The sequence below is a fragment of the Lampetra fluviatilis genome, chromosome 50, assembly GCF_964198595.1.
Source record: "Lampetra fluviatilis chromosome 50, kcLamFluv1.1, whole genome shotgun sequence".
Taxonomy (NCBI): domain Eukaryota; kingdom Metazoa; phylum Chordata; class Hyperoartia; order Petromyzontiformes; family Petromyzontidae; genus Lampetra; species Lampetra fluviatilis.
In genome coordinates this window covers 4,917,383-5,182,544 of record NC_136324.1, presented here as the reverse complement: position 1 = coordinate 5,182,544, position 265,162 = coordinate 4,917,383, and the positions used below count along the sequence as shown (strand labels likewise).

Here is a 265,162-nt window from a genome sequence, read left to right as displayed (position 1 = left end):
CAGTCGAGCATATTTGCGGAATACACCACGCCGCCGTTCACCCTGGCCATTGACCGAGCAACCCAACGTTCCTACCAGCTCCCTCCGCAGGAATGTGTTTCCCTTTATGGGAATAAAGCAGTGTTCATATGCAAAGAGGTCCCGCAGATAAGAGTGTTTGAGTGTTCGTGAAGAGTGTTAGAGTGTCAGCGTGTTATTACAGGGCAGTGGTTTTTTTTAACTTGGGGTGTACGAGTCGTGGCCAGATTTGTTTCGACGGTAAATAATCGAAAACACAAATTGAGCATTGGCACATGAAGTAACAACTAACTTTGTTTCATCAAACCCGCCCTGTGTGTGTGTGATCAACTCTGTACTTTGTTGTAGCGACTGTGAACCAACGGGGTGCAAGGCTGCAGTAAAGGTGAAGTATCACTGGCGTAGAGTGTCTGTGTGTCAGTGTGTCAGTGTCAGTGTGTCAGTGTGTCAGTGTGTCAGTGTCTGTGTGTCAATGTGTCAGTGTTAGTGTGTCAGTGTGTCAGTGTGTGTGTGTCAGTGTCACTGTGTCAGTGTCACTGTGTCAGTGTGTCAGTGTCAGTGTGTCAGTGTGTCAGTGTCTGTGTGTCAGTGTGTCAGTGTCTGTGTGTCAATGTGTCAGTGTGTCAGTGTCAATGTGTCAGTGTGTCAGTGTCAATGTGTCAGTGTGTCAGTGTCACTGTGTCAGTGTCACTGTGTCAGTGTTAGAGTGTCAGTGTGTCAGTGTGTCAGTATCAGTGTCTGTGTCTCAGTGTCTGTGTGTGTGTATCAGTGTGTCAGTGTCAGTGTTTCAGTGTGTCAGTGTCTGTGTGTCTGTGTGTCAGTGTTAGTGTGTCAATGTGTCAGTGTGTCAGTGTCAATGTGTCAGTGTGTCAGTGTCACTGTGTCAGTGTCACTGTGTCAGTGTTAGAGTGTCAGTGTGTCAGTGTGTCAGTGTGTCAGTATCAGTGTCTGTGTGTCAGTGTCTGTGTGTGTGTATCAGTGTGTCAGTGTCAGTGTTTCAGTGTGTCAGTGTGTCAGTGTCTGTGTGTCTGTGTGTCAGTGTCTGTGTGTCAGTGTGGGGAGCGCTGCGCTATGAACCTGGCGACCCGGGTTCGATTCCCGCTCACGGCTAACACCAGTGACGATTATCTGAACCGGTCCTGGGCCTCCCCTAGGTCGACTCAGCCTCAAATGAGTACATGGTGCGGTGTGTAAACATCGCCACTGGGGAGACAAAGGCGGCCGGGCGTGGTGCTGGCCACCACCCCCCTCGTGTACCGTTCCGGCCTTCATAGGTGCTCGCTAACAGCACTTGCCCCTACAGTCTGTTAAGGCTATACGGGGGATCTTTGTCTTTGTCTTTTTGTGTGTCTGTGTTAAGAGTGTCAGTGTCGCAGCCTCTCACCTCCACTTAGCGCGGGGTCGCTCCCCCAAGTCCCGGGGTCCCGGGGTCCCGGGGTCTGCTCCACGGGGGTCCGATGGGGGTCGTTCCCGAGCCCCCCTCGTGCGCGGGGGGGTGGCGCCCTCGTGCGGCGGCCGATGACGAGAACGGAATTCGATCCCTGGCCGGGGGAGATCCAACAGGGGGTCTCCTAGCGGGGTCCTGGCGGAGCTGGGGTAATTAAAGGGTGGTGGTGAAGAAGGAGGGGTGGGAGGGGTTGAGGGGGGGGTGAGAGGGGGGGTGAGAGGGGGGGGGGGTAAGAGGGGGGGGGGGGTTGAGGGAGGGGGGGTGAGAGGGGGGGTGAGAGGGGGGGGGGGTCTCCGCGCACCTGCGCCGCTCACCTGGAGGGGACCCACGTCTGTTCCACGACTTCCCGTCACCCTCAGGGTTCCTCTGGATCCCCTATGCCCCCCCGCCCCAGGGTCCCCTGGTCTCACCCCGATCTCCCCGAGACTCCCCAATGACCCCACCCCCCCTCACACCCGCACGGGTCCCCTGAGACTTTCTCCAAGGTCCTTCACACCCCTCCAATACCTCCACGAAACTCCCCCCGTCTCTATGTCCCACACAGTTCCATTCGCAAGCATTGTCTCCCCCTGGCTCCCCCTGTCTCCCCCTGGCTCCCCCTGTCTCCCCCTGGCTCCCCTGGCTCCCCCTGTCTCCCCCTGTCTCCCCCTGGCTCCCCCTGTCTCCCCCTGGCTCCCCCTGTCTCCCCCCTGTCTCCCCCTGTCTCCCCCTGGCTCCCCTGTCTCCCCTGTCTCCCCTGGCTCCCCCTGGCTCCCCTGTCTCCCCCTGGCTCCCCCTGTCTCCCTGCCCCTGTCTCCCCCTGGCTCCCCCTGGCTCCCCCTGGCTCCCCTGGCTCCCCTGGCTCCCCCCTGGCTCCCCTGGCTCCCCTGGCTCCCCCTGTCTCCCCCTGTCTCCCCCGTCTCCCCCTGTCTCCCCTGTCTCCCCCTGGCTCCCCCTGGCTCCCCTGCTCCCCTGGCTCCCCCTGTCTCCCCTGTCTCCCCTGTCTCTCCCTGCTCCCCCTGTCTCCCCTGGCTCCCCCTGTCTCCCCCTGTCTCCCCCTGTCTCCCTCTGGCTCCCCTGTCTCTCCTGGCTCCCCCTGTCTCTCCTGGCTCCCCCTGTCTCTCCCTGGCTCCCCTGGCTCCCCCTGTCTCCCCCTGGCTCCCCCTGTCTCCCCCTGGCTCCCCTGGCTCCCCAGGCTCCCCCTGGCTCCCCTGTCTCCCCCTGTCTCCCCTGGCTCCCCCTGTCTCTCCTGGCTCCCCTGTCTCTCCCTGGCTCCCCTGTCTCTCCCTGGCTCCCCCTGGCTCCCCGCTCCCCCTGTCTCCCCCTGGCTCCCCCTGTCTCCCCCTGGCTCCCCCTGGCTCCCCCTGTCTCCCCCTGGCTCCCCCTGGCTCCCCCTGGCTCCCCTGGCTCCCCTGGCTCCCCCTGGCTCCCCCTGTCTCCCCCTGGCTCCCCTGTCTCTCCCTGGCTCCCCCTGTCTCTCTCCCTGGCTCCCCCTGGCTCCCCCTGGCTCCCCTGGCTCCCCTGGCTCCCCCCCTGGCCTCCCCCTGCGTCCCCTGGCTCCCCTGGCTCCCCTGGGCTCCTGCCCCTGGCTCCCCTGGCTCCCCCTGGCTCCCCCTGTGCTCCCTGGCTCCCCCTGCTCCCAGCCTGGCTCCCCTGGCTCCCCTGGCTCCCCTGGCTCCCCCTGCTCCCCTGGCTCCCCTGGCTCCCTCTGTCTCCCCCTGGCTCCCCTGTCTCCCCTGGCTCCCCCTGTCTCCCCTGGCTCCCCCTGGCTCCCCTATGGCTCTGCTAGGCTCCCCCTAGCTCCCCGAAGGCTCCCGCCGCCTCTACTCCAGGGTCCCCCACCCTGACTCGGCTTTCTCCGCATCTCCGAAAGCTTCGCGTGTACCCACTCGTGTCTCCTGGTCTCCCCCTGTCTCACAGACACACTTCCGTGGGCCTCCAGCATGCCCCCTCCCCCTGTCTCTCCTCCTTGTTTACCCCCTAGTCTCCACGTGGGGTCCCCTGTCACCCCCCCTCGTCTCCCCGAGGCTCCCACCCCGCTCCTCCGTCTCCGCGTGGCCATGCGCGGCGACAGGAGCCGTGTGGCTTCCCCAGCACTCCCCCACCTCACTCCCCACACTCTCTCCCACCACTCCCCACGCTCTCCCCCACCACTCCCCCACGCTCTCTCCCAGCACTCCCCACGCTCTCTCCCACCACTCCCCCACGCTCTCCCCCACGCTCTCCCCCACGCTCTCTCCCACCACTCCCCACACTCTCTCCCACCACTCCCCCACGCTCTCACCCCACCACTCCCCCACGCTCTCTCCCAGCACTCCCCACGCTCTCTCCACCACTCCCCCACGCTCTCCCCCAGCACTCCCCCACGTTCTCCCACCACTCCCCCACGCTCTCCCCACCACTCCCCACCTCTCCCCCACTCCCCCACGCTCTCTCCCATCCACTCCCCCACGCTCTCTCCCCACCACTCCCCCACGCTCTCCCCCACCACTCCCCCACGCTTCCCCCACCACTCCCCCACGCTCTCCCCCACCACTCCCCCACGCTCTCTCCCAGCACTCCCCCACACTCTCCCCACCACTCCCCCACGCTCTCCCCCACACTCCCCACGCTCTCTCCCAGCACTCCCCCACGCTCTCTCCCACCACTCCCCCACGCTCTCCCCCACACCCCCACGCTCTCCCCCAGCACTCCCCCACACTCTCCCCCAGCACTCCCCCCACACTCTCCCAGCACTCCCCCACGCTCTCCCCCAGCACTCCCCCACACTCTCCCAGCACCTCCCCCACACTCTCCCAGCACTCCCCCACGCTCTCCACCACTCCCCCACACTCTCCCCAGCACTCCCCCACACTCTCCCAGCACTCCCCCCACGCTCTCCCAGCACTCCCCCACGCTCTCCTACCCACTCCCCCACACTCTCCCCCAGCACTCCCCCCACACTCTCCCAGCACTCCCCCCACGCTCTCTCCCAGCACTCCCCCACACTCTCCCCCAGCACTCCCCCACGCTCTCCCAGCACTCCCCACACTCTCCCCCAGCACTCCCCCACACTCTCCCAGCACTCCCCCACACTCTCTCCCAGCACTCCCCCCACACTCTCCAGCACTCCCCCACGCTCTCTCCCAGCACTCCCCCACACTCTCCCCCAGCACTCCCCCCACGCTCTCTCCACCACTCCCCCACACTCTCCCAGCACTCCCCACGCTCTCCCCCAGCACTCCCCCACGCTCTCCCCCAGCACTCCCCCACACTCTCCCCAGCACTCCCCCCACACTCTCCCACCACTCCCCCACACTCTCCCCCACCACTCCCCCACGCTCTCCCCCAGCACTCCCCCACACTCTCCCACCACTCCCCCACACTCTCCCCACCACTCCCCACACTCTCCCCACCACTCCCCCACACTCTCCCACCACTCCCCCACACTCTCCCCCACCACTCCCCACACTCTCTCCCACCACTCCCCCACACTCTCCCACCACTCCCCCACGCTCTCCCCCAGCACTCCCCCACACTCTCCCCCACACTCCCCCACACTCTCCCCCACCACTCCCCCACGCTCTCCCCCAGCACTCCCCCACACTCTCCCACCACTCCCCCACACTCTCCCCCACCACTCCCCACGCTCTCCCCCAGCACTCCCCCACACTCTCCCACCACTCCCCCACACTCTCCCCCACCACTCCCCCACACTCTCCCCCACCACTCCCCCACACTCTCCCAGCACTCCCCCACACTCTCCCCCACCACTCCCCCACACTCTCTCCCACCACTCCCCCACACTCTCCCCCAGCACTCCCCCACACTCTCCCCCAGCACTCCCCCACACTCTCTCCCAGCACTCCCCCACACTCTCTCCCAGCACTCCCCCACACTCTCTCCCAGCACTCCCCCACACTCTCTCCACCACTCCCCCACACTCTCCCCCAGCACTCCCCCACGCTCTCCCCCAGCACTCCCCCACACTCTCCCCCAGCACTCCCCCACGCTCTCTCCCACCACTCCCCCACACTCTCCCCCAGCACTCCCCACGCTCTCTCCCACCACTCCCCCACACTCTCCCCCAGCACTCCCCCCACGCTCTCCCCCAGCACTCCCCCACACTCTCCCCCACCACTCCCCCACGCTCTCCCCCAGCACTCCCCCACACTCTCCCCCACCACTCCCCCACGCTCTCCCCCAGCACTCCCCCACACTCTCCCCCACCACTCCCCCACGCTCTCCCCCAGCACTCCCCCACACTCTCCCCCACCACTCCCCCACGCTCTCCCCCACCACTCCCCCCACGCTCTCCCCCAGCACTCCCCCACGCTCTCCCCCCAGCACTCCCCACACTCTCCCCCCAGCACTCCCCCACACTCTCCCCCACCACTCCCCCACACTCTCCCCCACCACTCCCCCCACGCTCTCTCCCAGCACTCCCCCACACTCTCCCCCACCACTCCCCCACACTCTCCCCCACCACTCCCCCCACGCTCTCTCCCACCACTCCCCCCACGCTCTCCCCCAGCACTCCCCCACGCTCTCCCCCAGCACTCCCCCACACTCTCCCCCACCACTCCCCCACGCTCTCCCCCAGCACTCCCCCACACTCTCCCCCACCACTCCCCCCACGCTCTCTCCCAGCACTCCCCCACGCTCTCTCCCAGCACTCCCCCCACGCTCTCTCCCAGCACTTCCCCACGCTCTCTCCCAGCACTCCCCCACGCTCTCTCCCACCACTCCCCCACACTCTCCCCCAGCACTCCCCCACACTCTCCCAGCACTCCCCCACGCTCTCTCCCACCACTCCCCCACGCTCTCCCCCAGCACTCCCCCACACTCTCCCAGCACTCCCCCACCACTCTCCCAGCACTCCCCCACGCTCTCTCCCACCACTCCCCCCCACGCTCTCTCCCACCACTCCCCCACACTCCCCCAGCACTCCCCCACACTCCCCAGCACTCCCCCACACTCTCCCCCACCACTCCCCCACACTCTCCCCCACCACTCCCCCCACGCTCTCTCCCAGCACTCCCCCACACTCTCCCCCACCACTCCCCCACACTCTCCCCCACCACTCCCCCCACGCTCTCTCCCCACCACTCCCCCCCACGCTCTCCCCCAGCACTCCCCCACGCTCTCCCCCAGCACTCCCCCACACTCTCCCCCACCACTCCCCCACGCTCTCCCCCAGCACTCCCCCACACTCTCCCCCACCACTCCCCCCACGCTCTCTCCCAGCACTCCCCCACGCTCTCTCCCAGCACTCCCCCACGCTCTCTCCCAGCACTTCCCCACGCTCTCTCCCAGCACTCCCCCACGCTCTCTCCCACCACTCCCCCCACACTCTCCCCCAGCACTCCCCCCACACTCTCCCAGCACTCCCCCACGCTCTCTCCCACCACTCCCCCACGCTCTCCCCCAGCACTCCCCCACACTCTCCCAGCACTCCCCCACACTCTCCCAGCACTCCCCCACGCTCTCTCCCACCACTCCCCCCACGCTCTCTCCCACCACTCCCCCAACACTCCCCCAGCACTCCCCCACACTCCCCCAGCACTCCCCCACACTCTCTCCCACCACTCCCCCCACGCTCTCCCCCAGCACTCCCCCACGCTCTCTCCCACCACTCCCCCCACGCTCTCCCCCAGCACTCCCCCACGCTCTCTCCCAGCACTCCCCCACACTCTCCCCCAGCACTCCCCCACACGCTCTCCCACCACTCCCCCACGCTCTCTCCCACCACTCCCCCCCAGCACTCCCCCACACTCTCCCAGCACTCCCCACGCTCTCTCCCACCACTCCCCCACACTCTCCCAGCACTCCCCCCACGCTCTCTCCCACCACTCCCCCACGCTCTCTCCCACCACTCCCCCACACTCTCCCAGCACTCCCCCACGATCTCTCCCACCACTCCCCCACACTCTCCCCCAGCACTCCCCCCACGCTCTCTCCCACCACTCCCCCACGCTCTCTCCCACCACTCCCCCCCCACGCTCCCCCCCCAGCACTCCCCCACGATCTCTCCCACCACTCCCCCACGCTCTCTCCCAGCACTCCCCCACGCTCTCTCCCACCACTCCCCCACGCTCTCTCCCACCACTCCCCCACGCTCCCCCCAGCACTCCCCCCACACTCTCCCAGCACTCCCCCACGCTCTCTCCCAGCACTCCCCCACGATCTCTCCCACCACTCCCCCACACTCTCCCCCAGCACTCCCCCACGCTCTCTCCCACCACTCCCCCACACTCTCTCCCACCACTCCCCCACGCTCTCTCCCAGCACTCCCCCCACGCTCCCCCCCAGCACTCCCCCACGCTCTCCCACCACTCCCCCACGCTCTCTCCCACCACTCCCCCACGCTCTCTCCCACCACTCCCCCACGCTCTCTCCCACCACTCCCCCACGCTCTCTCCCACCACTCCCCCACGCTCTCTCCCACCACTCCCCCACGCTCTCCCCCAGCACTCCCCCCCCACACTCTCCCAGCACTCCCCCACGCTCTCCCCCAACACTCCCCCACACTCTCCCCCAGCACTCCCCCACGCTCTCCCCCAACACTCCCCCACGCTCTCTCCCACCACTCCCCCACGCTCTCTCCCACCACTCCCCCACGCTCTCTCCCACCACTCCCCCCACACTCTCCCCCAGCACTCCCCCACGCTCTCTCCCACCACTCCCCCACGCTCTCTCCCACCACTCCCCCACGCTCTCCCAGCACTCCCCCACGCTCTCCCACCACTCCCCCCACGCTCTCCCCCAACACTCCCCCAGCACTCTCCCAGCACTCCCCCACACTCTCCCCCAACACTCCCCCAGCACTCCCCCACGCTCTCCCCCAACACTCCCCCAGCACTCTCCCAGCACTCCCCCCACTCTCCCCCAACACTCCCCCAGCACTCCCCCACGCTCTCCCCCAACACTCCCCCAGCACTCCCCCACGCTCTCCCCCCAACACTCCCCCAGCACTCCCCCACGCTCTCTCCCAGCACTCCCCCAAGCACTCCCCCACGCTCTCCTCTCCCGGCACTCACCCCGGCACTCACCCCGGCGTTGGCCCCGAGTAAGGGACGCGGAGTAGGGAAGGGGGGTGGTGGTGGGCACGGCCGCTGTGGTCGCTGGGTCAAGAGGCCCGGGTGGACGCGGGCAGGCGGGGAGCCGGAGCGAGAGACGCGGCCACGCGGAGACAGGCCCACGGCGGCGGGCAGAGTCGAGGTCTCCTCCTCCTCCTCGACGCACGCCGGGCGCTCACCGCTCGCCCGGGCACACGAACACTCCCGCGCCGCTCATGTCTCCCGCGTCTCCCTCCTCTCTCGCAGTGTGTCTTCTTCCTCTTCTTCCTGTGCTCGCTCTCTGTCTCTCTCCCTCCCCGGTGCTCTCTCGCTCTCTCTCTCCGCTCTCGACGTCGGCACCGCACGCGACGCGGCACCAATGCGAAATGAGCGGCGCTCCCGCGCAGAGCTCCTCTCTCTCCCACGTCTCCCCTCCCGCGTCTCCCCCTTCCCTGCGCTCCGCGCGACTCCGCGCGCTTCCAGCGCAGCAGCAGCAGCAGCACCTCCTACCCCCCCCCCTCCCTCCCGTGCGATGCGGGCGGCCAGGGGGGGGAGGTGGGGGGGGATGGAGGGACACAGAGCGAGAGGGAGGCAGGGGGAGGGGATAGAAAATGACCCCCCCCCACCCCCGTCTCTCTAATCTCGCATCCCGCGCGCGTCCGCAGCGCGCGCCTCTCCCCCCATCCCCCACGAACCCCCCCCCCCACACGGTACCCTTCCTCCCCCCTCCACAACCCCCACGAGCCCCGCCCCTCGGCTCGACCACGCGTGCCACGCGCTCGGGAACGACCGCGCGCTCCTCCCCCCCAACGCGGGGAGGGGGGGGGTAGTGGGGGGGGTGGGGGTCAGCACGCAACAGGTGTACGGGGGGGTGGGGTGGGGGGTTGGTGGATCACGGGAGGACGCGTTCGTGAGTGGTGCTGGAATTATGATTTTGGCAATGACGGGAGCGTGAACGTGAAATTGAGACGATGGGTGGTCGTGCTGAGCGCGCGACACGCTGAGCGGGGAGATGGCGCGAGACAAAGACCCCCCCGCAAAGCCTCAGCAGATGTTCGGGGCAAGTGCAGTTAGCGAGCACCTATGAAGAGGCCAACAGGGCGCGCACGGATGTGGTGCGGCTATAGCACCAGGCCCGACCGCCTTTGTCTCCCCACAGCGCAGCGGGTACGAATTTAAGGTTGAGTCGACGTAGAGGAAGCCCATGGCCGGTCCAGGTATTCGATGTTGGCAGCGGGCGGGAAACGAACTCGGGTCGTCGGGTTCGCAGGGCAGTGCGCTAACCACTGCGCCACCACTCCCCGCAGCGCGTAAACACAAACAACCACAGGCTCGCTCAGACCGCACTAGGGGGGGGGGGGCTCTATTGCTGAACAAGACCCAATTCCTTCTCGTGCGCTCAGTGACCCCTGAACCCGCGCGCACGGTTCGATCCCGACCCCGGCGTGAGACGCGAGGTGAGTCACTATTCGCCCTCTCCCACCGAGTAGCGAGAGTCAGCAGCCACTCACTCGACTCGCCCTCCAGAAGGTTCGACGGTTCAATCCCACGTCCCGGTGCGGCCGTTGAAACGACGGCGAAAGTTTTTGTTTGAACTCTCACACCGCACACTCGCCCCCCCCCCCACCCTGCCCCCGCCCGCCTCTGTCGAACCAGCAGCGTGACGTTGGGGTGACCCCCACCTCTAGAGCGGCCTTCAGTCGGGACCCTTTCGGTCAGCGGTGGCCGTGAGCGAGCAATTGCAGGGGCCGCGCCTTTACCACCCCCCCCCCCCCCCCACCAACTCCCTAGATCCGTGGACGAGAGGGTTGCTGACCGTGGGAGCGGTAAGGGGGTGGATGGGAGAGGAGGTGGAGGAGAGGGCAGGGAGGGGTGGGAGGGGTGGGAGGGGTGCCCCCCCCCCCCTCCGCGCCCCCCCCCCCAATCCGGTCGTTCCTCCGCGTTATTAAAGCGGCGTCTGGGCTCGGCTCCGATATTGGAGCGCATCTCATCAGAGCGCAATAAGCAAGGGCCAAAGACATGAATTAAACAGGGGGTGCCTACCCCACCCCCCCCCCCAATGTTCTTACCTAGCGGGGAAGCCCCCTAGCCCCCCCCCCCCCCGCCCCTCCCCACCACCACCACCGGGCGGGAGCGGGATCGGTTCATTTCGAATAGAAATTCGACGTCGTTCGTAACGTGCGCACCTACGGGGAGCGGTGGCGGTAGTGGTTAGCGCGGCCACGCCACGGAACCCGGCGTCCCGAGTTTGGCTCGCATCAGTGGCGAGTGTCAACTCACCGCCCCCCTCGGCCCCCACTTCTCCAATCCGGCACTCACTGACCAGCGTGGTGAAGTATGGTCAAACATTCCTCTGTGACCGACAGTGCTTGGAGCGGCTCTAATCCAGCAGTGGGCATATCAATGGAGACTGTGAATGATTCCATTATTAGAGTTAAAATATACAGCTCCTTGGTCAATCCACTGCTGGGCAAGATTCTAATCCAGCAATGGAATGGTGGGGGGGGGAGGCATTTGTCCATACTTCCCCACGCTGGTTCGGCGTGGGTTGGTGAAGGCGGAGGAGAGTTGCGCGTGTGGATGTCGCGCTGGGAGAGAGCGAGAGTCGAGAGGAGGGATGACTCACTCGGGATCTGAGAGGGGAGGGAGGGAGGGAGTCGCGTGCATTCACAGAGAGACACGGAGAGAGCGAGACGGGAGAGTGACAGGGAGAGGGAGAAAGGAGAGGGGGGCACTGAGACGTGGGGGGGGGGGGGTGAGAAAGAATGAAGAGAAGAGAGAGGGAGAGCGACAGGGAACGAGAGCAGGAAGTGAGAGACGCGGGGAGATGGACGCACAGGGAACGGGGGGGGGGGCGCTCGCCTCGAGGGGATCGAGAGAGACGCGCGGGGGAGAGCGTGGGAGGGAGCGAGTGCCTCCTGAGAGAGAGAGCGAGAGAGCGTGGGGAGCAGAAGAGAGAGCGAGTGTGTGTGGGATGGGGGTCTAGACCCACCCCCTCCTCCACCACCCATTCCTCCCCGCCCCTCGGGGCACGGAGATGTGAAGATTACGCAGAGTCTGTCGTGGTCGGGTCACAACTGTCGCCCTCACTGTAATCGCCGCGTGATGGGGTTTGATTCAGGGTGGGAGTGGGGGGCGAGGAGTGTGGGGGGAAGGGGGGCCGCCCGTGCCGCTCCCCCCGTCTGGGTTAAGTTCAATCCCTTGCCCCTCCTCCCGTGACCCCATCCCAGTTTCCCGCGACCTCGCTGCTGGGGTCGCGCTGATCCGCGGCTCCATTACGCGAGATTCTCTGCGGATTTTAAGGCGAAAAGAGGATTTGTGTGTGTGCGCGTGTGTGTCTGTGAGTGGGCGCGTGTGTGTCTGTGAGTGTGCGCGTGTGTGTCTGTGAGTGTGTGCGTGTGTGTCTGTGAGTGTGCGCGTGTGTGCGCGTGTTCGTGTGTGTCTGTGAGTGTGTGCGGGTGTCTGCGCGTGTGTGCGAGTTCGTGTGTCTGTGTGTGTGCGTGCTCGTCTGCGTGTGTGTGTGTGCGTGTTCGTGGGTGTCTGTGTGTTTGTGCGTGTGCCTGCGTGTGTGTGTTCGTGTGTCTGCGTGTGTGTCTGAGTGTGTGTGTATTTGCACGTGTGTGTGTGTTCGTGTGTCTGCGTGTGTGTGAGTGTTCGTGTGTGTCTGTGTGTCTGCGTGTGTTCGTGTGTGTGTGCGAGATCGACTCGGCCTCAAATGAGTCCCTGGTGCGGTGTGTAAACATCGCCACTGGGGAGACAAAGGCGGCCGGGCGTGGTGCTGGCCACCCATTCCATCGTGTGTCGTGCCGCCCTTCATAGGCGCTTGCTAAGAGCACTTGCCCAGAGCGTCTACTAAGGCTATACGGGGGGCCTGTGTCTTTGTGTGCGTGTGTGTGGCTATTTGAATGTGTGGGCTTGTGTTGGTCTTTGTGCGTGTGTGTATTCGTGCGCGCGTGTGTGTGTGTGAACCTCTGCATGTTTGTGCATGTCTTTATTCATGTGTGTTTGTGTGTCTGTGTGTATGTCTGTAGACGTGGTTGTGTGTGCAGTGTGTGCCTGTACGCGTGTGTGTATTTGCGGTGATATTTACTGCAGTGTAAAGGCAAAGGAATGGCTCTGACTCCCAGCCACACAGCTTTAAGCGGACCTAAGTACAATCATGAAGGTTCTTAACGATTCAGGTTCTTATTGATAAAGGTTATTAATGATAAAGGTTTTTAATGATGAAGGCTCTTAATGATTAAGGTTCTTAATGATTAAGGTTCTTAATGATTGTGAGCACACGGTCAGAAACCCTCGACATCATGAAGAAGAACCCAGAGCCTTGGCCTATTGATGGTATCGTAGGCCTTGACAAGGTCAATAAATCAGAGACGTAGGTCCTGTTGAAATGTGCCGATACCATCTCCTGTAGCAGACGGACAGAGAATATGGGGCACATGCAGGACCGCCCTGGTCTGAAACCACATTTGGGGCTCCGCAAACCTCTCGTCAGCACGCTGCCTGGCCAGGAGAAGTTGAACCCTTGGCAGGACATTTCCCGGCCTCACACGGAGTTAGTTGTTCAAATCAATGCAGCCCTCCTTCTTAAAACGGGGGGGATCACCGGGGCATCCTTCCAAACCAGCGGAACCTCACTCGCTGTTCACGGAAAATGAGTTGCAGACTGATGATAATCGGGGAGGGGGGGTTCTACAAATAGGTGCACCAGGTACTCATTTGAGGCTGAGTCGACCTAGGGGTGGCCCGGGACCGGTTCAGATAATCGTCACAGATGTTTGTTAGCCGTGCGCGGGAATCGAACTCGGGTCGCCGGGCTCGTAGCGCAGTGCGCTGATCACTGCGCCACCGCTCCTCTCGCATTCAGGCAAAAAAAGACAAAGATCCCCCGCATAGCCTTAACAGACTGTTGGGGCAAGTGCTGTAAGCGAGCAGCACCTACAAAGCAAAAACCCCAATCATGCATTACTCTACCCACACCAACTCCCCATGAGTGACGGGGCAGTTGTGGAGAGAGTGGAGGAGTTTCCCATATCTGGGCAGTGTGCTTATGACCAGCTCCATTTTGGCGGCAAAGATCTCATCGCCGAATCAAGTCAAGCCGGATTATATTTTCATCGGCTGCGTAACACGAAGCTCCGGGTTTTCTCGGCCACAGTTGTGACCTCCCTTCTCTATTGCTTGCGAAACGTGGACCATTTTAGAGGAGACATCTGAGCCGGTTTGAAACATTCAGGCTTGCCTGCCAACGATCTATCCTGGGTGATACCAGACTGGATTGTTTGAGCTCACAGAGTCCTTGAGAGATCTGGACACAGTCCTATCAGTAAGCTCCTCTAGCAGGCGAGGCTGCTGCATGGGCCATGTAACCCACATGCAGAGCCACGGCATGCCCAAGCAGCTTCTGTTTTTTGCCGAATAGAGGGGGCTAAACGGGCGCAGCACGGACACGAGCAGAAATGCGGCACACAAGACGACTGGTAACCAGCGGCGCCAAGATCGGCCTCTGTGGAGGACGAGGAGGAGGCTCGCGGAGGACGCCACTGGGCCGTGCCAGGCTAGGAACACGTTGCCGAACGCTGCTGGGCGGTTGGGAGGCAGTCGCCCTCCAGCAATAGCGGAGGGCTTGCGGAGTGATACCCGCAGCGACGAGTGGAGCGCCGGGCAGATACGACGCGGCAAGTTGGCACGGTGGGGCAGGGACGACGCCGCCGCCGCCGCCGCCGCCCCACCTGCTCGCGTCTCTTCTCCCCCCTCTCCCTCCTGCGAGCAGTTTTGGCACCGTGCGCTTGGAGCCATTAGCCCAACAGCCTGAGCAGTGGGTAGAATAAGGGGTATGGAGAGGACAGGGCTTGGACAGGGGTGTGATAGGGGTGAGGGGAGACTAGGGGTGGGATAGGGGTGAGGGGAGACTAGGGGTGGGATAGGGGTGAGGGGAGACTAGGGGTGGGATAGGGGGAGACTAGGGGTGGGATAGGGGTGAGGGGAGACTAGGGGTGGGATAGGGGTGTGGGGAGACTAGGGGTGGGATAGGGGGAGACTAGGGGTGGGATAGGGGTGAGGGGAGACTAGGGGTGGGATAGGGGTGAGGGGAGACTAGGGGTGGGATAGGGATGTGGGGAGACTAGGGGTGGGATAGGGGGAGACTAGGGGTGGGATAGGGGTGAGGGGAGACTAGGGGTGGGATAGGGGGAGACTAGGGGTGGGATAGGGGTGTGGGGAGACTAGGGGTGGGATAGGGGGAGACTAGGGGTGGGATAGGGGTGAGGGGAGACTAGGGGTGGGATAGGGGGAGACTAGGGGTGGGATAGGGGTGAGGGGAGACTAGGGGTGGGATAGGGGTGAGGGGAGACTAGGGGTGGGATAGGGGGAGACTAGGGGTGGGATAGGGGTGAGGGGAGACTAGGGGTGGGATAGGGGTGTGGGGAGACTAGGGGTGGGATAGGGGGAGACTAGGGGTGGGATAGGGGTGAGGGGAGACTAGGGGTGGGATAGGGGTGAGGGGAGACTAGGGGTGGGATAGGGATGTGGGGAGACTAGGGGTGGGATAGGGGGAGACTAGGGGTGGGATAGGGGTGAGGGGAGACTAGGGGTGGGATAGGGGGAGACTAGGGGTGGGATAGGGGTGTGGGGAGACTAGGGGTGGGATAGGGGTGAGGGGAGACTAGGGGTGGGATAGGGGTGTGGGGAGACTAGGGGTGGGATAGGGGTGTGGGGAGACTAGGGGTGGGATAGGGGTGAGGGGAGACTAGGGGTGGGATAGGGGTGTGGGGAGACTAGGGGTGGGATAGGGGTGTGGGGAGACTAGGGGTGGGATAGGGGTGAGGGGAGACTAGGGGTGGGATAGGGGTGAGGGGAGACTAGGGGTGGGATAGGGGGAGACTAGGGGTGGGATAGGGGTATGGGGAGACTAGGGGTGGGATAGGGGTGTGGGGAGACTAGGGGTGGGATAGGGGTGTGGGGAGACTAGGGGTGGGATAGGGGTGAGGGGAGACTAGGGGTGGGATAGGGGTGTGGGGAGACTAGGGGTGGGATAGGGGTGTGGGGAGACTAGGGGTGGGATAGGGGTGTGGGGAGACTAGGGGTGGGATAGGGGTGAGGGGAGACTAGGGGTGGGATAGGGGTGAGGGGAGACTAGGGGTGGGATAGGGGTGTGGGGAGACTAGGGGTGGGGGTGAGGGGAGACTAGGGGTGGGATAGGGGTGTGGGGAGACTAGGGGTGGGATAGGGGTGTGGGGAGACTAGGGGTGGGATAGGGGTGAGGGGAGACTAGGGGTGGGATAGGGGTGAGGGGAGACTAGGGGTGGGATAGGGGTGAGGGGAGACTAGGGGTGGGATAGGGGTGAGGGGAGACTAGGGGTGGGATAGGGGTGAGGGGAGACTAGGGGTGGGATAGGGGGAGACTAGGGGTGGGATAGGGTGTGGGGAGACTAGGGGTGGGATAGGGGGAGACTAGGGGTGGGTTAGGGGTGAGGGGAGACTAGGGGTGGGATAGGGGGAGACTAGGGGTGGGATAGGGGTGAGGGGAGACTAGGGGTGGGATAGGGGTGTGGGGAGACTAGGGGTGGGATAGGGGGAGACGAGGGGTGGGTTAGGGGTGAGGGGAGACGAGGGGTGGGATAGGGGTATCGGGAGACGAGGGGTGGGATAGGGGTGAGGGGAGACTAGGGGTGGGATAGGGGTGAGGGGAGACGAGGGGTGGGATAGGGTATGGGGTGACTAGGGGTGGGATAGGGGTGAGGGGAGACTAGGGGTGGGATAGGGGTGAGGGGAGACTAGGGGTGGGATAGGGGTGAGGGGAGACTAGGGGTGGGATAGGGGTGTGGGGAGACTAGGGGTGGGATAGGGGTGAGGGGAGACTAGGGGTGGGATAGGGGGAGACTAGGGGTGGGATAGGGGTGTGGGGAGACTAGGGGTGGGATAGGGGTGAGGGGAGACTAGGGGTGGGAAAGGGGGAGACTAGGGGTGGGAAAGGGGTAGAGGGAGACTAGGGGTGGGATAGGGGTGAGGGGAGACGAGGGGTGGGATAGGGGTGAGGGGAGACTAGGGGTGGGAAAGGGGTAGAGGGAGACTAGGGGTGGGATAGGGGTGTGGGGAGACTAGGGGTGGGATAGGGGTGAGGGGAGACTAGGGGTGGGATAGGGGTGAGGGGAGACTAGGGGTGGGAAAGGGGGAGACTAGGGGTGGGAAAGGGGTAGAGGGAGACTAGGGGTGGGATAGGGGTGAGGGGAGACTAGGGGTGGGATAGGGGTGAGGGGAGACTAGGGGTGGGATGAGGGGTAGTGTTAGGAGGGGGGTGAGGGGAGGGGTTGCTGGACATTTAATTATAAAGGTGCTGACTCGGTTCTGCATTGGGCGGATGCAGGGTAGTGAGGGCTTGGGGGAGGGGCGGGGGAGGGGCGGGGGGAGGCTGTGTAATTATATTTGTCTCTATATATAATTGTGTGTGTGTCCAGACGCGTACGTATTCGGGGAGCAGTAGTGTAGCGGTTAGCGCGCTGCGCTACGAACCTGGCGACCCAGGTTCGCTTCCCGCTCACGGCCACCAACGCCGGTGACGAGTATCTGAGCCAGTTTTGGGCCTCACCTAGGTCGACTCGGCCTCAAATGAGTACCTGGTGCGATGTGTCGTAAACATCACCACTCGGGAGACAAAGGCGGCCGAGCGTGGTGCTGGCCACCCACCCCATGTGTCGTGCCGGCATTCATAGGTGCTGCTCGCTTACAGCACTTGCCCCAACAGTCTGTTAAGGCTACGCGGGGGATCTTTGTCTTTTTATGCCTGAATGCGAGAGGAGCGGTGGCGCAGTGATCAGCGCACTGCGCTACGGACCCGGCGGCCCGAGTTCGATTCCCGCGCACGGCTAACAAACATCTGTGACGATTATCTGAACCGGTCCCGGGCCACCCCTAGGTCGACTCAGCCTCAAATGAGTACCTGGTGCAGATGAACAAACATCAGCGCTGACGAGACAAAGGGGAGCCGCGCCCGGGCGTGATGCTGGCCACCAACCCACCCCCTCGTGTGCCGTGCCGGCCTTCACAGGTGCTCGCCAACACAGCACTTGCCCCAATAGTCTGGTAAAGGCTACACGGGACATCTTTGTGTTTGTGAGGGGGGGGGGGGTAAGGGGGCGGTAGCTCATTAAAATGTCTCCGACGCAGCGAATTTGTGACCGCGTGACCGATCACGTGGTCCCGCGGAGACCCCCCCCCTCCTCCTCTCCACGTGCAAAAGGCACGCGGGGGGGGGGGTAAGGGGGGGTTGGTGGATCGCGTCGAGACTCGTGAAACAACTCCCGCACGTGACCAGGAGATGGCGCTGCAGCAGAGCGGGCTAGTCAACTCAGCGGGGCAGCAGCAGCGAGCCATGGTCATCGCTGCTGGCAAGCCTCCGAGATTCCCTCCCCCCGGGGTAGATCAAGATGATTTATTCAAATGAAATAAGCGCGCACACACGCGCAAAAATCAAGTGTGTGTTTGTATAATTCTGCCCTGAACCAGGACTAACATCTAAGAGTTGAGATAAATACTCTTAGGGTTTCTCGGTAAAGTCACGTAGGTAAAACAATAAAATAATTACTAAAAGTAATAATAGAAATAAAAGAATATTATACAATATTATTTTATAAATAAAATTATAAATAAAATAATATTATACAATAATATTATTTTATTTCTATTATTACTTTTAGTAATTTTTAAATGTTTTACCTACGTGACTTTACCGAAACAAACCTAAGAGTATGAATCCTTGCAGTCACGAAAGCTTCAAATCTAGAGTTGAGATAAGCCATGAAGTGAGCGATGGGGGCGAGCGATGGGGGCGAGCGATGGGGGCGAGCGATGGGGGCGAGCGATGGGTGCGAGCGATGGGGGCGAGCGATGGGGGCGAGCGATGGGGGCGAGCGATGGGGGCGAGCGATGGGGGCGAGCGATGGGGGCGAGCGATGGGTGCGAGCGATGGGGGCGAGCGATGGGGGCGAGCGATGGGGGCGAGCGATGGGGGCGAGCGATGGGGGCGAGCGATGGGGGCGAGCGATGGGGGCGAGCGATGGGGGCGAGCGATGGGGGCGAGCGATGGGGGCGAGCGATGGGTGCGAGCGATGGGTGCGAGCGATGGGGGCGAGCGATGGGGGCGAGCGATGGGGGCGAGCGATGGGGGCGAGCGATGGGGGCGAGCGATGGGGGCGAGCGATGGGGGCGAGCGATGGGGGCGAGCGATGGGGGCGAGCGATGGGGGCGAGCGATGGGGGCGAGCGATGGGTGCGAGCGATGGGGGCGAGCGATGGGGGCGAGCGATGGGTGCGAGCGATGGGGGCGAGCGATGGGTGCGAGCGATGGGGGCGAGCGACGGCGTGGTGAGTGAAACGCCGAGTGGTGGGTGAGGCGAGCTTGCAGCGAGCGCACTTCGTTTGCACGCATCTCTGCATGGGGCGTGCATCGTTTTCATCCAGTCCTCATCTCCCGTTTCTTCCTCGTTACACACGGCCACGTCTGCTCTGGACACGGGGGGGGGGGGGGGGGCGGAATCATTAATTACCCAGCAGCGGGGGGGGGACGAGGGAGGGGGGGTTCATTAATTAAAGTGGGGGGGCTGCCATGCAGGGGAGTGGCACCTCCTTCTGGTGAATAATTAAGTCCCGCAGTGATGGTAATAGGCGCGCATTCATCAGGGGGCTGTGATGAGAGGGGGTGATGGGGGGGGCTGTGGTGATTGGGAGGGGGGTGGTGGTGAGCGAGAGGTGAGCGCGAAGTCCACATAGCACTTCGCAACGAACTCGACGTTCACCCACCCGGCTACGTCTCACTTTCCGGAGCGTCCTGTCGTCGGCAGAATACGGTCCCGTGCACTCCCATTGCAAACCCCTTCTCGCCCCCCCCCCTTCTCTCTCGTCGGTCCCCTTTAGCTGCCCCCCCTCTCACCATCGCCAAAGCCCCCAATCAGGGGACGGCCATTGGTGATCTCGCATTGAAAGCCGCTTGAGAGAGGTGGGGCGTGAGAACAAGAAGCATGAGGTGGAGAGGGTGGTGGTGCAGCAGGTGGATGGGGTAGATTTGGTGGAGCAGGTGGAGCAGGCGGTGGTGTAGGTGGATGGGGTAGAGGTGGTGGAGCAGGTGGAGCAGGGGGTGGTGCAGGTGGATGGGGTAGAGGTGGAGCAGTAGGGTGGTGCTGAGGACCAGGAGGACAGCCCAGAGGACGGAGTCCGTCACCCGCAGCGGCTTCCTCTGCGTCAAGGATGACGCCCTCCGTCACGATCCCTGGGGTCATCCGCGCAGGCTGATACTCTGGCCGGGGCATTCATCGACCCACTCATTCATTCATTGACCCACTCATTCACTAAACCACTCCTTCATTCACACACTCCTTCACTGGCGGCGAGACGGCTCCGCGATGGAATCTCTTGGCTCCAGCTCTCCAGCCGCGCGCGACCTCACCTCGTCACAGCGACCTCACCTCGTCACAGCGGCATCACCTCGTCACAGCGGCATCACCTCGTCACCCGCCAGCAGCCGCTCGTGACCACCGACGTGTCCCGAGCCGCCCCCCACACAGAACGTCCGTCAACATCACTGTGCGGCCGAAATGGGGAAAATAAATAATCGGCCGACGGCCCTTCTTCGGTGCACAGAAATCATAAAGCGATCGACAAGAGGTAAAAGTGCAACCCTGCAGTTGCACGCTCACGCCACTGCTGGCAGAAGGGGGCCCCCTCCACTGGAAGGCTGGAGCCCCCCTTTGGGGGGGGGCACGATCCACGTGTAAATGCCCCAACTCGTTTCATCAAACGCATTCGTGATTTTCTTTAAGCTCGCATTTGGTTTATCGTTCGTTTATTCAGAATAATTTACAACCCTTCATCAATCCACGGCTGGATCAACGTCTCCCCCGAGCCGCGTCAAGTCACGGGTGTTGTTTCAACCATACTTCACCGCGCTGGTCAGCGGGGGGGGGGGGGTGGCGGCAGTCAGCCGGAGTGGGGGACATCCGGCACCGCTTCGCAGCAGCAAGGCTCGCCGCTGATGTTGTCCGTGGCCAGGAGTCGAACGCGGGTCGCCGGGTTCGGGGCGTGGTGCACCAATCGCTAATTAACCCGACAAGAGCATCAATACGTTCGTTGCCGCACGCGTGGAAGGGCACCGAAGCAAAGTGGGCTTTTCAATTACCGCGATTCTACTCCTATTAAGCAAACAGCACCATGCGGCAATGAGGTGATGGACCCCCACTCATCACTCCGCTTGGTTACCCAGGAGAGCCTCATGGAGAGCCAGCTCCATGTCTCACCCGGCCACTCACCCCGGCAACCTCCAACGCAGAACCCAGGCTGTCCACTCCATGGACAAGGCCCCACCCTCCCCGTCTATACAACCCACATTCAGTAGACACCTGCATCTTGGCGGAGAGCCCCACAGCTCTACCTGGGAACCCCCCCCCCCCCCCAAGTTTACGTGGCTCCAGCCACCCCCCCCCCCCACCCGTACCTCGATCCCCGCCCCACAGATCCACCCGGATCCTCCCCGGTTCAACCTGGAGCCCCTCCTCTGGGACGTCTAGCACACACGGCCGCACGGAATGACGTCGTTCATGAAAACACGCGGCGGCGGTGGTGGCGAAGCTCTGGGGCGGCGCTGCCGCACGCTGTCCCAAGTTCCGCTCTGCGTGCCGGGAGTTCCTCGTGTAGGAAATGACGCGCCCATTATGAACTCTCTCTCCGAGAGAGACGGTCATGACCCAGGGCTCGGACCCTGGGATCTCATCGGTGCTGGCTCGGTGTCTCCGACACGGCCATTATGAATCTCATGACAGAAACTCAAGCCCTGGGTTCGAACATTAAGTGCTGCTGGGTGAGCGTCTCACGCACGGCCACTGTGAACCGTCTTGCGAGAGACACTCGGACCCACCGAGGGCTCGAACCCAGGTCCCCCTCAGCAGCGCCGGCACTGCTGACGTCTTCAGAAAAAGAGAGGAAGAAGATTCCGGCACGTGGTGATAAAGGTCAGACATCGTGCTGAACAACGCACGGAGAGAGACGCACGCGCGGGACGCACGCGCAGGCACGGCACGGTGTCAAGTCTGGAGCCAGCGGCGCTCGTCACAAACTCCGGACCCCCCCCGCCCCCACATCTCCCCGCCCCCGCTCCCCCCAACCGGGGAGGAGCAGATGCCGGATGCGCCGAGCGAGCCGGTGCAAGCGACACCGTTCTCACACGCGTGGCGGACGACGACAGCGGTCGTAAGCGCAGCGTGTGCGCGACGCGGGGGGGAGGGGGGGGTGGAGGCAGGTGCGGTTGTGGAGACGGAAAGCCGGCGGTGTCCACTTCCGCACGTTCGTCCCCCGCCTGAGGGAAATTCCTCAACCCCACGCGGCACGCGACAGTTCATCTGTGAGCTGGGAATTCACATAAAAACATGAACTTCATCGTCGTCGTCCATGTCACCGTAGAGCTGCCCCACGGCTCTTCCCAGCATCGTCTGACAGAAGCACGATCACGAATAAGCGCGAGGAGCAGGAGGAGCAGCAGTCACATTCTCGGTGCGGCACACGGGGCTCTCCGTAGGAGGCAACCTCCAAGCTCCTGCTGCTGCTGCAACACCGCCACCTCCGCCGGGTCTCAAGCTCTGCCGAGAAGCGGTCTTCCCGCCTCTTGCCGCCATTCGCTCATCAGCTTGCGCCCTTGACGTCCGCCGACGTCTCGCCGGAGAGAAGGGCCGCCCCCGCGACTCCTCCGCCAGCTCCGGTTCGCGTTCCCGGCCCGACCGGAAAGCGAAAGGCGAAGGACCCCCGCGTCCGGGGGCGGTGGTTAGAGAAAGGCCGCCGTCGGCCCTCAGAGCAGCAGGTTGGGGTGCGACAGCAGCTCGTGGGCGGTGAGCGGCTGGGCGTCCTGACCCACGCGCCGCACCACGGGCAGCCCCGAGGGGGGCCGCCGGGGCCCCCCTCCCAGCGCGCGGGGGGGCTTCCCCGCCAGGCCCTCCTCGGCACGCAGCAGCTGCTGCCGCATGACCGACTCGAACTCGTACTGGCACAGCTCCTCCTCCGGGCGCACCTGGATCGGGGGGCGGGGGGGGGAGACAAAGAGGGTGCGGGTGGGGATGAGGCCAAGTCAAGTCTAGGCCCGGTTCTGTTTGGCAGCGCTCAGGGTGGTTTGGTTGATTTTAGCATGGATGCAAAACACCCCTTAGCTCTCCATAATCTGTCGTCTTCTTCCATAAGTAGAACCTAGACGGTGCGACCTGCTATAAGACCATGGCGCTACAGCAAGACTAACGTCCTTGACGCACACAAACATGCGCGTGCCGACGCACGCACACACACACGCGCGCGCACGCACGCACGTTCACACGCGGGTGGCCCTCACCTCCACGGCAGTGTCTGCCAAGCGGGCCTCCTGCTCATCGATGTCCGGCACGAGCTGCAGGGGCCCCGCCAGCGACGACATGGACTGCCTGGCACGGGGGCGGCACGCGCAGAGACAGAGACACGCACGGATGAGCGCCAAGGCCAACGGAACCGCCACCACCATCACTCCTGATACGTTACCATCACCACCGACGATGGCGATGACAACGGAGTTGTTGGTGATGGCGTCGTGTTGTTGGTTTCCATGGCGATGGCGACGGTGTTGGTGGTAACGCCGGTGGTGTTAGTGTTGTTGATGTCAGTGGCGATGGTGTTGGTGGCGGTGTTGGTGGCGATGGTGTTGGTGGTAATGCTAGTGGTGGTGTTGGTGGTGCTGGTGGTGGTGTTGGTGGTGCTGGTGGTGCTGGTGGTGTTGGTGGTGTTGGTGGTGACGGTGGTGGTCTGCGTGGTGCAAGTGGGGGGCGGCACCAGGCGAAGATGATGGAGTGGAGCGAGTCCAGGACGTCTCGTGCGCTCAACCTCCGCTGGGGGTCAAGCACCAGCAGCTTCTTGATGAGCGACACCGTGTTTTCCGAAACACCGTTGCAGCTGTACACCGCCGCACAGCACCGCACACAGTACGGCGTCACTATCGCACACCCCGCATGTGTGACAGCACTCCAGGTAACACTCGGTCCACAAAGCAGAGGGGCAGCACTTTCCCACCCATCTTGCTGTTCATTTCATGACGATCAAACCCATGTTGTTCATTCTCAGAGATGGAATTACTGTCTCTGCGTGAATCTATGGGTGGTAATGCGTGAATCTATGGGTCTCTCTATGCGAGTCGTGGGTGGGTGTGGAGACACTCGCTTGGGAATGATGTACTTGGGGTGGTGTTCCAGGCTAGGATGCCATTCACTCAGGGATGGTGTACTTGTGTCAGTTTGCCAGGATAGGATGGCACTCACTCGGGGATGGTGTACTCGGCAGCCTTGATCTTGCGGAAGAGCTCCTGCGGAACGGAGTCGTAGAAGGGGAACTGGCCGTAGAGCATCGTGAAGAGTACCACGCCGAGTGCCCACATGTCGCTCGGCTTGCCCAGGTACGGCCGACCTGCACGCGAGGGGCACAGATCCGGCCCACGCTGCAACGGCGGAGTCTCGCGTGCGGTGTGCACCACCCGTTTCCCACCCTCGCTGCTGCGACGCAGAGGAATTCTGTGTGACGCGGCACTCACGGATTTACTCCGTTGGCTCGCTCGCTCACCGGTGGTTAGTCGCCTCCTGGTCTATCGCTGCTACTACCATGGTTACTGTTCCCATGAACTTCTGTGTTCAAGCACCACCACAACACACTTAACCACTCACCACACTGTGTTAGAACACCACAACCAGAGGTCGCAAACGGGTTTTGATTCCTTACCCGTACCCGGCCGCACCAGGGTCGCAAACGGGTACCCGTACCCGTATCCTACCCGATACCTGGCTACCCGTACCCGGCCGGGTATCGGGTAGGGTACGGGTATCGGGTACCCGATTGCGACCTCTGACCACAACACATCCACCCACTCCTCTTGCTGTTTCTTCCCTCGCACCGCTTCACTCTGGAATTTATTCCTCCCATCGTCGCCTCGTTCCCTCCCGCCTTAAAACAACCTTGCTCAATTCAAGAACACGCGTTAACACTGTTATCGATTGCAACTTTGATACGAGTGCTGTTTGTTGCGGGTCCCCTGATATTTTGGGCCTTTGGGGCCATGCTCAGCAACTGTGTAAAATAGAACGGAGCAACAAACACGGGCCGGGCTTGCAACCACACGCAAAAAAAAAAAAACTCATTATCTGGCGATGCTGCTGCTGCGTTGGCAGTGGTGAACAAGCAGAGTCAATGACAACAGTTCAACGCGCTCGTCACGAGCACCGTGTGTGGCCTTCAAAGGACATTTCAAGCAATGGCCCCCGAGGGACCATTATGTATTCTTCACTTCAAGGCCACACAATGTTACCGTTGAGTTGTTTTTGCTACAAAAGGCGAAGATCGCCCCCCCCCCCCACTGCTCCCCCCGCCGTGGGGACTAAACAGAGCTCGGGTCGCGGGGCTAACAACTACACCGGTGCTTTCCACACCCACACATTCACCGACGCACACAATGCTGATTCACGCACTCACCATCAAAACACACACACATTCCACACACTGCAGATGCATACGCTTGCGTACACCACAGACACACAAATGCACACACAAAACTGATTTCTGTGTTTAGTTTGTTGTCCTTCCCCCGCACCTCCGATTCGCACGGTTGCCATTGTACGGTACGACAAAAAGACAACCATCGTGTAAACTTGGGGCAAGTGCTGTTAGCGAGCACCTAGGAAGGCCGGCACGGCACACGAGCGGGTGGGTAGCCATCACCGAGCCCGACCACCTTTGTCTCAGCAGTGTTACTCATTTGCAATTGAATGGAACTAAAGGTGGCGAAAAGTGCAGTCAGAACCACTGGGAAAAATTTCCAAAGCTCTTCCGGCCCTATATTTGTATGTTTGGCAAATTCCATCAACAAGTGTTTTATATTCTTTGGTTCTTTCGGTAAAGTCACGCAGATAGAAAATAATAAAATACAAATAATAAAATAAAATGGTTAAATAAAAAACAAAAGTGGATGCCTGGATGGCGTCCGTCTCAAATTTTTATTTATTTCATTTGTTATTTTCTATCTACGTGACTTTACCAAAAGAACTAAAGAATATGAATTCCTGCAGTCACGAAAGTTTTAAATCAAAATTGTAAGTGTTTGATACTAAAACCCGAGTACCCGGAGAATAGCCACATGGGCGAGAAGGGTGGTGGTGGTGGGGGGGGTATCGCTTAATCCCTGCACAGATGGAGACAGTGCCGGACTAAGCTAGTGCGGGGCCTGTAGCATATGTCATTAAGGGGCCTTAAATAAAAAAAACACGTAAATATTCAGACCCAAATTTTTACCTTGCATCGTAAAGTAATTGTATTGTTTCATTTGCTATACAGCCAGATAATACGACAACCTTAAACGCCCAGTCGTTCATAAAAGTTGAAGGCGGTATAGTACTATAGTAATTGAGCAAGTGCAGAATCACTGAACCGGAAATGATAGCTTTAAAGCATTTAGCGCGGGATCCTTGAAAGTGCGGGGTCAGTAGCGTATGCTACTTTTGCTACTAGGATAATCCGGCACTGGATGGAGATCAATCCACTTGCTGTACTGCCACACCCGGCCACCGGTGTGACCAAACAACGAGACGGCCGTGGAAGGGGCGGGGGGAGGGGAGCTCAGCACGCACCGCTCAGCACGTCGGGGCTGATGTAGGCCGGGCTGCCCCTCTGGTCCTTCAGCAGGTCGCCCTCGCTCACCAGGTGCTTGCCCAGGCAGAAGTTGGTGATGGTGATGCGGTGAGTGCTGGACACATGAACAAAGGCAAAGATCCCCCCCCCGTGTAGCCTTAACAAGCTGTTGGGACAAGTGCTGTTAGCGAGTAGCACCTATGAAGGCCGGCACGCCACACGGGGGTGTGGGTGGCAGCACCACGCCCGCCGCCTTTGTCTCCCGAGTGGAGATGTATACACATCGAACGAGGTACTCATTTGAGGCCGAGTCGACCTAGGCGACGCCCAAGAGTGGTGACAATATTGGTCACTGGTGTTGGTGGCCGCGAGCAAGAATCGAACTAGGGTAGCCAGGTTCGAAGTGCAGCGCGATAGCCGGTACACTACTTCTCCCCACAGGCACAGGCACGACAGCGTCATCATTCCGGGGAAGGCGCGTCAACCTTCGGAACCAAACCAGAACGTCGGCCGCACGGCATGCGAGGCACGTTGGGAGGACCGATCTGACGGTGGTCGCGCGATCGCTGCCTGCGCTGCCGAGTACGGACTTCACTTTGGCGAATCGGCGCGGGGTGGCAGGACGAGTGCGTGACTGCGGGACCCACCGCTTGTTCAGCACCATGTTGCCGAGCTTCAGGTCCCTGTGCACGATGTTTTTCTGCGGAGTGGAGAAGACGCTGCAATGAGCGATCGCGACGTCGCAGCGGCGGCCAGCACGCAGCGCTCTCTTAATGCTGTAGTGGCGTCAAAGAGGGGGGCTAAATGATTCTCCGGGGGGGCGCTTTAAGAGCTGCTTCTAGCGGAGGTCCTTCTGCCAGCAGTATGGTGAGCGTGTAATTGCAGGGCTGCGCCTTTAATCGCACGTGGACATGTATACTGTGGAAGTACAGTTGATCGTCGATTATCTGGCGCGCGATTATCCGGCTTCCAACATTATCTGGCGGTCTGTGGCCGATCCGGTGGAACCGGCAAAACCGCTTCAAAGGCTGTACCAGTCCGGCGATCGGCACCATGTGCGTGATAAAGAAAGTAGTTAGGCTTAATTTCAGTGTGAAATATTATATACAGTATATTATGCACTATATACAACTTAAACATTGAAAAAACTGCACGTGTATATGAGTGGTCGAGCCAGTGAGTGAGCGAACTAAGTAGCAAGTGAGAAATTGAGCGAGTGAATGGGTAACCGATTGAGCGAGCGACTGAGCGAGCGGGCTATTGATTGAGCGAGCTAGCGATTGTGCGAGCAGGGCAACGAATTGAGTGCTCGGGCGAGTTGTCGATCGAGCGGGCGAGCATACGAGCAGGCACGCCGGCAACTCAACCGCGTGGAGGCTCTCGACGACGCGGACGACGTCGGCAAAGATGACGATGGTCTCCTTCTCGGAGAGGCGCTTCTCGCGGATCACGTAGTGCTGCAGGTTCATGAGGTCGGCCGTGCGCTCGCTGAAGTCGTGCGTGCACAGGCAGTCCAGCACCAGCACGATGCGACGCCGCGCCGCGTTGCCACTGCTGCCACCGGCACGCCGGACCTCTTCAACCGCCTCCACCGCCCGGTCCTGTAACACAAGACAAAGGTCCCCTGTATAGACTAAACAGAATTTTGGGACAAGTACTGTCAGCAAGTATCTATGAAGGCCGGCAAGGCACACGAGGGGGCGGGTGGCCAGCACCGGGGCAGATGGTCAGCACCACGCACAGCTTCCTTTGTGGAAATGTTTTTACACACTGCACCAGGTGCTCATTTGAGGCTGAGTTAACCTAGGGGAAACCCAGGACTGGTTCAGATAATTGTCACTGGTGTTTGCCATGAGCGTGAATTGAAATTGGGTCGCCGAGTTCATAGCGCAGCGCGCTATCCTGTGACCCACACGCGTGGTCCTAGTTTACCGATTTGTACAATTGTTTGATTTGCACAATTGTTTGAAAATGGCCACTTTGGTGGCGGTGGTAGTGGAATGGTAGCAGTGGCGTGGTGGTGGAAATGTTGGTGGTAATGGTCATGATAGTGTGGTGGTGGTCATGATGGTGTTGCCAATGCCACTGTGGTGGCGGTGGCATGGTGGCAGTGGCGTGGCAGTAGAGGTGGTGGTGGTGGCTCTGCAATGGTGGCGGTAGTGTGTCGGTTGCTACCTGGAAGAGGCCGTGGTGGTGCACGACCCCATCCTGCGCATGCAGCAGAGATAGCAGGGAGTATTCGGTGTGTAGCAGCATCTTCCCCTGCCGCTCCTCTTGGCTCTCCTGCACGCACTCCCCATCCTCCCTGAGCGTCAGGATCTGGGGCCCGACCGCACACACACACAACCACACAGCACAGTGTAACGGGGACAGGTGCAGCATGGGGCATGTGCAGCCGGGCATGTATAGCAGGGACATTTGTAGCATTGTTGTTTTTACGAGGGTGCAGAAGCAGTAGTGACAGGGTGTAGTAGCATTGGTGGTCATACGGTGTGTTAAATGACAGTGTAATTAAGTTGTTAGGATGTGGTCATGTTGTCAGGTTGTAGTAGTAATAAGGTGCAGCAGTGTTTAGAGGGTTGTTGTTGGTGGTGGTGCTGGCTTTATGTCCACGTAGACTCGCATCCACAGCGAGTGACCACGAAGACACACGAGCCCGGTGCATCCGGTGTTCACCTTGAGCTGGTAGAAGTCATCCGTTCCCTCCTTCCTCGCCAGACACTGCACGATGCTGGGGACGGGGGAACTACCCAGACGGGGACCTAGCCCGGGAGACAGAATATCAGTTTCACGCTAAAATGCAGAAACAGCCGACAGCTCTGATACTGGAACCTCTGAGATGCTGGGCTCATTTTCGGGTGATTAAGATGTGGTTCTCAAGTGTGGTGAGAGAGTTGATGGCCTCAGCCCCGACACCAATGACCGCACAAAAATGTATGGACACGGCTAACACGAGTGGCGAGTTTCACCTGAGCCAATTCTGGGCCCCCTGCCTTCACAAACGTGCACTGGCCAGAGGTATAAGTATGGCCAACAACTTCCATGACTGCCAAGGCGTGGTTGAAGCCTTCATTCACCAGCAGATTGGCAAACCTTTTGGAATTTAACTAGAATTGAAAAAGTGAAGACAAAAACATAAGAAGTAAGACATCAAAGTGGCAGTAGAATAGCGAGGGCGGCAGAGAGGGAAGGAGGGTTTATTTCTAGATTTGAAGCTTTCGTGACTGCAAGGATTCATATTCTTAGGTTTGTTCGGTAAAGTCATGTAGGTAAAAAATAAAATTAAAATTTATAAAAGTTAAATAAAAATAAAATTAAAATCACGACGTTTCGGAGGCAACACAAGCTTCCGTCTTCAGGTGGAACAGTCACAGCACGATAGCTGTATCAAGTGATCAAGTGATACAGCTATCGTGCTGTGACTGTTCCACCTGAAGACGGAAGCTTGTGTTGCCTCCGAAACGTCGTGATTTTTATTTTATTTTACTTTTATTAATTTTTATTTTTTACCTACGTGACTTTACCGAAAAAACCTAAGAATAAGGAGGGTTTAGTTTTATGTTTGGATGATTTGCTTACCTTCCTTGTATTTTGCACTGCTATCGTGTTTTTGCATTGTTTGTTGTTGTAACATTCTTACCTGCCCTGACTGGACATCTGTGAAAAAGAGCTTTATAGCTCATGGGATTCCTCCTGTATAAATATTCTGATTCTGAGGGAAGGGAGGCAAGGAGTGAACGTACCCAGGAGGTAGGGCCCAGCGCGTTTGGCGTTGTACAGCTCTGAGCCTCCGCGCAGCTGCTTGGCACGTGACGGCCCACACAGCGAGTTGAAGCCTCCATCCGAGGACGCGTCGCTCGGAGCCGGGCGCTTGGTCCTGTGTGTGGGAAGCGTAATGGGAAAAACTGGGACTGTGAAACACCGTATGGTAGTGGGGCTTAACCTTTACTGCAGGAGCCTTGCACCCCCCTTTGGTTCTCAATCGTAAAAAAAAACGTTAATAGGGGGCCGTCCATAAATGACGTCACGCACCTAGGCGGGGGGGGGGGTCAGACATTTGTGACGATGTGTGACGATGGGGGGGGGGGGGGTTGAGAAATGTGACGTCACATCAAAATGCCCAACTTTATATAAATATAGACAACACGTTCTACTTGATTAAATAGACTTTTAATAAATGTTTGCTCCTACAACATCAGAGTGCAGCGCCACATTAAATACGCACTACAATGACAATAGTTTAAAGCGATTTGAAGCATGTTTAATTTTTTTGGGGGGGAGGGGGGCAGAGATTTGTGACGTCATATTTGAGGGGGGGTTCTGACTTTTAGTGACGCCGTGTGACGAAGGGGGGGGGTCAAAAATCGTCCAAAATCGCGTGACGTCATTTATGGACGGCCCCTAGGGTTTGATGAAACAAAGTCTTTGTACTTACATGCCCGTGCTTAATTTGTGTTTCGATGATTTACATTCTCAAAAAATTTGGCCACATCTCGCACCCCAAGGGGGTGTGGTGTGATGCACCCCAGGTTAAGAACCACTGCTGTAAGGGATCAAGCGCGCATTGTGAAATGCCTCACGTTTACGAGCCATACCATCAGCATCACACAACAAAGTCCGCAAACACGGAGGTGCACCCTCAAAGACGAAACCAACCACCGAAACAGCCAACCAGCCATGAGGAACAAGGTATTCCGCTAACCCCAATCAACTAGCCAACCACACTCATACTAACCATATCCCTAACTCTAAACCATACCTGTCAACCCATACGGTTTACTCCGTATACTTGTACAGGGAAATGTAATCTTCAGGTCCATACGGCGCACATCCGTTTCAATACCGGGGAAAAAGTGTTTTAGTCTTATTGTTTATGTTTCTCCCTTGTGATGGGACTTTGTAGGATGAACGTTGAGATTTATAAGGGCACGAGGTGACCAATAAAGTCTGAATTGGTCTGTAATAAGGTAGGCACTGATAAGGGGTTGACAGGTATGTAGTGGTGAGTGTACTAGTGGTGAGTGAACCAGTGGTGAGTATGCAAGTGGTGAGTGTACTAGTGGTGAGTGTACTGGTGGTGAGTGTCTATTCGTTTGTGTTTCTCCCTTGTGATGGGACCTTTGTAGGATGAACATTGATGTGTATAAGGGGCACGGGGTGACCAGTAAGATCTGCATTGGTCTGTAACAAGCTAGGGAACTGATAAGCGGTTGACAGTTGTGCTAAACAACTATTTCCAACCACCCACGAATATTAGCACCCACGAGTATTCGTGCTCGCACTTGCCTCAACCCTACCTCCAATCCTGACCACCTTTTTTTGGTTTGTGTGTTAAACTCTCGTCGGCGTTTTCAGTTGCGGCGCTGTTCGTGTGCGCCGGTTCATCTCGCAGCAAGCCACAGGGGAGGCTCTATCGCCGGCGGTCACAGCAGGAGCAGTGCCGCAAACTTGGAAACCACACAAGACGGCCCTTTTTTGTCAGTTTGACGATCACCACCATGGTGGTGACGATGAGAGTGGTGAGGTAACGACGTTGAAACTGACGTTGGAACGGTGATAAAACTGTCGTGATGGTGACACAGATGGTGGTGGCGATTTGTCTGTGTGAACGCACGTGTAACCGCACACAAACACCAACAACAATAAACAATTCTAGATTTGAAGCTTTCGTGACTGCAAGGATTCATATTCTTAGGTTTTTTCGGTAAAGTCACGTAGTTAAAAATAAATAAATTAATATATTTTACTTTATTAATTTTTATTTTTTTTACCTACGTGACTTTACCGAAAAAAACCTAAGAATAACAATGAACAATAGTTATTAATCATTTAACAAAAAGAAAAGCGCTACATTCTTACACTGGCCTCGGAACGGGCGGCGGAGAAGGGGCCCTGCTCGCCATACGCGCCCGCGGGGAGACAGCGCTCGGACCCCGGCAGGGCGGCCTAGGCCAGGGGCGCGTCGGGAGCGCGGCCTACCCCCGGCAAGCGCCAAACCCCCGCGTTGCTGCGTGGAGGTGGCGGCCTCCCGCCGGGCGCCGGGCGCCGGGGGGCTACCGCCGGGCCTGTGCCTGCGGCGAGACGGGGTTGGGGCAGGGGGGGCGTAGTGCCGTCTAGGGAGAGCGACCGCAGACGCCACGGACGAGAGACACCGGGTTCCCAGGTCGCCCTCTCTCTCTTCCTCTTCCGGAAGAGGGGGGTGGGTGGGGGGACAAGGGGGGTGGGTGGATGGGTGGGGGGACAAGGGGGGTGGGTGGGTGGATGGGAGGACAAGGTGGTGGGTGGGTTGGGGGACAAGGCGGTGAGTGGGTGTTGGGACGAGGGGCTTGGGTGGGTGGGGGGACACGGAGCGTGGGTGGGTGGGGGGACACGGAGCGTGGGTGGGTGGGGGGACACGGAGCGTGGGTGGGTGGGTGGGGGGACAAGGGGGGTGGGTGGGACAAGGGGCGTGCGTGGGTGGGGGGACAAGGGGCTTGGGGGGGGGGGTTCGTGCTGCTGGCTCCCTGCCCCACGTCAACTTCACCCAGTGGCGTAACCAGCGTGGGGAGTGCCTTGGCGAGGAACCGCGATGTATAAACAGCCCAGGGGTGCGACCGTGCTAGACAAATCAAAAATTGGGGCTCCCACCGGACCGATCGCCGTACCCCGCCAGAGCTGGTAACGTAGTTCCCTTAATGTGTTCCACTCTGTACCTTTTTCTGCTCGGCTTATGACCAACTGCCCCTGCATAAAATATAAATGCCCACTATTCCCGTATAGCGTTTTAGAGCCGTGGTCAAATTTGGATGCTATATACAGCCACACTGCATTTAAAAAAAGACCGCACAAAAAACCCATGAACACCGACCTATAGAATCCCATGAAGACCCACACTGGCAGAGACCCACAAAGATCCCCCGCATAGCCTTTACAGACTGTTGGGGCAAGTACTGTTAGCGAGCACCTACAATGGCCAGAATGGCTCACGAGGGTGTCGGTGGCCAGCACCACGCCCGGTCGCCTTTGTCTCCCCAGTGGAGATGTTTTTACGCACTGCACCAGGTACTAATTTTAGGCTGAGTCGACCTAGGGGAAGCCCAGGACCAGTTTAGATAATCGTCACCGATGTTGGCCGTGAGCGGGAGAATCGAACTCGGGTCGCCAGGTTTGTAACACCGCTCCACTACCACTCCCACAACACACAGCCTCACAGCAGAACACCACAGGCTCAGCGACATTTGCCTCTAGAAATATGCCCACTCTTTCTATTCAGATGCAATCGCATGTTAACCCAATATACGTCCACATCGTATTGTATTGTGTGCAGCAGTCTTATCTCCAACAGACACACGAGAGTCTGAACAAAGCAGTCCTCTTAAAGCATAAACTTTATTCTTAAGTTTTTTTACCATTTGCAAAACAAAAAAGCTTTCGATTGTATCACTCCGCTCTGCAAACAAGTACGAGACACGGGTGCGAGGATGTAGTAGGCCGTGCGGTGTTAACGCGGCAACGCCGGGAATACTGCCGTTGTAGCGGTGGTGCAGATTCTCATGAGGGTGGTGGTGATTCTAGTGACGGTGTTTGGTGTGGGGAGATGTTCATGACGGCGGTGGCGGTTGTGGTTCTTGTCAGCGGCCTGGTTTAGCCGGGGCATGGGTGGTGGAAATGTGCCGCCGCCATCGGTTCCCTGCCGACCTCCAATCATCCCCCTGGCCGGGCGACTTTCCCGGCAGGATCTCAGTCGTCATCGATGGACGGCCTGATGGTTACTCCTCGTCGGATCTGGCCCCAGCCAATGAGCCTGCAACACACGGGACAACGCTCTTGTTACCGTGCAAACATTGCTCGCGTTACCGTGAGATTGACACTTGTGACATCGTGGGAACATTGCTCGTGTTACTGTCGAAACGATGCTCCAGTTACTGTGATAACCGACATGAGTGATACCGTGGGAATGATGCTCGGGTTACCAAAGGGTGCCCCGGTTCTAATCACGGAGCAGGCACCGGGCGTGAACCTATGCTACCTGGACGCAGAGGTCAGCACGAGGTCACGTCGATAAGAACAACACAACTCCCACAGCCTCGTCTGCCACTGCAACCCCCTGCCTGCATAACTCACGACGCGACACCGACATCCTGCGCGGCCCTCGTGCAAGCCACACCCGCCCGGATCGCCTTCGCTCGCGACGCTACTCACCGCCAATGCTTCTCCACGCGGCGGCTGAGCGCGATCTTCTCCCCAATCTCGGTGCACACGGGGTTCGTGAGCACGATCTTCGCCAGATCGGCCTTGACGGCCAGGACGCGTCCGCCGGTCGACAGCGAGCCGATGTTCACCATCAGCACCTCGTTCTTAGACAGCTTCTGGACCTGTGGAAGCAGAGCGCAGTGGGGGCGGGGGAGGTGTCATAACCGACTTTATCATGGGTGTGGCCCATTACCTCCAGTCCAGCGGCACACAAGGGAACATACCTGGGACTTCAAACCCCCCCCCCCCACAACAACATGCAACATGTTTGTTCAACTGGTTCAGAAATTGAACTGATATTGAGCGAATTGATTATTTATCGAATCAAACAGCCCAGCTGTTATCTTTATTCATGCAAATCATACATTCTATACAGTAAAAATGCAAATTATCAGCTATGCGAAACTTGCTCTGTGAGAAGCATATCGTGAAATTTATATTGCTTCGGATCAGTAGTGGACTACTTTGTCAGCAGGGGACAAAGTCATCGTTGTACTGCACTGTGCCCTATGACAGCAGCGGCCAAACCACAGCTCGTGAGCAGTTTGGCCGCTCCTGGTCAATTTTAAGTACAGCTTAACAAAGGACGCAGTGAAAACAAATCTGCGGAAGCGAGAACCACGAAGGGCACTCGCTCCTGGCAGCGATGCCAGACGCGAGTAATTCCCCGAGGCGCTCCCGCAGATATTTAAATTCAAAACTTCTCAGGCAACCAGTGCGAGTGAACTGGCCGCGTGACCGCCGCGCGTGTCGTGGCCGCGATCCACGCGACGACGTCGGCGTGCGGCGCGTGTGCGGCCACGGAGTTTGGCCACGCCCGCTGAACGACGCGGAGACGGTTCCGAGTGACTCACCTTGGCTCCCTTCTTGTCCCCCTCCGTGCGCACGCCCAGAAGTCGCCGCAGCAGGAAGTAGGAGATCTCGAGCTCCGTGTAGATGTCGGGCAGCGCCCCGACGGCACCCAGCACCTGGCCGACCATGCGGTCAGCACGGCACAGCGTCGGGTCGATCTTGGTGCCCACGCCTGCGTAAAGACAAAGATCCCCCATGGAGCCGCGCAGACTGCGTTGTGTGCGAGCGTACGAGTGCATGCGTGCATACGGACGTGTGCATCTGTCAGTCATGTCAGTCAACCCATAACACCAGGCTATAAATGCATCTATAGCTTGGCTTGAACGGCGCGGTGAATTAACCGGCATTTGGTGACGATTGGTGACTGTTGTTATTGCACGAGTGCGCGTGTACAGACAGCGTGCGTGCGTGCGCGACACGGACCGATGAGTCCCCCTGGGACTGCGAACTGCAGGTCGTTGTTTTCGGCGAACAGGGACACGATGCGGGAGAAGATGGGCTTGCACATGAGCTTCCCTTCGCTGTCCTTGGACACGATGCCCGGCCTCACCTCGATCTCCTGCCCAACCTGCAAGCGCACGTACGCACCTCTCAGCACGGCTGTACCGCCGAATCGCGATCGGCAATCCACTGCCAGATGAAGGCCTGCTCCCCCCCCCTCGCCCCAAACCGTTGCTGCCTCTCATGGTCCTGCGGTGTATGGATCCATCTCAAGATGCACAAATCTGCCTCAAGATGCAGCGCTCTCTCACCTTAAGCACCCCTCGCAGGATGCTGCCTCCTGCCACTCCACCCTTGAGGTCGTCCACCTCACAGCCCGGCTTGTTGACATCGAAGGATCGGATGACTGCGGGGGACATGGCACACATCTCGTCGTTATCATCGTCATCGTAATCATCACCGTCGTCGTCGTCATCATCATCATCATCACCCAACACGTATAACGTGCGGCAGTCTAGACAAGTGGAGGGAAGGGGTAGGGCATTGGCAGCTATCCCTATGCAAGACAAGGTGGTCGCAGCATAGGCCTGTGACCATTAGACTGCCCACACGCCTTCTGCTATCACTCACGATCAAGCCAAGTGAAACGGAGGTAGTCAGGTCACTCGAAGGTCGCGGCGACTCAGCTGCTACCGCAGCCACATGTGTCTCAGACTGGTCACCAACGACTCCACGATAAAACCAAACAAGCAATCTGGCAAGAGATTTGGCTGTAATCCAGTTGCACTCAAGATGCTATGTAAACCCGCGCCATAGAGCTGTGAACTGTAGTGAAGACGTTAGCAAGGAAACTCGTGGGGGAGGGCACGGAGGAACATGTACACCCCCACCGGCCACCCCACACCCCCACCCATGGGAGTGACACCGCCGTAACGCGGCAGAGGGCACCGCCGCCACCGCCGTGCCACCGTTCCTCACCAATGAGCCGCGGCTCGGAGATGAAGTCGCGCACGGGCACGGGGATCTTCTTGACGATGTACTCGCAGATCACCTCGATGTTGTACTTGAGCTGCGCCGAGATGGGGATGATGGGGGCGCCCTCCGCCACCGTCCCTGCACGCCGCCACGGGGGGGGGGGTATGTGGAGACACGCGGGGGACACGCGGGGAGATGAGTGTGTGATCACTTGTCATGCACGCAGGGTTTATAGACATCAGGCAAAACGGTATCTTCATCACCAACCACAATTTTTCATAATCCATGCCTACTAGCCCTGCCCGTACTGACCCCACCCACCTACGATGCCCACCAACCCACAGTGCCAGCCCTGCCCATTCTGGCCCTGCCTGCACAACTGACCCCACCCACACCATGGTGCAAGGCACTGGCGCTGCGTCTCCTCCCCACCCTTCTCGTCCTCCTCACCCTGCACGAACTTGAGGATCTGCTCGTACTGCTCGCGGGCCTGGCTCTCCTTCACCAAGTCGATCTTGTTCTGCAGGATCAGGATGTGCTTCAGCTTCATGATCTCGATGGCTGCCAGGTGCTCCGAGGTCTGGGGCTGTGGACACGATTCGTTGCCAGCTGTGTACACAAGCACACCATCATCGCCATCAGTTATCATTTTGTATCCGAGACACACGCACACACCATCATCAATCATTCTCTATCCAACACACACACAACATCATCAGCTATCATTCTCTATCACACGCCATCATCATCAGCTATTATTCTCTATCCAACACACGCACACACACCATCATCATCATCAATCATTCTCTTTCCAACATACAAACCATCATCACCGGGCATTAGCCATTGTCTATCCGCTGCTGCGCGTCAATCACAGGGGTTGTTTGAGCATAGTTCACCACGCTGGTCAGTGAAGATTGAAGGCAGCCCATTTGGTCTGGCCATCAGACACACACACATACAAATAACCCCTTTGTAGCCTGACAAGACTGTCGGGACAAGTGCTCTTAGACCTAGTTGGAGGGCTCTCGACCGATTAAGATATCACTCGCGACTGTGGTGCGTGAACTGCTGCACCACTGCCCCACCACCAAAGTCAGGACAGAATAATTTAAACACACACACACGGTATCGACACCCTAACCGTCCCACACACAGACGTGCGGACGAGACAGAGGGTGCTCGCCCCCCGAACCCAGCGCACCGATGAGCAGAAGGGCAGCGTCCATGACGGCTGCTCCGTTCAGCATGGTGGCCATCAAGATGTCGTGGCCTGGGCAATCTACAAACGAGACGTGCCTGAGGAGAGAGAAAGAGAGCACGTGCGGTCAGTGAGGGGGAGGGACACTGCGATTGCCGGCTATGATTACAAGCCATTTGCACACCCACTGGGACAATGCTACTGCTGCTACTGCTGCTACTGCTGCTACTGCTGCTACTGCAGCTACTGCTGCCACTACTGCTGCGGCGCACGAGTCCGTAGCAGCACACCGGACTTACAATCCCCAGCCGACGCGATGGGGCGAATTTATAAAATCCGCCTCCGCCTAACCCAGCGGTATAAACGGGTTCACTGCAGTTTGTTCATCGGCAGGTTGCGTACAGTGGGGACAGGCGTTCAGCCGTCACGGAAGAGTAGGCCAAGTACCCTCGAGAAGAACTGTCTTGAGCTGGGAGGGCGGTATGTATGTTTAACTTCTTTCGCGCCGTACGTAGCCAACCGTGCTAATCGGAGGTGTGCGAAGGCGGTGCGGGTAGCGTGTGTGAGAGGTAGTGGGTCAGCAGTATGGCTGTGTGAGCGGTGCGGCTGTGTGAGCGGTGTGGCTGGGTGAGCGGTGTGGCTGTGTGAGCGGTGTGGTGTGGCTATGTGAGCAGTGTGGCTATGTGAGCGGTGCGGCTGTGTGAGCGGTGTGGCTGGGTGAGCGGTGAGGCTGTGTGAGCTGTGTGGCTGGGTGAGCGGTGTGGCTGTGTGAGCGGTGTGGCTATGTGAGCAGTGTGGCTATGTGAGCGGTGCGGCTGTGTGAGCGGTGTGGCTGGGTGAGCGGTGCGGCTGTGTGAGCTGTGTGGTGTGGCTATGTGAGCGGTGTGGTGTGGCTGTGTGAGCAATATAGCCGGCTGGCCGGGCGATGCAGCGCTTACCGGATGAGGCGGAAGGTGCCGCGGGTGCCGGGGATGTCGGTGGGGAACTCGTCTGGTGTGCTGCTCCCGCACGAGCGGTAGCAGTCGGGCCGCGGGCAGCTGGGGTCCTCCAGCTTGTACACCTGGGAAGGGGATACACACGCAGCGATACACGTAGGGGTCACACACTTATGGTACACCTGGGAACAGGTATGCCATCAAAATGCTAGCATTGGCAAGATGACCACCAGTACCAGCAATAGCTGTGGGTGGTGACCCAGGATCGATTCAGATGTCACTCGCCATCGCTGCTAGCCAGGGATGTGAATCGAATTAGGGTAGTCGGGTGCATAGCACAGCGTGCTAACCACTGTGCCACCATGGTCTGATATACGAGATCTGTCTAAACTTTTCAAAGAGGGGCAACAGCCCGTGATGCACACCCCCCCACCACCATCGCTTCTGTGCAGCAGTGCGTCACGCTCCCCCTAGCGCACCTTGGCGTTGGCGTAGCCCAGCTTGATGGTGATGTTTCTCTCCAGCTCATTCTTGAAGCGCACAGTCTGCACGCCCGAGATGGCCTTCACCACCGTCGACTTCCCGTGGGCCACGTGCCCGATGGTACCTGCATGCGGCATCAACCATCATCAGCGACATCATAATCGCCACAATCGCAACCACCACCACATTGACCGACAGCCAACAACCATCATCGACGACATCATCACCATCATTAGCGATATCACCATGACCACAACTTAAATACCTTCACAAATGGCACCACCATCACTGACATCATTATGAAAGAAGTTTTTATTTTGGCATATTTGCATGTTGCTTTTCACGATTAAGTTTTCCAAAAGCAGAGCAACTTGTTTTCATCCCCCTCACTTTTTATCTCGGTCCACCTTTAATAACCATCCTAGGAACACACACTCTGATGTGTTTTGCAGTTGTGTCCGATTAATACACTTCCAATTGACTAGCAAATTGTTTTGCTCATTTATCAATTTATCTTTGTCCCAAATTTGAAGCCATTAAAATGTTTTAACATCATGTCCAACAGTAATGCATTATCTATAAAAATTCAGGATCTTACGTGGAATGTTGTTTTCCTCAAATCTCTAATGTTGGCATTCATTTACGGTAACTTCCTTATTTTCTCACCAAGGTGCTCCGTGCCTTATTCTTGTGAAATAGCTTACGGCTAAATGTTTTTTACCCTTGTCAACAAATACAATCAGTCCAAGTTGTGCTGGACACCCCTTAGTCAATCAAATCGCAAGTGGTGGGGAATTTGTCAAGATCTCCCGAACGCCCAGTCAGCCAACCACACACAACACGCACACTCTAGGCATCCTCTCATAATCTCCGGCTTCCACCACAGCCTACAATTGTGGCTGCATCAGCAAACCACACGGTTGCATCGATGTTCCAAAGCATGTGGAACAACCGTCAACAACATCACCATGTTTACAGCGCACAAGTCAAAAGCTGGCTCCACTTTGGAAGAAAAAAATTGGGGAAAAAGTGCGGGAAGGCTGCCCCCACATGACAGCGAATAATTGCAGGAAGAAAAACAATGACAATTTACAATGCACTGTCAATCCACTGCTGGATGAACGCCTCCACACACATTCCAGTCATGGGGGTTGTTTGATTATACTTCACCACACCGGTCAGTGCAAGTTAGTAGCAGCAGGCTGTTCAGGATGGGTCCAGAGGTCTATAACGTTACACAGTGGCCAGGAACGATGCGCCAGTGTTTAGATCATGGCTGGTGATGATAATAATGATGTTAGAGGCTAGGGCTACCACCACTTGGATGCACGAGTGTTTCACGGCATGATGCTTTGAGTCCAGAGGGATTGCATCACAAGGCGGGCGCGCAAGTTTGCGCCACATCCTCCGCCACCCCGCGTGCCCCCATCGCCGCCCTTACCGATGTTGATGGTGGCTTGTCTGCTGATCACCTCGGGTGACAGCGGCGTGAGTTTCCCCACGTCCTGCAAGCGAGTGCGGAGAGACAAATACGGAAAGCGGTGAGTGACGAACCACGAACGTGAGATGGGGGAGGGGCTTGGTGTAAAGACTGAGCCTCAAGTCCACAATGGTAATCAAAGTTTCATTGTTCCACGCGATTCTGATGTATACCCAGTTAATTATTTAACTATGTTCTCTTTTGTCAATTTGGTTACTCTAGTCACTCTTGAGATAAGAGTATCATCCTTCTTACCTGATTACACGAATACAATTTTAAACCGACCAAAACCGTGCATTTCTGAGACCAACGAGACCCAATTGCATATCCAATTTCCACGAGACCTCGGGTCAATCATAATTAAAAATGACAGCATTGTTTGCCGAAATTACAATCGACAGTTACAGTACGACTGCAATTCACTTCGTCAGATCGGCCGTGAAATCGGCCTCATCACGCAGGCGGCCTCCGACAGCGTGAAGCGTGGATACTCAGGTGAGACTCCTACAGAACTCGGTACGCGCCTACCCTACCTGGATGGGTCAGCCGACACACTCGGTCTCACACGACCCAATGAGACCCGACCACAGCCGACCTCGGCCCTACGCGACACGACCACGCCGGCATTCCAGCCATAAAATCTCATACCCTACCCAGTCGAACCATACTCGAAACCAAACTGATCCCCTCTCGATCCAGCCCTTCGCTTGCCCGACCATTCCCAACCAAACCCAGTCTGACCATAACTCGACTCAGCCATATCTCACGAGTCCCATCAGAACCATACCCACATAGCTGACCTAACCACACGTTAACCCATTCTAACCGACCGTTTTAAACCCGACCCAACCCAGCTCTACCCTACCATACCCACAACGGGACCCAGCCTCAAGCGGACCCGCTGCCCAGACCTCACCCATTCTTGACCCATCCTATTCACACTACCCTACTGCTAACCACATCACCCAACTTCCAACCACACCACCCAAACGCTAACCACACCACCCCGAACCAGCCAACACCACCCCAACCCCGAACCCACACCACCTCAACCCCTACCCACACCACCCCAACCCCTACTCGCCTCAACCCCTACCCGCCCCAACCCCTACCCACACCGCCCCAACCCCTACCCACACCACCCCAATCCCTACCCACACCACCCCAACCCCTACCCACACCGCCCCAAACCAGGCCCCGCACAATCAATGGCGAGGCCTACACGCGGCCCGGCCTCCTCCACCTCAATCCACAACCGCGCGTGGCCGGACCGATGGAGCCGCCACCGCCGCCGCTGTTGCCGCCGCTGCCGGCCTTGTGATCGTGAGTGTCTATGACGCGAGTGGTGTGGATGAGGGAGCCGCACCAGGGAGGACAGGTCCTGCCGAGAGAGACGCGCCGCGACCACGACGCCTGCAGCGCCTCCACCCTCCTCCCCCGCCATCTTAGCAGTGGCGGCAGCAAGCGAGAGCCGGCGGAATCGCGTCGATTCGTTTAGTTCGATTACACTCGAATCGATCCGGCCCCCCCCTCCACGCCTGTTACGACAGCGGTACGCAACGCCGCCGCCGCCGCCGCCGGAATCGATTCCCTTGCATCGCGGTGCGCGGTGGAGCTAATCGTTACTGTGAACGGGGGTTGGCTTCGGAGGGAATCGATTGCGGTAATCGTTTGTTTGAGATTCGGGTTGATCGGCTGCAGTGAGGGCGAGAGTACCTCGCCTACTCCCGATAAAAGTTAAATAAATGAGGTCTTTATTATTTATAAATGTCACTGTTTCGTGCAAAAAGATAACATTCAAAGTGCTGTACAGATAAAAAAAAACATGTTGAAGGACTAAATCGCAAGAAGAATAAAAGCAATGTTTAAACACGAACAAAATTACATTATAATAAATTGCTATCGAGGGCATATTACAAAAATGAACACTGAAATAATCTTAAGAAAGTTTAAAAAGTTGAGTTTTTAGATGTAACTTTAAATTGCTTAATGATTGCGAAGCCCTTAAGAGCCACTCAACAACAACACCGGCTGTGGCTTAAATATAACGTGTATATTAAATAGGCGACGTTTCGGGCACTGGCCCCTTCAAAGGAAACCAACCAGTGACCGTGTCTCATGTTAATGCCACACAGAGTGTTGCTATTATTGACCGGTGTGTCGAATTGGGGGGCTTTTTTATCCACAAGCTGCCAATTTGCAAGCAGGACTCTGAATCGTGAATCCCATTATCTTCTTGGTTCTTTCGGTAAAGTCACGTAGAAGGGAAATACTAAAATAATAAAAATAAAACATAATAAAATAGAATTGTATTTTATTAGAACCAAGAAGATGAATCCCTGCAAGTCACGAAAAGTTTAAATTGAAAAATCCCATTATCGTTTGAAGTCACAAATATAATCGATAACTTTTGATTCCTAAGCCCAAAGTTGCCTCATTATTTGGGGGCGGCCGCGGCGCGCCTGATTTTTTTTTCACCGGCACCGAAATAATTAATTATAGATTTGAAGCTTTCGTGACAGCAAGGATTCATACTCTTTGTTTTTTTCGGTAAAGTCACGTAGGTAAAAAAATGAAATAAATTAAGTGACACACAGTGACACACTTAAGCGGTTGTACTTTCGCTAAGTTGTCCCCGCCTGAAGAAGGACGCTTGTGTTGCGCCCGAAACGTCGTGATTCAATTTATTTTTATTTACCTACGTGACTTTACCTCACAACCGCGTGCCCCCCACTAATTATTTTACCTCACAACCTCGTGCCCCCACTAATTATTTTACCTCACAACCTCGTGCCCCCACTAATTATTTTACCTCAAAACCGCGTGCCCCCCACTAATTATTTTACCTCAAAACCGCGTGCCCCTCACTAATTATTTTACCTCAAAACCGTGTACCCCCCGCTAATTATTTTACCTCACAACCGCGTGCCCCCCACTTATATTTTACCTCACAACCGCGTGCCCCCCATTAATTAGTTTACCTCACAACCGCGTGCCCCCCCCCCCCACTAATTATTTTACCTCAACCGCGTGCCCCCCACTAATTATTTTACCTCACAACCGCGTGCCCCCCATTAATTATTTTACCTCACAACCGCGTGCCCCCCCCCCCCCACTAATTATTTTACCTCAACCGCGTACCCCCCACTAATTATTTTACCTCACAACCGCGTGCCCCCCCTAATTATTTTACCTGAACCGCGTGCCTCCCCGCTAATTATTTTACCTCACAACCGCGTGCCCCCCACCCCCTAATTATTTTACCATGTAACACCTCAGTGCGATTTACATTTTAAATTTTTATTTTTACTTTTTATTAACTTTATTTCTTTTTTATTATTGTTTATATCTCCGTGACTTTACCGAAAGAACCATAGAATGCGATTATAATTTTAGTTTTTCAAGTTCAGCATTTTAATTGGTTTCGACATTTGCGGGTGAATTTTGGAAGGACCCCGACTTGGCAGTGGGGTCAGGCAGCTGCGCGGGCAGCCCCGTGCCGGCATGGGGAGCACGTGGGTGGGACATGCCGACTCGCATTCTCCGCTGTCCACTGCTGGATGAAGGCCTCTTTCTCTCTCACCGGCCGTGTCGCTCTCGGGGGATTGTTTGACCATACTTCACCGCCCCGGTTATCCTTAGCGTCAACGCCTTTATCATCCGACAGATCGTACTTCCAAGGCGTTGCGCAGCGTGGGAGAGCAGGCCGAATATAGCGTCTGGACGGAGCGCGCTCTTTTAGACTTCTTACAATCAAACCCAACGCGTTTTGTCAATAACTTTGCACGTGGCCTTAACAGGAGACGTAATATGCGACGTTTCGGGCAGTGCCCCTTGATTTATGTGCCCTGAAGGTGCCATTACCCGGAATGTTGGCTGTTGTATATGTTTCAAGGCCACACACTGGTGCCATTCACGGATGTGCGGGAGTTGTGAACTGCGCTTTTTGCACCAATGCCAACGCAGCATCGCCAGATACTGTGGTACAAGGCCCTAGCCATGGAGTCAACATTGGGGGGGACCAAATCTTCCAAGGGGTCTAGGGCCCCCCCCCCCCCCAGAAAAAAAATATAAATTTGAAAACTAATTTCCTGCCTAAAATATTTAAAAAAATACACATGGGATGGACTTTTTTTTTTACAATAATGTCTAATAGTGTATTGTATTACATTGCTGTTTTTTCTTTGTTACCGCTTCTTGTTTCATTGTATGTAATGGCAGAGATTAGGGATTAATAAACTACAACCATAACCACAATCATATAAACAGAAATCTATGCATTGTTATATGAAGACAAGTCTAGATATTGTGGCCAAGGTTTAGCAAATTGTTTTTATTTACATAGCATAGCAATTATAATTTTTTGCAAATATGATTTATAGCAATATATTGGGGGGGACATTTTGAGCATATTTGCATATTCAATAGATGTGTCCCTCCAAATATATATTATAATTACGGCTCTGCTGTGGTATAACCGGTAAGGAAATATCTCACCAATGAGATGCTTCCCCAGTCGCAGTCATGTAATCTCCCGCACGTTTTTAAACTACAATCTTTTTTTCATAATATATATTTTTGGGTTAGATCGTGTAAATGTAAATGTGGTGTCGTTAAACCCGCCGCCACCCGACACAGCCAATTAGGGGTTGTCACGTAAACGGAACATGCCAATTCGTTACTCGTATAGCACGCTGGTGTGTCGGAGAGTAAATCCACAACATTTGCAATTCGAGTACGACGTTTCGCCAGTAATTTCAACTCGCATCAGGTGACAGCCATATTTGTGGAGAAATCCTGTTTAAATTTCGATTTTAAGCTTTCGTGACTGCAGGGATTCATTTTCTTGGTTCTTTCGGTAAAATCACGTAGAAGGGAAATAATAGGAAAATTATTTTATGTTTTATTTTTATTATTTTATTATTTCCCTTCTATGTGACTTTACCGAAAGAACCAAGATGATAAATCCTGTTTAGTTCTTAAATGTACTTTTTTTTTGAGCTATGCAGATTTTTTTTTCAAAAACGACCTGGCCACAAATGATCGCTCAACAAAGTGGCTTAACATGTGGGCATTCATAGCAACCAAGTACTCAACATCCAGCCCCGAGACCTCTTAATTCATGGCAGTCAAAACGTGGTGCCGATGATGGAGAGTGGCTCTGAAGATCGCTGTGGTCGGTAGAACCCAATGACAACGGTAAGAGGACCACGGCCTCCGTATATGTGACCCGTGCTCGCAGTGCCTCGATCTTTCCTGGCCGTGACCTTTATTATCGAGGACACCGAGGGGTGGTGCTCATCAAAAAATGGTAAAACAAAAGTTTTGGTTGCGCTCCTGAGTTGTTTTGCTTCGTTCCGCTGCGTGATCCTCTTTTTTTTTTCAACTGCAACTCGACTCGCGCTCCCAACACCAGCCACGAGGGGGTGACGATGTTCCAAAAATCGGCATCTGTTTTCATTTGTACGGCTCCCAGCACAACAGGCACGCCAACGGACCTGTAATGTCGACGTGCTGACGTCAGGATTGGTCCTCAATATGGGCCTCCCCTCTTCAAGATCCCTTGGGGAATGTCTTACACAGGTGGTCACGTGGCTCTCGCAAACATAACCACACTGGTTACACATACAAAAAGGCGTTTATTACAAAAACAGCAGCAGCCTTGACGGTGTTGACGCAGCTGTAATCTCGAGCCGCTCAGCGCATAGAAAACTAGAGACGACTTTCAAAACAATAAATAACCGGAGCGAAGTTTGGCCCACACTCTTGGCAAACCCAGCCCGGGGCTCGACGCAGTCCGGTACATTTTTGGTGACACTAGGCTTAAACAAAGTAGGAGAGCTGGCTCAAGAATTTAAATAACGATAAACCAATACGAGCTGAAGTTGAATAAAAACTGCTACCGAAAAATTGTAAGTCCTCTTCCCGAAAGGGAATGTCAGCCGGTTTAGTGCGCCCTGATCTAACTAAACCGTCCTGGCCAAACCAAATCGACACGTAGGTTTATGAAATCACAGGTGCTGTGGTGGCGGCTCACTTGAAGCGTTCTACTCAAAACGGGGCGAAAACTTTTAATCGTTTCCATAAGTTTTGGTCACATCGGTGTGGCTCAACCGATTTATCTTCTCAGGCTAAAGGGGCTACAATCTCGTATAAACGCTGCACGTGGAAAAAATAAGTCATAAAAAAAACACGCACAGGCATTAAATGCGAGTCTTGCCACTGTAGTGCTTTACCCTGAACCAGGGCCGCACGGAGGTGCCTGTTGTGTGCCCCGTGGGGCCCAATTATCCATTAGCTCGGGGGCAAATTTTCACTTTTTAGGCGCCCCACCTCCGATCGGCCCTGCCATAAACCCTGAAACGGACGAGGCTGGCACCGCCGCCCTCCGAGCGGCCGGCTCGATCACGAACCCGGCCGGCGGCACCACCGCCCATCGTGAACCGCCGCGCACCGTGCCAGGAGCGGTGAGGCTGCTTCGGGGAGACCCCAGTGAGGGGGATGAAACACCTCCACACCGCCCCCCCCCCCCCCCGAACAAGGGCCCCAACAAAAGGGGAGGGGGACCCCATCAGAGACCCTGCATACAAAAATATACACCGCGTAAATAATCTCGGTTTCACTGCCACGCGGCAAACTTTTCTCGAGTTGTGGGGGGGGCGGGGGGGGGGGGCGTGCAGCGCCCCGAACGTGTGGATGAAAAAGGTCACTTGGAGGGAGCTCGGAAGTTGTTCTGCGATGTCCTCTTCTGCAGGACACGAGGCGATGGGACTGCTTCCTGTGCGAGTTCCTCAAGGATGCTACGTCTCGTGGCGCCACGAGCCCGACAGCTCACGGAGGACGCGGACGTTCGCCGAATACAAACAACGCTGTCATGATCGCGACTCGGTACTTCTCGAGATCCACTCGTCTCGGCCGGACGCGGCGACCCCGAGTCTCCTGGTTTTGTCCCAAGTTTCCATTGTTGAAAACAAAATGGAAATAAATGAACACGACGGGCGTACGCACACGCACGCGCGCGCACGTACATACAGTCCACGTACGCACACGCGTGTGCATGCGTCCTTATCAAGAAAATGGGGACCCGCGGGACACGGAGAGCGCCGGCGTCGTCGTTACAGACTCACGTCCAGCACCCCGAAGAACCGCTCCTCACTCGTCACCGAACTCAGGCTCTGGTCGCTGAAGTCCCGGGCCAGCTCGGAGGTGAAGTCTCCCGTGAGGGCCCGAGCTAGCGGCCTGTGGCCCCCCGCTCCCCCCACGTGACCCCCCGTGGCACACCGCGCCCCGGTATCAGATGGCGGCGGCGGAGCGCCGTCGCACAGGAAGGTGCTCTGCAGGCGCCGCTCCAGCTCACGCATGAAGCTGGAAGAGTCCAGCGCCGGGCTGGCGGGGGCGGCACCGTCATGGCCGCCCCGACACCGCGTCGGCGACTGTCGCTCGTCGCCGGGTGACAGTCGCCTGTCGCCTACTCCACCTCCTCCTCCCTCTCGTACTCCTCCTCCCTCTCGTACTCCACCTCCTCCTCCCTCTCGTACTCCTCCTCTGTCTCCTCCGTCTCTGGACGTATTTTCTCTGGGGTTGTCTGTGGGGTAATCCCGTTGCCACGTCCGCTTGGGACGGTGCTCCCAGCCGCGCCCGTCCGTGTCCCCGGATCTGCGTGGATTGTCCCCGCTGTCCCGTGTCCCCGGGGCCGAGCACGAAGCGCCGGCCGGCTGAGACGGGCGAGCGGCCCGGGGTGACTCGGGGTGGCCGGCGTCCGGGTCCGACGCGCAGCTCCGCGATGACTCTGCGGAAATGACCGACGTCAGGGGTTGCCGTGCGTCCCTGTAGAGCTCGGTGATAGGGGTTCAGAGGTATGGGTTTGGGGTTTGGGTTGTAAGATCGGGGCGGCCCCCGTGCAAGCCCTACCCTGCTTGTGCAGCGCCGCCCGGCCCCCCCTCAGCGCTGCGAGGCGTTGACCCCCATAGGGGACGTACTCCCCGTGACACCCGTGGGGGGTCCCGTGACCCCCCCAGCGCGACCCGTGGGCCCCCCGGGCCCCGGCCTTGAGAAGCTGCTCAACCATCCGCACGACGCGCAGCTTCCGCTCCAGAGAGCTGCGCGCACACGCGTACAGGCGCACGCACACACGTACAGGCACACGCATACAGGCGCACGCACACACGTATGTGTGCACGTAGCGACGCACACGTATACACATCGCAAACACACGTAGAGATACACAATATGCACGTCACGACGAATCACACGTGCATGGACACGTATTGTGTACGCGCATGCACGGACGCACACATTCTGATGATGCACATGTCAGTGCGTTGATGCAGATACGTACGCGCTCATACACACGCGCTTACGATGTGGGGTGGTGTTACATCATGGTGTGGGGTGGCGCAGTGTGGCGTGGGGTTGCGTGGTGTGGTGGGGGGTGGCGCGGGGTGATGGGGGGTGGCGCGGGGTGATGGGGGGTAGCGTGGTGTGGTGGGGGGTGGCGTGGTGTGGTGGGGGGTGATGGGGGGTGGCGCGGGGTGATGGGGGGTGGCGCGGTGTGGTGGGGGGTGGCGCGGGGTGACGGGGGGTGGCGCGGTGTGGCTTGGGGTGGCGCGGGGTGATGGGGGGTGGCGCGGGGTGATGGGGGGTGGCGCGGGGTGACGGGGGGTGGCGGGGGGTGGCGGGGGGTGGCGTGGTGTTGGCGTGCGATGCGCGCACTCACGGACTGCACACATGGAACGCTGCCTCGGGGCGGCCCTCCGTCTCGGAGCGCACGTGGATCACCTCCCAGATGCAGCTGATTCCATCGTCTGGGAGGGAGCAGGGGGGTGGGGGGGGGGGCGTTACAGGTAGGGAGCAGGGAGAATGAGGTAGCCACGGAGTCCAACGTTACATTCGCGGTAGGTCAACGACCTGAAAAAATATTCCCACGCCCGGCACACCACACCCAGCACACCGCTTGCCGTTGACGCTGTGGCTACGACCCGTCACCAATGGCCCCGGACAATATCCGGCCGGTGGATCGTTCCGCCGCGTCTCGCCGGGCGGTCGGTGCGTGCCGTCCGCGCAACGTGCGTACCCTGCGTGGTGCTCCCCGCCCGCAGCTGCAGCGCCGTCGCGGGGACCATGTGGGCGAAGCGGAGCGCGTCCTCGGGGCCCGTGCAGCGTGGGCTCCGGGGGGGGCCGCCCTGCGCCGCACGGCACGCACGGTCGGGCACGCACGCGGTCAGCCGCAGGCCTCACTCGCTTGCTATTCCCCCTCGGGCAGGCCGGGCCCGGGGGTGCATCAAGACATACGCCGGACGCACCAACTGCCGAGTGGGGTGAGTCTCTGTGTGAGCATGTGGGTCTCTGTGTGAGGCTGTGGATTTCTGTGTGACTCTATGGATCTCTGTGTGAGTCTATGGGTCTCTGTGTGAGTCTATGGGTCTCTGCGTGAGTCTATGGGTCTCTGTGTGAGTCTATGGGTCTCTGTGTGAGTCTATGGGTCTCTGTGTGAGTCTTTGGGTCTCTGTGTGAGTCTTTGGGTCTCTGTGTGAGTCTTTGGGTCTCTGTGTGAGGCTGTGGGTCTCTGTGTGAGTCTATGGATCTTTGTATGAGTCTGTGGCTCTCTGTGTGAGTCTATGGGTCTCTGTGTGAGGCTGTGGGTCTCTGTGTGAGTCTATGGATCTTTGTGTGAGTCTGTGGGTCTCTGTGAGAGCCTTTGGGTCTCTGTGTCAGTCTATGGGTCTCTGTGTTAGTCTATGGGTCTCTGTGTGAGTCTATGGGTCTCTGTGTGAGTCTATGGGTCTCTGTGTGAGTCTATGGATCTTTGTGTGAGTCTGTGGGTCTCTGTGAGAGCCTTTGGGTCTCTGTGTCAGTCTATGGGTCTCTGTGTTAGTCTATGGGTCTCTGTGTGAGTATATGGGTCTCTGTGTGAGTCTGCGGGTCTTTGTGAGAGCCTATGGGTCTCTGTGTGAGGCTGTGGGTCTCTGTGTGAGTCTATGGATCTTTGTGTGAGTCTGTGGGTCTCTGTGAGAGCCTTTGGGTCTCTGTGTCAGTCTGTGGGTCTCTGTGTGAGTCTGTGGGTCTCTGTGCGAGTGAGGGTGAGGATGCGTCACCTTCTTGCGAGGCTTCGTCTGATCCTTGCAGAGGAGGACGAGTGCCGGCCGGAACACTAAGAGATGGAGTGGGGACAGCGGACAAACAAAGATAAAGATCCCCTGTATAGCCTTTAACAGACTGTTGGGGCAAGTGCTGTTAGGCCGGCACGGCACTCGAGGGGGTGTGTCACCAGCACCACACCCGGTCGCCTTTGTCTTCCGAGTGGCGATGCTTACACACCCCACCAGGTACTCATTTTAGGCTGAGTCGACCTAGGCGAGGCACTGCCACACATATACAAAGACAAAGATCTCCCATGTCAGCTCTATATTCTTTTTGGGGCAAGCGCTGTTCGCGAGCACCGGTGAAGGCCGGCACGGCGCACGAGGATCAGGGGTGAGGGTTAATCGGGGTCACCACGTCCCCCACTGAGCGGCCCGGAGAGATTCCCGTGGCCACGCGAGGCCTCTGGGAGCGCCGTGGCTGTGAGGGAGCTCATCACTGCCAGGCCGGCACCGACCCTCTGCACTTATCAACTCCCGCCAGCCGGCACAGCGACGCCAATTCCTGGACAGGTGAGCGAGCGGGTGGGTGGGCGAGCGGGTGGGTGGGTGAGCGAGCGGGTGGGTGGGCGAGCGAGTGGTTGGGTGAGCGAGCGGGTGGGTGAGTGAGCGAGCGGGTGGGTGGGTGAGCGAGTGGGTGGGTGGGTGGGCGGGCGGGCGAGCGAGCGGGTGGGTGAGTGGGTGGGTGGGCGTGCGAGCGAGCGGGTGGGTGGGTGAGCGAGTGGGTGGGTGGGCGGGCGGGCGAGCGATAGGGTGGGTGGGTGAGCGAGCAAGCGGGTGGCCGAGCGAGCGGGTGGGCGAGCGAGCGGGAGGGCGAGCGAGCGGGTGGGCGAGCGAGCAGGTGGTGGAGCGAGCGAGCAGGTGGGCGAGCGAGCAGGTGGGGGGAGCGAGAGAGCGAGTGGGTGGGTGGTCGCTGCGGATCTCACCGAGCAGGGTGAGTTGAGGCTCCCTCCAGTGCCGCCCGAGGTGAGCAGGGGGGTTGAGCCAGGTGACCGAGTCGTGGCCGATGAGTTCTGCCATGGACAGCTCGCTCACCTGCATGAGACGGTGTGATGCGTGTGGTTGGACGCGTGCGGTGCCATGCGTGCGGTGTGACGCGTGCGGTGTGACGCGTGCGGTGTGACGCGTGCGGTGTGACGCGTGCGGTGTGACGCTCGCCTCTCGGCAGGGGCCGGGCTGCTGGGCGAGGAGGCCGTCGAACGCGGCTCCGAACTCGTCGTACAGCTTCTGCATCTCGTTGATGTGGCGCGCGACGCCGTTCATGGCGCGCATCGCCTCTGAGCGGCGCACGCAGGCACACACACACGCGCACACACACACACATACAGGCACACGCACACATACAGGTACACGTACAGGCACACACGCGCGCACACGTAGGCACACGCACACATACAGGCACATACACACATACAGGCACACGCACACACATACAGGCACACACACATATACAGGCACACACGCGTGCACACACGCGCGCACACGTAGGCACACGCACACATACAGGCACATACACACATACAGGCACACGCACACACATACAGGCACACACACATATACAGGCACACACGCGTGCACACACGCACGTGCACGTAGGCACACGCACAACAACAACAACAACCGCCATTCGCCACTAAGTGGCGGTGACGTCACCACGACGCTTGTGCCAGGCCATGTGCACCTTGAGGCCACGTGAAGTGTCGAACGCCCGCTGGCAGGAGGTCACGGGGCAGACCCAGGTGCCACGGGTCGACTGACCGAGATGACCGAGATGACTGGCTGATGCACCACCTGTGCCCCCTACTGTGCCAACTTGCTGTGCTTTAGCCACCCGGCGCTCCGCTCGTTGTTGTGAGCGTCGCTCCTCCGCCCTCCGTTGTTGTTGGAGGGCGACTGCCTCCAACTGCCCAGTAGCGTCCTTCACGAGCCTCCTCCACTGAGGCCGATCTTGACACCGCTGGTACCAGTCATCGGCAAGTCCACTCAGCTCCACGTCCTCCTGTACCACATCACTCCATCTCTTCTCTAGCCCGTGCCGCGCCCGTTTAGCCCCCTCGATCCGGCCGAACAAAAGCTGTTTAGGCATGCGGTGGCTGGGCATGCGGGCTACATGACCCAGCCAACGCAGCCTTGCCTGCCGGAGGAGCTCACTGATGGGACTTTGCCCAGATCTTTCAAGGACTTGTGAGCTCCTCACACAATCCAGCCTGGTCAAACCCAGGATGGATCGTAGGCAGGCCAGCCTAAATGTTTCCAACCGGCGAAGATGCTCCACTAGGGGGGTCCACGTTTCGCAAGCGTAGAGAAGGGAGGGAATGACCGTGGCCGAGAAGACCTGAAGCTTCGTGCGGAGCGACAGACCAGGTAGCTTCCACACAGCGTTACGCAACCGATGAAAAGATATTGCCGCTCGACTGATTCGGAGTGAGACCTCTGCTGATAAACTGGAGCTGGTCATGAGCACACTGCCCAGGTATGGGAAACTCTCTACTCTCTCCACAACTGCCCCATCACCGATTGGGAGTTGTGGGGGCGGAGTGCCCGATGGTACAAAATACCCAGGCAGGTGCTTAGTTTTGGTGGGGCTGATGGTAAGGCCCCACCTCTTAGTGGCACACTCCAGCCTCAGCAGCAGCGTCTCCAACTCCTCTTCTGAATGAGCAGCTATTACCAAATCATCGGCATACATAACGTGGTTGACCAATAGGGAGCCATCCCTTGATCGCACCCGGGCGTCGATCAGCCTCCCATTATATCTGTACCAAATGGTAATTCCCCCGGTACAGCTATTGAAGGCTTCACGAACTACGCAGTCGAAATAGATGTTAAATAATGTGGGAGCCAGAGGACATCCCTGTCGCACCCCAAGGTGTACAGGGAAAGGCTCCGACTCCCGGCCACGTAGTTTTACCCGGGCCCGCTCACCATCATGAAGGTCCTTAATGATCGTGAGCAGAGGGTCAGGGACTCCGAAAGCACGAAGAACAACCCAGAGCCCAGTCCTACTGATGGTATCATAGGCCTTGACCAGGTCAATAAAGCAGAGATGTAGGTCTTTTTGGAATTCCCTACACCTCTGCTGTAGCAGACGGACAGAAAATATGGCATCTGTGCAGGACCGCCCTTTCCTGAAACCACATTGGGGCTCCGCAAGCCTCTCCTCAGCATGCCTAGCAAGGCGATGTTGAATAATCCTTGCCAGGACCTTACCCGGCACACTGAGGAGTTAGATGCCCCTGTAGTTGTTACAGTCTGTGCGGTCCCCCTTCTTAAAGAGGGGGACCACCAGGGCATCCTTCCAGTCCTGCGGAACCCGTCCAGTGGTCCAGACTGTTGTTATGATGTCATATAGGGCAGTCTGTGCACAAACGCCACCCTCCCTCAGCATTTCGCCTGGGAGATCATCTCTGCCCGGTGCCTTCCCTGGTCTCAGACTCCGGATCGCCCTCAGTACTTCCTCAACAGCCGGTACCTCAGCCAGCCACTCACAGGGGGTGACCTCTTCCAATATTTGAGGCACCGCAGCCTCAGCAGGGTTATCCCCACTTTGTGCCATGATGTTTTCCTGGCTGAGAGATTTTCCCTCCCCCAGGACCTCACAGAAATGCTCAGCAAATCTGCAAACCTGTTCCTGGGGGTCGGAGATTGGATCACCGTTTTTTCCTCTAATGATGGTAATAGGTGTGGCGCTGCAGGTTACTTTTTTGATGGAGTTAAATAGTGATTTGTGATCGCGGGCCACTGAGGCAGACTCCATCTCCTCAGCAACCCGCGACCACCACCCATCCTTACAGCGCCTTACGGCTCTCCGAACCTCCGAGCGAAGGCTGCGGTAAACCTCCTCATTCTCTGACGTGGGATGCTGTAGGCGATGAGAGTGGGCCTGTCGCTTTTTCTCAATTAACCTGAACACCTCCTCCGTCAGCCAGGGTTCCCGGGGAGGTCTGGACCGCGTACCCAAAGCAGCCATTGCAGCTGCATGAGTCACAGTCTTAAACCTCGCCCATTTACCCTCGACATCAGGTGGAGTGGGGGACGATGCCAACCCCAGCTGCAAGCGATGATGAAATTCTCGCTTGCAACTTTCATCAGCTAACTTAGACCAGGCCACTTTTGGTTGGAATGGGATCCTGGGTGTACACCCACCACCGGAGTGGAAGAATGGCAGGCGCATCTTACAGATGACTAGTCGATGGTCAGAGGGCAGATCAGCTCCACGGTAGGTCCTGGTGTCAAGGACATGGGCTCGCATCCGCTGGTCCGTCACTACGTAGTCCAGCAGATGTTCTTGCTTGGACCCGGCATGCATCCATGATGTTGTGTGGATGCGCCGATGCCGGAAGAGCGTGTTGGTAATTACAAGCCCATGGGCTGCACAGAAATCTAGCAGCCTCCTACCGTTGTTATTGAGCTGATCTGGCCCATGCCTTCCAATCACTCCAGACCAGGTGCCAGCATCATGACCAACTCGGGCATTGAAGTCACCCAACAAGATGACTCTGTCCCGAGTGGCCACTTTAGCCAGCACCTGTGACAGTAGGTCATAGAAAGCGTCTGACTCATCGGCTTTGCCTGCATCCCTCCACGGATGTTCGTCTTCGGTGGGGGCGTAAGTAACCACGACCACCACTCCTCGCCTCTGGTTGATGGGAAGGCGAGCCCAAAGTATCCTGGGGCTTACAGCTTCCCACACCTCACCGCCACGCTCCCACGCCCCCTTCATTCTTTTGTTCAGAAGAAGAGCCACACCCTGTTGTTTGGCAGTCTCCTGCCCCGAGTAGAGGACTGTCCACCCCTCATGGTGGCAGGAGCCAGAACCGGTCCACCGGACCTCCTGAATGCCACAGAGATCCAGGCGGTACCGGTCCAGCTCCCGACAGAGGAGTGGCAGCCTCTCCTCCGCAGTGAGCGTTCGAACATTCCACGTGGCCATCCGCAATGGTTTTTCGTTGTTACTGGAGGAGCCCCGAGGGTTAAAATTCAATCTCCTGGCTCCGCCAAATGGGGTTTGGCCAGGAGACGTCATAAAAGCCTGACCCCCCGGGGCCTCCGGCACAAGCTTATTAATTACAGGTTTATGTTTAAATCGTAGTTTAGTGGTGGTTAATTGAAGGTGGAGGGGTTACCAGCCCCTCGCACCCGTCCAGAGCCCCCGTTTAGCCACTGTGGTGGTCACAGACGCCATGAGGGGAGAGGCCAATGGGCATTGGCCCTCCCCCCACAGCACTGCCCACGACACACATGCGCACACACACACATGCAGGCACACACACATACAGACACACACACAAGCACACACGCGCGCACACACACACACGCACACAGAGCTTCTGTTAGGACAGTAATCGCATCGTCTGGAATCGTATCGGTGGCGCGCCACGCTGCAGCCAATCGGTGGTGGGGGGGGGGTTCTGACCACGTGGCCCCTGCGGGCCCTCCTCACCGGTGAGGTGGTGGCGCTCGTGCGAGTGGGGGGCGGCGAGGGCGGCGAGCTGGCGCAGCAGCAGCGGGTACTTGAGCACGCGCTGCACCGGCTTGATGAGCAGCGACTCGAGCGAGGAGGCGTGCTGGCGCCCCGGGTTGCGCTCCTCCAGGAACGCGCAGAACGCCGCCTCCGTGCGCGCTGCCACCGCCGCCGCCGCCGCCACCGTCACACCCGGGAAGACGACATCAAGTAATGCGCCTCTCGGTGTCGCAGCTGTGCGGCTGTGCCAACCCACTCGAGGCAACGTGGCGGCACGCAAAGGTTTAGTCCCCGTGTGAATCTGTAGGTGTGGACGTGTGTTGAACTTCCTTGGCACCGTACGTAGCCGACCGCGCTAATCGGAAGTGCGGGGAAAGGACAACTACCTAAATACAAAAAACGCTGTTCTAAAGAAATTCGTTTTCTATTCTAGATTTAAAAGTGCATAGCTCCCAGTGGCTTCCTAACATCATTCCAGACGGCCGCAGAAGTGGATCTGAAAGTGTGCGCGAAGCGGTGACCGTCTCTGGGTCTCTGTGCGAGCCTACGGCATTCTACGTGCGGCCAGCTTTTCATCAACAGCGCCCGTTCTGGGTCGGCAATCCGGAAACCCAAATCTACGCCCGGCACACCGCGTCCAGTATACACCTGCGGCTACTGCTCGCCGCACGTGCCGCTCGCCACGGCCAAGCCACGTTTCGTTTCGCCCCGCGACCGCGGCCGGCGACATCGGGTCACGAATCGAGTGGCGACATCGCGAGTCCGCGACCGACGGGGCCCCGGCTGCGACAGCCGACCGGGCGGCCAGGTCCGTCGATCGGCCGCTAAGCGACGGCTCCACCGCAGCGGACGCAGCAGGTGCAGCAGGCGCAGCAGGCGCAGTGGGAGCTCACCCTTGGCGAGGATGCGCTGCGCCCGCGAGTGGCTGGCGCAGAAGGCGCTGTAGAGCTTGAAGTGCTCCGCGTAGTAGAGGAACGTCCCCCCCAGGGAGAAGAGCGCTCGCTGCTCACGTGGGGGGGGAGGGCGGGAGGGGGGCCGGGGGTGGGGGCGGCACAGCGGCGGGGGGATACGGGGATGCGATGAGACACGCGGGGACGCGTGGGGATAAACGGGTGGCGAGGGGATATGTGGGATACGTGCACGGAGAGGCGTGGGAATGCACGGGGGATGTCCCAGGGTGACAGAGAAAGGCACGGGGGACAATCGGTGGGTACGAGGAGACGCACAGAGGCACACAGACGCAGGGCCATGCAGGGTCACGCAGGGAGACACGCGCAGAGGTCCAGCGAGCGGAAGAGGGTCACACGACGAACCGTTTGGCCAGATCATTGCGTGGCCCCCGAACCAACAAAATCGACTCGGGACCCCGTCGTTGGCTGCGACACGGAGCCACCGCGCGACGCGAGACGCTCGGGAGTCACTCACCCGGAGTCGAACCGGGCAGTGAGGCTCGTGAGGAGCGGGGTGGTCAGCAGCAGCAGGGTCGCTCGCCAGCCCGCCCAGCGCCGCCCCCTCCTCCAGCGCACGCACGAACACTCGCTGGAACGACTCCATCTCGCGCAGACGGCCAAAGAGGGAGCTCAGCTGCCCGAGGGTGCGGGAGAGACACAGGGGCATGGCAAGACAGAGTTAGGATGCAGAGACTTGCGAGACCCAGGGACAAGAGAAGACACAGAGACAAGGGGAGACCGAGGTACAAGGGGAGACACTGGGCAAGGGAGACACAGGGACAAGGGGAGACACAGGGACAAGGGTAGATACAGAGAAGGGGAGACACAGGGACATGGGAAGACAGAATTAGGGAGATGCAGGGACAAGAGAAGACACAGACAAGGGGAGACCGAGGGACAAGGGGAGACACGTAGAAGGGGAGACACAGGGCAAGGGAGACACAGGGACAAGGGGAGACACAGAGAAAGTGAGACACAGGGCAAGGGAGACAGAGTTAGGGTGACCCAGGGACAAGAGAAGACACAGAGACAAGGTGAAACACAGGGACAAGGGGAGACACAGGGACAATGGGAGACACGGAGAAGGGGAGCCACAGGGCAAGGGAGACAGAGTTAGGGAGGCGCGGGTACACGGGAGGCAGCGTGAATGTCGGCGTTGTGGCACCACGGTGCTCTCGGTAGCCAGGAGTCCACTGCGGGCTCTGCTAGGGGTGCCGATCCGCGTCGCTCACCTCCTCGGGAGTGAGGAAAGGCTGCGTCTGGAGCGGCTCCAGGTACTGATCCATCAGCAGCTTCAGGTCCTGCAACAGGCACAGAGCCGGCGTCTCCCTCAGGCACAGCCACAGAGACGGCATCTCCCCCGCGTGCCCCCCCCCCCCACCAGCCGGTCCACGCTCGACACGTTTGTCAGCAACACCGCGGTCTGCAACCGGCGACGTTTTGGGCAATGGGCCTTCTGCACCGCACCGCCCCGCCGGCCAATAAGTGATCCGGTTAATAACCTGGTTATCTTACGGATAATCTGGATGTCTAATTGGTAATCTCGTGCGTATTCTGTTAATCATCGTAGTCTGGTGATAATCGGGAAAGTTGGTTGTAATCTGGTTGCAATCTGGTGAGTAATCTGGTTGTAATCCTCACCCGTCCGTACGTGCGCTCCGTCTCCAGCAGCTCCACGATGACCTTGCGTAATTTCTCGGTCTCCGAAAGCTGTCGGGGCAGGGGCAGGTCATGACCCCGGTTGGGGTCAGGGTCAGAGTCGCCGTCGGGCGATCCGAGGTCACAAGCGTCCAGCGCCTGCAACGAGAGCCGCACATCGGTGTCCAAACCACTCGGCCCCTCGATCGGCGAGTCGTAGGAGGTCACCCGGCCTCTTTATTGCCCCGTCTAACCACCACCACCGCCACCACCATCGCCACTGCCACCACCACCACCGCCACTGCCACCACCACCGCCGCCACCACCACCTCTGCCCCCAATACCACCACCACCGCCACCACCACCACCACCACCACCGCCACCACCACCACCACCACCGCCACCATCGCCACTGCCACCACCACCACCGCCACTGCCACCACCACCACCGCCGCCGCCACCACCACCACCGCCGCCACCACCACCACCGCCACCACCACCATCGCCGCCACCACTGCCACCACCACCAGCACCACCTCCCGCACCAGGGGCCCGAGTAATCGACTAAAAGGGACGTGCCGAGTCACGCCGTTGTTTGGCCAACCAATCGTCCCGGCTCTCCTCAGTAGAGAAGAACCAGAGTCGTGCGGGCGGGGGTGGAGGGGGAGGGGCGCGCAAACCAAAACGGTGCCAAGTCTGCGTGCCAAGTCTGCGTGCCAAGCCCGAGTGCCAAGTCGACCACAGCCACGCACGGGGGCTACTCCGCCTGCCTGATCCAAGGCGATCTGGCTCGCCGTCAAGATGAGAGCTGCATTTGTTAAGAAGAGAAGAAGGGGAGGTGAAGGGATGTTGGCGATGAATGGGGGGCGGGGGGGGGGGGTCCGATCTTGTGGCAGCCCCCCCCCCCTGCCATCCCCCCCTCCCCACCCCCCAGTTCCCACTCCGGCTACCGCCAACGTCGTAGCGCCGGTTCCAGCCCCTCGATCCGACCTGCGCCGACCCCAGCACCTGCTCAAGCGCCGGCGGCTCGCCCTAATGAGACGAGCGCCAACGCCACCTCGGAGCCGCTAGCACGCTGCCAGTCTTGCCCCCCCCTCCCCCCGTGGGGGCAGACAAGGAGGGCGGTGGGGTGGGGGGGGGATGAAAGGCGGTGAGGGGGGTGCAGGGGACCTCTGCGCCAGCAGCAGCCACCGCTGGCGCTCGTTAACGGAGGAGAGAACACGGCGCCGGCGCCATCTGGCGTGGCGTGGCACTCGGGGGAGGGGGGTGGTGGCGTCGCTCCCGTGCCATCTACCGCTCGGCAGTAGGGCCTCCTGCTCGCCACCGGGCAGAGCCGGCGGTGGCATGTCCTCATTCCTATGGCGGGGGCGAGTCTCTCCGTAGGACAACCGCTGTTGACTTATTGTATCCACCCCGGAGGGAGAAGTTGTGGGCCAAGTCAATCCCCCGACAGCCGGGATGTGAACTCGCGACCTTCCTATTGCCGCGAGCCGCCCGCTCCACCGCTAAATTGCCACCCGGGCATCTCGTTAACCTCGTTCACGGGCGGAGGAAGAGGCGCCAGAGTCTGGGTATTTCCACCTCGACCGAGACACCCGGCCAGCGCGGAAGAGTCGACCGAACGCACCCTTCTAGGGGACCGTCCCGCCAACGGTGGCAGTAGCGGCGCGGTCGCAGGGCTGCCCCTCTGCCGTTTGACCCCGCGGCGCCCCTCGCGACTCACCGGCACGGCCCGCCACGCGTCCCCGTCGGCGCGAGCGGCCGCCGGCGCGCGGCCGGGGCCCCCCTGGCGCGAGCGGCGCCGCGCCCTGGCCAGCAGCCAGAGCAGGAGGCCCGGGCGGCCGTCGCAGAGCCACGCGAGGTTGGCCCAGAGGGCGAGCAGGACTCCCGCGAGGCAGGGCCTGCGGGACCCCCCTCGGTGTCCGCCCCGGGGGGAGCCCCGGCCTGACCCTCCCTGCCGGCGCGTCATCGCGGCCGCCCCGTGCCGCGTCTCCCGATCGCCGGAGTCGCCCGTCGCTTCCGTGCGGCGCCGCGGTGGATGCTGTCTAGAGCCCGGGCCGAGTCTTAACGAGCGCGGCGGCTCTCTAATTGCGCCAGTGGCCACCGGCGATGTGCTAATCCCGGATCACAGGACCGGGGGGGGGGGGGGGGGGGATCGGGGGGATTGGGGAGGACCCACGAGCACATCGCCCCCCCCCCCCCCTCGTTAATCGCCGTGGCGATAATCTCAACAGTGCAGGCGTTGCCCTCGGATACGGGACGAAGTGACGGACTGAACTTGGCACGAGGACTTGGGGTACAGGGGGCGTCGGGACGCGGAGGCATCGCGACATGGAGAAATGGGGACGAAGGGAAATGGAGACGTAGGGACGGAGAGGATATGGAGGCAGAGGGACACATGGGCAAGGGGGTGAGGGGGAAAGGGGGAACATCCACACACCGGAGGTGGGGGCGCCACGTCGTCCTGCGGCTTCGTCATTGCCTGGGCCTCTGGAACAAGCTCCACCTCCTCCACCCCCTCCACCTCCTCCATGCCCTCGTGTCCTCCATCAGGAAACTCTGCACCAGTCGGCACACCCATCACCACCATCATAATTACCAACATCATCATCAACGACACCATCATCACCCATCGTCTGTAATGCCTCCATCATCATCATCATCACCACTGATAACCTCATCACCATCTACACCTTTCATCACCCATCGTCATGCAACTCTGTAAACGACGGCAAAACAAAAACACACTGGAAATTAGTAGATCAAACGAACAGATAATTACATCTGTTCGTATATAATGTACATATTTGATTAATAGACACAACGAATATCATCAATGAATATATTCAATAAGATTGAATGAATAGATTCAACGTATGGGTGTAACAAATTATTAAATGAATAGACCTGATGATTAAATGTAACGGCTGTGTTCGCCGGGTAGATGTAACAAATTGAGGACGAAACGGCCATATGTTCAGTTCCATTGAGGATGGTGGTTTGGACAAGGCTGGGAGCATTTGCAGCGTGCGATGCTGCGCAACCATCCCCCCCTCCGCGTGCTGTGTTCAGGCACCTCGCCATCGTCACCCACGTGGCCATCGTCACCCACGTGACCATCGTCAGTCACGTGGCCATCGTCACGCACGTGGCATCGTCACCCAGTCACGTGGCCATCGTCAGTCATTGTGAACGCCCGGGGTGGATGACTCGTTACTGCCCCCTGGTGAGTGATCAAGGCACGCGTGTGTGTACAAATACACACGTGTGAGCTTGCACACGTGTGTGTGTACAAGCACACACGTGTGTGTGCATGTGTTCATGTACACACACGTGTGTGTGTCGGGGGGGGGGGGGGATCTTTGTGTGGGAGTGGTAGTGTAGCAGTTAGCGCTACGCTGCGCTACGCTGCGCTACGAACCTGGCGACCCGAGTTTATATTCCCGCTCACGGCCAACACCCGGTGACGATTATCTGAACCTGTTCTGGGCCTCCCCTAGGTCGACTCAACCTCAAATGAGTACCTGGCGCGGTGTGTAAACATCGCCACTGGGGAGACAAAGGCGGCCGGAAGTGGTGCTAGCCACCTACCCCCTCGTGTGCCATGCCGGCCTTCATAGGTGCTCACTAACAGCAATTGCCCCAAACGGTCTGTTAATGTTATGCAGGGCATCTTTGTCTTTGTGTGTGTTAAGATGTAGTTCATGTTTACTGGCTGTCATCAGCTGAGTGAGTGTTCATGTGTAAGTGTTCTACTGTACATCTGTGGGTAAAAATGCTTCATAGCTTCATGAGACAATCCGATTCTCGGCAGCTCGTAGTCTCTTGCGGCTCACCGGCTCGCTGAGGATCTCCAAGAAGGGCGAAGCCGCTGTCGGGGACAGGGGCAGCAGCTCCCACGTCCGCGGACGCACTCCCTCCCGCGGCCTGGCGCACCGGGCACAAGAGAACCGCGTCACCCAACACGACCGTTGTGCACGTGCGGAGCGGGCCGCCGGGAGCGCCCTGTATGTGCGCGCGCGCGGGGGAAGCCTCGCCGACCCTCAAGACTCATCGTGAGGAGGGTGTTGCCACCGCACCCTGGGGGATGTCTAGGCCGTGAAGGCCGCGAGCGACGAGCGCTTTGGCTTCGCGTTGCAGGAGGCGGACCGGGGAAAACCCAGCAGTGTACGCGAGGGGGTGGACGCTCATAGCGGCGCACAGATGGGTTTAAGAATGCGCAACGGCACCGCTGTATCTTGTACCGCCTACCACCGCGCAACTCAAGTGCTCTGGCCATCATCATCGTCAGCCACGGACAATCCACTGCTGGATGAAGGCCTCCTCCCCGAAGCCACCGACGCTTCTCACGATCCCGCTACGTTAACGGTCCGCCCCGGACCACCTGCACCACACGGGGCCGCTTTCACCACCGCTCCGTCCGCTGAGCGGCGGGCGTGCTCCCGTGCAAGTGCCGAACCCCGGTGGAGCTCGCGCGCTCGGTCCCTGACCTCGGCAGGGGAGAGTCGGGCACGCTCGGGGCCCAGCAGGGCCGAGATGAGGCCGCGGCGCCGCGAGTCGCCACGGGGGAGCGACAGCGAGCGGTCACGCACCGAGAAGTCGTCCCGAGCACACACCTGGCGGACACACGGAGATTTGGAGACACGGACACACGGAGACACGGCGGCGCAGTGAGACACGGTGGCTCAGTGACACACGGAGACACAGAGGCATAACGGGCGCAGTGAGACACGGAGACACGGACACACGGAGACAAGGAGATATGGAGACACGGCGGCGCAGTGACACGCAGTGAGACACGGAGACACGGGTGGCTGGCAGTTCGGACAGCTGGGCTCACGGTGGCGTGCAGGGAGGAGGCGGTGAAGGCTCCGAGGCGCGCCAGGCCGGCCTTGGTGAGCCGGCTGGTCACCGAGAGGAGCCCCTTGGGGTTGGGGGGCTCCCCGCCGCGCAGGCTCGCCGCGTAGCAACGGTAGCGGAAGAGACGCACGTGGACGCTCTCCACGTTCAGCTCCCACTGGCGGATCTGGGGGGCACGGGGGTAGGGGGGCAGGAGGGTGGTGGGGGGCACGGGGGTAGGGGGGCAGGAGGGTGGTGGGGGGCACGGGGGTAGGGGGGCAGGAGGGTGGGGGGTTGAATGCCGAGTCAGGCGTGCCGAGCGACGCCGGCTTCTCGAGTGCAAGGGAGGCGGTGTGATGATGTGATGATAGAAAGCAGCATCGCCGTTCCTAGCACCAGCCCCCCTCCCAACGCACGGGCGGCTGCGTTGCCGCAATGGGCCCTAGCGCCCTGTCTGACTTGCGCTCACTCATCTTAGTAGCCCCCCACCTGGCACCAGCCCCCCCCCACCCCCACCTGGCACCCCCCCCCCTCCCCACCAGGCACCCGCCCCACTCCCTTACCTGGCACTCGCCCTCCCCCCCACCTGGCACCAGCCCCCCCCACCCCCACCAGGCACCCGCCCCCCCCCCCACCTGGCCCCCCCCCCACCTGCTCAGCGATGGCGCGCCGGCTGCGTGCGTCGGTGGTGGCGGCCGCCTGCAGCTCGGCCATCTTGTGCATCTTGGCGTCCAGGTCGGCGCGCTCGGCCAGCCGCCGCACCGCCGCCTCGAGCTGCGGCACGACGGCGCCCCCCCCCGGGCCCCCGGGCCCCCGGCGGGGCCGGCCGCACCGGCTCGCCTCCCCGACGGCCGCCGTGCCGCCCCCCCACCACCCGCGCACCTCGCGGGCAGCGCAGGCCGAGTGCACGGCCGTCGCCCAGTTCTCCAGCTCCGATTGACTGCCGGCCTGCGCCCCCCCGCCCGCCGCGACAAAGACAAAAGTGCCCCGTGTAGGCTTGACAGAGCGTCGGGGCGAGAGCTGTTAGCGTGCAGCACCTGCGAAGGACGGCGCGGCGCACGGCGGGGTGGGTGGCCGTCACCACCGCTGCCCGGACGCCTTTGTCTCCCCAGTGGCGATGTTTACACACAGCACCGGGTACTCGTTTGAGGCTGAGTCGACCTAGCGGAGGCCCAGGGCCGGTTCAGATAATATAATCGTCACTGGCGTAGGGCGTGAGCGGGAATCGGACTCGGGCCACCGGTTTCGTAGAGTGGAGTGCTAATCGCTACCACACTACCGTTCCCCACAGACACCCGCGCACACACACAGACACACACACCCGCGCACACACACAGACACACACACACGTGCACACACACAGACACACACACAGACACACGCACAGACACACACGCACACATACAGACACATGCACACACACAGACACACGTGCACACAAACAGACACACGCACACATACAGACACACGCACACAGAAACACACAAACAGACGCACACAAACAGACGCACGCACACACACAGACATGCACACAAACAGACACACACGCACACATGCAGACACACGCACACAGAAACACACAAACACGCACACACAAACAGACGCACACAAACACACAAACACACACACAGACACACGCAACACAGAAACAAACAAACACGCACACACAAACAGACGCACACAAACACACAAACACACACACAGACACGTGTCAGTGTCAGATCCAAGTGGAGGGTGCCGCGCCCCCCAGGCGCCCCCCCCCGGCCCCCCCCCCCCCACCTGGAGCAGGAAGGCCTCCCCCCGGCTGTTGCTGAGGCAGAAGACGTGCTCGCGCCGCGGGTGCTCGGGCACGGCCTGCACCAGGGCCCCCAGGGCCGACACGGCCTCCTGCACCTCGTCCCCTCCCGGGGGGCCCCCCTCGCACGCCCCCCCCACCTCGCAGGGACCCCCCTCGCCGGGGGAGGTGGCGGCACCCCCCCCGACTGAATCGTAGAGCAGCAGCGTGCAGCCTGCGGGGAGAGAGAGAGACGCACGCACAGAGACGCACGCACACGCACGGGTGACACACGGGGGCGAGAGCTCGAGAGAAGAAATTCTTAAAACACGGCCGAACCCAGACCACCGCACCTCTGCGTAATGGTGGGGTGAGGGTATAGGATGCAGGGTGAGGGTATTGGGTGAGTGGCAGGGTGAGAGTGCAGGGTGAGTGGTAGGGTGAGTGGCAGGTTGAGTGGTAGGGTGAGTGGCAGGGTGAGTGGTAGGGTGAGTGGTAGGGTGAGTGGCAGGGTGAGTGGCAGGGTGAGTGGCAGGGTGAGTGGCAGGGTGAGTGGTAGGGTGAGTGGCAGGGTGAGTGGCAGGGTGAGTGGCTGGGTGAGTGGCAGGGTGAGTGGTAGGGTGAGTGTGCAGGGTGAGTGGCAGGGTGCAGGGTGAGTGGCAGGGTGAGTGGCTGGGTGAGTGGCAGGGTGAGTGGCAGGGTGAGTGGCAGGGTGAGTGGCTTGGTGAGTGGCTGGGTGAGTGGCTGGGTGAGTGGCCAGGTGAGTGGCCGGGTGAGTGGCTGGGTGAGTGGCTGGGTGAGTGGCTGGGTGAGTGGCTGGGTGAGTGGCCAGGTGAGTGGCAGGGTGAGTGGCTTGGTGAGTGGCAGGGTGAGTGGCTGGGTGAGTGGCTGGGTGAGTGGCAGGGTGAGTGGCTGGGTGAGTGGCCAGGTGAGTGGCAGGGTGAGTGGCCGGGTGATTGGCAGGGTGCAGGGTGTGTGCCGGCGCTCACCCCTGAGCGCCGCCCAGCACCGGCGCCACTTCCTGCGGGGACTGAGCTGCACGCGCTGCGCCTTGCCGCGCACCAGCCAGCGCTTGGCCCACAGCCAGCCGGTGCGGCGCACCGCGGCGGCCTCGCGCGCCGCGCCGGCCGCCCCGTCGCTGCAACAAAGACATCGATCAGCCGCCCCTTCCCCACCGTGGGGCCGGGAAACAAAAAAACGCACCCCCCCACCCCGGCCGCCTGTGTCTCCCCATCGCCGTCGGTTAATACGCGCCGCACCGGCTACTCGCTCACGGCCGAGTCGACCGGGAGAACGCGGGATGACCCGCGCACATCCTGAAAGCTAAGCAGCGTCGGAGCCTTGCGTGGGAGGCTCGGCGGAGTAAACGAGAAACCGTGGCGGTGGCTCAACTTACACAAATACATTCATTGTTATCATAACACAACCCTCCTGAGTCGAAGATTATTTCTCAGGAGGGTCCTGCCGAGTATTCGCGGCTGAGCGGGTGGGGGGGGGGGGCACGATTGTTGCAATTTGGAGGAGGAGGAGAGGAGCGTCGCTCACCTGGCGAGGGAGAGCGAGGAGGAGTCGTCGCCCCCGTCCAGCTCCGCGCAGTCCCCCATTGAGCCCCCGTGGGGTTCTGGGCCGATCCACGAGGGGTCCAGGCGGGGACCCCCATCCCGCGGGGCCCCGGGAGAGGACCCCTCGTCTCGCTCGCTCCGGCCGCACCTGCGGGCAGCGAGGATGGACGGACGGAGAGACGGAAGGACGATGTGGATGCCCGTGTCTGGATTTGTACGTGGAGTGGACGACATCTGGAAACAATCGGTGACCTATGACCTTCGTCGGGGTCGCAGAGAGAGGAGCGACCGAGGGCGGTATTTCTGCACGAACGCAACCGGCACAGGAACATCGCCGTTGCTTTGATTGCTACCCCCCCCCCCACTCCGTGTCTCTCCGCGACTCCGGGCCTGACCCCCCCCGCCGTGGCTCACCTCGAACCGCAGCGGTAGCTGCCGCCGCCGCCGCCGCTGCTGCTGCTCCCGCCGCTGCTGCTGCTCCCGCCGCTGCTGTCGCTGTCCACGGGGGGCCCCGCTTGGCCCAGCCCCTCCGCACGGGCCCCCCCCGCCGCCCCCGCCTCTCCCGCGCCGCCCGGCGCCGCCCGCCCCCCCCAGGGGGCCTCCAGGCTGGAGCGGTGCGAGGGCAGGTCGATGCCGCTGTCGCTGCCCTCCTGCCTGGCCCTGCCCTGCGCCACGCCCTGTCGGGGTGGAAACGAACGTCGGTCTCCACTGGGCGAGCGAACAGTTGTTCCGGGTTGGGTTTGGGGTCAGGGGTCAAGAGTTTGGGGGGTCGGGGTCAGGCTGGTACCTGGCAGGGCCCGAGCCTCCTCCTCGGCAGGCTGCCCGACAGGAACGCCGGGCGCTGCGACTCCCTCGCCGCCCACGGCTGCGTCAGCTCCTCCTCCTCGTCTCCCGCCGGCGCCACCGCCGGCGTGGGGCGCGTCGCCGACTTCCTGAGCTTGCGGCATGGCAGCGTCTGCGACCAGCCGGCGCGGGGACCTCCCGGGATCCCGGGGGGCTCGCCCCCCGGCAAACCCGGCTCCGGCGCCGGCGGCGAGCGCCCGTCGGCTTCCCGCCCGTCCTCCGCCGCGGCCGCGACCTCGCGACCCCACGCCGGCTCGAAGGTCATGTCCTCCGGCGAGGGCGGACGGCCCTCCTCGCCGCGGTCGACCCGCAGCGACTTGGCGGCGTGGCTCGGCGGCGCCGCGCCGGCGGCGCCGCGCGAGGGCTGCGACGCCGTCGTGTCCACCGACTCCTGGCGGCAGCGCTTGCGGAACTCGACCGAGACGCCGCGCGCCAGCGACGCGGCCTTGATGACGACGTGCGAGCCGTCGGGCTCCTCCTCCATCTCCACGTCGGGCGTCCCTCCCGCCGGCGCCGGGCAGCCCCCCGCCGCGGCCCCCCCCGCGCCCCACGGCGCCGGCTTCTGCCTGCCGCTCCGGCGCCAGCGCCCCAGCGTCCAGTATCCGCCACCGCTCGAGATCGCGGCCGGGTGACCGGCGCTCTGCGGGCTCCACGTGGCCCAGGGTGGCGCGTGAGCGGGGCCGGTGGCGGCGGCGGCCGCCGTTGTGCGCTGGTGCTGCGGGTGATGCCGCGAGTGGCCCCGCGCATCGCCCGCCCGGCCCGAGGCCCGGAGCCGGTGCCCGGCAGCGCGGCCTTTGCTGGCGCCACTGGCGCCGCCGCCGCCGCCGCTGCTTCCGCTGGCGCTGCCATTGTCGTGGTTGTTGTTGTTGTGGTTGTTGTTGTTGTGGTAGTGCTGGTCGTAGCGGCTTCCTGTGTTCCCCATGGCGACCTGAGGGCCAGAGTAAGCAGTGCACCACAGTGAGCACTGGTACTGTGCCCACTAGCCCAGGCAGGCAAATTTACACACAAGTACATGGATACTCACTCGCTCGCTCACTCGGTCACTCGCTCGCTCACTCACTCGCTCGCTCGGTCACTCGCTCGCTCGCTCAGTCGCTCACTCGGTCACTCGCTCAGTCGCTCAGTCGCTCACTCGCTCACTCGCTCAGTCGCTCACTCGGTCACTCGCTCGCTCACATATTGAGCCACTCACCCACCCACCCACTGACCCACCCACTCACTTTCTCACCCACCCTCTCACCCGCTCACTCACCCACCCACTCACCTCGAGGAAGCCCAGCAGTCTGTCTGCGTCGGTCTCGGTGAGGAATCGGAGTCTCCACCCTTCCCCCCGCTCCCCCACCCACTCCACGCAGCTCCCACCCCTCCTCTCCACTCGTCCACACTCTACGGGGGGGGGCGGGTGGGGGCATACGAGGTGGGGGTCACAGAGTCACGGAGTCACCGGTGGAGTGGGTGGCGCTTGAGTTTGCCGAGTGATGGCGAGAAGCCCCTCGTGGGGACGGGGGCAAGCGGTTCGTGGGTGGCGCAAACCATTAACCAGCCACTAGTTCTAGCCCTGCCACTAACCACACACTTCTAACCCACCGCGCGACCTTCCACCCAGAGCCCTCACCTGCCGCGTCCAGGCACGAGTCCAGCACGTGGCGGCCCGAGTGGGCGCGGGCGGTGACGCGAATCCCTCGGGCGTGCAGGGTCACCCGGAGGGGGACCACGGGGCGCGAGACGGGGTCCGCCGCGGAGCTCGCCCCCGGGTTCCACCGCGCCTCCCCCCCCCGCACGACGCTCACCTCCGCCAGGAGCCTGCGACACGGAGGATGGCGCGGGCAGGTGAGGGAGACGCGGGGACACGGAGGGGACACGGAGGAGACGTGGAGACACGGGGAAGACGTGGGGTCACGAATGAGACGCGGGCAGGTGAGGGAGACGCGGGGACACGGAGGGGACGTGGGGGACATGGAGGGGATGCGGGCAGGTGAGGGAGACGCGGGGACACTTAGGAGACGCAGGGATGAGACGTGGGGACACGGAGGAGGAGACGTGGGGACACGGGGAGGTGAGGGAGACGTGGGGACACGGAGGAGGAGACGTGGGGACACGGGGCGGTGAAAGCCACCACTTGTTGAGGGTGCCCCCCCACACACGTGATCAAAGAGGAAGAGGAGATGGGAGACGGGGAGGCACCTTAACTCGTCCAGCTCCGCGGTCGTGGTGGTCTTCGCTGTTGATGATGAGGATGAAAAGAACGATGAGGATGATGACGATGTGTGATTCATCGCCAAAATTTGTGATTACACCCCTCCCGACACGCGCACCAAAACGCACGTACACAACAACCCACCACTCACACACACCGAAGACAAAGATCCCCCGTATAACCTTAACAGACTGTTGGGGCAAGTGCTGTTAACGAGCACCTACGAAGGCCGGCACGGCACACGAGGGGGTGGGTGGCCATCACCACGCTCGACCGCCTTTGTCTCCCAGAGGCGATGTTTAAACACCGCACCAAGTACTCATTTGGGGCTAAGTCGACCTAGGGGAGGCCCAGGACCGGTTCAGATAATGGCCACTGATGTTGGCCGTGAGCGGGAATCGAACTCGGGTCGCCGGGTTCATGGCGCAGCGCGCTAACCGCTACACCACCGCTCCCCACACCACCAACGCACCCCCCACCACTCACACACTACTCACACCCACCACCGCACACACCACACACACACACACCACTCACACACTACTCACACCCACCACCGCACACACCACACACACATTACACACACGGCGATGCCTTGTGTGAATGGCGCTAGATAAAACCGAGTTATTTACTTACACGCAGACATAGACACACCCTAAGGCTCGCACCAAAACACACAAACACACAATACGCGCAGTGGCCAAGATACACACACCAACACAAACATTCACGCCCAATACGCACACGTGAAATCACTCTTCACTATGGCCACGATCAATACAAAGACAACGATCAGTCGTGTAGCCTGCATCGACTGTCGAAGGCAAGTGCTGTTAGCGAGCGCCTACATAAAGCCAGTTCGACGCACGAGAGGGTGGGTGGCCAGCGCCACGCCCGACCGCCTTTGTCTCCCCAGTGGCGATGTTTACACAGACCGCACAATCTGCTCGTATAAGGCCGAGTCACTCGCCACTGATGTTGTCCGTAGCCGAGAATGGAACTCAATTGGCCGAGCTTCGTAGAGCAGTGCGCTAACCACTGTGCCACCGCTCCCTGTCAACAAACACACGCACATAAACCTACCTTTACTCGAGCACAGATCAAACGTACCCTAAACACACACACACACTCCCACACACAGCAACTCACCCCGAACAACAGGCACACACAGAAAGACAAAGATACCCCGCAAGAGACTTAACACACTGTTCCGTTAGGGCAAGTGCTGTTAGCGAGCACCTATGCAGGCCGCAACCGTACACACGGGAGCGATGTGGCCAGCACCACGCCCGACACACGCACCCCGCCTGTAACGGACTGAACGCGCACTGAAGACTGGGGAGATTCGGGGAAGAAGTTATGGTCGGGGTGTGTGTGGAGGGGATGGACGTGGAGAGGGAGGGAGGAGGAGGCACAGGGGAGGTCTTGAGTTACGCACTTAAGAAGAGGCGAGTACACACTCAGGGGGCAGTGGCGGGCGTGTTGAAGCAAGTCTCTCCGGCACCACTTCCTCCTGCGCACAGAGACAGGGCCGGCCACAACATTCACAGAGAGACAGGGAATTAGCCACAACGTACACACAGACAGATCGAGCCTCGCCGCTCTCAGATGCGCACAGAAAGACGGCTACACCACTGGCTCATGCAAAACTAAGATTCCCCATCATCGCCTTCACAGACTGTTGGGGCGAGTGCTGTTAGCGAGCACCTGTGAAGGCTGGGACGGTACACCAGGGGGTGGGTGGCCAGCACCACGCCCGGCCGCCTTTGTCTCCCCAGTGGCGATGTTTTTACACACCGCACCAGGTACTCATTTGAGGCTGAGTCGACCTGGACGAGTTCATCAATTCAACACTGTTGTTGGTCGTGAAAGGGAATTGAACTCGTGCTAACCACTACGCCACCGCTCCACACACGCACCCCAACAGATACTAATTTGAGGCTGAGTAGACCTAGGGGAGGCCCAAAACCGATTCCCAACATTCCCGTCACCGATGTTGGGCCGTGAGCGGGAATCGAACTCGGGTGGCCGAGTTCGTAGCTCACCGCGGAAGACACCGCAGACACATCGTGGCCTCCAGCACGACACTCCAAACCTCGCCGCTCACCGCCACTCGGACACGGCCACGCCACTCACCACCCGCCCCCCCTCTTCGCACTCGCACAGAGACAGAGGTCACCCCCCGACAGCGTTAATGGGCTGTTGGAGCAAGCGCTGCCAGCGAGGGCATGTTAGGACTGAAGCGTCGCGCCAGGAGGAGGTGGGTGTGCGCTGAAAAACCACTACCCAGCCGCCTTTGTCTCCCCACTGCTGTCGGTGAATACACGCTGAAGCAGGTACCCATTTAAGGCTGAGTCGACCTAGGGGAGGCACGGGACCGGTTCGCATACTCGTCACTGATGTTGGCTTTGAGCGGGAATCAAACTCAGGTCGCCTGTGCGCACTCGCATCGCTCTGTCGATGATGAGGATGATGAGGATGATGAGGTTGATGATGCTGATGAGGTTGATGATGAGGATGATGAGGATGATGAGGATGATGATGATGATGATGAGGTTGATGATGATGATGATGAGGATGATAAGGATGATGAGGTTGATGAGGTTGATGAGGATGATGAGGATGATGAGGATGATGATGATGATGAGGTTGATGAGGATGATGAGGTTGATGATGATGATGAGGTTGATGAGGATGATGAGGTTGATGAGGATGATGAGGTTGATGAGGATGATGAGGATGATGATGATGAGGATGATGATGAGGTTGATGAGGTTGATGAGGATGATGAGGTTGATGAGGATGATGAGGTTGATGATGATGATGATGAGGATGATGAGGTTGATGAGAATGATGAGGTTGATGAGGATGATGAGGATGATGAGGTTGATGAGGATGATGAGGTTGATGATGATGAGGTTGATGAGGATGATGAGGTTGATGATGATGAGGTTGATGAGGATGATGAGGTTGATGAGGATGATGAGGATGATGATGATGAGGATGATGATGAGGTTGATGAGGTTGATGAGGATGATGAGGTTGATGAGGATGATGAGGTTGATGATGATGATGATGAGGATGATGAGGTTGATGAGAATGATGAGGTTGATGAGGATGATGAGGATGATGAGGTTGATGATGATGAGGATGATGAGGTTGATGAGAATGATGATGATGAGGATGATGAGGTTGATGAGAATGATGAGGTTGATGAGGATGATGAGGTTGATGAGGTTGATGAGGATGATGAGGTTGATGAGGATGATGAGGTTGATGAGGATGATGAGGTTGATGAGGATGATGATGAGGTTGATGAGGTTGATGAGGATGATGAGGTTGATGAGGATGATGAGGTTGATGATGATGATGATGAGGTTGATGAGAATGATGAGGTTGATGAGGATGATGAGGATGATGAGGTTGATGATGATGATGAGGATGATGAGGTTGATGAGAATGATGATGATGATGAGGATGATGAGGTTGATGAGAATGATGAGGTTGATGAGGATGATGAGGTTGATGATGATGATGAGGATGATGAGGTTGATGAGAATGATGAGGTTGATGAGGATGATGAGGTTGATGATGATGATGAGGATGATGAGGATGAGGTTGATGAGGATGATGAGGATGATTAGGATGATGAGAATGATGAGGTTGATGAGGATGATGAGGATGATGAGGATACTTTTGGGGCAAGTGCTGTTAGCGAGCACCTATGACGGCCGGAAACGTCACACGCCGGGTTCGTATCACAGCGCGCTAACCGCTATCCCACCGCTCCCCCACACACAACCCCCCCCCCCCCCCCTCTTTACAATGAGCCCCCCCCCCCTCTTTACGATGAGCCCCCCCCCCCCTCGCCGCGCTGCAAAGGCACCGCGCCTACGCAATCGGACACGCGTCCTTCGCTTCGTCCGAGGTGGTGGCCGATAAACCTCGCTACTCGCCGGCACCCAACGGAGCCCAGAGGCACCCGGGCTGAGACGCCGCGTGTGTTCGCATGGCTCGCGACATCAGCAACAGCAGCAGCGACATCAGCAGCAGCAGCAGCGGCATCAACAGCGGCATCGTCATCATCAGCAGCAGCAGCAGTATCATCAGCATCATCAGCAGCATGATTCTCAATGAGTTCGTGTGTGCAGGTGCTGGGCGGATTATTTCACCGCGTCATCTCGAGAGGTGACGGCGGCAGCGTGGGGAGGCATTCATCCAGCAGTGGATTTATCATGGCTGCTGCTGATGATGATGATGATGATCACTCCGGGTGTGATTGCAGGCGCAGTGCTGCTGATGATGATCACTTCGGGTGTGATTGCAGAGCCAGTGCTGCTGATGATGATCACTCCGGGTGTGATTGCAGGCGCAGTGCTGATGATGATGATGATCACTTCGGGTGTGATTGCAGGCGCAGTGCTGCTGATGATGATCACTTCGGGTGTGATTGCAGGCGCAGTGCTGCTGATGATGATCACTTCGGGTGTGATTGCAGGCGCAGTGCTGCTGATGATGATCACTCTGGGTGTGATTGCAGGCGCAGTGACTGAGATGATGATGATCACTCCGGGTGTGATTGCAGGCGCAGTGCTGATGATGATGATGGTGGCGATGGTGGCAAGACGCTTGCACCACGCCGGTTTGGAGCTACCGAAGAGGCAATCCTCCTCCACTCACGCGGGGGGGGGGGTCCCCTCTCCCCCAGGCTGCTGATGGCAGCGGCCTCTCCCCTCCCCATCCCCCGTGGGAGCGGCAGATTGACAACTCCGCTGGGAGAACGCGGCGAGCGGCGGAATGAAACTGAAATGCCCATCGCTACACTAGCCATCCACTCACGATGCCGATAGTCGTGGGGATAGGGGTGGTGATGGGGTGGTGATGGGGGTGGTGATGGGGATGGTGATGAGGTGGTGATGGGGTGGTGATGGCGTGGTGATGGGGATAGTGATGGGGGTGGTGATGGGTTTAGTGATGGGGATAGCGATGGATTTAGTGGTGGGATCGTGATGGGGAAAGTGATTTGGATAGCGATGGGGTTAGTGATGCAGATGGTGACGGGGTTAGTGACGGGGTTAGTGACGGGGTTAGTGATGGGGATGGTGAGGGCGATGGAGATGGGGATAGTGATGGGGTTAGTGACGGGGTTAGTGATGGGGTTAGTGACGGGGTTAGTGACGGGGTTAGTGATGGGTATGGTGAGGGCGATGGAGATGGGACAGCGATGGAGATGGTGATGGGGTTAGTGATGGGGATGGTGAGGGTGATGGTGATGGGGTTAGTGATGGGGATATTGATGGTGATGTCTCCAAGACACCCCAGACCGCTCCCTGACTCACAACACGCAGCACTCGCCCCGCCCCCTGGGTTTCCTGCGGGGGGAAGGGGGGGGCAGAGGGCGACCTCCACCCCCATCACCGACTCTCGCAAACTCTCAGAATCCCCCCCCCCTCTCGCTTCTCATCTTCACGAGCGGCTCTCAAAGCGTTACCATGACGACAGCCGGGCACGCACACACACACGCGCACACGCACACACACACACGCGCACACACACGCACACACACACACGCGCACACACACGCGCACACACACGCACACTTTATTTACACACACACGTGCACACGCACACACACACACGCGCACACACGCGCACACACACACACGCGCACACACACGCGCACACACACGCGCACACACACGCGCACACACACGCGCACACACACGCACACTTTATTTACACACACACACACACGCGCACACACACGCGCACACACACACACACTTTATTTACACACACACACAAACGCGCGCACACACACGCGCGCACACACACACGCACACACACACACATACGCACCCTTTACTTACACACACACGCGTACACACACACGCGCGCGCACACACTCGCACACTTTACTTACACACACGCACTTTACTTACACACACACGCACACTTTACTTACACACACGCACGCACACTTTACTTATTTACACACACGCACACACACACGCACACTTTACTTACACACACGCACGCACACTTTACTTACACACACGTACACACACTTTACTTACACACACACGCACACTTTACTTACACACACACGCACACTTTACTTACACACACGTACACACACTTTACTTCCACACACGCGCGTACACACACAGCGACAAAGATCCCCCACCACGTAGCCTTGGCAGACTTTTGGGGCAAGTTGCTGCTAGCGAGCGGCACCTGTGAAGGCGGCTCGCCCCCCACGCCCGGCCGCCTTTGTCAGTGTGCACTCCGCACCGGGGAGCCCATTTAAGGCCGAGTCGACCTAGGGGAGGCCCACCCAAACATCGATTTGCGCCACGTGATGTGCACGCGCGAGGCGCCTTGACTTCGTGGAAGTGGCGGTGGGGGGCAAGGGAGGGGCATGGGAGTGGTGGGCAGGGGTGGGCAGGGGTGGGCAGGGGTGGGCAGGGGAGTGGTGGGGAGGGGAGTGGTGGGCAGGGGTGGGCAGGGGTGGGCAGGGGAGTGGTGGGGAGGGGAGTGGTGGGGAGTGGTGGGGAGTGGTGGGGAGGGGAGTGGTGGGGAGTGGGAGTGGTGGGGAGGGGAGTGGTGAGCAGGGGAGTGGTGGGGAGGGGAGTGGTGGGGAGGGGAGTGGTGTGGAGTGCGAGGGGAGTGGTGGGAAGTCGAGTGGTGGGGAGGGGAGTGGTGGGGAAGGGAGTAGGAGTGGTGGGGAGGGTTGTGGCGGGGAGCGGTGGTGCAGCGGTTAGCGCTACGCTGCGCTACGAACCCGGCGACACGAGTTCGATTCCCGCTCACGGCCAATATCGGTGACGAATATCTGAACCGGTCCTGGGCCTACCCTAGATCGACTCAGCCTCAAATGAGTACCTGGTGCGGTGTGTAAACATCGCCACTGGGGAGACAAAGGCGGTCGGGCGTGGTGCTGACCACCTACGCCCTCGTGCGCCGTGGCGGCCTTCATAGGTGCTCGCTAACAGCACTTGCCCCAAAAGTCGTTCGAGGCTATACGGGGGATCTTTTTGTTTTGGCTTTGTAGGGTTGGAGTGGGGGCTAGGGACAAGGGGTGAGGGGAGGGTATGGGGGAGGGGCATGGGTGATGGGGGCGGGGCGTGGGAGATGCGGGGGGTGGGTGGGGGGGCGTGGGGGGACGTGGGAGATGCGGGGGGTGGGGGGGCGTGGGGGGTGGGGGGGGGGGCGTAGGGGGGAGGGTGTGAGACACCTGGCCCTGCAGACCCCCCCGGGTGCGTGCGTGGGGAGAGACGCCCCCCACGCCCCCTCCCCCACGCCCCCACTCCCCCCCCCCACACCTCGGATTATAAAACCCAGCGTAAAAACACGGCCAGATGACAGACACACACACGACGACAACAACCGTCGTTCGCCAATAAATGGGGGGACGTCACCACGGCGCTTGTGCCAGGCTAGGTGCACTGTGAGGCCAATTGGACTGTCAAAAGCTCGCTGCTGGCAGGAGTTCGGGGACCAGACCCAGGTGCCATGGGTTGATTGACTGAGATGACTGACATGTGTCAACTTGCTGTGTTTAATCCGCTCGTTGTTGTGAGCGTCGCTTCTCTGCCCAGCAGCAGCGGCGTCCTTCACGAGCCTCCTCTAGAGGCCGATCTCGACACCGCTGGTACCGGTCATCGACAAGTCCACTCAGCTCCACATCCTTCTGTACCACATCTCTTCTCTAGCCCGTGCCGCGCCAGTTTCGACCCCTCTATGCGGCCAAACAAAAGCTGCTTGGGTACGCGGTGGCTGGGCACACGGGCTACATTGACCGATGCAGCCAACGCAGCCTCGCCTGCCAGGAGGAGCTCACCGATGGGACTGTGTCCAGATCTTTCAAGGATCTGCGAGCTCCTCACACAAATCCAACCTTGGGGGAACCCAGGATGGATCTTTGCAGGCCAGCCTCAATGTTTTAAACCAGCGCAGATGCTCTTCCAGAGGGGGTCTCCAACTCCTTCTCAGAGTGAGAATCAATGCCGTATACCAAATTATCACGGACAATACAGGGTTTTTTGTTGGGGTTAGATCGTGTAAATATCTAACCCAAATAAACGATCTAACCCCCAAAAAAATTAACCCGTAAAAACAAAGTTTTTCACTATAAACCCTTTATATGCGTGGCATCGGTTTTATTTTATTATTCATTTCTGTTTTTCTTGAGTAAGAGTTTCATTTTTATCACATTGGTATTTTAAATAAAATATGAAAAAAAAAATCCTAAAAAGTTGGAACATTTTGGAAAAAAATTTTCACGAAAATAAATTGTCACGCGCAACGAGTCTGTGTGCAAAATGTCAGCTCGATAGGATCACGGGAAGTGGGTTAAAAAACGACCGAAAGATTTGCACGGTCGTAAGCGCGCAAGCAAGCAAGCAAGTGAACTTAATATAAAGGATTTAAAAACCCTGTATTATGCATGATATTAGTCGCGAAAGCCAACGTGTTGATCATCATGGTTGACCAATACCTGAACCTAACTTTATCCATCTTGCAAGCGTGTTATATTTTCACCGTTTTAGTTTACGACCGTTACATTACATTCGTTTGTTAGTTGTACAATATTCCTTGAGGTTCCTTGTGTACTCGTCCCCCGCATCTCCGATTCACGCGGTTGGCTACGTACGGTGCGAAAGAAGTCCAACATAAACATGCATACACTCACCCACTCACTCACTCACCCACTCACTCACCCACTCACCTACTCACCCACCCACTCACTCACCCACTCACTCACTCACCCACTCACTCACCCACTCACTCACTCACGCACCCACTCACTCACCCACTCACTCACTCACCCACTCACTCACCCACTCACTCACACACCCACCCACTCACTCACTCACTCACCCACCCACTCACCCACTCACTCACCCACCCACCCACTCACCCACCCACTCACACACTCACCCACCCACTCACTCACTCACCCACCCACCCACCCACCCACCCACCCACCTCACCCACCCACCCACCCACTCACCCACCCACTCACCCACCCACCCACCCACCCACCCACTCACTCACCCACCCACCCACCCACCCACTCACCCACCCACCCACTCACCCACCCACCCACTCACTCACTCACGCACCCACTCACCCACTCACTCACCCACTCACTCACCCACTCACTCACACACTCACCCACTCACCCACTCACTCACTCACTCACCCACTCACTCACCCACTCACCCACTCACCCACCCACCCACCCACTCACCCACTCACCCACTCACTGGTGACTACGCACGGTGCGAAAGAAGTTCAACAGACACACAATCTCGTTTCTTTGGTTATCGGTGGTGCTCAAGCACCACGGGCTCTTCCGTGTTATAAGATAGCCGGGAAACTGGCTAAACGGGATCATCCGTGCAACAAATGAAATAGACACACCATAGGGAGACATCCCTTGACCGCACCCGGACATCGATCCGTCTTCTATTGTATCTGCACAAGATGGAAATTCCTCCGGTGGAACCATGGAAAGATCACGTCTGAAAACGACGTGATCAAAGGATATATTAAATAGTGTGGGGGGGCAGAGGACCATGCCCTGTCACACCCCACAACCCTCATCTCGCTCAGACTGAACACACAATACTCGGGGGCCTGCCCACCATCATGAAGATCCTCAATGATTGCGAGTTAGAGGGACCGTGACCCCAAAATCACGAAGGAAAACTCAGAGCCCTGACCTAGTTATGGTATCGTAGGCCTTGAGCAGGTCAGTGAAGGAGAGACATTCCCGATGCACATATCAAAGACAAAGATACCCCGTATAGCCTTAACAGAATGTTGTGGCAAGTGCTGTTAGCGAGCACCTTTGAAGGCCGGAACTGTACACGAGGGGGTGGGTAGCCAACACCCACGCCCCGGCCCGCCGCCTTTGTCCCCCCTCGTGGCGATGTTTACACACCGCACCAGATACTCATATGAGGCTGAGACGACCTAGGGGAGGCCCAGGACCGGTTTAGATAATCGTCACCGGTGTTGGCCGTGAGCGGGAATCGAACTCGGGTTGCCAGGTTCGTAGCGCAGCGCGCTAACCTCTACACCACACCCACACTCAGTCCCCACACACACACCCACACACACACTCCCACACACACACACTCCCACACACACACTCCCACACACACACTCCCACACACACACACTCCCACACACACACTCCCACACACACACACACTCCCACACACACACACACTCCCACACACACTCCCACACACACACTCCCACACACACACCCACACACACTCCCACACACACACCCACACACACACACACTCCCACACACACACACACTCCCACACACACACACACACACTCCCACACACACACTCACACACACACACACACACTCCCACACACACACTCCCACACACACACCCACTCCCACACACACACCCACACACACACACACTCCCACACACACACACCCACACACACACACTCCCCACACACACACACACTCCCACACACACCCACACACACTCCCACACACACTCCCACACACACACCCACACACACACACACCCACACACACACACACTCCCACACACACACCCACACACACTCCCACACACACTCCCACACACACACCCACACACACACACACTCCACACACACACACCCACACACACACGTGCTTGCACAGATCCACAGACCGACAAACCATTCTCTCGAATTCCCTCTCCCCCACGCCTTTTGTCCCCGATGCACGCTCCCCCTCGCGGCCGCCTTTGTCTCACTTCCCCCCCCACCCCACAACACTCCACAGAGCAGCTGCGCTCCGAGACATAATCACCCAAACCCCCTCCCCATCCTCCGCACGAAACGTCACAGGACCCCCCCCCACCCCTAACGTCTCCAAAGCCCCCGCCACCATCACAGAAGACAAAGATCTCCCTGGCCGTTGAAGCAAGAGCGATGCCGACAATGTCAGGGTGGGGAGAGTGGGGGGGGTCGGAACCACGGTCGGCCGCCTTTGTCTCCCCGACGCTGATGGGTCACACGGCTGCGCTACTCATTTGAGGCCGCGTCGACCTAGGGGATCCACAGAGCAGGTTCGACTATCACGAATTGTGGCCGTGAAGCGGGAATCGAACCCTCGTGGCCGGATTCTTGGCGCAGTGCGCCGACCGCTGCGCCACCACTCCCTCACCATCACCGCCTCCACCCCCATCACCACCTCCACACCCACCTCCAACCCCATCACCCGCCTCCACCCCCATCACCCGCCTCCACCCCCATCACCGCCTCCACCCCCATCACCACCACCATCACCGCCTCCACCCCCCCATCACCACCTCCAACCCCATCTCCACCTCCACCCCCCATCACCGCCTCCACCCCCATCACCGCCTCCACCCCCATCACCGCCTCCAACCCCATCACCGCTTCCACCCCCATCCCACCGCCTCCACCCCCATCAGCACCTCCACCCCCATCACCATCTCCACCACCATCACCACCCCCATCACCGCCTCCACCCCCATCACCGCCTCCACCCCCCATCACCACCTCCAACCCCATCACCCATCTCCACCTCCACCCCCCATCACCGCCTCCACCCCCATCACCGCCTCCACCTCCACCCCCATCACCGCCTCCAACCCCATCACCGCCTCCAACCCCATCACCGCCTCCACCCCCATCACCGCCTCCACCCCCATCAGCACCTCCACCCCCATCACCACCTCCACCACCATCACCACCCCCATCACCGCCTTCAATCCCCTTCACCGCCTCCACTCCCATCACCGCCTCCACTCCCATCACCAGCCCTCATCCCCACATTTGTCCTCACAAAAGCAAGGCGGTGGAGGAGGAGGGTCTACAATAGACCCCAACAACAATGGCACATCTGCCCCTCGGCTCACAATGTCCTCGGGCCGCCTCGTGGAGCCGCGCGTAAGGACGAAGGCGATGAATGAGGGAGATCATGTGGACGGTCACACCATGGGCCACACCACCACGCCGCGATGGGGCTCGGCACACAGCTGGTCTCACCACACCACGGGTCTCACCACACCATGAAGGGTCTCACCACACCATGAAGGGTCTCACCACACCACGGGTCACACCACACCACGGGCATCGGCACATCATGATGATGCTCGCCAAACCGTGATGGGTCTGGATACATCATGATGGGTGTCACCAATTCGAGATGGGTCCCATCACACCACGGGTATTGCCACACCATGATGGATCAACTCTCACCACATCATGAAGGGTCTCACCACACCACAGGAATCGCCACACCATGATGGGGCTCACCACACCACGGGTCTCACCACACCACGATGAGGCTCACCACACCACAGGTCTGACCACACCACGATGAGGCTCACCACACCACAGGTCTGACCACACCACGATGAGGCTCACCACACCACGGGTCTCACCACACCACAGGTCTCACCACACCACGATGAGGCTCACCACACCACAGGTCTGACCACACCACGGGTCTCACCACACCACGATGAGGCCCACCACACCACGGGTCTCACCACACCACCACAACACATACCCCCCCCCACCACAGCCCGCTCACTCGCACACGCAGCCTCCCACCCCCACGTGAGACTGGGCTCGCGCCGTGCGGTGTTGTGGGGGGGGTGAGGGGGGGATGGGGGTGGGGGCTGGGGGGTATTTAACAGAATAATTAAATTATTAAAATAACGCGAGACGCCAAATTTAGCAGCTAAAGGGGAGTGGGCGTGTTGTAGGTGGTGGGGTCGGGGCGTTGGACGAGGGGAGGGGCTGGAGGGGGGTGAAGTCATCACGAGGGGTTGGGGGCTAGGGGGGGTTGGGGGCTAGCGGGAGTTGGGGTGGGGGCTAGGGGGGTTGGGGTGGGGGCTAGGGTGGGGGTGGGGGCTAGGGGGGTTGGGGGCTAGCTGGAGTTGGGGTGGGGGCTAGAGGGTGGGGACTAGGGGGGGTTGGGGTGGGGGCTAGGGGGGTTGGGGTGGGGGCTAGGGGGGTGGGGGTGGGGGCTAGGGGGGGGTGGGGGCTAGGGGGGGTTGGGGTGGGGGCTAGGGGGGGTTGGGGTGGGGCCTAGGGGGGTTGGGGTTGGGGCCTAGGGGAGTGGGGGTGGGGGCTAGGGGGGTGGGGGCTAGGGGGGGTGGGGGCTAGGGGGGTTGGGGTGGGGGCTAGGGGGGGGTTTGGGGTGGGGCCTAGGGGGGTTGGGGTGGGGGCTCGGGGTCTTTGTTGTGGCTGCTGCTGTTCGGCGTAGTCGCAGCTCACACGCTACCACCCCCCCCCGACTCATCTCACCACTCACGCGTTGCGCCTTCCGCGATCCACTGCTGGATGAGGGCCTCTCCACGCCGTTGATGGTCGTGTTGGGGTGGGGGGGGTTATGTGGACCATACTCCACAGGCAATTGCAGGCCGGTTCGATTCGATTTCTCGTCGCGGCAGCTGAAATAACGCTGCAAGTTTCTTAAATCTCATATTCTTAGGTTTTTTTCGGTAAAGTCACGTAGGTAAAAAATTAAAATTAAATCACTTGATACAGCTATCGTGCTGTGACGGTTCCACCTGAAGACGGAAGCTTGTGTTGCCTCCGAAACGTCGTGATTTTTATTTTATTTTCATTTAACTTTTATTAATTTTCTTTTTTTACCTACGTGACTTTACGGAAAAAACCCTAAGAATATGAATCCTTGCAGTCACGAAAGCTTCAAATCTAGAATTCTTAAATCTCCTTCATCCCCTCTCCTCAGATGGGCGAGTCGCTTGTGGTGGTGGTGGTGGGGTGGTGAAGTGTGGGCGCTCACACCTCGGCCAAGGCGTTCGTCCAAGGAAGAGTCCACCCACAGGCCCCTTCAGCCAGCAGTGGCATGGGCAGTCACTTGCAGGGCCGCACCTTTGCTTGTATGTTGAGCTTCTTTCGCACCGTACGTACCCAAAACTTTATATATATTTTTAAACAAACGGTGATGCTGCTGCAGCTGCGTTGGCAGTGCTTCGCAAACAACAGCAACTCGTCAATAACAACAACACTGAGTGTGCGGCCGTACAAAACGAAACTAACATTTAATAGGCGACGTTTCAGGCAATGGCCCTACTCCGTAGCACGTACAGAGAGAGGCCATGAGAGGGGCATAGTGGATGATGCGAGTTGGAGACTGCCCGTTACACCACGGGGCCCTGATGACAATTACTGGCAGTCCTCTATTTACGATGGAGATGCGTTACGACGACCCCATCGTAAGTCGAAAATATCGTAAGTCGAAGATGGCCTATAGCCTACCCAGGAGTCTTAAAGAATGGTGATAATTTAGCAAAACAGAGCAATTTACAGTACCGTACTGTATACACTATATACTGTATGTATGTATTAATTACAATACTGTATTGCACAGTAAAATGTAAAGTAAAAAAACAAGGTAACTTCTTAGCCTACCTATATGAACTGTAATTTAATAGAAAGTTTTTTCAGGAAACAATCCAATCTGCTATAAAAAAAAAACTTTTAACATGCATTGAACGTATCGTATCGTGGTAACCCTAAAATGAAATCGCTAAAGCTACGTATCATAGCGTAGTGTATAGTGTAATGTATAGTGTAGTGTATAGTAATCATGTAGTGTATAGTGTAGTGTATAGTGTAGTGAAGTGTATAGTGTAGTGTAATAATGTAATGTATAGTGTAGTGTAATAATGTAGTGTATAGTGTAGTGTAATAATTTAGTGTAATAATGTAGTGTATAGTGTAATGTATAGTGTAGTGTATAGTAATCATGTAGTGTGTAGTGTAGTGTATAGTGTAGTGTATAGTGAAGTGTAATAATGTAGTGTATAGTGTAGTGTATAGCGAAGTGTATAGTGTAGTGTATACATGCATTGCACGTATCGTAACGTATCATATTGTACTGTACCCACCAAGATTATGTCCGTCGTCTGCACACTTGAACGATGTTAAGGTTCTTGATGGCAATTGTGTCGTATCGCCATCGTAAGATCGAAATATCGTAAGTCGGAGCATCGTAACTCGGGGACTACCTGTACATTGCACACATTGATTCCTGACTAGGCAGATGAACAATTGAAGAGGGGGTTGTGAGGACGCGCCAGGACGGATATCCCCTCGGCCCCCCTCGGCCCCCCTCGGTGAGTTCAGGGGACCCCTCCCCCCCCCCGCCCCCCCACGGCAGAGCTAATTGGGCCCACGTGATCAATTAGGTGTCCCGGTATGTGGTTCTGTTTTCACCATCATCACCGTCGACTGATTACAGGCGTCTGTTTTTTTTTATATTTGTACGACGGTATTTAATTGCGTGTGTTATTTAATAGAGAACGGAAATCTATTAAACATGCAGAGGTCACATCAACGTAACCATCATCAACACAAATCAAGTAGATACAAAGATCCCTCGTGTAGCCTTTCAGAGACTGTTGGGGCAAGTGCTGTTAGCGAGCACCTATAAAGGCCGATACACCACCACCTCCATCATCATCATCATCATCCATCTTCTCGATACATGCAAAGCAAAGATCCCCCGTGTAGCCTTTCAGAGACTGTTGGGGCAAGTGCTGTTAGCGAGCACCTATAAAGGCCGATACACCACCACCTCCATCATCATCATCATCCATCTTCTCGATACATGCAAAGCAAAGATCCCTCGTGTAGCCTTTCAGAGACTGTTGGGGCAAGTGCTGTTAGCGAGCACCTATAAAGGCCGATACACCACCACCTCCATCATCATCATCATCCATCTTCTCGATACATGCAAAGCAAAGATCCCCCGTGTAGCCTTTCAGAGACTGTTGGGGCAAGTGCTGTTAGCGAGCACCTATAAAGGCCGATACACCACCACCTCCATCATCATCATCCATCTTCTCGATACATGCAAAGCAAAGATCCCCCGTGTAGCCTTTCACAGACTGTTGGGTCACCACGCACATATTTCATCATCACCACCACGACCCCATCCTTCAATGTCATCATCATCATCAGCAGCGCCACAAGCGCCGCTGTACAGAGACGACCACGTGATGTATTCCTCCGCAACTTTCATCTCGCTCAGACTGAGGGCGTGCGTGTGTAAGGGAGTGTGTGTGTGTCTCTGTGTGTGTGTCTCTGTGTCTGTGTGTCTCTGTGTCTGTGTGTTCTGTGTGTGTCTGTGTGTGTCTGTGTTTCTGTGTGTGTCTGTCTCTGTGTGTGTCTGTCTCTGTGTGTGTGTGTCTCTGTGTGTGTGTGTCTGTTTGTGTGCGTGTCTGTTTGTGTGTGTGTGTCTGTTTGTGTGTGTCTGTGTGTCTGTTTGTGTGTGTCTGTGTGTATGTGTGTTTCTGTGTGTGTCTCTGTGTGTGTTTTTGTGTGTATGTGTGTATGTGTGCGTGTCTATGTGGGTGTTTCTGTGTGTCTGTGTGTGTCTGTGTGCATGTCTGTGTGTGTGCCAGTGTGTGTTTGTGTGTGTGTTTCTGTGTGTGCGTCTGTGTGTATGTCTGTGTGTGTGTCAGTGTGTGTTTCTGTGTGTGCGTCTTTGTGTCTGTGTGTGTGTGTCAGTGTGTGTGTGGGGAGTGGTAGTGTAGCGGTTCGCGCGCTGCGCTACGAACCTGGCAACACAAGTTCGATTCCCGCTCACGACCAAAAACAGTGGCGAATACCTGTGTCGGCTCAGCCATAAATTAGTACTCGGTGCGGCGTATAAAACATTGGCACTGGGGAGACAAAGGCGGCCGGGCATGAAGAGCCCCTAGTGAGCTACATGGGGGATCTTAGCCTTTGTGTATGAGTGTATGTATGTCTGTCGACTCAACCTCAAATGAATACCTGGTGCGATGTGTAAACATCGCCTCTAGGGAGACAAAGGCGGCCGGGCGTGGTGCTGGCCACCCACCCCCTCGTGTGCCGTGCCGGCCTTTATAGGTGCTCGCTAACAGCACTTGCCCCTACAGTCTATTAAGGCTACACGGAGGAATCTTTGTTTTTTTGTGTCTGTCTGTGTTGTTTTGGTGGCATAATGGGTTTCCCGTTAAGAGCTCACAACACATCAATAAGCGTCCACAAACACACACTGACACATTATTATATACACACATTAACTCGTGCACACCAAGACAGAGCTCGCCCGTATAGCCTTCCACGGAGTGCTGGGGCAAGTGTGGATCGCGAGCACTTGTGCCGTATACAATCACTCAGAGACAAAGAGCCCCCCCCCCCCCCCCGTGGAGACTTAGCAGACTTTGTGTGGCAAGTGCCGTTAAGAAGCAGCAGCAGCTACTAAGGCCGGCACGGCACACAAGGGTCGTGAGTGGCCAGCAACACGCCCGGCCGCCTTTGTCTCCCTAGCGGCGATGTTAATACCACGGCAGCAGATACTCACTCGATGCCGAGTTGATCTGCCGGGGGGGGAGGCCAAAGACTGCTTCAGATAATTGTCACCCAGTGTTGCATTCAGACACACTCACACACACCACACACCACGCACACACTCACACCACACACACACTCACACACCACACACACCACACACCACACACACGACACAGACACACGCTCACACCACACACACACCACACACACTCACACACACACTCACACACACCACACACACACACCACGCACACACTTACACACACTCACACACTCACACCACACACACCACACACCATACACACACACACCACACACACCACACAAACACTCACACCACACACACACACACCACACACTCACACATCACACTCACACCACAAACACCACACACACACTCACACCACATTCACATCATACGCACTCACACCACACACACACCACACACACACTCACACCACATAGATTCACACCACACACACACCACACACACACCACACCACACACACACCACACACACTCACACCACACACACCACATACACTCTCACACACACACTCACACACACTCACACCACACACACACTCACACCACACACCACATATACCACACACACTCACATTCAGAAACAATCACAATCACACGAGTGTGTGATTGTGATTGTGTTGCATTCAGACGAGTGTGTGATTGTGTGAGTGTGTGGTGTGTGTGTGTCTGAATGCAACACAAACACACGAGTGTGAGTGTGTGATTGTGTGGTGTGTGTGTGATTGTGAGTGTGTGAGTGTGTGATTTTGTGATTGTGTGGTGGTGTAAGTGTGTGTGTCTGAATGCAATACAACCACGAGTGTGTGATTGTGTGGTGTGTGTGTATGGTGGTGTGTGTGTCTGAATGCAACACAATCACACGAGTGTGTGTGTGTGATTGCGTGTGATCGTGTGATTGTGTGGTGGTGTGTGTGTGTGGTGTGTGAGTGTGTGACTGTGTGGTGTGTGTGTGTCTGAATACAACACAACCACACGAGTAGGTGATTGTGTGAGTGTGTGTGAGGTGTGTGTGATTGAGTGGTGAGTGTGTGGTGTGTGTCTGAATGCAACACAACTACACGAGTGTGTGAGTGGGTGATTGTGTGGTGTATGTGTGTGTGTGATTGTGTGGGGTGTGTGTGATTGTGTGGTGTGTGAGTGTGTGAGTGTGTGTCTGAATGCAACACAACCACACGAGTGTGTGCCCACAGTCTGCGACGGAGCGCACACGAGGATCGCTCTAGCGGACCTGTTGAACCGCAGCAGTGAGCGCAGTGAAACTTACTTGCTTCTCGCGGTCGATGTGTTGTTGTCCCAGTCCAGGACCCCCCCCCCAAGCAAGTAACACAGCCGAGACACCCCCAGGGCCCCCCTTGATCCCTCTTCCTCACCCCCCTAAACAACCCGCCACCCCCCCAGGGATGATGCTGGGAGCCGGGATGCGAGCGTCTCGCCGCCGCCGCCGCGGGGAACTTGAGAATTCCCGGGGCACCGAGATTCCCACTGGGAACTCGGGGGGGGGGGGGGTGGAGAGAAGTGCCTCGCTATTGGCTGAGGAGCACGAGACGGGAGAGACGGTGGGGGGGAGGGGAAGAGGAGAGGGGTGGGGAGGAGAGAGACGGGACGGGGGAGACGGGGAAGAGAGGGGAGAGACGGTGGGGGGGAGGGGAAGAGGAGAGGGGTGGGGAGGAGAGAGACAAGGGACGGGGGAGACGGGGAAGAGAGGGGAGAGACGGTGGGGTTGGTGGAGGGGGGGGGAGATTTGGGTGAGAAGGAAGATGGAGAGAATGGAGAGATTGGAGAGGATTGGGGGGGCGAGTGGAGAGAGGGATGGGAGAGGAGGGGGAGAGGATAAGCGGGAGAGTCGTGGTGTCCTTAATTTAACGAGGAGCTGCTGAACCCGCTGAAAGACATGAAACAGCATCGACTCTTCTGCAAAGGCGACCTGGGAGAGAGGAGGAGAGACCGGCAGAAGGGGGCGATGGTAGAGTGGGGAGAGAGGGGAGAGAGACACAGGGAGCGATGGGAGAGTGGGGGGAGAGGGGAGAGAGACACTGGGAGCGAGGGGAGAGTGGGGGAAGAGGGGAGAGAGACACGTGGAGCGAGGGGAGAGTGGGAGGGAGAGTGCGAGAGATGGAGAAGGGAGCGTGGGGAGAGGGGACAGAGGGGAGAGAGACACATGGAGCGATGGGAGAGTGGGGGGAGAGGGGAGAGAGACACTGGGAGCGAGGGTAGAGTGGGGGAAGAGGGGAGAGAGACACTGGGAGCGAGGGGAGAGTGGGAGGGAGAGTGCGAGAGATGGAGAAGGGAGCGTGGGGAGAGGGTAGCGAGGGGTGAGAGGGGGAGAAGTGAGAGGGGAGAGGGAGGAAGGTCGTGGGGTGGGCGTTTTTCTCGTGGCCAGACACGCGGACATAGAACTCCCTCTCTCACTCACTTTGTCACACTCTCTCACTCACTTTGTCACACTCTCTCATTCACCGTCACACTCACTCCCTCGCTGCCACACTCTTTATCTCTCTGGCTCGCACTCTCTGGATGTATGTTGAACTTCTTTCGCACCGTACGGAGCCAACCGTACTAATTGGAGGTGCGGGAAAAGGATAACAAACTAAACACGAAAAGCAGTTGTAAGGAAATCAGTTTTTAATCTCAGTCACACACACACTCTCTCACTCACTCAAGTCACACACTCTTACTCACTCCTACACAATCATATACATACTCATTTTCACTCACTCACTCATATACACACTCACATACACTCAGATACACACTCGCTTCCACACACACCATCACCCCAACACACACACACACCATCACCCCAACACACACACACACCATCACCCCAACACACACACCATCACCCCAACACACACACACACACCATCACCCCAGCACACACACACACCATCACCCTAACACACACACACACCATCACTCCAACACACACACACCATCACCCCAACACACACGCAGCCTCCACAACCGCGCACCGGTCAGGAATTTACATAATCCTCTACTTAGGGTCCCGGGTATTTAATTCAGTGTTGTGAGAGCCCCCCAAACCTCACCCCATCCCCTAGACCACCTCCCTTTTCAACTCGTGTGTACACGTGTGTGTGCGTCTCTCTGCGTGTGTGTGTGTACGTGGTGGGGAGCGGTGGCGCAGTGGTTAGCGCTACGCTGCGCTGCCAACTCGGCGACCCGAATTCGATTCCCGCTCACGGCCAACACCGGTGACGATTATCTGACACGGTTCTGGGCCTCCCCTAGGTCGACTCAGCCTCAAATGAGTACCTGGTGCGGTGTGTAAACATCGCCACTGGGGAGACAAAGGTGGTCGGGCGTGGTGTTGGCCACCCACCCCCTCGTGTGCCGTGGCGGCCTTCATAGGTGCTCGCTAGCAGCACCTTGAGTCAACAATCATCCGCGAGACTCCACCACCCCCAAAAGTCCACCACCCCCAAAAGTCCACCACCCCCAAAAGTCCACCACCACCACTCTATTTTCCATCACCACCCTCTGTAGTCCACCACCACCTCCACTCTATACTCCATCACCACCCTCTGTAGTCCACCACCACTCTATACTTAATCACCGCCCTCTGTAGTCCACCACCACCACCCTCTATAGTCCACCATCTCCACTCTTTACTCCACCACCACCCTCAATAGTCCACCACCACCACCCTCTATAGTCCACCACCACTCTATACTCCATCACCACCCTCTGTAGTCCACCACCACCACTCTATAGTCCACCATCACCACCACTCTATAGTCCACCCACCCTCTCTAGACCGGACTCACCGCGGCCACTCCCGCGTCCGCTCCGGGCCCCGGTCGCGGGGGGTAACAATGGCAGGAAGGGGGTCCCCCGAGACCCCCACACCCCTCGAGCCCCGCCCCCTCCTTGGGGGTCGCGGGGGGGGGGCTAGCGACCCCCCCCCACCTCCTCCACCACCGTGGGAGCAGCGGCGTTGCGTGCGTGGGTGAGTGGGTAACACGTGGGTGTACACACGTGTGTGTGTGTGTGCGTGTGTACGCACGTGTGTGTGTGTGCGTGTGTACGCACGTGTGTGTGTACACACGTGTGTGTGTGAGTGTACACACGTGTGTGTGTGCGTGTGTGTACACTCACGTGAGTGTACACATGTGAGTGTGTGTGTGCGTGTACACACGTGTGTGTGTGTGTGCGCGCTATGAACCCGGCGACCCGAGTTCGATTCCCGCTCACGGCCAACACCGGTGACGATTATCTGAACCGGTCCTGTACACACGACATTCCTAAAAACACATTCGTGAATAACACCGTGGGCCTTCGAAGAGAAGCGACGTTTCGGGCAACGGCCCTTCTTTACAGCTGCACATTTAACAAACCACAGCAGTGGATCGACCACGACTGTGCACGGGACTCGATGGAAGCGTTCGGGGGGGGCGGGGGGGGTTCTTTGACTTCGATGTCGGGTGCCCGGGGGCCACAACCGACGCCGGCAATGTGTCGACAAAGGCGGCGACAAGGGGCACCTGGCCCCGACCGGGTGTCGGGTTCACACCTGAATGCCCGCGGCCACGTGCTCAGTCGCGAGCAGAAGATTCCCCGGGTAGCGCACACGGGGCTGTCGGGGCAAGTGCTGTTCGACGAGCACCAACAACAACAGACGGGCAACGCGACGTTGTCTCCCCGGCTTTGCTGTGTCCACACCGCGCCAGCAGCAGGGCCGGGTGATCCGAGTAGTTGCACGTGTAGTAGCTGCACGTGTAGTAGCTGCACGTGTAGTAGCTACTACACGTGTAGTAGCTGCACGTGTAGTAGCTACGTGTGTAGTTGCTGCATGTGTAGTAGCTACATGTGTAGTGTGTAGCTACTACATGTGTAGTAGCTGTGTGTGTAGTAGCTGCGCGTGTAGCATCTGCACGTGTAGCAGCTGCACGTATAGCAGCTACACGTGTAGTAGCCTACATGTGTAGTAGCTACATGTGTAGTAGCTACGGGCCCCGCCGAACTTTCAAGGGCCCCGCGCTAAATGCTTTCAAGCTGTCAATTCCGGTTGAGTGATTCTGCACTTACTCTATTACTATAGTACTTTACCGCCTTCAACTTTTATGAACGACTTGGTGTTTAAGATTAGCGATTTGTCGTATTATCTGGCTGTAGAGCAAACGTAAAAATACAATTACTTTAGAATGCAAAATGTTGATGTTTAATATGTGTGTGTTTTTGTTATTTTGGTAAGTATCCGGCGTTGCACGGGCGAAAAAGACAGACACACACATCGACTTACACACACATTTTATGTACATGAGTTTAGTGGAAGAAGCAAGGAACAGAAATATTAGTTGTCGACACACAAACATTACGATTGTAATAGTTGCAAGGCTGAAAATGGAAAAAATAGGTTTCTATCAACGTGATTTGACACAATAACAAATACATCAATGCAGACCAAGTTATAAAAAAAATATTAGTTGTGAGCACACAAACGAAAACATGTGAATATTTGCAAGGTGATGATTAAAATACCAGGTTTCGGCCCCGCACTCGCTTAATCCGGCACTGCACGCCAGGTACTCATTTCAGACCGAGCGAACTAATCAGGTCAATTAAATTTCGATTTAAAGCTTTCGTGACTGCAGGAATTCATCTTCTTGGTTCTTTCGGTAAAGTTACGTAGAACGGAAATAATACAATAATAAAAATAAAACATAATAAAATACAATTCTCACGACGTTTCGGCCACAATGCAAGCAGCCGTCCTCAGGTGAAGAACAGGTCTGTCGGAAAGACAGCGTCTGACAGACCTGTTCTTCACCTGAGGACGGCTGCTTGCGTTGTGGCCGAAACGTCGTGAGAATGATTTTATTATGTTTTATTTGCATTATTTTATTATTTCCATTCCACGTGACTTTACCGAAAGAACCAAGAGGTCAATTAAATGTTTGTCTAACACGTGGCGCCTTCCTGGCACAAATCTGCCACCCGAAGCGCCCGGGGCCGGTTCAGAAACTCGTCACCGATGTTGGCCGTGAGTGGGAATCGAACTCGGGCGGTCGGGGTTTCGTTAACCGCTACCCTACCACTCGCAAAGACAAAGATCCCCCGCAGAGGCTTAACAGACTGTAGGGGCAAGTGCTGTTAGCGAGCACCTATGAAGGCCGGCACGGCACACGAGGGGGTGGGTGGCCAGCACCACGCCCGACCGCCTTTGTCTTCCCAGTGGCGATGTTTACACACCGCACCAGGTACTGATTTCAGGCTGAGTCGACCTAGGGGAGGCCCAGGACCGGTTCAAATAATCGTCACTGGTGTTGGCCGTGAGCGGGAATCGAACCCGGAGCAGCGCGCTAACCGCTACACTACCGCTCCCCACTAAAAACACACACAGATGCACACACGCACCGACCTGTACACACACACTCAGTCTCTCCTACACGTGGAGACAAAAGACACCCCCAACCCCCCGTATAGCCTTAACAGACTTTTGATAGCAAGTGCTGTTAGCGAGCACACGACACACACACACAAGCACCCCCCCCCCTACACACACGCACACTCTGGCGTGTGTGTGGGTATACGGCAGCTGTGTGTGTTTGCGCCGGACACACCGCTCGCACCTGTGCTGGGCCTCCCACCTGCGGCTACACACGTGGCCGCGAGTTTACGGGGATTAGCTTCAGAACCATCTAATACACCCCCCCACACACACACCTTCACTCCAGAGGTCGCAAACGGGTTTTGATTCCTTACCCGTACGCGTACCCGGCCGCACCAGGGTCCAAAACGGGTACCCGTACCCTACCCGATACCCGGCTACCCGTACCCGGCCGGGTACGGGTAGGGTACGGATATCGGGTACCCGATTGCGACCTCTGGGATGAAGCCATGTTGCAGGCGCGGGTGGGTTGATTCTAGGAACTTGAATTGTGAGAAGAGACAAGACGTTGGGAAATGAGTGACAAACGGTGACTCACCAGTGACTCACGGCCCACCCGTACCCGGCCGCACCAGGGTCGCAAACGGGTACCCGTACCCGGCCGGGTATCGGGTAGAGTACGGGTATCGGGTACCCGGTTGCGACCTCTGCTTCACTCCCTCCCACGTTAACAGCGGAGCAGCGTTACGAGTCTATTAAGTAGGGCGAGATCTTGTCTTATATTCATTGGGAGCCTTAGATCAAGGCGCTCTCTCCATAGCAGAGTTTATAGCGGTAACAACAATAGATTATGCATTGGTATAGATTGTGCACAAATAGAGTATGCACAAATCTGGCTGTCGCCTGATGAAGCTAGTTGTAATTATTGGCGAAACGTCGTACTCAGATTGTAAATGTTGTGGCTTGGGTCTCCAACACACCGGTGTGCTGAACTAGTAGCGGGTTTAATGACACATTAATATTTACGCGATCTAACCCAACCACCCCCCCCCCCCCCTCTTATCACAGATAACATTAGTCGCGAAAGCCTTCCACGCGTTCAGCAGTCGAAAATAAATTAGTTTTCAATCGAGGTTTTGAAAAAACGAGCTTTAGAGATGGGCAGGGCCAGTGATAGGGAATCCTCTCTCTCGGAGCGATAGAGGATCAACCGGGGTGACGAGGAGGCGAGTGGCGGGGATGAGGGACGATCATCGGACGACGCCGTCCTTCGCGGTTCCGGCCTCGCGAGGGCCAACTCTGGCCTGTGGGTCCCGCGGAGGACGCACCGACTCGCTGCGGAGTCGCGCGCGGTGCCCTTCCGTGCCCGCCACCGCTTGTAAGTCACGGAACACACGAGCCGTGCTATCCACGACGCGTTGGCAGTGGTGCACAGAGCACAATCAGCCGACACGAGACGCCGAATCAACAACACCGCGTGCGTGCTACGCGTCACCGGTGACGCGTCGGTGACGCGTCGGCAGTGGTGCACACGGCACAATCAACAACACAACGCGACACTTTCGATTTAAAGCTTTCGTGACTGCAGGGATTCATCTTCTTGGTTCTTTCGGTAAAGTCACGTAGAAGGGAAATAATAAAATAATAAAACATGATAAAATAATTCTAACGACGTTTCAGACCTGGTCTTCACCTGAGGACGGCTGCTTGCATTGTGACCGAAACGTCGTGAGAATTATTTTATTGTTTTATTTTATTATTTTCATTCTACGTGACTTTACCGAAAGAACCAAGAAGACAACGCGACACGTTGGAGCCAACAACACCGCGTGCGAGCTACGAAGGCCTGTTGCCCGAAACGTCCACTACTGTGCAGTCTTCCTTTCAAGGCCGCAACGGCGTTCTGGACGAACCCGTTGAGTTTTGCTTCCGAATTAAATTCGCCTCGACTCGACGCGCCCCATGGCTTAAGGCACCCGCGTGTTTAAATCCGGCAGTCATCGCGAGCGCGCATTCACGCTCGAGCTTTGGTTGCCACCCGTCCTGTTTTCCCCGGGATCGTACTCATGCTCAGCTCGCAGCGGCTGCTGCACGTGGTGCGGGAGCGTTTCTCAACGCGCCGATTGTGACCGTTTCGCCTCACCCACCCACTCACTCACTTAACTACTCACCCACCCACCCACTCACTGAAGTACTCACTCACTGAACCCACACATCCACTCACTCACTGAACCACTCACCCACCCACTCACTCACTTAACTACTCACCCACCCACTCACTGAAGTACTCACTCACTGAACCCACACATCCACTCACTCACCCACTCACTCACCCACCCACTCACTGAAGCCACACATCCACTCACTCACTTAACTACTCACCCACCCACCCACTCACTGAAGTACTCACTCATTGAACCCACACATCCACTCACTCACCCACTCACTCACCCACCCACTCACTGAAGCCACACATCCACTCACTCACTTAACCACTCACTCACCCACTGAACCCACACATCCACTCACTCACCCACCCACACACTCACTAAACCATTCACTCCTCCCCTCACTAACCCACTCACTCATCCACTCTCACTGAACCACTGACTCACCTACTCACTCACTCACTGAACCACTCACCCACCCACTCAATGAAGCACTCTCACTGAACCCACACATCCACTCACTCACTCACTCCTCCACTCACTCACTCACCCACCCACCCACTCACTAAACCATTCACTTATCCACTCACTAACCCACTCACTCATCCACTCTCACTGAACCACTGACTCACCCACTCACTCACTGAACCACTGACTCATCCACTCACCCACCAGCCACTCACCCAACCACTCACTGGTTAAGTTGCAGAACAATTCTCACAACCAATTTTAGCAGCGATTACATTCGCGACGTTTCACTTGAAATTGCATCAATCATCTTCAGGACACGATCCAGGAAGTCATAATAAAAGATTCTTTCTTCCGACTTACTGGGTTTTATTACCAGAGCATGCTTTTGTTGGCATGTTCACCACAAGGACGTGTGTTTAATGCGGACACGATTCCTTTCAAAAGGTTTCTGTTTGGTGTTTGAACATCTTAACACCTCCTGTTTTATTGCCAGAAAGGGTAAAAGCTCTTCTTCAACTGGGTTTCACTTGTTGTTGTGATCCTGGTGTGGAGAAGACTGCGGTGAGGAGGTTATGGTGAGGTGGTCGTGGTGAGGTCGTGGTGAGATCGTGGTGAGGTCCTGGTGAGGTGGTCGTGGTGAGGTCGTGGTGAGGTCGTGGTGAGGAGGTCGTGGTGAGGAGGTAGTCATGGGAAGAAGGTGGTCGTGGTGAAGTGACCACGGTGAGATCACGGTGGGGAGGAGTTCCTGGTGTGGAGTAGATTATGGTGAGGTGGTGGTGAGGTGGTGGTGAGGTGGTCCTGGTGAGGTGGTCGTGGTGAGGTTGTGGTGAGGAGGTAGTCATGGGAAGAAGGTGGTCGTGGTGAAGTGGCCACGGTGAGATCACGGTGGGGAGGAGTTCCTGGTGTGGAGTAGATTGTGGTGAGGTCACGGTGAGGTCCTGGTGCGGGGTTCATGGCGAGCAAGCGGTCGTGGTGAGGTGGTTGCGGTGCGGTGGTCGTGGTGAGAACATGGTGAGGAGGTAGTCGCAGTCAGGAGAAGGAGGAGGAGGAGCTCGCGGCGCGTGACCCCCAGCCGCGTGCTACTTGAGGGCGTGCACAGCGTAGTTCACGTCCGTGGAGTCACTCCAGCGCCAGCTGCCCCGCAGGGGGCTGTAGGTCATCCCGCGCAGCTCCACCAAGCTCAGCCCGTCTGCAGGAACAGGGCCGTCGGGGAAACCGCCGCCGCTGCCATGACCCGCCATCGTCACGACGTTCCCCACCCCCGACAAACCTCACCGCTCTTCTTTTAACAAAGAGGCAAAAACTTTCCCCGCCAATGTGATCGCGATCGTGCCACTATCGGAGTCGTCGCGTCCTCGTTGTCATCGTCGTCGTCATCGTCGTCATCGTCGTCATCGTCGTCGTCGTCATCGTCGTCATCGTCGTCATCGTCGTCATCGTCGTCATCGTCGTCGTCGTCGTCGTCGTCATCGTCGTCATCGTCGTTGTCATCGTCGTCATCGTCGTCGTCGTTGTCATCGTCGTCATCGTCGTCGTCGTCGTCATCGTCGTCATCGTCGTCGTCGTCGTCATCGTCGTCGTCGCGACACCGAGGAGGATCCGGTCGGAAATGTCGTGGAGCGACGCGCGACCCGACCGAGGCGTTGGTGCTCATCTCCCGTCAACAGCCCTGAGCCAGCGGTGGGAATTCCCTATTCCTATGGCAGGGGGCGAGGTTATCCAGAGGACAACCGCCGTTGACAAGCCACGGTCGTGCGATTGTGGCCGTGCAGCCCAAACTACGGACCGCATAGTAAACCCACCGCGGTCTGCCCTCCTTTAACGGAGGAGGAACAGTGACATGACACGAACTCTCTCTCTCTGCTGAAGCCCTCGCGTCGTGGCCAGCAGCAAGACCTCGACATTGACATCGAGCTCTGCTGCCGTATGGCGCAAAACCAGAACAGAACCACAGTGGGAACTTCTCCGCAAATTGGCACTGATTTTATCGACCCTCTAGGGATGATAATGACGATGATGGGCTTGGGTCAACACCTCTCCAGCGGGAGCTTTGAACCCGCGGCCTCACGACTGCCGCTCGCTCCCTACCGGCCGAGCCGCCCGCGGCCGGTGCCATGGGAGCAGAAGCGGCGTGGGTGCGACGGTGGCTTCGGTGGTAGTGGCGGTGGTGGCGGTGGTGGCGGTGGTGGCGGTGGCGGCGACGGTGGTGGCGGTGGTGCCGGGGTTGCCACTCACTCTCCTCCAGGGCAGAGCGCACGGAGCCCGGCTCCACGAACGACTCCCAGGCGTGCGTGCCGCGCGGGACGATCCGCAGCAGCCACTCGGCCGCCACGATGGCGAAGGCAAAGGAGGCCGCCGTCTTGTTGATGGTCGTCAAGAAGAGCGAACCCCCGGGCTGCGGGCGGGGGGGTGGGGGGGGCGGAGGGGAGGCGAGGAGCCCCGTTTTGGGGAGAGCACGTGGAGCGGACGGAACGTTCCCGGCAGACACGTCGGACGTCGAGCCGCACGACGCGCGGCACAAAGCAAACGAGCACGGGGGGAGGGCGATCAATGGCTATGCTGGGTGATGCCATGTGGTGTGTGTTGTGTGTGTTGAACTTCTTTGGCACCGTACGTATCCAGCCGTGCTAATCGGAGGTGCGGGTTGGTTCCGAGTGTTCACCCGGGACGGCCTCGCCGAGTCTCAAAACTCTTTTTCAGGAGGGTCCTGCCAAGATGTTCACATTAGGGGGCGGGTGGATGTCGCCGCTGCTGCTGCTGCCGCTACGCGATTCCAACTGAGTAACTTTCAGGTAATTTCTGAGCAATGGGCGGTGTTGTTCTTTGGCCACCACCAGCTCCACTGCGCGCTTTCATTTTAGCTATGCGAGGAGGGAACCGGAGAACCCCGAGCAAACCCATGGAGAACAGGGGGAGAACACACGGACTCCGCGCCGAGAGACGCCCGAGACGCGGCATCGAACCCAGGTCCTCCTTGCTGTGGGGCACGAGCGCTGCCGCTACGTCACCATGAGAGAGAGAGAGAGAGCGCAGGAGCGAGACAGGGTGAGTGGGTGAGAGGTACAGAATGAGAGAGTGAGAGTTAGAGAGGTAGTGAGTGAGTGGGGGAGAGAGCGTGAGAGAGAGAGCGAGCGCAGGAGCGAGACAGGGTGAGTGGGTGAGAGGTACAGAATGAGAGAGTGAGAGAGAGCATGAGAGAGCATGGGAGAGAGTGCGTGAGAGAGCGTGGGAGAGCGTGTGAGAGCGGCAGCAGCTGGCATCTCACCTTGACAAGGCGGCAGCAGCAGGCGATGAAGGCGGCCGGGTCGTGGACATGTTCCACCACCTCGGACGCCACCACCGCGTCAAACACCGGCCCCTCGCGCTCCGCCAGATCCTCCACCGTGTCCACCTCGTATCTACAGGTTCACCACCTTGTAAACCTCAGTAGGTACACGTGGGCTGTGTCACCCAGCCACTAGGGGCGCTAACTCCACCGGCGTCCGGTCACATCCCAGGTCAACTCCAAGATTGCACACTCACCGTTACCACACCCTCCATGGCCTCGCCCCTCCCACCTCACTCTCCTCCCCTCCCACCTCACTCTCCGCCTCTCCCCTCTCACCTCACTCTACTCCAGAGGTGTGGACTCGAGTCATGTGACTTGGACTCGAGTCAGACTCGAGTCATGAATTTGATGACTTGCGACTCGACTTGGACTTGCATAACAATGACTTTGTCCCACCTATGAGATGTGGACTCGAGTCATGTGACTTGGACTCGAGTCAGACTCGAGTCATGAATTTGATGACTTGCGACTCGACTTGGACTTGCATAACAATGACTTTGTCCCACCTCTGCTCTACTTCCCTCCCACCTCACTCTCCGCCTCGCCCCTCTCACCTCACTCTCCTCCCCTCCCACCTCACTCTCCGCCTCTCCCCTCTCACCTCACTCTGCTCCCCTCCACGTGCGCTCTCTATTCCAGCAGCCAAAGCTCTACGTCGACCCTCGCTCAGTGGGAGGTCACTCATTCCACCTTCACTTCGACTCCCTGCCCCCGCTCTAGTCCAGGCTCAAGGTTTCCCGTCGCGCTTCTCGCCGACGGGCCGCCATAGAACCGATGCGCCCGCCGTCTGCGTCCTGCGTCCCGAGACGCGGCCGCACTGAGACGCAGGGGGGGCAAGGCCACGCGGGACCTCGAGGTCGGCGAGTTCGCGATCTTGAAATAGACCCGGGGATTCGATCGCGTCGTCACGGCCGCACGTACCGGAGGCGCGACGCCAGCTGGGGGTCGGAGCGCGCGTGGACGCGTGCCGTGCCCACGTTCTCCTCCACGGGGTCGATGCCCAGAACCGTGGCTCCGATCCTGGCCAGTGGCTACGCACAACGCGACAGACGGACGATGGAATCATACATGGCCTCCTGCCACGGACCACCTCCAGGAACCTTGGGGCCTGACGATGCATCGGCCCGCGTGCTAGCGAACAGCCCACAGAAGAAGATATAACGGTCCTGCTTCTGAATCTGTGTGAGTGACACAGCACTGAGCCAAGAACCGCTGAGATTCTGAGCCAGACTTTGAGGCGCGCCACCGTGATTGAACCGGGTTCTCAAGCGTCGTGAGTTCACGGTCTCACTGTAGGCCAGAAATTACTTCGCAAAATTCCGCGAGTGGTTCTTCCCAGCCAAGCGAGTAACGGATCAAATTTGGCAACGCTGGACCGTGATGCTGACTCACACACGGCCAACTACTCCGTTTAGAATATCGTCACAGATTCTTTAACGTGCTCACTGCGAAGCGGTAATTATTACACCCCCCAGTATTAACCAGCGCGGCCACTGGGCTCGAACCGAAAGTGTCTGCAACAAGCGGCAAACGGGCTACCGCCTGGCCTTGTCGCTGCACTCAAATCGATCGCGGAGGTGGCCACGGGGTCACAACCATGCAACAATAATTTTTTCGCCCAGGGGGGCCACACTCGAGCCCGAAGGAGGGTCCCGCTACAATGGGACGCTTAGGCAGCACCAACGGAAGAAGCCCGAGAAAACCCATGCAGAACAGGGGGAGAGAACGTACAAAGCCCACACCACAGAGAGGCACCCGAGTCGGGAATCGAACCCAGGGACTTCAAGCTGCGAGGCACGAGCGTTACCACCGCGCCACCGTGCTGCCCCCAAATCTGCGTGAGAGGAGGGACCCCAGTGTGTCAGTGTGTCACTGTGAGGTGGCGGGGGGGGGGGGGGGCAGTGTCGACCTCGCATAGCAGGCCCCCTCCGCAACCCACGTCCAGGATGCGGAAGCCTTTGAGAGGTAGCGCGCCACGGGTTGGGGCCTCGGCACCGAGCAGCCCGTCCCTGCGGGGCACACGGATAGACACGCGACCCGCGCGGTGTCACCCGCGGTTGAGGAGGTGGGGGGTAATCATTGGTAACGATCGTCATCACGTGGAGCTTAACTCGGCCACGGTGGTGCTGTTTTTTTTTTTGCAAACGCTTCTGCGACGGACGATAGAAGTTGGAATGAAAACGGGAAAAGTGCGCGAAGAAGCACGAGGAGACGCTGCATTTGGAGGAGCACCTGGATTGGAGAGAGGAGCACCTGGATTGGACAGCACATTGCAATGTTAACATTGACATCACCCGGACTGTTATGAAAATTGAGTGGGCTTGGGTAGGCCGCGTTTCGAGCGGGCCGATGGGCAAGAACAGTAATGGAGTGGCGGCAGAGGAACGGAACGTGTCCGACGGGACGTTCGACGAGGAGATGGAGCGACGAGATCAGCTCGCGCGCAAAGTGCCGGGGCGGATCGCTGCGTCGCAGGGCCGTGAAGAGACGGGTAGGCCTTCATCCGGCAAACATTTCTCCGCGCGGCGCTTCTAAACCCCTCATTGAGCGGCCGTCGCCACGCCGCCGGGGGTGCGGAAGTGTCGTGGCGAGCGGGTGCTGAACTTAGGCGGCACCTGATGAGGGGCACGCGGAGCGAGTTGAGGCTGTGCAGGGCACCCAGCTCCCCTCGCTCGTTCCACCACCTGTGGGCCAGGGCTTGGAACTTGGCCAGCTCGTGGGGGTTCACGCTGCTGGACTTGCGCTCCGCGTCCCCTGTGGCCTCCGTCGCGAGCCCGCGGGATCTGTCCAAGGGAAACGCAAAGACAAAGATCCCCCGCGTAGCCATTGACAGACCGTCGGGGCAAGTGCTGTTCGTGAGAACCTACGAAGGCCGGCGCGGCACACGAGGGGGTGGGTGGCCAGCACCACGCCCGGCCGCCGTTGTCTCCCCAGTGCTGATTTTTTCACACACACGTACACCCCAACAGATAATTATTTAAGGCTGAGCCGACCTACGGGAGGCCCAGCACCGGTTCAGATATTCGTCACCGATGTTGGCTGTGAACGAGGGCTCCGGCCACACTGGGTTGGTTGTGAGCGTTGTCCGACTGCGACTCATCAGCGGTGCGGTGGAACATCGCACGAGCGTTTGTGAAACCACCGTATGGCGTCGAAGAGGTGCCATAACCTTGCTTACCACAAAGCAGTCCAGCAAGTGGACTAATCGCCACCTGTTTCCATCTGTACGGAGGGTGGGGTTGGTATAGAGTGCTGCTGCCTCCCTCTGCGCGAGTGGGTTTTCTCCGGGTGCTTCCGTTTCCTCCCACTTGTAAACGCTGGCGGAGCCAGTGGGGGGGGGGGGGGGGGTGGCACGTGTCGATTCTTGAAAACGAATCCGCTGCCTCCAAATCGCCAAAGCCTCCTGAGAGGCGGCCACGGGCTCTACGAGGCGATGGGCAACGCGTGTTGTGACTGATCTATAGTCCACGATGTAACTCAGTGCCGGATCATCCAAGTAGCAAACATAGCATATGCTATGTGCCCCGCAGTAAATGCTTTCAAGCTATCAATTCCGGTTCAGTGATTCTGCACTTGCTCTATAACTATAGTAGTATACCGCCTTCAACTTTCATGAACGAACGGGTGTTTAAGGTTAGCGATTTGTCGTATTATCTGGCTGTATAGCAAATGAAAAAATACAATTACTTTACAATGCACGTGAAAAATGTATGTTTTAATATTTACATTTTTTTTTATTCATAACATATACCACACAGGCCCCGCACTAGATGAATCTGGCAGCTATTTCTGTCGAGACTGGACCACGACATGGACAAGTGATCAATAAAGTGTCAAATGCCCGCTGGCGGGAGGTCGCGGGACCCAGGTGGTACCATGGGTTGACTGCTGTGCCAGGCTAGGTGCAGGAGGCGGTAACAGGACAGGCTCAGCAGGTGCCATGGGTTGACTGCTGTGCCAGGCTAGGTGCAGGAGGCGGTAACAGGACAGGCTCAGCAGGTACCATGGGTTGACTGCTGTGCCAGGCTAGGTGCAGGTCATGGGACAGACCCTGCAGGTGCCATGGGTTGACTGCTGTGCCAGACTAGGTGAAGGTCACGGGACAGACCCAGCAGGTGCCATGGGCTGACTGCTGTGCCAGGCTAGGTGCAGGAGGCGGTAACAGGGCAGGCTCAGCAGATGCCATGGGTTGACTGCTGTGCCAGGCTAGGTACAGGAGGTGGTCACGGGACAGACCCAGCAGGTGCCATGAGTTGACTGCTGTGCCAGGCTAGGTGCAGGTGGTCACGGGACAGACCCAGCAGGTGCCATGGGTTGACTGCTGTGCCAGGCTAGGTGCAGGAGGAGGCCGTGGGACAGACCCAGTAGGTGCCATGGGTTGACTGCTGTGCCAGGCTAGGTGTAGGAGGTGGTCACGGGACAGACCCAGCAGGTGCCATGGGTTGACTGCTGTGCCAGGCTAGGTGCAGGTCACGGGACAGACCCAGCAGGTACCATGGGTTGACTGCTGTGTCAGGCTAAGTGCAGGTCACGGGACAGACCCAGCAGGTGCCATGGGCTGACTGCTGTGCCAGGCTAGGTGCAGGAGGCGGTAACAGGACAGGCCCAGCAGGTACCACGGGTTGACTGCTGTGCTAGGCTAGGTGCAGGTCATGGGACAGACCCTGCAGGTGCCATGGGTTGACTGCTGTGCCAGGCTAGGTGCAGGAGGTCACGGGACAGACCCAGTAGGTGCCATGTGTTTGACTGACTGCTATCCCAACTTACACAGACACAAACACTCTGCGACGCTCACGCACGTGCACGCTCCTACACACACACAGAGCACATTAACTGGACATCAATGAAAAAGAGCTTCATAGCTCATCGGATTTCTCCAGTATAAATTAATATTCTGACTCTGAGCCACGACCTCTGAGATTGCCCCCCACCCCCCCCCCACACACGCACCCGAGACCCCGAACCCGGGCCGCGATGCCGAACCCCGCGGCAGGGCCAGGGGACTCTTGAAGGGTCCGCGGGGGCCCCTGGGTGGAGGAGGCGAAACAACGGCGCGGGCAGCAGCAGGAGGAGAGGGCACGTGACCTGACCAGCAGCAGCGGCGGCAGGAGACGATGGAGATGCCTGGATCGCAGGCCCGATGCAGCCATCGCTACCACGGCTGATGTCTCTCACTGCCACTGCCCTGGGCTGAGTCGGGCTCAGTGGCGCCCTCTCATGCCCAGCCCGGACGATCTCACACAGAAGAAGCCTCCCCCCTCCCCCTCCCACGACTCCTCCCCCTCCCACGACTCCCCCCCCTCCCACCACTCCCCCCGCTCCCCCCCCTCCCACCACTCCCTCCCCTCCAACGACTCCCCCCCCCTCCCACCACTCCCCCCGCTCCCCCCCCTCCCACCACTCCCTCCCCTCCCACGACTCCCCCCCCTCCCACCACTCCCCCCCCCTCCCACCACTCCCCCCCCTCCCACGACTCCCCCCCCCTCCCACCACTCCCCCCGCTCCCCCCCCCCTCCCACCACTCCCCCCCCTCCCACGACTCCTCCCCCTCCCACCCCCTCCCACCACTCCCCCCGCTCCCCCCCCTCCCACCACTCCCCCCCTTGGCAAAGAGTTGGCAATTCGAAACTAATTTTTTTTTATTTCGATTTAAAGCTTTCGTGACTGCAGGGATTCCATCTGTCGAGTAGACAGAGTCTGTCTACTCGAGAGATGAATCCTGCTCTCCACCTGAGGACGGCTGCTTGAGTTGTGGCCGAAACGTCGTGAGAATTATTTTATTATGTTTTATTTTTATTATTTTATTATTTCCATTCTACGTGACTTTATCGAAAGAACCAAAAAGATATTTTTTTTATTTGACCAGGTTAAGGCCCACTGAGTTGTGTATCTTTTTTTTTCAGAAGCGACCTGACCATCACAAACGATGAGCTCGACAAAGTTCGCGTGGAAATCTACAGCAGTCAAATCAGTGCCGGATTAGGCGAATGCGGGGCCTGTAGCATATTTGTTGTTATAAAGGGGAACTAAATAAAAAAAATATAAAATGCAAAGTAAAGTAATTGTATTGTTTCATTTGCTATACAGCCAGATAATACGACAAAATCGCTAACCTTAAACACCCGGTCGTTCATAAAAGTTGAAGGCGGTATAGTACTATAGCCATAGAGCAAGTGCAGAATCACTGAACCGGAATTGATAGCTTGAAAGTATTTAGCGCAGGGCCCTTGATAGTGCGGGACCCGTAGCGTGCACTACACCACACTAAGACAATAACAACAACACACTCGTCAATACTGACACCACACTAAGTCAACAACAACCACAATACCAACACCACCAGCACAGAATGAACGCGCGCGCGTGCTCGTGGAGGTGACGTCACGTGTCACGTCACGCCGCGTGACGTCGTCACCGGAACGGATCTCACATCAACTCCATATTACCTCTCTCACTCTCACATACACACCCGGCCGCCTTTGTCTCCCCTATTCCCCATCATCATCACCACCACCACAACAACCATCAACCACCACCACCACCTCCCACAGTCATCGTTTTTATTTTAATTTCCCTCGCGTCGTCGCTGCCGGGAGACGCGGGGACCCTGCCGGGGCGTCTATGGCTGCCGGGGAGCCCTCGCTGCGGGCGGCAGGTAAACCAGGAGAGAGAGGGGGGCAGGTGGAGGCCCTGTCGGGGCCGCCGTGTAACACGGTGGTGGGTGGGGGGCAGCAGAGCAGGGAGGGTCCGGGAGAGGGCAGCGAGGCTACAGGGAGGGCAGCGAGACACGAGAGGGGGAGTAGATAGGGCAGCGGGGAGAAGGGCAAGCGAGACGATATGACGGCGGAGAGGATGGTCGTAGCTTGGCAGAGGATTGAGAGGGCAGCCGAGAAGACAGAAGGGCAGCAGATAGACGCAAGGGTAGGGTAGGGGGGGAGGCAGAAGGGTAGGAGACGGAAGGGTAAGGGAGGCAGGTGGAGGCCCTCACGCCGTCATTCGTGTGTTGAGGGGCAGCAGAGTGCAATAGATGACAAGGGCAGGGAGGCAGCAGGGCAGGGAGGAAGGAGACAGAGGAGGGTAGGGGTGCAGGTAGAGGAGGAGGGTCTGACGGGGCCCCAATACAAGGGCAGCGGTGTGGAGGGCAGCAGGGATGAGGGTAGGAAGACAGAAGGGCAGGGTGACAGGTGGAGGGCTTGACGGGGGTCTATCTTGCATATTAGGTGTGGGCAGCAAGGTAGAAGGACATCAGTAGAAGGGCAGCAGAGGGGGGTAGGGGGGTGGGGAGACAGGTGGAAGAAGACTTGATGCATCATCGCGCCCACAGCCAGCAGGAGGGCAGGGATAAGGGCAGCGAGATGGCGAGGCAGGAGGGGGGGGCAGCAACACGGGGACAGAAGGCTGCCCTGTTGGGCCCCTTAGTGCACACGTAGGCGGGCAGCAGGACAGGGACACAGGAAGGGCAGAGAGGTGGGAAGAGAGGCAGGAACAACAGGGAGGTGGGCAGCGGGGTAGGGAGGCGTGAGGGCAGGGATAGAACAGGGCAGGGAAGGAAGGGAAAGGGAGTGCGATGGAGACAGAGATGGACACAGAGGGAGACAAAGAGAAACAAACAGGGAGACGGAGGGAAGCAGGCAGGGAAAGGAGAGAGACGGAGGGAGTGAAGGCATTAGGCAGGGAGGTACAGTGTTGTTTAGGGCCGAGCAGTCAAGGCATTCCTCGTGGAGCTGATGAATCACATTTCTGAGTGACGGCTCGCAGTATTAAACAGCCACCGCACACACCAAGCCCCTGTAAAAGGTCAATCATATTTACAATATTTACAATACTGTATGGGAACAGCTAAGCGCAGGCCAGAGTGCCCATACACACACCCTGCAGTTGTGAGATTTCAATCGGTGCGTTCTTGTCGCATGAGACACACACACACGACATGTTAATTTGAATCAGCTTCTCGCCAACGTCACATGGATTACACCTCCACACGCACGCACAGTGGTGCACAGCACAAATAGCATGACCCTCATGCACAGCACAGAGCATCAATGGGCCACGAAGCGTCGCCTGGCATATATATTATCCTGTTTAAGACCACACACTGTTATTGACGAATGTGTCGAGTTCATTGTTATGTGCACGCACACAATATCTCAACATCACGTGGGGGACACGTACACACACAAAGAGCTCAGTCTTCATTCGATCCGGCGATCTCTGTGTCACTTGTTTGCCAATCATCAGGCTTGTGCGGTGCACGTAAAGACGCAGTAGCGCTTGAACAAAAGCGACTCATGAACGTGGGTTCGGTGAATACGGTGGCGGGTTTGCGAGGATTGCATTCGGGGAAAACTTGCCCGAGTCCCAGGGGCAAAACAGAAACCAATGCCACTTAGGGCGGATAAATGTTATCAGTACTTACGTGTTCCTGTGGCACAACAAGTCAATCATGTGATTCATTTTAAAAGGTCATGGAATGCTTTACGTACGCCCTTTGGTTATTTACAGACGTGGTACTGAAAAGTGAAACTCTGGTATTGGCACATTGACTACCTGATCTTAATACGTTTATACTATTCTTGCGTATGTTGGTAATACGTTCAGGAGCTAAATGCCAATGTCTGAGTTCTACTAGCCACGAGAGGGATTCAGGAGAGAGTCGGTGATGTTTTGCTGTTTTGCTGTTTCTCCTCCGTTGAAGGAGTGCCATACTACAGTGGTTTCATCATCATCGCGATCCATAGGCAAATAGCCTGTAGGTATCCACTGCGCATTTCGTTATTTGTTTCCACTTTCCTCTGCCTTGTGCCAATATGCTCAAGTCGTGGCCACGTCTTTCTGGCACCAATCTCTGATGTTGTCAAGCCATTCTCTGTTTCGGTCTTCCTCTCTTTCTGGTTCAGTGGTTTGCCACATGGCCAATGGTTTGGATTTCATGGCCACAATCACACTGTGGCGTGTCTTTGATTTTACACACATGCGCGAGATGTGTGCATTGGCCTGTCGGATGTTCTGATGGGATTGATGCTTACGCCAGTGTCTTCACGGAGGAATGTCAAAACCAGGAGGTGCAATGTTTGGGTCTCCAGTGAGGTGTTTATTCTGGACGGCCGCGTTGGTCCACTCTGTTCGTCAATGCTCTTCCGGATCTGGGTGAGATTCTAGGATGGTGAGATCCTAGAAGGGGGATCGGGTCTTGAGTTGTCAGCGAGGGACATTGTCGAGGTCTTGGTTGATGGGGGAAGGTTGCCATTGGCAGTTTTCACGTCTCTGCGGACACTCCGTTTGGTGCCAGAATGTTCGCCAGGACAGGATGCCAGGAGATTGGTGTCGGTGTCAGTGTTCCGGTTAGAATAGCACCTCTTAATTATAGAGGCCTCACGAGGTCATGTTAGTCATGGGGGGTTCTTGACCATACTTCACCACACTGGTCAGTGCGTGTTGAAGAAACGGTTTGTCGAGGACCGTTTCGGATATCGCTCCCACTAATTTTGACGGTAGCCCGGATTGTAATACTAACAATAATGGGTTTTACTGACCCAGGGGAGACTCACCGAGTCTCAAGGCTCTTTTTTTCCCGAAGGGTCCCATTACATTGGGATGTTTGGCCGTGAATTAAATTCGTAATGAGGGTTTAGCTTTATGAGGGGGGTAACACTCAAAGCTCCACACGGATGTATTCAAGAATAAATTGCTCTACTGCCATCGACTGGCCAACTCGCAGTCCTTTACGGACCATACTGGGGCTCATTTGTAAAAGTAATATTCTAATCTAGTAGAGTTGTCTGACTATCAGGGAATAGTAGGCCAATTACCTTCTAGAAGGGGTTTCTAGAGCTCCCTCTAGTGGAGGCACTTCCTTCAGCAGTAGCATAGGCAGGGCTTCGCCTTTATCTTTTACATTTGCTGTTTGTGCCATTCTTACTGCAGAAGGCTATAATTAGTTTTACGGCAGTGACAAAACACACTGTGATTGCAGTGCATTACGGGTGACAGGATCACAGCTGTAATTGGCTCCAGGCCTGACTCAGACCGTGGTCAGGCTGTGTTTGGCTGGAGGTGGGAGGTCGGTGTGAGACGAATCTTTGTGTTGGTCCTCGCGAGGGTCCGGAGTCCGCGTGTGGGGCGTGCGTTTCGGTGTTTGTCGATCCGTGCCGTGCCGGGTCGTGACGGCTGATGACCTCCGCGCCTGCCAGCATCTGGGCACGACGGTTTGAGTCGGTGAGGCTTGCAAACGCGACGCTTTGTTTTAACTAATGATTGATTATTCGGGTTTGGCCGCTTAAGGATCTGGCCAAATTTTGTGTCGTAATTCCACTAACCACCCGATATGGCCAAATGTATTAAATTGTCACATGCACAAGTGTTTAACGCAGGGGTGGGGAACATCCAGCCCGCGGGCCATGTAAGGCCCGCAAAATAATTTGGTCTGGCCCTGCCAAGGCAACCGCAGGTGGGACTCTAAATTAAATAAGTCTTGGAGCAAACCTGAAAAGCAGTTGCGAGTAGCAACATCATCAATACCAGCTAACATCACATGCCTCATCAAAGAGAAGCAGTTCCAGCCATCACATTAGGGGTGAGTTAATTAAATGTTTGTCCAAATATAGCAGGCAAATTTTTAAGTTGATCATTTTGTATGGCCCACGAATGATGTTGTAGATATCCAAATGGCCCTTGGCAGAAAAAAGGTTCCCCATCCTTGGTTTAACGCACCATTTATTATTGTTTATGTAATATTGTCTGCGATAACCTGTGTGTCGTCTCCTTATTTTTATGTTTATTTGTGCGTTTCCCAACTGTCAGAGCACTGCCGCGAGAAGGGATTTAGGAAGATGTGGCCGTATGCACGATATTCCAATCGTCTATGTGGTCACCGGGTGGAGCCTGGCTAGTGCTTGGATGGGTGACCACCATGCATAACAGGTTGTTATACTCTTTGGTTCTTTCGTCAAAGTCACGTAGGTATAAAATAAAATAAATTAAATCACGACGTTTCGATTGCAACACAAGCAATCATCATCAGGTGGGAAAACCACAGCAAGAACATTTTTTTTTGCTGAAGTGGGAGAGAGAAAAAAAATTCTTGCTGTGGTTTTTCCCACCTGATGATGATTGCTTGTGTTGCAATCGAAACGTCGTGATTTTATTTATTTTATTTTATACCTATGTGACTTTACCGAAAGAACCAAAGAGTATGGATCCCTGCAGTCACGAAAACTTCAAATCTAGGTTATTATAGACTGCGGGGTTGTGCTACGTTGTGGGCAGCAGAGGACATTTTGAGTTCCACCATGACTTCCTCATTTCGCGACATGACACCGATCGCGCAAAGGCAGATAATATTGCAGAAAAGTTTTGAGCGTTTATTTTCAATCGACGGAATTTCCACGATGACCGCTTGACCCCTTTGACTTGCAGGCGACGAGCGCGCGGCGTTAGCGCGGTGCGCGAGGATTCGGTAGGAGCTGCGCCGATCGCCGGGCCCGCATGCCGACGGGCGCCGTCAGGATGAACGCGGAGGAGATGGAGCTGCTCAACGACCCCAAGTACCGCAGCTACGCGGCCACCCTTGACAAGGCGCTCAAGAGCTTCGAGTACAGCAGCGAGTGGGCCGACCTCATCTCCGCGCTGGGAAAGCTCAACAAGGTGGCGTGACGGAGGGGGGGTGGGGTAGAGTGGGAGGGACGGCCTGCACCATTGTCTCCCAGCTGGGGGCGGCTGCTGGGTTGGCCAATCTGTAATACGGTGAAGTTTCGATTTTCCTGGGTAATAGTGGGGGGGGGGGGGGGAGTAGTGGCGACCCGGATAAAATGAAAGCAGCGTTTGGTCAACGTGGCTCGACTCTGCTGATGAGACTCTTAAAGTTGAAACCGGTGTGGGTGGTGCCTCCTGGTCAATGGGGCCTCGCCAGCTGAAATAATAAAGCCCGAGTCTGACCTAAGGGGGGTAATTTTGTTCACGGGAGGGAAGTCATATTACCATAATAGAATGCTCACCTCCGGCGGTATTGAAACAATACGTTGTCATTCTAACCCCCGGGGACATTATTTACGTCTTCGCCGAGAATGATCTCCGTGTGACCCCGCGGCAGGTGCTGCAGGGCAGCAGCAAGTACCCGGTTCTGCCGCGGAAGCTGACCATCGGCAAGCGGCTGGCGCAGTGCCTGCACCCGGCGCTGCCCAGCGGCGTGCACCTCAAGGCGCTGGAGACGTACGAGATTATCTTCCGCATCATCGGCAGCAAGCGCCTGGCGCGCGACCTCTTCCTCTACAGGTGGCGCACCGCGTAACGCACTCGCGCACGCACAGTGCCAGGTTGTGTCAATCTAGGGGAGGCCCGGGCCGAGTCACAGATGTTCGCCGTGAGTGGGAATCGAACTCGTGTCAGCTGTGCTACTGCTCCCCGTAAATCGCACAAACTCTTTCTCTCTTCACCCCCCGCCCTCCCAGTGCGGGCCTCTTTCCGCTGCTGGCAAATGCGGCGATGTCGGTGAGGCCGGCGCTGCTGCAGCTCTACGAGACTTACTACGTGCCCCTCGGCAAGACGCTGAAGCCCGGCCTGCAGGGCCTCGTCACCGCCATCCTGCCCGGGCTGGAGGAGGGCTCCGAGTACTATGACCGGTGCGATGCAGTTGTTGTGGTTGTTGTGGTTATTTTGTTGTGGTTCTGTCCTTTAATTTGCCAGGAAATGAAGCAATGAATCAACATGTCATCTTTGGCAAGGGTGACCTAGATGGTTTAAGGCTGTGGTACCAAAGCTGTAACAAAACCGTACCACCGCTGCACCATAACCGCACTACAGCCATACCACAGCCACACCACCATTGCACCACAGTCGTACCACAACCGTACCACAGCCGAACTGCAACTGTATCACAACCGTATCACAAAGATGTCACAATTGCACAGCAGCCACATCACAACCATACCACAATGATAGCACAAACACACCACGTGGGTTTATACAGCACCTCGGTGTGACTGCAGCTGCAGAGGCGAAGAGGAAAGTCTTGAGTCTGGACTTGAACCCGGGCTGGGAGCTGACAACACAGGAGGCTGGAAGGATGGGAGTTCCAGACTTTGCGGGCAGCATAGCAGATTGAGTAACCTCCCACTGAGTGAAATTCGATTGAGGGATTCATCAGAAAGCCTTGGTTGCCGAAGCAGAGAGTGCGTGGAGGGGAGTAGACTGAGATTAGAGGGGAGATTTAGGAAGGGGTGAGTCCATGCAAGATCCTGAAGACTGTGTGAGTCCGACCCTGAAGTTGATGCGGGATCGGATTGGGAGGCGGTGGAGAGGTCCGGTCTAGGGGGTGACGTGGTCTCGTTTACTGGCGGGGAGTCTGGCGCCCGCGTTGCAGATTGCGTGGGGGTTGGAGGTGAGGGATTGGTGGAGGCCGTAGAGGAGAGGGAGCTGCAACAGTCGAGTCGGGATGCGATGACAGTCAACCGGGAGGGTGGCTGCCACGGGCATGCATCCCCGCATTTCCGGCAAAGCTCCCAGCTTCACCGGCGATGCCTCGGGCCTGTGCCGGGCGGGCCTTAACCGAGCCTGTCGGCGCCTGCGTGCAGGAGTAACTGCCTGCTGGAGAAGACGTCGCTGGCGGTGGAGCCGTGCGTGTTCTTCAGCGCGCTCTGGGGCAGCGTGCTCACCAGCCCTGCGGTGCGGCTGCCCGCCGTCACCTACACGCTCACCCACCTCAACCGCAAGCTCTCCATGGAGGACCAGCTCCACGTCATTGGCACCGACGTCGACCTCATGGTTAGTGGGGGTGGGGGGCGGGGGGGGGGGGGTACGTCGGTTGTGGGAGGGCGGTGTGTTCGGGGGGTGGGAGCCGCGGTGGACTTGGGGGTGGTACTGTTTGTTACAGGCCTAGAATGCCGCATGTGGCATGCTCAATAACAAGAGATCTGGGGAGAACACAGTGTGTGCGTGTGCGTGCGTCCGTGTGTGTGTGGGGAGCAGTGGTGTCGTGGTTAGCACACTGCTCTATGAGCCTGCCGACTCGAGTTCGATTCCTGCTCAAGACAAACACCTGTGACGATTATCTTAAGTGGTTATGGGCCTCCCCTGGGTCGACTCAGCCTTAAATGAGTAGTCGGTGCAATGTGTATAAAACATCAGCACTGGGGAGACAATTGTGGCCAGGCGTGGTGCTGGCTACCCACCCCGTCGTGTGCCGTGCCGGCCTTCGTAGGCGATCGCTCGCAGCACTTGCCCCAGTGGTCTGTTAAAGGCTATCCGGGGGATCTCTGTATGTGTGTGTGCGTGCGTGCAGGTGGAGGCGGTGTGCGCGTGCGTGCAGGACTCTAGCGTGCTGGTGCAGAGGAGCACCCTGGACCTCCTGCTCTTCTGCTTCCCCTTCCACCACAGCCAGGTTCGTATCCTCTCATCCCACCTGGACGCGGTGTCCCTTCAAACAAAATCCCGCACGTCGTCGCGGCGACCCTCACCGCGAGGGCGACGACGTCAAGCGACGCTAACTGTGGACCTGAGCCCACGTTCTCCTCCACGGGGTCGATGCCCAGCACCGTGGCTCCGATCCTGGCCAGGGGCTGTGCACAGCGCGACGGACGGTCGATGGAATCTGACCACTCGGCGACGTGACCACGATCGCGCCCCCGGCGTCGCGTCGTCACGAGACGGAGAGTCCATTCGGAAATCTTGCAAAGCAGTGCACGACCCTTGGTGTTATGGATCCCTTCTTCATGCGAACGCTGGTTTGCTCGGCATAGAGGGCCGCACTTTTGCCACGCGCCCCGTCACTGAGAGAAACGTTCGTGGCCTGGCAGTCAAATTGGTGTGTTTAATTCTCAGAGCTGGGATTTAGCCAGTTTTAAGTGCGGAGCCAAATTTAATGCGACGGGGTTTTTTTTGTGCCGTCATCGGTGACCGGGCAGAGACCATCAGTCATTGCCGTGGTGCCGTACTGTGTGTTGTGGTGCGATGTGGTGCGGTGCATTGATGTGGTGCGGTGTGTGGTATGGCGTGCGTACGTGGTCTGGCACGGTGCCGCGCGGCGTGGTGACGCAGGTCACCAAGCTGGACACGGTGCGCCTGCTGTCGGCCGTGCTGCACGTTGTGCTGCGGCGTGACATGTCCCTCAACCGCCGCCTCTACGCCTGGCTCCTGGGTCCGCTCACACACACACACACAGACAAAGATCCCCCGTGTAGCCTTAACAGACTTTTGGGGCAAGTGATGTTAGCGAGCACCTATGAAGGCCGGCACGGCACACACACGCGCATTGGCACATGGTGTGTGACAGCACTACCGTCCGTGACTGTTGCCCATCAGTGAGAAGACAGCTGTCGGTCACAATCACTGGTTAGTTTCACTCACCACAGTGTGACTCATTGAGCCACAGTGTGACTCATTGAGCCACACACACCCAGACAGGAGCAGTATCCATTTCCAATAACAGAAATAACAATCAGGCATACGCATGCCCCTCCCCCCCCCCGATTAGACTTCCATACTGAACTCGCGCACTTTTGCACTCAATATTTGCAGGAAATTGTTCACAATGAGTAGAGATAATTTCAATGAAAACTAAATAGCGTGTTTGTCTGTGTCGTGGCCGCGTGTGTGTGCGCGTGACCGTGTGTGTGTGCGCGTGACCGTGTGTGTGTGCATGACCACGTGTGTGTGCGCGTGACCGTGTGCGTGACCGTGTGTGTGTGCACGTGACCGTGTGTGTGTGCACGTGACCGTGTGTGTGTGTGTGCGCGTGACTGACTGCAGGGTTCGACAATAATGGCACTGCGTTGGGGCCCCGCATGGCGCGCGACGAGTCCCGTGAGGAACACGGGGCGCGCTACTTCAGCACCTACTCCCGCGAGCTGCTTGTGCAGGTACATGCGTGTACGTGCATGCGTGCGTGTGCGTGCGTGTGTGTGCGTGTGTGTGTGTGCGCGCTTACGCTCGTGTACACCAGGTATAAGTTGTTAATCTCACTATTTTGCAACCTTTGCTGATGACGTCTGTGGCGAATAGTAGAATCAGTGTGCGCACGTTTCACAGGCGGCACGAATGGAGCGTGGTTAACCCGTAAAGTGGGCGATCCATGCTGTTGTGTATGGTTGTGTTGATATGTATGCATCTGTACGTATGTCCATGCGTCTGTGCGTGTGTGCGCGTGCGTGCGTGTGCGCGTGTGTGTGCGCGCGTGTGTGCGTGTGCGTGCGTGCGTGTGTGTGCGTGCGTGCACTCGCAGGCCATGGTCGGGATCCTGAAGGGCCGCGGCGGGGGCGGCTGCGGGGAGGAGGGCGGCTCCGTCTCCCCGGACCTGAGGCCGTTCCGCATCCTCCTGAGTCTGCTGGACAAACCTGAGATCGGTGAGGCCGGGCGCGTTCCCGTGGCCCGGGTGTTCGCGCGTGCACGCGGCGCGGTTCTCCGACGCCATCCAGGGGTCGTACCCGCGTGTTGTTCAGCACGATTTGTCCCACGATCCTCCCCGCGTGCTGCGAGCTTCTCCAGGAATGGTGGCGATTGTGGTGGTGGTTGTGGTGTCACTGTGTTGTTGGTGGTGGTGGTGGTTACGGCAAGCGGTGGTGACAATGGTGGTGGCGGTGGTGATGGTGGCTATGACGGTGGTGGCGGTGGTGATGGTGGTGGCGGTGCGGTGGTGCTGCGTGGACAGGCCCGGCGATCCTGGAGGAGGTGCTGGTGGAGGTGTTCCGTGCGCTCCACGGGCAGTGCGAGATGGAGCTGGGTACCGGGATCCAGCCGCTCTTCAGCAAGGACCGTAGCCAGCTCAGCAGGTGCTGGCCCGCGTGGCGGCCTCACGACTGCCCACAATGTACCACAAATTAGCGACGGTAGCTCAACGGCAATTTGGCGTCTTAAAGCAGCTGCGTGTCACTCACCAGCAATTCATCAACAACTCTGAAACGGAGCAACAGTGTACGAAATCATCAGTCACTCGTAACAGCAACTCACTGTCAACGCGCAGTCACCAACATTCATGTCTTACTCTTTGGTTCTTTCGGTAAAGTCACGTAGGTATAAAATAAAATAAATTAAATCACAGCAGGAAACAATTGTTTCTAGATTCAAGAAACAATTGTTTCTTGCTATGGTAATTTATTTTAAAGTCTACCTACGTGACTTTACCGAAAGAACCAAAGAGTATGGATCCCTGCAGTCACGAAAACTTCAAATCTAGTTTCATGTCTTACATTATGAACCCATGCAGATTCACCGGCACTCACTGACAACACTCATCGAAGACACTCACTGATGACACTCTCCAATAACACCCACCGACGGCACTCGCCGACATGCGGCGACAGATTTACCCTCACGCCGGCAATGCGCGGAGCCGCGCTCATTGACGCGCAACCACGCGCGGATGCGTGCTGCCGTCCGTGTTGTTCCGCGCGCGGCGCGCGAGGTGACGCGCGTGCACCGACCCGCAGAGGGGACGGGCAGTGAAAGCGACAGCGTGGACTCTTGCGCGGCGTGGGGCGGTGCGGGCCGGCACAGGTGGCGACCGGGCGCGTTTACCTAGGGGATTAGCGCACCGCGAGCGCTGGGCGGCACCCGCGGTCTCGGGGGCAGGGCGCCCGTCACAGCGTCCACGAGTGGCAGCAACGCCAACAGGAGCTTAACGGTGGCGGTCGTAACGGGTGCGTGCCGCTGACGCGTAGAGGAGGAGGGGGTAGCTGGAGGCTCTTGTCCCCGGGCTGCCGTGGCGAGTGTGTGCGTTACCTGCGCGCGTCGGCTCTTTGCACGCAGCAAGATGAGGGAGAACAAGCAGACGGCCGAGGTGGTGAAGACGGCCAACCTTCTCTTCAACTCGTTCGAGCCCTACTACCTGTGGGACTACCTGGCGCGCCTCTTCCAGAGCTGCTGCAGGTGCCGGCCAGAGCGCGGGCGAGACTGTGAGGTTGCGAGCGAGCGAGACTGAGCGAGGGCGTGAGAGCGGTGGTGGTGAGCGAGGTCGTGAGAGTGGCGGTGAGCGTGTATGTGTGTGAGTGTAGGCGAGTGAGATTGTGAGCGTGTGAAGGGTTGACGGTCGCCATCCCCGGTTCTTCACGAGAGCACGTGTGTAAATATGTATGTGGATACATACGAACGCGTGCGATCGCACTGCTCTTCTCCGTCGCGCTCATGCTGCGGGTTTAGCGCAGCCGTCACTTTGTCGCTGATCATCGTCGTCACTGCCACCCTCCCCCCCCCACCACCGTGCTCCCCTGTGTCCGCTTGTTGCCGCGGCGATGGCAGGCGGTCCCGGCGCGGGGTGAGGAGGGCGCGGAGGCCGAGCGGCATGAGCGAGCAGGAGTTGACCGTGTGCGAGCTGTGCGTCCTGGCCGACTTCCTGCTCGACGTCGTCTCTCTGGTGGGGTCGCCGCTCCTTGCACGCACACGCGTGTGCTCACGCACGCACGTGCGCACGTGCGCACGCGCGCACGACCCCGGGCGGCTACACGCAGTCACTCGCCAACAACACTCACAAGCCGACGTGTTAAACTAACACTCGCCAGCACTCGCCAACACTCATGGTCACGCGCCACCCCTTACAGCCAGATGAACACAGACGCACGCGCACACATGCATGCGCACACATGCATGCGCACACATGCATGCGCACACATGCATGCGCACACATGCATGCGCACACATGCATGCGCACACATGCATGCGCACACATGCATGCGCACACATGCATGCGCACACATGCATGCATTCAAACACGCACAAAACAGAAGACACGTGCGCGTGCGTACGTACACACGCGCGCGTATACATAAACGCACGCGCGCGCGCGCACGCACGAAGGCACGGGCAGGTGATGTGTGCGTGTGTAGCGCGGCGCTTCATTCCTGGCAGAGCAGTAGCGGCAGCAGCAGCTCATGGCCGTGACCGCCTCGGTGGGTGGCAGGGACGAAGAGGTGCGAGCGTGTGTGTTGTCGAGCACGTGTGTGCGAACAAAGCGCGTGTGTGTGTTGTCGAGCGCGTGTGTGCGAGCATGTGTGCGTGCGAGTGTGTGCGTGCGTTTCTGTGTGTGCGAGCGTGCGTGAGCATGCTTGTCCATGTGTGTGTGCGCAGATGCATGCGTGTGAGTGTGTACCTGCTTGTGTCTATGTGCTTTTGTGCGTGATGGCTGCAGTAGGCGTAGCGCGCTGCGCGCTGCGCTACAAACTCGGTAACACGAGTTCACTTCCCGCTCATGGCCACCAACACCAGTGACAATTATCTGAACTGGACCTGGGCCTCCCCCCCTATCTTTGCCTTTGTGTGATTGTGTATGGATGTGTGCGAGTGTGTGAGGGCGTGCTTGCGTGCGTGTGTCTTGCGCATCTACTATTGTGCATTCATGCTTGAGTGCGTGCGTCCACCTATGCAATGCCAGCACAAGCGCTGGCGCGCGTGTTACCATGTACGCGTGAGTACGTGTGCCCGTGTGCTCGTGTGCCCGTGTGCGCGCGTGCAAGTGTGTATGCGCTCACACTCGTGTGTGCTGACATATATGTGCACGTGTTCACGCGTGTGCGAGTGTGTTCATGCGTAACCCGCGTGTGCATGTTTTCGCACGCGAGCGTGCGCGTGTTCTTCGTGCGAACGTCCGTTCACGCACGAGTGTTTGCGTGTGTGCAGGTGCGTGTGTGTTCCTGCGTGCGTGTGTGTGCATGCGCTTACGCGCGAGTGCGTGCGTGTGCGTGCGCGCTTGCGTGCCGCGGTGGCTGCCGCGGGGTTGTGGCCCGGCCCGCGCAGCGGTAGTGACCGATGCTTTGCGCACGTGTGTTTGGCCGTGTTCCAGCCGACACCGAGTCTGATGGCCGCGTTGTGTCAGGTAGGCCGTGCGTGCGTGTGCGCGTGCGGGCGCGTGTTGCGTGCGTGTGCTCGCTCGCCATCTCTGCATGCAGCTTTCCACTGGGACGCCTCCAATCCGCAATCAGCTGGTGATTGCCAACACAGAAATTGTTTCTCCGTGATCCTCTTTCTGCAATCCTCGCGCGTGGTCTCTAAAATATTCTCGTTGCCCGCTACTAATCGCTGACCAATCCTTCCGTGTCGTTGATTTGTGTCCAATGAGGGGCGCCGCGGCGGACGGGTGTGGGACGGGCGTCGTTAACCTGGGGGCAGACGCTCGCACAACACCGACACGGCACTCATCCAGCAGTGGATCGGCACAAGGGACGATCATCGTCATTCTGCGGTTAGGATAGGCTCCGAGCGATGGGTATCGGACGAACTCTGAGGCGAGGGGGGGATGGTGTGAACATCAGGAACGTATCGCGGTCACAGGCTGAACAGGTGACGCGTCGTTACGACGAAAAGGAAGGGCGGGTGGATCCAGCAGTGGGCCGACAACGTTGCTGTCAAACGAAATAAATTGAGCGCTGAGCTGAGCGAGCGAGCGACTCGCGGGACGATCGTGTCGGTGTTGGGGGAGCGTCTGCCGTGTCTCCACGTCTCTTCGTGGCGGCTGGGGAGCGTGGAGCCGTGTCGGTTACTCGGGGGTCATTGCGGTTACTCGGGGGTCACCGTGGTTACTAACCCTGGGGTCACGGCTGGAGGATGGATTTCTGACTGGCGGCCGTCGGGACGATGACGGCGCCGCCCGCGTGGACGCTGGGCTCCGAGGTGCGAGGAGGAAGATTAACGCCGGCTCGTTTTCATCACCGGCGGCATTATGGTTGTCACCATCATCATCCGCATCTTCGTTTTCGTCATCGTCAGCACCGTTATAGTCATCGTTCATTGTCAAAATTCTTATCATCCGTGTTGTCATTACCACCATCAGCTGTGCGGCCAAACATATTATCTTCATTATCAGCAGCAGCAGTAACCGCAGCATCAGCAGCAGCAGTAGCCGCAGCATCAGCAGCACCTGCGATTAGCATGGTCGGCTACGTACGGTACGAAAGAAGTTCAACACACACATACATCGATCCATATTTGGGAACGGGTCGAGCAAGCGCACAGAAGGCCGCCGCCGTCTCGTGCTCCGGCTGAACGCTGTCGCCTCACCTTCACTCGAATCTCAGCTGGGCCACGGAGAGCCTGGCCCTCCCCCTCCGTAGGGTCTTGTAGAGGAGAGGGGACCGTCCGCCGGAACGCACGTTGACGTGACCTGCACGCGTGGCAGGGTTCAGCATTTGTCAGTCCCTGTAATGGCACTTGAGCCCATGAATGCATCACGAAGTACATGATGCCGATGAATATTATTTTGAAATGAGAATTGAACCCCATTAAATGATCGCTTAAATGCAATCTGCCGATTCCAATCCTATTGAAATGAGAATCGAGACTGAATGCATCACCAAGTGAATGTTTCTGGTTCCAATCCTATTGAAATGAGAGTTAAACTCAATCAATAATCACTTGTGTGCATTACATTGATTCCAATCCTATTGCAATGACAATTGAGCACACGAATGCACCACTAAGTGCATTGCGATGATTCTAATCCTATCGAAATGAAAATTGAGACCAGGCAATCATCACCGTCACCACCGTCGCCACCCTCATCATTCCGGCGCCGTTCCTCGCGGGCATCCGAGAACGACGGCGCCCACCGCTGGTAACGGCGGCGGCGCCTGCGGCTCCGACTTAGCGAGGCTAACGAGCGCCGCGCGCTGCGCGTCTGCGGTCCCCCCTCCCCAGGAGTCGTACATCGAGATCCAGACGGAGCACCTCCCGCGGCTGCTGCGCCGCCTCATCGGCTGCCTGACGCGCCACCTGGCGTCGCTCTCTCTCACCGAGCTCACCGACTCGCTGCGCCTCTGCTCCAAGATCCTGAGCCGCGTGCAGCCGCCGCTGGTCCCCGTGGCGACCGCCGCGATGCCGGTCGGCCCCGGCGACGATCACCGTGCGACGGTTGGCACGGCGACGGCCGAGCGGGCGGAGCCGTCGGAGGAGGGGGGGGAGGCGTCCGGGGGAGTGGGCGGCGACTCGGGCCCAGCGGTACGAGGCAGGGTGGCGTCGCTGAGCCGGAAGCGGGCTCACAAGTCTGGCGAGTTGATGGTCACAGCCTGGTCTCCGATGGCTCGCACAGAGACCCATGGACTCGCTGTGCAATGCCGAGTGCAGAGCCTGTACGAATGTGCTGCCCTCTGCTGTGGGGATCAGAGATCACTTTTAAGGCATCTGAGAAGTGACTCGATTGCTAACGTCTTCCACAAAGACCCCCCCCTGTATGACCTTTTGGGGTAAGTGCTTTTAGCAAGTGCTTATATGAAGGTCGGCACGGCACACGAGGGGGTGGGTGGCCAGCTCCACGCCCGGCCACATTTGTCTCCCCAGTGGCGATGTTTACACACCGCACCAGGTAATCATTTGAGGCCAAGTCGACCTAGGGGAGGCCCAGGTCCGGTTAAAATATTCACCACTTTTATTGGTCGTGAGCGGGAATCGAGCTCGTAGCGCACCGCGCTGACCATTGCACCACCGCTCCCTGCATACGCACGCACAGTCACACGCGTACCTGTCGGCCCCTCCCCCCGCCCCGCACAGCCCGCCGCAGGGCCCGCCCCGGCGAGAGGTCCCCCCGGCGGGAGCAGCTTCACGGAGTTCGTGCAGTACAGCGGCGGCAGGGGCGAGCATCCCGGCGCCGGCACGGGCTCGCGGGAACGGCAGGAGGGCGGCGCCCGGGAATCGCCGAAGGAATTGCGCGGCTGCTCCGACGGCGCCGGCTCCGGTTCGGAGCGCTCGCGATCGTCCTCCGAGTCTCCGCCGGCGGCGCGCCGGCGCCCCGGAGACCCGGCCCGCCACGACGGCGCCCTGGCCGGGACGGGGGACGCCGACCCGGACGAAGACGAGGAGGAGGGGGAAGAGGAGGAGGTGGACGACGGGGGCGAGGAGGTGTACAAGGACAGCGATGACGACGAGGGCGACGAGGGCGAGCGGCGCCAGCGGCAGCACAAGACGACGATGCAGCGGTGCTGCGAGCGCTTCCAGGAGTTCCTGACGCTCTTCTCGCGTCGCTACGTGCTGCGCAGCGACGGAGCCCCCGCGCAGTTCGTGCGCGACATCTCGCTGGGGGGGGCACTGACCGGCGCCGGCGCCCTTGCGGTGTGGGGCAAGCGCAGCGGACGGACGGCGGACGGGGAGGCGGGAGGCGGGGGGCCGCGTGGGGAGGACGACGGGGGGAGCGACGGCACCGCCGCCGCCGCCGCGGACGGCTTCTCGGAGGGCCACCTGGCGGCGCTGGCGGCGGCGTGCCAGCTGCTGCTCGAGTGCTCCAGCTTCCCCGTGTACGTGGCCGAGGGCAGCCCGGCCTCGCCGCACCGAGCGCTGCCCGCCGGCACAGGTTTGTCTGTCGGCGCGGCGCTCGTCGGCGTGCCGCGCGATGGCGTTGGCGCGGTGGTGGTGACGTCGTCGTTCGCGATGCGGGCGACCCAGATTCATGATTGATTTTGGGATTAGGCCACACTTCCTGATCTGGCCAGGGTTTTGTTCCCAAATCCATCCGGTGGAGGGTTTTACAACACAAATCTGGCCGGATCGTTACGTGGCCTCACCCAAAAGTATTTTACGAGTACTAACATCGGCTGGGAAAATCTATGCCTTGAGATGATGCGGAGCATTCGTTGGCGCTCGCCACTGCATCGCGATGCCACCGATGCCATCGCCGTTGTGTCGTCGTCGTTGCGTGCAGGCGACACTACGGGCGTCCTCCCCGAGTGGCTGCAGACCCTCCTGGCCTGCTGCTGCTACGGCTGCGGCGGCGGCGGCGGCGGCTCTGACGCAGGCCTGAGCGGCAGCGAGGCGTTCCCCGTGCGCGGCACGGCCATCGCCTGCTTCCTGGACCTGCTGCACCTGGCGCGCTCCGTCTCCGCGGTGGCGGTCTCCTCGCCGCAGCAGCAGCTGCAGCAGCAGGCGGCGATGGCGTACCCGAGCCCGGCGAGCCCCGGGCGCGTCGCCGTGGTGATCGTGCCGCCGCTCACCGACGCTCACCTACGCTACCTGGCGGAGAAGACTCGCTTCTTTCAGGTGTGTGTCCGCGCGGTGACGGCGCGGTGCGGCGCTGTGCGGCCGCGGTACAGAACAGCTGGAGTACGAGGCGGTGTAATTCAATACAGCTTTGAGATGTATACAGCTATAATACAGTGCAGCCGAATTCAACGTGGGTGCAACACAAAGTCGGCCGGACTTGAGTTAGCCAGATTTTTGGGTCAGCTGGAAGGCTTCCCAATTATAAATGTGAAAAGCCAAATCAGAACGCTGGTCATGGACTACGCAAGCTGCACGTGGTAAGATGTGAGGGGTGAGGGGCGGGGCGTTTGGCGAGGGGCGGGGCGTGGGGTGAGGAGGCTCGTGAAGGACGCTGCTGCTGGGCAGTTGGAGACAGTCGCCCTCCAACAACAACGAAGGGCGGAGGAGCGACGCTCACAACAACGAGCGGAGTGCCGGGCGGCTAAAACACAGCAAGTTGGCACAGTAGAGGGCACAGGTGGTGTATCGGAGTTATATCAGTCAGTCGACCCATGGCACCTGGGTCTGTCCCGTGACCTCCTGTCAGCGAGCCTTCGACAGTACACCTGGCCTGGCACAGGTGCCGTGGTGACGTCACCGTCACTTAGTGGCAAATGCCGGGTATTGATAATGGTGGGGTGAGTGGTGGGGCGTGCGGTGAGGGGCGGGGTGTGTGCCACGCAACTTTATGCTACATTTTTGATCATATTGGATCATCTTGGCGGACAGAGCTAATGCATGAATGCGTTCATCCTCGCGTGGAAACCGTTAACGACGTGGACCGTAGCGTCGGCGGATATTAAAGACGACGGCGCGGCAGGGAGCGCCGCCGCGGTCCCGGCTCAACTCCCGCCCGCTCGTGTCGCGCGTCGCGGGCAGATGGTGGCGGCGATCCTGTGGGCCCAGCTGGGCGAGGGCGGAGGGGGGCGGCACCACCGGCGCTGCGTGGAGCTCCTGCAGCAGCTGCACGGGCTGGCGCCCGGCCCCTCGGTGTGCGAAGACGTGGTGTCCCGCGACCTCGCGTCCCGCGTGCCGGTGAGACCCCCGTCCCCTGCAGGCCCCTTGGGCCCCCCCTTCCTTGTGACCCTTCTGTTGATCCGCTCTGCCGGACGTTTTCCGTGCCTCTCGGTTCCTTCTGTAAGCTCCGTTGCTGCTCCCCGACTAGCCGTGCCCTCTTCTCCGGAGTCCGTCGGCTCTCCCCTGTTGGCACTGTTCGTTGAGGTAGGCTGGGCTCATCTGCTGGTCTATGTACTATGTTGAACGTCTTTCGCGCCGTGCGTAGCCAACCGTGCTAATCGTAGGTGTATCTGTGCATGTGCGTGCACTCCCTGTGTGTACATGCGTTTAAGCGTGTGCGTGTTTGTACGCACACGTGCCTGCTTGTGTTTGTGTGCGCGTGCCCTCGTGTGCGTGTTTGCTTACCTGTGCGCGCACGCGCGTGTGCGTAGGCGACGCGCGTGGAGGCGTACAGGAAGTTCGCTCTGCTCTGGCACCTGACGCGCGACCTACAGCAGAGCAAGAACTGGGCCTTCACGCGCACCTTCGACAGGTACGCACGTCATCGATCCGAGAGCGTTGGCAGCTCTCACGGGTCTCGCGATGCAACGGTCGCATCCTCGCCGCTCCGTTTCCGCGGCGGACGCCCCCACGGGCGCGTTCGCTCTGTCGATAAATCTCCACCGCCCACCGTCTTTCCCTGTCGAAAAGCGTCCTGCCCGAGCCCGCTCGCTTGTCTTAGCGGTCCGTGCGACGTCCTCGAATCGACGTGTCTTCTCTAACCCACGTGGTCCTCTTCCCGTCTTTCGGTGCAATTGCACGCGTGCACCTGCCCGTGCTTCGCTGCGCACTTGTCAGCTTTCGTTTCTGTTCCACGCGTCGCTCCGATCGGGGCACCCTTGCAATGAGTTCAACTCATCCCCTGCTTAAATACAGGAGACCCCGACTACTCTCCCCCCTCCACCTTTCCCCTCGAACCTCTCTGCCTACTCTTCCATTTCCCCTTTCTCTATTTTCTCCCCATTTCTCGGCTCTCACCTCTCCCCTCCCCTCACTCCCATGTGACTGACCGGCTGAGTGACTGAGCGAGTGAACGCCCGGCTAGGCGAGTGACCGACCGAGCGACCCGGCATGCCGGCAGGTCGCTGCTGCTCATGCTGGACTCGCTGCGCTGCGTGGAGTCGGACGGGCAGTGCGCCTCCGTGTGCCACGAGTGGCTGACGCACGCCGTGCAGCGCCACGACGTGCCGCGCCTGCTCGAGCCGCCGCTGCTGCTGCTGCTGCACCCCAAGACGCAGCGCGTGTCGCTGGCGGCCGTCGCCTTGCGGCAGTCCGGCGCCGGGACCGGCTCCCGCGCCCTCTCGCTGCGCCAGCTCGGCGACGATCCGCGCGCCGGCGAGCCGCTGGAAACCGGCGCCGACGGAGCTGGGGAGATGGCGCTGCGAGACCCGGGGATGCGGGGAAATGGCGGGAGCTGCGTGGTGGAAGGGGCGTTCCTGTCCGGCGAGGCCGGCGCCCGGGAGGTGACTGGAGTGAGCGGTGAGTTTGGGGATGCCGCGGGTTGCCCCGCTGTGGGTGATTGTAGGAGGAGTTTGGCAGCGGATCGCGCACTGTGCCACGAATCTCGGGTGCGTGGGTTCGATTCTTGGCGCCGGCCAACGTACGTGGCGAGTCATGCGGTGAATAGCTGAATCGTTCCTGGGCTTCTCCTGAAAACCTCGTGCGATGTATCAGCACTGTGGAGACAAAGGCGGCCGGGCATGGTGCTAGCCAGGTATGGTGCTCACCTCCATGTGCACTTTGCCTGCTTTAGCAGGTGCTCGATAATAGCACTTTCCGTGATAGCCTGCGTGTGCTTTGTTTGCCGTGTAGGTAGTGGGATTGTGGCGTTCGCTTACAGCACTTGCTTCACGGACGATGATGATTACGATGATGATAACGACGATGTGTGTGTGTGTGCGCCCAGTATGCGTGCGCGCGTCCGGCGACCACGCCGGCTACTACGTGACGGAGCGGGTGGCGCGGGGGGGGTCCAGCGTGGCCCACGGCGGGCCCCGCGTCCCCGTGGGCCTCACCGTGAACCCGCTGGGCGCCGACTCGGAGAGCCCCCTCTCCTCCTCCCCGCCCAGCGCCAGCCACGCCAAGGAGGGGCCCGGCGCGGCGGACGACGAGGACGACGGCGGCTGCGGCGACGACGACGACGACACGGGCTCGACGCACGGCGTCTCGACGAGGTCGCGCTCCGACAGCGGGGTCAGCGACCGCACGGGTGACTCGAGCCTTGCCGACGAGGAGGTGGACGAGGCGGACGAGGCGGACGAAGATGAGGAGGAGGAGGAGGGTAGGGTGGTCTGCCGGGACATCGATCCGGAGGTGTGCCGGCTACTGGAGGATGTGGTGGAGGCCGTCGCGAGACTGGAGGGTGGAGGGGAAGCGGAGACGGGAGACGCTGTCGATGGTGAGACCCGCGGCAAGTCCGGCGGCACTGCCACCACCACGCGGAGCGTTCCGGCGGATCCCAGTCGAGGTTGGGTTCAAGGGTCATTATTTTAGTTGTTGCGATTGTAGCGTCCATCTCGTTTTAATTTCCTGATCTCTGGTCTTGTTCATACCGTGCGTCTCGTTTGTACCGGTTTCATTTTGCCGACTCCATTCTCAGCCACGTTTATGCCGTCTCTCGTTCGATGCTCGCTCGCCCAGTCCTCGTGCTCACGGTTCGACGGCGCACCCCACTATTCTTGGCGTCCGTGGTGTGCCGTTCAATGAACGCGAGAGCCGAGTATTTACCCGCGACTCCTTTCGCCACCGGCAGGCGGTGCGGTGACGGCGCCGTGCGGCACCGTGCTACCGCGGCCCAGCTCCTTCCCGCTGCTGGCGCCGGGCGTCGAGTCCGGCGCCCCGCGCAGCCGCAGCAGCAGCACGCTGGACCAAGGTGGCGGTGGGGCGCGACCCAAAGTCCGGCACGGAGCGGCGCGGGGGGTCTCGGCCGCGGCGGCGCCGGCGGCGCCGGCCGTCCAGGACCTGCCGATGCGGCTGCCGCCGGCGTACCTGGGCGAGGCCGGCGGGCTGGAGGCGTGGTATGGCGCCAGGGAGGGGGACGGCACCAACAGGGACTCGTCGTCCGAGGAGGAGGAGGAGGAGGGGGACAGCGACTCGTGCTCGCCGCGCAGGTTGGGCTCCGGAGCCAGCAGCACCGCAGAGCACCTGAGACGGTCATCGGCTTCAGTTTTCCTTGAGCAAATAATTAGCATGCAAACGGCAAAGGTGCAGCCCTGCAATTGCTCGCTCACGTCACTGCTGACGGAGAGGCCTCCGCGATCGCACCGCTCCAGAGGGCTATTTGGTCCGCACTTCCACGCTGGCCAGATGCGTTGGATCGAGGTCGGAGTGCCCACCGCCACACGCGACCGACGATTATAGACCACCTGTGGTGGAACTTTCACATTCACACAGCTCGGTGGACAGAGGCGGTTGGGGGTGGGGCAGGGAGCTTCATGAACTCTCGGGAGATAGAATTGGACCGGCGTGACCTCAGGATTGTGCGTCCAGTGCGCTGCTGACCGTGACTCCGTTGTTGCATCGTCCCCAATTTGCGTAATTCTGTGTAAAATTGTAAATTGCCATTCTACTAAAGCAGTGGTTCTTCCTCTTAACCTGATGCCCTTTCTGCGGGTGCAAGACATGGGCAGGTTTTTTTAGAAGGTAAATAATCGAAGCACAAATTAATCACGGGCACGTAAGTACAACTACTTCGTTTAATTAAACCTGCCTATTTATTTACTATTGAGAACCAAAGGGGTGCAAGGACCGCAGTAAAGGTTAAGAACCACTGCACTAAATATTTGGTGCAAGTGGGTCGTGACGATGCCCGGAGTCGCTGTGGGCTGGCGTGTGGACCGTCGCGTCGTGAGAGCCGATGGCGAAGTCGCCCAGCAAGCGCCCGAAGCAGGCTAAGCAGGAATGAGCCTGGATAGTGCTTGTACGGGCGCCCACCACAATGGGTGGCTATGGGCGGCTGCGGGGCTACGTTGTTAGCAGAGTGCGGTGCAGAATAATATATTGTTGTGCTGCACTTGTGTGCTCCTCCTGCTGCTCCTCCCCGACCTTCGCCAATCTGCCGTGACCAGCATGGTAAAGTATTGTCAAATTAACAATGTCCGGAACTGACGCAGCCAGCAAGGGGAGGCCCTCATCCAGCAGCGGAAACACGGACAGGGGCCGCGCGTGTACCACGTGGTGAGTGCGGTGGTGCTGTGTCTCCCAGGGCTACCCGGAGGATGGGAGGAGGTAACCATGGCAACGCGGCCGCCCCCTCCTCGTCTTTGGGGGTGACAGAGAGAAGCGTGGCCACCGTGCACCCCCTCTACCAGCACGTGCTGCTCTATCTGCAGGTGAGCACGGCCCAGTCGTTTTCAGTCTGAGCTGACCTAGGTGAAGCCCACTGCAGGTTCTCATTTCAGTCTGAGCTGACCTAGAGGCGGGGGGAGCTTTCCTCCGGCACGGCGATTCCCCAACCTCACGCTTGTTCGTGGGCCCCCCGATCAGCGCTGTCAGCTGCCCCGCGCCCCCCACCCACCGTAGGCCGAATATTTAACGAGATAATTAATAACTCACGACGGGTTCATTACATTTACACGTAATTAACACCGACGACGTTTACAACCGGTGAGTAGATAGCTTCAGAATTGCACTTTCACGCAGAGCAGCACCGCTTAGTAACCAATGGCAGATCGCCCCCCCCGTGAGACCCCCACCCCCACCACCCCCCCAACCCCCCTCCCCCCCGCCCCCACCCCCACCCCCACCCGCCTCCCGGAAGTTTCTGTTTGTAACTCCCAAGTGATCAGACCCCCAGGCCAGCCAGGCAACAGTCGCATCGCGCGTGGCCTCTAACCCAGCGCTATGCAGGCAGCAGCAGCAGCGAGGGTTGGTGGATCACACGCGGATGCTACGATACACCCGCCTCTTGGGCGTCGAGGAGGAGCCCGTACTGTGGCTCACCGGGAGAAGAGGGCGGTGCCGCAAAGTGCGGCCTAATCTTCATCTGTCACTTGGAATCGAGTGTTGCTCCCTCGTGTGTGCGGGTTTTTTTCTCCGGGAGCTCCGGTTTCCAATCTAATTAAATGGCTGATGACATCTTAATATATGGAGGACTGCAGAGCTTGGGCAATTGTTGGTAGCTCTGGCTCCTCACCGCCTGGCTGCTGCTGCTGCCTTGTCGTCTGTGGCTACTCGGTGATTGCTAGCGACGCAATTAGCACGAACGACAACGACCCTAAACCTGAAGCCTGAACAGTGACGGCCAGCCACCTCTCGGTGCGTGCATTATCTCGAGCAATCCCCGCTAGAGGTGTCACGCGTACACACCGCCCCCCCCCCCCTCGCTTGCGCCCGCAGGTGTACGACACGGGCCGCGTGCTGCACGCGCTGGCGGTGCTCGGCTCGGTGCTGCGCTCCATCCCGGCCGCCTTCGTCAGCGCCCTCGCCACCACGGGCGTCAGCGGCGCCCGCGCCCCGCGCCTCGTGCTGCTGCAGAACCTGCTGGCGCGCCACCGTGCCTCCTTCACCGGCGGAGACTTCTACGCCAGCGCCCACGGTCGGTGGCGACTGGAGGATGTGTGGAGAGAGCGGGCGGTGTATACAGTGGTTAGCGCGCTGTGCTACGAACACCCCCAATGACTAATAATCTTACCTAGTCCTGGGCCTCTGATAGGTCGACTCAACCTCAAATTAGTACTGGGTGCGATGTGTAAATATCACCACTCGGGAGACAAAGACGGCTGGGCGTGGTGCTGGCCACCTACCCCCTCATGTGCCGTGTCGGCCTTCATAGGTGCTACTCGCTTACATCACTTGCCCAAGCAGCCCGTTAAGGCTATACGGAGGATCTTTGTCTTTGTGTGGTTTGTGCCGCCGCCGATGCTGGCTGCTTGCAGGCCCGGGCGTGGTGGTGTCGGCGGAGGGCGGAGGGGCGCAGGCGGGCGGCTTCCGTAACGCCATGTACCTGGAGGTGGTGCTGTCGCTGGGGCTCGCGTTCCTGCGCTCGTACTACCCGCACCACGTGCGCGCGTCGCCGCGCCAGCTCTCCGAGAATCGCCACGTGCAGGCAAGGCCCCTCAACCACTGGTCCAGCTTCGTGAGAATCGGCTTGTGTTGACAGGGCCCAGCGGAAGACCATTGCCGCTGAGTACCCCGAATTATTTCGCGCGAATCGTCACCCTGAACTCTTGCCCTTGTCCCAAACTCAAATCCTAACCCAAGCACTGAACCATAATCCGACTATTATCTCTCATGCTAGCCCTAAAACCCTAAATATAGTCTCACTCTAACCCTAACCTGACTTGAGTCTTAAAACACGAAACCTGAACCCATAACTCAACGCGATTATATCCCTAAACCCTACCTTCGCTCGGTGTATATAACCATTAACGCTAACACACACACACACACGCATGTATAGGAAGGGCCGCATCACAGCCCTGCCTGTCTCTCACCTCGTTACTCCCCGGGGCTGTTCAGCTCGCCAGCGCCGAGGTGCTGACGCTGCTGGTGTCGGCGCTGGCGCGGCTCGTGGACTCGGGCTGCACCGGCGCCGGAGGTACGGGTTCCGCCTCGAGCTCCGGCCCGGGCTTTGCGAGCTTCCTGCTGGACTTGCTGGCGCGCTGCAAGGCGCAGAAGGTGGTGCTGCACTGCCTGGTGGCCGGAGTGGCGGGGGCGCACGCCAGGGCACAAGCGCACGGTGGGTGGCGGCCCGCGGCCTCGTCGCACGACGAGGCGGTGAGGCCGTGGGTGAACTGGTCGGTTCGTTGCTCGGTCCGTCAGCCAGTCGGCCCGCAAGCGTTGAGCTTATTAGCAAGTTGAGTCGCGCCCAGTAACCTGCAATCGATCTAGTGCCTTGCCATCATCACACCAGCACCAATACGCTCATCACGCCACACTCGCCACTCCACCATCACCACACCACAATTGGCACGCTCGTCACACATGGTCAGCCGCACACACGAATCCCAACGCATCATCAACGCCCACGTCCGAGCGCGTCCGACACCGACGTATTTTACGAGCGATTTTCCCTAAAAAGGAAAGAAAGGTGGGCAATTGTTTCAATGTTAATTGCAGCCCTACTTTGCATACGATGCCCGTGCAGCCACTTCACGATCGTCCACGTCATTGCCCACGTCTTTCGAGTGTGCGATGTCGTGCACGTAGCCGGTTATGGAATTTCTCTACCGCCAAGCTTGCGCCGCCTGGCCGGCGCCGTCGTGCACGTCCGGCGGACGTGCCGTGTGGGAGTCGCGGTGTCAAACGACGGCGCTGACGGCGCTGACGGCGGCGACTGTGCCGATGGTGCCACCCGTGCAGTGCTCTCCGTGCGCAACGACCCGGCCGCTGAAGAGGGCCTCTCCATGGAGGGAAAAGTGAACTTTTTTGAGGACGGAGAGGAAGAGGAGGAGGAGTCGGGGGAGGGGAGTGCCGGCGCCAGCGGAGAGGGAACAAGCGGGGCCCTGCAGGCCCAGCTGCTGCGCCTGCTGCAGGTTTCATTGCGTCGGCACAGATCATATTACCTTACTCGGCAGGAGGTTTTCGCGGCCAATGTTATTAGGATTCGTAATTGATTCGTGGGTTAGGCCGCAGGGTGACCATGTTGTAGCTGCTCACCCCGAGGTATGAACGCCCTGATGGTGCATTATCTTTGTGCTGTTCGCCTTTTGGCATTCTCTTGTTTTAACACTGGTTGGCTGTCTCTGGTGTGGACCAATCAGTTTCAAAGACAATGCATATATGCACATATTACCAGAGCATGTTTTTGTTTGCATGTTCACCACAATTGTGTGTGGTTAATGCAGACATGATTCCTTGCACAAGGTTTTTGTTTGGTGTTTGAACATCTTAACACCTCCTGTTTTATTGGCAGAAAGGGTAAAAGTTATTCTTATACTTTAATACTGGCAAGAAAAGGTGCCAGGGTGATCTGGCCACATCTTTTTCATCATTCCGCCTTCCTGGTTTCATGACACGTGAGGATGGGCACTTGTTGGAATAACAACAATAACAACAGGAATAACTGGCGGGCTTAAATGCTTGGACACGTGACGATTTAACATGATATGTGTGGCTGCGTCGGGTGGGTGGAGGTTTACACGACACAAAATGTGACCGGATAAATACGCGGGCCGATAATGATTATGCACGTTTACTCAGGAAAGCCTCGCCGAGTCTCAAGACTCAGGAGGGGGGGGGGGCGATCGCTATGAACGTAATCGTCCCGATTCGCCGAACTCAACGAAGTCTCCACGCGCGACCGGTCTCTCTTCACCGCCAGGCCCTAATGGTGCTGGAGCACAAGGTGCTGGCCTGCACGGAAGACCCCGAGGGCGGATTCACCGAACTAGTGGCAGCGCAGCCAGAAAACCCCCCCTCCAACCACCAGCAGCACCAGCAGGAGCACCAGCAGCACCAGCAAGAGCAGGCCGTGGGCCCGGCAGCGCCCACCTCCCTGCGCTTCGTGTCGAGCCGCCCGCTGGCGGAGCAGGAGATGCTCGGCTGGGCGGTGACGCGGGCGCTGCTGGTGTCGGCGCCGCCGGGCCGCGCCAGCTGCGCCGCTCACCCGCGCTGGGTGGGCGCCGTCACGGCGTCGCTGCCCTACCTGGGCCGCGCGCTGGCCCGGCTCGCCGTGGCCGTCGTCGCTCAGGTGTGCCGCAACCTGGACGCGGCGGCGCAGCAGCACGCCTGGGAGAGCGCCCTCGCGGCCGACCGGTGAGCGACGCTGGCTCGGGGTGGCGTGTGCGGTGGTGGTATGTGCGGTGGTGGTGTGTGCGGTGATGGCGTGTGCGGTGGTGGTAGTGCAGCGGTTAGAGCGCTGCGCGAAGAACCCGGCGAGCCGGGTTCGACTCCCGCTCACGGTCAACACCAGTGACGATTGTCTGAACCGGTCATGGGTCCTCCCCCTCGTGTGCCGTGCCGGCCTTCACAGGTGCTCGCTAACAGCACTTGCCCCAACAATCTGTTAAGGCTGTACGTGGGATCTTTGTCTTTGTTGTGTCAGGTGGATCTGTAGCACGTGGTCCTGCATGTTATTTTAAGAATGTTTGGTGGCGGAGTACTGGTGGTGGTGGTAGTGATGGGTGCAGTGTTAGTTATAGTGGTGGTAGCAGTGGTAATGTGTGTGGTTTGGCGGTGATGCCGGTGGTGGTGGTTATAGGGGTGATGGTAGTTATATTGGTGATGGTGATGCAGGTGGGATGGTGGTGGTGTTACGAACCTGGCGATCTGAAATCGATTCCCACTCACGGCCAACACCAGTGATGATTATCTGAACCCGACCTAGACCTCCCGTAGGTCGACTCAGCCTCAAATGAGTACTTGGTGTGGTGTGTAAATATCGGCACTGAGGAGACAAAGGCGGCTGGGCGTGGTGTTGGCCACCTTGGTGCGCCGTGCCGGCCTTCATTTGTGCTCGCGAACCGTACTTGCCCCAAAAGTCTGTTAAGGCTATACGGTGGACCTTTTTCTTTGTTGGTGGTACACAGTGGTGCATGCGGTGCTGTGCGATGCAGGCCGGACGTGCTGCTGGAGAGTGTGCCGCCCGACTACGTGCTGTGCCTGCTGGAGGGGCTCACCACCGTGGTGCACTACTGCCTGCTGGACAGCTCCACCACGCACATCCACGTGAGAGGGACACGGCATGCGTGCGTGCGCGCGTGTGCGCGTGTACGCGTGTGTTTGGGTGACAGTGTGGACATGTGCCTTTTGCCGTGACGGTGCGCGTGCGTGTGCATGCTTTTGTGTGTGTCCGACTCCACGTGTGTGCACGTACGCTTGTGCATGTGTCCATGGGTGTGCGTTTATGTAACATGTGTGCGTGTGCTTTGCGTGCGCCCGCGTGTCTGTGTTATTGCGTGCGTACGTACGTGCGCCTGCGCGTGCAGTCGCCGAGCTCCGCTAGCCGTGCCGAGGCCCGCGCCGCCATGCTGTGCGTGCTGCCCTGCGTCCTCTCCACGGCTGCCCTGCTCTGGAGCCTGCTGGGCAAGGCCGAGGGGCAGCGGGTAGAGGTCGTGGCCGGGGTCACGGGAGGAGCGGCCGCCCCCTCCTCGGTTGGGCTGGGCTCCACCAAGGTGAGCGCGAGTGATCGTTCCGCTCTCAACGAACTCTCTCCCCGCGTGAGTCTCTCTCCCGTCGCGCTGGTGGTTCAGGTGGACGGGTGGCTCGGAGCGCTGAGCCGGCACCGCTGAGATGCTGGGATTGAATCCAGGCGGCCACCTGTGATTAAACTGGGGGTTCTCACATAGAGACCCAAAGACTCGGCTAGAGACCCGAAGACTCGCATAGAGACTCATAGACTGGGCTAGAGACCCGTAGACTCATATAGAGACCCGTAGACTCATATAGAGACCCGTAGACTCATATAGATACCCATAGACTGGGCGAGAGACCCATAGACTCATGATGGAGACCCGTAGACTCAGCTAGAGGCCCGCCGACTTGTATAGAGACCCGTAGACTCATATAGGGCCCTGTAGACTCGGCTCGAGACCCGTAGACTCATATAGAGACCCGTAGACTCATGATGGAGACCCGTAGACTGGGCTAGAGATCCATATACTCATGATGGAGACCCGTAGACTCATATAGAGACTTGTATATTCACACAGAAACCAGGTAGCATAACACGGTAACCCGTAGCGTATGATAACCGCTTCTCTGGGACATTCCCTAACACCGAGAGACTCGCTGCTCTGCAAGAGTTCCAAACGGATTCATCCGTCACGCCGCTCGTGTGTGCTTGGGTTCCGTCTCTCCCGCTGCCCGTCTCAGATCCTGCGCCAGAAAGTGCTGGACCTGCTGAGCCCCCTGAGCCTGCAGCACGGCGTCGCCTTCATGGCCGCGGTGGCGCGCGTGTGGAGCGAGCGCACGAGGGGGCGGCCCGCGGCCTCCCGCAGCCGGGTGTGTGCCGCGGAGGTCGACGATCGACCCCGCTCGTCAGCCGCGGACAACCGCGCGCAACCTCGCTCGACCACAGTTAACCGCGCTCGCCAAAACGTCCACGCCCGCCTACACTCGCCCTCCTCACCCACACTCGGCCACGCTCACCCACGCGTGGTTAACCGCACTCACCCACGCGTGGTTAACCGCACTCACCCACGGCTAACTGCGTTCATCGGCGATCCACCGCCCTTTCCCCTTGCCGAGCGGCGTCAACGCGAGCTTGAACTGTACCCACTAGCCGAGCCAACCTTAATAGGTGCTCGCTGACAACGCTCTCCACGACTGTCCGTGTCGGAGGCTACACGGGGGTGGGGGTCTCTCTGTCCGCAGGTTCTGGCGGCCGCCAATGTGGACCAGCAGCTGCTGGTGGACCTGATCCGCGGCATCAGCAGCATGCGCACCGACAGCGTGGTGGGCACCGTCAAGGAGGTGGTGCGGCAGCCCCCGAGCGGGCCGGCCCCCTCGCCCAAGGAGGTGGTGAACCCCTCGCCCCCTCACCCCCCCCACCCGCCGTCCTCCGGTCACTCCGTATCGTCGACGAATGTGTTGAGTAATTTTAGGAATCGTCCCCGGTATTTTGATGGTGAAGCCCGTTGTGCACTCGGCAAGCTGCGGCCGCCACTGTCGCGGTGTAACGGTCACCAGCTCGCTGGACTTGCAATCCCGGAGGTCGCCGGTTTCGATTCAATCTCACGGCACGGCGGTTCAACGTTCCGATCGCTTCTGATCGCCGTCTCTACCCGAAGCGAGGGACGCATCACTCGGGGAACGCCTCCACGCACTCGCGCGGGGCGCCACTCGCACGGCGCGGGTGCGGTGCGGGTGCGTTTAGCCGGGTTGGCGTGATGTGGCGTTCCCCGCTGATCTCTCTCGTCGTTTCGCCAGCAGAAGAGCGTGCCGCTGGAGGTGAGCGTGCTGCAGTTCTTCTTCGCCTACGTGCAGAGGTGAGGCGCTCTTGGGGGGAGTGTGCGCGAGTGTGCGAGTGTGTGAGTGTAAGCTGTGTAGGAGCTGTATATGTGCTCTGTGTGAGTGCTGTTGTGGAGCGGCGGTTAGCACACCACACTACAAACCCGCCGACGCGAGTTCAATTCCCTCTCACGACCAACAACAGTGTTGAACTCGTCCAGGTCGACTCAGCCTCAAGTGAGTAGCTGGTGCGGTGTGTAAACATTGCCACTGGGGAGACAAAGGTGGCTGGGTGTGGTGCTGGACACCCTTGTGTGCGTAGCTCTCCTTCAAAGGTGCTCGTTAACAGAACTTGCCCCAACAGCCTGTTGAGGCTATCTCGAGGGGGATCTTTTGTCTTTTTGTGGGCATTGTAAACAGAGCACCAGTGAGCCTTCCTCACCGTACACGATAGCCTCAAAGTGGACCTAACATGGCACAAGCGTCGCTAAGTGGAGAGTGGTGGCTGTTGCTGTTGTTGTTGCTGTGTGTGGGTCGACTAAGTTGGCTGGGGATGGTTGTGGCCGCAGAAAGCCCTTCTGCGCCGTGCTGGCCTTAATGGGTGCTCGCTAACCACGCTCGCCCCAGCAGTCTGTTACAGGCTACACGGATGATCTCTGTATTTGCGTGTTACGGGTGTGTGTTGACTCGGCCTCAAGTGAGTACCTGGTGCGGTGTGTAAACATCGCCACTGGGGAGACAAAGGCGGCTGGGCGTGGTGCTGGCCGCCCACCCCCTCGTGTGTCCTGCCACCGTTAATTCATGCTCGCGAACAGCACTTGTCCCCCCAGTCTGTTGAGGCTATACGGGGGTTCTTTGTCTTTGTCTGTGTGCATACAGGATAGCTGTGTCTCAGTTTGTGGACAGCTGGCCCTCATTGCTGTCACTGCTCAAAGATTGTTCCGCTCTCAACCTCCCTCCCCCCGGTCACTTCCTGCTGCTGGGGTACACATACAGACTCATGGACACGCACATACACACACACACGCACACATGCGCACACACTCACACACGCACACACTCGCCCACACGCACACACAGACTCATGGACTTACACAAAGACACGTGCACACACATACACAAGTGCACACACACACACCCACACACACGCACACACAGACTCATGGGCATACACATACACAAGTGCACACACACGCACACATTCGCACACACACCCACACACACAAACACACTCTTGGACGCACACACACATGCACACGCACACACAGACTCGCACGCACCACACATGCACGCACAGAAACGTGGCCCAGTTTAATTTGTCGATGGCGATTCCCGCTGCAGAATCCTCAACGAGTTTGTGATGAAGATGCCCCCCATGGAGAGCAAGAAGGATCTGCGAGACCTCCAGGTAAAGGCCACCGGGTGGCGCGTGGAACGATGGTAAAAGAAAATTGAATAAATAAATACTCGGTGCTCCGACGCGGAGTTGTGACGCTCGCGGTGCGACGCGCGGCCGCAGGATGTGACGCAGCGGCTGGTGGAGGCAGTCACGCACGTGGCCGGCTCCTCGCTGGAGCAGACCACGTGGCTGCGGCGCAACCTCGAGGTGAAGGCCGGACCCCAGGTCACGGTGGACGCTGCGGGACTGCAGGCCGACGCCGACGGTGAGGACTCGCTCGCCCTCGCCGATCCTGCTCCGTGGATCCAGCGTCCACGCGTTCCCGCGGGCGCGGCTGCCCAGACTCGCCGCCCTAAACGAGACCGTGTCACCCCACTACCCGGATCCCTCCACCGCCTCGCAATCCGATCCCGCATCAACTTCGGGGATCGCGCTCGCAGCCTTCAAGATCCTCCTTGGACTCACCGCTTCCTACCTCTCGTCTAACTCTACTCCCTTTCACACATTCTCCTACCCCCACTCCTCTCATCTCACTCTACCCCCCTCTCCACGCACTCTCCTGCCTCTCCACTCTCATCTCACTCCACTCCCCTCCACGCACTCTCCTGCCTCTCCCCTCTCATCTCACTCTACCCCCCTCCACGCACTCTCCTACCTCTCCCCTCTCATCTCACTCTACCCCCCTCTCCACGCACTCTCCTACCTCTCCCCTCTCATCTTACTCTACTCCCCTCCACCCACTCTCCTACCTCTCCCTTCTCATCTCACTCTACTCCCCTCCACGCACTCTCCTACCTCTCCCTCTCATCTCACTCTACCCCCCCTCCACGCGCTCTCCTACCTCTCCCTCTCATCTCACTCTACCCCCCTCTCCACGCACTCTCCTACCTCTCCCCTCTCATCTCACTCTACCCCCCTCTCCACGCACTCTCCTACCTCTCCCTCTCATCTCACTCTACTCCCCTCCACGCACTCTCCTACCTCTCCCCTCCCCTCTCATCTCACTCTACTCCCCTCCACGCACTCTCCTACCTCTCCCCTCTCATCTCACTCTACCCCCCCTCCACGCACTCTCCTACCTCTCCCCTCTCATTTCACTCCACTCCCCTCCACGCACTCTCCTGCCTCTCTCCTCTCATCTCACTCTACTCCCCTTCACGCACTCTCCTACCTCTCCGTCTCATCTCACTCTACCCCCCTCTCCACGCACTCTCCTACCTCTCCCCTCTCATCTCACTCTACCCCCCTCTCCACGCACTCTTCACTTCAGAGATCCTCGCGGCGCAGTGGATCCTCTGTTTTGTGAAGCGATGCCGATCGTACAACGGCAAATAAAACCCAGGTAGAGGACGAAACAAATTGCAAACAAAACTTAATTGACCCAAAACATCCCGAACGAGGAACTTACTCAACCTTTGAGACTCGGCGGGGCTGCAGCACTTGCCGGCGAACGCACCGCACGGCGCGAGTTTGTTTAGCGAGCGTCTGTGTGGGGCCCGGTCTGCCGTTGCAGACGCCCTGCTGCTTTCTCCGGTGGCCGAGGTGGTGTCGCAGCCGCCCTCCGTCTTCAGCGTCCACGCCCTCACCCTGCTGGCCGAGGTGACGCCCGCCGCTCTCCCCACGCGCCGCCGGAACTCCGTGCTCCGGCTCAGAGTCCGCTCCGGGTCTTGTCCGTGCTCTCGTGTCGGGTTTTTACGTGGTCCGTGTCCGTCGTGGTTCAAGCGCATGCCAGGATTTACCTAATTCTAGATTTGAAGCTTTCGTGACTGCAAGGATTCATACTCTCAGGTTTTTTCGGTAAAGTCACGTAGGTAAAAAATAAAATTTAAATTAATAAAAGTTATAATAGAAATAAAATAAAATAATAAATCACGACGTTTCGGAAGCAACACAAGTCTCCGTCATCAGGTGGGACCGTCACAGCTAGATTTACTGTATCACTTGATACTTGTCCGTGCTCTTGATACAGTAAATCTAGTTGTGACGGTCCCACCTGATGACGGAGACTTGTGTTGCCTCCGAAACGTCGTGATTTATTATTTTATTTTATTTCTATTATTACTTTTATTAATTTTAATTTTATTTTTTACCTACGTGACTTTACCGAAAAAACCTAAGAGTAGGATTTACCTACTCCGTGCCAGGTTTTTCTCACACCCCGTGCCAAGATTGACTGCGTTCCATGTCCGTGCTCCATGCCATGTGTTGACTTGCGCTCCATGTCGGAATGCACCATGCTCCTACCCGGAACTTACCCGCACTTCACTCCGGGCGTTGGTTGTGCGCCGCGCCGGGATTTGCGGCACGCTCCGTGCCGGATGTAACTCTGACTCCGCGCCGGTATTCACGGCGCGCCGTGCCTCCCTCCTGCAGGTGTTGGCGCATCTCCTGGACATGGTTTTCCGCAGCGACGAGAAGGAGAAGGTGGTGCCACTGCTCATCAACATCATGTACTACGTCGTGCCCTACCTCAAGAACCACAGGTGAGCGAGGGTCCCCCCCCGTCGTCATCCCCCCCTCGCTCCCCTGGCCCCCACTCAGCTCCAAGTCGCGGTCGTCAACGCAGCTGTAAACTCGGCAACTGATTGCGTGGTGATGCTGCTGCTGCTGCTACTGCGATGCTGGCAGCGGTGCACAAGCGAAAGAACTAAACACGTTCGCCAATAATGCACTGTGGCCTTACAAGGGGAAATGTATATATATATGTGTTTGTGTTGCAGCGTGTATTTTGTGTATATCTTGTATGTGTGTTGCAATATGTATTATGTGTGTATTGTGTGCTGCAGTGTGTGTTGTGTTTGTGTTGCAGTGCGTGTTGTGTGTGAGCGGTAGTGTAGCGGTCAGCGCACTGCGCTACGAACCCAGCGACCCGAGTTCGATTCCCGCTCACGGCCGACACCAGTAACGATTATCTGATTCGGTTCTGGGCCTCTCCTAGGTTGACTCAGCCTCAAATGAGTACCTGGTGCGGTGTGTAAACATCGCCACTAGGGAGACAAAGGCCGTCGGGCGTGGTGCTGGCCACCCACCCCCTCGTGTACCGTTCTGGCCTTCATAGGTGCTCGCTAACAGCACTTATTCCAACAATCTGTTAGGGCTATACCGGGATCTTTCTCTTGGTTACGTGTGTGTTGCATTGCGTATTGTGTGTGCGCGTGCGTGCGTTTGCAGTGCCCACAACGCGCCGAGCTTCCGCGCGTGCGTGCAGCTGCTGAGCAGCCTGAGCGGGTACCAGTACACGCGGCGCGCCTGGAAGAAGGAGGCGCTCGACCTTTTCATGGAGTCCACCTTCTTCCAGATGGACGCCAGCTGCGTCCCCCAGTGAGTCCCACCCCGTCCGGGAGTCTCACCAAGTTCCCTGGGCCTCTCGCTGAACCGCCAGTCGCCTACCTATTGCTCCTCTCTCACTACTGCGGTGGTTACTGTTCCCGTGAACTTCACCGTTGATTCCTTCTCTACCCGTGTTGAGAGCTCTGTTCCAACAACCCACTCACTCACTCACCGCAGTGCAGGTCACAGTGCTTCGCTCTCCGCTTACGTGCTCACATGCGCACACGTTTGCGAGAGCCCTGGTGGAGCCTGCGTTGGGGTTGACTCGGTTAACACATCGCCGTGCGTGTGTCGAGCGCGTGTCTGTGCGTGTGTCTGCGCGTGTCTGTGCGTGTGTCTGCGCGTGTCTGTGCGCGTGTCTGTGCGTGTGTCTGTGCGTGTGTCTGCGTGTGTCTGCGCGTGTGTCTGTGCGTGTCTGCTCGTGCGCAGGTGGCGCTCCATTATCGACCACCTGATGACCCACGACAAGACCACCTTCCGCGACCTCATGAGTGAGTGAAGGTCAACTGCTCGCACAAACGCACGCACACATGTATCATCCACAGTATATGGAGCGTACATAATGTCCAGTGTAACTTTACGTGTCGTGTGTTAGTCTGTGGCTCCTGTGTTAGTATATGAGCCCTCTCTGATGCCGTAGATCCCATGTCCTCTATTATTGTTCGACGTATCGGAGGGTTTGCCGCGGTTAGCGCACTGCGCCACGAAGCCGGCGACTCGGGGGTTGATTGCTGGCCAACATCGCGATTATCCACAACAGTCTTGGGCGCACCCCGGTGCGGTACGGAAACATCGACGCTGGGAGGAGACAAAGGCGGCCAGGCACGGTGCCGCCCTTCATAGGTCACCGGTAACGGCCAGGCCACACGGGGTCTCTCTGTGTACGTGTGCATGTGTATCATCGTCATCGTCGGTCACAATCAATCTGCCGCTGGATGAAGGCGTCGGTTTGTCCGTGTGCACGCAGCGCGCGTGACGGTGGCACAGAGCAGCTCCCTGAACCTGTTTGGGAACCGCGAGGCGGAGCTGGAGCAGCGCGTGATGCTGCTCAAGCGGCTCGCCTTTTCCGTCTTCTCCAGCGAGGTCGACCAGTACCACAAGTTCCTGCCCGACATCCAGGGTGAGTCTCCGCCACCCCGCACGCGCGTACGCGCATGCATACGTACACACACACGGACGGACGCACGCACGCACGCACGGACGGACCCACGCACGGACGGACCCACGCGCACACAGACGCATGCACACACACTAAGACTACACTAAACTATTTGTATTTTACCAGGTAAGGCCCATTGAGCGACCTGGCAAAAAAAATTACAGCTCACCAAAGTGGCTTATCATCACGTGGACATTTATAGCAACCAAATGCTCGTGCGCCTTGCCGGCCTTCGTCGGGTCCTCGTTTGAAAACGCTTGCCACAGCAGTCTGTGTAGGCTACCCGGGGGATCTTTGTCTGTGCCTGCGCGCGAGCAGAGCGGCTGGTGGAGAGCCTGCGGCTGCCCCAGGTGCCCACGCTGCACGCCCAGGTGTTCCTCTTCTTCCGTGTGCTGCTGCTGCGCGTGTCACACCAGCACCTCACCGCGCTGTGGCCTGCCATGATCACCGAGCTGGTGGGCAGCGTTCCTTTTGTTGCCCGCGGTGTGTGAGCGCGTGCGTATTGTTCGGTGCGCTGGTGGTGGCGATGGGGGCGGTGTTAGTTCATGTGGTGGTAGCGGTGGTAATGTGTGTGCTTTGGTGGTGATCCCGGTGGTGGTGGTTATATTTTTGGTGGTGATGCAGGTGGTGGTAATGGTGGTGGTTTTAGTAGTGATGGTGGTGGTGGTAGTAGTTATATTAGTGGTGGTGAAGATAATGCAGATGGTGGTGATGGTGGTGGTGGCGGTGGTGATGGTGGTGGTTATAGTAGTGATGGTGGTGATGGTAGTAGTTATATTAGTGGTGGTGGTGATGATGATGGTTGTGATGGAGGTGGTTATAGTGGTGATGCAGGTGGTGATGATGATGATGATGGTGGTTGTGCTGGTGGTGGTTATAGTGGTGGTGGTGGTTATAGTGGTGATGCAGGTGGTGGTGGTGATAGTGTGGAATTGCATGGTGATGTCGCAGTGTTTTTTTTCTCTCGGGCGTGTTCCCTCTCCAAGCCGCCATCCCATTGCTCGTCCCTAGCACCGGCCATCGCCCCCTGCTAGCCGTGACGCGCCCTGCCCAAGCCCACTTACGTCACGTGACAGTCAATGCGACGAAGCCTCCGAGACCTGCGCGCGTCTTCCCGTGTTCATTATTCCCTCTGCGTCTTTGTGCCGACCGCCCCTGCACTCACTCGCACAGGTGCAAGTGTTCATGCAGATGGAACAGGAGCTCATGGCGGAAGATGACATCACCAGGTGAGATGAGAGATGGAAGGGATGTGCAGGAATCTACAAGTATTGGTGGGGGGCGGGGGGGGGTTCATAAAGGCCGTGTTCGAGCCGACCTCATCACCGCTGCGTGTGTAATCACGAACGGAGTTGGCCAAGCCATCTCGTTACAGGGCCCCGCAGAGCCTGGGCAACCGTTGACGTCACTCGCCTGCGACTTTGTGTTTAGGAGCGCCAGTCCGTCCATCACGGGGCTGGAGACAACGTACGTCGGGGGGAACGGCTTCTCGTCGTCCTACAGTCAGCAGCGGTGGCTCGCGCTCTACCTCTCCGCCTGCAAGTTCCTGGACCTCGCGCTCGCTCTGCCCTCCGCCCACCTCCCGCAGTTCCAGCTGTACGCTCCTGCCGCTTGCACGCACTCCCCCCACTTTCGCCCCCCACCCCGCGTCCTCGCTCGTCCGTCCACGGCTCGCGTTGTCCACACCTCTTGCGCCTCTCCGTGCCCTGCCAACACTTTGCAGTCGCCACCTCTTCGTGTCCAGTCGCCACCCATTCTGAATCACCACCTCTTCATGGTCACCACCTCTTCCCACCAACCTGGGCATACTCACCTGTGTACACTCCACCACTGATCTATTCTCACATCTTTGAGCTCACTCAACCGGTGTCCACTCACCTGTGTGCCCTCACCTGTGAGCTCACTCACCTGTGTGCCCCTCACCTGTGAGCTCCTTCACCTGTCCCCTCACCTGTGCACGCAGGTACCGCTGGGCGTTCATCCCGGAGACGTGCGACGACTCCGGGCTGGAGGTCCGTCGCCAAGGAAACCACCAACGCGAGTTCCGTCCGTACGTGGTGCGGCTCACAAAGCTCCTGCGCAAGAAGTGCAAGGTGTGTGTGTGTGTGTATTGTGTGTCTGTGTTGTGCGTGTGTGTGTTGTGCATGTGTGTTGTGCGTGTGTGTGTTGTGCATGTGTGTTGTGCGTGTGTGTGTTGTGCATGTGTGTTGTGCGTGTGTGTTGTGCGTGTGTGTTGTGCGTGTGTTGTGCGTGTGTTGTGTGTGTGTTGTGTGTGTGTTGTGTGTGTTGTGTGTGTGTGTGTTGTGTGTGCGCGTGGCACCCCACCAACCTGCTCCGCCACACAAGCTGGCCTCATAACTCCATCTCCGCGGTGGACGACCTGTTGAGCTGGCTGCCACCTTCGCTGCCACTCTGTTGTTACAAGTTGACGACCTTGTGATTTGTAATATTTTTCATGTCTCCTCCTTTCCCTCCCTCTCTCCACCTGTCCCCCATGTCCACCGGTCTCCTCTCTCCCGTCCTCTCGCCACCCGTCCGCTGTCTCCCCCCTCGTTTCCCTCCCGCTATCCCTCCGCCGCTGTCCCGTGCAGAAGAGCTCGGAGGAGGAGGGGGGCGGCTCGCCGCGCATGATCCCGTGCGAGGCCGGCCAGCCGCTGCTCACCGTGGCGTCGCTGCGCTCCATCGACCAGCTGCTGCCCTTCTTCAGCACGCTCAGCCACTTCTTCTGCAACAAGCCCATGGTGGGGGCAGCGCAGGTGTGCGCACGCACACGTGCTCAGGTTGTCGCCTTCTTTCGCCCCCTGCCTCCTCCCATCTTCACCTGCCTCCTCCCATCTCCATCTGCCTCCTCCCATCTTCATCTCTCTCCTTCCATCTCCATCTGTCTCCTCCCATCTCCTCCCATCTCCTCCCATCTCCATCTGTCTCCTCCCATCTCCATCTGTCTCCTCCCATCTCCAGTCTCCTCCCATCTCCATCTGCCTCCTCCCATCTCCTCCCATCTCCTCCCATCTCCATCTGCCTCCTCCCATCTTCATCTCTCTCCTCCCATCTCCATCTGTCTCCTCCCATCTCCATCTGTCTCCTCCCATCTCCAGTCTCCTCCCATCTCCACCGCCTCCTCCCATCTCCTCCCATCTCCATCTGCCTCCCATCTCCATCTGCCTCCTCCCATCTCCTCCCATCTCCACTGCCTCCTCCCATCTCCAGTCTCCTCCCATCTCCATCTGCCTCCTCCCATCTCCTCCCATCTCCATCTGCCTCCTCCCATCTCTACTGCCTCCTCCCATCTCCATCTGCCTCCTCCCATCTCCAGTCTCCTCCCATCTCCATCTGCCTCCTCCCATCTCCACTGCCTCCTCCCATCTCCTCCCATCTCCTCCCATCTCCACCGTCTCCTCCCATCTTCATCTCTCTCCTCCCATCTCCACTGCCTCCTCCCATCTCCACTGTCTCCTCCCATCTCCTCCCATCTCCATCTGTCTCCTCCCATCTCCTCCCATCTCCCATCTCCACCGTCTCCTCCTCCCATCTCCATCTGTCTCCTCCCATCTCCACTGCCTCCTCTCATCTCCTCCCATCTCCATCTGTCTCCTCCCATCTCCTCCCATCTCCACCGTCTCCTCCCATCTCCACCGTCTCCTCCCATCTCCTCCCATCTCCTCCCATCTCCACCGTCTCCTCCCATCTTCATCTCTCTCCTCCCATCTCCACTGCCTCCTCCCATCTCCACTGTCTCCTCCCATCTCCTCCCATCTCCATCTGTCTCCTCCCATCTCCTCCCATCTCCCATCTCCACCGTCTCCTCCTCCCATCTCCATCTGTCTCCTCCCATCTCCACTGCCTCCTCTCATCTCCTCCCATCTCCATCTGTCTCCTCCCATCTCCTCCCATCTCCACCGTCTCCTCCCATCTCCACCGTCTCCTCCCATCTCCTCCCATCTCCTCCCATCTCCACCGTCTCCTCCCATCTTCATCTCTCTCCTCCCATCTCCACTGCCTCCTCCCATCTCCACTGTCTCCTCCCATCTCCTCCCATCTCCATCTGTCTCCTCCCATCTCCTCCCATCTCCCATCTCCACCGTCTCCTCCTCCCATCTCCATCTGTCTCCTCCCATCTCCACTGCCTCCTCTCATCTCCTCCCATCTCCACCTGCCTCCTCCCATCTCCTCCCATCTCCACCGTCTCCTCCCATCTCCACCGTCTCCTCCCATCTCCTCCCATCTCCTCCCATCTCCCATCTTCATCTCTCTCCTCCCATCTCCATCTGTCTCCTCCCATCTCCTTCCATCTCCACCGTCTCCTCCCATCTCCACCGTCTCCTCCCATCTCCACCGTCTCCTCCCATCTCCACCGTCTCCTCCCATCTCCACTGTCTCCTCCTTCTTTCTCCAGCTGTCTCCTCCTATCGCCTCCCATCTCCACCTGTATTTTCCTGTCTCCATCTGTCTCTGGCTAGATTTATATAAATATGTAATTTTACGAATTGAGATATTTCACCCGGAATAATGCCTCGCAATGGAGCACCTCGTTTACAAGGATGTCCAGGGTGTAAAGTGACACACGCTTTGAGACACGAGTGGAAGGCGCGTTACAAATAAATGGAAATTATTATTATTAAACACGCGATGATGATGGCACGCACCGTTACAGTTTACGTTAATCATAATGAACATCGCACCCAGTGCAACGCACGAGCGAATGAACGCCTAATGAAGTGGTGCGTGTACCGCCGGTTCATGAGGAATGCGCTGCGGCTGGACCAGCTGCGGCCGTCGACGAATCTCGTGCACGAATGAGGTCCACGATGATCGTGTCGCCCGTGCGTAAAGCATCGTCACGTCGTGATTATCCTCGCTCGTTCTACCTGGCTTCACATTTTATCTTCCGACTAAATACTTAGCCACACTCATCCCCGTCTCGACTCACTAGCCTGTCTCCGTGCCCTCAACTGGCTACCCATTGGCAGCAGGGTCACATACAAGATCGCCTGCCTCTGCCACCGCGCCTTCACATCTGCCTGCCCGCCATACCTTTCTTCATTATTGACAACTTGCAGCTCGGCACACGGCAAATGCCTGCGCAGTGCGACTCACGACCTCCTCTTGATACCAAGATCCAGGATGGTCATGTCTGCGCCGCTTCTCGGTGGCAGCCCCAACAGTCTGGAACGCTATCATCCCTCTGCACATTCGCAGCATCACCTCAATCGCCTCCTTCAATAGACACTTAAAAACCCACCTCTACAACCACGCTTTCGAGTGACTCTGAGCTTGGCTCCGCGCCTCTGAGTTGCGGCCATTACGTCCGCAAATTTGCGCGCGTTATACATTGCATTCTTATTATAAAGATTCTGACGATTCTCTGCCTCTCCCCCACTACTACCCAGGCCTTCCTGTGCGACCCGGGACGCCCCCCGGGATCTGGCGGCTCCGGCTCCCTGGCGTCGTCATCGTCCTCGGCGCTGGAGCACGCGGGGAGCGGGGAGAGCGGCGCGGGCGCCGAAGCGCAGTGGAGCCGCGCCCGCCGCCGCGTCGAGGAGACGGTGGGCCGCGACTTCCTGGAGACGCTCAACAAAGGCTAGCGCCGGGGGTTGCCGCCTCCGAGCTTGCGACAGGAAGGGGACAACTGAGAATATCTCGCGGCACCGGCCGCCTTCACGCTCGTCCGCGGTTCCGCCTCGTGCTTCCGAGTCATTCCGTGTCTACGGAGCAAGTGGTGCGCGGCGGTGGGGCGCGTGTTACGAGTTGAAATTATCACGATTATTGTCGTTGTACTAAGAGGGGGTGGGCGAGCTGCGTGCGAACGAGTCGTCTCCAGTGGCGCGTTGCGGTAATTTTTTGCACAGCCGATGAAGAAACCCACCCGCGACGACGAGCTTTTAACGTACCCGGAAGACGTCTTTAACAAGAGGACAATCCTGGGAAGAGCAGGACGGGTGGCTACCCCCTGTCTAGCTAGCTTCCTCCCAATGAGGCTCGCCCAGGGATAGCGCTCCGGGCCAGCTCCTAGGCGAACTCCGATGGATCGCAACCAAGGCGAGCCCTCACCGGGGCCAGTGTCCGTGAGCCATCCGCGCAGGCCAGCTGTCCCCTGCCCCCCCCACCCCGCACCCCTCCATCACTTGGCATTTGCATTGAAACTCCAAGTGACCAAGTGTGTAATATATTATTTCTTCTGAAGCGTTCATTCTCTCTGTGCTGGAAGGGTCTGACCAGCACGGAAATTCTTTAGGTAACGTGCCTCTTGGTTAGGCCTGAAGTGTACGCGCTGGGGCCATTTGAACAAGTCGGCTGTTTCTCCAAGCCTGAACGGCCTGAATGCCCACAAGGCACGCTATAGCACTGCTGGAACCAGGCTCGCCGATGCTTTGTCCGGTCCTATGCGATTATCCCACGTTTCGCTGTACGCGCCGGGAAGCTTCCTTTTCGGTTGCTGCAAAAAGCTCCCAGCACGTGGAGCGAACCGTCGGACGTCGCGCCGAAGAAGCGAACGGCACCGACCCGGCGAAAACGCATCGGGGAGTTGTACGGCACAACCGCGGTCGTGGCTCACGCGTCGATGCACTTTAAGCCATGCAGGGAAGCTAGACGTAGAGGTGCTTAGGCGGTTTTCAGTGGGAGCCACGTGCTGGCGGTAGTATTGCCGCGAGCAAGCAAGGGGTGCGGCTGGTGAGCGCGATGCCCCGGGGGGGCTGTGTAGGAAGTGTGCGTAGAATTTGTGTATTTGGCGTAGGAATTGCACGCTGTCTGAAATTGGCCAGGAGCGACACAAGCAAGGGACCATCGCTACGGCCCTCGTCCCTCCCTCTGGAATCCTCGCCCCCCACCCCCCCACCCCCCCCACCCCCTCCCAGCATCGTACGCAGGGTGACGGTCCGCACGCTTAACCCTTCCTTGGGGGTTTCTGTTACCCGCGTCGATGGCCCACGATGTTGTTTTAGCCGATGGAACACTCGCGATGGGACGGCTCGCGCGTGTGACGCGTTTGTGTTTCTGTAAAAACTAAAATCCACGGATTCGCTCTCGTCGGAAGTGGGGTTCTGCGTCGGCCGCTCCACTGTGAAGTCACGTGTCACTGGCGGCGGCAGCGGCGCTGTTACAGGGTGGGAACACGTGCAGCGGCAACAGCAGGTGGTGCAGCAGCAGTTGGTACAGCAGCTGGTGGCGCAACTGGCGTAGCCGCCACCAGCAGCAGTAGCTCCTGCCGCTCGCGTGAATCTTACCCACGCTCTGCTAACCAGGATTTTCGTCTGGGGGGTTGAGGACAACTTAACCAAAACGTTTTTATGTCGTTAAGTCTGTAGAGGAGACTCGGGATTGGTCAAGCCAAGTTGCTGGCAGGTGGTGGAGCTTGCTGAAAGATAATATATTTAGAGAGACATTTGCCACACAGATCCAACACTTGCAAGTTTATTTGTTTTAACCAGGTATGAAGTCAAGATACCAGGACAGTTTATTTTGCAAGAGTGACCCAAGGGCTAAGCAACCTTCATCTGAATTGGAGCGCGTGAGGCCTTGGATTGGGCGACTGGAGGTTGAAGCCTCCTTCCCATGACAATTCAGTGGCGACACTGGCTCGCTGAAATTGGCTCCTAACAAAGGACAGTATTTCTTTCCTAAGCTAAATGTCAGCATCCAAGTATCCACGGCATCTATTGCCTTGCCACACTGAAGAGAAACCAAAGTCTTTCAGGCCCTCTTCCAAGTACCAACGGACAAGCTATTCGAGCCCTCCAGAGTAGGACCCCTGTTTTTTTAATCTCTGCACATGGCCTCTTACTGGGCGGGGGGAGGGGCCGGGGATTTGAAGCTCCCACACGTTTTATGGGAGGAAGAATATCACAACTCTTACGGAAGCGTCTCCACGAGGTAGAGCCCGTCTAGAGACTAGGTGGGTTTACTCTTTCGCTCTGGACAGATGTCTTGGAGGAGGATGGAGTACTCGCACTGGTAGGCCCTCCGCATGCGACCTGCTCGCTCGACTAAGTGCGGTACACGCGCCCATTCATAACCGCTGGGTGAACACAAGCGGGGAGGGATTTAAGAAACTTGCTTCGCCCACAAAAATGGCATCGAACCGGCGACCTCTGAATTGCATGTCCAGTGTGCTTGACTGTTACACCGCGTCACCATTTTTTAGGGCATCACAACACCGATGTGGCCTGTGCGTCCTGGTAACTAGAGAGGGCCACCTGGAGACACCTTAAAACATTCATTGAATTAACAGAAATAATAAACATGTACATCCCCTTTGTCAGTCTGCTCGTTGAAGGCCTCCCCATAACTGCAGTCGTGGGGGTTGTTTGACCATACTTCACCGCGCCGGTTGGTGGAAGGGGGGTGAGAGCCCAGGACTGGTTCCGATATCACACTCGCCACTGATGCTAGCCGGTGGTCGGGAATCGAACTCAGGTCGCAGGGTTTATAGCGGAGTGCTTTAATAATCACTGCGCCACCACGCTCCATCCTTTTTATTTCGAAATTAGTCCTTTATATCTGGAAAATTATCCTTGAGTCACTATTTATCTGTTGGAGGCGGGGGGGGGGGATTATTACAACTGGGATGGATGTATGCCATTTCCTCGTGTCTTTGCATGTGGTCGGGAACTGGAGTGCCCGCGGTCGACAACGCACATTTGATGGCTCCCTGGTACCGTTCGCCACAATGTCCGACGCTCGGCACCATGTCCCGAGGGGAGCGCCTTCAGTGAAACTGAATTACCCGGCACGTGGAGCGAAACGTTGGACGTCGTGCCAACCAACCAAACGCGCGGCCACTACCCCAAGAAGCTCGGCCGGGGGGGGTGGGTGGGGGGAGAAGCTGCACAGCACAAAGGCGAGAACATCTGCTTCGGAACGACTGAAATATACATGTCATCTCGCATCCCTCCGGGGTTGCGTATCTCACATCACACTGCATTTCACCTTCACGAACACCCCGATTGGGGAAGTGTGTGTCCCCCGTACCACAGCCAGGCGCGCCGCCGCCACCACACCTTGTGCGACTTTTGAGACGTCTTGGTTTTTCTCAAGATAATCGTTGTGAAAGGGCGCGCGGTGACCGGCGCGCGCGTCATTTTATAACGTCGCGTATTTCGATGCAATCTGTCTGTTCACTGGGTTTGCCGTTTTGGGGCTCTGCGTTGCTGTGGAGAGGCCCTGTGTCATGTTTACCAAGGTTGGAACACTGCGATTATCGCTGAGTTGCATTAGTATACAAATAAAGTCAGTTTTAAACACTTTTGCCACAGTTTGCTTCTTTTTTTTAAAGGGCATGAAATGATAAGTAGGCCGATAAGGTTGTATAGGATGGTTCAAGATTCATATCCAATGTTTTGGGTCAGGCCACAATTATTTGGCTAAATTTAAGGCCGTTATCCAACTAGCCTTTTGCCCGTCCAATGACGGGTGTATTGCAGTAAATCTGAAACTTGCAAGCGAAAAGCAGAGCGCGACGTGATATTCATTGCATCCATTCGTGTGCAATTTGTAAGGGCGCGGTAACACAGGCCTCTTTCATTTTAAGGTTATAATCCCTTGTTCATCGTGACATCCTTTTTACTTTGATGTCTCAACAGCGCTACGGAGACCACGTGACGTGAGGGTTCTGCCTTTGCAGTGAGGGTTGTAAGTTGACGCCGAGGAGGGGGGAGGAGGCGCCTCGGCCCCCCATGTGGAGTGACGTCAGCCGCTAATTATTATGAATGGAGGGGGGGGTGCCCATTTGGAGGACGTCACCTGCTCATGAATATTAATGAGGGGGGCTGGTCGCTATGGAGTGACGTCACTTGCACATGATTGTTCGTGAGGGGGGAGGACTCCATATTGATTGACGTCACCCGCTCATACTGGTAGGAACGAAGTGAACCAGCCTACAATAGATTATATCGTCCGTCCGTCCGATGTCCGATTAGGTGTAGCAACAGCGCCCCCTACTGCAAACACTCGGCAGGACCCTACAAAAACCTTTAGACTCAGTGAGGCTTTCCTGGCTAAACAAGTGTAACATTCCCTTATAATTCCCTGAGATAGTTTTTATTAATTAAAACATTTAAATAAAAAAATAACTCATTCCCTGAGATAGTTTTTAATTAAAACATTTAAATTAAAAATTAACTCACAGCGGCTTAAAGCCTACAGCTAGGCCTAAAGCCCAGCTTTTACATTAATAATTAAAACATTTAAATAAAAAATTAACTCACAGCGGCCTAAAGCCTACAGCTAGGCCTAAAGCCTAGAACTAGGCCTCAAACTCTCCCTTCGTATAGTCCGATTAGATGTAGCAACATCGCCCCCTACTGCAAACACTTGGCAGGACCCTACAAAAACCTTTAGACTCAGTGGGGCTTTCCTGGCTAAACAAGTGTAATAATACATTATGTTTATATTCTTTGGTTATTCGTTCCTACCAGCCCACCCCGCAGGGACCTGTTTATTATTCATGAGGGGTTGGGGGGGGGGGTGTCCATTTGGAGGACGTCACCTGCTCATGAATATTAACGAGGGGGGCTGGTCGATGTGGAGTGACGTCACGAGCGTTAAGGACATTCCTGGGTGATTTATAGTCGGTCGAGGCAACAGCAGGCACTGTGCCTCGGGCCTACGAAAACTAAAAGGCCTACGTGAAAAATGTTGACCCGTGTCTTTTTGCTTGTATGATAATAATGTCTTACCAAGATATATTCTTGAATATATTTATATAGCAAGGATAGTGCACAAAGAGGCAGTCATGTCAATCGTTTTTTTCACAAGGTGGGAGAGAAATTAACAGCGGAGACGAACCTTTTGAGATTTTTTTAAATTGCGAAAATTTGCAAATAACATCTTCAAATGGTGTTTTTCGCACAATCAAGCGAGTGACAGCGGCAGTAGCACTACCAGCTGTAGTAGAAAGTTATCACGGAAGGACCTAACGAACCTTAATCGTGGCAATTGCCATTTGGCAGTGTCGGGTGGTGGAGGGTTTTACGACAGCAATTTATTTTGTCCAAATCATAACGTGGCCAAAGCCAAAAATCAATGATGAATTATATTGCCCGTGTTAAGGATAGTAGTTTCAAGTTTCATTTATTAGGTATAGCCCTTGTTGTATATGTTGGGTATCAAAATTTTGATGTGTTGTATGCGTGCGTGGTTGAAATTATTATGTTGTATATGTGGGTTATGAATATTCAGTGAAAATAATAATAATCAAATGAAATTTGGCCAAATGTGTAATTATCCGGAAATATGTTAATTTATGTAATTATGCACCCTTAATTATGCCAATTCGAGAGGTAATCGTAGTAATTATGTGAGTGGGTGTAATTATGATAATGCAAGTCGTTATGATAACCAGACCCCGCCTCGGTGACGAGGGTGGGTTATCGATCGGAATAAGGCAATTAATCGTATGCATTTATGCAGGTGTGGTGTAAGTATGCAAGATTAACTTAGATTAACTCGGCATCGTTGTCTAGGTTCGTCTCATTCTCGCTTATATTTTAGGTCCCCGGTTCACCCCGTTATCGCTTTAACATTTACTGAGTATGTATTAGTGTGTTTATTAAGGTCACCAAGTTCAGATCTCAACGCAGAAGCAGATCTTATGCATAGATTTCAGGAAAGAATCACACAACCACTTCTGTATTAATCAATTTATTACTAATTCAACCTCAACTATGATATAGTATGCGAACTCTCAATCCCGGAACGTCAACACGGCATCAATACAGTATCATCAATGATTGTCTGATTTCACTTTGACAACGGCACATGTATCCCGCATAACGCGATGGTTGTTAGTGAGAGAGAGTCGTTAAAACATGCAAATACTATGCTAAGAAAAACCTTAACGTTAATGAATGATTACTCAATATTGTTCACGCAGTACCGTACTCCTTATTGATAGGATGCGAGTACGTGCGGCGATTATGACTGAAAGATACTTGAAAGATTATACGGCGATAAAAAAAACACAATCAAAAACAGTTATTATTCTTAAAGGCACCAATCTCAACAGATACATCGGCAGGTTATCTGACAACAGAATGGCTCGGAGTAAGGGCCTGCGACGGTGCTCCTTTTCCGAAGATCGTTATCTCATATCAAATTTACTAATTGGGGACCAGATCACCTGATAAGGATCTGGTGGGCCACCACTCCCCACGTGAGCCTGGCTCGGCGGAAGGAGGTGCCAAGAATCAATTCGTATTGATGGATCTGTTGGGAATTTATGCGATTAAGAGTACAGCCCACTAAATATTAAAGATAAAAATTACGAATACTCTTATAAACGACGGATGGCCATCACTCGGTCTCGAGTGTTTTTGAGTGGTAAGAGTTGTCTTGAATAGTCAGTGTTCGGAGTCGGTTCTTTATGTCAAACAGACGCCTGGTGGTCGTGTGGTGAGGGGGCGGTGCGCGTCATACGTATCAGTCGCTCTCCTGTCACCGTGGTGAATGGGTTTGGATGCTCGGTCGGTAGGTGGCGCCCACAGCTCGCTCGCAGCGTGCAGTGTTGGGTCGTCGCCTCGTCGCCAAACCGCGATTGTCAGCTGCAGCAGAGACCTCCGACTCGGCAGAGGTTGACCCACGCAGGCCGAGTTGAGCTGTCAAGCGGGTCTTGCCCGCCTGCAGAGGAGATGGGGAGCCGCTTGAGTCGAGCCCCGAGAGCCGATCGAACTCGGCTGAGTCCCAGACGAGCTGAAGAGTCGAGCCGACCCGCTGGTCGCAGCTCGCTCCTGAGTCGACCCTCCCGGTCGAGCTGAAGATGAGTCGAGCCGACCCGCTGGTCGCAGCTCGCTCCTGAGTCGACCCTCCCGGTCGAACTCCTGAGCCGACCCTCCCGGTCGAGCTCCTGAGCCGACCCACTGGTCGAACTCGGCTGATGAGTTGACCCTCCTGGTCGAACTGGTTTCCAATGCTCAGGGTCCTTTCTTTTATGCCGAAAAATCCCTTTAGACCCTGCCCACAAGGCGGGGTTTCTTTTGATTTACTGTGTCAGGATCTGTCCGTGTGTAGGTGTGTCCATGTGTGTGTCCGTACGTCCGTGTGTCCTTGTGTGCATCACCCACGGTATATTCCGTTGTCATATTCCCTCCATAAAATCCACGAGCGAACAATCAGGTGTTACAAATTGCCTCGAGGTCGTCTCTCTGTCTGGATGCGATATTATCTCTTGTTTGGCCTTCTTCATGAACCAAAACACAGACGTTACAAATCGTCTCATAGGCACCTTTGTCCGTGTTGCACCACCTGGAGGGAGGGGCACACTCCCTCCGACCCTCACTGACGGACAAAGAAATGGGAAAAAGTTTAACATTTGTCCCTTACCATTTCACAGTTATGATTCTGTATGTAACCTAAGGTCTGTTATTTCCCATCGTGGTGCTTGACTCAAGTGGAGGTGTTTCCCCGAGCATATACACTCCTATCCCGCGCTGCGGGGATACAAAGACGGCCGGGATCTCCCTTTCTCTCCGACCCTGGGTTTAACATCGCTCTTTTATTATGTATTATATATTCGACCTGGTGGTGATTCATCCCGTTATGCTTCGGGTCGAGTTGTATATAAAGTATTAAGGCATGGAAATAACATTTCATATCATTAACTTTAGCCTACCCTGTTGTTAAATTCCGATTTTAACGTGACTTTAATAGCAATACAGAATAATTGAGCTTTTTGACTTAACTAGGCGAACACGAACTTCTGGTGACCCCCGCAGCCTCGCTGTTCAGCTGAGCCTGCAGCCTTGAGAGAGGCACAACACCCTTATTCTCGTCTCACTGTGGTCATCCAACCTTCTGCTCTGGGAGTGTGATTAATTTCAGGACAAGGCCCCCTCACGTTCAGACGCACAGGGTTGTTTATCAGCTCCCTCCCCTGTGTACACAACCTTGAGCTGGGTTTATCTTGGCTCCCTCAGCTGCAGGAGAACAAGGCGTATTTCTCCTCCCTGTGTGCACGTGTTCCAATTAGCTCGAAATCCCTAAACACACAATCAGTGATGACCCCCCGGCCTTCTGTGGCCGTGATCCAGACAAAGGCGCCTCTGCTTCCTTCCATTGCCTTCGAGTCGACACTGCCCCATTATTCGCCCATGTGCTGAGGTCATAGATGGTTGGGCTTTTTGCCTTAGCTATGTCTGGCTGACTCTCCCACTGTCTCCGCCGCCTGCACGGGTGACAGGTGCCGTTTATCAGGCCTTATCTTTCCTTGAAGCAAGGTTGCAAATTCTGCCATCCTAGCCCTCCTTCAGTTCATTACTCAACAACACCTGGTGTTTTGCAGCCTGCTGCTTCTTGGTGTGTTTTCATTCATTATATCTCAATGATGGAAGAAGGCTAGAATACAACACCCTGTGGGCCATTCGGCTCTTTTTGAGTCAGGTGCAACTGCAACAAACAAAATATGAACGGAGAAACATCTTAAAGCGACGACGCGCAATAGAAACATCCTGGTTACACCAACAAATCTTCTAGAAAAAAAAACCACCGGCTTACAACGCTGTGTGCAAAAATCCCAGTGTGATGCAAGTCAAAAAATAACAACCATAAGACAATTTAGATTAACGTTATCAGGCCAACTCCGCACTTCCGCAAGAAACATGGCTTAACCATGTGTTTTCGAAATCAAAATAAAGCTATAAAACAATGTAACAACAGTAATCATAGGAACTGTGATTCACATTTAACAATAAACGATATAAATAACATGTACGACCAAACTTGCAGCCATAGCTGGCAGCATGACACTCCCAGTGTATGATGAGTGAGTGATGTGTGAGTCAGTGTATGATGTGTGAATGAGTCAGTGGTAGTGTGAGTGAGTGTATGATGTGTGAGTGAGCGTATGATGAGTGAGTCAGTGTATTATGTGTGAGCCAGTGGTAGTGTGAGTGAGTGTATGCTGTGTGAGTGAGTCAGCGTATGATGAGTGAATCAGTGTATGATGTGTGAGTGAGAGTGTATGATGTGTGAGTGTATGTGTGAGTGAGTCAGTGGTAGTGTGAGTGTATGATGTGTGAGTCAGTGTATGATGTGTGAGTCAGCGTATGATGAGTAAGTCAGCGTATGATGAGTGAATGTGTCAGTGGTTGTGTGAGTCAGTGTATGATGTGTGAGTGAGTCAGTGTAAGTCAGTGTAAGATGAGTAAACACTGGATGGCGTTTTTCACAAACTTACAAAGCACCCTGACCAACCCAAGTGGCTCCATCATAGTTCGTTGTCACCCTGAAAAGCCAAATACATTTGATAGCGAGACACGCCTGTTCACATTTGCCCATAGACGTAACGATGGTCTCGCAGCTTTATTTTAAGACGAGGCTCAAAAGATAGCCGTCTCTGGTGTGGACCAATCCGTTTCAAGGGCAATGCATATATTATCAGAGTGTGTTTTTTGTTTGCATTTTGACCACAAGTGTTGTGGTTAATGCACACATGATTCCTTGTAAAAAAGGTTTCAGTTTCTTTGCCAGAAAATAGGGGAAAACCCCCTATTACGATTACCATAAACTTAACGTTGCTGATCTTCGGGGTTAATATCCAAACGCGGTTTTGACCTCACAGCTTCCCGTCGTTTATCCACTCCACCCCCCCCCCTCAACAACAACAAGCGCCATTCGCCACTAAGTGGCGGTGACGTCACCACGGCGCTTGTGCCAGGCTAGGTGCACGTTGTGGCCACGTGACGCGTCGAACGCCCGCTGGCAGGAGGAGGTCACGGGGCAGACCCAGATGTCATGGGTAGCCCCCCCCCTCGCCCCTCCTCTCCATACGCTGTGACGTCTTCGCAAGGAAATGTGACGCCACCGCAAGGAAATGTGACGTCATCGCAATGAAATGTGACGTCATCGCAAGGAAATGTGACGTCATCGCAAGGAAATGTGACGTCATCGCAAGGAAATGTGACGTAATCGCAAGGAAATGTGAAGCCATCCCCCCCCCCCCCTTTGTTGGTCGTGAAGTCCCCCCCCCCCGCCGGGTCGCCGTGACGTCTTTCCGAACGGGCGTGCAATCCTACATGAAATTGACGTCATGTCGGTGGGGAGGCGTGACGTCATCGCGGTAGAGAGAGGGGGGGAGGTTCGGATGACGTCACCGTGTGCGTCGGGAGGGAGGGCCGACGCTGAAAATCAACACCCGGACGAGGAGCCGAGGAGAGGCAGCGCGAGAGAGGAGAGAGAGAGGAGAGAGAGGCAGAGGCAGGAGAGAGACAGAGAGGAGCGGGCGGGAGAGAGTACACGGCGGGGGAGAGAAGCAGCTGAAGCGGGAAGGGCGGGAGCCAGCAGCAGGAGCGGCAGCTGCGGCCCACGACTATGGCCTCCCCTAGGCCTTACAAGCTGAGCGAAAGGGGCATTCGCCCCTCTGAGGTGAGCAGCCAGCCCTCCCTCCCTCCCTTGCCCCCTCCCCTGCCCCCCATGCCCTCCCCTGCCCCTCAAATACCCTGCCCTCCCCTCCTTGCCCTTCCCTCCTCTCCCCTATCTCCCCACCGCTGCCCCCCCTGCCCCCCCTGCCCCTCAAATACCCTGCCCTCCCCTCCTTGCCCTTCCCTCCTCTCCCCTATCTCCCCACCGCTGCCCCCCCTGCCCCCCCTGCCCCTCAAATACCCTGCCCTCCCCTCCTTGCCCTTCCCTCCTCTCCCCTATCTCCCCACCGCTGCCCCCCCTGCCCCCCCTGCCCCTCAAATACCCTGCCCTCCCCTCCTTGCCCTTCCCTCCTCTCCCCTATCTCCCCACCGCTGCCCCCCCTGCCCCCCCTGCCCCTCAAATACCCTGCCCTCCCCTCCTTGCCCTTCCCTCCTCTCCCCTATCTCCCCACCGCTGCCCCCCCTGCCCCCCCTGCCCCTCAAATACCCTGCCCTCCCCTCCTTGCCCTTCCCTCCTCTCCCCTATCTCCCCACCGCTGCCCCCCCTGCCCCCCCTGCCCCTCAAATACCCTGCCCTCCCCTCCTTGCCCTTCCCTCCTCTCCCCTATCTCCCCACCGCTGCCCCCCCTGCCCCCCCTGCCCCTCAAATACCCTCCACCTCCCTTCCCCTATCTCCCGCCCTTCCCCTCCCCCTGCCCTTCCCTCTGCTGCCCCCCTACCTGGCCTGTCTTCCCGACCCTGTTCGCTCACCTGGGGAATTGCCGCCGCTCGACGCGTGCCTGGCAAGTCACTCGCGGTGACACGGAGAGGTGTAGGGGGCCCGGCTATGTGCCCCGTCCCCCCCTCGTCCCCCTCCCACATTTATACACGTTTCGGTGCTCGTTTAACGCGGTAGATGCGTTTCTGAAATGTTAAGCGAAACCAATTCCTCCCCTCCCTTCCCCCCAATAAATAACGTATCGATAAAGTTTCGCGAGATACTACGTACGCGCACTTAGGCAAGGAAGTGAAATGGCTGGACCTCCCGATTATCGCGGTTGGTTACGTACGGTGCGAAAGAAGTCTAACGTACAAGTGCGTACGGGGACAAATAATTGTTATTTTTACGTCGCCCCGTTTCTCTTGTCATTGCGCGTTCTGTATTGCTCACCCGCGCTGCTCAAGGAACTAGTTCGTCGTTGACCGCTCGGAAACCGCGTTATAAGAGGCGCGTTATAAGGGGCACGCTCTGCGTTGTAAGGGGCGCGTTCCGCATTATAACACGCGCAATTCGCGTTATAAGGGGCGCGTTTCGCGTTATAAGGGGCACGTTCTGCGTTATAAGGGGCGCGTTCCGTGCTGTGCGAAAAGTGTTCCCTAATGGCAGATCCGCGTTATGTACGCGTCTTCTCTGCTCCTCTGCTGCCCCTGCTTGAGACTGCCCTCTCCTCGCTCGCACTGCCCTGTATTCTCATTGTGTTTGTACCCGTGCCTTGCCTTCTCATATTCGCTGGCCCACACGGCCCGACTCTGCCCTTGTGCCCTGCCCTGGCATTGCCCTTCTGCCTCGTCCAGCTCCGCTGACCCCTCCCGCTGAGCGGTCAACTGCCTTGCCACCACCACCACCTGGTTGCGTGCAACTAACTGGTCGCGTGCAACTGAATCGCCCGTATGTGGACGCCTCTGCAACCAGTTGCGCAACCGGTCGCTGACCCCACCGCTTTTCGAGCGTTGATGTTACTCGGCGATTTGTAGCGACTGAGTTCACCCCGCGCTGCGCGTTTGAGAAAAAATAAGTAATATTGAGAAATACTTTTTTTAAAACACGCTTTAGTAAAATGTACCGTACGAGTAATGGCAAAACTCCACGACTCCAGGAAGTGGCCCCGAAGCTTGCCATAACGTAAGTGACCGTGGTGCTTTACAGCCAACGTCAGTTGAGCGTGGACAATTAGACCCATATAAAAAAAAAACATGGTTTAAATTTTTTTTAATGATAATGATTAATGATAGATGATAGATGACAATACCATAGTATTGTCATCAGTAAGACATAAGTATACCAAGTTTGCAGTCGATACCACATTGGGAAGTGGGTTAAAATTGAGTTACACGATTTGAGGATACGACAACAACAACAGAGTGAGTTAATAGAAAGCGTGTAAAAAGATTGTTTAAAAATATATTTTTAATTTGTATGATATAATATAGTATTGCCATCAGTATGACATAAGTATACCAAGTTGAAAGTCGATACCATTTTGGGAAGTGAGTTAAAATTAAGTTACAAGATTTGAGGATATGACAACAACAGACAGAGTGAGTTAAATAAAAAGCGTGTAAAAAGATTGTTTAAAAATATTTTTTTTAATTTTTATGATAGAATATAGTATTGCCATCAGTAAGACATAAGTATACCAAGTTTGCAGTCGATACCACATTGGGAAGTGAGTTAAAATTGAGTTACAAGATTTGAGGATACGACAACAACAGACAGAGTGAGTTAAATAAAAAGCGTGTAAAAAGATTGTTTAAAAATATATTTGGAATTTGTATGATATAATATAGTATTGCCATCAGTTAGACATAAGTATACCAAGTTTGCAGTCGATACCATATTGGGAAGTGGGTTAAAATTGAGTTACAAGATTTGAGGATACGACAACAACAACAGACAAAGTGAGTTAAATAAAAAGCGTGTTAAAAGATTGTTTAAAAACATATTTTGAATTTTTATGATAGAATATAGTATTGCCATCAGTTAGACATAAGTATACCAAGTTTGCAGTCGATACCATATTGGAAAGTGGGTTAAAATTGAGTTACAAGATTGGAGGAAACGACAACAACAACAGATAAAGTGAGTAATAAAACGCGTGTAAAAAGATTGTTTAAAAATATATTTTGAATTTTTATGATAGAATATAGTATTCCCATCAGTTAGACATAAGTATACCAAGTTTGTTTGCAGTCGATACCATATTGGGAAGTGGGTTAAAATTGAGTTACAAGATTTGAGGATACGACAACAACAACAACAGAGTGAGTTAAATAAAAACGTGTAAATAAAGTAGTTCGGGCGTTGAAGACGATGCGAGGGTGAAATGTCCTCGTTGCGCAACTGCTCTCTCTCTTCTCTCTCAGAGGCGGGCAAAGCAAAAGTCGCGCGATTTTGAGAGCGATTTGGTTGGGCAACTGGATCGGCCAGACGTTTCTCTCGGACTGGTTTATTTGGGATCTCGTCGCCGTCGGTCGCTCTTCCGTCTCTCGTTGATTGTTGCGAATGGCTGTTGTTGTTGTTGCTGCTGCTGTTGTTGCTGTTATTGCTGTTGTTGTTGTTGGTTGCAGCGGGGGGTGGGGGTCGTCGTAATTAGACCTTCATCCACAATTCGTAACAAAATTGACGAAAAATGTCACGAATTCCGTGAATACCAACAACACTGATGCGCTGTGGGGGGGCGGGGGGGGTCTCCCTGGCATTAGTCAGACTGAGTGCTATGTGTAAATTGCAAAACGGGTTTTATAGAAAACATATGAACATATAATACGTAGTAATCTGGGTTTTTTTTTGTGCGTACGTAAATATTGTTGTGTTCGCTTACACCGATGGCGCGGCTAAATGTTCGTGCTGAAGATGAGTGATGCCGAGGAGCTATATGAAGTGGCATCAGGTACACTCACATATTTGGTGTGACGTCTACCACTTCCAGGAAAACTATTACCCCAGCGGGGAAATCTTACCACAGGCCCACCTCTAACTCTACATCAGTGGCGATTGGTTTACTGAATTAGCGACGAAATACAATTGCCAATGGCGTGTTATGAACCGAGATTCCCAAAAGATTTGCGTAAATAAGCGATAATCCACGGTGTCACAAGACAATTGATTTTTTATTTTTTTATTGGATGAACAACAAAATGTTAACACGTCTTTACAGAAAGATAGACAGCGCATAGCAAATACAGTTGTTATGTTCAGTGGCATGGGGTTCCCTGTTTGGTCATCCCTGCAATACACCGAAGCAATCGGCCAATTTTACCAGTGAGAAGTTTTTTACCACCACCACCTTATCGGCCCTACACAGTTGCACATTTACACTAGGGGACTGGCAACAACATCCAAATATCAGAGGACTCCGCCTTCACGTGGGAAGCCTCTCTCTAATTCTGTTTGTTGCTTCTCGGACCACGTCAGCCTCGTGCTGTGCCACACACGCTCTCCCAATCCTCGAGATCCACCCAGACTCTGCCTTGTGGAACTCCTCAAGTCCACTCGACACGCACCCCTTGATGCTGTCCTACCGCCGCCAGACTCAGGAAGGATGAAATAAAATTTGTATATTTGCCAAAACTACACATGGTCGCTTTCAATTGGTGCAACCATAATTGATAGTGTACCGTGGTCAGGTGACGTTCCGTCTAACTTACTTTTATTCAGCCCTTGCCTTGACAAGATACCCACGGATGCTGCCAGCTTGCATTGGTAAAAGTAACGCCCCGGGATTAATGTGAAGCTTACTATTTTTACTCTGAGCACTTATCAGTCTCTCCTAATGTTCAAGCCTGCGTACTTTACTACGCGTTATTCGTACTCATTGACATGTGATTTTTTTCTCTAACCCCACCCTCTCTCTGCCTCCGCCCCCCTCTGTCTATTTAAGGCCACCCCACAGAGACGATCTCCCTCTCTGTACCTGTGTTACTCTCTCTATGTATCTTGGTGATATCTGTCTGCTTATATGTCTGTCTATAGTTTTCTGGTCAGATTTTTTGTTGTTATTTCATTTATACCTGATGATGATTGCTTGTGTTGCAATCGAAACGTCGTATGCTATTATTTAATTTATTATTTTATCTTTATACGTGACTTTACCGAAAGAACCAGTCCCCTTCCAGGATTTGAACGAGGTACCTTTTGCTTGTGAACTTCTGTTTTGTGTGCGCGCTTGCTTGTGGTGATTGCAGGTGAATCGCAAATACCTCCACACCAACTCAACCAGTCACACCTGGCCTTTCAGTGCATTTGCCGAGCTTATCGGTGAGTCCGTGTGATGTACAACAACAATAATAAACATTCTTTTTTATTGAAGGCTTTTGCAGAGATAGGGGACGACGTTTCTGTGTGGTTAAAAATGTTTTTAACAGGTTTATTTAAATAATTAGCCACATTTTTACCTTCAGGCGGGCAAACTTAACCTTCCGAACAGAATGGTTTTTAGAAGTTGGTTGTCCCAGCCAACTTTTCTAACAGGAAATGAATGTTACGTAACATGTATTATGTTTGCTCAATGTTTTAGACTTTTTCTGTCATGCTGTCGTTATTGTTATGATTTATATTTGTTTTTTTTTCTCTGATTGCTGTTTGATTAATTGTTTAACTCAGTTTTTTTTAAATTCCTTTGTCACTATGGTGACCCATGGTCACTCTTGCAAACGAGGCTCACCCTGGCCTCTTGAGTTCCCAACTTGGCTAACCACAACAAACTTTAAACCTGAAACGAGCTCTCACACAGCGGGGAGCACTGGTGGAGCGTCTGCCTGTCACGTCGCTCCTAACACCCCGGGACCTTGTCCCGTGACCTCGCAGACAACGCGTACGACCCCGATGTCGGCGCCAAGCAAATCTGGATCGACAAGACGGTCATTATCGGAGAGCAGTGCCTCATGTTTCGCGACAACGGCAAGGGCATGTGCCCCGACAAGCTGCACAAGATGCTGAGGTACATATATGCACACGCACGGACGCAGGTGTCGCTGCGTTATCCGCCTCCGTTGGCCGTCCTCTCGCATTCAGGTTTCCACTGTTTTGTAGGAAATCCGGTCTGATACTCCGGCTTGTGACAATGCCAGCACAATCGGGATACTTCTTCTTGGTTCTTTCGGTAAAGTCACGTAGAAGGGAAATAATAAAATAATAAAAATAAAACATAATAAAATAATTCTCACGACGTTTCGGCCACAACGCAAGTAGCCGTCCTCAGGTGAGGACGGCTCAGGTGAGAAAACGGCTGCTTGCGTTGTGGCCGAAACGTCGTGAGAATTATTTTATTATGTTTTATTTTATTATTTTATTATTTCCCTTCTACGTGACTTTACCGAAAGAACCAAGAAGATGAATCCCTGCAGTCACGAAAGCTTTAAATCGAAATTTAATCAGGATACTCTTGGAATATATAAAATGTAAATAAACTGGAAATAGAAATTGCCCTGATCATGGGAGGGGCTGCTTCTACCAGCCTGGTGTAATTAGAGAATAGAGTTCTGCTTATTTGCTTTTTCCCCGCAATGCTCCACAGTCGCGCGTAAGAGAAGCGTGAGCCCAGGTCTGTGTGAATGGCACTCGAAGATCCTAGCTACTGATTGTGTGCACTTGGTTAAATTGCATTTCTTTCCCTTAATTATTGTCTGTAAAAGAATGTCATCATGCTTGGTATGTTGTATTTTTTATTTTTATTCACGTTTTTCTACCGGTTCCATATTCCCGTTTACATGAAAAGCACATTCCGATACTCGCCGTCTGCATCGCCCACCTACGTAACCATGATCGTAACCAAGTTCCGTACCGTGTACTAACATCTGTGTTGTCGCAGGACACTCATGAAATGGAGCCTAACAGCTCGTTGGGCCTTTCCTCTTGAAACAAATACAATCTATCGATGAGAAATTTGTACTTATTGTCAATACTATTCCACTCCCTTGCTCCACTCACTCCCTCCGCTCCCTCGCTCCACTCCACAGCTTTGGATTCTGCGAGAAGCAGAAGGTGGACAACCACGTGCCCATCGGCATGTATGGCAACGGCTTCAAGTCGGGCTCGATGCGCTTGGGCCGCGACGCCCTTGTCTTCACCAAGAACGGCACGCAGATGAGCGTGGGGATGTTGTCGCAGAGCTACCTGGAGGCCATCAACCAGGAGACCATCATTGTGCCCATCGCCGTGTGGAGCCAGAAGGATCATATCCTTGCTGAGACGCCGGTGCTTTCCTCGCCGCCACCCCCACCGGACGCTCTCGATCGCGGCTAATCGTACGGACCAAACGGACGCTGAATGCGCCCCGGTCTCGCTAGATCCCGTGCCGGACGCCGGCGTAGGATGCGGGACATCCGACTGCCGCGATGATCAGACGATGGGGCACGACTGGCTGCTCTGGAATAGCAAGCAGCGGCGTGCGCCGGACCTTGTTCAGTTTTGCCGGTTTTGTAGAGGGTTTTTGTATTCCGCTTGTTTACCCAGGAGAGCTTCATGACTCCTTTTCATGAGGGTCTTGCCAATTGTTCATTCGGGGATGGTGGTGTCCTTTGTGTAATCCCAATTGAGTCATTTACAGAGAATTTACAAAGAGCATGACATATTTGGCCAATACCAGTTACATTGTGTTTTTTTTTGTTGCTTCAGGAGGATAAGGGAGAAACCCAGAGGGAAACACATGCAGAACAGAGGGAGAGACGATACAGACTCCACACAGACAGGCACCCAAGCCGGGAATAAAACCCAGACACTTCTTCCTGTGGGGCACGAGGGTCGCCACTGCGCCACCACCCTGCTGCCATAGGATAAGTGCCGAACAGCAACACAACTTCGCACTGAAATTTCTTCTAAAACACAATCCGGCTTCGGTGTAGGATGAAGCCGGCTCTCTATCCTCCAGAAGTTAGTTTTGCGCTTGGGTACAATGTGCTATTTTGTCAGTCATTTTTATTCTCTGGAGAGGAACACTGTTGCGCCGCATATCACATAATCCGATAGCCCATCCCTGGTTTGGAGTCGAACCTTAACACAGGCCCGTCGCCGGCGCTTACATAAGCTGGAGCCTGTGGAGGACCGGGAGGTGAGCTTGCGCGACATCCTCCACTACTCGCTGTTCAGGACCGAGCAGCAGCTCCTCACCGAGCTGTCCGCCATCCAGACGCGCACCGGAACCAAGATCATCATTTGGAACTTGCGCCAGTAAGATGGGAGGAGGCCCCAAAAACGCCAAGCAGACGTCAACAAACAGCACCGTTTAATACTCTTTGGTTTTTTCGGTAAAGTCACGTAGGTAAAAAAAAAAAAGGAACATAAATTGAATCGCGACGTTTCGTAGGCAACACAAGCTTCCGTCTTCAGGTGGAACCTTCACAGCAAAATTGCTGTATCAAGTGAAGAGAACTCTTAAGAGACACGGCGCTCTCCCCCTAATCTCCTGCAGCATAACAAAAGGCGGGTTAACTTATCCCCCCCCCTTAACCTGTATATAATCTCGTGTCTCTTAGAGTTCTCTCCACTTGATACAGCGATTTTGCTGTGACGGTTCCACCTGAAGACGGAAGCTTGTGTTGCCTCCAAAACGTCGTGATTGAAATTTTTTTCCTTTTTTTTTTCCCATGTGACTTTACCGAAAAAACCAATGAGTATGGACCCTTGCAGTCACGAAAACTTCAAATCTAGCACCGTTTAAGTTGAATTTGCAAGAGTGTGTTTCTGAGTCGGGGCCTGTGTCACCGTCTCTCGCGCGGTCTGTCTCAGGAACCGGGCAAAATCGCTGGAGCTCGATTTTGAGACCGACAAATACGACATCCTCATCCCCCACGACTTGGTGGAGGAGCAGTTGGGGTTGAACAACAGGCAGAGCTACGGGGAGAGGCAGCGACAGATGCCGGACAGCGAGTACTCATTGCGGGTACGTGTGGGGAGAGCGTGCGCCTGCGTACCGCTTGTGTGTGCGCGCGCGCGTGTGTGTTTGTGTGTGGCAGGCCACGTGCTTGCAGGTGGCTCAGTGGGGAGCACAGGTGGTGCATCTATCGGTCGTCTCGGGTAATTCACGACACGTGGCTCTGTCCCGTGCCCTCGTGTGGCGAGGCGATGACTCTGGGGCAGTGTTGGGGGAGTGGGTGTTGTGGAGTGCGTGTCGGTGTGTGTAAGCGACTTGAGGATGTGAATTGTTGTTGATGACGATGATTATCTTGATGATGTTGATGACAACAATGAAGATCACGATGATGCTTCTGCAGGCGTACTGCAGCATCCTGTACCTGAAGCCGCGCACCCAGGTGATCCTGCGTGGAGCCAAGGTGAAGACTCAGCTGATCGCCAAGAGCCTGGCTCACATCGACCACGACATCTACCAGCCCATGTTCCTCACCTCCATGGTACACAAGCATGCAAGCATGGCCGTGGGGGCACACACACCCTCTCCTACCGCTCACCTCATCTCACCTTACTCCCCTGCACACACGCTCCTGCGGCTCCCCTTTAACCTCACCTTACTCCCCTCCTTGGGTTCTCCGCTCCCAACAACCAATGCGTCTCTGTCGAAGCCCAACACTCGCAAGCGGCCAGCAATGAAAAAAAAACACTGTCGCATTTCAGATGGGTCGGAGTGCGGCCCGTTTCTAGACTAAAGCAAGGTTGTAAGAGCTCAGGGGGGAGACGACGAGAGTGAGTTCCACAGTCGGAGTGCGAGGGAAGAAGCAGAAAGAGAAGTGAGGTGACCTGCGGTGTGGTGAGTGCTTGGGTGAGCAAGCAAGTAAGTTGGTGAGTGAGTGAGTGAGTGATTGCTTGAGTGAGTGGGTGAATGATTGAGTGGGTGAGTGAGTGGGTGGGTGAGTGAGGAAGTGAGTCGGTGAGTGAGCGAGTGGGTGAGTGAGTGAGTTCTTATGACCTGCGATATTCTGGTGGGGGTTTAACACGGTGCGGATGAGACGAAACAGTCATTCTGGTCGTGGGTGGAGGAATAGAAGTTGATGAGCGGAGTGTTGAGATGTGGACACACCTGGACGCGGCATGAGTCCAACTTGCAGAATTGTAAGCGTATCCTGGGCAGACCTTCGGAGAGTTGCCTCGTGTGTTGGTCACCGAGAGTGCGTGTGTTTATTCGTTGCCCCAACAGTCTGTAAGGGCTTTGTTCTTGTCTCTGTAGAAACGTAAAGTGAAGGTCACGTTTGGGTTCAACTGCAAGAGCAAGGTGCACTACGGCATCATGATGTACCACCACAACCGCCTCATCAAGGCCTACGAGCGCATGAAGTGTCAGCTGCAGGTGCATGCACGCCGCACACTCACCGCCCGCAACGCTTTCCCCTGGGAGGCGGCGGTGTTGGCTACGCTGTCGCACGTCGCCGCCTGTAATCCGGCATCGTGGAGGCAGCAGTAGCAGCGAGGGTTGGTGGATCACCGCACTGATGTTGCGAAGCTCCCTTCCCCCGTGAGAGTCACGGAGAGGAGAGCCGTATCCTGGCTCGCCAGGGGAGGTCGGTATCAGCAAAGTGCGGACTAATTTCAACTGTCCCTTTTGTATGGGATAGAGCGTTGCCCCTTCACACGCTTGGGTTTTTTTTTACCTGGCGCTCCGGTTTCCTCCCACATGTTTAAACACTCATCTTAATATATGGTGGACTGCAGAGCTTGGGCAATTGTTGACAACACAGGCTCCTTACCACGTGGCTGCTGCTGCTGCCTTCCCGCTCGTCCGTGGTTCTTCAGCGATTGTGAGAGACGCGATTCGCATGAACGCCGACGCAGTATAAATAAAATATTATCACACCCCTTCCCCACAGCATTCACCACTCGCCATGCTCTCCAGCCATCACTCGCAACACTCACCGCGCATACCACTCACCCAGTCACAGCACGCATCACACATACCACCAGTCAAAGCACTCACCACGCGCACTGCTCGCCATTCATCAGTCACACCACTCGCAACACCACATATAACCCGCGCTGCTCATCTTGCACACCACAAGCGCATCGTTCAACACACACACACACCCCGCTAGCCCCACACACCAGTCGTCACGTGTAAGCCACTCGGCACACAACACCACACGCTCGCCGCGTGCGTTGAATGCACCGCCGCTCACCGCGCTCTCTACACGCGCGCCGCTATCTTCCAGGTGAACGGGGTGGGTGAGGGCGTGATCGGCATCATCGAGTGCGACTTTCTGAAACCCACCCACAACAAGCAGGACTTTGACCAAACCAACGAGTACAGGTGAGCGTGCGGGCCCACGATGCCAGTCTCTGGCGTTCTTTGCCGACGGTGACCGGATTGGCGGGTGACGGTCGGGGGGGCAGGGTCCTGGGGAGGGGTCGCTGCGCGTCTCCTGTGGGCCGTCTGAGGGCTCTGGCGGAGGGTAGCGTGGACGCGTTGGAGGCGCGGCTCGGGCCCGCGATGACGTCTTGACCTCGGCGTTGTCAATAATTGCATTGAAAAAACCCCCAAAGATGATTGGTTCTCGCCGTCTCTCCGACGTGCATTGACCAGAGTGGTGAAGTGTGGTCAAACGTGTCCGACGCGGCACGGTGAGGCCCTCCTCCGGCGGTGACAGACAAAGGGCGTTGCGTTATCTACGTGACGCTTTCCAACTGCGTTTTGAAGTGTTAAGGCTACAGCTGCTCTGCATATATTCAGAGGCCTTTCAGACTTAGCCTGATGAGTCCGGTTACCTCTGGGCTCACGGAACGAGCGCGACGCACGACACGGGCGAATCGGGAACGAGCCGGGCTTGCCCCTCCGGACATGTTCGCACTCTATGTACGTATGTATGTTGAACTTCTTTCGCACTGTACGTAGCCAACCGTGCTAATTTGAGGTGCTGTGCGTGCCGTGTGTGTTCGCTGTCGTTCAGGCTCACGCTGTCTGCCGTGGATCGCAAGCTGCAGGAATACTGGAGAGACCGCAGCAATCTGAGTTCGTTTCTCGTGGATTCCACCTTCAACAGCAAAGACCTGATGTGAGAAACTAAACACAGCAAACCTGTCTCTCCACATACCTGCACGTACAAAACGAAAGCACTTCTTAAACAAAGGCACCTTTGGTTCCAGTTGCTGGGTCCACTGCCGTGATGTGAGAAACACCGATCAGGGTTATGGTCGTTAAGTCCGGTTCTGATAGCGTTATCGATAATCGAATGCGAAAAATTAAACGTAACAAAAAAATTCGGTTAACCTTCACCCACCCGCACTGACCCGCGTGGTGAAGTACGGTCAAACAAGCGCCACGATTGAAAAGGTCTTGGCGATGCCTTTATCATGTACTTGACGAAGGGCTGTAAGTTATGTAATATGCGCGTGAGTATGTAATTGGTTGTCACGTGACGAGACGCATCGGAATGCTTGGTTTGAACGTTACCGCAAATTTCACCAAATTTCAATCATTCTTCTTAAATTTCCTGATTGGGTAATTCATGAGTTACAGCAACACCGACTACTGCCGACCGCACCCGTCTGTGCAACGTTGTAGTCATGACGCGAGCACCGAATGCGCCCCCACGATTTGAAATAAATGGCGATGGTGCCGATAATGGTTTTGGCGAGAGGTGTTTTGGCGCGCTGCCGGCCGGCGTTCATGGTGCGTCGTCGCCCGCGTTGTGCCGCCGGCAGAGAGAAACCCGACCAGATCTGGGCTCAGTGCGACAGCTGTCTCAAGTGGCGCAAATTGCCGGATGACATCGGCAAACTTCCCGACAAGTGGTACTGCCGGCTGAACCCCGACCCACAATTCAGGTGATTCCCTCTTCCCCCCTACCCCACCACTTTCCCCCCCCCACATTGCAACACTGTTTTTTTCAATAATAACGTTTGCTCAAAGTCCTCCGTAACTGGCAAAGTAGATCCAAAGCTTACAGACGGCAGAAAAAAACCAGTGCTAAAAGAACTTGCCACGGCATCACGGCTCTGCCGGTGGAGGCTCGCCCTCCCCCGACAGAGCCCCTGTGGTCTCGCCGCGGCCTACGGCCGTACCGCTTCCTGCACGCTTCCGTGACCGTGGCCAATTTAAGTACCTGCGGGGAAAAGAAACGCACACTCGAGGATATCTGTTCTCAGTTGGCTTTTGTGGTTTTCGTGCACACGCCAGGACCTGCGATGTTCCCGAAGAGGCGGAGGACACCGACGAGATGGACGTCTACAAGAAATCCGTCCGCCGGCGGTAAGCGGCCCACCCGGGACACCTCCGGCACGCCCTGATCCCTCGGGGCCCCTCCCGCGCGCGCGTTCGAGTGGTGCCGCACGTTGGCACGACGACGTTCCAACGTTTCCCCTTTGCGTGCCGGGGAGCTTCGTTGGCTTCGGGCGGAATCTCCCGTCGCGCGGAGCGAAACGTAGGACGGGACGTCGCGCCCGAGCGGAGCGCGACGGCACTCCCCCCGGCACGCGCGGGAGGGCCGCGTGCGGCACAGCTGCACGCCGTGGCGACCGCCGGCTCCGCGCCTTCGGCGAAACCTCGTCGTCGTCAGCCTGGAACTCTCCCCCACAGCTGGGCAGAGGGCCTCCCCCATTCTCCTTTTCTCCCTCCTCTCCCCAGCTGTGACCTCAGCACTCTGATGCTGCCTGCTGCTGCTGCTGCTGCTGCTGCAGTCTCTTCTGCTGTCTCTCCTCCGCTTCTCTGCCGCTTCTCTCGATCTCCGCTCAGGAATTGGTTTTCGTCTCTCGTCAGTTGATCTCACGACGTGCGCTGCTGCCCGTGTACGCTCGGCCTTCTGTTGTTTTGCTTTGCGTCAGCTTTTTCCCGTCTTTCTTCATACGGTCAACTTAGATTTGTCGTAAAGCATGCAGCGAACCCGTAAGACTGCGATCCTATAAGACTGTCGCAGAGCCTACGCCCAACTCGTATGACTGAATGGACCCGAGCCCTGTTTTAAGAGTCGCTCTCTCCCATCCACATAGAGAGCTGAGAGAGAAGGCTGAGCAACAGCAGAATGCAAGGCTGCAGAAAGAGGTGAGCTTACCTTGTCCTGCCCCGTGCGTCACCTGTGTGTGTGTCTCTGTGTGTGGGGAGCGGTAGTGTAGGGGTTAACATGCTGCACTATGAACCTGACGATCTGAGTTTTATTCCCACTCACGGCCAACACCAAGTGACGATTATCTGAACCAGTCTTGGGCCTCCTAGTGTCACTCGGCCTCAAATGAGTACCACGGGTGGTGTGTAAACATCACCACTGGGGAGACAAAGGCGGTCGGGCGTGGTGCTGGCCACCCACCCGCTCATGTGCCGTGCCGGCCTTCATTGGTGCCCACGGATAGCACTTACCCCAAAAGTCTTTGAAGGCTAAAGGTGCGATCTTTGTGTTTGCGTGTGCGAGTCCTTGGAACAGCCGAGTCGCACGCGGGTTTTCAGAGTCGCTCGTAATCTCGTTGTGCCCTTCCGGGATGGGCATTCCTTCTCTCAAGCGTTGGCCACGCACCGCCACGCCCATCTGCGTGTCCACTTCCGAGCGCGCGCCTTTGTGCGTACTCGCTGTGATGGCACGTGCCGTGACTGTGCGTGCCGTGACTGTGCGTGCGCGTGACTGTGCGTGCGCGTGACTGTGCGTGCCGTGACTGTGCGTGCGCGTGACTGTGCGTGCGCGTGACTGTGCGTGCCGTGACTGTGCGTGCGCGTGACTGTGCGTGCGCGTGACTGTGCGTGCGCGTGACTGTGCGTGCGCGTGACTGTGCGTGCGCATGTTATCTGGGTCGTGTTCCGCAGGCAATGCAGCGTAAAGTGCAGCTGGCTGCCCAAGCTAAGCAGTCGAACCAGGTACGACCTGACCCAAACCCTCCCCCCCCTCTCTTCTCCACTCTCCACATTTCCTCGTCCACTCCCATGGTCAATGCCTGCCCCACTGTCAATATCACTGTTGTGGTTGGCGTGCTTAGCTCTGTTGAAATGTGCTCTCGTGGATTCCACGAGAGCACCATCAGCCCTCGTGCGCCGGGCCGGCCTTAATTAGGTGCTCGCTAACAGCACTTGCCCCGAGAGGAACCCGATTGGTCGAGTAGTAGAACCGATAACCGGTACAGTAATCGATGACGGAAATAATTGGGAAGAGCCCAGCTCCACTTCTGACTGCGTCGTGCTCGTTTCGCCTGCGTCTTCTGTCTCCTGCATCTGCCGCCCGTACCCTCCCGTCACACTCGCTCCTGTCGTACTCTCCGACTCTCCCGTCCAGGTGGTTCCCCCGCTGGTTATCCACACGGTCACCGACGGCAACGGCGTAACCAGCGCAGCGGTGCTGCGCACAGGGAAGCCACCCACCCTCGTCGGCGCCGCCGCGCCCGTCGCCGGCGCTGCCTCGCCGTCCGTGCCGACGGCTAGGCGGATCCCGGGCGGTGCGGAGGCCGCTGGGCCCGAGATGGTGCAGAACCTGATGAACAGGGTGATCCAGGAGGCGGCTTTCCTCAAGCGCGAGAAAGAGAATCTCAAACAGCTGTCCCGCCAGGTGGGCCGACGTCCTCGAATTGCCCGACATGTTCACGCGACACGTGCCGCGCGGGGTCTCCTAGCTCGCGGTTACGGAGTTAAAGTTTGGCCGTTGGCGGGAGGGGGGGGGGATTTTTTCTGTTGTGATGACGTGTATTTGTTAAATCGTAATGCCGAAGATGATGTAGAAAGATAGTGGCTTCATCGTTTGCAGAATGCAGCAACCTCAGACCTCCGCTGACCTTGGTTAGCGGACAGAGGCTTCAATGTTGCCACGTGCGCTTGGTAGTAATGGACATCTCATTTAAAACACTTTGTAGAATTTGTGCAAGGGAAATGTTTGGAGCCAGCCAATGGAAGGAAGCACGTGCAACTGGGAGATGGAGCGGTGAGATCAGCTTGTGTGCAGGAAGCAGGTGGTTCAAAGGTCAACTTTATTCGGGTGTGACAGCGTGTGTGACTTCACCACCAGTTGCTTGAGTCGCTCTCCCTCTACCCAACGTCCGACGAGCACAAAAGGCAAACGGAGAATCCGGAGTGTTAAAGGATGGCAAATGTTACCGGTGAGTGCAGCTGTACAAACTGCCTGATGTAAACCCAGACGGTCTGTCCAGCAGCAGCAGTGGAATGTGCAGCTGCAGTCCCATTTATGAAGTGATATCAGGAATCAGATTTGCCTGATTAACCTCAGGCTTCTTCGGGCCTTGTTCAGGCCTACTGGAGGTTTGGTGCTCATGGTTTGTCGTTGTGGTCTACGGAGACCTGTTGTAGGAGGGCGACTTGAGCGAACTGACAACAAGAGTCGCACACGCAGGCAAATCCGCATTAAGTCTAAATATGAATTCTCATTGAAGGCGCCGAAGCCTTCAATCTAACGAGCTGGACAGTTCGCCGCGTCCTGTGACTGCGAGGCATGGCGGCGGCTTGGGAAAGCCCTCATCCAGCAATGGCTAGAGCATGGACGTGGATGATGATGACGATGATGACGATGATGATGCGAGTGTGTGTGAGCAGGGCATGGCGGGGGGGGGGGTGGCGGTAGTTTAGTGGTTAGTGCGCTGTGCTTCGAACCCGACGATCCGAATTTGATTCCCACTCATGGCAAACACCAGTGACGATTGTCTGAACTCGTCAGGGGCCTCTCTTAGATCGACACAGCCTCAAAAGAGTACCTGGTGCAGGTGTGTAAACATCAGCTTTGGAGAGACAAAGGCACCCGGGCGTGGTGCTGGCCACCAACCCATCCATTTGTGTGCAGTGCCGGCCTTCACAGGTGCTTGCTAACAGCACTCGCCCCAAAAGTCTGCTAAGGCTACGCGGGGGATCTTTGTCGTTGTTTGCAGACCATACAGGCAGAAACCACGGCGGTCGCAGAGATCTCGAGGATAACCGCGCAGCACAAAATGGCGTCTTGCTCCTCCACGGCGTCCCCCTCCACCTCCTCGTCCTCCTCGGCGTGCGAAGGCCTTCGCATCAGCGACGTCAAGAGCCTGAGCGCGGACGGCGCCTGGCGGCAGCCGTCCCCGTGCGCCAACGGCACCGGCTCCAGCCCCGGCGGCGTAGCCAACCGGTGGGTCCCGCTCGAGTTGTGCTCGCCCGTCGTGCCCCGCCGGAGGCTTTGCCGGTGGCGCTCCGCGGCTCTCCCGACGGCGTTTTTTGGAGTTGCGCCGTCGCGTGCCGTTGGGCCACCGCGTCCGTTGTTTCGCTCGGTCCACGGTCCGGGAGCTTCTTCGGGATAGCCAATTGGCTTCGTTTCTCGGGGAGCGCAACGGGCATCGTGCCGAACAGCGCGCGGTGAAATTGTTGTAAGCGCATCGGAGACATGTCGGCGCCGTGTCCCGCGAGACGAGGAATCCGCGTGGAACGCTCCGCGACCCCTGCTCACGGCCACTTCTACCGGAACGGTCTCCGCTAGAGGGGCCCCTCTCGTAGGGTATTTTGTGGCCTACTGCTCCGCCCCAAGAGGTCCGTCACGTACGCCTGTACGTACATTGGCTTTATTTCGCACCCTACGTAGCCGACCGTGCTGGTCGGCCAACGGCGGTTCACCGCGTTGTTTGCGCGCCCGCGTAGAGAGAAGCGGAAGTTGGAGGCGTGCGGGATGGACCAAGCGAAGCGGCCGAGGATGGAGCCCGCGGAGAGCTCCCCGGCCGCGAACGGCGTCGCCTCTTCCCGTGCGGGCGCCGCGTCCTCCATCACCTTCGACGACGGCGACGACGACGACGACGACGTGATTTGTCTCGACGTGAAGAGCCCGCGGGTGCCGCAGATCGACGCGGATCTGAGAAAGGTGGGGGGCCCCGCGTGCGTGCGCGTGTGTGCGTACGCCTGCGTTGCGTGCTCTGCTTGGTCCGTACCGCCGCCTACGGACTGCTGTTCTGTCATCTTAGATTCGGTCGTGTGCCTGAAGAGCATGAGTGCGCAAAAGCCCAGCGCTCGAGGGACAAAGGTTCGCAGGTGTGGTACTGGTTACGCCCCCCCACCCCCTTGTGTGCCACGCTTGCCTGAATAGGTGCTCGCTAACGGCTTCTGGCATGATGCCGTCTGAACGGTTATACGGGGAGACCCGTGCCTGGCAGCGCACGCCTGTAACGCGGCACTGTGGAGGCGACGGTTGGTGGATCGCGCAGATGTCGTGAAGCTCCCAAACCCGCTGAGCTGCGGGGTTGCAGTCTCCTGGCTCGCCAGGGCATGCCGATGGCAGTGCAGCAAGTGGATTAATTTATATTTCTGCCTTCTGTACGGATGTTGCGCATTGTACCTACCCTCGCACGTGCGGGTTTTCTCCAATATCCCGGTCTCCTCCCGCAGGTGTAAACACACTCATCCATGGACTTGTCCAAACATCCCGATATAGGTCCACAGGGCTTAAGCAGACGATGGCGCCAGTTTCGGCTGCCTGGATCTCGGCAAAACGCGTGCGGCGCGTTGCAAGCGTATTTGAATTGTTGATTTGCGCGCGCGTCCAGGTGAAGCTGGAGGCGGACGCGTCGACCGGGCCGGACAACGAGGCAGCCCAGGCCCGCGACGCTGCGGCCACGTCTTCCCACGGCGTGCAGACCGTGACGCTGCCCTTCAAGTGCAAGGCCGAGGAGGAGGACAGCGGCGATGCGGGCGACTCCGCCGCGGGCGCAGGTGGGGCCCGACAAAACAGGGACGGGGCGGGCGGGGGGCGACACGCGCTTGGAGGGAGGCGGAGCCGAGCGGCGTGCGGAGATTAAAATCGCTTCTTGCACGAGTGATGGACGCGTCGAATATCACGCCCGCACGCGCTCGCTCGAGAGCCTCGACCGCGTTGTACGTTGAGGCCCGCGTTCGGAGTCGGGGCCTTGCTCAGGCTCGGCTCAAAAGCCGCGCTCACCACGAGCCGGCCCCGAGTTACATGCGTTGTGCAGTGTGGTTATTCTCACCTCGTTCAAGACGTCTGACAGAGTAGGTCAAAATACCTTCACTGGAGAGGCTCTCTCGAGCACTCCCGAGTGGAGCTCTTCTGCCTGCGGTGGCATGAGCAAGAAATTGCAGGGCTCCACCTTTACCTTTTATTGATCGGCGAATCCACGCATCGTTCCTCCCGCGAGTAGAGAGGGCCCTGCAGGCAATCGGACGTCAATGCGTCGGTCTGTGCGTGTAACGGTAGTGTAGCGGTCAGCGCTCTGCGCTATGAACCTGGCGACCCGAGTTTGCTTTCCGCTCGCACCAGTGACGGTTATCTCAAACCGGTTCTGGGCCTCCCCTAGGTCCACTCGGCCTTAAAATGTGTAAACATCTCCACTGGGGAGACAAATGCGACCGGGCGTGGTGCTGGCCACCCTCCCCCTCGTGTGCCTTCCTGTCACACGAGTCCATACGCGCCGCTAACGGTACTTGCCCCAACAGTCTGTTAAGGCTATACGTGTGGGGGGATCATCTTTGTCTTTGTATTGGGGATGACGACCACCGCAGCGGGCGCCGTCCCTCGTGCCTCCAGCGCCGTGGACGCCGCCGTGGACGTGCTGCGCCGGGAGAACAAGCGCCTGCAGGAGGTGGTGCAGCAGCTGCAGCAGGAGCTGGTGACCCGCACGGTGGTGAAGGAGGAGGACAAGAAGCAGACGGAGGAGAAGGCGGAACTTGTGGCGATCGTTCCAGCTGGCTCGGCGAAGGTGGGTTACCCCTCGCAGCCGGGGCCTCGTAACTGCCGATTGGACAACGAGCTGCGATCTGCACGTGCGCAACACTACCACGAGTTTGTAGGAGGAGGCAGTTCCATGGTTTTGGACCTACGTTGTGGACGCTTTGACTGTATGGTTAACCTGACACTGCTGAGAATCCAGGGTTGAAATCCGCATTCACGCATTGACATTCGCAGACTCTTGGAGTCGCACAGAGATCCGCGGACTCACACGGAGACCCGTAGACTCGCACAAAGATTTACACAGTCACACACAGACCCACAGACTCACACACAGACCCGCAGACTCGCACAGAGACCCATAGGCTCGCACAAAGACCCGCACAGTCACACGGAGACCCACAGACTCGCATAGAAACACACGGACACTTATAGAAACTGAGAGGCTCCCGTCTTCGCCCGTCGGTATGCCACTGGCACCGCTCCGCAGGTGGACAAGGCAGTGGGCGACAGTGAGGCGGCGCCGGACGAGGTGCACGCGCTGCGCCGGGAACTGCAGAAGCTCAGGAAAGATGAGGAGGAGTGGGCGTCCGTGATCAGCCACCTGATGAAGGAGATCGAGGATAGTGTGGCGGGGCACAAGCAGGTGATCCCCGAGAGACCAGTGCCCATCTTGGCACGACACACTTGTGCGTCGCAACAAGACGGGGGCCCTGGGTCGGATTCCCGACTCGGGAGCCTTGCCGCGTGGAGTTTGTGTTCTTCGATTCCCCCTCGCGGCCGACACCAGTGGCGATTTTCTGAACGGGTCCGGGGCCTCCCCTAGGTTGACTCGGCCTCAAATGAGTATCTGGGGCGGTGCGTAAAAAATATCGCCGCTGGGGAGATAAAGGCGGCCGGGCGCGGTGCTGGCCAACCACCTCCAATGTGTGCCGTGCCGGCCTTCATCGGCGCTCGCGAACAGCACTTGCCCCTACAGTCTGTTAAAGGCTATGCTGGGGAATCTTTGTCTTTTGTGTGTGCGAGTGGCGTTCGTATGTTCTCGCTGTGTCCTGCTTGTGTTTCCTCCGTGTTCTGTAGTTTCTTCGCCTAGCTCCAACACACCCACATACACACAATGTATCTGGCATTGGCCAAAAACATCCCCAACGCTAAATGCGTGAACGGCTTAGTTGGAGGCGTCAATAAACTCCACTTCGCCACTCTTGACCGTGTTGCCCGCGCGCCGTGTGCCACCGCAGACGACCGCCGAGAACGAGCGGCTGAGCGAGGAGTGCGCCCGGCTGCGCGCGGCCGCCCCCGGCCAGACTCCGGTGAAAACAGAGGCCGGCACCAACACGGACTGCGCCACGGACGTCGCCGGAGCCGCCGCGGACGCCGGCGTGGACGCCTGCGTTGGCCCCGACGCGGACACGGTAGTTGGGGGGTGGGGGGTGGGGACAGCGCTCCGGTCGGCAGTTCATGAACGTACGCGTCCCACTCTGCAGGCAGTGCGTCACGCCGGGCCCTGTCGACAGAGTTGCTGGGGGGCCGTGGTGCTTTAGTGTCGGCTTGGGCCCCCCCACACCCAGGCTGTAGGCACAGCGGCCAAGTTGCCAGGAGATTCCCCACGGGTAGGGGTGGAAGTTTCACGAATGGCACGCGTGATCCACCAACCCTACTGCTGCCGTGGGGTCCATGCTCTGTGCCGCACGGCACACCACCCCGCACCCCCCGCCGCTTGGCGAGCCTGCGCACCGCCTCGGGCGGTCGGTCTCACGCCCCCCGCCCGCTGTCGTTTGCCGCCCCCCCAAGGCGAGCGAGACGACGGAGGAAGGGAGGAAGCTCCAGGCGGAGCTGGAGAAGACCGGAGCCGAGCTGGAGCAGCTGCAGAGGGAGAAGGTGGAGCTGGAGGCCCGGGAAACAGAGACAGCCATTTACCTGTCCCAGGGAATGTAAGTTGTGTGTGTACACGCCAGGGAGTGTGTTAGAGCGAGTGTGTGTGTGTGTGACTTTGTCTTGAGCGGTTAACGGTAGTGTAGCGGTTAGCGCGCTACATTACTAACCTGGCGAACCCGGGTTCAATTCCCGCTCACGGCCATCACCAGTGGCGATTATATGAACCGGTCTTGCGCCTCCTCTAGGTCGACTCGGCCTCAAATTATTACCATACCTGTTGGGGTAAAATCGTCACTGAGAAGACAAAGGCGGCCGGGTGTGTTGCCGGCCACCCACCCCCTCGTGTGCCGTGCCGGCCTTCATATGTGCTCGTTAACCGGAGTCTTTGTCTTGTAAAAAAGTATAAAAAGAAATGCTCAATACAAAGGCTACATGGATTATATTTTTTGCTTTTGTGCATACGAATGGTGAATAGTTGATGGCTAATCACGAATGGTGAATAGTTGATGGCTAATCATTGGTGTTGATGATGGTGGCGGCTTGGGGGAGGGGAGGGGGGGAGGCCTTTCACCCAGCAGTGGATAGATCATGGCCAGCGGCGACGATGATGATGACGACGACGACGATGATGACGACGATGATGATGACGATGATGATGATGACGATGACGATGATGATGACGATGATGATGACGACGATGATGACGACGACGATGATGACGACGATGATGACGACGATGATGACGACGATGATGACGACGATGATGACGACGATGATGACGACGATGACGACGATGATGACGACGATGACGACGATGATGACGATGACGACGACGATGACGACGATGATGACGACGCGTGCCCCTCGCTTGTGCGTCGAGGCGCAGGTCCGACGGAGACAGCCTCGTGAGGCTGCGGCAGAACGTGGCGCGGCTCCTGCAGAACCTCATCCCGGAATTCCAGATGCCGGACGACCCGACGCTCGTCGACGACATCGTCCCACAGCTGCTCAAGTCCACGTCGTCCTGAAACGCGGGAGGGCGGCTCCTCGCACGGCCGTGGTGGACTTCGGCAACCCTATTTTAAAAAAATATAAATAGCGATAGGGTTTTTTTTTTTTTCCCTCGCAGGTCTTGTGCTGTGCTAAGCCTAACGCGGCAAAACAGTGGCACACGCTGACCTCGCAAGAAATCTCTGATGTGGCTCGTGGGAGTGGGGAGGGGCCAAGCGGGGCCAGGGGGGGCACTGACGGACGCGCGTGTCTCGACTCGCGGCGGCAACGGCATCGACATCGGCTCTGCTGCGTCTGCAATGGAAACAGCCCTCGGCGTGGCTCTGCTGTTACAGCGGGCGTCGTGCAAACCGCGCGGCGGGGCCTGGCCTGTGGGTCTCGTTGCCCAGGGACAAAAGATCTTTGGGCAGATGGAAACGTCCGGACAATATGTTGGCAGGGGACGTACGGACGTGGACCACGGGATTGATTCAAGCGGAACGGTTCTTCACTTTGGTGGCCGCCCCCAATTGTTTGTTAACACGTCATCGTCGCCATCGCCGCCATCGTAGCCATCGTCCGCACAGCAGAGGAGGGTGGACGGACGCGCCTTCTCTTGCCACCCTCTCCACTGACTAATTGCCCCCCCCCCCCACTTTTCCACCAAATGGTAGCCTGTGTACGTGCACACAGCATTGTACCCAAATTGATTTACCTAACGCCGCCGCTCCCCCCCCCCCCCCCATCCTGGCTTAGGGTTGTGTTGTCCCCAGGGATTAATGTTGGCTGCAATCCTACGCAGCACCGCATCCAATGTACATCTTCTCTATCAACTGTGTGGGGACTATTTTCTATTTGTGTGTCACCTGCTCCAGTCTACACCAGCAGCTTAGATCAGCTCCCTCCTCCCCAACCAAACATTTGGTCATCCGAAATGTCATGGGGTACAGAAGTGCATGTGTCATGGCATTCCTTTTGAGTCGGCGGATCTTGTAAATGTTTTAGGTGACGATAAAAATAATAATATTATAATTGCAATTCACTGTTGACCTTTGGGTCAAATCGCGCGTGAGTGCAATGCCCGGTGTGTGTCGTACGCCCTCCACCACCTGACACGGCCAAATGAAGCAAAGTTATCGTGGCCACACATTTGTAGAGAAGTTCCGATGGACGTACTCGGAGACGGAGGTAAGTTGAGGGCTTTCGCCAGGGTTTATTAAAGGTGAACAATATTACACAGCAGGGTACACAACTCCCAGGGGCTAGGGGTCCTACTCTGAGTCCGGGTCTCTGCCGGCTAGCTCGTGTCTCTCTCTCTCGTGTCGGATCGTGGACTCTGCCGACTCCACCGAGCGGAGAGAGAAGCACCTCTACGGCTACCACCGGCTTCTCCCCAGACTCCCTATTCGATCCCTCTCTCTACCCACTGGTTCCCTCTTCACCCTTACTTTACCCGTTCCCACAGCGACCCCGCTTATGTCACGGGGTATCCCTTAAGTACCCTAGGAGACGTGACGTCATCGCACTGAACGGCACACCTGACGTCACGTCCCCATTTTACTTCTCTACACATTGTTACCGCATGGGCAGCGACACCGGGTCGCTGGAGAGCGATCCGCTCGCGTTCACTAATTGCGCGCGGACGTTTGACTGGCCGTCGCCACTGCGTGATCGTCATCGGGCGGCTTTCAGGATTGTGAAAATATCCTCCAGTCTTCTTGGGGCCTTAAATAGGTGGTGTAATGTCATCAACACGGCCCCCATGAGGTTAATGTCGGCGCACAAATTTATAATGTGTTCTGTCGGGGGAGCTTTTACATATCTGGCTGCGTCGGGTGGAGGAGGGCACGCAACACACACGGGCATTGAGCTCGCACTATGGCGATCTGACCCAGAACTCTACAGGTAGTAATAACAATTGCCACGAAAGCGACTCGTGTTAAACGCGAGTAATGTAATGTTACATTTTAAGGTGGGCGCAAACACGCTTATCGAACCGTATTGTTTCCATACCCGGGTACGCGTGCGCTGTGCTTGTTTGGTATGTTGCACGGCCTTGGTGTTGGCGGTGACCGACGAGGACGGCCCCGATCGGCGTGCCCACACCCTCGGCTCGGACCGCGCAACCTCGGTGCGACCTCGGTGCGACCTCGGTGCGACCTCGGTGCGACCTCGGTGCGACCTCGGTGCGACCTCGGTGCGGCCACGGGCACGCCGGGACGTACTCGACGGGAGTTCCACGTTTTTTACGTTCCGCCTGACCACCACGGGCTTTCGTAGAGCGCGTTTTGCATTCGCCGATGTTTTTTCCGATTACTTAGTCGGGAAGGTCCAGGTCGCCGTGATGCCGCCGGGTTGCGTCCCCGTGTCGGCAAGCGCCCGAAGTTGCCTCCACGGCTCGGCACGGTGCGTCCGCTGTACCTCGCCGTGGCCGCGACGGGTCGCGCGCCAGCTCCGCTCCCCTCTTCCCGTCGTGGCACCGTTCCGCGGAGCGAGGGAGCGAGCGCAGTCGTCGGACGCAGCTCCACGGTCCTCCGTGGGGAGCTGCTCGCCCTGAAGGGGGGAAGGGCCACTTGCTGAGACGTCCCGCGCCTGCGGCTCGCAGTCACGGCAGCGTTCGACGCACAACGAAAGTCGCCACCACCTCGACCCCCTCCACCCCGGCCACATGATGCTCCTGTTTCACACGATTTTCACCCCGTTTTAACATAACTATGGCAATGTTGACCTGTTTAAAGAAAAGTGATTTTTATATTTATATAACCGCAGTTTCATACGCAGGTTTAACAAATAAATGTTACCCCTTATGCCAATACCAGGATATCATTTCCTTACAAACCTCGATTACGAACTGCCTCTCCCTCGATAACAATTCCCGTCATCACCAACGCTACTCATTATATTATCGGTCCCACAACACGAAAGCGAGCCGCTACTACGGCCCGAACAGCTCTCCAACTGCGCTCCGACTCCACGTCAACGGCTGCGCGAGGTCAAACCACGGCGCGCTTCTTTTATTTCGTGTCCGCGTGGCGCCCGCGGTTCAGCGACGGGAGTCGTCGCGCACGAAGGCGCCTCGCGATCTTGACGCGCTCCGAGCCACTCGCCGCCAGCGCCAAGTCACGGCGGTGGAGGGCTCGAGGTCGTCCACACGCATGGCCCCTGAGCACTCCCCTCTCCGTCTCGTCGTGTCTCTGCGGTGGTCCGTACGGTGACCGCGGGGTTTGTACGGGGGGGGGGGGTCTCTCCGACCAGGCACACCACAGAGTCCACGACCAACTTTCCTTAACCACTCCCACCTCTGCTCTTTGCCGTCACGATACCTACACCACTTTTAATAACCCACACCCCACCCACACTCCTTATTTTAACCAGTACCATCTAATGTACAACTGTAAATAACTCTGGACTCAGGTGCTACATACAGCTATAGAAGGTAGGATAAGTGGAACACTGTCGATCAGTGCCGGATTATCCGAGTAGTACAAGTAGCTGCACGTGCTACGGGCCACGCACTTTCAAGGGCCCCGCGCTAAATGTGTTCAAGCTATCAATTCTTTTGTCAAGGCTCTCTCCTCCTCTAACCCAGCTTAAATATACGCTGCCAAGCTTGGTGGTGTTCATTCAGACGCTGTCTTTCCGGCAGCCCTGTTGTTCACCTGAGGACGGCTGCTTGCGTTGTGGTCGAAATGTCGTGAGAATTGTATTTTATTATGTTTTATTTTTATTATTTTATTATTTCCCTTCTACGGGCTTTACCGAAAGAACCAAGAAGACTATCAATTCCGGTTCAGTGATTCTGCATTTGCTCTACTACTATAGTACTAGACTGCCTTCAACTTTTATCAACGACTGGGTGTTCAAGGTTAGCGATTTGTCGTATTATCTGGTTGTATAGCAAATGAAAAAATACAATTACTTTACTATGCAAGTACTTTATTTATTTAGGGCCCCTTTATAACATGTTACAGGCCCCGCACGAGTTTACTCAGGCACTGTTGTCGAGTTGACGGTGCCTGACTTGGCGCCCAGTAGCCCCCCCCCCCTCGCCTCATCCCCCACCCTGTGGGGGGCGAGGCGGGCGAGGGGGTTGAGTGAAACGCTTGTGACCCACCTCTGTGGTGAAAGAGGATCTTTAGCAGCCTCTGGGGGGCGATTGTGTTCCTGTACCAGGGCCAGTGTGCTTATGGACTCGTGCCGATTCGGCAGCCCGAGGTTCTAACGCAGAATCCGGTGAGTCCGCCCCCCCCCCCCCCCCCGTGGAACCGATTGAAGCTCTGTGCAAACAGCAGACAGCCTGAGCGATGGGATTTGACGTGAACCGAGCTGGTCTCTGAGCTGGACTCAGGGTCGCTGCCTTCGGGCGAGTGGGAATTGTGCCCGTTACAAATGAGCATTTTTAAATCCTTTATATTAAGTTCACTTGCTTGCTCGCTTACGAACGTGCAAATCTTTCGGTCGTTTTTTAACCCACTTCCCGTGATCCAATCGAGCTGACATTTTGCAGACTCGTTGTGCGTGACAATTTATTTTCGTGAAATTTTTTTTCCATAACTTTACACTTTTTAGGATTTTTTTTATATTTAATTACCAATTGTTTAATGGTGGCAGGCAATCATCTGACCCATAGGTGGCAGCCATCTCAAGCCAGAGGACGAGAGGACTCTAGCCGCCACGCATATAAAGGATTTTTAGTGAAAAACTTTGTTTTTACGGGTTAATTTTTTATGACTCGCCTCTATCCACTGCTGGATAAAGTTCACCCGCTGAGCCGCCACCATCTACCGTGATCCCGCGACGCGACCATCCGTGGGGCCCTTGTGCACGCGAGCCGATCATAACAACAGAGACCGGACATCAACTACAGGAGGCTGGATATATAAGAATTTTTGTTTATTCGCTTAAACATAACTTAAAACACTGGGGCCTTTGTATCCAGAGAAGTGATGCGTTCAAACTTTGGCCCCGGGCTTGGTGAAGGGTAGGTATTTGTCCTTTTAAAATATGGAAATACTCGCTCACGTAAATTTGCATAGACCTGTGGATGCACTTCCCGTCGAAGTCACGGAAAAATCCACGGCTGTCAGAAATCAGCTTAAGGCAAACGTGTTAGAAATCTGCGCAAGTGAGGCGGGCTAACGGAGCCCTTGTATGTCATTGCCCAGGGTATGTGAGCTTCGGGTGGTGTCTGTGTGTGTTGTATAGGTGTATCTGCAGGGCAGGTGTCTGTACAGGCAGGTGTTTAGGCGTGTGCTGTGGTGTTCCAAACGAGCGATTTTTGGATTCAAGTTCTGCGCCGTGCGCGGCTCAAGAAGTACATTTGAGGCGTGGCTTCAGATTCGGCCCCCCAAGTTCAGCACCGAATACAGTCGGTTGCCTGACTGCTCGTGCAGCAACGTGCCCAGAAATCTATTCACAGCTTTAGAAGACAAATCCAGATCTGGCTCCGGGCTTTGCTCACGTGGCAAATCCATGTCCGGTCCTTTATACAGCTTCACGTGTGGCTCCAGAGAAATGCTTCAGCAAGGCTCCTAGACCTGGCTTCAGGAACGGTGTCTTGGTTCCGGGTATCTGGCTCCAGGTACGTCCGACAAGCGACCTCAGTCTCTGGGCGCGGAGGAGCAGAGGTCGGTGATGGCGCCAACGGCGATGAGTCTCCGCAGCAGCCGCTGCTCACTGCGGATGCTGTGGGAGCCTGCCTGCTGCTCGCACGGACGAAGACAACGACCCACCCCCATACAGCCACGTCAGACTGGAGGAGCAAGTGCTGTTTGCTATTCGCACCGATGAAGGCCGGCACAGCCCCAGGTGCTAGTGGCCAGGGTCACGCCCCCAGCCACCTTTTTCGCCGTCGTGGCGATGTCTAAACACTGCACCAGGTGCTCATTGGAGGCTGAGTTGACAGGCACGGCTGGGGGTGGGAGGGGTAGTAGTGGTAAGAAGGGATAGGGGGTAGTAGAGGTAGGTTGAGGAGTACTCACTGCCAGCAGGGACACCATGGTAACGTTGCTGTAGTAGTGCACGGGCTGCTGCAGGGCGCTCATGTTGTAGCCGAAGCCGGCGATGGAGACATCGTCGCAGAAGTGCATCGCCAAGCCCAGCGCCATGAGCCCCATGGTCGGGACCTGGCAGTTCTGGCTCGCGGACGCAGAGGAAAGTCGTCGTTGGTGGCGGTGAATGATGAATTAACGGACGGATGAACACACGTGAATTGACCGATAAAGGAAGGCGTGAGCAAAGCAATGGGACAGATGAACACGTGACTCAATGGCCCAACAGATGGACGAACAAGCGAGTTCAGAGACTTCAAACGTGAACCTTTCGAACGGACGGGACGGACGACGAGCATGCACAGTGGCCGCACCTTCACTTGCTTCTTCTTGGCGAACTTGAGGAGGTCGAAGGCCACCGAGCGGATGATGTCCGGCCGCAGGATGCGGATGCGCTTGGGGCTGTAGCTCAGCCGCGTCGCCACCCTCCTCCAGAACACGTGGACGCGCTGCTTCTGCGCGCGACCACGGCGAGCACGGCATCAGCGCGGCCTGTCTCACCGCCGCCACCACGAGGATCCCACATTCGCCGCCCTCCTCCACACGTCCCGAGCGTCCCAACCGTCCGTCCCGATACCCCCCCCACCCCACGCCACGGCCCCCCTACGCACCTTGTCCCGCGTCCCCGTCCGCAGCCACATGAACCCCGGCCGCCGGCTGTCGTTTGCGGCCACCGCGGCGGAGGAGATGTTCTCGACGTAGCCGAGTTGCCACAGCAGGTAGGGCAGCTCGTTCGAGGCGGCCTCCTCTGCGAAGCCCTCCACCGCGTCGCGCAGCCACAGCAGGTCCTGCACCTTGTAGGGCACGAAGACGGCGAGGGTAGAGCGGGCGTCCTGGCCCCACAGCGCCCGCTCCAGCCCCGAGGACTCCGGGTAGAAGAGACGCAGCGACGTCCTGGAGCCCACGTCCTGCTCGTAGCCGGTCACGGGAGCTTCGTTCATTCTGGGGCGGGGGGGGGCACATGGGGGTGGGAAGTCGCAGCACGATCAAAGCTGCAATAGAAATTAGAGTAATGCGGTTCGTGAATTGAGCGAGGCTGCTCTTGTGACAGCTTGAGGCGTTGGGAGCAAGTTCCAAAGTGGAGCAGCAGTGCGAGGGAAGACGCAGAAAGGTGACCTGCGGTGTGGCGAGTGAGCAAGCGAGCGGGTTGGTGAGCGTGCCATGTTGACGTGCCGTACGGCAGTGGTGGTGGTGGAACGCGAGAGATGAGATGAAACGATCTGTCGCAGTTCTCAAGAAGGGTGGAGGAATCTGCCGAGGTTTGCAGTCGCGACCCGACTGGGCACCCTGGTTAATACTTTGTGCTCCTGCCTACCGAATGATGATGTCATGCTTGTCGATCTCCTTGCCCAGGGAGCTGTTGCTCAGCACGAATCCGTTACCCACAACCACGCATCTCTTGCATGCATGCCTAAACGGACACACGCACACAAAGACAAAGAGCCCCCATATAGCCTTTAACAGACTCGGGGCAAGAGCTGTTGGCGAGCACCTGTGAAGATTGGCACGGCACACCACGGGGTGGCGTGGCCAGGACCGTGCCTGGCCGCATTTGTCTCCCCAGTGCTGACTTTCACGCATCTCACCGGGTACTCATTTTAAGGCTGAGTCGACCCTCGGGGAGGCCCCGGGACCGTTTCGGATAATCGTCACTGGGTGTTGGCCGTAAAGCTAAAATTGAACTCGGGTCGCCGGGTTCGTAGCGCAACGCTTGAACCACCACACGATCGCTCCCCACCGGTTGTGTGTGTTTACACAAACGCATACAAAGACCACATGCAAGGGGATGGGTGGAAATGCGGTGTCACCTTGATAGTTCCCAGGGCACCGTTGAGTCCGGCACGGCTCTTAACAACGCCTGGTATTGCCTCTCTGCACACGTGGAGGAGGGGAGGGGGGAGAGGGGGATGTCGTGGTGGGGGGGGGGTGGTTGGGTAGATGAAGGCCGTGAAATTAAACACGAACCCGCACTCAAGCCGATCTTGGCCCAACTCGATACGCTGGATCCTCGTAACTCGACACCACGACCCATGTTTGCTTTGGGTATAGAGGCCACCGTGGTATTTGAGGACAACAATTCTGATGAGCTATTCACGAGGACCCGTGTCTAAGAGGGTGGGGGGCCCCTCGCCTAGAAGCGTCCCGACAGTTCAAGTCCCCCGGCGCGCCCCGCGTACGGTGCGGTAAAAAGCGTGGGTTCGTCCTGCCCGTTGCCTTGTCCCAAGACGTTACTTGGCTGGCGTGGGAGAAAAGTCGCCACAGGGGCAGAGTGGGGGGGGGGGGGGGGCACGTGGGCAGAGTGGGGGGGGGGCGCACACGACCTGTTCCTTCGGAGAAGTACGGCAGGCGGTCCACGGTGCGCAGGGGCGGCAGCAGCGGGATGATGCCCCAGAGCGTCCGCGCCACGTCGCCCCACGTGACGAAGGGGTTGTGCATCCTCCGCACCGCGCTGCGTGGCGACACACGCGGAGCACCGGCGGACGCTGGGGCGCGGCGTGCTGGCGTGGTGCGGTGTGTCTGGTGTGGGATGGCGTGGTGGCGGTGTGGTGTGTGCTAGTGGACGTGGTGCCGTGTGGTGTGGCGAGCACTCACGAGAATTTATTTTCGTGAAGAACGCTTCGTATGTAGCCGCCTGAGCAGAGCTGGTGACGGCCCAACACCCTGCAGAGACACACAGACACAGCCACTCAGACACAACAACAATCGCCAATCACCACTAAGTGGCAGTGACGTCACCGCGACGCTTGTGCCAGGCTATGTGGACGTTGAGGCCACGTGAAGTGTCGGACGCCCACTGGCAGGTCACGGGGCAGACCCAGGTGCCACGGGTCGACTGACTGAGATGACCGAGATGACTGGCTGATTTACCACCTGTGCCCCCTACTGTGCCAACTTGCTGTGCTTTAGCCACCCGGCGCTCCGCTCGTTGTTGTGAGCGTCGCTCCTCCGCCCTCCGTTGTTGCCCAGTAGTGTCCTTCACGAGCCTCTTTCACTGAGGCCGATATTGACACCGCTGGTACCAGTCATCGGCAAGTCCACTCAGCTCCACATCCCCCTGCACCACATCACTCCATCTCCTCTATAGCCCGTGCCGCGCCCGCCTAGCCCCCCTGATCCGGCCGAACAAAAGCTGTTTAGGCATGCCGTGGCTGGGCATGAGGGCCAGATGACCCAGCCAACGCAGCCTTGCCCGCCGAAGGAGCTCACCGATGGGACCCTGCCCAGATCTTTCAAGGATATGTGAGCTGCTCACACAATCCAGCCTGGTTAAACCCAGGATTGACGGCAGGCAGGACAGTCCAAATGCTTCCAACCGGCGAAGATATTCCACAAGGGGGGTCCACGTTTTGCAAGTACAGAGAAGGTAGGGAATGACAATAGCCGAGAAGATCTGAAGCTTCGTGTGGAGCAACAGATCAGGTAGCTTCCACACAGCGTTACGCAACCTATGAAAAGATAATGCCGCTCGACTGATTCGGAGTGAGACCTCTGCTATCAAACCTGGAGCCAGCCATGAGCACACTGCCCAAGTATGGGAAACTCTCCACTCTCTCCACAACTGCCCTATCACCAATTGGGAGTTGTGGGGGTGGAATGTCCGATGGTACAAAATACCCAGGCAGGTGCTTAGTTTTGGAGGGGCTGATGGTAAGTTCCTACCTCTTAGTGGCAAGCTCCAGGTTCAGCAGCAGCGCCTCCAACTCCTACTCTGAGTAAGCAGCAATTACAAGATCATCGGCATACATAACATGGTTGGGCAATAGGGAGCCATCCCTTGACCGCACCCGGGCATCGATCAGCCTCCCATTGTATCTGTACCAGATGGAAATTCCTCTGGTACAGCTACTGAAGGCTTCATGACCCACGTGGTCGAAATAGATGTAAAATAATGTGCGAGCCAGAGGACATCCCTGTCGCACCCCAAAGTGAACAGGGAATGGCTCCAACTCCTAGCCACGTAGTTTTACCCGGGCCCACTTACCATCATGAAAGTCCTTAATGACCTTGAGCAGCGGGTCAGGGACTCCGAAAGCACGAAGAAAAACCCAGAGCCCAGGCCTACTGATGGTATAATAGGCCTTCACCAGGTCAATAAAGCAGAGATGTAGGTCTTGTTGGAATTCCCTCTGCTGTAGCAGACGGACAGAAAATATGGCATCTGTGCAGAACCGGAGGGGTTACCAGCCCCTCGCACTCATCCAGAGCCCCCATTTGGCCGTTGTGGTGGTTACAAACGCCATGAAGGGAAAGGCCAATCTAACTTGGCCCTCCCCCCATGGCACTGTCCACCACAGCATTGCCGTCCGGCACCACGAGGAGGTAGGGAGTTGTTTTTTCCGGACTCAGACACACACTCAGACAGACACAGCCAATCAGACAGACACGGCCACTCGCACAGATGCACACAGACTCAGACACAGCCACTCAGGAAAACGGATAGAGACAGACGCAGACACAGCTATTCAGACAAACATACAGAGATACTCAGAGACAGACAGAGACAAACTGATACAGACCTCAGACAGACAGTGAAGGAGAAGGGCTCAGGAGAGGGGCTTAGGGAGCTCTCCCCCCTCCCCAACTTGGTCGCTTGGCAGCGGGGGACACGGGGGAGCGCTGTGGTTTGTGCCAGGGATTATAGCCAGGGCTAAGAGTAATGCGAGGTTAGGGCTGTAGTTAGGGCCGGGGATTATAGCCACGGTTAAGAGTTATGTTCCGTTAGGGCTGTGGTTAGTGCCAGGGATTATAGGCAAAGCTAAGGGTAATACTAGGTTAGGGCTGTAGTTAGGGCCAGGGTTAAAGGTAATGCGAAGTTAGGGCTGTGGATAGTGCCAGGGGTTATAGCCATGGAGGATAAGGATAATGTGAGGTTAGGGCCAGGCCTAAGAGTAATGCTAGGTTATGGCTGTGGTTAGTGCCAGGGATTATAGCTATGGTTAAGGGTAATGTTAGGTTAGGGCTGTGGTTAGTGCCAGGGATTATAGGCAGGGCTAAGGGTAATGTCAGGTTAGGGCTGTGGATAGGGTCAGGGATTATAGCCATGGTTAAGGGTAATGTTAGGTTATGCCTGTGGTTAGTGCCAGGGATTATAGCTATGGCTAAGGGTAATGTTAGGTTATGGCTGTGGTTAGTGCCAGGGATTATAGCTATGGCTAAGGGTAATGTTAGGTTATGGCTGTGGATAGGGTCAGGGATTATAGCCATGGTTAAGGGTAATGTTAGGTTATGGCTGTGGTTAGTGCCAGGGATTATAGCTATGGCTAAGGGTAATGTTAGGTTATGGCTGTGGATAGGGTCAGGGATTATAGCTATGGTTAAGGGTAATGTGAGGTTAGGGCTATGGATAGGGTCAGGGCAAGTACTAAAGTTACTGACAGAGTCCGGGTTTGTCGAGGGCGGTCGGTGTGCCGAGGCGCTCGCGCGTGACGGGCAAGGCTCTCAGCCGCGCCTGTCGCCTCTAAACCCCCGAGACGACAGCCACGGGGACGGGGCAGTGTGCGGCGCAGGCTGCACGCAGACCGAGCTGGCCTCTGACCCCCAATGACCCCAATGACCCCATGCGGCAGCAGCGGCGATCGCAGCAGTGGCGGCAGTGGCGGTACACGGCAGGGGAACAATGCTGGCACGGTGGGTGACTGTGCAGAGAGAATTTGGTGTCGCCAGTTCGACAGAGACTCTCGCCCCCCCCCGCCCGTCCCCTTATAGAGACTGGGAGGGTCGTGAGTGGTCAAGTACCGGGGAACCCGGAGGGAAACGCGCGCCGACTCACCAGTCGAGTTGCGAGCCATAACCTGCGAACACAAGACACACAAGGGAATTGTGTGAGCGTTGTGTATTTATTTTGTGAAACCGGCGCGGCGCAGGATGTGGGCGCACGGCGGTGTGGTTTAGGTGCTACGCTCGGCCGCCTTTGTCTCCCTCGGTGCTGATGTTCACATGCCGCCACAAGTAGTCATTTAAGGCTAGATCGACCTAGGGGTAGCTCGAGATCGATTCAGGTAATCGTCACCGGTGCTCGTGACCATGAGCGTCAATCGAAACATCGGAACGCCGGGTTCGTAGCGCAGCGCCGCTAAACGCTGCGCCACCACTCCCCAATAAACATGCACTCATGCAGCAACAGCCGTCATTCGTCACTAAGTAGCGGCGACGTCACTTGTGCCAGTCTAGGTGCACTTCGAGGCCACTTGAAGCGTGGAAGGCTGAGATGGCTGGCAGATGCACCACCTGTGCCCCCAAACTGTGCCAAATTGCTACGTTTTATTCTCCCGGCGCTCCGCTCGTTGTTGCGAGCGTCGCTCCTCTGCCCTCCGTTGTCGTTGGAGGGCGACTGCCTCCAATTGACAAGTAGCAGCGTCCTTCACGAGCCTCCTCCATACATTCAAATACAAAGATCCCCCGTATAGCCTGAACAGACTGTTGGGGCAAGTGCTGTTAGCGCGCGCCTATGAAGGCCGGTACGGCACACGAGGGGGTCTTTGTTTGTGGCGATGTTGACACATTGCACCAGGTACTCACTCATGAGGCGTGAGTCGACCTAGGGGAGGCCCAGAACCGGTTCAGATAATCGGAACCGGTTCAGATAATCGTCACCAGTATTGACCGTGAGCGGCGAATCGAACTCGGGTGGCCTTGTTCGAAGTGCAGCACGCTAACCACTACGCCACCGCTCCACACATTCACGCACACAGACATCCATGCTGGAGCCAGTGCTGGATTAAGCTCATGAGGGGGCTGTAGCACATGTTATAAAGGGACCCTACATTTTTTTAAAAAGACGTAAATATTAAAATACTAATTTTTTACTTGCATCGTAAAGTAATTGTATTTTTTCATTTGCTATACAGCCAAATAATACGACAAATTGCTCACCTTAAACACCCAGTCGTTCATAAAAGTTGAAGGCGGTATAGTACTATAGTAATAGAGCAAATGCAGAATAACTGAACCGGAATTGATAGCTTGTAAGCATTTAGCGCGGGGCGCTTGAAAGTGCAGGACCAGTAGCTACTTTGTAGCTACATGTGTAGTTACTTGTGCAGCTACATGTGTAGCTACATGTGTAGTTACATGTGTAGCTACTTGTGTAGTTACACGTGTAGCTACTTGTGTAGTTACACGTGTAGCTACATGTGTAGCTACTTGCAGCATTCGTGTGACCCGCAGTGTGAGCGTGGTGATCCCCAACTTCCACCACCTATCACGAGTATCACCCACCACTCCACCAACCTTCCCCTAGGGAGGGTGTTGATGGTGGGGGGGGGGGGGGCTGGTTAGGGGGGGCTGGTTAGGGGGGGGCTGGTTAGGGGGGGGCTGGTTAGGGGGGGCTGATGGGAGGTGGGGGGGGGGTTCTCCTGCCCTGATGCCCCCCCCCCCACCCCCGTACCTGGGAAGTGAATGTTGGCAGCGAGGAGGTAGACGGCGCACAGCGACGCGAGGCACAGCCCCGCGAAGACCGCGCGGTGTAGCCCCCTCCTCATGCCCCCGCCGGGGGCTCTCCGGTGTCCCCCAGGGGTCCCCTGGGGGGGTCCCCGCACGAGGCCGAGGAGCCCGCGGACTCCGGGGAAGACGATGGAGCGGCACAGGGAGCGCCACGGACGGGAACGCCGCACGGCTCCGCGCCTGGACGCGGTGGGGTTGCTGGACATTGTCGGAGCGCGCACGTGGGGCAGTACACGCAGCACACGTGGGCATTACACGCGCGGGGAGCACGCACGGATCGCGTGCAAAGGGAGTGCACGCAGCGTGCACAGCAGACAGGCGAAAGCGGTACGTTTGGGGAAGTACGCACAGTGACAGCAGCACACACACACAGTACCGGCAGCACACACACACACAGTGTCGGCAGCACACACACACAGTGTCGGCAGCACACACACACAGACACACACGGTACCGGCAGCACACAGACACACAGTGTCGGCAGCACACACACACACAGACACACACAGTGTCGGCAGCACACACACACAGTGTCGGTAGCACACACACACAGTACCGGCAGCACACACACACAGTACCGGCAGCACACAGACACAGTGTCGGCAGCACACACACACACAGACACACAGTACCGGCAGCTCACAGACACACACACAGTGACAGCAGCACACACACACAGTGTCGGCAGCACACACACACACAGTGACAGCAGCACACACACAGTACCAGCAGCACACACACACACACAGTACCAGCAGCACACACACACACTACCGGTACACACGCACACGGCGCGCGGACACAACGCTCAATTCGCGCTCACAATACTCACGACACTCACACAGAGCACACACAGAGTACACACAGCACACACACAGAGTACACACAGTACACACAGCACACACACACAGCAGATCGAGAGAGAGAAATCGGTACGAGATTCGACGCGGAGACCGCGGCAAAACTGCGATCCAGGTGAGCGTGACGCAGGTGTGGTGGGGGTGGAGAGGGAGGTGGTGGGGGTGGTGGGAGTGGAGGGGGAGGTGGTGGGGGTGGTGGGAGTGCAGGTGGTGATGGTGGTGGTAGAGGGGGTGGTGGGGGAGGTGGAGGGGGTGGGGGTCGTCGTGAGCGGATGGCGCAACGGTTTCGAACCCGGCGACCCGAGCCCGATTCGCCGCACACGGCCAACACCGGTGACGATTGCCCGAACCGGTCCTGGGCCTCCCCTAGGTCGACCCAGCCTCAAATGAGTGCCTGGGTGCGGTGTGTAAACATCGCCACTGGGGAGACAAAGGCGGCCGGGCGTATAACTGGCCGCGCACCCCCTTGTGTGCCGTGCCGGCCTTCATAAGCGCTCCTCGCTAAACAGCACTTGCCCCAAAAGTCTGTGACAGGCTACACGGGGGATCTTTGTCCTTTGCTAGTGGATTGGACCATGGCCGCCGCTTGCGTGAGACGCGAGAGAAATGAGATGCCGTGGAGCCGGTTAGAGAAGTCATCTCGTATCGAGGTTCCAATTGCCTGAATCGACCATTCCATCCGTACGGGGGGTCCCTGTCTGGTGCAGTCGAATATGTCATCGGCTGAGGCGGAAGTCCCACAGGAGACGCAACAACACCCCCCCCCCTTACCCGCGATAGTGAAGTGGTAGCGTCCGGCACGAGGGACACGTGGACACCTCAACCCGGTGTTGTTTCACCTGTGGGGAGCGGTGGCGCAGTGGTTAGCGCGCCGCGGTGCGAACCAACCCCGGGGCCTGCCGAGTTCGATTCGCGCAACACGGCCAACACGAATATCTGCACCGGTCCTCGGCCACCCCCCCCCCTAGGTCGACTCAGCCTCGAATTAGGACCCGGCGCGGTTTGCGGTGAAACGACCGCCACTTTGGGGGAGTTTCGTCAATTCGTTTTGCTCGTTGTTTCATGCTGACGCGCCGGGGAGGTCGAATTGAAGCGGCCACGTTTGGATCGCAATCTCAGGAAGCTGCCGATCATCACGACACTTTGATATCGTGTCACATGTATCGTGGTATCGCCATATCGTGGCATCGCCATATCGTGAAAACCCTCGCGAAAAAATTCACAGCGGCCGGTAGGTGGCCACGAGGTGCGTGCGTCACCTAAAGTCCTAAACTAGAACTAAATAAAATATTTAAAAATACTTAAAAAAAACACGCTTTCATGAAATGTACAGTACAGTACTGTCCTAGTTGCCCCTCCTCTTGTCCCCATCGCCCCTCCCCTCCTTCCACATCCCCCGTCCCTGGGCGTGGCTACCCGAGGCGTGCCGTGACATAAGGGACCGCGGTGATTTGCAGGCAACGTGAGTTTAGCGTGGACAATTGGAGCCGTAAAAAAGAATGTTTTTAAAATATTTATTTTTAATTTTCAATGATAGAATATCGTGTTGTCATCAGTATGACATAGCTATACCAAGTTTGCAGTCGATACGATATTGGGAATACGGTTAAAATTGAGTTACAAGATTTGAGGATACAACACAGTAAGTTAAATAAAAGTGTGTAAAATGTTTAAAAATATATATTTTTAAATTTTAATGATATAATATAGTCTTGTCATCAGTATGACATAGCTATACTAAGTTTTCAGTCGATACATTGGGAATACGGTTAAAATATAGTTACAAGATTTGAGGATACAACACAGTAAGTTAAATAAAAGCGTGTAAAATGTTTAAAAATATATATTTTGAAATTGTAATCATAGAATATAGTCTTGTCGTCAGTATGGCATAGCTATACCAAGTTTACAGTCGATATGACATTGGGAATACGGTTAAAATATAGTTACAAGATTTGAGGATACAACACAGTAAGGTAAATAAAAGCGTGTAAAATGTTTAAAAATATATATTTTGAAATTTTAATGATAGAATATCGTGTTGTCATCAGTATGACATACCTATACCAAGTTTGCAGTCGATACGACATTGGGAATACGGTTAAAATTGAGTTACTAGATTTGAGCATACAACAGAGTAAGTTAAATATAAGCGTGTAAAATGTTAAAAAATATGTTTTGAAATTTTAATTTTAGAATATAGTCGTGTCATAAATATGACATAGGTATTCAAGTTTGCAGTCGATAACACATTGGTAAGTGTGTAAAATTGAGTTAGAAGTTTTTTTGATGATACAACAGACGGAGTTAAATAATAATTTTAAAACACCCTCACGATTTGGCTGCGTCGGGTGGTGGCGGGTTTTAACGACACATATATTAACGCGATCTAACCCCCCAAAAAAACACCCTCTCTATTACGTTTCATTCTACTTGTGGAGGGAAAAAAACCGGAGGACCTAGAGAAAAATCTACGTGAACAGACAGAGAGAGAAAAAAAACTCCAAATATTCAGCAGCAGACGTCAGAGTCGGGGTCCCCGAATAATCGAAAATCAAAAATCGCCACGAACTTATTTGTGGCCACTCCATCCCACCGCTCTCGTTCTTCACCAAGCACCCGCCAAAATTGCCGTAGTCATCAACAAAACTGTGAAACTTTAATCAGCGCATCGTGTAGAGCAAACAGATGGCCGTGTCGTTCGCCTTCAACAAACATAAAATTACGTCGCAACGCAGTTGATGCGAGAGCCAGGGAGGGCTTATAGGACCCGGGGGCTTATAGGGCCCCGGGGTGGCTTTTAGGACCTGGGGTGGCTTATAGGGCCCCGGGGTGGCTTATAGGACCCGGGGTGGCTTATAGGACCCGGGGTGGCTTATAGGGCCCCAGGGTCACGCCATAAGGTTCAATTGGTCAAACGTTGCGGTCCCCTACACGGCAGATCGAGATGTTTTTAGCCAATAAATTAGTGGGTTTTTTTGTTGACACTTGGCCATAAACAGCAGCCACCGCAGTTTTCGTGACTGCAAGGATTCATACTCTTTAGTTCTTTCGGTAAAGTCACGTAGGTAAGAAATGAAATTAAAATTAATAAAGCTTGCATCTTGAATCCCTGCCTCACTTGATGCAGCAAATCTGGCTGTGACGGTCCCAACTGATGACGGAGACTTGTGTTGCCTCCGAAACGTCGTGATTTTATTACTTTTATTAATTTTAATTTCATTTTTTACCTACATGGTGACTTTACCGAAAGAACTAAGAGTATGAAGCCACCGCAAGTTAAAACCCACGCGCGTGAGGGAAAAACACTCGATCCCAATGTCTTTGCTCTGCCGCCGTCTGTCAGAGCCAGCGTTCCGGCTCCCCTCCTCGATGTTGACATACCCACAAACGCTTACTTGTTTGAGGCTGAGTCGACCTAGGAGGAGGCCCAGGACCGGTTCAAATAATATTCGTCACCGGCCGTGAGCGGGAACCGAACTCGGGCCGCCGGGTTCGGAGCTCAGCGCGCGAATCGTGACGCAGTCGCTGCCCCGCCCCCCCCACACACAGACAAAGATCCCCCGTGTAGCCTGTGAGACTGTAGGGGGCAAGTGCTGTTAGCGAGCACCTATGAAGAAGGCACGGCACACGAGGGGGTGGGTGGCCAGCACCACGGCCGGCCGCCTTTGTCTCCCCAGTGGCGATGTCGACCTAGGGGAGGCCCAGGACCGGTTCAGATAATAATCGTCACCGGCCGTGAGCAGGGAATCGAACTCGGGTGGCCGGGTTCGAAGCGCAGTGCGCTAATCGCTGCGCCACCGCTCCACACATTCACGCACACAGACATCCATGCTGGAGCCAGTGCCGGATTAAGCTAATTAGGGGCCTGTAGCACATGTTATAAAGGGACCCTACATAAAAAAAAACACAAATATTAAAACACTATTTTTTTACTTGCATCGTAAAGTAATTGTATTTGTTCATTTGCTATACAGCTAGCTAATACGACAAATCGCTAACCTTAAACACCCAGTCGTTCCGATTTAAAGCTTTCGTGACTGCAGGGATTCATCTTCTTGGTTCTTTCAGTAAAGTCACGTAGAAGGGAAATAATAGAATAATAAATAATTCTGTTATTATTTTATATTATTTTATTATTTCCCTTCTACGTGACTTTAATAAAATAATAAACAATAAACAATTTTAATAAAATAATAAAAAAATATTTTATTATGTTTTATTTTTATTATTGTATTATTTCCCTTCTACGTGACTTTACCGAAAGAACCAAGAAGATGAACCCAGTCGTTCATAAAAGTTGAAGGCGGTATAGTACTATAGCAATAGAGCAGAATCACTGAACCGGAATTGAGGGTTCGTAGCGAAGGCGCTACCCCCCCCCACCCCTTTATTGACGGCCCCAGACCCTCGCTCGCAAGCTGCTGCTGCTGATGACGTGTGTGTACACTGTGTGTATGTGAGTGTACACACACATACACACTGTGTACACTGTGTGTGTGTATGTGTGTGCAGCCCATCGCATAGGATTGCCTAGCGCCGACTGACCGGCTGATAGACTTAGCACGAGCGTTATATTCTGAAAATAGATCTTCGGTTGACGACCGAAAGTCAATATCAGTTTCGGCCGAAACTGAAACCAGACCGAAAATTAAAAATTAACTTTCGGCTGAAACCGAAAGTAAAAAAATGACTTTCGGCCGAAATCGAAAGTAAAAAATTGACTTTCGGCCGAAATCGAAAGTTAAAAATTGACTTTCGGCCGAAATCGAAAGTTAAAAATGTACTTTCGGCCGAAATCGAAAGTAAAAAATTGACTTTCGGCCGAAATCGAAAGTAAAAAATTGACTTTCGGCCGAAATCGAAAGTTAAAAATTAACTTTCGTCCGAAACCGAAAGGAAACCGAAAGTGGCCATTTGCCAACTTTCGGCGCCGAAACCGAATTTCGGTCGGGCCCATAAAGAATGATCCGATAGGAATTCAACATTCAAACTTGATTTGAAGCTATTTAAGGCCTCGACACAGAGGCATTGGGACTCTGTGTCTATTTTGTGTCTGTGTGAGTCTCTGCTTGTGTCTCTGTCTGTGTGTCTATGTTGTGTGTCTGTCTATGTGTGTCTCTGTGTGTGTGTCTCTGTGTTGTCTCTCTCTGCTTGTGTGTCTGTCTGTGTGTCTATGTTGTGTGTCTCTCTCTGTGTGTCTCTGTGTGTGTGTCTCTGTGTTGTTCCTCTCTGCTTGTGTGTCTGTGTGTCTCCGTGTCTGTGTTTTGTCTCTCTCAAATTTAGCAATCTTTGGAAGAACGTAATCAACCAGGTAGGGTGTTGATTGTTGTGTTAGCCGACTCTCTGTGTTGTATTGCATTATATTTCTCAGTTTACTATGTTTGTTTTCTCATTCATTCTTTGCTGATGACGGTTGCTTGTGTTGGAATCGAGACGTCGTATTCTATTTTTATTTAATTTATTTTCTTTATACTTGACTTTACCGAAAGAACCGAATAGTAATTCTTGCGGTCACGAAAGCTTAGAATCGAGATAGAACAATTGTTAAGTTAAATAAATAAAGTTATAACAATACAAAATAAAACAATTCCAATAAGAAAGCAATAGGACTTTTCAAATCGCAAAAAATCGCAGCCTTTGCGATATGCTAATCGCATTGTTTCAAATTGCGAGTTCGATTTGAAATCGATTAATCGTTCAGCCCTAGCGGCCACCCACCTGTGCCTCCTGTGTCGTGCCGAAATTCAGAGGCGCTAACAGAACATCTCCCCAGAGTTTGTTTATTCTATGGGGGGGGGGGGGCGATTATTCATATTGTTGGACATTTGACGTCTACAGGTAGTCCCCGAGTTACGATGCTCCGACTTACGATATTTCGATCTTACGATGGCGATACGACAAAATTGCCATCAAGAACCTTAACATCGTTCAAGTGTGCAGACGACGGACAGAATCTTGGTGGGTACAGTACAATATGATACGTTACGATACGTGCAATGCATGTATACACTACACTATACACTACACTATACACTTCGCTATACACTACATTATTACACTACATTATTACACTTCACTATACACTACACTATACACTACACTACACACTACATGATTACTATACACTACACTATACATTACACTATACACTACATTATTACACTAAATTATTACACTACACTATACACTACATTATTACACTACACTATACATATACACTACATTATTACACTACACTATACATTACATTATTACACTACACTATACACTTCACTACACTATACACTACACTATACATTACACTATACACTACGCTATGATACGTAGCTTTAGCGATTTCATTTTAAGGTTACCACGATACGATACGTTCACTGCATGTTAAACTTTTTTTTTTATAGCAGATAGGATTGTTTCCTGAAAAAACTTTCACTTAAATTGCAGTTCATACAGGTAGGCTAAGAATTGACCTTGTTTTTTTTACTTTACATGTTACTGTGCAATACAGTATTGTAATTAATAAATACATACAGTATATAGTGTATACAGTACGGTACTGTAAATTGCTCTGTTTTGCTAAATTATCACCATTCTTTAACCACTCCTGGGTAGGCTATAGGCCATCTTCGACTTACGATATTTTCGACTTACGATGGGGTCGTCGTAACGCATCTCCATCGTAAGTATTTACAAATTACTACTTACAGTCAACCTCTGGCTGGTTAATGCTTAACGCTGCTGATCCGTCTCTAAATAATAATTCATAATACATGATCCGTCTCTAAATAATAATTCATAATACATGATCCGTCTCTAAATAATAATACATGATACGATCTGTCTGAAAGACCTCCTCGAGGTGACGAGCACTGCACGCGGTTTAATACGTAACTTTGATGCAACATTTGACTTTAAATATTTGTACAACGTCGCGCAGTTTATTTATTTAACGCATACCTTTTTCCTCTACACTTTCATCACCGCCTCTGCTTGTTGATTTAGATTTTTGTGTTTTTCGGCAGGCGAGACCAGGTGAGTGAGCGCATAGACGATACCAGGTGAGTGAGCACACAGACGAGACCAGGTGAGTGAGCGCACAGACGAAACCAGGTGAGTCAGTGCACAGACGAGACCAGATGAGTGAGCGCACAGAGGAGACCAGGTGAGTGAGCTCACAGACGAGACCAGGTGAGTGAGCGCACAGAGGAGACCAGGTGAGTGAGCGCACAGACGAGACCAGGTGAGTGAGCACACAAACGAGACCAGGTGAGTGAGCGCACAGACGAGACCAGGTGAGTGAGCGCACAGACGACACCAGGTGAGTGAGCGCACAGGTGAGACCAGGTGAGTGAGCGCACAGACGAGACCAGGTGAGTGAGCGCACAGAGGAGACCAGGTGAGTGAGCGCACAGACGAGACCAGGTGAGTGAGCACACAGACGAGACCAGGTGAGTGAGCGCACAGACGAGACCAGGTGAGTGAGCGCACAGACGAGACCAGGTGAGTGAGCACACAGACGAGACCAGGTGAGTGAGCGCACAGACGAGACCAGGTGAGTGAGCGCACAGGTGAGACCAGGTGAGTGAGCGCACAGAGGAGACCAGGTGAGTGAGCACACAGACGAGACCAGGTGAGTGAGCGCACAGACGAGACCAGGTGAGTGAGCGTACAAAGGAGACCAGGTGAGTGAGCGCACAGAGGAGACCAGGTGAGTGAGCACACAGACGAGACCAGGTGAGTGAGCGCACAGACGAGACCAGGTGAGTGAGCGCACAGAGGAGACCAGGTGAGTGAGCGCACAGAGGAGACCAGGTGAGTGAGCGCACAGAGGAGACCAGGTGAGTGAGCGCACAGAGGAGACCAGGTGAGTGAGCGCACAGAGGAGACCAGGTGAGTGAGCGCACAGACGAGACCAGGTGAGTGAGCGCACAGAGGAGACCAGGTGAGTGAGCGCACAGACGAGACCAGGTGAGTGAGCGCACAGAGGAGACCAGGTGAGTGAGCGCACAGAGGAGACCAGGTGAGTGAGCGCACAGCGAGTGGGCAGGGCGAACGAAACCGCGGGCTGGGTGATTGGGCAATCAGCATGAATGTGGCCACGGGGCGGACATACTGTTGGGGCAAGTGCTGTCCGTAGCGAGTCAGCGGCACCTGTGAAGGCAGACACGACACACGAGAGGGAGGGTGGGTGGGTGGCCGCCAGCGTCACGCCCGAACGATAGCAAAACAAAAAGTCACCGTACCGTAGACGTCACTCCCGCCCCCCCAAATTCTCCGATGAATGCGGCTCGGGATGCTGCTACTCCGGTGACTGAAGGGGATTTTTTTTCCGTCGTTCGCGAGCCGCTCACGGCACCGCGAGGGTTGCGAGAAGACGCGATCCACCACATCGTATGGTTTGCTCAGACCCGTGGGTTCGATTCCCGGAGCCTGAATGCTGTCCGTCGTATATTTGTGAGTCGGCGTGTGCCCTCCGTCTCTCTGTCTCGGTCTCTCCCCGTGGTGATTGTCGCGTGGATTATTTTTTGTTGTTGTTGTACAATGACACTTTAAATTTCGATTTAAAGCTTTCGTGACTGCAGGGATTCATCTTCTTGGTTCTTTAGGAAAAGTCACGTAGAAGGGAAATAATAAAATAATAAAAATAAAACATTTCTATGTTGTATTTTATTATGTTTTATTTTTATTATTTTATTATTTCCCTTCTACGTGACTTTACCGAAAGCACCAAGAAAATTACACTTTAATTGAAATTAACATACAAACGGGAAAAGCAAGTTTGGCAAACTTTAATTGAAAAATGATACACCATCACGCCTATGTATGTTGAACGTCTTTCGCACCGGTACATCGTCAACCATGCTGGTGATAAAGCAAGCTTTGACTCTTCAAAATCATTTATTCTAGATTTGAAGCTTTCGTGACTGAAAGGATTCATATTCTTAGTTTTTTCGGTGAAGTCACGTAGGTAAAAAAAATTACATTAATAAAAGTAAAATAAAAATAAAATAAATATCACGACGTTTCACTTGATACAGCTATCGTGCTGTGACGGTTCCACCTGAAGACGGAAGCTTGTGTTGCCTCCGAAACGTCGTGATTTTATTTTTATTTTACTAATTTAATTTTTTTTACCTACGTGACTTTACCGAAAAAACCTAAGAATATCTTCAAAATCATGTTTAATGTTGAAACCTGCGTGGATTCATCTCCGGGTGTCCGCGGCCGTTACCCTCCGCGTGAGTCAACTCGCGCTTAATGACGCTCGCTGGATGGCAAGCCTCTTCCATGCATCGATGATGTGTGGCCGGGGTCAAAAAGAGAATCAGTGGGTTTTATTTTTCGATTTAAAGCTTTCGTGACTGCAGGGATTCATCTTCTTGGTTCTTTCGGTAAAGTCACGTAGAATGGAAATAATAAAATAAAGCAAAATAATTCTCACGACGTTTCGGCCACAATGCATGCAGCCGTCCTCAGGTGGAGAACAGGTCTGTCGAGAAGACAGAGGACGACTGCTTGCGTTGTGGCCGAAACGTCGTGAGAATAATTTAATTATGTTTTATTTTTATTCTTTTATCATTTCCATTCTACGTGACTTTACCGAAAGAACCAAGAAGAAGAATCAGTGGGCTTTGCCGGGTGAATAAAAATGGTTTGGTTAAGTTTATGAAGCGGTCAGCAGCGTCGCGTTCCCGCGACCCGTGCACCACAATGAGTAAACATTAAACCCCGTGGTCTCTTCACTCAATCATTAGCCCAGGCTATTCATTATCAACTCATTCACTGACTTATTTGTTTACGCGAGCGAGGGTTAATTTGTGTAAGCAGCCCCGCACATTGCTGTTGTGGTTACATGACACATGGGGGGAGGGGGGTCAGAGGACGAAAATCATCCACACACCACGTGTTCTCCAAACATCTCGCGAGCGCTCTCCGCTACCTGACACGTCTCATCTCCTACTACAGCTGGCACGTCTCTCATCTCCTACTACACCTGAGACTCTCATCTCCTACTACACCTTAGACGTATCATCTCCTACTACACCTGGCACGTCTCTGTCATCTCCTACTACACCTGAGACGTCTCTCATCTCCTACTACACCTGGCACATCTCATCTCCTACTACACCTGGCACGTCTCTGTCATCTCCTACTACACCTGAGACGTCTCTCATCTCCTACTACACCTGGCACGTCTCTGTCATCTCCTACTACACCTTAGACGTATAATCTCCTACTACACCTGGCACGTCTCTGTCATCTCCTACTACACCTGAGACGTCTCATCTCCTACTACACCTGAGACGTCTCATCTCCTACTACACCTGAGACGTCTCTCATCTCCTACTACACCTGGCACGTCTCTGTCATCTCCTACTACACCTGAGACGTCTCTCATCTCCTACTACACCTGGCACATCTCATCTCCTACTACACCTGGCACGTCTCTGTCATCTCCTACTACACCTGAGACGTCTCTCATCTCCTACTACACCTGGCACGTCTCTGTCATCTACTACTACACCTGGCACGTCTCATCTCCTACTACACCTGGCACGTCTCTCATCTCCTACTACAGCTGACACGTCTCTGTCATCTACTACACCTGGCACGTCTCATCTCCTACTACACCTGGCACGTCTCTCTCATCTCCTACCACACCTGGCACGTCTGTCATCTCCTACTACACCTGGCACGTCTCTCATCTCCTACTACACCTGGCACGTCTCTGTCATCTCCTACTACACCTGGCACGTCTCTGTCATCTCCTACTACACCTGGCACGTCTCTCATCTCCTACTACAGCTGACACGTCTCTGTCATCTCCTACTACACCTGGCACGTCTCATCTCCTACTACACCTGGCACGTCTCTCATCTCCTACTACACCTGGCACGTCTCTCATCTCCTACTACACCTGGCACGTCTCTGTCATCTCCTACTACACCTGGCACGTCTCTCATCTCCTACTACACCTGGCACGTCTCATCTCCTACTACAGCTGGCACGTCTCACATCTCCTACAACACCTGAGACGTCTCATCTCCTACTACACCTGAGACGTCTCTCATCTCCTACTTCACCTGGCACGTCTCATCTCCTACTATACCTGGCACGTCTCTCATCTCCTACTACACCTGAGACGTCTCATCTCCTACTACACCTGGCACGTCTCATCTCCTACTTCACCTGGCACGTCTCTGTCATCTCCTACTACACCTGAGACGTCTCATCTCCTACTACACCTGGCACGTCTCATCTCCTACTTCACCTGGCACTTCTCTGTCATCTCCTACTACACCTGAGACGTCTCATCTCCTACTACACCTGGCACGTCTCATCTCCTACTTCACCTGGCACGTCTCTGTCATCTCCTACTACACCTGGCACGTCTCATCTCCTACTACACCTGGCACGTCTCATCTCCTACTTCACCTGGCACGTCTCTGTCATCTCCTACTACACCTGGCACGTCTCATCTCCTACTTCACCTGGCACGTCTCATCTCCTACTACAGCTGGCACGTCTCTCATCTCCTACTTCACCTGGCACGTCTCTGTCATCTCCTACTACACCTGGCACGTCTCATCTCCTACTACACCTGAGACGTCTCATCTCCTACTACACCTGGCACGTCTCTGTCATCTCCTACTTCACCTGGCACGTCTCTGTCATCTCCTACTACACCTGGCACGTCTCATCTCCTACTACACCTAAGACGTCTCATCTCCTACTACACCTGGCACGTCTCTGTCATCTCCTACTTCACCTGGCACGTCTCTGTCATCTCCTACTACACCTGAGACGTCTCATCTCCTACTACACCTGGCACGTCTCTGTCATCTCCTACTTCACCTGGCAGGTCTCTGTCATCTCCTACTACACCTGAGACGTCTCATCTCCTACTACACCTGGCACGTCTCATCTCCTACTTCACCTGGCACGTCTCTGTCATCTCCTACTACACCTGGCACGTCTCATCTCCTACTACACCTGGCACGTCTCATCTCCTACTTCACCTGGCACGTCTCTGTCATCTCCTACTACACCTGGCACGTCTCATCTCCTACTTCACCTGGCACGTCTCATCTCCTACTACAGCTGGCACGTCTCTCATCTCCTACTTCACCTGGCACGTCTCTGTCATCTCCTACTACACCTGGCACGTCTCATCTCCTACTTCACCTGGCACGTCTCATCTCGTACTACAGCTGGCACGTCTTTCATCTCCTACTTCACCTGGCACGTCTCTGTCATCTCCTACTACACCTGGCACGTCTCATCTCCTACTTCACCTGGCACGTCTCATCTCCTACTACAGCTGGCACGTCTCTCATCTCCTACTTCACCTGGCACGTCTCTCTCATCTCCTACTTCACCTGGCACGTCTCTCTCATCTCCTACTACACCTGGCACGTCTCATCTCCTACTACACCTGAGACGTCTCATCTCCTACTACACCTGGCACGTCTCATCTCCTACTACACCTGAGACGTCTCATCTCCTACTACAGCTGGCACGTCTCTGTCATCTCCTACTACACCTGAGACGTCTCATCTCCTACTACACCTGAGACGTCTCTCATCTCCTACTACACCTGGCACGTCTCTGTCATCTCCTACTACACCTGGCACGTCTCATCTCCTACTACACCTGAGACGTCTCATCTCCTACTACAGCTGGCACGTCTCATCTCCTACTACACCTGAGACGTCTCATCTCCTACTACACCTGAGACGTCTCATCTCCTACTACACCTGGCACGTCTCATCTCCTACTACACCTGAGACGTCTCATCTCCTACTACACCTGAGATGTCTCATCTCCTACTACACCTGGCACGTCTCATCTCCTACTTCACCTGGCACGTCTCTGTCATCTCCTACTACACCTGAGACGTCTCTGTCATCTCCTACTACACCTGAGACGTCTCATCTCCTACTACACCTGGCACGTCTCTCATCTCCTACTTCACCTGAGACGTCTTTGTCATCTCCTACTACACCTGAGACGTCTCATCTCCTACAACACCTGGCACGTCTCATCTCCTACTTCACCTGGCACGTCTCTGTCATCTCCTACTACACCTGAGACGTCTCATCTCCTACTACACCTGAGACGTCTCATCTCCTACTACACCTGGCACATCTCATCTCCTACTACACCTGAGACGTCTCATCTCCTACTACACCTGGCACGTCTCATCTCCTACTACACCTGGCACGTCTCATCTCCTACTACACCTGACACGTCTCATCTCCTACTACACCTGGCACGTCTCTCTCATCTCCTACTACACCTGAGACGTCTCATCTACTACACCTGAGACGTCTCTCATCTCCTACTACACCTGGCACGTCTCTGTCATCTCCTACTACACCTGGCACGTCTCATCTCCTACTACACCTGGCACGTCTCATCTCCTACTTCACCTGAGACGTCTCATCTCCTACTACACCTGGCACGTCTCTGTCATCTCCTACTACACCTGAGACGTCTCATCTCCTACTACACCTGAGACGTCTCTGTCATCTCCTACTACACCTGAGACGTCTCATCTCCTATTACACCTGAGACGTCTCATCTCCTACTACACCTGAGACGTCTCATCTCCTACTACACCTGAGACGTCTCATCTCCTACACCTGGCACGTCTCTGTCATCTCCTACTACACCTGAGACGTCTCATCTCCTACTACACCTGAGACGTCTCATCTCCTACACCTGAGACGTCTCATCTCCTACTACACCTGAGACGTCTCATCTCCTACTACACCTGGCACGTCTCTGTCATCTCCTACTACACCTGAGACGTCTCATCTCCTACTACACCTGAGACGTGTCATCTCCTACTACACCTGGCACGTCTCATCTCCTACTACATCTGAGACGTCTCATCTCCTACTACACCTGAGACGTCTCATCTCCTACTACACCTGGCACGTCTCATCTCCTACTACACCTGAGACGTCTCATCTCCTACTACACCTGGCACGTCTCATCTACTACTACACCTGAGACGTCTCATCTCCTACTACACCTGAGACGTCTCATCTCCTACTACACCTGGCACGTCTCATCTACTACTACACCTGAGACGTCTCATCTCCTACTACACCTGAGACGTCTCATCTCCTACTACACCTGAGACGTCTCATCTCCTACTACACCTGGCACGTCTCTGTCATCTCCTACTACACCTGAGACGTCTCATCTCCTACTACACCTGAGACGTGTCATCTCCTACTACACCTGGCACGTCTCATCTCCTACTACACCTGAGACGTCTCATCTCCTACTACACCTGAGACGTCTCATCTCCTACTACACCTGGCACGTCTCATCTCCTACTACACCTGAGACGTCTCATCTCCTACTACACCTGGCACGTCTCATCTCCTACTACACCTGAGACGTCTCATCTCCTACTACACCTGAGACGTCTCATCTCCTACTACACCTGGCACGTCTCATCTACTACTACACCTGAGACGTCTCATCTCCTACTACACCTGGCACGTCTCTGTCATCTCCTACTACACCTGAGACGTCTCATCTCCTACTACACCTGAGACGTCTCATCTCCTACTACACCTGAGACGTCTCATCTCCTACTACACCTGAGACGTCTCATCTCCTACTACACCTGGCACGTCTCTGTCATCTCCTACTTCACCTGGCACGTCTCTGTCATCTCCTACTACACCTGAGACGTCTCATCTCCTACTTCACCTGGCACGTCTCTGTCATCTCCTACTACACCTGAGACGTCTCTGTCATCTCCTACTTCACCTGAGACGTCTCATCTCCTACTACACCTGGCACGTCTCATCTACTTCACCTGGCACGTCTCTGTCATCTCCTACTTCACCTGAGACGTCTCTGTCATCTCCTACTACACCTGAGACGTCTCATCTCCTACTACACCTGAGACGTCTCATCTCCTACTACACCTGGCACGTCTCATCTCCTACTACACCTGAGACGTCTCATTTCCTACTACACCTGAGACGTCTCATCTCCTACTTCACCTGAGACGTCTCATCTCCTACTACACCTGAGACGTCTCATCTCCTACTACAGCTGGCACGTCTCTGTCATCTCCTACTACACCTGGCACGTCTCATCTCCTACTACACCTGAGACGTCTCATCTCCTACTACACCTGGCACGTCTCATCTCCTACTACACCTGAGACGTCTCATCTCCTACTACACCTGAGACGTCTCATCTCCTACTTCACCTGAGACGTCTCATCTCCTACTACACCTGAGACGTCTCATCTCCTACTACACCTGGCACGTCTCATCTCCTACTACACCTGAGACGTCTCATCTCGTACTACACCTGGCACGTCTCATCTACTACTACACCTGAGACGTCTCATCTCCTACTACACCTGGCACGTCTCTGTCATCTCCTACTACACCTGAGACGTCTCATCTCCTACTACACCTGAGACGTCTCTGTCATCTCCTACTACACCTGGCACGTCTCTGTCATCTCCTACTACACCTGAGACGTCTCATCTCCTACTACACCTGAGACGTCTCATCTCCTACTACACCTGAGACGTCTCATCTCCTACTACACCTGGCACGACTCATCTACTACTACACCTGAGACGTCTCATCTCCTGCTACACCTGAGACGTCTCATCTCCTACTACACCTGAGACGTCTCATCTCCTACTACACCTGGCACGTCTCTGTCATCTCCTACTTCACCTGGCACGTCTCTGTCATCTCCTACTACACCTGAGACGTCTCATCTCCTACTTCACCTGGCACGTCTCTGTCATCTCCTACTACACCTGAGACGTCTCTGTCATCTCCTACTTCACCTGAGACGTCTCATCTCCTACTACACCTGAGACGTCTCATCTCCTACTACACCTGGCACGTCTCTGTCATCTCCTACTTCACCTGGCACGTCTCTGTCATCTCCTACTACACCTGAGACGTCTCATCTCCTACTTCACCTGGCACGTCTCTGTCATCTCCTACTACACCTGAGACGTCTCTGTCATCTCCTACTTCACCTGAGACGTCTCATCTCCTACTACACCTGGCACGTCTCATCTCCTACTTCACCTGGCACGTCTCTGTCATCTCCTACTTCACCTGAGACGTCTCTGTCATCTCCTACTACACCTGAGACGTCTCATTTCCTACTACACCTGAGACGTCTCATCTCCTACTACACCTGGCACGTCTCATCTCCTACTACACCTGAGACGTCTCATCTCCTACTACACCTGAGACGTCTCATCTCCTACTTCACCTGAGACGTCTCATCTCCTACTACACCTGAGACGTCTCATCTCCTACTACAGCTGGCACGTCTCTGTCATCTCCTACTACACCTGGCACGTCTCATCTCCTACTACACCTGAGACGTCTCATCTCCTACTACACCTGGCACGTCTCATCTCCTACTACACCTGAGACGTCTCATCTCCTACTACACCTGAGACGTCTCATCTCCTACTTCACCTGAGACGTCTCATCTCCTACTACACCTGAGATGTCTCATCTCCTACTTCACCTGAGACGTCTCATCTCCTACTTCACCTGAGACGTCTCATCTCCTACTTCACCTGAGACGTCTCATCTCCTACTACACCTGAGACGTCTCATCTACTACACCTGAGACGTCTCATCTCCTACTACACCTGAGACGTTTCATCTCCTACTACACCTGAGACGTCTCATCTCCTACTACAGCTGAGACGTCTCTGTCATCTCCTACTACACCTGGCACGTCTCTGTCATCTCCTACTACACCTGGCACGTCTCATCTCCTACTACACCTGAGACGTCTCATCTCCTACTACAGCTGGCACGTCTCTCATCTCCTACTTCACCTGGCACGTCTCTGTCATCTCCTACTACACCTGAGACGTCTCATCTCCTACTACACCTGAGACGTCTCATCTCCTACTACAGCTGGCACGTCTCTCATCTCCTACTTCACCTGGCACGTCTCTGTCATCTCCTACTTCACCTGAGACGTCTCATCTCCTACTACACCTGGCACGTCTCATCTCCTACTACAGCTGAGACGTCTCATCTCCTACTACACCTGGCACGTCTCATCTCCTACTACACCTGGCACGTCTCTGTCATCTCCTACTACACCTGGCACGTCTCATCTCCTACTACAGCTGAGACGTCTCATCTCCTACTACACCTGGCACGTCTCATCTCCTACTTCACCTGGCACGTCTCTGTCATCTCCTACTTCACCTGAGACGTCTCATCTCCTACTACACCTGGCACGTCTCATCTCCTACTACACCTGGCACGTCTCATCTCTTACTTCACCTGGCACGTCTCATCTCCTACTACACCTGGCACGTCTCATCTCCTACTACACCTGACACGTCTCATCTCCTACTTCACCTGAGACGTCTCATCTCCTACTACACCTGAGACGTCTCATCTCCTACTACAGCTGACACGTCTCATCTCCTACTTCACCTGAGACGTCTCATCTCCTACTACACCTGAGACGTCTCATCTCCTACTACAGCTGACACGTCTCATCTCCTACTTCACCTGAGACGTCTCATCTCCTACTACACCTGAGACGTCTCATCTCCTACTACACCTGACACGTCTCATCTCCTACTTCACCTGAGACGTCTCATCTCCTACTACACCTGAGACGTCTCATCTCCTACTACACCTGACACGTCTCATCTCCTACTTCACCTGAGACGTCTCATCTCCTACTACACCTGAGACGTCTCATCTCCTACTACACCTGAGACGTCTCATCTCCTACTTCACCTGAGACGTCTCATCTCCTACTACAGCTGACACGTCTCATTTCCTACTTCACCTGAGACGTCTCATCTCCTACTTCACCTGGCACATCTCATCTCCTACTTCACCTGGCACGTCTCTGTCATCTCCTACTACACCTGAGACGTCTCATCTCCTACTACACCTGAGACGTCTCATCTCCTACTACAGCTGGCACGTCTCTGTCATCTCCTACTACACCTGAGACTTCTCATCTCCTACTACAGCTGAGACGTCTCATCTCCTACTACACCTGGCACGTCTCTGTCATCTCCTACTTCACCTGGCACGTCTCATCTCCTACTACAGCTGAGACGTCTCATCTCCTACTACACCTGAGACGTCTCATCTCCTACTACAGCTGGCACGTCTCTGTCATCTCCTACTTCACCTGGCACGTCTCTGTCATCTCCTACTACACCTGAGACGTCTCATCTCCTACTACACCTGGCACGTCTCTGTCATCTCCTACTACACCTGAGACGTCTCATCTCCTACTTCACCTGGCACGTCTCTCTCATCTCCTACTACACCTGAGACGTCTCATCTCCTACTACACCTGAGACGTCTCATCTCCTACTACACCTGAGACATCTCATCTCCTACTACACCTGAGACGTCTCATCTCCTACTACACCTGAGACGTCTCATCTCCTACTACACCTGGCACGTCTCTCATCTCCTACTACACCTGAGACGTCTCATCTCCTACTACACCTGGCACGTCTCTGTCATCTCCTACTACACCTGAGACGTCTCATCTCCTACTTCACCTGGCACGTCTCTCTCATCTCCTACTACACCTGAGACGTCTCATCTCCTACTACACCTGAGACGTCTCATCTCCTACTACACCTGAGACGTCTCATCTCCTACTACACCTGGCACGTCTCATCTCCTACTACACCTGAGACGTCTCATTTCCTACTACACCTGAGACGTCTCATCTCCTACTTCACCTGAGACGTCTCATCTCCTACTACACCTGAGACGTCTCATCTCCTACTACAGCTGGCACGTCTCTGTCATCTCCTACTACACCTGGCACGTCTCATCTCCTACTACACCTGAGACGTCTCATCTCCTACTACACCTGGCACGTCTCATCTCCTACTACACCTGAGACGTCTCATCTCCTACTACACCTGAGACGTCTCATCTCCTACTTCACCTGAGACGTCTCATCTCCTACTACACCTGAGACGTCTCATCTCCTACTACACCTGGCACGTCTCATCTCCTACTACACCTGAGACGTCTCATCTCGTACTACACCTGGCACGTCTCATCTACTACTACACCTGAGACGTCTCATCTCCTACTACACCTGGCACGTCTCTGTCATCTCCTACTACACCTGAGACGTCTCATCTCCTACTACACCTGAGACGTCTCTGTCATCTCCTACTACACCTGGCACGTCTCTGTCATCTCCTACTACACCTGAGACGTCTCATCTCCTACTACACCTGAGACGTCTCATCTCCTACTACACCTGAGACGTCTCATCTCCTACTACACCTGGCACGACTCATCTACTACTACACCTGAGACGTCTCATCTCCTGCTACACCTGAGACGTCTCATCTCCTACTACACCTGAGACGTCTCATCTCCTACTACACCTGGCACGTCTCTGTCATCTCCTACTTCACCTGGCACGTCTCTGTCATCTCCTACTACACCTGAGACGTCTCATCTCCTACTTCACCTGGCACGTCTCTGTCATCTCCTACTACACCTGAGACGTCTCTGTCATCTCCTACTTCACCTGAGACGTCTCATCTCCTACTACACCTGAGACGTCTCATCTCCTACTACACCTGGCACGTCTCTGTCATCTCCTACTTCACCTGGCACGTCTCTGTCATCTCCTACTACACCTGAGACGTCTCATCTCCTACTTCACCTGGCACGTCTCTGTCATCTCCTACTACACCTGAGACGTCTCTGTCATCTCCTACTTCACCTGAGACGTCTCATCTCCTACTACACCTGGCACGTCTCATCTCCTACTTCACCTGGCACGTCTCTGTCATCTCCTACTTCACCTGAGACGTCTCTGTCATCTCCTACTACACCTGAGACGTCTCATTTCCTACTACACCTGAGACGTCTCATCTCCTACTACACCTGGCACGTCTCATCTCCTACTACACCTGAGACGTCTCATCTCCTACTACACCTGAGACGTCTCATCTCCTACTTCACCTGAGACGTCTCATCTCCTACTACACCTGAGACGTCTCATCTCCTACTACAGCTGGCACGTCTCTGTCATCTCCTACTACACCTGGCACGTCTCATCTCCTACTACACCTGAGACGTCTCATCTCCTACTACACCTGGCACGTCTCATCTCCTACTACACCTGAGACGTCTCATCTCCTACTACACCTGAGACGTCTCATCTCCTACTTCACCTGAGACGTCTCATCTCCTACTACACCTGAGATGTCTCATCTCCTACTTCACCTGAGACGTCTCATCTCCTACTTCACCTGAGACGTCTCATCTCCTACTTCACCTGAGACGTCTCATCTCCTACTACACCTGAGACGTCTCATCTACTACACCTGAGACGTCTCATCTCCTACTACACCTGAGACGTTTCATCTCCTACTACACCTGAGACGTCTCATCTCCTACTACAGCTGAGACGTCTCTGTCATCTCCTACTACACCTGGCACGTCTCTGTCATCTCCTACTACACCTGGCACGTCTCATCTCCTACTACACCTGAGACGTCTCATCTCCTACTACAGCTGGCACGTCTCTCATCTCCTACTTCACCTGGCACGTCTCTGTCATCTCCTACTACACCTGAGACGTCTCATCTCCTACTACACCTGAGACGTCTCATCTCCTACTACAGCTGGCACGTCTCTCATCTCCTACTTCACCTGGCACGTCTCTGTCATCTCCTACTTCACCTGAGACGTCTCATCTCCTACTACACCTGGCACGTCTCATCTCCTACTACAGCTGAGACGTCTCATCTCCTACTACACCTGGCACGTCTCATCTCCTACTACACCTGGCACGTCTCTGTCATCTCCTACTACACCTGGCACGTCTCATCTCCTACTACAGCTGAGACGTCTCATCTCCTACTACACCTGGCACGTCTCATCTCCTACTTCACCTGGCACGTCTCTGTCATCTCCTACTTCACCTGAGACGTCTCATCTCCTACTACACCTGGCACGTCTCATCTCCTACTACACCTGGCACGTCTCATCTCTTACTTCACCTGGCACGTCTCATCTCCTACTACACCTGGCACGTCTCATCTCCTACTACACCTGACACGTCTCATCTCCTACTTCACCTGAGACGTCTCATCTCCTACTACACCTGAGACGTCTCATCTCCTACTACAGCTGACACGTCTCATCTCCTACTTCACCTGAGACGTCTCATCTCCTACTACACCTGAGACGTCTCATCTCCTACTACAGCTGACACGTCTCATCTCCTACTTCACCTGAGACGTCTCATCTCCTACTACACCTGAGACGTCTCATCTCCTACTACACCTGACACGTCTCATCTCCTACTTCACCTGAGACGTCTCATCTCCTACTACACCTGAGACGTCTCATCTCCTACTACACCTGACACGTCTCATCTCCTACTTCACCTGAGACGTCTCATCTCCTACTACACCTGAGACGTCTCATCTCCTACTACACCTGAGACGTCTCATCTCCTACTTCACCTGAGACGTCTCATCTCCTACTACAGCTGACACGTCTCATTTCCTACTTCACCTGAGACGTCTCATCTCCTACTTCACCTGGCACATCTCATCTCCTACTTCACCTGGCACGTCTCTGTCATCTCCTACTACACCTGAGACGTCTCATCTCCTACTACACCTGAGACGTCTCATCTCCTACTACAGCTGGCACGTCTCTGTCATCTCCTACTACACCTGAGACTTCTCATCTCCTACTACAGCTGAGACGTCTCATCTCCTACTACACCTGGCACGTCTCTGTCATCTCCTACTTCACCTGGCACGTCTCATCTCCTACTACAGCTGAGACGTCTCATCTCCTACTACACCTGAGACGTCTCATCTCCTACTACAGCTGGCACGTCTCTGTCATCTCCTACTTCACCTGGCACGTCTCTGTCATCTCCTACTACACCTGAGACGTCTCATCTCCTACTACACCTGGCACGTCTCTGTCATCTCCTACTACACCTGAGACGTCTCATCTCCTACTTCACCTGGCACGTCTCTCTCATCTCCTACTACACCTGAGACGTCTCATCTCCTACTACACCTGAGACGTCTCATCTCCTACTACACCTGAGACATCTCATCTCCTACTACACCTGAGACGTCTCATCTCCTACTACACCTGAGACGTCTCATCTCCTACTACACCTGGCACGTCTCTCATCTCCTACTACACCTGAGACGTCTCATCTCCTACTACACCTGGCACGTCTCTGTCATCTCCTACTACACCTGAGACGTCTCATCTCCTACTTCACCTGGCACGTCTCTCTCATCTCCTACTACACCTGAGACGTCTCATCTCCTACTACACCTGAGACGTCTCATCTCCTACTACACCTGAGACATCTCATCTCCTACTACACCTGAGACGTCTCATCTCCTACTACACCTGAGACGTCTCATCTCCTACTACACCTGAGACGTCTCATCTCCTACTTCACCTGAGACGTCTCATCTCCTACTTCACCTGAGACGTCTCATCTCCTACTACACCTGGCACGTCTCTCATCTCCTACTACACCTGAGACGTCTCATCTCCTACTACACCTGGCACGTCTCATCTCCTACTACACCTGAGACGTCTCATCTCCTACTTCACCTGGCACGTCTCTCTCATCTCCTACTACACCTGAGACGTCTCATCTCCTACTACACCTGAGACGTCTCATCTCCTACTACACCTGAGACGTCTCATCTCCTACTACACCTGAGACGTCTCATCTCCTACTACACCTGAGACGTCTCATCTCCTACTACACCTGAGACGTCTCATCTCCTACTTCACCTGAGACGTCTCATCTCCTACTTCACCTGAGACGTCTCATCTCCTACTACACCTGAGACGTCTCATCTCCTACTTCACCTGGCACGTCTCTCATCTCCTACTACACCTGAGACGTCTCATCTCCTACTACACCTGGCACGTCTCTGTCATCTCCTACTACACCTGAGACGTCTCATCTCCTACTTCACCTGGCACGTCTCTCTCATCTCCTACTACACCTGAGACGTCTCATCTCCTACTACACCTGAGACGTCTCATCTCCTACTACACCTGAGACATCTCATCTCCTACTACACCTGAGACGTCTCATCTCCTACTACACCTGAGACGTCTCATCTCCTACTACACCTGAGACGTCTCATCTCCTACTACACCTGAGACGTCTCATCTCCTACTACACCTGAGACGTCTCATCTCCTACTACACCTGAGACGTCTCATCTCCTACTTCACCTGAGACGTCTCATCTCCTACTTCACCTGAGACGTCTCATCTCCTACTTCACCTGGCACGTCTCTCATCTCCTACTTCACCTGGCACGTCTCATCTCCTACTACACCTGAGACGTCTCATCTCCTACTACACCTGAGACGTCTCATCTACTTCACCTGAGACGTCTCATCTCCTACTTCACCTGAGACGTCTCATCTCCTACTTCACCTGGCACGTCTCTCATCTCCTACTACACCTGGCACGTCTCATCTCCTACTACAGCTGACACGTCTCTGTCATCTCCTACTACACCTGAGACGTCTCATCTCCTACTACAGCTGACACAAATCTCTCCCCCTGCGGCTCTCACCGGTGGTCTTCTAAACACGGACGCTTCTGCCCCAATGTTTCGGGGCACGCCTTCCCGCCTCGTCCGACCGAATCCGTCTCTCCTCCGTAAACGACTTCTCTCCAAAACGAGCCTCTTGCTGTGCCCGCAAGTCCTCACGAAGTAAAAAATTAACCCGTAAAAACTAAGTTTTTCACTATAAATCCTTTATATGCGTGGTGGCTAGAGTCCTCTCGTCCTCTGGCTTGAGATGGCTGCCACCTATGGGTCAGATGATTGCCTGCCACCATTAAGCAATTGGTAATTAAATATAAAAAACATTTTCCTAAAAAGTGTAAAATTTTTGAAAAAAAATTTCACGAAAATTAATTGTCACGCACAACGAGTCTGTGTGCAAAATGTCAGCTCGATTGGATCACGGGAAGTTTGTTAAAAAACGACCGAAAGATTTGCACGGTCGTAAGCACGCAAGCAAGTGAACTTAATATAAAGGATTAAAAAACGCGTCTCTTCTCAGGGCGGCGGCAGTGCTCACGCCTTACAGCAAGAGGGGCCTGAGTTCGACTCCCCGACTCGAATGCCCGTGTCCAGATTTGTATTCTCCCCCGCATCGATCTGCGTGGGTTTCCTCCTCCCACAGCTAAACACACACACACACAGCGTGTAACTGGTTGCCAAAAACATGTGAATGCTGTAAATTTCCCTTGGAAATCACCCAATTTGGATAGCACACAGCCTCGCCGAGTCTCAGCAACACCGCCAATCCCCAACCACCACCGCCGCCGCCACACCGACTGAGAAAAATTGGTAGTACGCTCCTGAAAAAGAACCGAGTTGAGACTCAGCGAGGCTAACAAATGTTCATATTCTTAGGTTTTTTCGGTAAAGTCACGTAGGTAAAAAAATCAAATTAATAAAAGTAAAATAAAAAATCACGACGTTTCGGAGGCAACATAAGCCTCCGTCTTCAGGTGGAACCGTCACAGCATGATAGTTGTATCACTTGATACAGCTATCGCTTGATACAGCTATCATGCTGTGACGGTTCCACCTGAAGACGGAAGCTTGTGTTGCCTCCGAAACGTCGTGATTTTAATTTCATTTTACTTTTATTAATTTAAATTTTTTACCAACATGACTTTACCGAAAAAACCTAAGAATATGAATCCTAGCAGTCACGAAAGCTTCAAATCTAGAACTAACAAATGTTTACATCATTGCAGTGCACGGGGTAGATACGATCTCAACCACCTCCTCGCCTGCTCCGAATTCAACTCACTCGACCAGAACTGTCTTCGGGGATGTCACTCGACCTGTCTCACTCCTCTGAAGATGGCTCAAATTGCCCAAAGCGTTCGACTGTGTACATTCATATTTTAATAACCCTCTGGACTGTTCCGGCCGCAGACGATGCCAAACTGACCACCCCCCCAACCGCCCATCCCCGCTCTGTAAACACCACTCGCGTCATCTTGCCTAGGGTCACAGCTGATGGTGGAGGAGTTTGGATGCACATCGTGGATGGGTCAGCGCGTGTAAGGCGGAGGAGAGATGCCAGGCGCGTGCGACGTGGTCTGCTGGATGAGCTGGCATGAGCAATGACTCACAAAGACACCCCCCCCACCCCCCCGCCGTGAAGCCTCAAACAGACTGTAGGGGCAAGTGCTGTTAGCGAGCACCTATGAAGGTCGGCACGGCACACGAGGGGGTGGGTGGCCAACACCACGCCCGACCGCCTTTGTCTCCCCAGTGGCGATGTTTACACACCGCACCAGGTACTCATTTGAGGCTGAGTCGACCTAGGAGAGGCTCAGGACCGGTTCAGATATTAGTCACCGCTGTTGGTCGTCACCGATAATTTTATTGGGGTCACCGGGTTTGTAGTGCAGTGAGCCAACCGACCGGGTTCGTGGTGCAGTGCGCTCACCACTCCGCCACCGCTCCGCGCACACGCACACACACACGCACACACGCACACACACACACAGTCTCACTCTTCTGCATGCTCGCTTACCGACACTCGTTCTCTCATTCACTCGCACTCGCTCCTTCTCCCGCTGTGAACTGAACCCCCACGACGATGTCAAGAGAAGAGGTCACGAGGTCAAGCGACGGCGCATTGATCGATGGATTATAATCGATTGTTAACGACACGCGACGCACGACACGCGACACACGCAGACAGAGCGACGTGAACACACAAAGTGAAGGAGGCCAAACGGCGAGCGAGCGAGCGCAGCCGGGCGGTGGAGCACGAACGTGGCCTGCGGCGTGACGGCGGAGTCACCGCTGCCCTCGGGGCGTCGCGTTTTTCGCGCTCAACGTTTCAAAGTGGCCAGGATTGGAAACACGTGTCGATGGTGGAGTGCTCGCACCGTCGTGGGATGCTGTTGCTCTCACCGCTCCCTGTTTGTGCGCACGCGGCGAATGTCTCGCCCGGCCATACAACGACACCACAACCCCACAACTGGCCCTACGAAGATCCCCTGGCACTACGACCCCAATAGCCCTACAACGACCCCACAACGACCCCACAACTGGCCCTACGATGACCCCCCGGCCCTACGACACCACTGGACCTACAACGACCCCACAACTGGCCCTACGACCCCACTGGCCCTACAACGACCCCATTGGCCCTACAACGACCCCACAACCCCACCACTGGCCCTACGATGACCCCCTGGCCCTACAACGACCCCATTGGCCATACAACGACCCAACTGGCCCTACAACGACCCCACTGGCTATAAAACCAACCCAGCTGGCCCGCCGATTTAAGGCACAGGAGTTGCGGACAGCACCAGGCCCCGCCCCGACCGCGCCACGCAGACGCCCGTCACTCACAAGGGGTCCATCACTCGCCGCCATCACGGCTCAGAGTTTCACTGCAAACGCGGAACGAAGAAAATCACAGGCTCCCCTCCACATTTACAAAAATCTGAAAATTTACAAACAGCTACGCTTGCCCCTAGCCCCCTGCCCACCCCCGCCAGCCCCCCCAATCCCAACCACCAAAGCCAATTAGCGACGACTGCCCATCATAGACGGGGGGCGGCAGAGCACAGGCGACTGTGGCCACAGGCGGATAGCCTGTGGCCATGGTGATGCCATTCGTAAACCATGGTGATGCCAACTGCAGGAACGGTCCAGACTTTGTGATGCGATGCGTATCCGATGGCGATGCGGCTGTTGCCGTGGCGATGCCGCCTGTGACCGCAGCAGTGCCACTGGTAGCCGCGGCACAGTCACTGGGACGCAGCGTGTAACCATGGCGACTCGCCCCGTGACCACGTTGATGCCGACTGTCGCCATGGTGATGCCATCTGTAGCCATGGTTCCGCTATGGTGAAGCAGTCCGTGTCCGTGGAGACGCAGGCCGCAGCCGTGGTGACACCTGCACCCGTTGTTCTGCTCCGCCTGCAGCTGCCGCTCAGTAGTCGTGGCGGGTGAGAAAGTCTGTATCCACGGTGACGTTCGTATCCATGGCGACGTCTGTAACCGCGGAGATGCTGCTTGTCGCCGTGGTTTCGTTGAGCCGCCGCTCAGTCGTGGTGCGAGCGCCCATAGCCGCCGCCGCCGCTGCTGCTGCCGCCGCCACTGCCCCCGAAACGTCGGCGCTCAGAAAAGGCGCTCAGCTGCGAGTAAACGAACAACAACAAAAACAACAACACGGAGCAGTAGTCGTGGGTGTTCGCAGCGCAGTGTGTGCGTCAAGATGTACGGCGAGTCCTCGCTGATCTGGTGCGCGGTGCTCACACTGTTTTGGCTCCAACGCGGTCCTTCTCATTCGGGAACACTTCTCGCACAACGCGCGCGCCGTTACAGTGCGGACCCACGACGCCCGTTCTTATAGCGCGGTACGCGGACCGTTATAACGCGGAATGCGTGTGCCGTTACAACGCAGTTTCTGAGCAGCCGACGACGGACTACTTTCTTGAGTTGTGCGGCTGAGCGGTACGAGGATTCTGGGCACACGCACGGCATGACAAAGCACGCGACACGGTACGTGGCGGCGTACCCTCATCCCAGTTGACGACAGGCTGACGTTGGAGTGCAAATGAGATTAAAGCTCGCATTGTTCTTATTTATTCATGCCCTGCAATGTAGATTGTCTGTGTCGATTCCTCGCTTAACGTGTTTTCACTTGACGCAGTACATTTCAGGAGAGCATCTACTGCATTAAATGAGGAATTACTGTTTGTGGATGATGATACTTATGGCAAGGACGATCCTGTTGCACCTGCCGCTGCTGCTGATACAGTGATACCGATGATAATGCTGATGCTGTTGCTGATGATGACGCTGATGCCGACGATGCTATTGCTGCTGATGATCGTGATGATGACCATCAAAGTCGGGGTTTATTTTTTAACCAGGGTGAGAACTCATTGCACCAGGATGAGTCTCACTGGGTGACATTGATGATGCTGATAATCACGATGATGGATATGGCCGTCAATGCTGCTGATGCTGGTGGTGATTGGCAGCGATGCTGAAGGGAGTACAAGTGCTCTTCCTCGATTTGTATCGCGTGAATGTACAGTGCCTGCCTCATTGTTTATGTCTGCGCCTGCATTTTTTTGGGCCGGTCAGGAATGCCTGAATTCCACGCTCAGGTGCACTAAAGCCTCTTGAACTGAGAGAGGTGGTGGTGGGCGATCGGTGGTGGGGAGGGAGTGGAGGGATACGGTGGAGAGGGCGTGATGGTGGTGGCGGGGTTGGAACGAGGTCCAGCATGCAGCGTGAATAGTCAACGGAATTCATCTTCTTGGTTCTTTCGGTAAAGTCACGTAGAATGGAAATAATAAAATAATAAAAATTAAACAATCAAATAATTCTCACGACGTTTCGGCCACAACGCAAGCAGCCGTCCTCAGGTGAAGAATAGGTCTGTCGAGAAGACAGTCTGAACTTCAGACTGTCTTCTCGACAGACCTATTCTTCACCTGAGGACGACTGATTCAGACTCTGTCTTCTCGACAGACCTATTCTTCACCTGAGGACGGCTGCTTGCGTTGTGGCCGAAACGTCGTGAGAATTATTTGATTATGTTTTATTTTTATTATTTTATTATTTCCATTCTACGTGACTTTACCGAAAGAACCAAGAAGATGAATCCCTGCAGTCACGAAAGCTTTAAATCGAAAAGTCAACGGAATCTTTCCCCGTCCTTTTTTTGGTTTCGGCCCGCGTCGTTTTTCTCGCCTTGCCTCGTTCTCATCGTCTCGTTTCTAACGTCACGTGCTGCGTCTCGTCGGCACCGTCTATCTCACTTGCACCGTCCGACTCGTTTGTCCCGTGTCTCATCCGCCATACCGCTATGCACCGCCTGTTTCATGCGTTCCGCCTTGCTCTGTCCGCGGGCTTACAGGTTGCATGCGCGTAAACATTTAGGCAACCGTGAATGGTTTGGCCTTTGCACGCACTCTCGTAACAATCTTGCCACCGTGGTTCAGTGCCTGTGAGCAATGCGGAGCCCAGGAAAGCATCACAGCGAGAACGGCATTCAGCATTGGTATGTTTAGACAATTTCACTCGTGTGCTGAGAAAACCCCGTGTACGTGGGTGTAGCAATCAAAGGTCAGCACCGATGGATACAAGAATCCGTTGCTATTACTGTCATCTCCAGGCGCTGCGGTGGCTAGGAGATGTTAACTCCCTCGCCTGGTGTACAGGAGGTCGTGGGTTTGATCCCGACCGCGAAGCCTGTATATTTTTAGTTTGCATGTTTCTCTCCGCGTGGTCGCATGAACTTTTCTACGGGTCCTCTGGTTTCTCCCTCCACATTGAGACTCTTGCGTTGAGAGTATTTGCCTGCGATAAATGTCCAGGTGATGAGCGACTGTTGTCACTTGTGGCCAAGGGTTGCTTCTCAAAAATAACGGCATAGTTCGGTGGGCACTTACCTGGTAAAATAAAACATAGTTTAAACAGTTGAGTTGAGAAAAGTGCACTGGGAACGGTGCGCATCTACAAATAAGAATAATGTTAAAAGACATGTTCTTGGTTCTTTCGGTAAAGTCACGTAGAAGGGAAAAAACAATAAAAATAATAAGAATAAAACAATAAAATAATAAGAATAAAACAATAAAATAATAAAAATAAAACAATAAAAATAAAACAATAAAATAATAAAAATAAACCAATACAATTCTCACGACGTTTCGATTACAACACAAGCAATCATCATCAGGTGTGAAAACCACAGCAAGAAAATTTGAAAAAAGTGGCGTTTTTTTCTTTTCACACCTGATGATGATTGCTTGTGTTGCAATCGAAACGTCATGAGAATTTTATTGTTTTATTTTTATTATTTCCCTTCTACGTGACTTTACCGAAAGAACCAAGAATATGAATCCCTGCCGTCACGAAAGCTTTAAATCGAAATTTAAACGTTAAAAGACGTTTAGACTTATTGCTTGAAAACACGAACACAAGTGTTTCTGCCCAATTCGAGTGTGGGTCACGTGACCTTTTGGATCCGTGAGGAGGGGGGGGGGGGGGCAGCCGGCGGCAGGGTGGTCGGTGTTTATCGACTCGGTGCGTTTGGCAGTCGCGCTGCCGCTCCCGGAGTGCCGAGCTCCGATCGCGCACGACGGCGCTGCGCCTCGCAGACTGCAGCGGCGTCGGCAGGGCACTTGGTGAGCGACGCGCGTGGCGCGTGACGCGTGACGCGGGCACGTGACGCGGGCACACCGATGGCCGTCGCTCGTCGCCGCGGGATCTCTAGGGGCGTCCGCTCTGAGCGAAGCGTACGGCGCGGAGTTGTTCCAGGTTCAACTCGCCCGCGCCGAAGCGTCAACCGGGGAGCGGGCGGCCGGCCTCCTGCCCGGCCTGCTGGAGTGGAACCGCGAAAACCCTCGGCAACAAGCGGCGAACGCGACGCCGCCGCTGGGCCGCGTCGTCGCCGGCACCCCCCCCTTGGTGATGTTCGCCGCGAAATGAAAACTCCACCGGTTACACTTCTTTCGGAACAAATAAAACATTTAACGTGCTTTTGTTCAGAATAAGATGAACAAACACAACAGATTCTTATTGGGCGATGTTCTCGCCGTGATGTACGGTGGTTCAGAGTAATGTCTCCCCAGCAACCGGCACACCACATCCAGTAAACCTTTCGCCATATCTGTGGCTGCTGCTCCTTACGCACCACCTGCTCCAGGCGATGAGCAACACGGGAGAATATTCGGTGTGAAATAGCATTCTAGTTAGACGACATCTCTGCACATACCTGACTGACGCCCTCCTTGGAGAAATACCTCTTCTCAATCACCTGTTGGGAGAGATACGCACAAAGTGTGTGGGAGGCACTGTTAAGCCTGCGATGGCGATAAGAGGTGGTGAGACATGCGGGCAGGCTGTGATGTCCCGAACAAGACTCACTGAAGATTAATTGAGAGCCCATGCGAGTATAATCATCTCGATGTGAGTCTGTGGGTCTTTATATGAGTCTATGGGTCTCTGTGCGTCTGTGGGTCTCTGCCGTGCAATCCGTCACTCAAATGATTCGACTGTCACCCAGAGCACAGTGTGGCACGGAGTGTCTGCATGACCACGATTCGTATCCATGGCCCGGGCCCCCCCCCCCCTGTTTATAACCCTGTAGAGCCAGTTGTGGACATTCCACATTCCTTTGGTGGGTGGGGGCGAGTATCTCCGCAGGACAACAACTGCCGACTTCCTGGGAAGAACCGTACTCTTTTTTTATCGACCCCGGAGTGACGATGAACTGATTTAACCCCCGAACAGGACTTGACCTCGCAACCTTTCCCAAAGCGAGCCGCTTGCTCTGCCGCCGAGCCGACCCGCGGCCGGACAGAGTCGTGCACGTGTGTATGTTGAACCTTCTTTTGCGTCGTACGAAGCCAACCGTGCCAATCGGAGGTCGCGACAGAAGGTGCCAAACGATCCGTATCCCCCCCGACACCCGGCGAGGGCACCGCGGCCTTCACCCCGGCGTCGCTCGTTTCGGCTTCGTTGCCCCCACCCCAGAGGTCGCAAACGGGTTTTGACTCCTTACCCGTACCCGGCCGCACCAGGGTCGCAAATGGGTACCCGTACCCGTACCCGGCTGGGTACGGGTACCCGTTCCCTACCCGTACCCTACCCGAAATGAGTGACAAACGGTGACTCACCAGTGACTCACGGCCTACCCGTACCCGTACCCGGCCGCACCAGGGTCGCAAACGGCTACTCGTACCCGGACGGGTACGGGTAGCCGGGTATCGGGTAGGGTACGGGTATCGGGTACCCGGTTGCGACCTCTGCCCCACCCCCCCCCCCCCCACGTCGACTGTCGGCACGCAAATCACTCCAGAGAAACCACGAGAGAGCTTGATTACCGTTCCGAGCGCGGAACGGCGAGAGGCCATCGCTGGGTGCGGCACGGGGGGCATGCCGCGTGCCATCGCTGCCTTGGCCAACAAGGCCACATAAGCCCCAGGGGGTCTTGTTTATTGCCAAGTTGAGGCACGGACCCTTCCACGTAGCCAGTCTGTTTCCCTGGCGGGCGGGCGGGTCCTCAATGGTCGAACGCAGCTTTGGCTCGTAAATCGGGTCGTCTTGACGACAGTGATCGTGACCCCCACATGCGTACCGACCGTCGGACGGACGGACGGTGGGAGCAAGCGAACGCACGCACGCACGCACCAACACTTCCGATTGGGGCGTGAAGGCGGCCGGCATTGCTCACCTTTTGGCGTCATCTGGTCCAACACCAATGGAGACTAGGCTCTAAGAAAAGCTGTCTCGGGTGTGGACCAATCAACTTCAAGGACAGTGCATATCATTATCATCATCAGAGTTGTTTCTTTTTGTTTGCATTTTGACTGCTTGTGTTGTGGTTATTGCAAACATGATCCCTTGTATAAAGGTATCAGTTTTTGTACCAGTTGAAAGGGTAAAACCCTACTACTACATTGCTCACCTTGTCGAAGAAGCGACTGAGCTTGACGGCGTTGGAGGAGCCAGCGGCCAGATAGCGAGGGCTGGTGCAGTCCTGCAATGCGGGGGGGGGGGGGCAGGGGGGGGCGGCAGGGGGGGGGGGTGGCAGTGGGGGGGGTGGCAATGGGGGGGCAGGCGGGGGAAGTGCAGGCAATGGGCGGCACGCGCATCGGATGTGAGATGGAGCACCGGCGTGGAGCCGCGTGCTGTTACATGGGCAGCTGGAGGCTCCACCTGGTGCTTTGCTTATGCGTGCGCTAAGCACTCCCCACCGGCTCCGAATTCTAAATCCACCACCTTCAATATCATTCGTGGGTTCATCCCTGGCTACCCCTCTCCTGTCCTCTCACTCTACTCCCCCCTCCTTGTCATCTGCTAACCTCTACAGCTCACATCTCACTCTACTCCCCTCCACGCACTCTCCTACCTCTCCCCTCTCACCTCACTCCACTCCCCTCCATGCACTCTCCTACCTCTCCCCTCTCACCTCACTCCATTCCCCTCCACGCACTCACCTACCTCTCCCCTCTCATCTCACTCTACTTCCCTCCACGCACTCTCCTACCTCTCCCCTCTCATCTCACTCTACTCCCCTCCACGCACTCTCCTACCTCTCCCCTCTCATCTCACTCCACTCCCCTCCATGCACTCTCCTACCTCTCCCCTCACTCCATTCCCCTCCACGCACTCACCTACCTCTCCCCTCTCACCTCACTCCACTCCCCTCCATGCACTCTCCTACCTCTCCCCTCTCACCTCACTCCACTCCCCTCCACGCACTCACCTACCTCTCCCCTCTCACCTCACTCCACTCCCCTCCATGCACTCTCCTACCTCTCCCCTCTCACCTCACTCCATTCCTGTCCACGCACTCTCCTACCTCTCCCCTCTCATCTCACTCCACTCCCCTCCATGCACTCTCCTACCTCTCCCCTCTCACCTCACTCCACTCCTGTCCACGCACTCACCTACCTCTCCCCTCTCACCTCACTCCATTCCCCTCCACGCACTCTCCTACCTCTCCCCTCTCACCTCACTCCACTCCTGTCCACGCACTCACCTACCTCTCCCCTCTCACCTCACTCCATTCCCCTCCACGCACTCACCTACCTCTCCCCTCTCATCTCACTCCACTCCCCTCCACGCACTCCCGTACCTCTCCCTTCTCACTTCACTCTACTCCCCCTCCATCACTCTGCGCCCCAGCAACCAAAGTTATCCGTTGAAGCCCGCAGTCAATCTCACTCAGTGGGAGAGACCCCTCATCTCCTCTGCTGCCCTCAGGGTCGAGAATTTCCTTCCTCCCAGGCGTCCACTTCTCCTCTGCCCATGATCGACTGCCTCTCTCTATAACGTGCACACACGCACACGCGCGCGCGCAGTTCCTGTACAGCATTTTGAGATGTGGTTGCATTTAGACGCCGTTACAGAAATCCACACTGTGTGGTGGCGAGTGAACCCCATGCGAGCTGGCGCTACGTTGCTGCTACACGCCGCCACAGTGTTATTGGAACTGCGCGTGGCTTGAATGGCTTCCCTCGAATGTGCTTGCTACGTCGGTGTCTGCGATGTCACTTTTTCTTTCTCTCACCAGGGTCCCCCGCGGGCCGTTCCCGTGAGCCAGCTTTCGCACGGCTCATGGCCTCTTTACCCGTGGCCAACGGACACAATCGAGTTATCGTGCATCTCGCATCGCAGTTCAAGTTCATTTCAAGTTCATTTATTAGGTATAGCCCTGTGAGCCATTCGGCTCTTGAATCGGGTGCAACCGCAACAAACAAAAAAAAAGAACAAAAAAACATCTTAAAGTGAATATGTGACTGAGTGCAAACAGAAAATCCAAAAAAAGACAGCAAAATATTGCAGAAAAAAAACACCGTACACCAACGCTGTGTGCAAAAATCCCAGTGGGATGCAAGTCAAATAACCAACAACAACCACAAGACAACTTAGATTAAGTCATCTGAACGTTCCCGAGCCGAATACTTGCAAGCTGCGTTACAGCACGTGCCATGTGTGTGGTGGGGGGGGAGGGCGGGGAAGTTATTGGTGTCACATGACACGGGCATCCGCGCAGCCAAATGAACCTCCTCCCCCGAGGTGAAATAACCGACCGGTTTTTCACGAATGCTCCTGAGAGCACGATGAAAGCTTCCTTGTTCAAAAGCACGACGCTCAGAGATTAATTGCCAGAAGGAACGCGGAAGAGAGATCCGCGGGGCATCGTGGCGCTTGCTTGAATGCCCCGACATCCAAAAGCACCGTGGCCCATCTCCCCTCGATCGTTCCAATAGCCGACGGTCATTCATTTATCCACCGGCCCACGACCTTGAAGCGGTGGATACTGGAGACTATCGGTGGGTTTCTGGCGGACACCGGCGGGTAACGGTGCATATCGGCGCGTATCAGCGGATATCAGAATATTTATTCATCTTGGAGGAATGCGATGAGCTGTACAGCTTTTTTTCACAGGTGTCCAGTAGTTTTGACAGGTGTCCCGTAGATATCTGCAAACACCGGTGGGTTACCGGCTGGTTCCAGTGGGTAAAGTGGGGCCTAGCGAGTAGTGGCAGCCATTAGTGGGTACTGACGAGCACATCGGGGGACCGGCGGGTACCGGCGGGTTCCAACTCACCAGGTGGATCTCCTCGGCGCTGAGGTCCTCGGCCAGGAAGGAGACGCGGGAGAGCACCTGGGCGCGCTTGCTCTCCGCCACCTGGTCCAGCTTGGTGCCGATGACGAGCAGCGGCACCTGGGACTCGGCAAACTGCTCGCGGTCAAAGCAGTCCCTGCGCGGCACACAGCGCCGTGGCGTTAGCGCGCGGGAGATGACGCGCGGGAGATGACACGCGGGACATAGCATGGAGGGGGACAGCACGTGGGCTACACCGTAGAGGAGAATAGAGAGGGGAGCCTCTAACACTCAAGGGCTATAATACATGGGAGATAACAGATGGGGCGAAAACACTGAATGGATCACACACAGGGGATAGCAAATGGATACTAACACATGGGTACGAACGTACGGGAACTAACGTACGGACACTAACGTACGGGTACTATAGTAAGGGTACGAGCACAAAGGCAGGATAAAGCTAAGGGCATTGTACGCGCAGTGTGGTGGTCATGTGCCACACACGCATGGTGTGATTGGTCGTCGGGCCTTGCTGCCGTTCGTGAGCAGCGCACCTCTGCGTGTTGCTGCGTCTAGGAACACAAGCGGTGTGGCAACACAACACTGTCGCTCGGGGTGACGACTTACGGGCTGCCAACACAAGAGACGTACGCACAACCGTAACTACGTCCACACATTAGTAAAGCACCCGAAGTGGAAGATATTTACACAGCTGTGGAGGGGGGGGGGGGAAGGCGGTTTGTTTGAAAAGTTGATCCAGTTGCACAACATCCTGCAACTGAATGACGTTTGTTTGGCCAAGTTATGATAATTTTTCTTTTCCAAAAGGCAATACCTACTACATTGGCCATGACCTAAATCACCTGGAATGCGCCCCGATTCTTGTCAGTTCTCGGTACGCCAAGAATGCTTGAGCCTGCATAGCGCTCAAGAGTTCATTCCCCCTCATTCTTTGGGTCTTTTGGTAAAGTCACGTAGATAGGTTCAAAGAAAATAACAAAAAACTATGTTTCGTTCGCAACACAAGCGGTCATCAGGACGACCGCTTGCGTTGCGATCGAAAAGTCTTACTTATTTCCCTCATTAAATGCAAATCAATTGATAACATTTGTGACATGCGTTTTTCTGGATTTTGTTGTTGTTATTCTGTCTCTCACTGTTCAAATAAACCTACCATTAAAATTATAGACTGATCATTTCTTTGTCAGTGGGCAAACGTACAAAATCAGCAGGGGATCAAATACTTTTTTCCCTCACTGTATCTACGTGACTTTACCGAAAGACCCAAAGAATATGAATTCCTGCAGTCACGAAAGCTTCAAGTCAAGTTCATTCCTCCTTTCGCACGGCACTTGTGAAGAGCCGCCAGCAAAACATTCCGAACTCTCTCGTGTGTCGAGTCCGGCACGAGGAACTCCGTCGTATTCGCCGCTGCCGCTAATAAAAGAAACTTGAAACTTGAAACTTGCCGCGCGTTGTCCCCAACGAGGTTTCGCGACCGCGAGGCCATTTCCTTCTCCGCAGGCCCAAAGGCTGCTCGTTCCTGGGTCGGTTGGTCGGCCGGTCGGCCACTCCGGCTAATTGCGTGCGTTTGGCGACCAGCCGGCAAAACAGGTGCCGAGAGGCTGGCAGGCCCCCGCCCAGGGTAGCCGAGCGTCGCCGAGGGCGGCGCGGCTCCATCGCAACCACGAGCGGAGGGTTGTGACACAGGTTGGAGTTGGGGGGGTGGGGGGGGTGATGCTGTCGTGACGATGCTGTACGACGGCTTGGCCCCCCGCTGTCTCTACCACCAACGGGTTTGGTGATATGGTGCTACGAATGCGAAGAGAGATCCGAGCGAGATTCATCCTGACCGGCGACACGCTTAGACGTTGAGTTTTTTTCCCCACGTGTGGCGATTCATTATCGGCGGACACCGTGATCAATCCACTGCTGGATTAAGCCCTCCCTAAGCAGCCGCCATCTCTCGCGGCCACGCGATGTAACGATGCACTGTGCACCTGCACACGAGTCGATTTCATCACTCCGTCTTCCGGGTGCATGTTCTCTCGCATGTGTTCCATTCTTTGGCTGCCAAAGGAATGAATCCAATCGTGGCACCTTTAAAGGTTAGATTACTCAGGGTTACATATGGTGTTTTTTTTATGGTAGAGTAGACTAATTGTGAAGTTGTTTAGTGGTGGCTAGGGCATGCCTGTAATCCAGCACCTTGGAGAGAAAGGATTTGTAAAACTCCCAGAAAAGAAAATGGATTATTGAATCCATCTGTGCAGGCTTTTGAATTTGTCCTGCTCTCATCCACACTGCGTTTAACACCACACTGCAGGTCACAACAATGCAGTCGCGTACTTACACATCTCTTCACTCACTCACTCACCCTCTCAACTCACCCACCCACCCACTCACCACACTGCAGGTCACCTCACCTCTCCCTCTCTTTTGCTCCCCCCTCCCCCAAGCTCTTACAGTAACCTTGCTCTTACAACTTTGATACGGGTGCTGTTTGTTGCTGGTTGCTTTGTGTTTTGCGCCTGTCCTCCGTAGTAATATATATGAATATGCGTGATGGGTTGCCTCTGGGTTCCGCCCAGTTTCCTCCCACGCGAAGCTAAACTCTCATCGCCCGTGTAATTCATAGCCAAACATATCAATGTAACAGGAGCCTGCAGATAAAGAGTCCTGAGACTCGGGGAGACTTTCCTGAATTGCTATCATTATCACAGACACCTTATATTGTATTTACTCAATGCCTGCGAGGACAATGGGATCCCGCTGGTGCCAGTGGTGCCATGACAGCCGGTTGGATAAAACCTGCTCCAGAGTCTAGAGCAGGGCTGGGGAACGTCCGGCCCGCGGGCCGTACAAGGCCCGCGAAATCATTTGCTCTGTTCCAGCCATCACATTAGGGGTGAGTAAATTAAATGTTTGACCAAATGTAACGGGCTAATTTTCAAGCTGATAATTTTGTATGGCCCGCGAATGATGTTATAAATATCCAAATGGCCCTTGGCAGAAAAAAGGTTCCCCGCCCCTGGTCCAGAGGATTAAAGAGCAGACAAAGGAGACACTTAGAAGGTAAATAACTTTACCGAAAGAACCAAGAATATGAATCCCTGCAGTCACGAAAGCTTTAAATCGAAATTTAACCGAGACACTCTACCAGGTTGCTCAAGGTGAGAAAAGAGCCACCCAGCCATGATTATACTGGGTTCTCATCTGCAGGGAGTTGATGGCGGTCATCAGCTCGGTCACCGATTGTCCGCGCGGGAAAAAACTATCAGCGTTGAAATAAGCTCGCAATATTTCACGTGCTCCACACCTCCGTGTGGAGGCAGCAACGGTCCGTGGATCACGCGAGCGTTTGCCAAACTCCCATCCCGTGGGTGTCGAGGACATGCCACACCCTGGCTCGCCAGGAGAAACAAATTTGGGCTGATGATCCACCTGTCTCCGTCTGTACTGGGCTGATGATCCACCTGTCTCCGTCTGTACTGCGCTAGAGAGTTGCCCCCCCCATCCAACTCTCACATGCGTGGTGCGATTTCTCCAGCTGCTCCTGTTTCCTCCCACCTGTATGAATGCTCATTAATTGGCTGAAACCACCTTAAAATAAAAACCCAATGCTGGCTGGACCCTCCTGAAAGAGAATCACTGGACTCCAGGCGGATTTCCTGTATCGTTAATGAATTAATGGTTATTTTCCAACATTCCGACCAAATAACCTGGGGAAAAATACAAAAAAGAGAAATGCGTGCACGCAGACAAAAATGAAAAGACCCCCGATAGCCGTGCTGCTGGCGCAAGTGCCGTTAGCGAGCGCCTATTAAGGCCGCCGCTGCACACGAGTGGGTGGGGGGGCAACACCATGCCAGTCTGTCTTTGCCTCCTCGATGCTGATGTTAATACACACTGCACCAGGTACTCGTTTAGGGCTGAGTCAACCCTGGGTTAAGCCTGGGATATTCGACGCCGATGTTGGCTGTGTGTGGGGAAGTTGAACTCGGGTCGCCGGGTTTGTAGAGCAGCAGGTTAACCGCCATGCCACCGCTCCCACACACACACACACGTCCAAGCAGACACAACAACAACAACAGACACAACAGCAGACACAACAACAACAACCGCCATTCGCCACTAAGTGGCGGTGACGTCACCACGACGCTTGTGCCAGGCCATGTGCACCTTGAGGCCACGTGAAGTGTCGAACGCCCGCTGGCAGGAGGTCACGGGGCAGACCCAGGTGCCACGGGTCGACTGACTGAGATGACCGAGATGACTGGCTGATGCACCACCTGTGCCCCCTACTGTGCCAACTTGCTGTGCTTTAGCCACCCGGCGCTCCGCTCGTTGTTGTGAGCAGACACACACGCACACACTTGCACGCACCCGTTGGAGACGAGGACAGCGGTAGGCGTGGATTCTCGAGTGAGCGCCTCCAGAAGCCAGCGGTGCAGGTTCTGCAGCGACTTCTTGTTGGTGAGATCGTGCACCAGGATGATGCCTGCGGGTCGGACAAGATGACTTCAACACACGCCCAGACAGCCACACGGGCGGGGGACACACCATGTTCCGCGGAAGGCAACACAAGCGGAGCAACGCGCCCTCAGGGGGAGGACGTATAAATTCCACGCAAAAGGGCGCCTGATTCAAGCAGAAAATCGTACCCATGTCTTTTTGCTGTGGCATTAAGTGAAATATAAAAGAGAAATAAAATGGGCGACATTTCAAGTGATGGCCCTTCTTCAGAGCAAATGACCCTGCTGAATGCGCGTGCGTGTGTCTGGAGCGTCTGGCGCGTGTGGCGCGTGCGTGGGTGGCACCGTTGGAGGAGCTGTAGAAGTTGGAGCGGGCGCTCTTGATGCTGCTGGCGCTGCCCACGGAGCCGCCGACGTCCCAGAGCTCCACGTGGAACGTCTTCTCGGCCGGCGTGCCCTCCTTGTAGTCGTGCAGCTGTGCGTGTGTGAATGCATGTGTGCGTGCGTGCATGCGTGCAGGCAGGCAGGCACAGCGATCGTCGATTTAATAACGATGTCAACTCGTAACGTGCTGCCACCGCCGCACAATGTTCGCTCGCTCTCTCGAAGGTAAAAAGACAGAAGACGACTCAGAGGGGCGAGGAGGAACCGCAGACACGGGCGGGGAGGCAGCAGCCATGCGGTGAGCTGGTGCTACCAACTGCCCAAGCTCTGCAGTCCTCTATTGTTTACACATGCTGGAGGAAACCGGAGCACCCGGAGCGAACCCACACGTGCGATGGAAAAGGTGGCATAGGTGATGTGAGCTGTAGGTGATGTGAGCTGTAGGTGATGTGTGCTGTACGTGATGTGAGCTGTAGGTGATGTGAGCTGGTGATGGTGATGTGAGCTGGTGATGATGTGAGCTGTAGGTGATGTGAGCTGTAGGTGATGTGTGCTGTACGTGATGTCAGCTGTAGGTGATGTGAGCTGGTGATGGTGATGTGAGCTGGTGATGATGTGAGCTATAGGTGATGTGAGCTGGTGATGGTGATGTTAGCTGGTGATGATGTGAGCTATAGGTGATGTGAGCTGGTGATGGTGATGTGGTGATGGTGATGTGCGCTGGTGATGAGAGCTGTAGGTTGCCTTAAGCTGTCGGTGCTCAGGGCTAATGTACGGGGATGTGAGCTGGTGTACAAAGCCATATGGGAACTTGGAAAGCGGTACAGAGGAGGAGGTCAAGTGATGTATATGGCGTGTCGGTCGGTGGAAGATTGATGGAAGAAGGTCGGTGGAGATAATCACCCTCACGTCCACCGAGCAGCCCACGGTCCAGGAGGGGTTCCCGAGAATTCGGTTCTGGCAGAGCAGATGAACCAGCGATGACTTCCCAACGCCTGCGTGTGAAGCACACGTGTGTACAAAATGCACAGAAAACCACGCGCGAGTCATGAGCGGCAATATCAGCTGGGGAGCAGGAGCTAATACTTTGAAGGAAATCGACGATTTAATCCAGATTGTGCTATCGGCCACACCCGAGGCAGCTTTCCTTAGAGCCTAGTCTCACATGGGTTGGACCAGATGACGCCAAAAGGCTTTTGTTTGTATTATGACTGCAGGTATTGCGGTCTATGCAAACATGACTCCTTGTAAAAAGGAGTCAGTTTTGTTGATAGATAGAAGGGTAAAAAAAACAATTATCATATTTTTACTGGCAAATGAGGTTCCCATAAAGCTGATCACCATCGCAAACTCCTGCACGTCTTCCCTCACATCGCACCATCGTACCCCGCTCCCGTTTTCTGAAATTGTAAGCACTCGCCCACACACCTTTCTAACCACGTTCAAGCCGGCGTCTTCAAAAGACGTTTTTTCTCTTTGATTCAATCACTTCACATGAAGTCATCTCCACTCGACGTCCTCCCAGGTCCCTTGTTCAAGCAATGTGCTCCGGAACTCGCCATCATGATCAGGAACATCGCAAATGCCTCGTTCTCTATGGGGTGTTTTCCGTCCAACCTCAAATCTGGCCTGGTTTTCCCCCTGTTAAAGAAACTAAGTCTCGACCCTGATGACCCGTCTAGCTATCGTCCCATCACTAATCTCTCAAACCTCTCTAAACTCCTCGAAAGACTCGCCCTCGCCCAGCGAAAACCCCACATCACCTCCTCCCCAAACTATTGCTCCTCCCAGTCAGCTTACCGTCAAAACTACTCCACAGAAACAGCACTCACCAGAGTGCTCGATGACATTTGAATGATTATTGACTCCGGATCCATCGTTGCACTTGTAAGTCTGGACATTTCATCAGCCTTTGACACCGTCAACCACTCGCTCCTTACTTCCCTGACTGAAATCCGACTTCGGTATATGTGGCTCAGCACTCAAGTGGATACTGTTGTACCTTTCTGATTGGCAATCCTCAGTCAAAAGTGTTATGTGGCATCCCCCAGGGCTCCGTTCTCGGTCCCCTGCTGTTCACAGCCTACACTTCCCCAATCGGCCGCCTCATCGCAAGCTTCGGTGTTAAGCACCACTCCTATGCGGACGACACTATTCTGTTCACCGCCATCAATTCTACCAATGCGTCTGGATTTGAGAGGCTCTCGGAATGCACCACTGCCTTGCAACAGTGGTTCTCCGCACACAACCTTGGCCTTAATCCGTCAAAGTCAGTGGCCATCATGTTAGATACCAGGCAATGTTTCAAGATATCCACGCTCCCAACACACATATTTGGTCACCGCATCAGGTTCACCGATCTCTTCAGCTACCTCGGTGTCATCCTAAATTAAACTTTATCCTTTGACCGTCAAACCAATCATATCACCAGTTCATGTAACTTTCACCTGAAGGCTCTCACACACCTACGTCCTCTCATCTCCACTGAAACTGCCAACACATTGGCACGTTGCATAGTTGGGTCTCGCCGCGACTATTGCAACTCCGTCCTAATCCAGTCCTCCTCTGGCAACCTCAAAAAACTTCCAAGACTACAAAACAACCTGGGACGCGTCGTCATCGGCCGCACTTATCCCCGTCTCGACTCACTTGCCTCTCTTCGTGCCCTCCACTGGCTACCCATTGCCAGCAGGGTCACATACAAGATCGCCTGCCTCTGCTTCCGCGCCTTCACATCTGCCTGCCTCTCTTCATTATTGACGACTTGCAGCACAGCACACGGCAGATGCCTGCGCAGTGCGACTCACGACCTCCTCTTGATACCAAGATCCATGATTTTCACGTCGATGCGCCGCTTCTCGGCAGAGGTCGCAACCGGGTTACCGATACCCGTACCCTACCCGATACCCGGCTACCCGTACCCGGCCGGGTACGGGTAGCCGTTTGCGACCCTGGTGCGGCCGGGTACGGGTAGACCGTGAGTCACTGGTGAGTAACTGTTTGTCACTCATTTCCCAACGTCTTGTCTCTTCTCACAATTCAAGTTCCTAGAATCAACCCACCCGCGCCTGCAAACATGGCTTCATCCGAGAGGTCGCAATCAGGTACCCGATACCCGTACCCTACCCGTACCCGGCTGGGTACGGGTAGGGTACGGGTACGGCCGGCTACCCGTTTGTGACCCTGGTGCGGCCGGCTACGGGTACCCGTTTGCGACCCTGGTGCGGCCGGCTACGGGTACCCGTTTGCGACCCTGGTGCGGCCGGCTACGGGTACCCGTTTGCGACCCTGGTGCGGCCGGCTACGGGTACCCGTTTGCGACCCTGGTGCGGCCGGCTACGGGTACCCGTTTGCGACCCTGGTGCGGCCGGCTACGGGTACCCGTTTGTGACCCTGGTGCGGCCGGCTACGGGTACCCGTTTGCGACCCTGGTGCGGCCGGCTACGGGTACCCGTTTGCGACCCTGGTGCGGCCGGCTACGGGTACCCGTTTGCGACCCTGGTGCGGCCGGCTACGGGTACCCGTTTGCGACCCTGGTGCGGCCGGGTACGGGTAAGGAATCAAAACCCGTTTGCGACCTCTGCTTCTCGGTGGCTGCCCCAACAGTCTGGAACGCCATCACCTCTCTGCACATTCGCAGCATCACCTCAATCGTCTCCTTCAAGAGACACTTAAAAACTCACCTCTGCAACCCAAGGCCGTAATTATAATATATTGGGGGGGGACACATCTGCCCCAATATTCAAATATGCTCAAAATGTCTCCCCCCAATATATTGCTATAAAACAGATTTCTGTTTATATGATTGTGGTTATGGTTGTACTTGATTAATCCCTAATCTCTGCCATTACATACAATGAAACAAGAAAATGTAAAAAAAGTAAAAACAGAGCAATGTAATACAATACACTATTAGACATTATTGTAAAAAAAGTCCATCTAATGTGTTAGTGAATTTTTTATATATTTCAGGCAGGAAATTCGTTTTCAAATTTCGATTTTTTTTCTGGGGGGAAAGACCCCCAGATCCTCTGGCAGGTTTGGTCCCCCCCAATGTTGACTCCATGGCTACGGCCTTGCAACAACCTGACTTTCGAGTGACTCTGAGCTTGGCTCCGCGCCTCTAAGTTGCGGCCGTTACGTCCGCAAATTTGCGCGCGTTATAAATTGCATTATTATTATAAACCCACACGGATCCATAGAATCAGAGATTCATATATACCCACAAGGACCTATAGACTCACAGAGACCCATATAAACCCACACGGACCCATAGACTCACAGAGACCCATATACACCAACACATATCCATAGACTCACACAGACACACATATACACCTACACGGACCCATAGACTCACACAGACACACATATACACCCACACGGACCCATAGACTCACATAGAAACACATATACACCCACACGGACCCATATACACACAGATACCTATATACACCAACACAGACCCATAGACTCACACAGACACACATATACACTCACACGGACCCATATACGCACAGAGACCTATATACACCAACACAGACCCATAGACTCACATAGAGACCCATATACACCCACACGGACCCATAGACTCAGAGACCTATACACACCCACACGGACCCATAGACTCAAGACACACATATACAACCACACGGACCCATAGACTCACACAGACACACATATACACCCACACGGACCCATATACGCACAGAGACCTATATACACCAACACAGACCCATAGACTCACATAGAGACCCATATACACTCACACGGATCCATAGACTCACATAGAGACCCAAACACTCAATGTATTCTTTACAGCTCGTAACCAGAGTGGGTAGTAGCGAGTAATCCGATGCCGTGTTAAAAGAGTAAACATATTCAAGTGTAATGAGATCCCACAATCAAGTAACATCGTCGTTTGTATCCATCCCAGCCTCGGCGGGGCCCAAGTCCGGCCACGTAAACGCCACTCGAGAGGAGCGGTGGCGCAGTGGTTAGCGCACTGCACCGTGAAACCCGTCCACCCTGAGTTTATTCCCCCGGTCACGGCTGACATCAGTGGCGAGCGATATCTCAACATTCTCCCTTGGGTCTCCCCCACAACCACCACCGCACCACCTTAGCCGACTCGCACTTATTAGAGGCATTGGGCGAAGGAATGGTTATTCCCAGACACAGACACCCGGTGTCGGTGGGTGGCCTTCATCCAGCAGTGGATTGACAAGGGGGCGGCCGTGCACAGCGCGTTACGTCGTTATACCGGGTTACGTTCAACTTGTAAACGAACAACGAAGGGAGAGAGAGAGGGGAGAGCAGGAGAGAGAAAAACAGTGCGAGGGCTTTTAGGCCTCGATCGCCACCAGGGGCTGGGCTAGCGAGCCCTGCCGAGCCGGGCTGCCCTTCCCGGGCGGCGCTGCGCGGTCTCACCCCTCCCCCTACCCCGGGGATCCCGTTTCGTCGGCGTGTCGACGGCCAACATCGTTTGCTGTGTGCTGCGATCGTCGAGTTTACGTGTTTAATTGTGAGGAGAAGGAACGAGGAGGTTGTGGGGGTGTCGTCGAGGTTGAGGAAAGTGTCGGGCGAGGTGGTTTGGAGGCAGAGGGAAGAGGTTGGTGGGGGTGGTGGTGGTGGTGGTGGCGAACGAGGTGGTGGTGGTGGAGAGATGGAGGTTGTTGTTGTTGTTGGAGACTGTTGAGGAGATGGTGGAACCAAGTGGTGGAAAATGATGAGGTGGTGAGGGTGGTGGTGGTGACGAAGTAGAAAAACGAGACGGGTGCAGCTCACGCCAAGAGAACTAAGGAGGTGGTTGTGGAGGTCGACACGGTCGATGAAGATGGAGGAGGATGAGGAGGAACAAGATGAAGATGATGATGAACGAGGTGGTTACCTGAGTCTCCCAGCACCAGGACCTTCACCCTGTCCAGCGCAGCCATCGCAGTGAGGCCGAGCGGCAGGGCGGCCCCTAGCGGCCTCCCCACGGTCACTGCAACCAGAGCCGCAGACTCCGCCGGGCTCCGGTTCGATCTCCAAACTGCGTCGTCAGCCGCCAGCAGCACGTTTGGAACACGACTTCTTGTTCTCACGTCGTGCCGCTGGACGGGAGGTCACGGCACGCTCGCCACCCTCAACTGTGCACTCACCGCCTTCACACACACACCAACTCTCACCACACACACACCTTCACCACACACACACCAACCCTCACCACACACACACCAACTCTCACCACACACACACCAACCCTCACCACATACACACCAACCCTCACCACACACACCAACCCTCACCACATACACACCAACCCTCACCACATACACACCAACCCTCACCACATACACTCCAACCCTCACCACACACACACACCAACCCTCACCACACACACACCAACCCTCACCACACACACACACCAACCCTCACCCCACACACACCACCCCTCACCTCACACACACCACCCCTCACCTCACACACACCAACCCAACCACACAAACACACCACCCCTCACCACACACACCAACCCTCACTACACGCTCCAACCCTCACCACACACACACACCAACCCTCACCACACACACCAACCCTCACCACACACACCAACCCTGACCACACACACACCAACCCTCACCACACACACACCACCCCTCACCACACACACCAACCCTCACCCCACACACACCACCCCTGACCCCACACACACCACCCCTCACCCCACACACCAACCCTCACTACACGCTCCAACCCTCACCACACACACCAACCCTCACCCCACACACACCACCCCTCACCCCACACACACACCACCCCTCACCACACACACCAACCCTCACCACACACACACCAACACTCACTACACGCTCCAACCCTCACCACACACACCCTCACCACGCGCACAAACCGCCTTTCGCCACTAAGTAGCGGTGACGTCACCACGGCGCCTGTGCCAGCCTAGGTGCACTTTGAGTCTAAGTGAGGTGTCGAAGGCTCGCCGGCAGGAGGTCACGGGTCGACCGACTGAGATTACTGGCCGATGCACCACCACCTGTGCCCCCTACTACTGCTACGTTTTATCCGCCCGGCGCTCCCGCTCGTTGTTGTGAGCGTCGCTCCTCTGCCCTGTATTATAGCGGGGACGCGACACACACAAGCAGGCAAGGCTCGCCTCAGTGTCTCCCAGAGGTGGGACAAAGTCATTGTTATGCAAGTCCAAGTCGAGTCGCAAGTCATCAAATTCATGACTCGAGTCTGACTCGAGTCCAAGTCACATGACTCGAGTCCACACCTCTGGTGTCTCCACGCACTTTTATTCCTCCGCGCATCTCAGTTACAGACGAAACCATCGCCCCAGACCTAAGGGCTTTCCGGGTTCAATCCCGACGCGGTTCTGTGGAGGTTGGAGGAATATTTAACGGGGGACACACGAGGCGAGGGGACTGTGGGTGGACGTGGGAGCACGGGTGAGGGGGACAGGTGAGGGGGGCAGGTGTGGGGGACAGGTGTGGAGAGAGAGAGAGGAGGGGATATGGGGGGGGGGACACTCAACAAAATGGGAGCAGCAGCGAGGGGAGAAGCAATGTCCGTTTCACCCCTGCTCCCTGAACCTTTGCATCTCTTTGACCCCCATGTCTCCCGTGAGTGAGCCAGAGTCGTCCTGTTCTCAGCTCTCATCTCACCTGCATGATCGCATCGGGAGGCGATGATGGGCGAGAGGAGGCGAGCATGAGAGAGAGATTGAGAACGGTAGGATAGAGGGGGTGTGGATAGACGGGGGTGGACAGAGGGAGATATGAACGGGGAGAGACGGGGGCTGGGCTGGGGGGGGGCACGGCTGGAGATGCGGGTACAGCAGCGACGAAGCGCGCTTGGCACGTGCCATGGTGCAAGGATTGATTTGCCCTCCACCCCTCTCCAATCTGCCCTCCCTTCCTCTTTGTAGCGTGGGCTGATGCACACTCGATGCCTACCCCAGTGGGGTGCAAGGAAGGGGGGAGCCGGGGTAATGGAAGGGGGGGGGGTCGAGAGGAGATAGGTAACAGGGAGGGAGAGAGAGATGAAGGCTGGAGAGAGGGTAACGAGGTTGAGTTGGGAAGAAGAGAGGGGTGAGGAGGGAAACAAAGCAATGAGTGATTGGGGGAGGAGATGAGCGGGCAGAGAGCGAGGGGGAGTGGTGGACAGGGATATTTGAAGAGCGACCGGAGAAAGGAGATGGGCGCGCGAGATTTTATATGTATCTGGGATTTGGTCAGCAGAGATATCGGGGTGGCAAGACACAGGGGGGGAGATCTTAAGAGATCGAGAGATAAAAGATGTGGAGGACAACGACAGAGAAAGATAGACGGAGATGCTCGTGGCGTCTCTTCTAACAACAGCACAGTACAAAAAAAATGACGCCTCGACAGGGAGTGGAGGGCGAGAGTGAAGCGTAACCGGCATCATCATCATCGTCGTCAATGTTATTATTATTATTATTTCTCAAGAGTTATTACTGTAGACCGCGTCTCTTTGCCCAATGCGTTATGTACATCGCACTGAAAGGTAGCGCGCGATTTCGTGACGGCTTAAATACCACGGGAGGACCTGGCAAAATACAGCGCACGGCGAGAACGAGCGAGCTGCAGCAGCATCATCATCATCCTCCTGTATAATACAGCGCCGACAAGCCGGGCTTGGGCCTCAATCGGCCTCACTCCTCCTCGGCCGTGGCCCACAAACTCCCGAAATAAATTGCAACTCAGGTGAGCTATTCCGAGGACGTTAACGGAGCAGCGGATCCGCCGGGGAGATTCGTATCGCAAATCGCCTCTCACCCGGTGAGCAAGGCGAGCCATCGGCGGCGATGGCAAGCAGCGGAAGATGTAAGAGTGGTTGTGTGAGCAGATGGGGGGGCTGGGGGGCCCGTCACGTTGGGCTCGTGCCGGAGTGAGATATTTGGATAACGATGACATCATAGGGTGGACCACGTGGCACCGTAGTCGAAATGTTGACCACGTGGCCCCAAAGTCTACACGTGGACCACGTGGCTTGGTAGCCTTCACACACACACCGCGACTCGGTAGTCTACACACGCACCACGCGAGTCTTTTTTGAAGAGGATGGCGGAGCAGTGATTACAGATATATGGGTGTGTGCGCCGCCTGCTACGGCTCCCCATACACGGGCAGCCGCCGCTGGTGAAGTATACAGCGGGGCTTAATTTCAGCAGGAGCCGTCCGGGGCTGAGCTCCGAAAAATATTCCATGAGAAATTAGGCTCCTGTACAGAGACAATATATTAACACTGGTATGAGGGAGAGAGGGGGGGGGGGGGGCAAAAGCCAGGTTTGACGGGTCGGTGTGTATTTGTGCTTGGACCCCTACAAACAGGGGACTGAACAGGGTACCCCCCCAGGTACCCTCCCACCACCTCCTCCAATTCTCAATGGCTTTGGGCCAGACATCCCCAATTCGTTTAGGGTGTGCGGAATGGCACCGCTTCAACCCTGCAGCCGCTGGAGGGCGCTATATTCACCACGATGTAAAAAAAAACCCCATAGACATCCTTGAATCAAATAATTGGGGAATGTAATCAAATCGCTGGCAAGGGTTGATGGACGCATCCAATAAGTAATAGTGGATGGATATCCCCTGTACATGTTTTTTGATGGAGATGTGTGTGTGGGGGGGGGGGTGAGTTTCAGGGGTCCCGAAAGGGGGTTCCGTCAAGACTGGGGGGGGGGGGGTAGTGGGTAACTGTCAGACCCAGGAGTCGAACCAGGTTGTCAAGCCGAGCGGCTTTGATGGCGCAGCCCTGGAGCCCGGCCACGTGGCGCGAACACAATCAGCACGCTAGGGGATAAAAGCGCAGCCCTGCAATGGGGCCCCGCTCACGTCACTGCTGGCGGATGGGCCTCCGCGAGAAGGAGCTCTGCAGACAGCCCTCTCTCTTGAGAGGGTAATTGGCCTACTCTTCCACGCTATACATACGTACATAGAGAGAAACCTTGACTTAGTGGGGAATCCATTGCGGTGAATCTTCTATACAACATGCAATCGTTTTTATTATGACCCCCCCCCCCATCGTTTGTATCCTTGAAAGTTTAAATTTGTTACATGTACCGTTATTTATTTTTCACGCGTTTTAATTTCTATACATATATTGTCGCCCCCCCCCTTTTCATCTCGCCTGTCGCCAATGCATCACGATCGTCGCAATAATATTGCACTCAAAGCAGTGGAGTGACACGCGTGGGTGGGTGGCGGGGGAGAGCTCAGCACCTCTTCAGAGTGATGATGGTTAAACGATGACGGTGGTGGGGGTGGTAGTGGTGGTGGTGGTGCCAACAGCAAGTGGAGCCGTCCTCTCAAGGTGACGATGGCGACAATGATGCTGGTGGTTGTGGCAGGAAGTTTGGCACAGTGGAGGGGGGTGTGTGGGGGGGGGCACAGCTGGTGCGCGTCTGCCAGCCATCGCAGTCAGTCAACCCGTGGCACCAGGATCTGCGTCCGTGACCACCTCCTGCCAGCGGGCCTTCGACAACCTTGCGTGGCCCCAAAGTGTACCTAGCCTGGCACAAGCACCGTGATGACATCACCGCCGCTAAGTGGTGAACGGCGGTTGTTGTTGTTGTGTGTTCACGTGGCCCCCGAATCACGAGACGGTGTGGGCAGTGTTGGAGATAGGCACCGCTCGAGTGACGATGACTGATGACGCTGCTGCGACGCAGATGACGACGGCTCATCCTGCTTGCCGTACGATGATCGTGTGAGGTGGCCGATGCTTTCATCCAACAGTGGACAGAACACGTGCGGCAATGTCATTGGTGATGCCTTCATCGAACGGTGGACAGAACACGTGTGACTATGGCACGGGCGATGCTTTCATCTAACAGTGGATGCGACGATTGCACCGCGTTCACCGCGTGCCACACTCGAGCAACGTACTCCTGTCGAGTGGGGGTGGGGGAGTGGTCACTTTATGCTACCGTCTTTCGCTAATTAATTAATTCACCCCACACCACCACCCCTCCTCCCCTTCCCCCATCCCCCATACCAAAAGGATTTGCATTCCGAGAACTACAGCCTCACGAGACACCCCGCTCCTCCTTTCCCCCCCTCCTCCTTCCACATCACTCGCGATAACCGAGCCACACGCACAGGCAGGCACAGCCACCACCACCACGCGCGCACGCACACCCCCCCCACACACACGTGTACGCACAGGCGGGCACAACCACCACCACCACCACGCGCACACACACCCTCACACACACGTGCACGCACGTGCACGCACAGGCGGGCACAACCACCACCACCACGCGCACACACACCCCCTCACGCACACGTGTACGCAACACAGGACGGACCGGCGGGTGAACGAGCGCACAGGTTGACGCGTGCACGCACAACGCGTGAACACGTCCACAGGCGGAGAGCCACGGACAGGAGCACGCGCAGGCCGCCGCGAGACGCAGGAACAGCACGGTTGTGGCACACGGGCAGACGCGCTGCCAAATGAGCGCACGTGGACGCGCACAGACACGACACACGCGTCGAAAAACACACATACATACACGCGCGCGACAGGACACAAGCAGACGCACGAACGCACACCCCACCCCACGGACGGACACCTACACCAACTCAAAGGTAGACACGCGACACACACAGCCAGACACAACACACCCTGAAAACACACACACCGACACTCGTAACGGCATTGGGGGACTCATGGCGTTCTTCATCGCCCCGTAACCCTCTCACGGGGGGGGGGGCAGGAGGAACGAACTGGGGTCTCGGCAAGGGGGTAGGGCGGCGTGCGGGGGGGGGGGGGCGTGACCCCCAGTGAGAAGGGTCAGAACAAAGGGGGGGGGGGCTCTGTCCCCTGTTGGGGGACGCGGCGAGGTGATGGGTGCGTTTGATGCCGACAACGATGATGGCGATGGAGGAGGACCAGGAGGTGCCAACTGGGATTGGAAACTGCTGAACGCAAACAGCGGAGAGCAGCGGAAACATCGTCACGGTTCTCAGACTAGCGAAGGGGATTGGGGGGGGGGGGTAGACATTTAAAGAGGGTGAGTGAAAGGGGGGCACCCCACCCCCCCCCCTTCCTGATGGTGGCAGCTGCTGCCGTTGCTGCCACCCAGCCAAGGCTTTTAATGTCTCATCAAATACTCTGTGGGGTGCTGCTCGCTGTGCGGAGTGGAGCGCGTCGGGTTCGCACGCGACTCGCAGGAGCCGCAAGCTCACGGTGGACAAGTGGTGGACACTGAAACGTGGTTGTGCAGCGGCTCAACTTAAACCCTCTCCAGCTCCCCCCCCACGCCTCTGGATTTGCTTGCGTGCAGCGTTTGCGGGATCTGTGAAACACCAACTGCAGTTCTGCGCCCTCCCACCACCGCCGCCACCACCACCACCACCACGGCACACACACACAGTGAACACACGCCGATCGTGTGAAAAACATAACCCTCACAACATAAGGCATAGAAGAATAACTTAGTCTGATTATCGAGCCAACATTCGTAGATTACCTTTTGGTCGTCGTGTCGTCGTTTTCCCGCACGCGCGTGCGTGCGTCCGACACGCGTGCGTGTGTCTAGCCGCGTGTACGTGACGCGTGTGCGTGTACACGGTGCGGTGGTGCGCGCATGTGTGTGTATACACGTGCGTGCGTGCGCATTTGTGTGTATACGTGTGCGTGTGTGTATACGCGTGCGTGTGTGTATACGCGTGCGTGCGTGCGTGCGTGTGCGCGCGTGAGTGTGTACGACGCGGCAGGGGCGGTTGCGGCGTGCGGGCTGGCTCGGAGCGACACGCGATTCCCGGTGCTTGCCCCAATCCATGGGGGGTATGACCGGGGGGGGGGGGGGGCATGGCCGGGGGGGGCAAGGCCAGAGGGCAAGGCCAGGGTATGGCACCACCACGTGACCGCTCAGTCTCAACCGCCGGATCGAGGGAGTTGGGCTGCTGGGACGGTGTTAGTCCTCAGAACTGGTACCACTTCTTATCCTTGTACTTGAGCATGAGCTGTACACACACAAACACACAAAGACAAAGATAGCCCCGTATAGCCTCAACGGACTGTTGGGACAAGCGTTGTTAAGAGAGCACCACTTATGAAGGCCGGCGCGGCACACGAGGGGGCGGGTGGCTAGCACCGCGCCCGGCCGCCTTTGTCTCCCTAGTGGTCGACCTCGGGGAGGCTCAGGACCAGTTGAGATAATTTTTTGCCGGTGTTGGGCCTGAGCAGGAATCAAGCTCGGGTCACTGGGTTCGTAGTGCAGCCTAACCGCTGCCATACTGCTCCCCGTGTGTTTGAGAGGCACGCAGACACAGACACAAGGCGAACATGTACATAGTGACAAGCAAGATACAGAGATCACGTCCTATAGCCATACGGGCCGTTGGGGTAGGTGCCGTGAGCGTGGACCATTTAGAATTGCTCTGTAACTCTCCTGTCTTACAATTTGAATCGTGCTGCTTGTCGCTGGACACTTACAATGTTTTGGCCTTCAGGCCTGTGGTCAGCAAATGTGTTAAGAAACTAAATAAAAATCCGTGGGCCTTGCTGGTGATGGCGGTGATGGCGATGATGATGGCGACAATGATGGTGACGATGAAGCCAAAGATGATGGTGATGATGGTGATGATAATGATGGCGATAATGATGGCGATAATGATGGCGACAATGATGGTGACGATGAAGCCAAAGATGATGGTGATGATGGTGATGATAATGATGGCGATAATGATGGCGACAATGATGGTGACGATGAAGCCAAAGATGATGGTGATGATGGTGATGATAATGATGGCGATAATGATGGCGATGATGATGGCGATAATGATGGCGATGATGATGGCGACAATGATGGTGACGATGAAGCCAAAGATGATGGTGATGATGGTGATGATAATGATGGCGATGATGATGGCGATGATGATGGTGATAATGATGGCGATAATGATGGCGATAATGATGGCGATGATAATGATGGCGATGATGGTGGTGGCGATAAAAATGATGGCGATGATGATGACGATGCCGGTGACCATGATGGCGACCATGACAATGACCACGACGGTGACCACGACGATGACGGCGACGACGACGACGGCGGCGGTAGTGCGGCGCTCACGTCATGCGCGTGCTTGGAGAAGGTATCGGCGCTGGCCAGCATGGCGGCCGTGCGGTCCTCCAGCTCGCCGAGCCGCTGGCCACGCTCGTCCAGCGCCAGCCGCGCCCGCGCCAGGTCGGCCGCTACGCCGGTGGCGGCGCCGCGCACCCCCTCCACGCTGCCCGAGCCCGGGATGTGCTGCGCCAGGCTCCGCGATGCCTTGCCCGCCGTCTCGCCAACTACGGAGAGGTGGGGGGGGCGGAGAGGGGGGGAGGTGGAGAGAGGCGGAGGGGGGGAGGCGGTGGGGGGGAGGCAGTGGAGAGGGGGGGAGGCGGAGAGGGGAGGGAGGCGGAGAGGGGGGGAGGCGGTGGGGGGGAGGCAGTGGAGAGGGGGGGCAGTGGAGAGGGGGAGAGGCGGAGAGGGGGGGCAGTGGAGAGGGGGGGAGGCGGAGAGGGGGAGGCGGAGAGGGGGGGGAGGCGGAGAGGGGGAAGCGGAGAGGGGGGCAGTGGAGAGGGGGGGAGGCGGAGAGGGGAGGGAGGCGGAGAGGGGGGGCAGTGGAGAGGGGGAGAGGCGGAGAGGGGGAGGCGGAGAGGGGGGGGAGGCGGAGAGGGGGGGCAGTGGAGAGGGGGGGAGGCGGAGAGGGGGAGGCGGAGAGGGGGGGGCGGAGAGGGGGGGGGCGGAGAGGGGGGGGGCGGAGAGGGGGGGGGGGGAGGCGGAGAGGGGGGGGCGGAGAGGGGGGGGGAGGCGGAGAGGGGGAGGCGGAGAGGGGGGGGGGGCGAAGAGGGGGGGGGGAGGCGGAGAGGGGGGGCAGTGGAGAGAGGGAGGCGGAGAGGGGGGGGGGAGGCGGAGAGGGGGGGAGGCGGAGAGGGGGGGGGGGCGGAGAGGGGGGGCAGTGGAGAGAGGGAGGCGGAGAAGGAAGGGGGGGGGGCGGAGAGAGAGGGGGGGGCAGGTGGGAAACAAAGACAAACGATGTTTCTCCCCGACACAGAATTTCGGTGGTTAGCGAGCAACCATTAAGGCTCTTGCGGCGACGCGAAGGGGGCGGGTGTGGCTAGCACCGCGCCCGGCCGCCTTTGTCTTCCTGGTGCCGAAGTTCACTCTCTGCACCGGGGTCCTGGCTTTAAGGCCGAGCCGACCACGGGGGATCCCGCGACTGCTGTCGGATGCTCGCCGCTGATGCTGTCGGCGCCCGGGGAACTCGTCGCGTAGCGCGCCGACCGACGCGTCACCGCTCGCACGCCGTGCACGGCCACCCACACCAACGTACACACACACACAAAGACCAAAGATCCCCCGTATAGCCTTACCAGACTGTAGGGGCAAGTGCTGTTAGCGAGCACCTATTAAGGCCGGAACGGTACACGAGGGGGTGGGTGGCCAGCACCACGCCAGACCGCCTTTGTCTCCCTAGGTAGCAATGTTTACACACCGCACCAGGTACTCATTTGAGGCTGAGTCGACCTAGGGGAGGCCCGGGACCGGTTCAGATAATCGTCACTGGTGTTGGCCGTGAGCGGGAATCGAACCCGTGTCGCCGGGTTCGTAGCGCAGCGTGGCGCTAATCGCTGCACCACCGCTCCCCGCAACACCCACACACACATAGTACGAGCTACACACTCCGTGTGCGTGCGTGCACCGAACCACTGCTTGCGCCCCCCTCTCAGCCAGCGCCACCCCCGCCCCCCACCTCCGCTGTCCCCCCCCCCCCCCCCCAGACTCACAGAGCTCCTCGCGGTCCACAGAGGGGGCGCTGCCCCCGAAGAGCCCCTTGAAGAACCCACGGTTGGGAGCCTCGGGGGTGTCCACGGGGGTGAAGAGCTCCCCCAACATCTCCTGCAAGGGGAGGGGGTCCTGCATCACTCACCCATACTCACTAATACTCGCTAACACACACCTACACTCACCCATACTCACCAACACTCACCAACACTCGCTAACACTCACCAACACTCACCCATACTCACCGGCACCGGTGAGAGAATGTGCGCGTGCGATTCGTGAGTGCGTAATTGTCAGTGCGTACGTGATCGTGTGCCAGCGTGAGTGAGTGCGTGCGTGCATCTGCCAGTCGCCTCGGCCAGTCAACCCCGTCGCACCTGGGTCTGTCACCGTGACCTGCAAGCGGCGAGCCTTCGAAACTTGACGTGGCCCTAAAGCGCACCTAGCCTGGCACTCGCCCCTTGGTGGCGTCACCGCCACTTAGCGCCGCACGGCGGCGGTTGTTGTTGTTGTTGTGCGTGCGTGGCCGCACCTGCAGGTTCTCGCACATGTCCTGGCTGCAGGTCAGCCGCTGGATCTCGGTGGGGGAGCTCATGTAGAGCGCCTGGCCCTCGTTGGCGAAGCAGAAGGTGCGCGCTATCCTCATGTCCGTCACCGGCAGGTAGTTCACGTCCAGCAGCGGCCGCAGGCTCGGCAGGCTGCGCGGGAAGACACATAAAGGTCCCCCGTATAGCATTAGCAGGCTATAGGGGGCAAGTGCTGTTAGCGAGTAACAGCACCTATTGAAGGACGGCACGGCGCACGACGGGGTGGGTGGCCAACGCCACGCCCGGCCGCCTTTGTCTCCCCAATGGCGATGTTTTTACACACCAGGTACTCATTTGAGGCCGAGTCGAGCTAGGGGGGAGGCCCAAGACCGGTTCGGATAATCGCCAGCGGGAATGGAACTCGGGTCAGCGGGTTCGTAGCGCAGCGTCGCGCTAACCGCTACACTGCCGCACGCACGCACGGTGCCGACTGTGTCCTCGGGGTACTGGGATATAATCCAGCGCCGGAGTGCCCCGGGCCAGGCCCGTGTCTCTTCACCAAACAGCACGTGGCCACTCGGCGATCCACTCCGGCTCACTCGCCACCGGCGGTCAGTCCCCCTCCTTAGCACCCCGTTTGTCTGCCTCTCTCTGTCTCTCTCCCAGAGGTCGCAAACGGGTTTTGATTCCTTACCCGTACCCGGCCGCACCAGGGTCGCAAACGGGTACCCGTATCCGGCCGTACCCGTACCCTACCCATACCCGGCCGGGTACCCGGCCGGGTACGGGTAGGGTACGGGTATCGGGTACCCGATTGCGACCTCTGGGATGAAGCCATGTTGCAGGCGTGGGTGGGTTGATTCTAGGAACTTGAATTGCGAGAAGAGACAAGACGTTGGGAAATGAGTGACAAACGGTTACTCACCAGTGACTCACGGTCTACCCGTACCCGTACCCGGCCGCACCAGGGTCGCAAACGGGTACCCGTACCCGGCCGGGGTACGGGTAGTTGGGTATCGGGTAGGGTACGGGTATCGGGTACCCGGTTGCAACCTCTGCTCTCTCCCCATTTGTGCCTCTTTCTCCACCTCCCTTCCCGCCTGCGTCTCCTTCTCTCTGCCTCTCTCCCCATTTGTGTGTGTGTGCGCGTGTGCCTCTCTCGCTCCGCCTCTCTCTCCATGTGCCTCTCTGTCTCTCCGTGCCCGGCGGCCCCACCTGAAGGCCATGATGTGGCCGTGGGCGCAGAACGCGGCGAGGCAGGCGGCGCCGCCCAGGCTCACGGCGTCGCCGCGCAGCACGAACGACGTCTCCGTGATGCTGTGCTTGTAGGCCACGGCCTGCGACGGGAGCGACACCACCTTGGCCTGCTTCTCCGAGCACAGCAACATGAACTGCTGCTCGCCCTGGGGGCCGCCACCCGCTACGCCTCCTCCCGGCCCACCCCCGCTGCCGCCGCCGCCACCTGAAATGACAACGACGATGATGACGACGATGACGACGATGATGACAGCGGCGGAGAAGACGAGCAGTTTGATTCGTGCTTCACCAAAGACTCGCACGTAGACCCATAGACTCGCACAGAGACCCATAGACTCGCACAGAGACCCATAGACTCGCATAGAGACCCAGAGACTCGCACAGAGACCCAGAGACTCATGCAGAGACCCGTAGACTCATGCAGAGACACGTAGACTCAGACAGGGAACCACACAGAGACCTGTAGACTCACACAAACATTCACTGCACTGTCTCTGATCAATATCAATGAAACATCAATATTCGCCATCTCAAGGGTAGGCAGATCGCCCCATCATCGCCTCCTCCTTGATCCGCCACCGTGGGTGCGTATGGACCATGGTCTCCATGGTCCATCCATGCTCCTGCTGCTGCTGCTGCTGCTCCTGCTGCTGCTGCTGCTGCTCCTGCTGCTGTTGCCGGCACCGCGGGGAGCACCGACTCACCGGGCAGGTCGGGCCCGGACTGCGACGGCGACACGGAGACGGGCCGGCGCTTGCGCGAGATCCTCCCGTCCCGCTCGTCACGCTCCTCGGCGCTGTTGGGGTCGCGCCACGGCTCCGCCGGCGGCGGGGTCAGGGAGCCGTCGCAGCCCAGGAACGCCAGCCGCATGATGGCGCCCTTCAGCCGGAACACCGTGCCTGCGGCGCACCGTTGGATTGGGCGGGGGAGGAGGGTGGAATGGAACCAGCGGAGAGACGGAGGACTCCAGTAGCGGTAGCGGCGTTTGCACCGGCAGCGGCAGCAATGGCAGCACCGGAGGTGAGGCGACCGGTGCCAGCACGGGCGGGCGGCGGTGACACCAACAGCGCAAGCAGCGCCATCGTAAACAAACGAATAAACAAGCAGAATAATGCAACGCCGATGCGGTTGATGATTCTCGTGATGACGACACTGACGCTGCTGATGATGATGATGTTGGTAATGATGTTGGTAATGATGATGGTGATGATGGTGATGATGGTGATGATGATGATGGTGATGATGGTGATGATGGTGTTGATGGTAATGATGATGATGCCGATGGTGATGATGATGATGGTGTTGATGGTGATGATGGTAATGATGATGATGGTAATGATGATGATGCCGATGGTGATGATGGTAGTGATGATGATGCCGATGGTAATGATGATGGTGATGATGGTAATGATGATCATGCCGATGGTAATGATGATGGTAATGATGATCATGATGATGATGATGCCGATGGTGATGATGATGATGCGGATATGCCCGGGGCGCCGTGCCGCTCACCGCTGGGCGACACGATGACGGGCTGGGAGAGGCGCGCCTCTGCGGGCGAGGCGGAGGGCAGGGTGAGCAGGATGCCCATGACGGTGCCCAGGGAGGTGCCCACCCAGAGGCAGGGCGAGGGGCTGCCCCCCGCCGCCCGACAGCCGAACGAGTCGGCGTAGCAGAGCGCCGTGATGGCCTCGCGCGCCTCCTTCTCGATGCTCGACACGCTGGACGAGCGCGAGCGGCTGAACGAGTTGTCGCGGCTCTCTACAGGCGAGCGACGCGCAGACGTGCGCACGCACGCACGCACACACACACACGTACGGACGCACGCGCAGACGCAGGCACAGACGGGCACGTACGCACACACATACAGACGCGCGCGCACGCAGAGATGCGCACAGACACGCACACGCACACGTGCGCGCGCACGGGCGGGCAGACACGCAGAGAAGACGGTGAGCATTTGGGAGCGGACAGAAGGGGGCGGGGGCGGGGCAGCACGGGGAGAGCCGACACACAGCGGTGGCGCCGGACAGTGGCAACAAGTTGCAGCAGCAGCAGCAGCAGCCGTAGCAGAAGAGTACGGAGAAGCAAGGAGGGTGTTAGGAGGGCGCTCACACAACACGGAACTCGAGAGCACCAAGCCGACAACAACCACGACGACCACCACCAACGCCAACACCAACACGGCCCATCGACAACCGCAGGGCGAATGACGACAGCGGCGAGGCCACAGTAACCACACGGCGACCGGCAACCACGGTAAGACGACGACCACAAGCAATCGGGAGGCCGCAGGAGATTGTCAACCACAGGCGACTGGATAGCCGCAGGACACGTACGACCACAGGAGATCGGGAAACCACGGGCGATTAGAAACCACGGAGCAACCACAGGCCACGACCGACAACGACGAGACACCGACGGACGTAGGACATTCAGAAACCACGGGACAGCGACGGCCACAGGCAGATCAGGAAACCACGAAGGCGATTAGCGACACCGACAGCCAAACCACGGGACACCTACAACCAGGGCTGATCGGAAAACACGGAACGGCGACGACCACGAGCGATCGGAAGGGCACTCCCCTGGGGCTCGGTCGGAGTGGAGCGCGGGGCGGGGGGGGGGGGCTCTCCGTCAGAACCGCCGCGTGCGTCTGGGCTTTTGCGGACGTTCAACGCGCAGGTTGGGAGGAAACACGCGGTCCCCGCGACGCCTCGCCGGCGCGGGCGCGCGGGTGGCCTCGGAGGGGTTCAATCGGCGAGCGGCGGCGGCCGGCACCGCCGCAGGCCGCGGCGGGGCCACGGGGATTGGGTGGCGGCCCTACCGGGGCGGGGTGGGGAGGGGGGGCGCCTCCGCCCACGTGGCCGAGATGCCCGTGGGTGGGAGCCTTTTATCGCCGGGGTTTTTGTTTGTTATTCCCGTCTCCCAAGTCGAGTCGACGCTCACATCAATTCGTGCGGTTCCCTCCCGGCCGATTTCCCCGAGGGCGGCAACGAGGCCACGCCGAAGCCTCCCGCGGCGTTGAGGTCGAGCCGTCGTCACGAGGACAACACGTGACGGACGGCACGGGCGTAAAATACCGAATCCGTCCGATTCAACCGCTCGCCCGCACCCCCCCCGACCGACCCCACTCCAACCGAGCCCCGTTAGTTACTGTGCCCCTACGCAGCAACGAGGTGAGGGGGGGGGGGGGGTCCGGCACACGCGAGAGTTCGAGTCCGCGACATCCAGCGATCGTCACCGCGGGCGTTGGAGGTCACCGCCAGGCCCAGGCCCGGGCCAGCGTCTCCGTTGGTTCCGGGCGGCCAGGCCTCGGCCGGGGAGGAGGAGGAGGTCGACGGGGTTTTGGCGCGAACGCCCGCGCGGGACCCCCCGCCGGCGCGGCCTCGCGACCTCGGCCCGCCGGTGCCGCCGGCGCCGTCTGCGCTGTAAAAGCGGCGGCGGGCCGAGGGGGCCCACGACGGCGCCGCCACGGCCTCGCCGCCGGGGCTCGTGGCGCCCGTCCCGCCGTCCGGTTGCTCTGAGAGCCGCAGGGAGGAGGGGGAGCGTGGCACGGGCGCGGCGGCAGCGTGAGCACGGCGGCAGAGCGAGCGCGGTGGTGCCAAGATGGTGCAGGGCGGAATGCAGCAGAGTGGCGCTGTGGCTCACGGCATCTGACGCACGCGCTCACGTGTAGCTGACGCAGACCTGACTCGATTAATTGATGTCTCATTAACTCGATGACTCGGTGAATCGATGACTCATTGACTCGATGACTCGATGAATTGATGTCTCATTGACTCGATGACTCGATGCCTCATTGACTCGATGACTCGATGAATTGATGACTCGGTGAATTGATGACTGGATGAATTGATGACTCATTAACTCGATGACTCGGTGACTCATTGATGCACTCTCACAAGCACGGACACACAAACAAACACACACGCAGACAAGACGCAGACGGACAGACAGAAAGACAACTGACAAAGATCTCCCACATAGCCTTGACAGACTGGAGGAGCAAGTGCTGTTCAGCGAGCACCTATGACGGCCAGACAGACACACGGACAAACGCGCACACACACACACACATCGTTATGGGCTCTCAAAGCGCCGCAACGCTTGAATAATTTATGGAGAAACGTGAGCATCGAGAAGCCTGCAAAGCGCGGGACATTTCACAAACACACCGAGCGGTTAGTGAGAGAGAACGCAAGCCGAGCGCGAGGGGTGGACGCGAGGGGTGGACGCGAGGGGTGGACACGAGGGGTGGACGCAAGGATTCCATCCTGATCTGCGATCAGGCATCGCCATTTGGGAGGGAAATCACGTGACAAATCACAGCCGCGTGGTTATAGACCCCCCCCCCCACTGCACAACCACGCCACCCACACCTCACCACCCCACACCTCACCACCCCACACCTCACCACCCCACACCAAAGAACTGCACAACCTCAACCGGTGGATCGTACACCCCCCGCCGCCACCGCACCTTAGCCACAGCTTACCCACCTCACCAGTCCCATGCCACACCCTCACCGCACACCCTCAGCCCCCCCCCCGTCCCCCACGCGTAACGGCATCACGTCCCGATTCCCCCCCACCCCCATCTCATCTGCAGAGGAATCACGGCGGCGGCGGCGGCGGTGGCGGCGGCAGCAGCGGCGGGATTAGTGGCAGCCAATCAGAGCGCGCAGCTCCTCGTTAGTACGATTGGCTCGTGATTGGTTAGTGCGGTGCTGCCCTGCGTGGCACAGCGAGACCCTTGATTAGTGTCAATTAGTAGGGGAGGGGGGGGGGGGTGGGGGGGGGCGGTGGGGGTGGGATAGAAGGGTGGTGGGGGGGGGCATGTTACCTAAATCTGCCACCGAGCTGGGAGACTTCACTCTCCGGCTCTTTCCTCGAACTGGAACAAAGATGGGGGGTGCCACGTGGCAGCGGTTAAGAGGTACAGGCGCAGCCCTGCAATGCCAGCGGACGAGGAGCTCGTCCGAGCACTAGCCAGGGCGTAAACCTGCGTAGCTTCCGAGATCTAGGCGAGATTTTTTTATTTTCGCATTTTTTTATTGTTGCCGTTGCTGCTGTTGTAACTTTCAAAAGTTTTAACGCGAGCGCGCCACCCGCGGAGCAGCGCGCGACCGTCCGTGCCAGGGAACGGCCCGCGGAAGCGGGTGTTACAGAGCTACATCTTGAGATCCATGACATCTGGTCCACACGGTAGAGGGCAGCACTTTCCCAACACGCTCGACGTATGAGAGCGATGTTCGTCGCACGACGGTCAAGCCGATAGCTTTCATTCTCAGAGCTGAGATTTAGCCAATTTGAGCAAATTAAAATGTGATGTTTTTTTGTTTGTTTATTATGCATTCATTGGTGACCGGGCAGAGACCATCGACTCACTGTGCTTGGGAATCCAGTTTAATCCACGACTCAGTCTATGTGAGTCTTTGGGTCTCGCTGTGCGAGTCTATGGGTCTCTGTGCGAGTATACGGGTCTCTGTGTGAAACTACGGGTCTCTGTGTGAGTCTACGGGTCTCTGTGTGAGTCTACGGGTCTCTGTGTGAGTCTACGGGTCTCTGTGTGAGTCTACGGGTCTCTGTGTGAGTCTACGGGTCTCTGTGTGAGTCTACGGGTCTCTGTGTGAGTCTACGGGTCTCTGTGTGAGTCTACGGGTTTCTGTGCGAGTCTACAGGTCTCTGCGCGAGTCTATGAGATACTGGTTTAATAGCATGTGGTTACGCGGCTGAAACCTGGACTCGAATCCGGGCTCTGGGCAGGTGCCGGCTCGTGCCTTGGCGTTTATTTATTTATTTGAACACCAAAACTTTTTGGTGGGGGCGACTCCTTGAGTCACAGCGAGCGGCGGAGCTGAACTCGGACCCCAGAGATAACGAGGCAGAAATAAAAGGAAAACATATCACGAGTTGGGGGCGGGGGACAGGGGGGGCGGGGGGGAGGGGGGGTGCGGGGGGGGTCACACCATTACCGTACCAATGTCAAACAGTTTTGGGAACGGTTTGTCTTCTTCAAACACCTCCCCTGCACGGAGAGAAACGCGTTCGTTACGCAAGACGACACGTGGTCTCTGTGCGGCGCACACTCTCACACTCTCTCTCTCCCTCCCTCCCACTCCCGCGTGGGAGTACGGATGTGAGAGCGTGGGTCCGTGCCGGAGTGTACGTGATCCGTGTGTGTCTCACGTAGAGGCGTGTGTGTCTGTGGAGTAGATGATCTCACCGGCCGTGGGAGATTTGCAGCGTTCGCTGTCCTGGGCACTGGCTCCCTCCGTGATCTCACCCAGACCTGCACCGTAAACGCACGCACACGCACACACAGGCACACACATATTTACGTACAAAACCTGAATAAACTTTTGGGGCAAGTGCTGTTAGCGAGCACCTATGAAGGCCAAAACAGCACATGGGGGGGGGTGGGTGGCCAGCACCACGCCCAACCGCCTTTGTCTCCCCAGTGGCGATGTTTACTCCACACCGCACAATCTATTCATTTAAGGCCCAAAATTTTAACCGAATATTCGCCACTGATGTTAGCCGCCGCTGATGTTAGCCACCAGGTTTGAAGCGCAGTGCGCTAACCGCTGCACCACCACTCTAGATATGCAGTATGGATGTGACACTCACATCGCTCGCATAGACCCATACATTACACGCACATCACACACAACCATGTACACGTCACACACAGACATGTACACATCACACACAGACATGTGCACGTCACACACAGACATGTGCACATCACACACAGACATGTGCACATCACACACAGACATGCGCACATCACACACAGACATGTACACATCACACAGACATGTACACATCACACACAGACATGTACACGTCACAAAAAGATGTACATCACTCACCAAGACAAAGATCCCCCGTATAGTCTCAACAGACTGTTGGGGCAAGTGCTGTTAGCGAGCGCCTATTGGCCGGCACAGCACATGAGGGGGTGGGTGACCAACACCACGCCCGGCCGCCTTTATCTCCCTAGCGGCAATGTTTTACACATTGCACCAGGTACGCATTTGAGGCTGAGCCAACCTACGGGAGGCCCAGGACCGGCTCAAATAATCATCACTGGTGTTGGCAGTGAGCGGGTCGTCGGGTTCGTAGCGCAGCGCGCGCTAACCGCGACACGACCGCCCCCCACAACATCACTTACACACGTAGACACACAGACACACACACGCAGACACCCACACAGGCACACGTAGACACACAGGCACACACGCAGGCACACAGACACACACGCAGGCACACAGACACACACACACACACGCAGGCACACAGACACACACACAGACACACACGTAGACACACAGACACACACACGTAGACACACAGATACACACACACAGACACACACACAGGCACACGTAGACACACAGACGCACACACGTTGGCACGCAGGTACACAGACATACACACACAGACACACACACGCAGGCACACGTAGATACACAGACACACACACACAGGCACACGTAGACACACAGACAGGCACACGCAGTTATCCCCACAATCTCCACCCCAAGTAAAACCTCAGCGACACTCGTCAGCTTTGAACTAATACTGTACACGCTTCACCACCAAGACAAAGGTCCCCCAGATGAACACATGACAGACTGATGGGGCAAGTGCATTTAACAAGTATGTGTGCAAGTGCGTTCACTATCACACAGATGCACATATGCTCACACCCACAGACACGTGCATACAAAACGACAAAAGTCCCCCGTATAGCCTCAACAGACTGTGGGGGCAAGTGCTGTAAGCGAGCACCTATGAAGGTCGGCAGGGCACACGAGTGGGTGGCGTGCCCAGAACGGCGCCCGGCCGCATTTGTCTTCCCAGTGCCGATCGCTTAACACACGGCACCAGGTACTTATTTAAGGCTGAGTAGACCTAAGGGAAGCACAGGATCGGTTTGGATATTTGCCACCATTCTTGATCACGAGTGGGAATCCGGCTGGGATCGCGCCGGGTTCGTAGTGGAGTGCTCTCACCTTTGCACAAACCGCTCCCCTTAAATAGACAGGTACACGGACACACACACGTACGTGTACACACACACACACACGTGTACACACAGACACACACGTACGTGTACACACAGACGCACACACACGTGTGTACACACAGACACACACAAGTGTGTACACACAGACACACACACGTGTGTACACACAGGTGTGTACACACAGACACACACACACACGTGTGTACACACAGACACACACGTGTACACACACACACGTGTACGCACAGACACATATAGACACAGACACGTGTACACAGACACACACACACACACACGTGTACGCACAGACACATATAGACACAGACACGTGTACACAGACACACACACACACACACGTGTACACACAGACAGACACACACACACACGTGTACACACAGACAGACACACACACACATGTACGTGTACACACAGACAGACACACACACACACATGTACGTGTACACACAGACACACACACACACACATGTACGTGTACACACAGACACACACACATGTACGTGTACACACAGATACACACACATGTACGTGTACACACACACACATGTGTACACACACACACACACGTGTACACACAGACACACGTGTACACACAGGCACACACACACGTGTACACACAGACACACACCGGGGTTGTCTAACTAGATCACTGTTAAATTTGTCAAATATGGGAAAAAAATTGAATTGAAGCCTCACGTCTTAGCAGACAAGATGATAGTCAGACAGGTGTATAGGTATAGATGTCAGATTGTCTACCAGGCATGAGATACGCAGGAAGGTAGGTGGATATGGAAGCATGTAGGCTGGTAAGTAGATAGGTAGGTATAAAGGTAATATCGTAGGCATGCAGGCGAGTAAGTAATCGGTTGGCAGGTAAGTAGGTATATAGGGAAGCATGCAGGCTGGTAAGTAAATAGGTAGACACGTGGACAGGCCAGGTAGGCATATTGACAGATGGACAGGGTGGCATTAAGGCGAGTAGGTGGATAGGTAGAACTGGTCGGCAGGCGTGCAGAGAAGAGTACGAATCTCTCCGTCGACGGACAGGCTCGTGTCCCCCGATCGGAAGCAAGCGCTGACGAGCGGGTCCCGGCTTCAGGACGACCTCCGCTCCCCTCTCGGTGACAGAAACCTCTCCCCTCCCCCCCACCCCCAACTTCTCTCTCCTCTTCACAATCCTCCTCCTCCTCATCATCATCCACGTCCTTCCTCCTATTCTTGACATGCAAACTCCTCTTCTTTTCTTCCTCCTCTTCCCTCCTTGGCCTCCCTCCTGCTCCTCATCCACCCTCCCCATTCATTTAGGTTATGCACAGCTCACGGGGGGGGGGGGGGGGCAGTTAGAGGGAGACGTGGGGTGGGGGGGTCTGGGGTAAAAAGGAGATACAGGAAACACGCGGAGACCACACGGAGACCACAGGGGACACGCCGAGACCACACGAGACACACGGAGACCACACGGAGACCACAGGAGACACGCCGAGACCACACGAGACACACGGAGACCATACGAGACACACGGAGACCATAGGGGACACACGGAGACCACGCGGAGACCACACGGAGACCACACGGAGACCACACGAGACACACGGAGACCACACGAGACACACGGGACACACGGAGACCACACGAGACACACGGAGACCACAGGGGACACACGGAGACCACAGGGGACACACGGAGACCACACGAGACACACGGAGACCACACGGAGACCACACGAGACACACGAGACACACGAGACACCACACGCGACACACGGAGACCACACGGGACACACGGAGACCACACGGGACACACGGAGACCACACGGGTTGCAGGATCCACCACACAGCGGGAACACGGGAGCGACACGTGACGCACACAAGACGGTTGTGACAGCGCCACACGTGGACACACAGTCGGGGGTACACAAGGGATTCGTGGTGGAGGGGTCGGGGGTGGGGGGGAGAGGGGAGGGGGGTGTGGGGGTGAGTGGGGGGCTACCCTGCGGTGGTCCTGCAGCACCTGCTGGTTCCGAGTTGTCCGGCGCGGAGTGAGAGGAGCGCAACGCTTTGAGGCGCAACACCGCTAGCGCCGCCCACACTGCCGAGCTACTAAAGCCTTCTCCGGGGGGCCGAGGGGGGGGGGGGGCAGTGACGGTGTTGTGGGAAAGGGGGGGGTGTGGGGGGGTGCGGGTTGGGCAGCAGGCAGAGGTGAGGTGAGAGCGTGGGGATGGGGGGGGAAGGGCGTGCGGTGTGTGTGTGTGTGGTTGTGTGCGGTGCGGTGCAGCGTGTGCGGTGAGTGCGGTGCGGTGCGGTAGGGTGGGGGGGGGGGATGGGGGGGTCAAGAGGTGACGGCAACATAAAGAGAAGCAGACATCAAACGGAACAAAAAATCAAAGCGTTGTCAAAAACCACGCACGCACGCACACACACACGCACACGCGCGCACGGACACACGCTCACACGATTGGCAAAATTAACTGAAAACACAATCAGCAGGGTTATGGAATGAATAAATTAATCTACAAATGATTGGTGGAGGCGAGCGATGCATCGCGAAGCAGGGGCTGACGCAGCGATGCGTGGAGCAACACGGACGCAAGCGTGGGATGAGAACCGCCTGCTGCAAATTCCAGATTCAAGATCTGAGCGCAGCGACGTCATCGTTGTCATCGTTATCATCATCATCGTCATCATTATCATCGTCATCGTCGTGGTCGTCATCGTCATCATCATCGTCATCATCGTCGTCATCGTCATCATCGTCGTCATAGTCGTCATCATCATCGTCACCATCATCGTTCCCACGACCCGGGCCGAAAGTTCAAATCACGCGGCGGTAGCGTCGGAGGAGCGAGCGAGCGAGCGAGGAAGCGCGACACCGCCGGGGGGGACGCGACGTGCGGCGAAGCGAAGCGCGGCGGTCAAGCTCTCGATCGTTCGGCGCGATGCGGACGGACGTGGACCCCCCCCCCCCAACCCTCCCCTCCCCCCCACCTTAGAAGAGGGCCACGAGTTCACATCCTGGTTGTGTTTGGGGCTTGGGGGGGGGAGGAGTTGACTCAGCCTATCATCACCATCCCTCGATCAGGGGCTTGATAAAGACGAACACCACCACGGGAGGGAAGCCAACCGGTGGTCGTGCTCTGGAGTGACACTCGCCACCGCCACAGGAATGTGGAATCTCCACCGGCGGCTCCGCGGCTCCAGCTGGAAACGGGAGTCGAGTGCCGATTGTGCCGTTCGTGCTTGCTGGAGCGGGGGGGGGGGGGGGGCGCCCCCAGCCAAACCTGGCGCTTGGGTACGGGGGGTGGGGGGGACGGATCGGCGCCACCCGGGCGAATCGCGGGGGATCGAGAGTCGACTCCGACAGGAGCGGCGATGGAAATGGTAAATGGGAGCTGCAGTGGGGGGAGGAGGGGGGGGGGGTAGAGGGGCGGGGCAAGGGGGGGGGGTGTTGCGGTGTTTTTTCTGTGTCTGTGATCAGCGGACGTAGCGGCGACTCCTCTCATCGCGGGGATGAGCGAGTGGCGTCGCGTCCACGTGGAAGGGGGTCAAGGGGGTCAAGGGGGTCAAGGGGGTCAAGGGGGTCTGGGCGCAGCGGTTGGCGTGCCGTGAACCCGGCGGCACAGGTTTCGAATTTCCCCGCCGCGGCTGCCGTGAGTGGTCCCCGGGCTCGCCTCAGCAGCGGCACGCACAACACCCGCGCCGAACAAGCGCGGCGGCGGCAGCGAGGTGCGGCTAAAAGCAGCCGCCGCGGCCGCTGCGGAGGATGAGACCCGCGGCGATTTTGGGTCAATCGTCGCCGGCGACGCGTTGGCTGTTGAGCGCCGGCAAAGGCACGGGCCTCCGAGCGGCGGACGCGCGGGTTTCCGTCTCGGGCTACCGCCACGCCGTAGCCGCCAAACGCCGGAGCCACGGCATTGGCCACGGAAAGCCCGGGCTCCGGGCCGCAGTCGGGAAGGGCTTGAATGGCGAACCGGCGGTCGCTCTACGGAGCATGCGACATCGGGGGAGGGAGCGTTTGGAGGGCACAGGCCGCCGCCAAAA

General features: G+C 56.5%; 9 protein-coding genes across 19 annotated transcripts in view; 2 read left to right on the top strand and 7 right to left on the bottom strand.

Moving 5' to 3' along the window:
- Window positions 1-21,613: 21,613 nt before the first annotated feature.
- STK40 (serine/threonine kinase 40) lies at window positions 21,614-32,317 on the bottom strand. 2 transcript variants are annotated; one of them, XM_078878276.1, is made up of 11 exons: window positions 32,004-32,317; window positions 29,888-30,021; window positions 28,821-28,906; window positions 28,320-28,463; window positions 27,512-27,745; window positions 26,792-26,844; window positions 26,144-26,259; window positions 23,792-23,936; window positions 23,310-23,429; window positions 22,840-22,927; window positions 21,614-22,527 (listed from the first exon to the last, which is right to left on the bottom strand). In XM_078878276.1, the coding sequence occupies exons 1-11, from the start codon at window positions 32,045-32,047 to the stop codon at window positions 22,309-22,311; spliced, it is 1,383 nt and encodes a 460-aa protein (XP_078734402.1). In that variant the 5' UTR covers window positions 32,048-32,317; the 3' UTR covers window positions 21,614-22,308. The 2 variants fall into 2 exon arrangements, with proteins under 2 accessions (XP_078734402.1, XP_078734403.1); XM_078878277.1 differs by having other exon boundaries at window positions 32,010-32,317.
- Window positions 32,318-33,493: 1,176 nt separating this feature from the next.
- LOC144948648 (eukaryotic translation initiation factor 2 subunit 3) lies at window positions 33,494-42,218 on the bottom strand. Its single transcript, XM_078878275.1, has 12 exons — window positions 42,110-42,218; window positions 40,705-40,768; window positions 39,260-39,387; window positions 38,784-38,905; window positions 37,849-37,943; window positions 37,095-37,253; window positions 36,648-36,782; window positions 35,981-36,075; window positions 35,652-35,796; window positions 35,231-35,400; window positions 34,326-34,498; window positions 33,494-33,927 (listed from the first exon to the last, which is right to left on the bottom strand). Exons 1-12 carry the CDS (start codon window positions 42,185-42,187, stop codon window positions 33,864-33,866), a joined length of 1,428 nt encoding a protein of 475 aa, XP_078734401.1. The 5' UTR covers window positions 42,188-42,218; the 3' UTR covers window positions 33,494-33,863.
- A 5,640-nt stretch (window positions 42,219-47,858) lies between these two features.
- LOC144948550 (uncharacterized) lies at window positions 47,859-95,877 on the bottom strand. Its single transcript, XM_078878118.1, has 28 exons — window positions 95,858-95,877; window positions 95,242-95,317; window positions 88,826-88,935; window positions 71,588-71,662; window positions 69,568-69,755; window positions 69,217-69,338; window positions 67,897-68,880; window positions 67,524-67,786; window positions 67,093-67,257; window positions 66,537-66,685; window positions 65,553-65,782; window positions 64,425-64,721; window positions 63,775-63,960; window positions 63,425-63,550; window positions 62,771-62,861; window positions 61,375-61,493; window positions 58,938-59,093; window positions 58,529-58,597; window positions 57,772-57,930; window positions 57,240-57,348; window positions 56,326-56,505; window positions 52,041-52,159; window positions 51,809-51,917; window positions 50,838-50,893; window positions 49,817-49,925; window positions 49,460-49,547; window positions 48,655-48,842; window positions 47,859-48,532 (listed from the first exon to the last, which is right to left on the bottom strand). Exons 1-28 carry the CDS (start codon window positions 95,875-95,877, stop codon window positions 47,859-47,861), a joined length of 5,217 nt encoding a protein of 1,738 aa, XP_078734244.1.
- A 957-nt stretch (window positions 95,878-96,834) lies between these two features.
- Window positions 96,835-105,104, bottom strand: LOC144948647 (ubiquinone biosynthesis O-methyltransferase, mitochondrial-like). 3 transcript variants are annotated; one of them, XM_078878272.1, is made up of 7 exons: window positions 104,831-105,104; window positions 102,496-102,663; window positions 101,790-101,889; window positions 100,802-100,911; window positions 99,818-99,950; window positions 98,788-98,947; window positions 96,835-97,741 (listed from the first exon to the last, which is right to left on the bottom strand). In XM_078878272.1, exons 1-7 carry the CDS (start codon window positions 105,028-105,030, stop codon window positions 97,632-97,634), a joined length of 981 nt encoding a protein of 326 aa, XP_078734398.1. In that variant the 5' UTR covers window positions 105,031-105,104; the 3' UTR covers window positions 96,835-97,631. The 3 variants fall into 3 exon arrangements, with proteins under 3 accessions (XP_078734398.1, XP_078734400.1, XP_078734399.1); XM_078878274.1 differs by having other exon boundaries at window positions 104,966-105,104; XM_078878273.1 differs by lacking the exons at window positions 96,835-97,741; window positions 98,788-98,947 and adding an exon at window positions 98,977-99,551.
- A 1,182-nt stretch (window positions 105,105-106,286) lies between these two features.
- DOP1A (DOP1 leucine zipper like protein A) lies at window positions 106,287-151,381 on the top strand. Of its 7 annotated transcripts, none has more exons than XM_078878288.1 (45): window positions 106,287-106,535; window positions 111,296-111,523; window positions 111,969-112,150; window positions 112,327-112,497; window positions 113,449-113,638; window positions 114,156-114,254; window positions 114,911-115,010; window positions 115,622-115,731; window positions 116,094-116,214; window positions 116,520-116,640; window positions 117,617-117,736; window positions 118,106-118,220; window positions 121,493-121,792; window positions 122,342-123,137; window positions 123,486-123,820; window positions 124,682-124,837; window positions 125,251-125,351; window positions 125,940-126,337; window positions 126,765-127,256; window positions 127,611-127,968; window positions 129,063-129,189; window positions 130,196-130,394; window positions 130,735-130,904; window positions 131,318-131,537; window positions 132,161-132,333; window positions 133,122-133,555; window positions 134,356-134,467; window positions 134,728-134,913; window positions 135,614-135,817; window positions 136,115-136,258; window positions 136,673-136,728; window positions 137,570-137,674; window positions 138,032-138,098; window positions 138,210-138,354; window positions 139,603-139,688; window positions 140,463-140,572; window positions 141,261-141,410; window positions 141,849-141,910; window positions 142,387-142,539; window positions 142,897-143,033; window positions 143,752-143,807; window positions 144,010-144,174; window positions 144,542-144,671; window positions 145,170-145,334; window positions 147,969-151,381. In XM_078878288.1, exons 2-45 carry the CDS (start codon window positions 111,365-111,367, stop codon window positions 148,161-148,163), a joined length of 8,175 nt encoding a protein of 2,724 aa, XP_078734414.1. In that variant the 5' UTR covers window positions 106,287-106,535; window positions 111,296-111,364; the 3' UTR covers window positions 148,164-151,381. The 7 variants fall into 7 exon arrangements, with proteins under 7 accessions (XP_078734414.1, XP_078734413.1, XP_078734415.1 ...); XM_078878287.1 differs by having other exon boundaries at window positions 126,765-127,268; XM_078878289.1 differs by having other exon boundaries at window positions 126,765-127,325; window positions 135,614-135,742.
- A 7,276-nt stretch (window positions 151,382-158,657) lies between these two features.
- On the top strand, window positions 158,658-183,856 carry MORC3 (MORC family CW-type zinc finger 3). The gene is made up of 23 exons (XM_078878271.1): window positions 158,658-158,934; window positions 163,875-163,947; window positions 164,497-164,629; window positions 165,648-165,868; window positions 166,713-166,857; window positions 167,416-167,569; window positions 167,901-168,038; window positions 168,809-168,928; window positions 169,785-169,882; window positions 170,520-170,624; window positions 171,274-171,396; window positions 171,749-171,820; window positions 172,558-172,609; window positions 173,360-173,410; window positions 173,823-174,092; window positions 175,417-175,643; window positions 176,147-176,363; window positions 177,043-177,208; window positions 178,016-178,212; window positions 178,672-178,827; window positions 179,423-179,596; window positions 179,976-180,115; window positions 180,946-183,856. The coding sequence occupies exons 1-23, from the start codon at window positions 158,881-158,883 to the stop codon at window positions 181,085-181,087; spliced, it is 3,228 nt and encodes a 1,075-aa protein (XP_078734397.1). The 5' UTR covers window positions 158,658-158,880; the 3' UTR covers window positions 181,088-183,856.
- Window positions 183,857-186,225: 2,369 nt separating this feature from the next.
- On the bottom strand, window positions 186,226-222,368 carry LOC144948549 (CMP-N-acetylneuraminate-beta-galactosamide-alpha-2,3-sialyltransferase 4-like). The gene is made up of 10 exons (XM_078878117.1): window positions 222,285-222,368; window positions 196,174-196,241; window positions 194,487-194,740; window positions 192,870-192,891; window positions 189,421-189,548; window positions 188,908-188,971; window positions 188,415-188,510; window positions 187,894-188,041; window positions 187,031-187,183; window positions 186,226-186,751 (listed from the first exon to the last, which is right to left on the bottom strand). Exons 1-10 carry the CDS (start codon window positions 222,366-222,368, stop codon window positions 186,650-186,652), a joined length of 1,119 nt encoding a protein of 372 aa, XP_078734243.1. The 3' UTR covers window positions 186,226-186,649.
- Window positions 222,043-241,561, bottom strand: RABL3 (RAB, member of RAS oncogene family like 3). 2 transcript variants are annotated; one of them, XM_078878267.1, is made up of 8 exons: window positions 241,363-241,561; window positions 236,376-236,467; window positions 235,434-235,563; window positions 235,000-235,114; window positions 230,614-230,767; window positions 227,962-228,033; window positions 226,267-226,308; window positions 222,043-222,670 (listed from the first exon to the last, which is right to left on the bottom strand). In XM_078878267.1, exons 1-8 carry the CDS (start codon window positions 241,406-241,408, stop codon window positions 222,578-222,580), a joined length of 744 nt encoding a protein of 247 aa, XP_078734393.1. In that variant the 5' UTR covers window positions 241,409-241,561; the 3' UTR covers window positions 222,043-222,577. The 2 variants fall into 2 exon arrangements, with proteins under 2 accessions (XP_078734393.1, XP_078734394.1); XM_078878268.1 differs by lacking the exon at window positions 226,267-226,308 and having other exon boundaries at window positions 241,363-241,560.
- A 1,200-nt stretch (window positions 241,562-242,761) lies between these two features.
- The window catches only part of LOC144948547 (syntaxin-binding protein 5-like), a 95,665-nt gene continuing 73,264 nt past the window's right edge, over window positions 242,762-265,162 (bottom strand). Inside the window, exons 27-36 of the mRNA XM_078878116.1 lie at window positions 263,115-263,231; window positions 259,299-259,364; window positions 256,315-256,593; window positions 254,583-254,831; window positions 253,772-253,966; window positions 253,026-253,272; window positions 251,816-251,981; window positions 251,286-251,397; window positions 249,586-249,803; window positions 242,762-248,473 (exon numbers count right to left, since the gene is read on the bottom strand). Coding sequence (XP_078734242.1) covers window positions 248,432-248,473; window positions 249,586-249,803; window positions 251,286-251,397; window positions 251,816-251,981; window positions 253,026-253,272; window positions 253,772-253,966; window positions 254,583-254,831; window positions 256,315-256,593; window positions 259,299-259,364; window positions 263,115-263,231 — 1,691 coding nt within the window. The 3' untranslated portion in view covers window positions 242,762-248,431. The remainder of the gene's footprint in view (window positions 248,474-249,585; window positions 249,804-251,285; window positions 251,398-251,815; window positions 251,982-253,025; window positions 253,273-253,771; window positions 253,967-254,582; window positions 254,832-256,314; window positions 256,594-259,298; window positions 259,365-263,114; window positions 263,232-265,162) is intronic.

Coding starts and splice junctions, on each gene's coding strand:
- STK40 (XM_078878276.1), bottom strand. CDS start 32,047: ATGGCGAGCAGGGCCCCTTCTCCGCCGCCCGTTCCGAGGCCAGT. Junction 30,022..32,003: donor CCGCCCGTTCCGAGGCCAGT/GTAAGAATGTAG, acceptor TCCCACACACAG/GACCAAGCGCCCGGCTCCGA. Junction 26,260..26,791: donor AACATGGTGCTGAACAAGCG/GTGGGTCCCGCA, acceptor TCATGTGTCCAG/CACTCACCGCATCACCATCA.
- LOC144948648 (XM_078878275.1), bottom strand. CDS start 42,187: ATGGCGGGGGAGGAGGGTGGAGGCGCTGCAGGCGTCGTGGTCGCGGCG. Junction 40,769..42,109: donor GGCAGGACCTGTCCTCCCTG/GTGCGGCTCCCT, acceptor ACTCGCTTGCAG/GACGTGGGGAAACTCACGCC. Junction 37,944..38,783: donor GGCACCTTCCGCCTCATCCG/GTAAGCGCTGCA, acceptor CTCTCTCCTCAG/GCACGTCTCGTTTGTAGATT.
- LOC144948550 (XM_078878118.1), bottom strand. CDS start 95,877: ATGGGGCGCGTCGAGTCGAG. Junction 69,339..69,567: donor CTCGTGCCTGGACGCGGCAG/GTGAGGGCTCTG, acceptor CCCCCCCCGTAG/AGTGTGGACGAGTGGAGAGG. Junction 49,548..49,816: donor GGCGGGGAGCACCACGCAGG/GTACGCACGTTG, acceptor GCTCCCTCCCAG/ACGATGGAATCAGCTGCATC.
- LOC144948647 (XM_078878272.1), bottom strand. CDS start 105,030: ATGGCTGCATCGGGCCTGCGATCCAGGCATCTCCATCGTCTCCTGCCG. Junction 102,664..104,830: donor GCCCGGGTTCGGGGTCTCGG/GTGCGTGTGTGG, acceptor TCCCTTGGACAG/ATCCCGCGGGCTCGCGACGG. Junction 98,948..99,817: donor GCTGCTGCCGCCTTGTCAAG/GTGAGATGCCAG, acceptor CCCCGCCCGCAG/CCCGGGGGTTCGCTCTTCTT.
- DOP1A (XM_078878285.1), top strand. CDS start 111,365: ATGCCGACGGGCGCCGTCAGGATGAACGCGGAGGAGATGGAGCTGCTC. Junction 126,338..126,764: donor GGAGGTGACTGGAGTGAGCG/GTGAGTTTGGGG, acceptor GTGTGCGCCCAG/TATGCGTGCGCGCGTCCGGC. Junction 142,540..142,896: donor GTTCCTGCCCGACATCCAGG/GTGAGTCTCCGC, acceptor GCGCGCGAGCAG/AGCGGCTGGTGGAGAGCCTG.
- MORC3 (XM_078878271.1), top strand. CDS start 158,881: ATGGCCTCCCCTAGGCCTTACAAGCTGAGCGAAAGGGGCATTCGCCCC. Junction 174,093..175,416: donor TCAAACAGCTGTCCCGCCAG/GTGGGCCGACGT, acceptor CGTTGTTTGCAG/ACCATACAGGCAGAAACCAC. Junction 179,597..179,975: donor TTGGCCCCGACGCGGACACG/GTAGTTGGGGGG, acceptor CGCCCCCCCAAG/GCGAGCGAGACGACGGAGGA.
- LOC144948549 (XM_078878117.1), bottom strand. CDS start 222,368: ATGGCTACAGATGGCATCACCATGGCGACAGTCGGCATCAACGTGGTC. Junction 196,242..222,284: donor TGGTTACACGCTGCGTCCCA/GTGACTGTGCCG, acceptor CGCTCCCCACAG/GTGAAACAACACCGGGTTGA. Junction 187,184..187,893: donor CCGTCTTCGTGCCCTACAAG/GTGCAGGACCTG, acceptor TCCGCGAGCCAG/AACTGCCAGGTCCCGACCAT.
- RABL3 (XM_078878267.1), bottom strand. CDS start 241,408: ATGGCTGCGCTGGACAGGGTGAAGGTCCTGGTGCTGGGAGACTCAG. Junction 235,115..235,433: donor CTTCTACAGCTCCTCCAACG/GTGCCACCCACG, acceptor TCCGACCCGCAG/GCATCATCCTGGTGCACGAT. Junction 228,034..230,613: donor GCGCCGAGGAGATCCACCTG/GTGAGTTGGAAC, acceptor CCCGCATTGCAG/GACTGCACCAGCCCTCGCTA.